General features: G+C 32.6%; 9 protein-coding genes and 1 long non-coding RNA gene across 34 annotated transcripts; 3 read left to right on the top strand and 7 right to left on the bottom strand.

Moving 5' to 3' along the window:
• Positions 1 to 350: 350 nt before the first annotated feature.
• On the top strand, positions 351 to 32,081 carry LOC105829915 (dynein heavy chain, cytoplasmic). Of its 8 annotated transcripts, none has more exons than XM_012669109.3 (22): positions 351 to 810; positions 3,332 to 4,944; positions 6,606 to 6,741; positions 6,817 to 7,190; positions 7,435 to 7,470; positions 8,804 to 8,875; positions 8,986 to 12,336; positions 13,040 to 13,434; positions 13,880 to 14,190; positions 14,275 to 14,363; positions 14,730 to 14,759; positions 14,864 to 16,007; positions 16,519 to 17,014; positions 17,981 to 18,596; positions 19,189 to 19,983; positions 21,172 to 21,373; positions 22,053 to 22,248; positions 25,455 to 25,572; positions 26,214 to 26,585; positions 26,884 to 29,646; positions 29,733 to 29,930; positions 31,165 to 32,081. In XM_012669109.3, the coding sequence occupies exons 1-22, from the start codon at positions 567 to 569 to the stop codon at positions 31,597 to 31,599; spliced, it is 13,986 nt and encodes a 4,661-aa protein (XP_012524563.1). In that variant the 5' UTR covers positions 351 to 566; the 3' UTR covers positions 31,600 to 32,081. The 8 variants fall into 8 exon arrangements, with proteins under 8 accessions (XP_012524563.1, XP_012524716.1, XP_012524852.1 ...); XM_012669034.2 differs by lacking the exon at positions 22,053 to 22,248 and adding an exon at positions 23,369 to 23,567 and having other exon boundaries at positions 567 to 810; XM_012669262.3 differs by lacking the exon at positions 14,730 to 14,759.
• Positions 32,082 to 35,082: 3,001 nt separating this feature from the next.
• Positions 35,083 to 45,947, bottom strand: LOC105830475 (putative inhibitor of apoptosis). The gene is made up of 3 exons (XM_012669845.3): positions 45,594 to 45,947; positions 39,302 to 40,125; positions 35,083 to 38,971 (listed from the first exon to the last, which is right to left on the bottom strand). Exons 2-3 carry the CDS (start codon positions 40,091 to 40,093, stop codon positions 38,618 to 38,620), a joined length of 1,146 nt encoding a protein of 381 aa, XP_012525299.1. The 5' UTR covers positions 40,094 to 40,125; positions 45,594 to 45,947; the 3' UTR covers positions 35,083 to 38,617.
• Positions 45,948 to 48,219: 2,272 nt separating this feature from the next.
• LOC105830347 (death-associated inhibitor of apoptosis 1) lies at positions 48,220 to 58,261 on the bottom strand. 2 transcript variants are annotated; one of them, XM_012669654.3, is made up of 2 exons: positions 54,362 to 58,261; positions 48,220 to 50,492 (listed from the first exon to the last, which is right to left on the bottom strand). In XM_012669654.3, exon 2 carries the CDS (start codon positions 50,456 to 50,458, stop codon positions 49,496 to 49,498), a length of 963 nt encoding a protein of 320 aa, XP_012525108.1. In that variant the 5' UTR covers positions 50,459 to 50,492; positions 54,362 to 58,261; the 3' UTR covers positions 48,220 to 49,495. The 2 variants fall into 2 exon arrangements, with proteins under 2 accessions (XP_012525108.1, XP_012525182.1); XM_012669728.3 differs by lacking the exon at positions 54,362 to 58,261 and adding an exon at positions 53,819 to 53,972.
• A 1,305-nt stretch (positions 58,262 to 59,566) lies between these two features.
• On the bottom strand, positions 59,567 to 68,216 carry LOC105829200 (putative inhibitor of apoptosis). Its single transcript, XM_012667887.3, has 8 exons — positions 67,728 to 68,216; positions 65,757 to 65,877; positions 65,020 to 65,217; positions 64,759 to 64,937; positions 63,897 to 64,169; positions 62,446 to 62,588; positions 62,181 to 62,353; positions 59,567 to 60,768 (listed from the first exon to the last, which is right to left on the bottom strand). Exons 1-8 carry the CDS (start codon positions 68,214 to 68,216, stop codon positions 60,578 to 60,580), a joined length of 1,767 nt encoding a protein of 588 aa, XP_012523341.1. The 3' UTR covers positions 59,567 to 60,577.
• Positions 68,217 to 69,650: 1,434 nt separating this feature from the next.
• LOC105835650 lies at positions 69,651 to 77,100 on the top strand. 2 transcript variants are annotated; one of them, XM_012679116.3, is made up of 6 exons: positions 69,651 to 69,766; positions 70,316 to 70,992; positions 71,082 to 71,395; positions 71,777 to 72,016; positions 74,445 to 74,711; positions 75,583 to 77,100. In XM_012679116.3, the coding sequence occupies exons 2-6, from the start codon at positions 70,512 to 70,514 to the stop codon at positions 75,868 to 75,870; spliced, it is 1,590 nt and encodes a 529-aa protein (XP_012534570.1). In that variant the 5' UTR covers positions 69,651 to 69,766; positions 70,316 to 70,511; the 3' UTR covers positions 75,871 to 77,100. The 2 variants fall into 2 exon arrangements, with proteins under 2 accessions (XP_012534570.1, XP_012534569.1); XM_012679115.3 differs by having other exon boundaries at positions 69,657 to 69,872.
• Positions 77,101 to 77,240: 140 nt separating this feature from the next.
• LOC114254463 (serine palmitoyltransferase small subunit A) lies at positions 77,241 to 78,923 on the bottom strand. Its single transcript, XM_028190933.2, has 2 exons — positions 78,663 to 78,923; positions 77,241 to 77,454 (listed from the first exon to the last, which is right to left on the bottom strand). Exons 1-2 carry the CDS (start codon positions 78,766 to 78,768, stop codon positions 77,363 to 77,365), a joined length of 198 nt encoding a protein of 65 aa, XP_028046734.1. The 5' UTR covers positions 78,769 to 78,923; the 3' UTR covers positions 77,241 to 77,362.
• Positions 78,924 to 80,745: 1,822 nt separating this feature from the next.
• On the bottom strand, positions 80,746 to 84,370 carry LOC105837502 (bis(5'-nucleosyl)-tetraphosphatase [asymmetrical]). The gene is made up of 2 exons (XM_012682351.3): positions 83,386 to 84,370; positions 80,746 to 81,171 (listed from the first exon to the last, which is right to left on the bottom strand). The coding sequence occupies exons 1-2, from the start codon at positions 83,498 to 83,500 to the stop codon at positions 80,855 to 80,857; spliced, it is 432 nt and encodes a 143-aa protein (XP_012537805.1). The 5' UTR covers positions 83,501 to 84,370; the 3' UTR covers positions 80,746 to 80,854.
• Positions 84,371 to 86,243: 1,873 nt separating this feature from the next.
• Positions 86,244 to 212,043, bottom strand: LOC105837498 (serine/threonine-protein kinase MARK2). 16 transcript variants are annotated; one of them, XM_036284384.1, is made up of 17 exons: positions 192,678 to 192,744; positions 123,849 to 124,772; positions 121,776 to 122,070; positions 114,642 to 114,857; positions 112,637 to 113,015; positions 112,340 to 112,560; positions 110,537 to 110,648; positions 109,267 to 109,379; positions 108,971 to 109,172; positions 108,404 to 108,604; positions 106,854 to 107,052; positions 105,377 to 105,544; positions 102,791 to 102,902; positions 102,587 to 102,675; positions 95,309 to 95,350; positions 90,882 to 90,993; positions 86,244 to 89,706 (listed from the first exon to the last, which is right to left on the bottom strand). In XM_036284384.1, exons 2-17 carry the CDS (start codon positions 124,589 to 124,591, stop codon positions 89,488 to 89,490), a joined length of 3,423 nt encoding a protein of 1,140 aa, XP_036140277.1. In that variant the 5' UTR covers positions 124,592 to 124,772; positions 192,678 to 192,744; the 3' UTR covers positions 86,244 to 89,487. The 16 variants fall into 16 exon arrangements, with proteins under 16 accessions (XP_036140277.1, XP_036140274.1, XP_036140276.1 ...); XM_036284381.1 differs by lacking the exon at positions 192,678 to 192,744 and adding an exon at positions 137,290 to 141,132 and having other exon boundaries at positions 123,849 to 125,132; XM_036284383.1 differs by lacking the exon at positions 192,678 to 192,744 and adding an exon at positions 137,290 to 141,132 and having other exon boundaries at positions 123,849 to 124,863.
• Positions 119,081 to 120,344, top strand: LOC105837500. Its single transcript, XR_001139149.3, has 3 exons — positions 119,081 to 119,235; positions 119,360 to 119,569; positions 119,910 to 120,344. It is a non-coding gene; the product is annotated as an uncharacterized LOC105837500 (long non-coding RNA).
• Positions 212,044 to 214,498: 2,455 nt separating the features above from the next.
• On the bottom strand, positions 214,499 to 217,882 carry LOC105833602 (macro domain-containing protein CT2219). The gene is made up of 6 exons (XM_012675451.3): positions 217,625 to 217,882; positions 217,407 to 217,548; positions 217,068 to 217,322; positions 215,670 to 215,786; positions 214,828 to 215,036; positions 214,499 to 214,716 (listed from the first exon to the last, which is right to left on the bottom strand). Exons 1-6 carry the CDS (start codon positions 217,637 to 217,639, stop codon positions 214,630 to 214,632), a joined length of 825 nt encoding a protein of 274 aa, XP_012530905.2. The 5' UTR covers positions 217,640 to 217,882; the 3' UTR covers positions 214,499 to 214,629.
• Positions 217,883 to 219,736: the final 1,854 nt, after the last annotated feature.

The raw sequence follows: 219,736 nt of genomic DNA, 5'->3' as shown, positions 1-219,736 counted from the left end.
CAAGTATTATTAAGTATTAAATAAGTATTATATTATTATTTTCCATATTATTTTTTAATATAACTTTTAAATGTTACACACAATTATAGGCTGTGTATCAAAATTGCTGTCAGTACTGAAAATCTATAGTGTACATAACATAAACTATAGATTTTTAGTACTGACAGCAATTTTAAAATACAGCCATAATTGAACGTTTAAATTTCGAGCCTGCATTTTTAGTCATTTCTTATTGGCTTACTGCATGTTACGTCACAACGTGACTTCAAGATGCGCAATGGCACATACACCTGTATATTTACATCATGATTCTACTTATACCGTGGCGCATGAAGTCTGCGCACTGCTCCGCACTTTCCGCCTGTGACAGTTCATTCCGAAGTAGTGGGGGTTGATGAGCATGATTTGTACCCTCTCCCCTTTCCGACGAGTAACACACTTGTCCAGCAGACTCTGAGAACGATTTTTAGGCAGTGGTGGGTAGTGATCAGTACAGTAGTGGTAGCGAGACTAGCGAGACTAACGAGTGGTAGCAGTTGACTAGCAGGTATTGATACCGACCCGGCATGGGTGATTCCTTGGACGGCTCCGGGGAACCATCCCCGGAGTCGCAAAACGTCGCGATCGTCGAATTCCCGACGTTCGCCAGCTACCTGCGCAAGGCCGTTACCGTGTTATTACCGGATGAGGATGCGGTGCCGCCCGTGTTCAACCTCGCGCTCGAGGACCGCTACAATCAGGAGTGCATCCGCAAGTTTCTCAGCGACTCGCAGGTCAGCTCGCTCTATGTACAGAGGAGCTCGAATAAAGGTGAGAGCGCGAGCGATTGATCGATCCCTTCGACGGTAGAGTTCTCTACTATGAGGAGAATTGCGAGGTGCCGTCAGCGACCGGCGCGATCGCTGTGACCCTCCATTATCGCGATGCGCGTTAACTCGATCGGTGACGACAGCGCGTGCAACGGTACATACATTGTGTAGCACGTACACTATGAAACGGTAGGAAGTAACGTGTCTCGCAAAAATCAATCGCAGGGTCTTACGTTCCGTACGCCCCGCTCTCCCGCCAAATATGACTCACTCGGACTGCTGATGAGATCGATACGCGCGATATATCGGCGTACATCGATTGATGTGGACGACGCATATTCACGCTCCACGTTCCTTCACGATGATCCTTTCGTCTCAATTCCGTCTGATTCTTACGCGCGTGTTTGCATTACGCACTGGCGAATGCGCCAACGGTAACGCGCAGTTTGATAACAAGTCAGATTTTGAATTTTATCGCGGTTATTGCTCATATGTTGATTTATATACAAATTTATATATATGGTAATTAAATATATATAACAAAATTTTAGAGATTATTTTAATTTCATGTATAACAAACATTATAACATATTGATATAATTGTTCATAAATAATTTCTTGCAATTAAACTAAGCTTCTTTAATTTTTAATATTAAGGCTTATGTTCTAACTTTTTGTACTGTTTACTTTAAATTTTTTTTTAATAAAATTAAGGTTACATTAAATTTTTTAAAATAATACTATACATTTTTTCCATAATATTGTAGGATAATATAATAATGTAGGAATCTTTAGGACAAATTTAACATACAATGAAAATGTATCTTTAATTAATGTTTTATTAATACACATTCCCTTTGATATAAAATACTCCGTATTTCTAAAAGAACAGTTGTATAATGCACGAATATTTCAAAATTCTTAAGGAGATAATATTTTTTGTAACATTTTTTTCAACATATTATGAGAAGACCTTATAATTGCTTGTGTTAACATTAGTAATAGCATTAGTATTATATATAATAGCATTATTAAATTGATAATTTAATATGATATTACTAATTTAGTTTATTTTAAGACTGCATTTCAAAACTGAAAATAACAGTGCATAAAGTTTGAAAAGAACTAAAAATTATATGTAAAATTAAAAAAAATTATTTGACCACTAAGATCCACTTTGTTTTTGGCCCTTTCACGATCATAATTGATTTTATACATATATGGTATTATATATACAGTACTGGCCAGAATTATATCACCTTTTTTAAGTATAACCAGGTTTTTTAAGTATAACTTTTGTCAAGGTGCATTGAATACGCAAAAAATTTTATAGTAGACACTTAGTAGCAGGTGCATCTTGTGCATGAAGTGTAATGAGATTTGACAAAATACCATAATTTTTAAATTTTTGATTAATTTTTTGAAAATCGCACATTTTTGCTATCTTTGTTTTTTATGTCACACTGCCAAGCTGTAATCGATGCCAAGGTTTTGCTACAAAGTACTAGAGTTGTACAATATAAATTATGGATTTGTTGTTTATTTTTAATTGTTATTTGTTTATTTTTAAAGCATTTGTATGTACTTGTTATAATGCGATCAAAGTTTATTATTTTAGAGATTTTAAATAAATTCATGAAAAGTTATTTCTTCAGTAAGGTATACTTGCCATCAAAACATTATGATATGGTAAAGATCCATGCACTTTAAAACAAGTTATGCTTAAAAAATTTAAAGATATAATTTTTGCTGGTACTGTATATGTTAACAAATAAAGAGTAGACTCCAAGATAACATGGGAATGTTTTACTAAATTTGAAAAATGATTCCACTCAATATATGAAATAATAAAGTAGTTTTTATATATATTTAATTTTTTGTATTACAATTATTAAAAAATTAAAGTTTTTTTAATTTTCCAAAAATATATATCTTTTTTTCTTATGTTGGTTCTCAAATAACAGATTCATATATGACATATAAATTATATTCTTATTAAGGTGTGTGTGCGTGCATGTGTGTGTGTGTGTGTGTGTGCGTGCGTGCGTGTGTGTGTGTTATTACACACTCTGACAAAAAAGTTACACATAGATATAGATGTTTCAAATTTTTTATCTCATTTCTTAGTCTTCGAGAAAAAATATTTTCTATCAAAATCATTTTAGGAAAGTGAAAGTGAAGATTTCATCTTTTTAAATAATTTAAAAAATTAATGATTTTTTAAAACAAAGTTATGACAGTTTAAAGATTGACAATTCTAAATCTGTGTGTAACTTTTTGTCAAAGTATATATATATTTAACATAAGCATTTACTTTAATAATCGATTCAAATAATTTAAATCTTTATTTTGCATTGTCAATAAATTAAAAGTTTTTATTTTTCTTTTTATAATTAATACAAATATATAATGTGTAATTTTTCTTTTGTTTCTTTGTCTTTCCAAAATTAAGTATTATTGTGATTTAATTATTAAAAAATGAATATTAAATAAAACTATTGTTTACCGTTTTCTCTTTGCAGAAGAAGACAGCGGAGAAGGCGATGAAGACAAGGAGAATGCTACTTATTATATATCAAACGAAATACACTTTACAAACCCGAAAATGGCCTCCCTAGTTTTAACAAAACGTGGAATTGTCGTCGAGGCTGATAAATCTATTCACTCGCAAGTACGTCTAATCACCTTCTCCGATGGGCCACCGTACGAGACTCTGCATGCAATAAGCAAGACCATGGCACCCTATTTCAAGAGTTATGTTAAGGAGACTGGTCGCGCCCATAGAGACGGGGATAAGATGGTACCATTGGTAGAGAAAAAGATCGCGGAGCTCGAGATGGGACTGCTGCATTTACAGCAGAACATCGATATTCCCGAGATCTCATTACCCGTTCATCCGATCGTTGCGCAGGTCATCAAACAATGCGAGGAGGAGGGTCGCAAGCCGAAGGTCGCTGATTTCGGCGACAAAGTCGAGGACTCGACGTTCTTGAATCAATTACAGAATGGCGTCAACAGGTGGATAAAGGAGATCCAGAAGGTGACAAAACTGAACCGCGATCCGGAATCGGGCACGGCCCTCCAGGAGATATCGTTCTGGCTGAATCTCGAGCGGGCGTTGCACCGTATTCAGGAGAAGCGGGAGAGCATCGAGATTTCGCTGACGCTCGATATACTCAAGCACGGTAAGCGATTCCACGCTACCGTCAGCTTCGACACCGACACTGGCCTGAAACAGGCGCTGGCCACCGTTAACGATTATAATCCACTGATGAAGGATTTCCCGATCAACGATTTGCTGTCAGCCACGGAATTGGAACGAATACGTAGCAGCGTGCAGCAAATATTCATGCACTTGAGAAAAATCAGGAGTACGAAGTATCCCATTCAGAGAGTGTTGAGATTGGTGGAGGCTATCTCGAGGGATCTGGGGCAACAATTGCTCAAGGTGCTGGGCACGCGGCGTCTGATGCACATCCCGTTCGATGATTTTGAGAAGGTCATGGCTCAGTGCTTCGAAGTGTTTACCACCTGGGACGACGAGTACGATAAGCTCACGGGCTTGTTAAGAGACGTTGTGAAGAAGAAGCGTGACGAGCATATGAAGATGGTGTGGCGAGTGCTGCCGGCACATAAGAAGCTACAGTCAAGAATGGAGCACATGCGCCGTTTCCGACGGCAGCACGAGCAGCTGAGGACGGTGATAGTCCGCGTGCTCAGACCTACTGTACGCCAGAACAGTAACAATTCCACGATAGAGAATGCCGATAACGATAATGTAAAGGTGGAATTTGCGCTGGACGCCGCCGATGCGAATGCTATCAGCGAAGTTAACCTGGCATATGAAAATGTAAAAGAGGTGGATTGTCTAGACATCACTAAAGAGGGACAGGAATCCTGGGATGCCGCTGTGCACAGATACGAAGAGCGCATTGAGCGCGTAGAGGCACGGATCACGGCCCATCTTCGCGATCAATTGGGTACGGCGAAGAACGCGAATGAAATGTTTAGAATATTTTCGCGATTTAACGCGCTCTTTGTGCGACCACATATTCGTGGCGCTATCAGGGAATATCAAACGCAACTTATACAGAGAGTCAAAGATGACATCGAGGCATTGCACGAAAAATTCAAGGTATTAAATATTAAGATAGCTTTAAGAATTTTTTTATTTTGTCGCACTGATTTTTTTAGGCAGTTAACAGTTTTTTTAAAGTAAGTATTTGTAGTAAATATTTTGCAAAATTATTATTTCTCTCTCCTCTTATGTTAGTTTTTTTATTATAATTTGAAGGTTTATTTTTTTATTAAAAAAAATATAAATTTATTAACAGTAGATCCGCTCGACATTTGGAAAATTTAACGGTAATCATGATTTCGGATCTTCCAATAAACTAATTAAAATAAATTTAAATTGAATTTAAAACTCATTTAAAATACTTACTGTTATTGGAACTAGAATTTTTTATTTTGCTTAATTAATAAATTTGTTCAAAAAAAAGTTTAATTTTTATATTTTTAAAAATAATTTTGACTTCTGAAAAAACAAAAAATTAAGTACAAAAAACAAAAGGATACATTGTTAATAAGTTTTCATATTTTTTTAAAATAGAAAATTAATCTTTAATCAAAAAATAAAGGGCAAAGTTATTTTTTAAAATATTTACTTTTTTTCTAAAAAATTATGAAATCTTTAAAAATCAGTGTGATTAAAGAAATTATATTTAACAATAGACTTGAAAGTTTCAGCATACTTGAGATTTTTTCACATTTTACTAAGAATTAAGTATCTCGGTAAAAAAAATTGCGGGCAAGTTTTCAGAAATGTATTTTAAAGGAAAAATAGAAGAGTATTGAATATGTTTTTTAGCTTCTCTATGATATTTTGATATTCTTAAATTAAATAAAATGAAAAATTAGTTGGTTTTTTTTTTTTTTTTTTTAATGTGCTGTAACTTGATTGAATATTATAACAAAAATTAACAAGGAATTATTTTGAAATAGTCTTTTTAAACATTAAAATGTATTTTTTTAATTGGTGATGATTTCTCGCAATAATGTCAAACTTTTCATGTATATATTAATTTTTTACAAGAGTTATTATAAGATATTTTACTGAAAAATGAGAAAAGAGAGAAATATGTAATGTGCTTGAATTGAGATGTTGTGTGACTCCGTGTGCAATGGATTTATATAACAGGTTATAAATTTAAACATTTTATATATATGGATTTTTAAGTTCGTAACCTTTAGCGGGAGTCACGAAGAAACTATTTAGATCTAGATACAGGGACTGATACAATTCTAATTCTATTATTATTGCTAACACTACTAGTTTTATACTTTTTGTGAAATACTAAACAAGTTGAAATTTTTGAATAGTAATATAGCTTTAAGAATAAATTACGTATTTTTAAAATAATGAAAGAAATTATGAAAAGATTAAAGATTCTATAATATTTTTAAAAAATAAATACAAAGGAATTTGATATTTTTTTAATCAAAAATTATTTTGATAAGTAAAAATGTGCTTTAATAGACATATAATTGAGAAATAATGGTAAAAATATAGTTATTAAAAATTTAATTTTTTAATGAAGTAAATAAACTATGTTTATGTATTAAACAAAAATATAATGTTATTTACACAACTTTTATATGTATTTAAAGTATAAATATTAATGTGTTTCCAATTTTAATTTACTTTATAAGGACTGTACACATGTAATATATTCTTAACTTTAAAAATATTTGCATAAATAAATACATTTTACGAATACAAAAAATTCTTTGCAGGTTCAATATGCACAAAGTAAATGCTGTAGAATGAGTATGGTGAGAGACTTACCACCTGTAGCTGGTTCGATAATATGGGTCAAACAAATCGATTATCAATTGACAATGTATTTAAAACGTGTTGAGGATGTTTTAGGTAATTTTTTATAATCTTTGAACATAAAAAATTTTTTTTTTTTTCAATTTAAATATTATATTTGTGTGTTTATAGGCAAGGGATGGGAAAGTCATATTGAAGGTCAAAAACTGAAAGCCGACGGAGACAGTTTCCGTATGAAACTGTCGACGCAAGAAATCTTTGATGATTGGGCGCGTAAGGTGCAGGCACGAAATCTCGGTGTGACTGGACGTATCTTTACGATCGAAAGTGTGCGTTCGAGAACAGGGCGCGGCAATGTGCTGAAACTGAAAGTGAATTTTCTTCCCGAGATCATTACACTATCTAAAGAAGTGAGGAATTTGAGGAACCTTGGATTTCGCGTGCCTTTACCTATTGTGAATAAGGCTCATCAGGCTAATCAGCTATATCCTTTTGCCATCAGTCTTATTGAAAGCATCAGGACTTATGAAAGAACATTGGAAAAGGTAAGATAATTTGTAATAATTTTAGTCATCATCATTCAGAAGTTGAACAATTTATGGCAATTAATCAATTAATTTTTTCTGGATATTCCCTGCACTTTATGAATTATTATAATGATAACCAACTTAAAGCTTTAGCAATCCGAATAAACCGATAGATTAATAGGATAATAGTCATATCAGGTGTTAAAGGATAAATGTTAGAATAATTGATATCTCTAATTTCTTGGATCTCCAATATTTTTAGCTTACCAATCGGAGTCCCCATTGTCCCGCATTAAAGGTAGTCATACTTGATGCTTCCAAGAATTATGCATCTTGCGTATATATTAAAATGCATTATTGTCTGCCTGCTTAGCTATCGTAGATAAATCTGTAATGCAAGATATTACATCATATTTATTTTATTGGTTTATATACTGATTTATATACTCTCTGATTTAACGATGTCAATTATTTTCCAATACATATAGGCTTGTACGGATGTGCTGGAGGTCTAATCAAAAGCTTTTTGCGAAACGAGCATTTTAATTATAAAGTTTATAAATATTCTGAAGGATATGAAGAGGAAAAGTACAAACGAATATTTTAAATTAAATTTATTTATATAAAAGTAGAAAACTTAAAAAAATATATAATTCTAAATTTGCAATTGAAGAACTTCCTACAAAAATAAGTTTATTAAAGAATTTCCTACAAACAAGTTTAACTTTAAAGAAATGTGAGTTATAGCGCCGAATTATTTTCTATTCTATCTATAATGAACAATTTTTTTCCCACAAATTAAACTAAAAATATAACGGGAAATATAAGTATAAATAGTAAATATAAAATTTTTGCAAAAATTAAACATCCAAAGATTTTTTTAGTGAGTTTTTCAAAATACTAATCAAAACTTAAAATTGCTTTTATATATATTACACTAATTTAAAAAAGAACTATTTATATAAAGAAAAATATAAAAGACTGTTTTTGTTAAAAGTTTTCTAAAATTTTATTAAAATTTAATAAATAAAAAATAATTATTGCTGTATAATTTTTTTCTTTATCTTTATCAATATTAATGTTACGAAAGGAATAATAAATAAATGTAAAATATTATGGGATAAATAGGTAGTAAATATAAAATTTTCTTTGCAAGAACTAAACCAGAGGTTCTTTTCTTTTAAATGTATTTTTAAAATATTAATCAAGGTTTATAACTTTATTCTTACATAAACTTTTATACTTTTTATACTTGTTATATATCCGAAAAAAATTATATTTATACAACAATTTAAAGATGAGAATTTTTTGTTTCTTAAAATTTAATTTTTAAAACTTATTTGATTTTTGTAGGAAATCCTTCAATTATAAATATAATTATAAATTTTAACGAGTGAGGCTATCCGCATGTCCGGAAAGTTGCTTGGAGGCGATACAATACATGCAGTTGTTTCATCTATTTGATATTAATATCATAACTATACTACCATATATGACTACATTATATTATCTATATTAAATATGCATACTCTTAAGTTCGGTCTTGAATGATAACTGTAATTTACGTCGTACAATTGTATTTATTACGCACATTGTGAATAAAAAGAATAATATTTAATATTTTTTCTTAGATTGAGGATAAAGCTAGCATCATACCTTTGGTCGCTGGTATGCGTAAAGATGTCTTAACATTGATCTCCGAGGTAAGAAGCCAACGTTTTATATAAAGCATATAAAATTTTTAATATATTTTTTTCTATATAAATACTGTGCAGTTTCTAATATTACAATTGTATTGGTTGTCTTTATACAGGGTATTGCGCTAGTTTGGGAAAGCTACAAACTCGATCAATACGTGCAGCGTTTGTCGGATGCTGTTGTATCATTCCAAGAAAGGGTGGAAGATCTTTTGGTTGTGGAAGAACAATTAGATGTTGATGTTCGTTCTCTAGAAACGTGTCCTTATTCCGCAAATACGTTTGCCGACATATTGTCCAAGATACAGAAATCGGTAGATGAATTGTCTTTGAAGAATTATTCCAACTTGCATATCTGGGTAGCAAGACTCGATGAAGAGGTGGAAAAAAATTTGGCTGCCAGATTGGAAGCTGGAATAAAAGCGTGGACCGACGCTCTGACCGGTCACAAGAAAGAAGTGGATCTGAGTATGGACACGGACGCTCCCGTACAACCGACACATAAGCCTGGCGGCGACCCTAAAATTCAAAATCAGATCCATGAAGTCCGAATCACCAATCAGACTATGTATTTGTATCCTAGTATCGAAGATGCGAGGTTCCAAATAATGCAACAGTTGTTTGCATGGCAGGCAATTGTTACTTCACAAATTCGTCTCCAAAGCTCGAGGTATCAAGTCGGGCTGGATAAACCAGAATCGGGCACATATAGAAATTTGCTTACGAAATTACCTAATGGAAAACAACCGCTGGAGGCGGCGTACGAAGCGGTCGAATTCAAAATGAAGGATGTTGCTGATTACGTTGATCAGTGGCTACGCTATCAAGCTCTTTGGGATCTACAACCCGGCAATCTTTATGGAAAATTGGGCGAAAATATTAATTTATGGATGAAGTGTCTTAATGATATAAAGAAGACGAGAACCACGTTTGATACGTCTGACACGCGACGTGAATTCGGACCTGTGATTATAGACTTTGCAAAAGTACAGAGTAAAGTATCTCTAAAATACGATTCGTGGCACAAAGAAACTTTAGGCAAATTTGGAACGCTGCTGGGTAACGAGATGGCAAGTTTTCACTCTCAAGTGTCGAAATCTAGGAGCGATCTAGAGCAGCAGTCTATCGAGGCAGCTAGCACATCCGATGCAGTTGGCTTCATCACATATGTGCAATCCTTGAAGCGCAAGATGAAAGCGTGGGAGAAACAAGTGGACATATATCGTGAGGGTCAAAGAATACTCGAACGTCAAAGATTTCAATTCCCATCTTCTTGGCTGCACGTGGATAATATAGAGGGAGAATGGGGTGCATTCAATGAGATAATTAAACGCAAGGATACCAGCATTCAAACTCAAGTTGCATCTCTACAAATGAAAATTGTTGCTGAAGATAAAGCCGTTGAAACAAGAACCACGGATTTCCTCAGTGACTGGGAGAGAGGCAAACCGGTGGAAGGCCATTTACGACCGGACGATGCTTTGCAACAATTGCAATTATTCGAGAGTAAATTTGCTAGGCTTAAAGAAGAAAGGGATAATGTGGCCAAGGCTAAAGAAGCGCTGGAATTGCAAGAGCCTGGCGGGATATCGACTAGCGAAGACAGAATGCAGGTGGTGTTTGAAGAACTACAGGACTTGAGAGGAGTTTGGTCAGAATTGTCGAGAATATGGGCACAAATTGATGAGACGCGTGAGAAACCTTGGCTTTCTGTACAACCGCGAAAGTTGCGTCAGCAATTGGATACGATGATGGCGCAATTGAAGGAACTTCCTGCAAGATTGAGGCAGTACTCGTCATATGAATATGTTAAGAAGATGTTACAGAGTTACACGAAAGTGAACATGTTAATTGTAGAACTGAAATCCGATGCCCTCAAAGAGAGGCATTGGAAACAATTGACGAAGCAACTCAGAGTAAATTGGGTGTTAAGCGAGCTTACCCTTGGTCAAGTCTGGGATGTGAATCTTCAAAAGAATGAGAGTATAGTTAAAGATATTATTCTCGTTGCTCAGGGCGAAATGGCGCTCGAGGAGTTTTTGAAGCAAGTGCGCGAGTCGTGGCAAACATACGAGCTAGACTTGATAAATTACCAAAATAAATGCAGATTGATACGTGGCTGGGACGATTTGTTTAATAAGGTAAAAGAACACATTAATTCAGTGGCAGCTATGAAACTATCGCCATATTACAAGGTATTCGAGGAAGAAGCTTTAACATGGGAGGAAAAGTTAAATAGGATTAATGCCTTATTCGACGTATGGATAGACGTACAACGACGATGGGTTTATCTCGAAGGCATTTTCTCCGGTAGCGCAGATATTAAAACGTTATTACCAGTAGAAACGTCCCGCTTTCAAAGTATCAGTTCCGAGTTCTTGGGGCTGATGAAGAAAGTATCCAAATCCCCTATGGTTACGGATGTTCTGAACATTCCTGGCGTTCAAAGAGCGCTTGAACGTCTTGCCGATCTTCTTGGCAAGATACAGAAGGCACTAGGGGAATACTTGGAAAGAGAACGAACTTCTTTCCCACGATTTTACTTTGTCGGCGACGAGGACTTGTTAGAGATTATTGGCAACAGCAAAAATGTTGCAAGGTTGCAAAAGCATTTCAAGAAGATGTTTGCTGGCGTAGCCGCTATTCTGTTGAACGAGGATAACACGGTTATTACCGGTGTTGCTTCACGTGAAGGTGAAGAAGTTATATTCCAGAATCCAGTATCTACAGTTGACCATCCCAAAATCAACGAATGGTTGACACTTGTGGAGAAGGAAATGCGCGTAACTCTTGCTTCGAGCCTCGCGAAAGCGGTACAAGATATCAAGCAGTTCAAGGACGGAAATATAAATCCGCAAGCATTTATGTCGTGGTGCGATAATTATCAAGCTCAGATAATAGTTCTAGCTGCACAAATCTTATGGTCGGAGGATGTAGAAGCAGCTCTTCATGAAGCGCAAGCGGATCCTAGCAAAAATTCATTGGAAAGAGTTTTGGTCCAAGTGGAAGGTACATTGAATGTCCTGGCTGATTCTGTTCTTCAGGAGCAGCCACCTCTAAGGAGAAAGAAGTTAGAACATTTGATCAACGAATTTGTACACAAACGCACCGTTACCAGACGACTAATCGCTAATCGAGTTTCAAATCCAAAGGCCTTTGAGTGGCTATGCGAAATGAGATTCTACTTTGATCCTAGACAAACGGAGGAACTCCAACAGCTCACGATACATATGGCCAACGCTAAATTCTTCTATGGATTTGAATATTTGGGAGTACAAGATCGGCTGGTACAGACGCCGTTGACCGATAGATGCTACTTAACAATGACACAAGCGTTAGAAGCTCGACTTGGTGGTTCACCGTTTGGGCCAGCTGGTACAGGAAAGACTGAATCTGTGAAAGCATTAGGCCACCAACTTGGAAGATTCGTATTGGTATTTAATTGCGACGAAACATTCGATTTTCAGGTAAATAATAATAAAATAAATTTAATCAAGAAAAAGCAATTAATTCGAAATTTAATCATCGATGATTCAAAAATTTCAAACTATTTAAATTCGAATTTTTTAGATTTAAAAACTCAAATTGAATTCATTATGATTCGATTTGATTTGAACTCAAACTACATGCATACTTCTATAAAACATAGCTGATAAATTTCATGCTTTTTATTTTATTTATTTTTTTATTTTACAGTTTAAAACTATATTTAATCTGTGTTTTTCCCCTTGAAGAATTTCGCTACATTAATTTATTTTCAGTTATATACTCGCACGATTTCACTATAACAGAATAGACTTGTTTCAAAACAAATATGAAAAGATATAAATAATCTATATCTTTTAAAAAATTTTTATTATAAAATATTAATTCTGATAATTCTAAAAATTGTTTATTTTAAATTTCTGAAAAAATTTTCAAAAATCTGAAAAATATAAAAAGATATTTAAAAAGTAAATTTGTTCTAGAAATCTTCATATAAATTTTAATGTATTAAAAAATTTTTTAAGAAAATTTAAAGAATCTAAAAAAAATTTAAAGTATTTTAAAAAAATATTTATAAATTTAAATAAAATATGAAAAATGTTTTTAAAATATTATGAAAATTTTTGCTATTAATAGTAAAGCAAATAAAGAGAAGTGTGTATTTTACATTATCATTTCTTACAGGCTATGGGTCGTATATTTGTTGGTCTCTGTCAAGTTGGTGCATGGGGTTGTTTCGACGAATTCAATCGTTTGGAAGAACGGATGTTGTCCGCCGTTTCTCAACAAGTGCAGACAATTCAAGAAGCGCTCAAAAGTCAAATGGAAGGCAAAAAAGAGGGAACCCTATGTGTTGAATTGGTTGGAAAGCAAGTTAAAGTTTCCACCGACATGGCTATATTTATCACCATGAATCCCGGATACGCCGGACGTTCCAATTTACCTGACAATCTGAAGAAGCTTTTCAGATCGCTTGCTATGACTACACCTGATCGACAATTAATTGCTGAAGTGATGCTTTTCAGTCAAGGTTTCCGATCGGCGGAAAAATTGGCGTGTAAAATTGTGCCATTCTTTAAGTACGTATTTGAATACATTAGTATTTTTCGGAGTATTGGGAAAGTTACTTTGTAGAGATAATTAGTTACAATAATTAAAATAAGACTATGATGTATGTAACACAATTACAAAATTAATGGAATGTGAGATATTAGAAATAGAAATTATAATTTTAGAATCAAACGCGCGCGCGCAAGGAGGAGGGAGAGATAGAGAAAGAGAGACAAATAAGTTTGAAATACATAAAATAATTATAAAAATAACTATAAAAATTAGACATAAAATAACTATAAAAATTAGTTATAGTTACAAAAATATTAATTTACAGTTGTAAATGAAAAGAAAGGAATGGTGTTAAGTTTTAATTACTGAATAAACTTTGTTACAATTAATAAAATATTTTCAAATCTTGTTTTACATAGCAAAAATCATTTGTTGCATTATTTAATTTTTCTTTTCTCTTAGGCTTTGCGATGAACAACTTTCTAATCAATCCCATTACGATTTCGGACTACGTGCACTTAAATCTGTGCTGATTTCTGCGGGAAACGTGAAACGCGATCGTATTCAAAAAATCAAGGAAGGCATGCAAAGTCGTGGTGAAACCAATATTGACGAAGCCTCGATTGCTGAGAATCTGCCAGAGCAAGAGATACTCATTCAATCCGTTTGCGAGACAATGGTGCCTAAATTAGTTGCCGAAGATATTCCACTATTGTTCAGTTTACTCAGCGATGTGTTCCCCAATGTAAATTATACGCGCGCGGAAATGAAAGGTAAATTATTATTGTAATAATGTGCATCTCTTTAGACAGATGGTTTTGTAAATTTCTATGTAAATGTATATGTTTTATTTCCAGGATTAAAAGAACAAATAAGAAAAGTTTGCACCGAAGAATATCTAGTATGCGGCGAAGGAGATGAACAAGGAGGTGCTTGGCAAGAAAAGGTAGTATATCATTTTTATAGAAAAGACTATTTAATACACTAATTCTCTAATTATTTTATTAATAATACTTCTAATTATTTTTTATACTATTAGCAACATTAATTAAGATAACTATATTTACAAGAAAATAACTATACTTCATACACAGGATGTAACTAATATATATAAGTGGCCATTTTTTATCTCATGAACTAAAATAGATAGACATAATAAATAATATATTAAATTTAATAGTTTGAATTATAAAAATTACATTTACAAAAATTATTTATATTAGAGAATAAAGGAGCATTCATATTTTTTCTTATGTATATAAATTTGTTTGAAAACTTAATTTTTATTGTGTTATTGTTCATGCATACTAAGGGTTTGATTGGTGAAACATGGGTAGAGAAGGTGAGACAAATCCTATTAGAATAGTTTAAATATAATTATGTTACATCGTAAATTATTTCTCCATTTTTTTGCACACTCTTATTTATTATTTATTATCTATTTAGGTTCTTCAATTATATCAAATTTGTAACTTAAATCATGGATTAATGATGGTCGGGCCGAGTGGATCTGGTAAAACAACAGCCTGGAAGGTGCTCCTTAAAGCATTGGAGCGATTCGAAGGTGTAGAAGGAGTCGCTCATGTGATTGATCCCAAAGCGATCAGCAAGGAAACATTATATGGTGTGTTAGATCCAAATACGCGCGAATGGACAGATGGTTTATTTACGCATATATTGAGGAAGATAATCGATAACGTCAGAGGTGAAATTAATAAACGGCAATGGATCATATTCGACGGGGATGTCGATCCGGAATGGGTCGAGAATTTGAACTCGGTGTTAGATGACAACAAGCTTCTTACCTTGCCCAACGGCGAACGTTTGAGCTTACCACCAAACGTAAGAATTATGTTTGAAGTGCAAGATCTTAAATACGCTACTCTGGCCACTGTGTCACGATGCGGCATGGTTTGGTTCTCGGAAGATGTGCTATCGACAGAGATGATATTCGAAAATTACATGCTACGTCTGCGAAATATCCCATTAGAGGACGGCGAGGAAGATAATCTTAGCAAGAAAGCAGAGAAGGAAGACGCTACATCACCTGCGTTAACAGTGCAAAGAGAGGTCGCCAGCATCCTGCAGAGTTATTTTGCACCTGATGGTTTGGTGGTGAGATGCTTGGAGTACGCCAGCAGGCAGGAACACATAATGGATTTCACACGCTTGCGAGCTCTCAGCTCTCTATTTTCCATGCTAAATCAAGCCGTGCGCAACGTGCTGCAGTACAACCACTCTCACATAGATTTTCCTCTGCCGGGCGAGCAACTAGAACGTTATATGCCCAAATGCTTAGTTTACGCGCTTCTGTGGAGCTTTGCAGGAGATGCTAAATTAAAAGTTAGATCCGACTTGGGTGACTTTATTAGATCTATCACAACTATACCTTTACCCTCTCAAAATAATATACCTATTATAGACTTTGAAGTAAACATACATGGTGAATGGTTACCTTGGAGCAATAAAGTTCCACAGATTGAAGTGGAGACTCATAAGGTAGCCAGCCCAGATATTGTTGTGCCAACTTTAGATACTGTGCGACACGAAAGTTTACTGTACACTTGGTTAGCCGAACATAAACCTCTAGGTAAGCAATTATTTTTAACAAAGGCATGCTTGTGTAATGTTTGAATGATTTACTACTTTAATAAGATCACCACTCAAAATTTACTTTTACAGAATTAAATAGGAATCCAATAGAAATCTTATTCAATTTTATAGACAGGATTTTTTTTTTTTTTTTTTTTTTTTTATATATATATATATATATATAAAGTTTATACCAATGTTTTAAAAATCGGCCGGTATTTTCCGACAAAAACTTTTTCTTAAAAACAATGAATATGTAGGAAATATAGAAAACTTTTTCACATTATAGTTAATACTATTTATTTGAATTTAGTTGAAACAGAAATTTTAATAAATGATAAAAATTGTTTTTTTTTTTTACTTGAACTATTCCAGCCAATAGGAGTAAATTTTGATTTTTATTAGATATTAGTTATTAGTTCAAATTATTTGAACATTGTAAAAGTTCAATTTTTATTTCCTCAAAATGGCGTTTTATTCTAAAAATATAATTGTTTTTGTGTGTTAAGTGCTCTGTGGACCACCTGGTTCTGGTAAAACCATGACACTGTTTTCTGCTTTGCGAGCGCTTCCGGACATGGAAGTTGTCGGACTTAACTTCTCTTCCGCGACGACACCCGAACTGTTACTCAAAACGTTCGATCATTACTGCGAGTATCGTAAGATGCCTAATGGCGTTATACTTTCACCGGTACAACTAGGAAAATGGCTGGTTTTGTTCTGTGACGAAATTAATTTACCTGATATGGATCATTATGGGACACAACGTGTGATTTCTTTCTTGAGGCAACTGGTGGAGCACAAAGGTTTTTACAGAACCAGCGATCAGGCATGGGTCACTTTGGAGAGAATTCAGTTTGTAGGTGCCTGTAATCCACCCACAGATCCCGGCAGGAAACCTCTCAGTCACAGGTTCCTGCGACATGTGCCCGTCATTTACGTAGATTACCCTGGAGAAACCTCGCTTAAGCAGATTTATGGCACATTCACGCGTGCTATGCTCAGGTGAGAGTTTCTTTTATTGAAATATGACATGTGACTTATTAAAGTAAATTACCATTTTCACTTTAGGTTCTTTCATTCATGATCTTCATAATACTCTCGATTTCGTATAAAAACTCTCGTAAAAAGATCTCGTATACTACACTGAAAAAAAAGTTGTTAATTTAATTAAATTTCTTTAGTTCAAGTATTTATGCATTTAATTTAAATACTTAAAATACTTTAATTTTAATGTATAAATATTTACATATTTTAACTTGATTAATTTTTGTTTAGTTTAAGCATTTATACGTTTTAGTTAAATATTTATATAAGCACTTAAATTGACAAAATTTAATCAAATTGAAAATTTAATCATGTCAACAACTTTTTCTCATTATAATTGTAAATTGATTATTTTTATTTACAATCTCATTTCTAGAACTGTTTTTATTATTTCTATTTATTTGTCATAATTATACTGTCTTGAATTCTTTTTTTTTACAAGAATATTGTCGATTTTAATTATTATACTTGAATTGACAAAATTTAATCAAATTGAAAATTTAATCAGGTCGACAACTTTTTTATTATAATTGCAAATTGATTATTTTTATTTACAATCTCACTCCCAGAACTGTGATATTGTAAATAAAAATAATCAATATGCAATTACAATGAGAAAAAATTGCTGACCTGATTGAATTTTCAATTTGATTAAATTTTGTCAATTCAAGTGCTTATGTTAAATATATAAATTTTATACTAAATTTAATTATTAAGATTACTAATAATTAAATTTAGCATTTAGTTAATTTATATTAAGTTTAATAAATACTAAATACAAAAATAAATAAAAAATTCCGAAGATGCAATTTTGTTTCTCTTCTATGAAAACAATGTTTAGAAATACCCTATTTTTGATATTTTTCTTAAGATGAATACTTTCTTAAATAATAATACAAGAGAAATCTTTCTACAAAATTACAGATTGACGCCTAATTTGAGAGGCTATGCGGAACCATTGACAAACGCAATGGTAGAGTTCTATCTGGCTTCTCAGGAAAGATTTACTCAGGATATGCAACCGCACTATGTGTACTCTCCACGCGAGATGACACGTTGGGTGCGTGGCATTTGCGAGGCTATTAGACCGCTTGATAATCTCTCTGTGGAAGGCTTGGTGCGTTTATGGGCCCACGAGGCCCTTCGTCTGTTCCAAGATAGATTGGTTGAAGAATCAGAGAGAGCTTGGACGAACAAAAATATAGACGTCGTGGCTCTGAAACACTTCATGTCAGTCGACAGAGAAAGAGCGTTAGCCAGACCGATTCTGTACAGCAATTGGCTGTCGAAAGACTATGTGCCAGTGAATAGAGAGGAATTAAGAGATTATGTTCGGGCGAGGTTGAAAGTATTTTATGAGGAAGAACTAGATGTACCATTGGTGCTCTTCGACGAGGTGCTTGAACATGTATTACGAATTGACAGAATTTTCCGACAGCCTCAAGGACACTTGTTACTCATCGGTGTTTCTGGCGCTGGAAAAACTACTTTGTCGAGATTTGTTGCATGGATGAATGGCTTATCTATCTTCCAAATTAAGGTAATTCTATGTCACTTTGTATCATCTCGATTTATTTATATTATATTTATAGTTTTATACACACACATACACATATGATGTTTTGAAACGATCACATATCTCGAGAATAAAACAAAGTAACAATTTATAATATTTTCATTATTTTTTAAAACAAAATAATAAAATAATTAAAAAATTACAAATGCATTGGATTAAAAAAAAATAAGAGAAAATAAAAATGTATTGTTTAATAAAAATATAATGTCACAATCATAACTTTTATATGTATACAATTTGTTTAAAGTATAAATATTAACACAGAAATTGATGTAACAATGGATATAATATTATGGATGTAATACAATCTTAAATAATGATTTATAATTTAAAAATATGTAGGTCTGTATTTTCGATTTTTTATTAGTAAAAAAGATTTATTAATAAAATCTAAGAACTTATTTTTTAAAACGCTTAGTAAAAAATGTAATTGTAAATGTAAAAATAAATTAATTATTTTGAAGTTCAAGATTAGAATATTGTTATATTTCAATTATTGTTGTAAATTGTGACTCAATTCTAGTTTGTTTGTATAATTGATCAGTATTTCCTATAGGTGCACAATAAATACACCGGTGAAGATTTCGATGAAGATTTACGACAAGTGTTGAGACGATCCGGCTGCAAAGATGAAAAGATAGCATTTATTCTCGACGAGTCTAATGTGCTGGATTCCGGTTTTCTTGAACGCATGAACACGTTGCTCGCCAACGGGGAGGTGCCCGGATTGTTTGAGGGTGACGAGTATACGACACTCATGACCCAATGCAAAGAAGGCGCTCAGCGAGAGGGTTTGATGCTGGATTCCAACGAGGAATTGTATAAATGGTTCACCGGCCAAGTTATGAAGAATCTACACGTCGTGTTCACGATGAATCCCAGTACAGACGGCCTGAAGGATCGCGCAGCGACGTCACCCGCATTGTTTAATAGATGCGTGCTGAATTGGTTCGGCGACTGGTCAGATAATGCATTATTCCAGGTCGGCAAAGAGTTCACTAATCGCGTCGACTTAGAAAGACCTATGTGGAAATGTCCGGACTTCTTCCCATCCGTATGTTCATTGATCCCATCGCAACCGACACATAGAGACGCTGTGATAAACGCGTGCGTCTATGTTCACCAGACCTTGCACAAAGCAAACACGCGATTAGCCAAAAGAGGCGCCAGAACAATGGCGATTACACCACGTCATTATTTAGATTTTATCAATCATTTCGTCAAGTTGTATCAAGAAAAGAGAAGCGACTTGGAGGAACAACAATTGCATCTAAATGTTGGTTTGAGTAAAATTGCCGAAACAGTTGAGCAAGTGGAAGAGATGCAGAAGAGTTTGGCTGTTAAGTCTCAAGTAAGATATATTGAACTCACAAGAAATATTTTTTTCTTATTTTAATGCTTTTGTAAAGTCAGCTCTTTGGCTTAAAAAACAGAAAATTATGTGAATTTTTGTTCATACATATACATATATCTTGTAATTAAAAAACTTCTAGTATTGTTATCTTCAAAATAATAAATGTTGAACAAATGAACACTGAACAAAAAATTTTAGCAATAAAAATGTAATTTGTTATTAAAAAATATTTTTTTATAATATTAATATGAAATAATAAGGAAAAATTGAAAGAGAATTGCTTATAATAACAATTTTAAATGTTATAATAAGGCACAGCATTACATTTTTAATAATGTAATGTGTTATAGAGAATTGTATAATTCAGTTTCTTATACAAAAATAATACAAAATTTTTTTATTTGAAAATGTTTTTTAAATGTTTTTAAATTCCATTCTTATAAATATTTAATTATTAAGTTTTTTAAAATTCTTATATTTTATTTGTGATTAAATTATTTAAAACTTTTTTCCATAAAACTTAATATTATTTTAGAAATAATAAATTCTTAGACCGTATAAATGTTTAAACATATCGATAAAAATTGAGAAGGCCTAAACGGTTCCAGCCAGATCTTGGTGCTAATTATAATTTTTGAAAAAATATATTAATAATCTCAGCTCATATAAACTACGTGCCGACAAATTCGTCAGACTTAAAACATAGTTATAAGCTAAATGTCGATGCTTACTAGCATCTTAGAATCCTCCGCTTTATTCGAAAAATTTTAGAAAGTTATATTTTGTTTGTTTGATTAAATTATTTAAAGCTTTTTTCCTCAAAGACACAATGTTATTTTAGAAAGTTATTGAAAGAAACTATATAGTAAAAAATTTACTATAAAACTACAAGAACAAATTCAAAAATGTATATTATTGTCTATAGATTAAGCTTATTTTAAAAATTTGATCATGTTCTTATATCATGTCAAAAGGTTAGAAAACCTTAATGAAACTTTTTACTGCGTTCAGCAGAAAAAGCAGCTTTGTAACTGTTGTAAAATTCTTCAACACGACTGGTTTATACGTTTAAATCTAACAGGAACTAAGAGCAAGAACCAATCGTGTTGAAGAATTTTACAACAGTTACAGTTAAGCTGCTTTTCTGCTGAACGCAACCATCTGTATTATCTTGTTTTTCCATAGGAACTGCAAGCTAAAAATGAAGCTGCTAATGCAAAATTAAGACAAATGGTTAAGGACCAGCAGGAAGCGGAAAAGAAAAAGGTACAGAGTCAAGAAATTCAACAACAATTAGCTATTCAAACGGTAGCTATAAATCAAAAGAGAGACGATGTTATGGCGGATCTTGCTTTGGTGGAACCAGCCGTTATTGATGCTCAAAATGGTATGTCTTCAATGATATTCTTTGTTACAATAGGCGATTTTTGACGACCGTTTGATACATGTACCAAAGCGTACCAAACTGTACCAGAACCAATGAAATATAAGTAAACTTTTATCTTATTGGTTCTAGTATAGTTTGATACATGTTCCAAACCATCGCCAAAAATCGCCTATTATTAAACAAATTTATTGATGTATATTTTTATGACTGGTCGAATAATTGTAAAATCGTTCAAAATTTAATCTTTTAAAAACAATAAATTTTACTTTTTTTTAAATATTTATAATATTGATTAGAGCCACTACACCAATCAATAAACAAATAATTAAATTTCCAAATAGGAAAAATGATATCTTAATCAAATGCGTATGAAAATTAAATCTAAAAAATATAATTTGCAAATTATTATTTTAAAGTATTATTTTAATATTTTAATGTATTTTTAAAATAATTACTTACTTATAATTGTTCAGCGACTGGTGTGATAATCCTAATTATTGAGATTGTAATATCGAGTTAAATTCACTATTACTATGACAAAACTCGAGAAATACAGAAGCAATAGTATCTACATATTTTTCGTTATTTACTTTACGTTTCCGAATTATTTTCATTTCAAAATTGTGGTATAATCGTTCCGGAGTATCCTCGGTTGAAAAAAATTTGCGTATGAATATAGCTGTAAAAGCAATTAAGCGGCAGCATCTCGTCGAGATTCGATCCATGGCGAATCCGCCTGCTATCGTGAAACTGGCACTCGAGTCTATATGCCTGTTGCTAGAGGAAAACGCTATAGACTGGAAGCAGATTCGTGCCGTTATAATGAAGGACAGCTTTATTCCCACTGTCGTCAATTTCAACACGGAAAACATTTCGTAAGAGAGCAATTATCGGGTCTGCTAAATGTTCAACGTTCGCGCGTTTGCGGGGCGTTCTAACACAAAACACGAAGTTTGTAATAGCTTGATACGTGTCTTCTTCCCACTGTCAGGTTTTAGTCAGGGTTGGCAGAATTTCACTTTTTTAAAATTTATTTATAAAATCCAATGATAAAAATTAGTTTTCGAAAAAATCGGCAAACTGGTCTTTTTTTTATTAATATTGATATAGTAAATAGAAAACAACGAAAATAAATTTAAAAAAACCTTTTTTAATTTATTTGGATCTAATTCATGAATCATGGATCAAATTGTTTTCTTTTTGTTTTAAGGAGTTAAAAAGTATAATTAAATGTACAAAACATAGATAAAAATTGTTAATTCTATTTAATTCTACTACTGCTTTTTTAAAATGTTTTTTTATTAAACTAAAAATTAATATAAAATTTAATAACATTTGTATCTCTTGAGATTTTATTTGTAAAAATTATTTTACAAATTAATTATAATTAAAAAATTATTTTATTATAAGGTTTTATTCTTATTAATTTGTTATTATTAATTAGTTTTATTTTTTTATCATTGCATAGTGATTATGATTTATTAATTAAAACAAAAAATATTTTTTTGCATAAACATATTTTTTATAATTTTTGTTAATTTATTTTATTGGATAAAATCCTACACAATAAAGACCAGAATTTGTCATGGTTTTCCCACTCACTAAATTTTTCTAGCCAACTCTGATTTTAACGCGTTTTCGTCGCGTCTGCATTATTACAATTACAAGGAGAGCATGCAACAATAATATTCTAATGGGAGATATTGTTAACAAAAATATGTTATTAGATTATACACTTATGGAAGAAGTGTTTAATTTTTCAAAATATTTTAAAATTAAACATTTTTTATATGAGTGTGTATCTTTATAAATGTAAAGATGATATGTATAACATGTATATAACGTATATTACTTATTATGTTGCCTCTTTTAAATCTAACGCTATAGATCACGCAGAGAAAGACCAGCATTCTTTTTTATGTAATTTTATTATAATTTTAACGTCTGCATTTTCTTTCTTGTACCATATAACATCCTCTTTGACTGTTCGTACAGCTGTGAAATCGATAAAGAAACAACATTTAGTCGAAGTTCGTTCCATGGCGAATCCGCCGGCTCTCGTAAAGGTCGCATTGGAATCTATCTGCTTGTTGCTCGGCGAAAACGCCAGCGATTGGAAATCTATCCGTGCAGTCATCATGAGGGACAATTTTATCAATACTATTGTCTCTAATTTCAGTACTGAGGACATTACGTAAGCATTTATTATTTGTCTTCTTGTTGTGATACCGAGATATCAGCTATCAGAAATTTAAATATATTGCACACATAATATTAGCATTGAGTTATATGATTATCAGAACAATAAAAAATATACTTAAAAAATCTTATTTTTAACTTCTACAAATGCTCCACAAAGTTAACATAATAAGAATAAATCTAAATAAAAAAAATATATTTTTTAAAAATTATTTTATTTCAAAAGTGTTTAAATTATTTAAATTACTTATGACAAAGTAAAAAAACTTAATAAAAGATTATTTGAATTGTATTATTATTTTTATATTTATTATGCTCTATGATATTAAAAAAACAAAAAGGTTAAATTAAATACCTACATATTTAATATTAAGTGTAATTGTTCTAATTTATATTTTTATTACAATAAATAATAAATATTTAACTTTATTTTTTATGAAAAATGAATATTATTAGTGTGTGTTTAGAAATCAATGATCTAATAAATTTCTTTGTGTAATATAATAACTGTTGCAGTATATTTTATTATTTTGATTGTTTTTATTTTGCTATATTTGTTTTGAATATTCTGTCCACTATTATATTAAGAAAGACTGATAAATTTAAAATTAAGAAACAATATGTAAAATAAAATATGAATTGTATGTCTAAAATACGTAAAGATATGCTACAACATATTTTAAATTATAATTTTATAGAAGACCAATTACATTTATATTCAGTTAATTTCGTTATTATAGTCAAACAAAAAATATCCTAGCATATTTTGGTTGACCTAATAATTATATTTGACCACATTGACGATTAAAATGTTAGCTCATAAATTTACTACAAATTTTTAACTTAAATGTTTGCTGGTCTTGTTTTTTGCGTTGTCATTAAATTCTATTTTATTCAATTTTTTCTGTTGTTGAATATATTGAAAGATATTGTAAATAGTAAATTGGTGTTTTCTTATCCCACAATCTATTTAATTAATACATCATAATAAAACAATTAATGATAATTTCATTTTTTACAAATGCATTTCTTTTAACAAACAATTTTAAAAATCGCTTTGAAATACGCAATATATATACTTAACTGTTCCTCAAAAATTTCAGCATGCTCAAGATTTTTTGTGTTTCACAAAACGTATAAAAAAAGTTTTCAAAAAATATTGAATATATTTATGTAATTTAAACACATAGTAACATTTTTCTCTTTTTTCTATAAACTTTTTAGTTTGGAAGTTAAAAACATTTTATTGGTGAGAAATTATCGCACCAATTTTTTTTAAGAATTTTAGAACATAGAGAAAGCTTACTTTAAAAATATTTTTTTTTGTTATTTTTACGATAATGTTTCATTGTTTATAACTTCAAAGCGCTTCAAGTAAAAAAAATTTAGTAATTTTTAATTTTATATAATTAGAGACAATATTTAGAGACACATTATTGTAGGGACGAAACTGAAAGATACAAAGCTCTGTCTATTCTCTTTAAAATACATTTTTGAACTTTTTTTTCGATTTTGAACGATATATTGCATATTGACAAGTTTTAATAACAAAAATTGTTATATGTGTACAACTGTTGTTATTTTTTTATTGCATGTTAACGATATTTGATTAATTTGTCACTAATATTAATGTATTTAAATTTTGTTTATTGACAATAAACATATTAACGGAATTTAACAATATATATGAAGTATATACTTCTTCTATTAATAACTGCCTTAAGATTGGTTTCCAGTTTTCTGTTGAAATAATAGTTTTACATAGTCAGAAGAATTAAATATACAAAAAAAAATATATATAACAAAAATGTTATATTAAAATACAGTTAAAGAACTATTTTATTCTAAAGATAATACAGAAATTAATAAATGTTTTATTTAGCGATGAGGTGAGAGAAAAAATGAAGAGTCGCTATCTGAGTAATCCCGATTATAACTTCGATAAAGTAAATCGCGCTAGCTTGGCTTGTGGTCCTATGGTGAAATGGGCTACAGCGCAGGTAATTTTTATCATTTAAAATGTAAAAAAAAATTGAGTATTCAGCAACAGGTGGAAGAAAGTTTAAGGAGTGATTCCAGGCCATTAAGAAAAGGAAGATCAAGAACAACAAAAATTAAGGTTTTGTTTTTTCATGAAACCAAAATTAGCAAAGATTCCTGATACTTACAAAAAGTTTAGTGAAAAATAGGGTTGTAAGGAGTCAGTACGGTTATCAATGCAACAAAACAAGGGTTTCGTTTTTTAATTATAAATATTTAAATCTTTACATAAAAATTACCTAAAGCATGTAAATACTTAGATATTTAAAAAACAAAGTCCTCCATCGTAATTTTGTTATTTTTGATTTTGTAATTTTGAATATTTAAATGTCTCATAAAATATTGGGGCAATATTAAATTGGACGATAATTAATACTTAAAGGAGTTCACATAAAAAGTGTTTAAAGCATGTTAATATTTAAATATTTATAATTAAAAAACGAAGTTTTAATTGAAATTGTACTATTTTTTTATTTTTATTTTATTATTTAGAATCATTCTTTAAATATTTTCCTACCTGTTACCGAACATTCTGTATATCTGAATATCTATTCTGTATATCTTCCAAGAAGATATATCTTAAAAATAAATATATTTTCAGATCGAGTATGCTGATATGTTGAAGCGAGTCGAACCTCTGCGTGACGAACTTTATTCTTTAGAGCGGCAAGCAGAAACTAATAAATTAAAAGGCGAGGAAGTAAAAAATTTGATCGCTCAACTGGAGCAAAGCATAGCGTCATACAAAGAGGAATATGCTCAACTTATCTCACAAGCACAGGCTATTAAAGCTGATTTGGAAAGCGTGCAAGCTAAGGTGGACAGATCAATCGCTTTGTTAAAATCCTTGGTCATCGAAAGAGAAAGATGGGAAGCAACGAGCGAAACGTTTAAGAGTCAAATGTCCACTATAATCGGAGATGTTCTATTATCTTCCGCTTTCTTGGCTTATGCCGGCTATTTCGATCAACATGTAAGTTCCAGTTTTTTAAAAAAGATATTCTCGCTTTTCAAAGGAGGATTTAAAAAAATTTAAACATTTTTAATAGTTTGACCTTTGACAAAGAAATATGTAAAAAGAGCAGACTTGCAAAATTTTTTAATGTATAAATTGTTTACAAAATTTTTAATGCATTTTTTCAAAAATGTTATAATAAAAAATCAACACTAAAAAATAGTACCGAAAAATGTGTCATTGATATTTCTTTTTTTTGCACTTGGTATGTTTTGTTAAATTATATTAATGCATAACGAAATGTATTTTATTTTAGTATCGTCAAAATCTTTTTACCACGTGGTGCCAACACCTACAACACGCAAACTTGCAATTCAGACCCGATATTGCGAGAACAGAATATTTGTCCAATCCGGACGAGCGTTTGAGGTGGCAGGCGAACGCATTACCTACCGACGATCTATGCACCGAGAATGCGATCATGTTGAAGCGTTTTAATAGATATCCATTAATTATCGATCCATCTGGTCAGGCGACAGAATTCATTATGAATGAGTTTAAAGATCGGAAAATTACGAAGACTAGTTTCTTGGATGATTCATTCAGGAAAAATCTAGAGAGTGCTCTACGATTCGGTAATCCCCTTCTGGTTCAGGACGTGGAGAATTATGATCCTATATTGAATCCTGTATTGAACAGAGAATTGAGGCGAACGGGCGGACGCGTGCTGATTACGCTCGGTGACCAGGATATAGATCTCTCACCTTCCTTTGTCATCTTCTTGTCAACAAGAGATCCGACGGTAGAATTTCCGCCGGATATTTGTTCGCGTGTAACATTTGTTAACTTCACCGTTACCAGAAGTTCTCTGCAAAGTCAGTGTTTGAATCAGGTGCTAAAAGCCGAACGTCCAGATATTGACGAGAAGAGATCTGACCTGCTGAAGCTTCAAGGAGAGTTCCACTTGAGACTGCGACAACTTGAGAAGTCTTTATTGCAGGCGTTAAATGATGCCAAGGGCAAGATTCTTGATGATGATTCTGTGATCACCACTCTCGAAACTCTGAAACAGGAGGCCGCCGATATCAGTAAGAAAGTGGAAGAAACGGACAAGGTCATAGCGGAAATCGAAACCGTCTCCCAACAGTATATGCCTCTATCTCAGGCGTGCTCGAACATGTACTTCACGATGGATAGCCTTAACCAAGTACACTTTTTGTATCAGTATTCGCTGAAGATGTTCCTAGACATCTTTACATCTGTGTTGTCACAAAATCCAAAATTATCCGGTATGTCGGATTACGGTCAACGGCTCACGCAAATCACGCGTGACTTATTTGCCGTCTGTTATGAACGAGTCGCCCGAGGAATGTTACATACGGACAGATTGACATTTGCTTTGCTGCTCTGTCGCATCCACTTGAAAGGCATACCCTCGGAATCTACCTACGACAGCGAGTTCACATTCTTTTTGCGCGGTAAGGAAGGCGTGCTGAACATCCGAGCACCTCCAGTATCTAATCTCAGCTCGGAGCAGCAGGAGGCAATGATGCGTCTGAGCATAAGATTACCCGCTTTCAAGAAACTTCCAGAAAAGATCCAGGAGAGTTCAGAATTCAGCGCGTGGCTACAGTCGCCCACACCCGAGACGTGTGTGCCGAAGCTGTGGGATGAGGAGAAGCCACTGTCGCCTACAGGCACGGCAATGCATCAATTGCTAATAATACAGGCTTTCCGACCGGATCGCGTGATCGCAGCCGCATCCCTGGTGGTAGCCTCTGCTTTTAACGAGTCCTTCATGCCGGCCGCAGAAGCTGAGCTCGATTTCGCGTCCGTTGTAGAAAACCAATTGAAAGCGACCGTGCCGGCTTTACTGTGCTCTGTGCCAGGCTTCGACGCTTCGGGCAGAGTGGATGATCTAGCCGCGGAATTGAGCAAGCAGATAGCCAGCATTGCTATCGGATCGGCGGAAGGATTCAATCAAGCTGATCGGGCTATAAACATGGCTGTGAAAGCCGGTAGATGGGTGCTATTGAAGAACGTACACCTTGCTCCGCAGTGGTTGGTGCAGCTAGAGAAGAAGCTACACAGTCTTCAGCCACACACTAGCTTCCGACTGTTCTTAACGATGGAGATTAATCCTAAAGTACCGGTGAATCTATTGAGAGCTGGTAGGATTTTCGTGTATGAGCCGCCTCCTGGTATACGGGCAAATTTGTTGCGCACGTTTAGCACTGTGCCCGCTTCGAGAATGATGCGAGCGCCCAATGAGAGGGCCCGTTTATACTTCTTGCTCGCGTGGTTTCACGCGATTGTGCAGGAACGTTTGCGTTATGTACCGTTAGGTTGGGCTAAGCACTATGAATTCAATGAGAGCGATCTGAGAGTCGCCTGCGACACCTTGGACACATGGATCGAAGCCACGGCTATGGGCAGGACAAACCTACCTCCGGAAAAAGTGCCTTGGGATGCTCTGGTGACTCTTCTTTCTCAGTGTATCTACGGTGGCAAGATTGACAACGATTTCGATCAACGTCTTCTGGCTTCTTTCTTGAGCAAACTCTTTACTCCGCGCTCATTTGAAGCTGACTTCGCCTTGGTTGCCAATATTGATGGCGCGCAAGGTAATCAAAGACACATCACGATGCCAGATGGTACTAGGCGCGACCACTTTTTGAAATGGATCGAATCTCTTTCGGATAGACAGACACCTTCTTGGCTTGGCCTGCCGAATAATGCAGAGAAAGTGCTTCTGACCACAAGAGGAACCGATTTAGTCTCCAAACTTCTCAAGATGCAACAGTTGGAAGATGAGGATGAACTAGCGTACTCGAACGAAGAGTCTCTAGACACGCCAAGAGAAGCTGAAGCAGATGGTCGACCATCTTGGATGAGAACTCTACACAATTCGGCATCCACTTGGTTACAATTACTTCCGAAAAATCTACCGACCTTGAAGAGAACAGTCGAAAATATCAAAGATCCTTTGTATAGATATTTTGAGCGGGAAGTCAATAGCGGAGCGAAATTACTTCAAGATGTTATCCATGACTTGGAGGATGTCGTATTAATTTGTCAAGTAAGTGTTTTACTTCTATTTTATTCTCGAATATAAAATGGAGCTAATATAATTTAATATAATGATATATTATATATTTTTAACAGGGCGAGAAGAAACAGACTAATTATCATAGAACGATGCTATCCGAGTTAGTAAAAGGCATTCTGCCAGTTGGTTGGAGGCGATATACTGTGCCAAGAGGTTGTACAGTCATACAATGGATCACCGATTTTAGCCATAGGGTTTCGCAACTGCAAGAAGTTTCACGTTTAGTTTCCCAAGGCGGAGCAAAGGAGATAAAGGTTTATTTTCATTTTCATCATTGCACTTATTTCACTGTTATTTTATCATTGAATTTTAAGGAAGTTTTCTAATTTAAACACGAAGAAGGAGTCACGTAACTTTATTTATATATATCTTAATACAAAAACTTGTCATCGCTATCTTTAAAATAATAAATAATGGATAAATTTTAAGCGATAAAACTTTAAGCGATAATAATTTGTTATTAAAAAATATTTTCTTACAATATTGAAATAAATATTGTAATGAAAAATTTAGAAAAAAAACGTTTATAATGATTAAAATATGGCACATTATCACGTTTTCACTAATGTAGCATTATATTTCAAGAAAAGTGTATAAATTATGATTATACACTTCTCTTTAAATATAATGATTTCTTACACAAAAATAGTATAGTGAAACTTCAGTTCTTTAATTCCAAAATGTTCTTAGAATTTTTTCTTTTTTATAAACAATTATTTTAAAAAATTCTTATATTCTTATATTATGTTCATTATTAAATTGTTAAAAATTTTTTTTTTTTTTAAGAATTTTTCAATGCTATTTTTAAAAAAGTAAAGAAAACTGAAAGTAGTCCAAAAATGTGAAAAATATTCAGGAATACTTATATATTAGTCATAAACTTGTTCTTAAAATTTGATTAAATCCTTGTATTCCTATTTTTAAAAAGGCATGTAATGAAGCCTCTTTTCCGCGATGCTGATTGGTTCTCTCGCTGCGATTACTTTGTGTTGCGAAAGTAACTCATTACGATTGAATTTTGACAGCTATCAAATTTGTTTAGATGATTATCAATGCAATTACATATATATATAATTATTGTTGTAGTTTATTTTCAAAAAATAAAAAATAACGCACGCGAAGCACGCGTCTATAGTGTTTGGTTCTCCTATCTTAAAAAAGGCATGTAATAAGCCTCTTTTCCGTGATGCTGATTGATTCTTTCGCTGCGCTTACTTCATGTTGTGAGAGAACTGTTATTGCGATTAAATTTTGACAGTTGTCAAATTTGTATAGATGGTTATCTATACAATTATTGTTGTAGTTTATTTTCAAAAAGTAAAAAATAAAAAGTTAAATAGCGTGCGTCTGTAGTGTCTAGTATACATGAAAAAAATTGAACAAAAAACTTCTTTAATTAGATTTTTTAGAGAAAAATATGTTTACTTTTCATTGAATTCGCTCGAATTGACTGGAATTGAATAAAATTATAAATCAATTTGGTTTCAGAGTTTCCCAGTTTGGCTGGGAGGTTTGTTGAATCCTGAAGCTTACATCACTGCAACCAGGCAATGCATTGCGCAGGCTAACAGTTGGTCACTCGAAGAATTGCAGTTGAACGTAACTATTGGCGATGGTGATAACATCGCTACGGACGATTGCTCCTTCGCCGTTACCGGTTTAAAATTGCAAGGTGCACAATGTAAGGATAACCAATTGTATTTAACTTCGACTATCATGACTGATCTACCGGTTACCATGCTGAGATGGGCACGATCATCTACGGAAGATATCAGAAAGGGCAAGCTATCCTTACCGGTTTATTTGAACAGCACACGTACTGAACTGCTATTTACTGTTGACTTGAATATTGCTCCTAGTCAAGAACCGCACAGTTTTTACGAGAGAGGGGTCGCTGTATTAACATCTACCGCTTTGAATTAATAATTGCTTAAACAATTAAAATTAGAAAAATTACCAAAAATTATAAAGCAGAGTATTATCATGATAAGATAAAAACAATTTATGACATATATCGCCGCATGTTATGTCGTTTGTAAAGAGAGCACAGTGACATGCAACTCACTACAAACCTAAAGTATAAAAATATTAAGGAAATATATTTTACGCTGAATTGCTTTCATATCTTCAAAAGATTTTGTGCTCCAAAGAATTGTACAATTAGGAAATGAATATTTTCGACGCGTAATTAAATGTACATCATTCGTTTATAAAAAATAACATTGTCATGTAAGAGGTTGTAATATATATATAGTTTATTTTATATTATATTTAATATTATGTTTAGATTTAAAAAAAACATGATTTTCTGTAACAAAGATTTTATTATGTTCGCCTAGATGTAAGTATCGAGATATTATAGTGTTTATAATCTTAATGATATCTAATAAAGTCATACTATGAAATTTTCTCTTTATTATTTATATTCATAATTTAATAACTGTATTATGTATCTTAAATATATATCTTAAAATCTACATGTTTTAAATTATAGATGTCTGGTATTAGGTGTAACACTACTTATGAATAAGTAGAGCGGACTAAATTGAGTCGAAAAGTCCTATGCCATTTTACAGTCTTTGGAATAATTAATAACTTATTAATTTATAAAGATAACTTAATCAGTCTTACTTACTCTCAGTTTATCTTTTCATTTCAGTTACTTTATTAAAAAATTCAATAAAGTTTAATAAAAATTTACTTACATTTATTTTCATTAGATTTACTACTCACATCGAAAATGTTCACATAGAAATCGATTTTGATGGATAGACAAATGTACTTTAGATTCAATAAACGTCTTATCGTTATTTAAAAAAAGTCTGAAGAACATAGTCGCTATATGTTTTTTTACTTGCAACGTAATTCTTAATTTGAACCAGAGTACTACTATTACGTTATTAAATAATCAATTTAATGATATTAACGCTAATAAGCTATTGTTATAGCAATTATAGTTCTATTGTAGCAATGATGATACATTAAAAAATTTTTTTATTTATTACATATTAGATACATGAGCATCATATACGTATGGAATATTAAAAAATACTACAATTTTCTCAAAACACAACTTACAGTAATATATCATTGTAATAATTATTTGTATTATTGTAACATAATTTTACACAGACATGCACTTCTTGTACAATGTGTCAGTGCAGTTATTGTGTTAAGAGCTTACGCCAGTAATACATATTTTAAATCTTTCAGATTGTTCGTGTACTGTATTATTTGTTAGATGGTCCTGCAATTTTCTGAAAAACAAATATTTCAAAGTTAACATTACATTATATTGGACACAAGAATGTTTCGTTCTTTTTCTACAAAATACAAACATTTCTTAAAAATAAATAGAAGTGATTTGAGTAAGACCTGAGCTGAATAAAACTTAATTAATTTTATTTTTTAACTCTATTTATCTGTAACACAGATAAAGGAATAAAACAAAAATTTTTATTAGAAATATAAAAATATTATGTAAAAATGAATTACAAGAACCAAAAATATACCGAAAAAAACCATAAACGACAATAATTTAATGGTTCCAGTGTTATAAATTTAACGGAAATATGCGGTTACGGTTTACGGTTTTTTTTAGTCGGTCTGACTAAAAAACGATTGTGACACCGATTACCAGTTTCGATTCGGTCTGGATCTCTGATTAAAACATAAAAATAATTGGTAAGTTGCACTATTAAATTTTTTATATATTTTTTTAACTAATAGACAAACTTGGTTGAATAATTTTATAAATACTGTCACAGCCTAGCGACAATTACGAAAATTTTGTAACGTGATTTCTGTAATGTATTTCTTTTATAGATTTGGAAATTCTTTTCCAGTAGTGGAATTCTGTAACTCGTTATCTTGTCGTTATGTGTTATAACGATAGTTGCGCAGCTTTTTTACCATATAAAATATCTGCGCAACTGTCGTTATAACACATAACGACAAGATTATATGATTACTATCAATCTGGAAACTGGATTTCATATCAAGAACGAAGAAATATAAAATAAAAAACTTATAAAAGAAATATACACAAAAGTTATTGATCGTTACAAAAGTTATTGATTAATCGATAAATTAGACACTTCAGCATTCTCTTAAATTTAAACAGTCAAACATTTTATTACGTTGTTTTTATCATACAAATGGATGTGCAAAAATTACGTGATTATATTATATAGAATATAAGTAATTATATAAAAGGTTGTAAAGAAAAAAACGTTTTTTTTCTTCAATTTTATTTTATAATTATCGCAATTATTACATGTATATATCGCTGTTTTGTACAGTAGTCAAAATTTGCCCAAAATACACGTTACAATTATCACAAATGCATTTTACTGCAGATATCTGAAAAAAAACTCCATGCATCCGAAAATTCGTATCAATTCGTATAGCGCAAAATATCTGTCGTAAATATGCATTCGTAATTTCTAAAATTAAAATAAACATTTATCATTAAAATAAACATATAAAAAATATACATTGTATATATGAGAAAGAGAGAGTATAATGTGTATAGGGAAGGTACATATGTACATAATTATGTACTAATAGAACAAAACAACTATGGAAACTATGGACACACAAGAAATATAATTACACAACATAAAGTTTTACAAATTTATATTACGATACAACACAAAAATGCAAGATTTTTTATGTTATTTTACCCAGTCATTCTCATTTTGTATTGAACACAGAATATATATAATTCAATTTCGTTAATGCAAAAAAAATCGTACATCGAAAGAACGATTGTTATAATACTTAATAGAAACATATGTATTTTTGAAAAATAATTGTATCATATGTATATAATATAATTATAATATAAATTAATTATACCTAATTATATATTAAATATTAAAATGCAATTTATGTACTATTGTAATAAAGTTATTAGATGCATGCATGTGCACGCGCGCGCGTATGTATGTACGTATACGTTTAATATATACTATTATAACTTTACTTTTTTAAACAATTATGTTTATATAAATCACTTTATCTTATAATTTTATAGACAGTATTGAAAAAAAATATTTAACGATATATCTCATATATTACAATGTGTTAAAATATAAAATCGCATGTAAAGTATTAATGTATGAACATTATTTTTATTTTTTTATACACTCAAAATTGAAAAGGCAACTTATCAACTTTGATAAAAAAATTATGTAAAAATATATTATATTTCATATTTCAAAGTAGCAAAAAATATTTTAAACAAAAATAACATATTTATTTAAAAATATATATTTTTTTAATAATTTTCTCATATATGGGGTCTTGTTTACGTGTAACACAAAGATGTTAAAACCAAATTGATATCAAATTTTTGTTTAAAATATTTTTTGCTACTTTAAAAAAATATTTCAATCTTTTACAATATGTATTTCATATATTTTAATTTCATACATTTCATTCGTACGCGCGTGCATGGGTGTGTGTGTGTGTGTGTGGTGTGAGTTCGCGTGCCGAATTTTTCAGTTCTATTTTAATCAATTAATCGATTTATGTAAACTGATACTGAGCAAAAAATTGCTTAACTTAAATAAATGTGTTATTAGTACTATTCAATTATAATAATAACTATTTGATACTAAACAAGTAATATTTGCTTGTTTCTATATAATTATAAATTATGGCGAGTGACTTGAAAATAATATAAAAAGTAAATAAATTTTGCTAATTTACCATTACTTTTCGATAGAAGATGATTAATTAAAAGTCTGTGTGATATGTTTGAACTTCAATCTTTAGCACAGAGAGCAAACGCGCAACTCTTATGTCACAATCACATTAAGTTTTTGAATAATATTAATAACATATTTACGAATCAAATAATCGTCTCTATCAGTGTAAACTTTCGACATTTAGGAACTCGATTTAATTGTATAATTATAATTAATTGTATAATTATAAATCACCTACATATGATTGTTTCTTTTCATCTTGATTTAGAGCAACTTTCTGAAATACTCAATGCAATCTTATGAAAGAACGTATAAATATGCGCCAATAGAATCGCCAAAAAAATAAGAAATATATTATCCAGTATGTTCCTAGTTTCTTGTTCTTTTAATCTTAGAAATTTGTTAATTCTCAATTGGTGGAATAAACAGTTTTTTCGGTATTTCCAGTGAAACACGTGAATCTGTCACATTTTGTCATGTTGTTATTTTCTACCTTGAAATATTTTCAAAAATATAAATAAAAGTTCTGGCTGTATTGTAATTGATGATTTTCTTCTATATATTATTCATATTTTGATAATACTGTTTATTGATCATTTTATTTGTAATAAATTTTAATTATTGGTTTTAAGAGTTTCTTTTGTTTCAGACACCACATGTTCACTCGAAGGATTAAATTAAATTTATTAATTATTATATAAAATAACGCAAGACACATTATGTTTATATTAATAAATTCATATCTGTTTACTAATTGTTAATTATACTAACAATGTCAATTTTTTACGTTGCGATCTGCAGTGATAAATCAAATTTTGAAGCTATAAATGTTAAGTCAATTTCACATTATCAATTATAATATTATGTTGGCTGATTTTTATCAACCATACCCTGGAGTGCTTAGATCCGTTATACATTAAAGTTATATACTTTACACTTATTGACAACGATGTGCATTTAATAATTTGCTTTAATGTATAAACTACAACAAAATATATATCTAATAGATATTATGACAGAAATATTAGAAGACTAACAGATTAAATTAAATTCGTTAATTTATAGCAGTCTGCAAATATTTAACATGAAAATATTTCTACTAATTATTTTACTTCCTAATTTCTTATTGAGAAAAATTCAATACAGATCGAAACGTCTGGCGGTCGTTTTAGAAGCAATTATACAGTTCTGAAATGTTAAAATTTTAGAAAATCAATAAATTAAGAAGTTTTTCAGTAATTTGCTTGTCTTTGCTTTATTTTTGAAAAACTTACAAAGGCAAAAGTTTTCATTGTTTTCACTAATTTATTTACATTTATTTATTCATGTTGTCACTTCATATGGCCTATTACAACAAAGCGAGCATTGCATCTAGCACTAACTTTTATTACAGCCAAACTACTGTTCATACCATTTTCAAAAGACACAGAGATTATTATATCAAGAGATTGAATTTTAATAATTGGTATCTCGAGTCATTTCACACATGACAATTTATTTCTATTAAAAATAACATGACTGACGGAAAATTACATTTACAAGAGGAAGAATCATTAATCAAAAAAATTATCATGTGTATTCAATGATAATATATAAATGAAAAATAGGTTTTTTACAAAAAAAGCGAAACAAAAACAAGCAAATCTCAAAGAACTTTTTCTCTTAGTTCATCAATTTCCCACAAGCTTCCGAAATTTTAACATTAATTTAAATTCAGGACCTTATATACATGCGTCCAGAAGAGAAAGCAGCTTCGTACTTGTAAAATTCTTTGATACGATTTTAATATCTTTTGATTTGACAGAGACGAAAGATACTAACGAATCGTATTTAAAAAATCTTACAATTATAAAGCTTTTTCTGCAAAACGCAGTCATTGATATAAATATTTACACCCTAATAAACCACAATCTAGATTTCATCGCGCTTCTTCTAGTTCGATATTTTATATTGAAGAGCCTTTTGTTTTTCTTTTCGTATATAAACATTTCTTTCGTATATGAACAAAATCATAAACTAAACGTTCAGATAAATTCGTAATATATTCGTTATAAATCATATTCGTATATATTGTATGTGTTGTTACTTATCATTACATAATACTAATGACTAGACTTCATGCCGTGTTGCTATTTGTACTCGTACAATGGTGCCACTTCATCCTTATATCTTACATCATTATCATCATATTATCATATTCTTTTTCAGGAGATATGACGTTAAAAAATAGTATAAATTGGAAACGTTCAAATAGCAACGTCCCGTCGCAGGTACAATCTATTACTTCTGGCTTTAATGACTTCTTTCTGTATTTATACTGTTCAATAGTTAAAACATGAAAATTTGTGATATGCCACATGTGTTTCATACATTGACCAACAATTTTTGTAATACTGATTACATAGCCATAGATTTATAAATTTATATATATTTAAATATAGGAACAATTATTACTTATATAACGATTACAAAATACATCCACCACTTGTTAGTATTACATCAAAATGTTCTTTTTATTGAGACCACAACAATCGAAAAGTTAAAGGTATTTCTACTTCATTGCTCGAAAGACTTACTCTCAAAAATTTTTTAAACAAAAATCTTAAAGCAATCAAAATGCATCTTTTTATTTTTATAGATTATAATGTTTTCTATTATCGCAGATTATACGGTGGATAATGTTTAGATAGTGTTAAATTGGGGCAAACTGCCGACTTTTCCAAAAATTGTTTTACCTTATTTAATCTTATTTTATTCTTTGGTCGCTAGTTTATAAATTTAAAATTTTTAATATGGATTGTAATTTAATCAATATACAAACTTAAATAAAAAAAATTGTTTTTATATATTCAGTTAATCGCAAAGATCTATAGTTTTCTCAAGTTTATATATATCTACTAGATATGCGATAATAAAAAATATAATTTATAAAAATCAGTAAATATTTTTACAAAAATCACATTTTAATTGTTTTTAATACTTTTTTCAAAAATTCTTGAAAACAAGTCCCTTTTCGGATGCAAAAAAATAGAGAATATCCCCTTAATATTTCATTAACAAGAGCTTTAACGTTACATAGCTTGTACCTGCTAATCGGTATGTTACATGAGTCATGTCATTTAGTTTTGTCTGAAAGTATGTCAGTCTTTATAATAATGATAAGTAGAAAATCCTATAACGGAATTTGCAAAATTTCATGTTTTATTTTTATCACAAGGATAAGAACACTATGAGATGTACACTTGTACGGTAAGTTCAACAGGTTTACGGCATACGCCGCATATTTTCATATTTTTCGCACACTGTTCACATGCCAGTAAATGTCCGCATGGCATAAATACGAGTCGTATTTCTCTACTGTAGCAAATTTTGCATAATCTTGCATCCTTGTCGCACAGTTTGTCTCCCGGTATTTGGACAGATTGTTCCTCGGTACTGACTTCACCTGATGCACTTGCTTCTGTATTATTAGTTTCGTCAAAGCTAACCGAACTTTGAGAGCTTCCGCTGGCAATACTCTCATCATCAGCTTTTTCAAATTTCTCATCCAATTTATTAGTTGCTATGTTCGGTAAGTTTTCCTAAAAAAAAATTAATTTAGATAGTTTTAAATAATAAAATTTTTTAATAAAAAAATATTTTTAATTGATATTGCATTCAGCAAACAATTGTTTCATGATTTTTTTTAAGTAGATTTAAATTTTTATTAGAAATATACAGTGTTGTATAAAAAAAATGTTCTTTTAGTATTTATCCTCAACATTATGATAGCACAACATGAATTCAAAGAATTTTACTAAATTTATAATAACAATTTTCAAAGTCAATGTTATCCCCAAATAACTATGATTTTAAGAGTAAATTTTTTCCATGTAATAACAATAAGTATTTATTAAATAACTTTAACTTACTGTTGCAATATACGTTCTTCCAGTAATGTTGCTTATAAATTTCGTCCCTTTAGCTAATATCAAATAGGGACAATACTCAAACCACTTAGCATGCTCTACCCAAGGATCATCTTGTGGTTCCCAATCTCTTAATCCTCCACCACAGTGATAACATAATGTCTGATCGCCACTTCCTGTGTAATAAAAACCAGCAGCCGCCAGTTCTTCCTTAGTTTGCGACATCGCTTTAGGCCATCTGTCGAATGACGCTAATCTGGCAGGATAACTGGCATATTCGGGATGTTTCGGTCTTGACGCAAGTCCTCGTAATCTATGATTCACTCTTTCTTCGATCTCTTGATCTTCATGATCTGGACCGGAATAAGGCATGTATATCGAACCGTAAGGCCCACATACATCTACTCCTTTAGGCACCGGTGCTGGAATTGCGTTAGGATCTGTGCCGATCGGCACATTGCCGCATGGAATATTGCGTACAAATCTACATCTACCGGACCACCGTTGATGATCGACCATTGGATTGTCGTCTGCCTGCCACTCACATATTTCTATCAGACAATCGAAACATTTCACCTTGTCACCATCGCCTGTATAATAAAATCCGGCCGCCGCAAGTTTTTCTGGCTTCATCCATGAACACGGCCAGCCCTTGAAACTTTCCAAACGGGCGGACTCAAATCGGAAATCTAAGCCATCGATTTCATCTGGTTCTTTAATAAATTGTATGTGAGACGAATTTGGAGGCAGCGGGCGATTTGGAGGAAACATGTAGTGTTCGATGCATTCAGTCATTTCTGTAGCGTGTCTATGACGTCTCTATGAACCTGCAAAGAAACAAATATAAATATTAGTTAATACTTGAATTTTATGTAATAACAATTCGTCAATAATTTGATTGCTTAACATGTACGATGTAAACATATACATTTTTATTTAAGAATATTTAAAGAGATTTTCCACTTTTACTACAGGAATGGTTGAATCTGTGCTGTCATTTGAGTTTATAAATATAAATTAATTTTTCTCATAAAAATAGATTCGGCAACTAATTTTCAATTAAAAAAAATACTAGTTCTATCAAAAATTAGAATTTATTTCAGAATTTTTTATTTGATGATATACCTTCCATTTTTCTCACAAAAATAGTCTGAAACTAACTTTGAATTAAAAAATCTTGAAGTACCTCAGACAATATTATATAAAAAATTAAAATTTATTTTAGATGATAGAACTGTTTCAATATCCAGCAAATCAGACACTAAACATATATATAATTCACATATACCCAAAAGTTAAAGTTTGTACCTTCACTTGTTTGAGAAATCAGTTTACTTGAAAAATATGTCCGTTTTTAAACTTATACAACATAAAAATTAACAATTAGCTTTATTAAAATTTGTAGATATTTATTAAATATGTAGATGTAAAAGTAAATGTAGATATAAAAAAGTATGTGTAATAGTTTTCTTTAACAATACTAAAAAATGGACTAATATTCTTTTGCGCTCTAAACCGTCTCTTAAATTACTTTTACTATTATACGGTGTATCATGTCCGAAAATGCAAGTTTCAGAAAATTAAAAAGGAAGAAAAGCATAAAAGATACTGAGTACTAGAAGGATAATAAGACTAAAGAAAATCACATGTATAAAATATCTTCAAGATGTGCGTGTGTCCCTCTAAATGTTCACATTACGACCGTTCATTTGAGAAATGCCGTTTCAAAGCAGATGGAAATATTTTATAATTTGGTAAATAGCAATAACAATGTAATAAATAATGACTGTAATATTAATAACAATATAACACAATAAATATATGTTACAATATAACACAATAAATACAAATATATGTTTAATAATAATAAATAGTACACAAATATATAATTAATAATAAATATAAATTTTTCAAATGAAAAAACAGTCATGATTCACGAACATTTAAAGTAAAAGCATAAATATTTTATGACTTCACTCTGTATACATTTGTAAATTCACATTTGAGAATTTATCTATCCGAAGCCGTAATTAAACATCGACAAGAAATTCGAGTTCATACATTCAGAAGGCGTACAGCTGTCAGCTGCGACACCGGGTATATACGCCGAGTGCAACGTTGCCGCTATCGGCCTCTCTATTTCTGTTGGTCTTATTACATTACACGGGAATGCGACGCGTACCCACGTAGCCGCAGAGTGAATTGTAACGGTTGGGACCGTATAGCGACATACGTGGGCCCCCGTCCTTACTCGAGGTTCCGAGGCTTCTTTTGAACCGGCGAGAGAGAAATCTTTTCAAATTTATTTTACAAACTCCGACAATTTCCGAGGATCTTCGAACCGAGAGGATATTTTTTTCCAAAATAGCGATATTCAACGCGTTATCAAGTTCAAATTGGCGAGTTGAAAGATTTAAAACCGTAAGATTTAAATCCGTAAAGAATTCGTGAATTCTCACGTCAGAAGTTGATTACTCCTAATATATTTAATTACACCAAATAAGTTCAGTCTGTGAAGAGGTGTCGCGGCAAAAATGTTTCTTTCTGTCAGTGAAAGCTTTCCGGGCTCTTGTAAGACATTGCTACGGCACCACGCTGTTCGAGATCGCCACGCTCGCGGTCAATTCCACAAGGCTGTCTAACCGACAACATCGTATCGCAGAAAGGAAACGCCTCGGTCATGATGGTAGCGATACCGTGAAACCGAGTCATCTGCGACATAGCTTAACCTTCGTTCGTCGCCCACCAACGTGGCCATATCCTCCGCGTCCCGCTCCAGGGGAACGCGTCTTTTCTCTCTTTATTTGTAACGTGGAGATGACACGCGCGCTCGGATAGGGACGCCGCCCGAAAAATCGAGACGACACTGGGCTGTGTTATGTATATTATAGATTTTCAATACTGAGCAGTGAATTTTGAAACGCAGCTACTGCCTCGTGGCATATAGGATGTCATTACAAAAAAACTCTTGGACAGTCCTAATACAAGTTCAATTAGCTATTGGCTAAGATCTGATTAAACATCTTTGCAAATTCTTTTTTATCATAACTATCCTTAAAGTTATCCCTCTAGTCTAGAATTTAATGCCTTTTCACTCAGCGCTTCGCAATTTATATAGTGCCAGATAACATATCCTATATGAAAATGTAGCTAACTTTAAGCGAAAAGGTTGACATTGAATTCTATTGACTTGTTGCGTTCCAAAATTTACTGCCAGCACTGAAAATCTAATTTACGTTTACATATATTGATTTTCGGCGCTGATAGTGAATTTTGGAACCTATCTTAGGCCCGGTTTCACAACTTATTTGACACCATAGTTTAATTAACGTTCAATAAAATTTGTTTTATACAAAACAATGTTAATTAAACTCTGGCATTAAACTAAATTGTGGAACAGAATCTAAGTGTATCTCAATTGTATATTCAATTTTTCAGTCTTGAGGTTCTATCGGCGAGAAGTTACAAGCTCTACGTTTTCTCCGCAAAAATTTCCTCTTATTCTCGCGGTGTTACCACTCAACCATTCTTATCAATCGCAACTAGAGTCGGATCGAGCCGCGGATCAATCTGAGAATTAAATGCACAAAGCCCATGTCCAAATGTTTTGCAATGACGTCTCGTATATCGCAAATATGACGCATTGAGATTAAAGTGCACGTTATACACGCGTGCTATACCCGGGGTTCGGTTATCGCCTGGAGAATTACAAAATGACGTCAGTGTGCGCGGAGCTCCTTTTCCTTTGGATTCTTGCGTCTTCTTTATTATTCCCGTCCGCGAGAGAACTGGCAACAAGGCGCGACGAAAGCCCACACATATGTACGTACAATCGAAAGGTACGATCATGATGGTATGAGAATATAGGGTATGCCATGATTCCCGAGGATGTGCAGTTGTTCAATCAATCAAAAATTTGAACCAAAATCAAATTGTAAAGCAAATTACTTCAAAACAGACGACAAAAGCAAATCCACTGTTAGTCATACAGGGTGTCCGAAAAAGTCAGGACTTACAAATGTATCAAAATAGAAGTCTATATTTTTGCAAAAAAAAAAAGAATTTTGGAACACGTATTACAATTATAAAAATTGATAAAAGTATATATTGAAACATTTAAAAAAGTAATGTACGATATACCCGTCATTCGATACATCTGTCATAAGACGCCATGTATAAAACTCTTTAACTTAAATTTTTATTTTCTTAGAAATTACATGGAAATTTTAATATAATATTAAAATAGTAATTTCGTTTAAAAAATAATATGCTATACAAATTTGTAAGCAAACTGAAGCATTTTGATTCTTTCTATCATACTTTCTTAATTACACCAAAGCTCTCAGTTAATTGTTATCAATCAACAGATTTCAATGAAATCTAACACCACATTTCACGTCAGAAATAACATATTAAAATGAATGATTGATAAATGACTTATCATAGCCATAGACAAATAGAATATGTGTGTGCTTTTTATTTAGCGACACAAGTTTTTATCATTCTGTTATTCTTTGTTATTCATTGAATATCAAGAAAGATAGAACGACGGATACGTTGACTTGTGTTGGTGTTAAATGAAAAGCATCCTATGGTAATCTTATCTCTGATATAGAATGAAATCGTAGCTTGATTCAAAAGTGCAAGAGTAATTCTTTGAAGCGATAAAGAATCGTCTAAAAGTCAATTATTAAGTTGCAACGTGCCAGATAAGTTCAACTAAGGTAAAAAGAATCAGCAATCTTAACATGCCAACACTTAAAAACGCCCAAATTATGAGAGAAGGAAGAGAATAAGGCAAAATCCTTTAGAAGTCGAATTTAGAGGAAAGAAAAACTAAAGAAAAGATAAGAAACATAGCATGTGATGCTTATTACATAAATGTTACATAAATTCAAATAAACTGAAGTTTGTCTTGATTTTTTAATTTGTTCTTTCTTCAAAATCTAATCATATACATTGTCTCAAAATGGGTAATACAAGCGACAAAAGAATAATTTAAAAAAAAAGTTGAAAAATGTAAAATAAGACTTTTACACCAAATATTTAACAAAAGTACATGTACACTTAGTACGCATTGTGGTGATAACATTACAAATATTAAAGATACGTTAAGGAAAAAATATATTATATTTACATATTTTATTTTGTTTAAACAAAAACGCTAAAAATGTATTCAGCTCATGCATCTGATGAATATATAAAGATTTTTTTCTATAGAACAAAACCTCATATGAAGAAAGTTTCATTCTATATTTCCAATTTTTTTTTCATGTTGAATCCCCTCCCGCTTGTATTACCAGTTCTGGAACACTCGGTATATCTATTTTATTTTAAACGCAAGTATAAGAGTGGGAACACAGATTTTTGCATAATGCATAATGCATAACACACAAGAGAATTGGCGAATCAGAGACCTTTATTTCTATCCTGATGGAAGGGAATTCTCATTGATTTTCTTATGCGTTATGTCGATTATGTAAAAGTCCATGCTCCTGCCTTAATAGTGAAATAACTACAAGAAAAACATCCGTTCCAATTTCAAGTTTTTCTTTTCTACTTCAAATTTTTGACGCCAGATGACTCCTAATATTTTGATTTCATATTCGTGTTCACAAAAAATTTGTTAAAGGTCAATTTTAGTAGAAATACAATTCTGACGATTATGCTCGAGCTTGTTTGAGTGCGCAATTATTCGTCCAATGTGAACAACCTCGGTCGAGGTTCAATGGTTTTATCTTGCAGCTAAAATAAAAAGTCAAATATTTTTTCCTTGTTTCAAACTTTCTTCTAACTTTTTCTAGATTCTAAAGATTGTCATTTTTTCATTTTTTATTTACGAACTATTTATCTCCCGCCTGGTTATATTCCGACTAAACTTTCCGCAAAGGCAGACCCGCCCAACAATGTTAGATAATAAACGACGCCGCTGAGCACTACGTCAAGGGATATCGATAAAGAGGTAGAGGGAGGAGAGGAGTGGCAGATGGAGAGAGAGGGCAGGATGTAGTAAACAAACAAGGCGATCGAATTTTCACAGGTGTTTATCAGTTATTATCTTATCGAATCCATGCTATTTTAATATTTCATTATTTCTTTTTTTTGTTCCCTTCCGGACGTGTCCTACTTCTCGCGTGAGCGTCAGGCAGATGGTAGAAGAGATACTTTCGAACAGATGGTAGAGTAGGTACGAAGAGGGAAGAAAAAAATGGAAAGCGTCTACGTTTTCTTTATCGAGGAATATGTGCAAAATACGAGATGTGGGTGTCGTGCAAGGTACAGAGAAGAAACGTACCCGAATCGACTTGTTGACGTTATGGAGGACTGTGAACCGCAACGCTTGTTCGCCCTTCCGCCACGGCTTTCTCCGTTCGTCGGGTCGATTCTTTCTCCCCTCGTTTATACCGCGTCTCGTTTCACGAATATGTTGTATCGAGCGAATTCGACACACGCTCGTTATTGTCGTTCGCGTGGATTAATGACAATCACACGGTAAACGACGCGTATGACACGATAGTTCTCACGCACAGAATACAATCCAAGTCAAGCATCGTACAACTACAGAACAGTGTATGCCAGTGTATGCCAAACGTATTGGCTGGACTGGATTCATGGAAACGATATAGAGGGCGCTGGCAAACATGGCGGCGTCATCAGTGGAGTAGCGTGGCTTGTAATCTCCCCCTCTTCCCCCGTTGCCCGTCCTTTCGACAAACGTGACGCCGGGCACGACAGGCAGGCGCCTTGGAAAGCGTCCTTCTCCCTCTCCTTCTCTACTTTCCCCGAGTATCAAAGAACTTGGGAAATATGTGCGCATGAACATTCTATAGCATAATACTGGCGGCCAATAACGCCGTTTCGCTTGAAGTTAGCTGCGTTCTAAATTTCTAAGTTTTCTGCAGAGTTTAGCGAACTTATATACACAGAAAAAAAAGTAATATAGCCAATAACATATGTGATTGCGGGCTGCCAACTACATAAAATACTCAATACAATAATATTTGCTATTAATGCAAGTATAATATGTTGATACTGCAATAGCATATATTATTGTATTGAGTATATCTGTAATTGGCAGCCCGCAATAATATATTGAATTACTTTTTTTTTCAGTGTACGAACCGCGATCTATTTTTTTTAATTACACACAGTCGTGATCCATCTATAGCTTTAGAGATTGCGAAAAAGCGGGGAAGGGAAAGCAGTTAATTATTTATATCACTTTTACTAACTCTTGATTAATTTTAATCCTTTGTTTACATGTATATCGATGCGAGACAGTGATCCTATCACATTAAATTTCTTTTCAAAAAATTTACTCTTCTTTACAATGAAAATGTACTTTAATATTAACATAGACAATAGTCCTATTATAATACTTCGCTTTCTAAAAACTTTTGTACTTCAGTAGAAAATAATTTATACTATAATAACTATAATTATCTTTTATTGGCGGAGAGGAATAGATCAAGTTTATATAAATTATATAAGGATCATTATCTTATCATGCGTCTCAATGGAATCAAGCGGCGTGACACTTCTGAAATTTATCTTGTCTGTTTAATCTAAATATATGTTCGCCTAATCTAAATTTCTGCGCATTTGATGACAAGCAATCGCAGATGATTATAAATTCTCAGAAAGCGCTCTTTATATATGTATAACTGCGTATGTGTAAATTCGCAACACTATAAGAATTTAAACTCTAAACTCAATCGTATCTAGATCGAATTTGCTCGATTTTAGTTTTTTTTCGTTTGCTATAACATATCTTATACAGCAGAAAGAGAGAGGAGAGAGAGAGAGAGAGAGAGAGAGAGAGAGAGAGAGAGAGAGAGAGAGAGAGAGAGAGAGAGAGAGAGAGAGAGAGAGAGAGTACAGAACATTTTTATAAGTTTTTGTTACGCGCCAATATGTTTTGGTTTTCTTTAATATTTTCTATTAATATTAATTTTAACATATGTAACTTCTAGAAACATAATAATGTCCTAGAATTAATTTTTATACAAAAGAAACAAAAATTTTACTAAAAAAATATATTTTATTTATTTTCATCTTTTGACTTTCGGAAAGTCGTGAATTATTTCATTAAAATAGATGGAATCTCATAATGCTATGCCTTTTACTTTACTTTAATATTTCTATCTCATAAATATTTTTTTCCAATTTATATAAAAATTCTGAGAAAAATTTTCACTAGAGATGATTGAGAGATTCAATTTTAAACAGTTTTTCGCTCTCCCCCTCCCTCCCCAAGCTGAAAAATGAGATTTCGGTCGATTAATTCTTTTACATCATGCCAAAGTTTATGCTAGGATCCTAAATGCGTATCAGAAATGTATCATTCCCGTTTTTATATCCGGCCTATAAGCTTTTTTATAGTTGAATAATTAAGATTTCGGTTATTTTCCCCCAAAAATCGTTTATTTAGAATTTAATCAGAAATATATCACATCAAAGACAAGGAATTATTTTGAACCATCTCCAAAATAAAATACATAAAGCTATCGTTGTCGAAAATTAAATGCATGTTACATTTTATGCTGATGATGGATATTAAGACAATCACGTAACACCGGATTTTGCAGATGCTTAAGAGGGGTCAATTAAAATTTTTTTTTTCACACAAGCCTGTAAAAAATGTAGCAACATTAATTGGCATCAGCTATCAGAAACATTAATGTAAACATATTCTGTATTCTTATAACAGTCGAATTATAGTAGAGTATCATAAAAATGAACCCAACCTAAGGAGTTAGATTAATTTTTTCAATCGAATTGACTCTTTAAAAAATATTTTCTTTTTAAACCGTTAGAAAAAATATATTGGCAAATTTTTATGATAAATCTTAGGATAAGTTAGAAAGGAACATAAACTTGAATATTTGCAAGAACTTATGTCTGAAAAAAATATACATCAATGTTTAACAATTTATATTTTATTTAATTTTTCTTACAAAAATAGTCGGCAGTTGATTTTCAATAAAAAATATATGTGTAAAAATCACGTTAAAAGAAACCACAGGTGTATAGATATTTATTGTCACATCTATATATACATGTATGTACATACTACACACAAAATAAAATTACCATTTCTTATGGGTTTCTAATAAATGCGTGCTTTGGATAATTTTCTGAGGAAGAAATTAAAAATCAAGGCACGAGGACAATTTAATAATCTAATTTAGTTAAACATTCCGCGTATGTACATTTCGCAAATTAACTGAAACTTTTAATATCAGAAATAAAAATCCCCATCTTTACTCTTATCTGAATTTTATATTATTTGGTTTTTTATATCTCGAAACTTTTATTTTTATGCACAACGGAGCACAAATATTTCATTTCAACTTATTTTTGCTGATCGTGTTTTAAAAACGACATGGCATTTGTAAATTAGCTATGTAATCATAAATAAAATCGAATCTATTAATATCTAATCTGTTGACATACGTAGCAAATAAAAGTGATATTGAATAAAAAGTCAAAATATTTAATTAAAAAATATCAGATTGTAAGTATTTCCTCACAGTATAATTTATATCTTATAATCCACATTGATTTTTTTATAATGGTGTAATAATTTTTAATATAATACATTGATGAGGAACTACATATTCATATTAAATATATATATTTATTCGCTATAATACTGTCAGTATACCGATATAGTCAATTGATAAAATTTATCGCATGCGCTCCTTCTGATGCTAAAACTTAAATAAATATTTATTATATTACTCATTTGTTTTAATAAATATATAGATAGCTTCAAATTTTATTATAAAAATTAAGTTCGTATTACAATAGAAGTATCAATGTTATTTTTCAATATACATATATATCAATATGATCCACTCATTAATGAATCATGTCATTAAATGTCGTTTATTAAATTAGATTATTACAAATCGTCCTCATACAGATACCTCAACGCGTTTAAATATATCTTTTTTACGGTAGATTGATGCAATATAGACATACCAAATTTGAAGACAAAATACACTCTTTGCGATTGTACTATTAATCTATTTCTCGCAATAAATTACTTAAAAGAACACTCGATCGTTTATTATGATATATGTGAGTAAGTATTTAAAGCACAATATTCAAGGAACTAACAATAATATAAATGACAAAATATGGATGTTTAAAAAAAATTTTTTTTAATGTTCACCTATATTGTTTCAAATATTAACAAACACTAGTAGTAGTAGTAGTAGTAGTCGTAACAGTCTTATTTGTGATACAAGTTTCATGATCCGTCCGCTCCGTTGTGCATAATGTACACAAGTCCTCTTTCTTCTTCTTCAACCTTTCTGCTATTACTTTTTGGATAAATTTACACTTAGGAAACCACTTAATGTGCTCCTCTACAGGATCGTCCTTCGGTTCCCAGTCCTTTAGGCATCCTCCACAATAGAAACACATTGTTTGATCGGAAGGCGAAAAAAGGCCGTTAAAGTAGAAGAAACCGGCGGCCGCTAAGTCTTCCTTTCTTTGATGCATCTTATCGGGCCACGTCGCGAAAGAACGTAATCTCCGCTCGTAAGAGGCATATGTGGGCTCCTTCGAACCTAATACGTCGCCGACCTTGGCTTTGAAGTTGGCATTTGTGTTGGAATCCCAGAAGACTGCGATTTCGATATCGTCATTTACCTCTGGATGGACTAAGACAGAATTTATGGCTTTTTCCGTCTGCAAATCATCGTCCGGACCAGAACATGGCATATACTTGACGCCGTAAACTCCGCAGGTATCCATTCGTTTGGGTCTTTTGGGGATCGAGCTAGAATTCTCGAGGCCGATCGGAACATTCCCGCAAGAGGTACCGCGGACGAAAGGGCAGTTCCCGGACCAACGCTGATGATCCTTCATGGGATCATCGCCCTCCTCCCATTCAGCCATGTCAATCAAGCATGCGAAGCATTTTACCACATCACCTCTTTTGGTGTAGAAGAAACCGGCGGCCGCGAGTTTCTTGGGATCAACGGAATGCTTTGGCCAGTCGACGAAAGAATTCAATCTCGCGATTTCAAAGCGATAATCCGTGTAATCCACATCATCGTTGTCCTCACACGTTGCCTTCGTAATCACAGTTAAAGTATCCGCTTCCTTCTTTAAATTCTCGTCCCCGGTTTGATCCTGTCCCGTCATTTTCTTTCGATGTAACGTCTGCTTGTGCAAGAATCTGCGAAAAGAAGAGACGAACGTGACTCATGGCACAAATTCCTCTGTAACGGCGGCAATCTCTAGATTTGCAGATATGTCTATCTGTTGATTTATGACAGATCAAACTAAGCTATCTAAGCATTCTTCCCTATGTTTGTACACTGTCCGACAACAATTCGTTCCGAGGTACCTCCCTCGCGGGGTGAGAAGGGCGTAGACTTCTCTCGACCCTATTTTGCAGCAATCAATAATTAGATCGATAAATATGTCCAGTCAGCCGCTGCCAGCTGATGGCACCATGATTATTTTTTTTTACGTTCCCCTTATCTCGCGAAGAATTCCGAAGGAACAAATCGTTGTCGGGCAGTGTATATTTAGGAATGCAGGATCTCGATATACGAGACCTCCCAGGATGATAGAGAGATATAGTTACAGAGGCAAGTAAACCTTTCCTTAAGAAAAAAAGATATGTCTTGGAGATTATTGTGAAATTTGAAGTGATCACGTAGCTTGTAAAATTTATGAATAGGCCTGAACGGATAAATCTATTTATCTACCTGAGTGCGCTTCTGTAAAGTAAATAGTTACGTTTACAACTCTCCTTATTCCGAAAAATTCCATTCTCTCTCTCTCTCTCTCTCTCTCTCTCTCTCTCTTCTTTTATGATTCAATAGAAAAAGCACATTCGAGCGTTGCACGCATGAACATAATACTCGGCCTATTCGTGGCACGTTTGTTGAGGCTGGAATTTTTCTACACGAAATACATCGGAACCCAGCAAACACAAAGTTACATGTAACGTGCCTGTTAGTTATAATTTCTCACTCAACAATGTAATTGTAATATAACACACGTGTTATATTACAATTACATTGTTGAGTGGGAAATTATAACTAACAGGCACGTTACATGTAACTTTGTGTTTGCTGGGAATGATGTAAAAATTCGGTGAGACGACCAAAGTAACATAAAGAGTAAAATAATAAAGTTATCATTCCTTAATATTTATATACCTCATATTACTCAAAGTATCATTAGAATTCAGTGAAATTAATTTCACTCGCGGACATCCACCTTATTACTGTACCATCAAACAATCGTTACGCGATAAAATGTATTTATTTTCTAGACGGAATTCTTAATAATCGCAAAAATACGAGGAAGAATTACCAATGTTGAACGTTCCTAAAAGATAAGGGTATCTGGGGAATGTATTCTTAAAACTGTCGTTTGCAATATAAGCGGAATTATTTTTAACACATTATTAATAGCTCTGATGCATACAACTTACAAAATATTATACATAATTTTTTTTAAACATAAATTTATTAATTTAATCTTTCTAAGAGAATTATGTGTATTTAATTCTGTAAAATTTTTTTAATTAAATTTATTTAATTAAAAAAATCTTATATATTTAAAAGAATATAACAGATGGATAATAATTTATCAAATATAATTAAAAAATTTTTTTATACATTTCAAAGAAAATCTAATTATATAGATAATATATAATTAATTTTTTGAGCAAATAAAAGATAATAAAATGATAAAATTGTAGTTGAACTGATAAAACAATAAAATTATATTTTTTGTATAAGAAATTATTCTACTTTTAATTAACTCAATAGAATAAAAAGATCAATGTTGAAATCCCGTACAAGAACCTTACATTCACGCTTCCAATAATTTTGTAAGTTAACTTAGGTATAAAATTTTTATAAAATTTAAAGATTATCGCTATCTACAGAGTCTATCAATTATACACAATTATCAAAAAACAAATAAAACATCCAATCATACTAACATGTCCATTCATCGAATGATTTTCCAATAACATTGTTGCTAGAAAATCGTAGATAAAACAGAATAAGCCAATAACAATGCGATGCTTAACAATGTGATGATATGCGATATGATATATGAACATGATATATGATATGACCTTTCCTGGTACAAAAAAAAAAAAAGAGCATTAAGATAAGATAACGGTATGGTTTTCTTCTTGTTGTTATTGCAATTATCGCGACATCTTTTTGATAATATCGTTCAACAAAAGTGATTTTTTCCGAGCACAAGAATGCGGATAATTGTTGCCCGGAATTATTTGAGAGCGAAATTTACGATTCTATTTCTCACCATTTCACTCTATTATGTCATTATTTTGCGAAACTTGCATACGCAGTGGCACAAGTAATTTCTTGAAATAAAAATACATTTTTTGTAAAAAAATACCTGTTTTTATTAAATTTTTGCTTATAGTTTATTAATGCAAAATAATTAATTACATATTTACATTGTACATACATACAAGTTTTAGAAATGCTATCAAATATGTTACACAAACCAATTATGAAACACATAAAAGCATAGAAAAATTGCAAAATAGATGTATGTAATGAAACATGTTTTTACCACTTTTTGTATCTTAATTATAATATAATAAAATACACTAGATTAACTTTTTGCAACTTCAAATAAAAATATAAAATAAAAATAATAATAAACATGCCTTAAAAATCTCTATATTAATGTTTTTAAAGTTTCTAAATATTTTATAAATAAATAATTTACCAAAGATTTAGAAATTATAATTACAAAACATTTATTTGCCAAAAAAATGATTTATGCTGCTGCATATGCAACAACAATTGCAAATTTCTTATTTAAGAAGTATTCCATTTATACCCCAGATATCACACAATACTTATAAAGGATTTACAAAATATTTATAATAATTATTTGAATATTATAAATATGTATATTAAACATTTATCAAAATATTTATAAAATATGGATAAAATATTATAAATATTAATATTTATTTACTATAAATATTATATATAAAATATTTAATTTTAATAACATGTTGAATAATTACTTTTTCCTTCAAATATATGAAATATGTATAAAATATTTATAATATTTGTTAAAAATAAATAGTAATAAATATTAATTATAATTATCGTGTGCTGTCTGAAATGGGAACTGTTCCTCTGGAATATTTCCCTAATTCAGCTCTTCGCATCGACCCGACCAGCCAGCTGCTGTTCTGAATGAAATAATGACGTCAGCAGACGGTTTTCTTTCGAAATCTCACATCTGTTTCTCTTCGTAAAATCGTAGTAAAGATACTATAAGCCGGTTGATCTCACGACCCAAAATCTAGACCTCAGCGTAGTGTAACAGAGGTCTATGCGAAAATTTTGCCGGCTGACAGAAGAGCGGATCGTCACAACTGAAAGACAAAGAGAGGAAAAAACGGAAGGGAAAGGAGAAAGATGAATGCAAATGGTGACAAAGGGACGACGCGGGAAGCAGAAGAATTGGGATGCTTCAACGTACCAAGCTGTGCCTTTGTACGAAAGAGAAAGAGCGGAACACGCGACGCCGGGTTGGCGTAAAACGCAGCCAGTGTGTGTGCACGTGTGCGTTCTCGCAAATTATTCACGTCCTCTTTGCAACAATCGCTCTCTACTCGCGAACGGAAATGAGGAGAGAGAGAGAGAGAGAGAGAGAGAGAGAGAGAGAGAGAGAGAGAGAGAGAGGGGGGGGGGAGAGAGAGAGGGGGAGAGAGAGAGGAGGGAGGGGGGGGGGGAATAGCATTTTCGATAGCTCGGCACAAAGCAAAGAGAGAAAGAGAGAGAGAGAGAGAAAGAGAGAGAGAGAGAGAGAGAGAGAGAGAGAGAGAGAGAGAGACCGATCTTTCGCAGAAGTTGACGCGATAGGGTTTACTGGCGTTGCGACACAGCGATTACGATGGTGAAAGAAAAACCGGGGGAGGGAAAGGGAATGGAAACATGCAGTATATCTTTTATCTAGACCTATCTGCTATCTGTACCGTTCTCCCGCGTCAATGTTTCCCTTCATTCAAACGCGTTGACTTACCGCAGATAAGGCTCGTTCGTGTGCGTGTACGTGCTTCTCTACTTCCGCGATGGTTATGACGATTATGATCTCCCACACGGGAAACCGCACACGGTGTACACTAGCAGAATTCTTCCGGAAAGTGTACCGGCACGTCACTGCTGATGTCCCTGGATGTCCCGGCCACGTGTATCGCTTGGCAGTGAGAGTGAGTCCAGTAGTCCAAGCTGTCCGTTGTTCCAGTAAGATGTCCGGTACACGCGCGGTAACTTGCAGTACTACTATTGCTCACTTGACCGGCAATGATTCCTATGATTCGAGTCGACTTTGGTCACATGACTGCGAGACAACGAACGACGATTGAGACACGGGAAGTATAATCCGGGAAAAAAGGGCGGGTCACATTCGGAAGAGCGGAACAAAGGATAGGAAGACGGGGAAGGGAGAAGAGAGAGAGCGAGAGAGAGTAGGTTTCCCAATTCCGGCATTCCCGGCGTGTCTGAAAACAGTCAGGGACTGCCTTTATCGAGTGAACCGTACGGCCGCACGGGAGTACAAAGTGGTACAAAGCCGCCGCGGACTGCGGGCCGCGGGCGCCGCCGATCACAGTTTCAGAATGCTGAGGGTGGGGAGGGAAAACTGAAGGGCAGATGAAAATTGTGGCATTGACCGCTGACCTGTTCGTAGGACTTTTACTGAGAGGCACTAGGAAATCAGAGATAGGGTTATTAATCCTAACTCATCACACTTATTTTTATGTCCTTAATTTGCCACACTATCAATGGGAAAAGACAGAAAAGTCTGTCCTCATACTAAAAAAAGCAGGTTTTCAGTTTTTAATTTTTTTTTAAGTAACGGTTATTTTTGCAAGGAATAAAAGAAAATAATATACCACAATTTATTTTAAAAAGTATATTAAATCAGTCACCCCAGTTTTAGCAATTTTTAAGTAACAGATCTAAATATGCTGAGACAAACGTGATGTAATGGATTATGCATTGGTTTCTTAATTATGCCTATTACACAAGATTTAAATATGAGTGGTACAAGCTAATAAAAAGATGTTCAATTAGAACAAAATATTGACTTTTTAGTTTTTCATTTCTTCTGTAAAAAAAACGATTAGTCGAAATTATGGATGCAACATTAACATACCTTTAATGTACAATTTACGTATTTACTTATTAAAAAAAAAAAAAAAATTATTATAAACATAATTCAGTTAATATTAATAACTTATGCGTTTAAGTTTAAAACAATGAACTAAAATGTATCTGTTTTTGTTTTCTAATGTAATTTCTAATGTAATTTCAATCCCATGGACCATCAAACATATTTTAACTCGACTGAAACAAATGTATTGCACTACTAATTATTATATTTCTTGCAGCAAGACTGAATTGAGCCACTTTTTAGGCTTATAGCAAGTGCCAAAATATGCCGGTAATATAAATATTAGAAAATTAAAAACATCAAGCAATCCATTGAACCAGAGAGTGCGAGCTAGGATTTACTTCAAATTTTCAATCTAGGTGATTCTAGAAATTTCTAAAACAAAATTATTCAAGCACATAATTACAATTACTTTTTAAAAAAATCAGATTATATCAGCATTCCTGAGTTTTTCAATTTTTTGACCACATATTTTTTTTTAATAACTTTCTAAAATAACATTGAGAAAGTTATGGGAGTTTTAAATAATTTAATCTTGCAAACTAAATATAAGATATTGAAAAATTATATTAATAAAAAAACGAAGTTTTAAAAACATTTTAGAATTAAAAAATGAATAAATAATATAAGAATAATAATCTTTTATTTTATTCCGAGAATAATAATTAAATCCAAAAACTTGCTTGTCTTAGCTAATGATTACATCTTATATTAATTACTATATATCTTGATTGAATGCGATAGTAGTATAATATATATTTTTATAACTCAAAATAATAACGTTGACTCAAATAGATAATTTTTTTAATTAATTTTATCGTATTATTTTTGTGTAAGATGTAAAATATTCATAAATTGTACAATTCTTTTTAAATATGACATTACATGAGTGAAACTGTAGAAACTTATTACTATATTTCAATCATTATTATAAACAATTTTTTATTTTTTTTACATCATTTATCAATATTATAAAAAATATTTTTAAATAATATATTTGAATAATAAATTATTATTAAGCTTTCATTGTTTAAATTTTTATTATTTATTATCTGAAGATGGAAATGCCAAAGTCCTTTGTTAAAAAATGTAAACGTGCATAAGGAAAAGGAAGTGGCACTTGTCTTCCCTTATATTTTGTGTGACACAAGAAGAAAAAAATTAATTATAAAAATGATTTTCATGACAAAAAGTTAAACGCATGGCCAATACAAGTTTTATTTCTTAGGAGGAATAATAAAAGTTAAAAAGAAGAAGACTTAAAAAATTAGGACTAGCAGAGGTTAAAAGAAATTTAAATTTTGTTTTCTTCTTTTCTCTCCCAACTGAAATTCTATTAGGTTTGTTCTGGTTGCCTACACTTTTACACTTCTACGAAAAATATAAGTTCTTATTGGTTTATATTTTTAACCAGCCAATGAGAACTTATACTTTTCGTAGAAGTGTAAAAGTGTAGGCAACCAGAACAAACCTATTGATTACATCCATTAAAAGATATATATAAATGAAAAATTACTCGACTTCCATTCACTTTTTATTAAAAAATCTTCTTAAAGTTTCGAGTTTATTTCTTTCAAACTAGAAAAAGTTATTTTGTTAATGCTTACAGAAATCACTTAGTATTGAAATGGAAACTATTAATGGCATTCGAAACTTATCTGAATACATGTGTCATGAGTGTAATCAATTTAAGAAAAGCGATTGGATAAAATTGTATGATTAATACTATCATTTGAAAAAGGAATTCAAGGAAAAGTATGTGCATATATGTGTATAAATTCTTTTATATTAAAAAAAATGTATACGACACATGATGTTGACTTCGTGACAAATTTGTATTTGGCTACATGCGATCATAAAATTGTATAAATAAAATCTTTCTCGGTATTCTACATAACACAGTTCTATATACAGCTAATTATTATACACTTTCATAGACACCGTATATCACATTTATGTCAATCTTCATCTCGCATTCGATAATATGAAACCAAATTATACGAATATGAAGATATTTAATTCTTTATTCATTTCTTTGGAACGATTTCTGGCCAAGTTGCTTTCTAGCTTACATGCTAAGACTAGAAATTAATATGGTATCTGTATATTATTTCGATCACTTTGTGATCAATTATATTCAAAGGAAATATTCATAGTCGAATCTTTTCAAAATAATTTTAAGTAATATACCTTAAACTCTTAATACGGTTCTGTAACATGTAACTAATTGATGATATTTTGAGGGTCATTCTACAATTGCATAAGCATAGCTGATTTTAACGTAGTTTTAAAGTGTCGTAAGACGCAGTTTTAAACTAGCATTTTTAATTGTAAAACATGTGAGAGATTGAACTTCATTTTTCATGATGTTCTAGAACATAGAAAGTAATAAACAAGAATTTGTTCATATGTTTATGCATGTCACAATTTTTCTTTTACATGGCCGATACATACAGATACTTTACAACCGTTTACGATCATGCTTACGCAATTATAGAATGGTTCTTAGACATTAATTAATGATCTTAAGGGGGGATCCTAAAACCATCTGTTTTATTGACATTTTTTAAATAAACTAATTTTTTAATTGGCTTTATAGAATTGCAAAAATCTTTTACAGAAATATAATACACACAAAAATCTAGACGAAAACGGTCGAGTTCGTAATAAAAACAAAAATATTTTTATTTTTAGTACGTAGAACTGTTACTTGATGGCAATATTTGCTTAATATACAAAATCTACGATATATATATATATATATATATATATATATATATATATATATATATATATATACATAGTAAAACCGTATTTCTCTAGAAATAACAACAATATCGTGCATTTCAAACTAAAATTAAAAGTCTAGGAAAAAAAGGTTAGCTTCTTTAACTTTTTATAATTGCAAATTCAGATATAACATAATAAAAAAAGCAGTCTAAAAAAATTTTATTCATTCACAGTGTAAAGTCCAATTCATAGACTGACATTAATATATGTACTTTAATTTTGAAAAAAGATTTTCAAATCTATAAAAGAAATACTTACGAACTCTTGTTAATGACATGCACGAATGACTACATTATCTATCTCCCCGAGCAAGTTTGATGGGTACTTTAGCATCCCCTTAAATATAAGATTCGATTATGAATATCAGCAATAGTCGATTCGTATTGTAAGTCTTAAGTAACATCCTAAGATGCTAATGTGGCTTTGTGGTTTGTAATATCTTAAGACAATACTTAAGGACTTAAATATAAGAATGGCTTATATCATTTGTACTCTCAACAAACAGAACGGACTTCTATACTTTTAGCCATTTTATCAGCAATATATATTATCTATATGAGAACACGTTCATAAACACATATACTTATTGTGACGCAACAATATCAGGATGTATCGAGCATTAAATGAGATTGTGCTCTTTTGTATGCAACTTGTTAGACTTTTAAGGAATGCTAATTTTAAAGAATGTTTTAAAGAGTTCTATTCTTTAAAAATTATTTTTAAAGAATTAATTGTAATCTTGTTGGAAAGATTTTACATCAATTTATCTGAATATTAGTTACGTTTAGTATTTTTACGTTAGTTTTAAGAGTGTATCACATATACAATCTACAAAGTAAATTAAAAATGGAAATTTCTTAATGCCTTATATAAACCGTATATGTAGAAATGTTATGAATAACCCTGCAGCATAATAAAATATTGCTTTGCAAAAAATATTATTTAAATATTTAAGTATTATACTTGTATAAAAGTTATTTCTTAATCCCCTGGCTATCGGAAGCAAACTGTACCTTGTGGGCCAAAAGTGCGTTGACACAAAGTAACTCTGCCGGATTTAGCGACTCAAAAAACCTTAGAATACTAAGTTTTATGGAAATCGAAATAGATCAAGTCTATTTTTCTGCGATGCGTTTGTAGGCGCCACTGACAGTTTTGGTCAATTTTTCCGACGCCAATGACGATCAAGGGGTTAATTATATTTCCATTAGAATAAAACTACTTTTAACTAAAATTATTTTTGACTGGTGGTTTAGAAAATCGTCATCAAATTTTTTATATTCAAATGCATTATAGAGCAATATGTAATTTCTTCATTATTTTCAATATATGTACGTGTAATACATTCTTAAATATCGTCAAATGGCACTTTTATTGATCATATTTCGATTGTAATATATTTAACATATACTAAGAAGATATTAATGCAAGTAATGTAGCAATTATATCTCCAAGTCAACAATATAACATAGAATAATACTCTGCAAAGTTAACAGTAATATTGTGGCATTTATCTCTAAATTTAAAAATTATTAATAATGCAAAGATAACAATTTTTGTAGGTCGATATTATCAGGCGTGTAATTAATTATGATTGTTAATTGATTTTTTCGAGAATTTTCTGCACATCTTTAAAATTACAGATATGCCTAATGAAATATCTTGTCGCGTAACGTGCACTGTTATTGTCGTTCATAAAATAAATTAATAAACAAATATTTATAATATAACAAAACATAACAAAACAAATACATCACAAATAATGGCTTGAATTCGATTTTCTAATGTTTTTACGCCATCAGTTTTTATATTTTAAAAAAAGTCTGTTTTAAACTAGTGCTAGATCATATGCAATTTATAATTCATGATTTCCAATTGTTATATGTAATTAATAATATATTTACTATGTGTGAAATTCACTATGTTTTTCGATATATGGAATTTTTTCTTAGAATTTACTTTCAAAATTATGATGATTGGACAACATAGATTTCGAATTTTATTATAATTTAAATAAAATTTAGTAGAATTTAAGTAAAATTTAACCACTCGGAACTTAAATTTATTTTAGTAAAGTTTAATTAAAATTCAATTAAATTTTACTAAAAGTCCGTTAGCGATTCGTGATTTAGTGTTTGTATAACGCAGCTCTATACATAAACTAACTACGAATTGGTTGTAATTCGTGCCCCTTGTTAAAAAATCATTCTGTTGGCAAATCTCATAATAGTAGCGAATCATGCATGATCCAGCGCTGAATTCATACAATTTTACTTAAGACAAGAAGATACGAACGTAAGCGCGAATCTGCAATCTACATAATGGACAGTTCGTAAGAACTGGTGCGCAATGGTTGCACGTTGCCAAATGTCCACAAGGTAAAAAAACGACTGCTAGGTCGTGATCCATACAAACTTTGCATAAACGGGCTTCCTTCAATTTTCTGTTCTCCTCTCGTAAGGACACTGAAAAACGTAAGCAATTTAATTCGAAATACATAATATTCACCCGCAAGAAAAATGGTAGAAGTTACAAATTTTTGTACTAAGTTAATCAAAATTATGTACGAAATTAATCAAAAAAGTGATAAAAGTTACAAAAATCAAAAGAAGTAGTTTTTAAATTTAGAGATTGTTTTAATGTAATACAGCAAAAAAGAACAGGCCTCTATATTACTTCTAAAAATCTAGAAACAAGCAATTTGTGATTAAGTCTATAGCATACAATGCTTTTTATCTACTAGATTGCTAGATGGCTTACATACTTGCTACCTTGTGAGCAATTGTGCTAAAAATTGTATGTCTGCTTGTCATGCTGCTGACTGATCTGCAGGATTTCCTACGATAGAATTTTTTTTGCTATTTTTTCTAAACTAAAAGAAGTTATGATAATTATCATAACTTAAATATTCTCTTGTAGAAAGTTAGTATAAGCTAGTACGAAAGTTCGTCTGAAATCAAGCCAACAACATTGCCAGCAGTGCTACTCAGTAGCAAGGACGCAATTTAATTAATAATCCAACAGAAAAAAGTGCCACAGAGTTTACTTAACTTATATTTAATTTATTGCTGTAAATAATTAGTTTTAAAATACGCGCAATTTTATTCCTCTTTCCAGTAGTTTATTCTTTTCAGTTGCACTGTTGCATTGGTGCAAAAAGTTAAGATCATTGCATGTCATAACCGATCAAATCAACCAATCGCATTGCTCAATTTCTTATAGTAAGGGTTACAGAAATATGCGTGCATTGGCTCTTAGGATCGGTTGTTCCAACTTCTTGATAAACTTATCTACCAGGTAAGCATGTGTCTACCTTCATTTCTTTTCTTAAATAAATAAAGACAAATATATATTTATCTGATAGGTAAGTTTACCAAGAAGTTGGAACAATTGACCTTTAGAACAAAATAAATATTTGTCTTTAACTTTTTGCACCAGTGCAGCAGTGCAACTGAAAAGAAAAACAGACCACGGAATATTTCATATTTTTTACTTGTATCATTTTTTGTGGGTGGACGATATGTGCTTATCTTTTTCCAAGAAATCAGACTGCTACTGACGTAATCTATATTATGTATGTGCATAATGTAAAGAGCATGAAAGTAGCTGTATAGATTCCAAACAAAAAAGGTTACATTTAAAAATTATATGAATAAATCCTGACAATAATAAAATTCACAAAAAATGCATTTTGTGAAAATCATGCATACCGCGATTGTGTATTATAACGATAACCAATTTGTAGAAAAATTACATGAATTCGTAGGTTTCGCAAATCATGATATTTACATCTACTATTAGTAAACCTCAAAACATTTTATACATATATATATATGTGTGTGTGTGTGTATTTTACATATATGTTAAACGTACTTACTAAGATCATCTAATTCTTCATTGTCCATTTTTCTCTTTTCGAAGTTTCTTTCAAATACGTTAGATTGTTGTGTGTTATTTTCATTTGTAGAATTAGCAGTTATTTGCATAGTGACTTGATCAAATAAGTTATTCAATTCCGAAGTTGGTGAGCTAGAAGTGCTCTCTTCAAGCCTAAAAGAAAAAAAAATGCGATTCTCAATAAGACCTACACAATTCGAATATTATCCTAATGGCATGCAACATGCTATGTATTTTTTACGTACATATTATCTTCTTCTGTAACTTGATCATGTAGAACGTCTTGTATGAGTTGTACAACGTCCATGTATGGTTTACCGACTCTCTCCATTCTTTTCTTTAGAGCTCTCTTTACTCTACCTACATGTAATCCAATTTCAAGAGCAGCCTATTTAAAACCATATAAATTAATTTATAATTATGAATTATACAAAATATATTTTCTTAAGTATTTTAAAAGATTTTAATTCTTATATTAATTCAAGACGAAAATCATGTAATGTAAAAGACTTCTAGAAATCCTCAATACATTAACTTGTAAATTCTTTGTATAAATGACTTGTATGAATGTTTGTATAAATGTTAACCATATATGAATTCCTTTGGCGCACATTTCGTCACATGCTCCTCTTTTCGACATGTGTCGGAAAAAAAAGAAAGAAAAAAAACATTAATTGCACAGGCCCACAAAAAAGTGCTGGCATCGAAACCATGCTATTCTTATGTATTTTGACCTGCTAAACACGAATCTAAAGTAAAAAATGGGGGTTGCTAATCATACGAATCATTCTACGAATAATCAGTTACAACTGCCCTGAAAAGTCAGTTGTGCAGAATGATTCGTATGATCAGCGACTCCCGTTTTTGACTTCAGATTCGTGTTTAGCAGGTCAAAATACGTAATAGCATGATCTCGACTCCAGCACAACATACTTTTTTGTGAACTTGTGTTATAAAAAATATAAAACAGTATTAAAATTATCATACCACTTAATAAAAGACACTTTCTAGTTTATTCGTGTTTTTATATTATTTTTTTACCTGTTGTTTAAGAAGTATAAAGACAAAGTGATGTTCCAAATTCAGTGCTTTTCCTCTATATTTTAAATATACAAAGAGTTTAACTCATCTTTTGAAGTCACATTATTTATTATATATTAAAAAAAAAAAAAAAAAAAAACAAGCGAGTACGTTTTTATTGAGCTGTTTTGGACATGTAATTATATGAAGTTTTCATCTTGAATATGAGGAACTATCTTTTAAAAGGATCCTAAAGCCAATCACTAACATTTTTTACTAGAAAATATCTTTGAATTGGCTTTATAGAACTCCAAATTCTTTTATACACAATCGAAATACGTATAAAAATGAAGAGAATAAAGGGCAATTTCGTGTCAATAACAAAAAAATTTAATTTTTATACGTTAAAAACTTAATTTTGTTATTGATATGAAATTACTCTTTAATTTCTTCATAAAACTAATTAAAAATATAGTTAAAATTTAAAAAATGTCAGACGATAAAATAGATGACTTTAGGATTCCCTTAAATTTTTTTAGATGCTTGAAAATCATCTCGGATTTTCAAATCATTGGTAAAGTTTTTTTGCATCATCATATCTTCATCAATATTATTATATTATTTTCATCGACAAATTTTTTAAAAATAATATATATAATTTGATCGTTCTACTTACTTTAGCTGGAGCTGTCTCTAAAAGCTTCTCAACTGCTGCATTTGTTATTGATACACTGGGTTGTAAAACTGTTGACGGAGATGTAACCATAGTGTTCGTGACATTTATTGTTGTATTTGATTCATCAAATTGTGAAACCGTGGGACAAGATGCAACTGAAGTTTCTGTGACATCTGCCATGGATGTTGATGTGTCGGGTTCGCGAGATCGCGAAGTAAAAGATTCAACCGAAATTTCCGTGGCATTATCTTCTTCTGGCACACCAGTGATAATCTGTGTGTATACATATTCAAATTAACCCTCTAATTATAATAATTGGGGTTGAGTGTGATTCACGGCTTCATTTATTTTATAGTTTTACAAGAAATTCATAGCGAGGAAAAACGATTGCATGTTATTATTTACTTTTCTTATCTATTTTGTACATCGTTTATAAATAAGAGTATATAATATCGAGCCTGACTTCATTTTCTTGAAACTCCATCTTACCATTAGAAAATTAAAAAAGTATCATGTATTAAGTATGAATTGTATGCATAATGCAAAATTAGAAGATAATTCGTTATTTATAAGAAAGTTACAGTTACTTTTTTTCACGAATTATAACTTTGTTCCTTTTTTTTCATAAAACTGTAACTTAATTTATTTACATTATTTGATAATTTAACAATTTAATTTCAGAATTGGTAATTAATTACTTCTACAAAATAACCTTTTCAATTCTGATGTAATGTATAAAATGTGTATATATTATGTACATATTATATAATCTATATAAACATATAAATATTATATTATACATTATCTAACTAAATTAATTCATAAAAAAATTTTTTTTTAATAAAATGTACATGATAATTACCGAAAGATCCAAAGGAGTTCTATTACTAATACAATGTTTGACAAAGTCGTGTCCGCGTATAAGAATTACGAAACCACATTTTTCAAACCACCGTGCATGTTCAATCCAAACGTCATCCGTTGGTTGCCATGTTCGTAGTCCTCCGTCACAATAGAAACATCTAACTTGATCCTCGTATCCTGTACCAAATATATAATAAAATTATAACTACTAAATTTCGCAAAAAGCTGTAATAATTTAGAAGATAACTATAATTCTGACCAGAATAATAAAATCCAGCCTCAGCTAACATCTCTGGAGTCTGCTTAAGATCTTTCGGCCATCCTCTGAAGGTCTGTAATCTTTTTTTATATGTTGCGTATTCTGGTTTATATGGTCCTTCATGTTTCTGTATTCCTAATTCTGTCATAGTTTCATTTTGAATAGTCTCCGGCACGATGCTGACTAATTTAAATACCTCTATCAAAATAATAATCTCAATCAATAATCGACATGGTATACAAGATTAATATATTCATTTAGAATAAAGCAAAATTAAATACAGGTATTCCTCTACTTACGACAGGTTACGTTCCAAGACTTCAGTCGTAAAACGAATTAATCGTAAGTCGAATAACAATATAATGTTAAAACTAAAGTTATTGTAAATATATACTTTAAACTGACATATTATTTTATATAAATAAAATATTTAAGCAAAATAATTATTTTATTTCTAAAAACAATTATAGACTTTTATTTAAAAAGTAAAAAAATAATTTTCTTTTTAGAGTATAACTGTTAAAATAATATTTGCTATTATAGCATTAACATTTGGATTAAATACTATTTCAATTTCAATAAATAGTTAAAAAAAACTATATAACACTATTTTTTAGGATTGATCAGAAAGTCTAGAGAAAAAATTCCAGTTTTTATTTGTAAATCGATGTAGTCGTAATTAGAGGAATTACCTACCTGTATTCATTTGAATCTCGAGCATTACTAAATTAATATACCATCTGTTGGGCTGTGTCTCAAATAGAAATCACAATTTGGAAAGTTCAATCTGTGCGACTTATCCGGGTCTTCACTATACTTCCAATTCATTAGGATACCTCTGCAAAATGCGCATTCCACCTGTTATTTGTACAAAGTGTTATGCAAGCATAAAACTTTATTAGATAACATTAGAATCTAATTTGTTGTAGACATTTGAACAATTTATAACAAATCAGTAATGAAGAATCTTGCCCATTTTAAACCCCTTATGTCTAGTAATCACATACCTAAAATATAAAACTGATAAAATAATTAATTTGTTGCTGAAAAAATGCAGCCAGAATCAATAAATCAAATTATAAAAAATTAAGTCATTTAAGGCTTTTCTCACTCATTACTATTATCTCAGATTGTCACATCAGAAGTGAGAAAAGATATGATAAAACTTGAATTTTTTAATAAATTATTTTTTTTTTATATAATAGTTTTATATAAATTATTAATTTAACAGTTGTGAACAGACTGGTTTTTTTACTCCAGGACTATATTTTTTGTAAGGAAAAAAAAATAAACAAAAAGTTCAATTTAATGAATAAAAAATAAACTTATTGCTTATTTCACTTTTTGGTTATTATATTGGCATAGTTTAAATATACATATTCATTAACAAATCAGAAGAAGAGTTGTTGGTACGTTTTACAAGTTGATTTTATCAATTGTAAAATAAACATCCCACTGACTAAACATGTCTCTATATCCAGATACTTATTAATCTAAAAACTTATTAATCTAAAATAGTTTTACACATAAGACTGGACAGGTGTCTAAAAGGAGAAGGTGCCTATTTAAGTTATATATATATATATATATTTTTTTTTTAATACAGTGCAAACATGCTAAAAATGTAACATCAGCTAACGTCAACCATCAGAAAGATTAGTGTAAAAAAACATTCTATATTATTACACTCAAATTATAATATTACAGGAGTAAAATCTATAGACCTAACAGTTTAGATTAATTTTTTAAATTGAAGTGATCAACATTTTTATTGATACAAGAGATCAGTTAGAAAAATGTCTTATTTTGTGATAAATGCTTCATTTTATTGAAAGAGGAATATGTTTACTGTAAAACATAAATAAAGCATAGAATATGAGATTATAAGAAAAATTCACTTTAAATCCAAAATACTTTTTGGGGTGTAACAGATTAAATATTTTTTATACTGTTTGAAATGTATACTGGAAAGTTTCATGAAAAATCTCAGTTACATAAGTTGAAAAAATACGAAGATTCTACTAAACCTTTATCTCATATGCATCAATTTAACACTCGTATTTAATTTAGTGCAATGAGTAAAGTGCTAACAAGAGTAAAGTGCTATTAAAAAAATAGATTCCATTGTTATTAGTATGAAAATGCTTCTTATTTAATGTTATTTCAAAATAAGTAAATGATGAATTGGGTGCTCGTTTAGTTTAGCCACATTGCACTTTGATAGTTATGTATGTTAGTAAATTTTGAACAAACTGTTTGCTTTATAAAAATGTTTTTTGCAGTTTTTAAGAGCACCTAATTAGCACTTAATTTTAATACTAATTTTTTTATGTTGCATGTATTAATTTTTTATATGGTAGGGGGTCAAATGGCTTAACATTAACTCAGCCCTAGTGGGATATCTACTCTTTAATCTTTCATTTTAGCAAAGTTTTGTTATTAAATGCAAAGACTCCAGGATGGGCAAGGTTCTCTACAACACTAATGCAAGATCTACAATGTCACTAGGAGTAAAAAATAAGAAATATGAAATGAGATTTGTCCATTTCGTTTACTCCCAATTTTTAATTGGAGTAAGGAGTAAGAGTAACAACTGGCTAATTAAAAACCGGGAGTAAACGAAATGGGCAAATCTTATTTCTTACTTCTCACTCCTACTCCATTACTCCTGCTAACATTGTAGACCTAAATCAAAACAACTTTTTTACCATGTCTTTGTTTTGGAGATAATAAAATCCTGCTTTAGCTAGCGCCTTTGGATCAATTACATCGGTTTTCGGCCAATTTTCAAACGACAGTAGCCTTTGTTCAAAGGTACCGTATTCTCTGATAAGGGCCATTGATCTCTGTGGTACACTCGGACTGTTTTCACTGCTGGACTGTTCAGGATCTGATAATTGTAGTTGATGTGTTGTTGATTCTGCAGCGGCACTGTCAGCCAGTGCTGGTACCAATGGAACATTACATGTGCTAGTTGGAGCGACGACAAAGGGGCAATTGGGCGATTTCATTCGATGACGGACCATAGCTTGATCACTGTAATTCCAGTCTGATATCTTCACGTCACACATAAAACATTGCACCTCCAGGCTATGTCCGGTGTAGTAGAATCCCGCTTTCGCGAGACGCGCCGGATCAACCGTGGCATTTGCTGGCCACTTGCGAAACGTCCCAAGCCTTGACTTCTCGACGTTCATTCTCGCGGAATCAGATTGTTGCCTGCATTGAATAAGAAACTCGCGGCAAGCTGACTCGCTAACGATATCGTTAAATTTTAATGAACTTAAAGACAGTTTACTAAATTATTGAACACGATTCGAATCGCCTCAATAATGCGAACAGCAAACCTATCCTGAAATTGTCTTAAAACAATTCGCGATATTGTTAACATAAGTTTATATTTATATATGATAAAAGAACTACGCAATGACAACATACGGGTGTAAACTCATGTAGCGAAATAACGTAGGTCGGTTCTAATGCGGATTAGGCCTTCGCACACGAATTAACATACCATTACAGTAAGATTTCGACCAATCATATATTTGATTCAGCCAGGTTTCGACGCGTCGAATTGGGCGACCGTAACCGGAATGACCAGTCTACAATGAGTCGTTGGTCGTTGGTCGTAAGAAATTTAACCAATCACAGTTGATCTTAGAGAAGAATAACCGAACATAATTGGTTAAATTTCTTACGACCAACGACCAACGACTCATTGTAGACTGGGCATAAGACCCGACTATGAATACCGGCCTATAACAGAGATTCGCCAATGTGCCGTCTTGGGGTAAAACCGGATATCGGATATGACGTTTTCGATGGCGGTTTATTTTGATTGTAAATGCAAGAATACAATATATATTTTTTTTTATTTGTAGTTATTAATATTTAATAATCGTGAACAAAATAAATATTTAAACACAATATATTTAAAAAAAAGGTTTAGGCATATTTTATTAATTTTTCCATGTAAGGTTAAGTAATATAAATTGATTATTAAGAAATTATATATTATTATATATAAATACATATTATGTTTATATACACATTATGTATTATAAATATAATTTAAGCATTGTATTTAGACTCGTAGAAAAATATGTGCAACCTCAGGTTTCTCTCTGATTTTATATTCTATTTGGTAGACACGTAGACACTCTGTTTTCTTTTGACAGGTGACAGGTTAGGTCGGCTAGGCTTTCTCTGTCAGTTATATCTATCTTTCTTTCTCATACTTCCGGTTATACTCCAAGCGACGGGAGCCAATCAGAAATCGTTAACGCATTGGCGAATCTCTGGGTCTGTTCGCGTCACATGCCCCAACATGCTCCTATTCACCCCATAGCACTCCAATACGTTGATTCCGATGATGCCAACCTATTAGAATGCGTTGGAGTGAGTAGGAGCATATCGGAGCATGGCGACGCGAACAAACCATCTGTTATAGTTGGTCTGTTCTTTTTCGCTGCACTGCTGCACTGGTGCAACAAGTTAAATGAGAAAAAATATATTTGTCTCACTTTAACTTATTGCACCAGTGCATCAGTGCAGCTAAAAAGAACAGGCCAACTATCTCTAGCAAATTATGCCATTTTGTGTGTGATGGCCTTAAGTCGGTACTCTATGATATATGTGTACTTTGTGGCTTGTCGCAATTAGGAAAGATGGCTGATGATTCGTCGAGACGTGTTTTGACAATTTCGGTCGTGTGAGAGCCCGATGATCGACGAGACGTCACGTTGGGGTGAGAAGCGTAATTTCCGTGGCATTTCTAGCGGTGGTGCTGTCATTATGTAAAATCCGGCCGTGCGTTCTCTCTGCGTGTCTGCCGCTAATCATCCGCTTGTTCCGTGCGTAACTTGTTTAAACATGTTTCAACCTACTCCCAATGTCAGGAAACCTTTTTTCAAGAAACTGATGTCACTTCTATTTTTTAAATAATGAGTAATGAAATCTATCCGTGAGGCGAATTATATTATTGATAAGTAATTGACATAATACACTAGTGCTACCAAAGTGCCAATCTCGGACACAACCTGTTATTTTTTTTTGCTAGAGATAAATTTTTTTTTTTTTATGAGGAACATCGGTCATTTGTGCACGACTCGATATTAGAGCAAGAGTGCATCGAGACGGCATATTTCAATTTCCGAATTAATATTTTGATGCTAAGAAGCATAAATTATTTATTTGAATGTAGATAGAGATACTTATATGTTGTAACAAAATTATAAATGTTCACAAATATTTCTTTAGTGGACATGTTATACAGTAATTTTTATTATTCATACAGATGAAAAATGCAACAGACCCACTGTATTCTCTGACGTAACGTCCTCCATGTGGCTAGGTGGATATAAAATCTGTAAAAAGTTATAGTTCTGTCATGTCGAATTAGAGATTGCAGCATGTGTTTTGCATAGTTTCTACAATCATGGTGTAGTCGAGGGATCATTAAGGCGATAAAATGCCTGCCATGCAAATTAATAATGGGACAGCACTTTGCTAGTCTCAGAGACTTCTTTAGAATGGATGGTGAGAGGCAGCCTACTGAGATATGCGCTAACGCGCTTAGTCACTCATTGCCATTGGAAATGGTGAATCAAGATAGCAATGAAAGTTTGCTTGAAAATGAAACTAATGGCAATGTACCTGTGACAAACCCTAATATACTGCCGAACAGACCAGAATGTAAATTAGAAGAAAATTTGGACAACGATCGTTTAAACTTAGATGTAGACAACCATAATTCTAGATTCGAATCTTTGTACAGTCAACCTGTTGAAGCTCAGGATACAAAGCAAGTTTGTAACAATGGTAATATTACAAGCGAACCATCATTTAGACAGCAGCAAGAAGCATGCTGCAGTAGTTCTGGTGGTAGCAACAGTAGTAGTAGTTCTGAAGATAGTCCTGTAAATCCACCTTTAAGAAGATCTTCTAAAACTTTGTCATTTGGAAAGAGAAAAAGTATGTATCAAATTAATCTCATATGTACATTATATAATTCTGTTTGTTAATGTGTAATGATAACTCAAATTTGTTTGCCTCTATTATAGATAAACAACGTAATAAAGATCAAAGCCCAATATGTAACCACGTTTTATCATCAAAAAAGAAACGTAGCAATTGGGTATTGAAATTTAATTGCGCCAAGAGCAAAAGCTCAAAAAACACTGATATTATTCCCGGCCAAGGGAATGGTAATTCTGATTGCATTTGCACTGGTTATAGAAGAACTGAGGAGCATCCTATGGGTGCGGGCATCGTGTTTAATAGTCGATCTGCTCCGCAAAGTCCTATTCTTGGGCCTTTGCCACCGAGTCCTGTAATTGATTTATCACGGTTTAATCCCGAAGAGTTTCCTATGGAAGTAAGTTTTTATTTTTTGAGATCACTTTAAATAAGTAGAGATAGAATCAGATTGTTAAAAAATGTTGGACAATTTTTTGTGACGTCTGAATAATGTGCGAAAGTGGAGTAAATTTTAAGGAATATTTATACAATAAAATATAAAAATATATACATGATATTACACCTTTTATCCAAACTTTTTTATATTTTTTATTCGACTTGACCTTGTAAAGATAAAAGAGACAGTCAGATGTTGTATAAATATCTTAAAACTTTATTTTTATACATTTGTTACAAAAAAAATTATTAAAAACAAGTTTTCGAATATTTGACCAATTTCTTTAAGAGAAACTTGTAAAGACTCAGTTTTACTAATACACTGAACTTTTTGTTTCTAAAGGATTGTGACGAACGTGCTCGAATGCAACGCGCTCGAGAGATGGAAGAAGGCGTCGAGCCTCCTCCTGGTTATAGGCCTAATTACCCTACAGGAATACAAGTTCATCCTAATGGAATAACAGTGGACAGTTTGGCGGCATTGTTTCAAGCACATGCCGGTATTCAAGTTGCCGCTCTTACAGCCTTATCCCAAATCGATTTTACGTTAATTCCAAATATCGAGAGGCCTGCGCACACACAGGTAAGCTCTTTTGTGATCAATTCAGATTTTTATTTATTTAATTTGATTTGCATAAGAATAATTGGATACTTTAGAAGACCAATTTAACGGGATACATCACAATAAAAAGTTTTTTTATCATTTGTTAAAAATAGCTATAAGCTTTTACAAAAAATATGAATAGATGATAAGGCTTATAGTTATTTTTAACAGATAATGAAAAAGTATATATATTATATATATACATATGTATATATACTTAAAAGATATTAAAAAAATTTTTTTTTAATGTAAAAGTATAAAGATATTGTGTTCGGCATTATAAATTTTTTCATATTCAAAAATTTGGTTTATCAACGACACCGACTCAAGTTGTAATTATCTAAAATCACAAATTCTTGAAAATTTTGAAATTATAGAGAATTTTATTTAAGCTCACGCGTTCTATTTTTATCTATTATATTGGATCGCCATTTTTAATTTTCATAGTAAATTCATAATTAGTGAAATCTTAAAACCCTTAGGAACGAGTCTTTATGTCTTTGCAGATTACGAGATAACACAATAAAAACAGAAAACAGACATTATGAATAAGAAATTATCGTTCATGATGAGCTTTCAATGTACAATGACATAATAGCAGCAAACCAACTATTGCCTCTTATTGCTTTCGTTATTTTATATCAGAAACACATCGAAAGCGATAAGTTTTTTCAAAATTTCTGTTTTCTGTACCTATTGCTTGTTTCTTATTTTCTTAGTATTACGCAAAGGCTTTTTGAAGTGATTAATTGAAAAACATCAAAGTTCGTTACTCTTGTCCACCGTTTTGTACTTTAAAAATCGATAGCAAATTTGTGATTAACAACTCTAAAAATCGCTAGCTAGTATTTGTTAACTTTTAATGGTTTTTCTCAAATAGTTTTTAAATTAAAGTGATGACTATATGTCATCGGCTATTCTTTATTGGTTAAATATACTTCATCTTTCCAAAAAGAATGAAACTTTATTTTGTGAAGCTACTTTAAAAAATAAAGCAAATGGATTAAAAATTATAGATGCCACCCACCTTGTAAAGAAATAATTTCGAGAAAAATGCATTTAAAATTTTAACATGAGAGAATTATTTAACAGAAATTAGTCAAAATTAGTAACTATAGTAAATCTATTCAAGAATAATAAAATAAATTTTTTGTAGCAGCTATAAAATAAATCTTGTGCAGCTGTAGCATCTTCTATTGCATTTGTCTTTTTTGCATTGTATTTTTCCTTCGTGCGTTGCTGCTCTTCAGGAACAATAATTCTATGCTCATCCTCATCTTTAACATATCTTACTACTTTGCTTACAATTACACACATTTTCTGTCCATTTTGTACTTATTTCGTATAGAGCCAAAAGAAAAACGACTGTGTAACAAATGACTATTGATTATCTAACGAATCTTTCCTTTCTTATGACATACATACACGCCTGTAAATAATTAGAAATGAATACAGTAGGTTACAGGGAAAGTTTTTTTGTAGTCTAAACATATAGACTTGAGTGGAATTTTAGTTGGGCTAAAGATTGCAGTAGTGATCAATTAGGTTCGCACCAAGTGTGCATTAAATTTTAGTGCCGTTTATTCATATAATTCAAGAAATACTTCAAATTTAATTAAAATCATTTAGGAACAATCTTTCTAATTCTTTAAAAAATATAAAAAATTTTATTGTAGTGTACTTCTTTAAATAAATAAAAATTCTGTTTTCGAGCTTATATTATGATAGGTCAAAAAATAAAAAAATTTGTAATTAGAATGAGATAGTAACAGAATAATATAATACAGCAAAATCGACTTTTGTCTTAATGAAAACCTCAAAACTGCTTTTCTGTGACTTTTCAAAGAGAGTTCAAATTCTTATTGCCAAAACAACAGATGTAAATCTAAAAAAAAAGATAAAAGATTAAATCTAAAAAGAAGATATAACAGAAAAGCAGTTTTTAGAATTTTATTTTGAGGTCAAAAGCTGTTACTATTAATCTGTTCTGTTTTGTTTTGGAGTTTTTTTAATCCTTATTATATGTATTATAAAAAAATAATTTATACAAGATTAGAGAAAATTTGAAATATTTATTTATTTTGATATATTTGTTTCTTATGATTGCATTGGGTTTGCCCATTGTGAGTTTAATGTAGGATTTGACTAATCCAAGAATACAAACTATGACAAAAATAATTTTATTAGTAGGAAATTTTTATAAAGAATATCAATTTTCTATAAGTTTATTCTATATAATCTTTTATACAAACTTTAATAACCCAATACAAATATGAAAATTTAATTTTATTCTATCTCCCCTTTTTTTCTTTCGTACATTCATATATACATTCATTCCCTTAGATACTGATAAACATTTATAAACAATTTTATACGTGTATATTCACTATATCGTTTTATAATACAGGTAGATTATGTCCATTGTCTCGTACCGGACTTAAGATCGATTACAGCCTGCTCTTTCTATTGGGGTAAAATGGATCGTTACGAAGCAGAACGTTTATTAGAGGGTAAACAAGAAGGTACTTTCTTGCTGCGAGATTCCGCGCAGGAGGAATTCTTATTTTCTGTAAGCTTTCGTAAATATGGACGTTCATTACACGCACGGATTGAACAATGGAATCATAAATTTAGTTTTGATTCGCATGATCCAGGAGTTTACGCTTCCGAAACAGTACGTACATTTTGTTCTTTTATTTTGGAGAACAAAGTTTTTGTTTCTCAATATTATGTATTTTTAGCTGCTAAAAAGAAATAGGATTTAAAAAATTCCATCTTTCATAAATTAAAAAAAAATGACATCAAAGAAGTTATAAACGACTTCGAAGATCTTTATAACATTAGATTATCGATAATATATATTTTTTTATTCTATTAATGCAAAAGTAATTTTTAGCTTTAAAATGCACTTTGGTCCGTTTTATACCATTTTTCGAGAGGCAATAATTTATAATGATTCTTTTTTTATGTAATATACGATCTGGTATAATTTGATCTCTTTTTGTATCAATAATATGAATACTCGTTTTTGAGGGAAAAATAATGTCAAAAGGTTACAAATGACAAATCCTTAAAATTAATCTCAAAATTGTGATCTGATGAGTCAAATTTGAACAAAGGATTCGTGTTCAAGGCAAAATACATTGAAAATAATTGTTTACTGGTGATATAAAAAAAGGTTAAATTTGGTTAAATTGTGTATATTATTACAAGAGAAAAGAACTATCTTCAAATTACTGTATTTTGAATAAATAATAATATCAATAAATCAACATGCATCTTAAAACTAAAAGTCGATAATTTTGCGTGGCATAACAAAATTAAAAAATTTGTTAATGTATTACAATAAAACATCGTTTTTATCTTTTTTTAAATTTAAGAGTAATGGAATTTTTTAAAAAGCATAGGCTTCTGTATAAAAAGGTATCTTGTAAGAAATACCCATTACTGCTTATTGAGAAACAAAACGTTACTCAAAATTTATTCCTCACAATGCAATTTTTTAATAATCGTACAATCATTAATCGATACCGTTCCATTTGCAGGTATGCGGTTTAATTGAACATTACAAGGATCCTTCGTGTTGTATGTTTTTTGAACCCATGCTCACTATCCCGTTGCACCGAAATTTCGCATTTCCATTGCAGCACCTATGCAGAGCAGTAATAACCACGCGAACAACGTACGATGGCATAAACAAGTTGCAATTGCCAAAGACACTTAAGAGTTATCTCAAAGAGTATCACTATAAACAGAGAGTGCGAGTCAGGCGATTAGATACGGAAAATGATTCACACTTGGACTGTAGATCCATATCATGTTTACCGATATGAATCTCTTCGTATTAATATTCGACAGAATTTTATTATATGTTGCATAATTATGTTTCTTTATTCATATTTACAATTGTAGCCGCTGTATCAAATGCGAGCGGTACGTGCATACAATATTGTAATACCAGGAATATCATGACTCCGAAACTACACAGAATATCATTGCAATATTAGCAATAAAAGCATTATATTCGTCTTAAGCGATAATAGATACTGAAAGAGATGGCGTAGTCATTAAAAAAGTGAAAAGAAAAGACTTGTGCGCGATTTCAGCTGCGACAAGTGCCAAATGTTTATTTGGCGAAGACTAGTAATCCTATGTGTAAATACGCCAGGACGGCAATGTTTCGTACACTCGCACAGTGTATTTGCGAAATCGTGTATTATGTAAACTTCAATATCATTGCTATTGTTATTATTACTATTATACTTATTTCTTTATTTTATTCCTAACTCTACATTATATTTTAAACATTTTTAATATGTATAATTTAATCTTAATTAAAGTTACGGGAACAGTTTGTATAGTAATAATTTTTATAGAACGATACCAAAACTTATACCTGAAAGGCGCGATAATTTAGTCTTTTTATTACAAAACTATATCATTGGATTTAATCTTTGTACGTAGCTAAGTTATAAAGAGAAAGAAAAAGAGAAGAAAATCATTGCAAAATCTGGTTCGTATTACTCCTATTGTGCCTATTTATAATGTTAAACATTATTAAATAAAAGCTGTCTGTGTTGATGTTTCTTATTGTCAAATGCAAAAATCTATAATTTTGTGTAAATTCTTTAAATTTTGACATTTGATATGGAGTTTAATATCAGATGCAGATGAATTGAATTTAGAGTAACAATGCAAATCATTGAATATTGAAAAATTTGCAAAATATAATATTATAGAAATTGTTAAAAATATTGGTTAATGGTTATTCGTATAATGAACTTCATATTAAAAAATAAAAATTTAATATTTATTATGTGTATATATTTCATTCGTGTCTCAATTCCTAATGTAGCAATTATATTGCCTACAATATTTTTGCTTAATAAAAATAACTCATTGCATAGTTCGAATAACGTTTTCTTGTGTGGAGAAAATTCTATTTCTTTGAATTTTGAGCCATCTTATGATTTTACATATATTTATTTAACTTATCATAAAAATCAATATTTGAAAAATGGAAGATTAATGTTTTCATGCTTTTATATCAACGTAATGAAAAATAAAAATATTTTAACAGAATTTTGTTAGCTTGTTCGAGATAAAACAAAGATCATGTAATTTTTAGCCTCCATTAGTCAATAGATTCCTGTTGTATCCCTATGCATTTAAATTCCATGCTAAATTTAATAAAAACACAAAATTGGTTATTTAAAATTTATATTTTGAATATTTTTAGAGTATATTTCTTACATGATTACAACCTTAATTTATAATATCTATTGGAATGTCGAAATAGTATAATTTTTGTAAGTTGCAGGAAAGTCATAAATTTCCTAAAACGTATTGCGTGATTGGCAGGAGTCCTTTGTAGTTGAAAACAAAGAAAAGAGAAAACAATATTAAAAGAAAAATGTCTGTTATATTAATGTAAGAAAAATATAACCCTTTTTTGTCAGGATGATTACAATGTAGGTGATAGACAATGCCTTACAAGTGCAATTGCAATATTAACACAAACCAATCGATATTGTAATAATGAAAAAGGAAAATAGAAAAGTCAAAATGTGTTAATTTGATATTGGTATTATTTATACCAATTTGATCTATGATGTATATCTTAATCTAGAATAGACCATTAACAAAATATTTTTTAATATTATGTAATGCAATGGATACTCCTAATCTAATATAGCATGAAATCATATGAATGCAGATTATATGTTATTACATTCTAGTTACATAAATATTTATTTATTTTTATTGAGTAAATCATGCAAAATCACAATTTACTAGTTACACACTAATATTTTATTGCATATCAAAAATACTCAGTTATCCATTAGGATTTACTAGTATACCTTACACCTTTAAAAGCTGATTATTTCAATTTACTGGGAAGCTTTATCCTGCAGGTATCAATATTATGTTATTATTTATTGTTATTTATTTAGAAGGAAAAGGATAGACACATGTTCACCTGAGAGATAAGTTTACCAAGAAGTTGAAAAAATTGGTCTTTAAAGTTAAAAAATAGATAATAGCTACCTATCAAATAATCTTAATAATTTGGAATAATCCATTCTTAATCTGTTTTTACAAGATATTTAGTTACATTGTATAGTTCAAGATAGATCTGAAAAAGCAACTCTTCAGAATTCATATCGTCATCACATATCATGTTAGATCGAACATAGGATACAGGAAGACTATAGGCACAATGTAAACAAGATCATTGTTGCAGTGACCAAAGTATGACCAAAAAATAATCAAAAACATAAATTCAACTAATATTGTGTCATTAGCATTTTGACTTTTCTCTTTGAGATTGTATGGTAAAATGGATTTATTGTTATATATTATTTACGCGATTTGGTATTTAATATTACTTAGGATATTATTAGAATTTTATTAAATCGAGATATCTTGATTGGAATAAATCTAAGGCTTGATTTTTCCTTATCTAATTTTTCTTATTTAAGTTTAATTAACTAAAAATTAACCTAAGTTTTACCTATGACATCATCATGAGTGAAGTCCGTTCGATGAAATCAAATTAAATCTGACACAAATTTAATCATAACAAAAAATCATTTAAAAGTTATAGAAACCATAAAAAGGATACTGATAAAATTCCTTTCCCATTCTTCTACCATGTACAATTCGGTAATGAGCGAATATCGGAAGTACCAATACTTCAGAAATGATTGTAAATTTCGTATAACATCCATTATAATTAATGATTAATTATTACTCCAATTTTTTTCGAATTGATTTTGAAAATAGGACACAGAAATAATTTTACGTCTAACGGCTGTGTGTTCCAAAATTGCTGTCGGCGCCACAGACTTCTATTATAGAAGTCTGTGGTCGGCGCTGACGGTTACCCAGAATCCTCAAAAAATGGAATGATGTTGGTATTAAGTCCCTAGGCCCTAAATATAGTGAATTCGGTTGCTTGCACTAGTGCGCACTGAGTGTATATTAAGGCTTGTTTATAGTCAATTTTTATATTTAAGAATCATCTTAAATTCTTCTTAAAATACTTCTTAACCAGTAAAATGATCTGTACAACATCCATAGAATTATTTTTTTGGTTAAATAGTTTTTGAACATGTATTCTTAAATATAAGAATACTGATGCAAAGTATGTAAACAAATCTTAGTGCGCACTCAGTGCGCATTAGTGCAAGCAACCGAATTGGCTATTATTAGTAACACTGCATCAGTAAAGGTGCTTTTTCACGCTAAGGGTGCGTTCGGGGAGACGCACTACCAGCATCAGTTTATCTTTATTACTTATTGTGTCATCACACACGAAATGACATAAGCTGCATAAGCATAACATAAGACCGTTAAGCCAATCAGTTCCCAGCATAAAGTCGCCATATTGATATACACAAGATGCTTATTGGCCTAGAGCTCTTATGTTATGCATATGCAGGTTACGCCATTTCGTGTGTGATGGCTCTAAGGGCGCTCACACACGAAATGACATAAGCTACATAACATAGCACAAGACCGTTGAACCAATCAGTTCTCAGCATAAAGTCGCCATATTGATATACATAAAATGCTTATTGGCCTAGAGCTCTTATGCTATGTTTATGCAGCTTATGTCATTTTGTGTGTAATAGCCCTAACACTTGACGCTCATTTTCAGCGTCAAAGGACATCACGTGACTAAAAATGACGAATGAATATCTTTATTTTTAGTCACGTGATGTCTTTTGACGCTAAAAATGAGCGTAAGCGTCAGCGTGAAAAGGCACCTCAATAAATCTGTCAGCGCGGAAACATAGGCGCGGTGCAGTAAGAACTTATACTAATGGAAGGGGAAAAGAACCCGGAGAAGTGTGTTCGAGAAGTGAGACAGAAAGGGAGCGCCTCGATTGACCACGTTGCATTTGACCACAACCATTTACAGCAATGAATGCTTAGAGTTTTTCCGTTGGACCGCCAATTAGAAAAGCGGTGGTCAATTGGGATGTGGTCAATCAGGGCGCTCCCGACAAAAACTAGTTCTGTCTTATTTCATATTAAGTCATGTTCTACCTATCCTTGTCGCACAGATGTTGGACAGTTTCGGCCATAGACCTTATAGATATGGACTGGCAATACTTTTTTTTTTTTATTATCAATATAAAATACAACCTTTGGGAACTAGCCCATGTGGTTTACAAAAGGTCGGATAATTTGTCTTATTCAACGCTGTACAAAGGTGTTTAAAGCTAGATGTAAAGCGCGGAACAAAAGTAACGCCCTATGTTAAGATCGGACTGGCAATACCAAGCGAAACCGTGTTCATACTTCTCTCTCTAAAGAGTCCGGAAATATGTTTCGCGCATGCTTGTACATATTATACATTGAAATCCAATGATTGGATACGTTTTGGTCACGTGTTTTAACTTATGTGTGTGTATATATATGTATATACATATGTATGCATGTGTGCTAACATGCACGATAGTTATTTCCGGTAACTTTAGAGAAAGAAGTACTAAAAAGTCTGTTTCTCTCTCGCACCTCTTCTGGACACCGTTTTCTATACACAAACTGTAGCAATTGCCAGTCCATATCTATAAGGTCTATGGTTTCGGCATACAGACGGTATACGCTATTCCACTTTCATTAGTATAAGTTCTATGGTGCAAATACAAATAATAAATCTACAATTATATTGTAGAATAACGTTCCATAAAGTTTTACCAGACACCCTGTATAATTTCAAATAAAAGTTTTTATTGAATACAATTTTGAATTTACACACACATTGGTGTAAACAATTAAATAAGGTAAATATACCTCTTTCAAAAGTTACGCAAGGTTTCGCGTTATATATTTGTCAAATTCGTTAAGCACTTTTCGCATGTCGTCATATTTTGCGCGTTCGCACGCCTCACGCAAATGCAGCCAATCAAACGCCTGATGCTCGTCCGACAATTTCACAGGTTTATTTGGAGTGAGCAGCTGCGCCAACCAATAGACGACAATTTTTGGCTTCCCCTTCACCTCATACATTATCTCGTTCCTTGCATCTTCGAAGATCTTGAGATCGTTTGGCAAAAAGCCGGTCTCTTCCTGAGTTTCACGTAAAGCTGTTTCCATATCAGATTCATCCGAATCGACATGACCTAAGGCATCAACCGTACGATTGAATCAAAATCATTCATCTCTTTTAACAATTAATTAGAAAAAAGTAATTTAATTTTGTTTACGCAATTTAATTTCAATTGTTAAATAAAGTATTTCCACGATTAATTCAATTTTTTGGTCAAAAATATTAAAATTTAGAAAGAGGGACTAAACGTACACATATATGTGTATGTACAAGATAATATGTGTATGCTAAGTTTGCTCGTGACGGTAACCAAACAAAATCCATAAAAAATGGCGGAGGAATGTTGGCATTTCTCAAAGATCCCTAGGATTCATAAATTAATTTCTGATGGTTTGTTCGCGTCGCTGTGCCTCGACATGCTCCTATGGTCTGTTCTTTTTCGCTGCACTGTTGCACTTGGTTGCACTGGTGCAACAAGTTAGAATAAGAGAAAATATATTTGTCTCACTTTAACTTGTTGTACCAGTGCACCAATGCAGCTAAAAAGAACAGGTCTCTACTTACGACACAAGCATCATTCCATCTTTTTTTATGTTTAATGAGTAACAAAGATAAAACGATACTTGTGTTGTTCTCTAATGCCCGATTTCCTCATTTCCCAATAGTTATCCGGAGGATCTCAAGTTTAAATTAACCAATCACGTACATGAATCTGGTAGTTTATCTCCTGAATAATTTTATTGCAAGATAACTGACATGAAGAAATCAGACATTAAGCCTATTTCTACCAACGTAGATTTGTAGCGAGCTTAAACGATACAACCCCCAGGAAGTGAAAGAGTACACGGGCGTTTTCGATTACTATGATATCTTTATTCAAAATCCAAAATTGCGATAAAAACTTCACCGCGTGTAAAGAATTTCGAGAATCCGTGAGTACACATGTGGTCTGTTTTTTCTAGCTGCACTGTTGCTCTGATGCAATAAGTTAAAAAAAAAAAATACTTGTCTTACTTTAACTTACTGCACCAGTGTAATAGTGCAGCTAAAAAGAATATGCCAATGAATAGATGGTTGATCATCGACCGCCAAGCGGCACTCCACAAGAGACGAGCGAGATTAGTCGGATTTTGGACAAATTTTCCGGAGTGGACGTAGACCACGTTTTTGTCCAAAAAGACTGTTGTAACCACCACAGATTAACTTTAATCTTGGATTAACATAGGCTGGTATTCATAGTCGGGTCTTATATTTAAGATCATCTCAAGTATTGTCTTAAGATGCCATCAGCCAATTACAAAGCCGTATTAACATCTTAAGACATTGCTTGAGACGATCTTGAAATAAGATTCAACTATGAATACCGGCCTTACTCTTTATCTCTTTCTACTTTTTGGAACTAGAATAATGCCATATCTACACAAACTTGCATAAGCGCATAAGCATATGCATAACATAATTGATTGGTCTATAAGCACTTGCATAAGAAAATAGACCAATCAAATTTATTATGCGTATGTTTATGCACTTATGTAAGTTTGTGTGGATATACCCTAAGATAACAAGTAAATTAAACCGAGATTAAAGTAAGATAATTAATCTACGTTGGTAGAATTAGGCCTAAAAGGAAAGTAGCCTCTATCAACATAGATTAACTCTAATCTCGGTTTAATTTACTCTATCTCTTTTTATTTTTTGGAACTAGAATAAGATAACAAGTCAAACTATAAGTTAAGCTGAGATTAAAGGTTAATCTACGTTCGTAGAAACGGGTTCTAAAGGCCATTCTACAATTGCGTAAACGTAGTTGTAAACTAAGGTTGTAAGAAATCAACTAATCACAGTCGATCATTTTTCGATCACAAAAGAAATAATTATTTGTGATTGGTCAGTTTTTTACAACTTTACGTTTACAACTACGTTTACGCAATTGTAGAATGGCCTTAAACAGTTAACTGTTTAAATTATTACTTAACAGAATTGTTATTAATTAATAGTTTTTAACAGACTCTAATGGTTATTTTCTTCTAAACGATCCATTTTTAAGTAATAATTATTAGGTTATGTGTATATTGCTGTCAATACGGTTGTCACGGCAGTATTGTTTATGATATTTTATAATTTATAACGTTTGAGTGTTAAATTCTTGTAGTTAAAATTATTCAAGTTATAAAATTTTAGCTGCTGGAATAAGAATGATAAATCTATTATTTCAATTGCTTGTAGCAGTACATGAAATTGCACTTTTAACACTTTCAACTGTTACTATGTCGAGACACATACTAACCTTTAGGCGGCGTCCAGTGATGTTCTCCATATGATGTCTGCATCAGCAGGTACTGAATGGTACCTTGAAATCGACGAAAAATTACAAGACCACAAGCGCGTTGTTGCAACGACATGACAGTCGATGATTGGAAAATCTGTACCTGCTAATGCAGAATTCACACACTGCGTCCAATATCCAATGTATGATTCTATATCCAAAATGACAGAATTCCTAGATAGAAATATTTTTATCTCCAGAAAATGCACTGTTCTATTAGATATTGGACGTCATAAAAATATTGAACGCAGTGTGAATTCTGCAAGTGATATGCTCGCGAACGTCCTTTTTATTATTTGATAAACAATAAGGCTGAAATGATTCCAAGCTGTTACAAGCGTGGTGGAATGCATTTTATGTCGATGTAATACGCGTTTATAATTTTGTAATTTTTCAATTGTGATTTTAAAGTACTTTCCACAATTCGATCTGAAGTTCAAGGTTCAGAGTCGTTTTAAATCTGACCACAGGCAGTCTTGAACGAAAAAGTCTTTGAATGGACGTGTGCGGACATGTTTCGCATCTAACCGAAATGCGCCAGACGCAATCGTTTGATTTTACTCTTATTTTACTTTGTTGTGCTTCAGAATTTTTTCTACTCTATTCTAAAGGAGGGACGGATGTCACTACGAAGAGAAAGTCTTTATCTCAATCTCATTCTACATACGCTATCTTCATTCTGACATATGCTAATTTCATTAGTGCAAATTGGGATTAAAAAAAATTTTGCTGAATAACTTGAAGACAATGAAAATTAAATTTTCCTGGAATCTATTGATAATATTTTGATTGGAAAAAATTAATTATTTAACATTAAAAATATAAACGAAATAATGATCTTTAAAAGTGCAGTTTCTCAGAGAACTGCCACATTTTTCTATTTTATCGTTTTAAACAATTAATGTTTCTTGCAGAAAATTAAAGTTAATATTTTATAAAAATAATACTTATAATCATTTCATAAAAAGAAAGTTTTGTATGAAAAAGGATGTCTAAAAATAGAATATTTTTGAAAGGCGAAAAAAATGTTTTAATAATTAAAGAACATATGCATTATTATAAAACGTAAATCTTGTAAAAACATGAAAAACTTATCAATTAAAATTTGTAAAAATCACTTCTGTGCTCATTACATGTCCTGTAGGTAATTAGGGCATTTCATTTTTGTGCGCCTGAATATCTCAATTTTACACATAGCTCATTTTGCCCTTGTTTCTTTGAAAAACTATTTTGTGGATTTGGTAGATCTATTTTATCATCTGTCTTAGGCGGTCAACGCCTAAATAACCGTTCTGTAATTACATAAAGCTTTTTTTCCTTTAGCTGTTCTATTAAAAAAGTTGAAGTCACATTTTCAAATAATATTTTAGCTGAAAAAATTATTTTTCAAAAATTATTATAAATTTTTATGGCACATGTAATAATTTACATATGTATATAAATTTTTAAAAAATATAAATATTTCATTGTTTATGTTAAAAAATAAATTTAACAATAATTAAAAATAACTTACATCTAATGCAATCTGCGTTGATAGGCAATTTTTGGCGACTTGTTTGGTACATGTACCAAAGCGTATCAAAAACTATACCAGAACCAATGAGATATAAGTAAACTTTTATCTTATTGGTTCTGGTACAGTTTGATACATGTACCAAACAATCGCCAAAAATTGCCTTATATGTGCTCAAAATATTATTGTTTTATTTTTTTGCCCTCAGTGAAGCTTCTCAATGGAGAAAAAAAAAGAAAAGATGGACTGTATTGAAATGCAGATCAAATTTCAATTTTAAAATGATTTTTAGTCATATGACAAAACATAACTATTTTTTTGCCTATTATCTATATTTGAAGAAGAATCATAATTTTGAAGATGACATAGGTAATTATATATATATATATATATATACTGTATTCCTTTCAGCAGTAATTATATATTAATTTGGATTTAATATTACTTAAGATACATATATATCTTTACATATTTAATTAAAAAAAAAAACATTTTTCCAATTAAAGCGCAAGTAGTGAAAATTTACTTGTCTTGCAATAAATTTTTGATAAGATCATATATGAATAGAAATATGACTTTAAAAAATATACTCGTCCATTTGTGCTTGAATGTTGTGCTCGAATGTTTCTCGAAATATTTTCCAGAAATGACTTTCAGTTCTCTTATATCCGCAAGCAATAAGTTTAGATTTCAAAGGAATGTAATTTTATTTTATAACATTGATATTGTATCAGCGAGGATTTGTAGGCTCCAATACAATACTTACTTTCTTGAATCGTCATCTGATATTTTGTACTTTTGCAAATTTGTAACTCAAATATGGAGGCGAAACTTACAATATTAAAAACTTTACGACTAGACATCCGTGTCGAAATAAATTTATCTAACTTTAAGAAGCGTAATCAGACAGTTAACAGTTTTGCTTCTCGAATGAAATGTTTTTCGTATTTATACATCGTAATTATATGTACACATATGCCTTAATAGTTAGAAGGAATGTGCATCCAGTCTCTTTCCCATCGTGATTGCAAGAATCTGTCTCGTGTTAACGATACCTCGCGAACATATCGACACAGTGCCACGCACAATTCACTTTCATACAGCACAGAAAAATTTAGTAATATTGTAGAAATAACTCATCGCAAGATTGTAACATTGAAAAAAAATGTTACAAAATATTGTTGCAACATTACAGTAATAGTAAAACTTTGAACCTAATTTTGAGAACTCGTGAAGGAATTACTTTATTAGAGTGTAGGCGAAAAATTTCTATATTGTGTTTTTTAAATTCTATCTTGTGATTTTATTTGCAAAAAGCAGAACTCTGTCATGTATCTAGTGGCGATGACATACTGTGCGCGGGTGAAGCATAACATTATTATTTTTCACAATATTTTTAAAATATTGCTGCAACATTATAAAATATCACTTTTTTTATCTTTGCAACAATGCATATGTAATGTTGCAGCAAGTTTCTGTGCTGTATGAGAATTGCGAATGTTGAAAGAAAAAAAATCGACGTGTTATTCGTGGTGAGCTTGCGCGTTTGACAGGAATCTAAATTGGGAAACAATGTATGTTACCATTTTATTATAAACGTTTTGCTACATTTTGGCTAGATACCGATCACCAGAAAACACTTAGCAAAGCTGTATATGTATATACCTATCTACAGAGACGTGTGTATGTATGTAATTCACGTGTGTTTATGTGCGCGTAGTCGTTGCGCAGCCACGCGGGCGATTACCGCAGGAGTAATATATTCTTTCGCGGCACTTACATACAAAAAAAATCACAAGAAAGCTCCCTCGGCGTTATACCAAATTCGATTCTGTGTCGCCCGCATAGCTCCGCGAATTCTAATTGTCTCTTAATAAATCATTTCACGCGTTAAAATCATCAATGTCTTTAAATTTACATCTCTTCTCTCACTTAAGCATTGATCGTTAATTTATACATTTATTTTATAAAGCAAGCGGGCGAAAGATGGTTTTATGTGTAAAATACGGTAATTAATTCGTCTATATGTTGGGGATGTGTATTATTAATGCTATTTGAAAGAGCTTATGTTAATATTAATAATAGAATAATAATAATAATAATAATAATGATAATAATAATGATAATAATAACCCTATTTATGATGTGTCTATGTGTATGCGCACGCGCGCGCGTGTACAGAGTCATTTACAACGGCCACTCTGGATTATAATCCTTTTCTTTTTATTTTATACAGTAATAATAATGATGTTCAACATTGTATTCGGAATACTAAATTCTGATTGATGTAGGAACAAATAGAAAAAAGAAAACGATCATTATCCTCTCAGTCTAATTTCCTAAAAGTGATTTCTCTTTCTCACTCACTCATTCATTTACTCACTCAATCACTCATTCAGCGGGATGTGTGAATATCTCCATCTAAGTTGCCTCTCCTTGTAAATTGATAATATTATTACTACATCATTATATTACATTATTTCGCTTAATAGTTCATGGAGTAACCCGATGACATGAAACTGGTATAGTTATGCACAAAGAAGATAAGTCCCGATGCCGGTGCTGCATTAATCATTTACTTAGAATTTTATCAAGATGTTCGGTAACGGACAATTTGCCGATACTTAGTTGCTATCAGTCGTTTCATGATTCCATAACACAACTTATTGCAATTGCACGTCATGTTACTGCGCTGAAGTTACTCTGCATTTCTCAGTGTAGCAAGTGTTAGAAATGTGGAAAGTTTGAGTTTATAATATGTAAATAAATTAGTCATTGCCTATTTTAAAGATATTTCATTAATCTTAGGCAAATATAAAAAGTTTACGATACTCGAGTTTCGAAGTGTTTTTGTATGATTTCGGTGTGGTTCTCTCTCTCTCTCTCTCTTTCTCTCTCTCATTCTCTCATCTCAGTAATTTTTAGTACCTTCGTAATATATACTATATACACCAAGTCTCTAGTTCGCTTCTATGATTTACGGTAATTCCTAATTTTATTTCATTCAACTGCGAATAAAAGGATTAAATATTACAATATAGCCAATTATAATACTTAAATTTAATATTATCATACTTCTCGTAGAAATAACAGATCTTATTATTACTGATGTTTAGATTTATAATTCCAATTTTGAGAATGATGAAGTATGTGTATTATTCACATGAGACAGTAGTCATAACTCGATGGTTTTTCTAAATTATGTTACTAATTCCTCTGCTTCTATCTTTATAGTATTATATGTGTATATGCGCGCGCACGCATGTGCACACACATTCACACACACATACTTATGTCATTTTTCTATGATAAAAATAAAAAATATTAATAATTATTACATGTTTTAACGATAATTGGCTAATATCTATAGTACTGCGCATTTTGAAACTTATACTACAGATAAAAAAGATACAGTATCATAAAAATGTTCAAAAAAATAAGCAATTGCATATCGTACAATGTTAAAATCATTCAATTCATTACTTGTTTATGACGCTAAATCATTATAAATAATGACAGATTTTTATCGATACAGAATGCAACATATATCTTTCGGTTCTGCAAATTTGTCAAATTATTTACAGGCAAAACCTCCGTTTTTTAAATTTTACATACAAATTACAAGAAAAAAATAGGAAGTTTCACAAAGAATCTCTTGACGTTGCAGATGTATGGCCTCATTCTTTTATCTTTAGTACAATCGCGTTATTTTATTGTACAAGGAACGCGTTGTCGCCATAAAAAATAAAATGAATGTGAGAAATGTTTTAGGCACATTTAACAATCTGATTGAATCCGATTCTATTTTGAATCTTCAGTATATTTTATAAGATAATATCCAATAAATGTTTAATATTTGAGATATAAATTTGAATGTACATATCTCCAACGTCAAGAATAACAAACGTAATACTGTTTAAAAATAAAACGCTACTTCACAGATAAATATGATGGATTGTTTGAAAATTCGGAAGGCAAATCGACCTGTAAGCACGACTGATTTTCGCCCATTTTCCTGTTATCGATAATGAAAATTCAAAACTAACAGATGTAGATTATTGTATCTAATACCAGCTTCTTTGTACAGTTGATCAGGTCAGCTGGTCCGTCTCTCTTTTGTTCTTTTTCTCGCTCATGAAGCGCTATGAGAACCCGATCTAGTTCATCTTCATTTTGGCACTCGGGAGTATTTGAATACGTATTAGCCGTCACGGATCACAGTTTCGGACTTTTTTCGACGAATCGTTAATAGCGGTCCTTCAACGCAAAGGAGACGATGGGAAAACGTGAGAAGACTCTGTTCTTATTATTCCCTCTTTCTTTAGCTTTCTCTCCTCCCTCCTCCCTTTCTCATCTTACGATGACGTTCGTCGATTGGGACGGAGGAATCGCGTTTAAACAAATATTTCTTGGCTATCGGATTCAGAGTCAGAGTCCCAGAAGAAGAAACAAGAATAAAACTCCTCGGTGACCACCGCCACTTGGTGGCTACGCTCACGAGGTTGTTATGGGTTGGCGCGATTGGCGGCTAGGGCGCCTGTGGCCGACAGTCACAGCTTGAGCTCGTTCGCGATTTTGCTGGCGATATTTTTAAAACCGATCGACGTGCCAGAGATACGCTTGAACCGCACTCCGTTCAAGGAAAGTCGTGGTAGCTTGCAGACTTCGATCTCCCATTGTACTTGGCTGTCCGTCGCTGCCTCACCGTGCGCGCACAGCAACAGAAACCGTTCGCGTTGCTCATACTGGCACTTGTTGGCATCCAGCACCTGGGTAAACAGTCCGTTAACACGTTTTGTCTTTCTCCCGTATAAAAGATGTTACACTTGTCATGCACACAGGCATAAAAAGATTATAAGTTCAGATTGCTTGAAAATCTTTAACTACTTTTTGTGACATATTAAATAAATGTACAAAAGCGAAGTTTTGAGATATTTATACAATACATAAAAATTAGAAGAATATATATATTTTATTAGCAATACATAAATATATAACTTGTAATGAAATCTTCAGGAAGTTTTTAATTAAAACTCATCATAATTGTATTATTGAGAGCTGAGATATTATTGCAAAATGATGAACTCAAAAAAGAAACGGAGAATACTCCAGCTAGATATTTATGTAAGTATTCGTTAATAAAAAATTTATTTTTTTACTCTTTATATATTGTATAAATATCTATCAAAATTTCAGGTTCGTACATTTATTTAATTTATTACCAAAAAAGTCAAATATTTTTTAGCAATATCCTAAAAAAATCTAAATAGAAAAAAATCGTTAATCGGATTATCGGAAACATTAATATTTTTTCAAAACAAAAGAAACGATATATACTTCAATTTTATACACATAAGACTGGGAGCATCATGGTCACGGGATACCTTGGATCGTTTAGAGTAAATCCAAAATGTTTAGATTGCTATAACTGTACAATTTTGTACGAATTACGGTATTATATGAATATTTTTTTGTTGCCTCTTGTATCTGGAAGGTTCAAACTTTGTTGTCTCGGAACTAAGTGCCGGTAGTGTTTTTTTGAAATTTTTTTTATTATTTAGAAAAGCTTTAATATTATGTTTGTAGTACAATAAATTTTAAAATATGCCTAATTTTTTAATCATATAAAAATAAGACAAAAATCTTATATTTACAAATACTTTTGAGAATTTAAATTTTCGTGATTCATAGTACTTAGTCTCTTCTATATCACATCTATAAATATTTATTATAAATATAAGTATTAATAAAAACATATTTTTATTCTTTATATATTGTATAAATATATAAAGAATAAAACTTTCATACATTAATTTCAGTTTGTTGTAAAAATTGTCAAAGACATTTTCAAGCAATCTGATCTGGTTTTAAAAAATTTGCGTCTAAAGTATACTGAACATCACGTGACATTTGTTAACATAGATGTACTTCTCTCTCTCAATACCTTTCGGATTTCGGACATTATTTCATTAGGATCTCGACTACTGGTAGTTTTCATACTCCACGTGAAGCGTAGACTGCGCGGCTTGACCTGTTCATCGTTAGTGGTAGCTCCGCTGTAACAAAAAGATATCTTAAACCCGTTCAAGTATCTAAAACTATTCCAGTGATACAGGTTTTATAATTATAAATGAATTTAATATGTAAATTTAACTGCAGTAAAAATAGTTATTATTAAATTCTGAATATTTCTATTTTGCATCTAGTTTTTTTATCAAACATTACATTACGAGTGGTAATTTACGAATTTGTTAGTATTTGTATATTTTTTAAGGTGCTCCTTTTATCTATTAAAATTATAATGTCTTTATGCATATAAAAAATCAAATTAAAAGTTACAAAATGTATTGAGTTATGTAAAATGTAGATCTTGTGCATGATGTATGTTAAAAGCTTCAAGCTTATAATTACGGCATAAATTCTTAATCCGCATAAAAAAGATTTTATAATAATGTTGTGCTAAAATTCTTATAAGCTGTCGATAGATAACGTGAAAGATAATGTAAAATGGAAATTCATCTGGAATTAAATCCTGTGAAGAATTATGACACACATGCGTGACATGCAATTCATTAATGTCATAAATTTAATTACAATTTGTTAGTGCAACATTCATATATATTTACATTTATATAGTAAAGGACACTTAAAAATGAGTTACACAAAAGTAGAAATTATATGTAGATCATTGCAACCATAAATATATATTAAGTTACTATCAAATAATATCAAATTTAGAGTTCTTTTATCTACGATAATAAAATAATAGTAAAAATGTATTTTATGTGACTGATGAAATACACAAATAATAAGACAATTCAAAGTTATAAAAGAAAAATGATAAGAATCAATTTTACATGTGTATATTAGATAAATATTTTATATTGGTAATTAATGCATTGTTAATTAGAATATTTCTTTAACTTTTAATATTTTTTCTATAGCTTCTCATTTTTAAATCGTAATCTAATTCGAATACAATTCTTATGTTTATATAATTACATAGGAAAACAGTATCTCAAAAATAATACCAAATATTAGCATCAAAGTAGCTATCTGACTGTATACATGGATCTACGGTGTCTAACACAAAATAACATCTGCTCGTGATGGTAAAATCGGCAAATCTGCCTGTCTGATTATTTAGTTTGTCAAATCAAAAAAATATTAAAGACTTGATTTTCGAGCAACTTGATCTTCTAGTTTCCTTAAATTCGTTTAAAATATATTGATCATGTGATGTTTATTAAATGTGCTTCCTATCTCTTTAAAAAAAAGTAGATGGTGGAAGATTTGAGAGCTCAAAACCATTACCAAAAACCAAGCGCTAAATACTGTATGTAAAGCCTAGACGTGTCATATAAGACACATGTAACTTTTTTCTCAATGATTTTGTTAATTATTTATGAAAAATGTTTCTGATCTTCTTAAAATATCGTGACAAATCGTCGTTTTTCTATAATTAGTTATTGTCAAAAAATGGAATATCAGACAACAGATAAAGTTTGTTATTCTCTGCTAAATTGCTTAAAAATAAAGTATTAATAACAATATTAATCAAAATAACTAGGAAATATTTAATTACAATATTGATAAATATTTAATGATTTGTTCTGATTTTTTATATTTTTAAATATTTTAAGGAACAAAATATCGGGTTCACAAATTCACATATATACTGAATAACCCATGTCTACACTGAGAAGGTAAAATGTATATACAATTAATATATATGTATATATACATATACATACAGAATATATACTGAGATATAATTAAGTATTAAAATAAACATATAATATTTTGCTGAAATTTAAGAATATCAAATTTTTTAAATTATATATGAACAAGATCGTTGTTTAAGAATAATAATCTTGCTTATATATAATTTAATCTTTGAAGAATTAGATATATAGATAAAGTGTTTCAGAAATAAATGTACAAACTTTAAGAATATATTTTACTTTTGTAAGAGTAAAGAAAATTCATATAAATGTGGATTTATAAATGCTTTTTTTCAAATTATAAACTTTTAAATTTACAACAGACTTTGGTAAGAATTTTCATTAACACTTAAGGACTCGCGCAAAATTTTTGTAACATAACTACTCGCTACCAAGTAAAAATAAAAAAGATCTACGCTCACTTTACACGTTTGTATCCACGCGCTGACTAAGTGCCGAACGAAGTGAGTAACGGGTATGTTTATTTGAAGATGTAAAAAGTTGACGTCATAGAATTAAAAAATCGTCGTACGAAATACTCTGTACTGAATCACTTTGACATACACAAGTCCTTAAGTATTAAAAAAAATTGCTAGAAATAATTTCGCATCAATGCATGTGACTTGCATTGAAGACGTTTAAAAATTCTTGGCATATTTCGTATTTTGTCACATAAATAATACGATTTCAGAGTACTTTAATAGTAGCAACAGGAGTATCGTAAATGAGAGTTAAGATGTTTTCATAAATAAAGATTCAAAAGATTTAAATCGGCAGAACGTACTGATCACGCAATTGATTCTTATATATATGTATATTTGCCATTTCTGATATAATATATAAATATAATTATTATTTAAACATTTTTTTAAATGGAAAGTATAATCTGGAAAGAAAGCATTTCTGCGCATGTTTATATTTGACTTTCTTTATTCTTAATGTAAGTAGGATATGTTCTTAAAGGTTGCTCATCTATTTTTAGAACATCTTTTATAAAGAAGAAATTATATTTTTAACAATAAGATACAATTTCTTATATATCGACACACACGTACACACGCACGCACGCACGCACGCACGCACGCACGCACGCACGCACGCACGCACGCACGCACGCACGCACGCACGCACGCACGCACGCACGCACACACACACACACACACATGCGCGCGATAATTTAATTTTCTTTAAAAAATTTGATAATTTAAAATTTTAATAATATTATATTTTTTATTTATTATTTTTAACATTATATTTTCAATATTATAGTAGTCATTTGAATAGTGTAATATGATTTTGATAATGATAATATTAAAAAATTTTTGTTCTCAATATTGGTTCCACTTACACTCAGAGACTTATGCGTGGCTTGACTTATACTGTAACCCAAGATACATTTGATCATTTTCATCATAATTTGAAGATCTCGACACCGTTTCCCAGTTATGCTTTTAGCTATTTATTTTATTGCAAATCTCTGAAATTATGTTAACAGTTTGATAATTAAAGTTTAAACCTTTAGAGACCAGATTTTTCGTAGAATTTTTTGATAGCTTAAATTATCTATTTTTTACTTCTGATTAAAAGTTATATCGGTTATGATATATAAAACCAAGAAAAACAGTTTTTTTCAAATGATAGAACATGGGTATCTATAATTTTAAAATGACAGTCTCTGCAGTTAATAAATACAGAAAGCAATTTAGTTTATTTATTCAGTCAGGCCTACTTTTAATGAATTTATATTTATTATACTATAAAAATATGTTTACTTACTTTAAATTGGATAATTTTCAGCAAACGTAACACCTTCGTTAATAACGCGCGCACCTTTATTAATAACGCTACATTATTTTTTAATGGGTTTATTGATGAATCTCTGATAGTATAGACAGTTTAAGGCCTACTCGAAACAAATCTATCGATAAAATTCCTACATTATCAAATTACAGTATATTTTAATGTATTTGAATATAAGGGACATAGATATCTCACTGGGTCCTAGAGGGCTAAATAACTTACTTTGGCTTGATAGTGCAACGCAAGTAATTTAAAAAGCGTCCTTAAAAAAAAAAGGATAAACAATGCGATCCATATTCAATCCAAAAGGGTCTATCAAACGCCACATAGTATAAAAGTTTCATCGATCGCAGACCTACTTTAGGCTAGACTATAGGTCAGGTAGAACAAATGAATCTCTTGCGTTTTATTAATTAGGCTATTGTTATTTTCTATCTGATATTTTTTCTCTCAATTTACAAAAATTATTAAATAATGAGATTATATTTTTCTTGACGCAACTATATAAACTTTTGTAAGCAAATTGTGTCTGTTTAACGCTTATACAATGTCATTTCAATATTTAACATTTCGAAAATAAAGATATTTTCAATACAAAAATGTCTTTCTGAATCTAAAATATCAAATATTTTTAATATTAAGGCTTATAAAATATGCATGTTACGTCACACAAAGATCATTGTAAAGACGAACAGACGTGCACCAAATGCATTCGATTAAAATGAATGTTAAGTACCTTAATAATTAATGAACAGAAAGTTGGGTATACGAAAAAATTAAGGAATGAATGAAATGTGAGAGTGAAATTAGAATATACGGAATGGTATTATGGTATGTAGCAACGTACCTCACTACTGGGTGCTTGGGGGGTACGGATGGGTCCATGGGGCTGAAATAACAAAACAAAGGCAGTTGCTAACAAACACTAAACATGATAAAATTAATCAAATTGTCAATATGTATAACAACCATCACCATCCTGTCACCAATGCACACTGATTACGACACAAACAATTACAGATGTGATGAATTTAGAAAACCCTCTAATAGATACTGATATTTTCATAAAATGTTATATGAATTCTTATAAAAAAATCAAAATATAAGACGTATAACGTTGACGTGAAATATTATCGTGAATATAAGTGTTTTATTGTTTGAAGGAAATATTATCTTTCGATGAACTATGTTACGTAAATTGCAATCGTGATTTTTTTTCTAGAACAATTTCTGATTTCTGACATGTATCAAGAAGCAAATTATAATCATGTTGCACAACGACAAAAAGAGTTCAATTCACACATAACACATTTCTATCGAGTTACATGCATCGTGAACGCTATAAGACATATATTCCCGCACAGGCAGAAATATTCCTTTTATATACTGATATATACAAGGATTTAGAAATAAATTAATACAACATATACAAGACATTTTTAACATATTTATTAATGTGAAATTATTAGGTACTACTTTTTTATTTATTGCTCCTTAAAATTATTAAATAATATTTCGTTTATATATTATAAGCTATTTACTGCCCTCCATAAAAATCGTAATATGAAATTAAAATTTCTAAAAACTCTTTTAATAAAGTTCTTTAAATAATGAATTAACTAGATTTAAATAAATATCGTAAGGATCCTTTCTGGATGCTTGGACGGGCACGTAGTTGGAGTGCAGCAAAGAACATAATCATTTGAAGACACGTTATATTTATATAATTTGTAAATTTGTTTTACTTAATGTTGTGATATATTTAATATGACATACTCCTCTCTCCCTCTCTTTCTCTCACTTACTCTTTCACTCACTCACTCACTCACTCACTCACTCACTTATTCACTCACTCAATCCTTTAATTGTTTAATATTTTCTCTTTCTTTTTTTTTACTTTTCTCATTTTCATATACATATTGGTTTTTATTGAATGATCTTAGATATATTACATTATATTTTTATAACTTTCTAATATCACTTATATATCTGAATATCGATAAACATGTGACAAATACAAAAACAAATCCTAGTGATGATCATTTTAAACATTCGTTGGAAATATATTATATCAAAATGCTAAATATATCGGGATACATTAATTGTGCAATCTCACGAGATGTAAGTAAAACGTTAATCGGAAATATTTTATATTATACAATAGAAGTAAATATACGATTTTTAAAATATTCTTTATATAAAAGAATATATAAAAAAATCATCAAAGTCATAAAAGATCAGAGACAATAATAATTTCTCTATATTTATACAAGTAACATTTTTGAGCAGCCCAAGGCTACTCTACGGGTCACGCCATGAGTCGTTAATAAACGTATATTAATAGTTATTTTTCATTATAAATGTAGATATTTTGCGTTGACCAGATATTAATAAATGCTAATGGCAATGACTGTGGAAAAGATTAGTGCATTGATCTATCTCGCGTAATAGAATATTTGAAATACACAATATTATTTAAGAGCAAGTACATATCTTTAATATCGGGTTAACATAAAATCACAATTCTCAAATTTAATATATGCAAAGCAAATACCTGTACTTAGTGTATTAAAATAAAGTTAGATTGTAGATTATTAATATTTTTAATCACTATAATCCTGTAAAGGATTACAAATATCTTGTTCTGTATTTTTATTAAAAATATGATTGATTGTTATGATTCCTTACATATATTACAAAATATTTTTTTATAATGAATATAAAAATATTTACAAAAAAAATTTATTAAAATGTAATCTTCAGTAAAAGCTATTATAAATAATAGTTAACTTAAAGTTTGCAAAAAAGGTTTAATTAAATGTTTAATATTATATTAATTATACTAAGTACAGTATTGCACTTAAAAAAAAATTAACATTAATATTATCTTTATAGTTATATAGAAGTTATCAAAGACGTACGTGCTTAAATATTGCATATTTCTAATAATTGAATAATGATACAATGTATAGATTAGGATACACTAATCACTATACAAATAAATGAAGTACCAATTAATTTGCCTTCAAATAATGTTCGATTATATAACGCGTTCCTTGAATAATTTATATAATACAAATAAACATTTATTAATAGAATAAATAAAGCAAAGTGAGTAAAATCGAATTGTCATTCATTGCAATCAAATAGCACTCCAATCATAATCTAGTCAGTTTTGAGATAAACGTCGGAGTAGTATTTATAATTATCAGCAATAATAAAAAACTGTTCTGATATATTAAACCTATAAATATTTTTATGTAAATCTGTTGCTATTTGTTTACAAAATCTCGACAACAGCAAATTTCTGATAAAAATAAGTTATACTTTAATTAATCGCATTAAAAAACGTCTTTACTATTTTAATGAAAGAGAAAAGATAAAGTGGAATGCTTGATACATTTTTCACATATCTCCATATTTGCATTTGTTTATTCAAAATGTATTTATTATTTAGCAAATTAGGTCAACTAAATAATATTTAAATATTTAAATACTAATGGATAAAACATTGGATAAAAAATACAAATATAGAAATTAATTTAGAAAATAATGTTAAAGTATAAAGTATATTAAAGTGTAAAACTCATTTTTTCTTAATATTGTAAATAGATCGAGTTGATTAGCTCTTTGTCTGTTTAGATTCTTTCAATCTTGCAAAGAAATACGTTATTTCAAACTTTAAATTATCTATAGATAACAAAAAATTGTACAAGATACTTTATGGAAGAAAATGTTGTAGCTATGTCAATAATACGCGCGCGCGCACATACACGCACATGCACGCACGCATGTGCACAGACAATATATACGTATGTATTCATTTTTAAGAACATATTTTCTTGAATTTTTTTTTCGTGAAAGAATCAGTACAAGAAGCCAATCTATAGAGTTCTTAATGATGTTGCAAGAAAGTTAAACTTGTATTCCACGCTATCTTTGAAAAGGGAATATATGCTGGATATTAAAAAAAAAAAGAATAAAGAAAAAAAGAAGTATACACGTTATACAATAAAAGCATGAAATCAATAATTGTACACACTTATTAATAAGTTTATACATATATTAACTTTATTATTAAAGTTCAAGATAAGAAGAGATAACTGTTACTTTTGCTAGTAAATGTATACACTTACTATTATAGTTTAATTTAGCAAAAGTGTATATACAAATAATATGTAATTAAAAATACTATTTTATACAGTTTATTATATTGCAATAAATAGAAACCATTTTATTAAATAACATAATATTTATTTACTTGTTATATTTTTGGACAATTCTTTGTTTAGTTTTGTGATAAATATTTATTTTGAACATCGTAACAATTATGACATTTTTGTTCAAATGTATTGTAGTACAATAATACTCTGTTATCATTTTAATTAAAAGTATCAGATTGCACATGCAGTTCAATTTATAAATCGTCTGTTAATCAGGATATGCGTCGCAAAAAATTTATATTAATTAGTAAGCTTTTATTATTAAAATTAAATAAAAATGTATGCTCCCTAGTAAGTGTATATGTTTACTAGTATTAATAAATGTAATTACTAGTAATAAGAATGTGTGTGTTTATTTTTATTTTTTACTTCTTATAATCTTAGGTAATTATATACATTTACTAGTAAATATATACAATTACTGAATTTTACGCTTTTACTGTGACATATATATTACATATCGTATCTAGCCAATCATATGGTATCAACTTCAACATACGGAGCAATATTACATTATGTGAAATATAAAAATATCCAATGTAAAAGATTATTTTTTAATCGTTTTTGCAGTAACAAAATTTTTATCAAACAATAGATATCATATGATAGATTCCACGTTATAATTTCAAACATTATTGCTATCCAACATATTTTCCTAAGAAAGAAAAAAAAAGAAAAAATTACCTACATAACGTTACAAAATTTACAACATTATTCTAGTCCTTGTTGTAATTTATGAAAAAAGAAGAGAAAATCAAAACGAAATAAAATAATACATTCGTGGAAGATGTGATTGCCATGGCGCGATATATCTGCATGTTCGGCTCGCTCTCATTTCAGCTCGGGGGAAACAAGGCGAGACCTCTTCCTTCACTTAAAAAAATCTGTCAAAGTACGAACAATCATATGTACTCTTTTATCTGTTAAATTTGTCTGTTCGTTCGTTAGTGTTAGTATAACTATAACATTTTCTTCACACTCGAAATTCTCTACCATTCATAATCGATTATTACAATCGAATATATATACTTTCACGTTAGCAAGCATCTGTCGCTTTTATCTTTCAAAGGCAGTATAGAGAGAAAAAAAAGGATACTATAAGGACAGTAATAATATAAAAACAAGGAACATGAGTAACCGTGTTTTTTCGATCGATAAAATATAAATAAGAAGTTAAAAGAGTTTGTTTCAAACAGAATATTGAGGAATTGTAAAAAAACTTTAGTGATATTATATTATATGCATCGTTGATTTGCAAATAAAATTCATTTCATCACATTTGCAAGATTACTAGTTAATAATTTTAATCTATGAAGAATAATCTATGCCTGTCACACATCCGCCATTACATAAAAATGCTTTCGTATTTAAATATAAGTGCTTTGAACACACTTATTAAACTCGCATTTATCATCTTAACGGCTAGATACTTTACGTCGGAAGGCATCTATTAATCATCTTCGCTCTTTACAATACAGTTTTTCAATATATTATTTGTTGTTACTTTATAATGAAAACGAAGCAAGTAAACTGAAACAGCTTTTATGGTGAGAAAAAAATACTACAAAAATATAAAGAAGATATTGGATTTTTCTTTAGACGGACGACGTAAAGTATGCGATTACAAGCAGACTGAATTAGGAAAGGCACAGATAGGGCTATATCTAAGTGCGTAAGGCGATTTCCTGATTTTTTGTGATTTTAGGAAGACATGTTTTTCCTTTAAATAATTATATAATCATACATACATACATGTACATGTATATGTATATAAATTCGGACACATTATATTCACATATACATATCATATGTATGTCGAAGATAACGCAGCACAATATTCGACATGTAAAAGTTCTTAAAAAAGTAAATTACACTCGATCTTGAGAAATACCACAGAATAACGGAGTCAAGAGTTTTTTTGAGATTATTGCATCACACAGTATCCATTGAGCGGTTGACTAATAATAAATACACTTTTGCCTTTTTGCCCAGCTCGATTCAATATGCGTTTTAGATTACGCATCGGGCATGCCGTGTCACGACGTCGGCACATCAGTTGTGCTAAAACCCGTGTCTGTATGGCCTTTCGCTTGTCGGAACTCGAGAGATGAAGCTTATACGGTTCATGGCCTGCAGCATATAATATATTATATATATATATCTGAGTGAGAATTGACATTAAAAATGTCAAGTATTCATTCTGATGCACCAATGGCTATGGATGCCGTTTAATTTGTTTTTTACAATTATTCTGTACCATGTTGGAATGATGAGTACAGTGACCATATCATGAAAGAGTATTATAATAATTGTTTTTACTATAAATTATATACTCTCGTTATTCTGCAGTCTTCCATCCTCAGCTCCAAGTACTCTTATGTACGTGGATAGTATCCACTATTTTGCATTTGAATGATAATTAGGTCCCATATATGTATATAACAAATACATATGTATATGTGTATATATATGTTGTGTATACATATACACACATACACATACACACACACACACATATATATATGTGTATAGATATCCTAAATCAAAGATATGCCTCGCTACAATCGAGTGAGAGAAAGGGATGCACAATGAGTATGCGAGGTGGCCTGAATTCAGCCGAGCAGTGTATATTATTTCCATCGATTTATCTTAAGCGCGAATCTTATATGCGATATCATATATGATCTAATTCGTCCACTATATATATATATATATATATATATATATATATATATATATATATAATGTATATAATATATATACATAGACATATATATATATACATATACATATAAATTCTATATATAAGAAGACTTTGTGTACTTTTCGTTATGCGTATCAAGAACGAAAACGAAAATCTTTCTACTTAAAATTCAACTAAAGGTGTTTATAAACTACAATTTGTCAAGCAAAATATTTATGGGACAGACAAACAATACATAGATAGAGGTGAGAAGTACGCGATTACGCTTGAGGATGAAAATAGTATATAAGTATAAATAAAGCTACAAAATAAAATGCATAAGCTATATGTTCTGCGGCTTTCACTGATAATGGTCGCTGCTGGCTCATCGGATTTGTAATGAATATATCATATATGTCCATATAACATGTAAATATATCGAAGTATAGAATTTTCAGAATTACATAGTCATTGTGCATCCTTAAAAAAAAACAAGAATCATTTGCATGCAAACAATAGGTACAATTTATCAAACTATGTCACAATATAAGATATATTCGAATATATGAAAATCTCAACACTTAAACGTTTAAAATGCTAAGCATGCACTAAAGATCCACTGCAAAGCTGTAATGTTTATGCTAGCGTTCTCAGTTTATACTTGTAATCAAGATAATTGGATAAACCGTGATAAAATTATTAAATATTTATTGATGTACATAGATCAACAAATGTATAATTGAATTAAAAAAATATATAGAAAAAAAATGAATTTATAAAAATATTTTATATGCTATAAAATATTTGATTTCTATGGACCTTGTTTAAACATGAGTATAGAAAGGAGTCAAAATAACACATGCAATATATTAAAAAGATTATATATTAAAAAGATAGATTTTGGACAACTGCTAAAGACTTTGGCATTCTATTACATATGTTTCTCTTCTAAATTAAAATTTGTTTGTCTTTATGAGTTAATTATCAATAAATTTTCCAAGAAATTTTATAGTTTATATTAACCTCAATTAGGAAATAATTCATATGATTTGATTCAATTATTTGTTTTTTTTAGAGGATAATTTACCTAGATTACGTAAACTTACAGTAAAAAAATAATCGTAAATATACAGAGATAATATTACAATCATACAAATTATAAGCATGCTATCAAATACCGGTATTATTAAATGTTGATTTAATTAATTATAGAACTTACCGTTTGGAGAATTTTGAGGATAATTTCGAGAAGAAGGACGGCCTTGCTAGAGGGCTAATTGCATTTGTATCCTGTGTTTGTGTGTGACCCTGAAAATACATTTAATTATTAATAAATAATGCTTGAATAATTAATAATTGCTAATGAAAAGAATAAACTATAAAGTCAATTCTTTTCTTACAAATATTCGTCTTAAGTACTTGCCTGAGTGTGATTTCGCTGTGCTCTATTTTGGCCAGAATGAAACGTACTACGACTCGGAACATTCCGTGGAAATGCTGGAGTAGTGGTTGTCTGTCTGTTGCATACACCCAAACTAATAACAAATAATGATTTTGTCTTAATATAGATTGTAATTATACGATAAGCATATAGGCTGATCTATTAGTATTATTATTTTTGCACACTACATCATAGAGAGAGAAAGTATATGCTCGGATAAACACACTACTGTTACCCATTCGATTCAAGTAAAGCTGGTATCAAGATGCAAAGAAGATATAATTAGATAAAATTAGCTGTTTAATTGTTGTGTATATTTCAAAGATATAAAAAAATTTTCAAGCAATATCTTATAAATTAAGCTTAGTGAGTAGAGTTAATAAAGCAATACTGATAAGAGCAATTAATTTATATCCTGTCTACGCATAATATATATGATAAATATTCATAAACATCAATTTTTTAATATTATATATATATATATATAAATATCGTGTGTGTGTGTGTGTGTGTGTGTGTGTGTGTGTGTGTGTGTGTATAATATACATGAAAAAAATAAAATTTTTATTCAATTTATATTATTGAAATATAAATGAAATATTTAATACAATATTTATGACAAATAAAAAAATATTTATAATAATATTTACAATACATAGTTTATAAATATGTTAAATATTAATAATAAATCTTTATGATCTGTTTTATCTAAGATATAAAAAAAAACGCGCGTGCGCGCGTATGTATGTATGTACCGTGTGTGTGTATGTGTGTACTACAATATTATCCTATTTATCTTACATATTAAGCTTTATAATCAAAGAAAAAACGAATGTAATTATTACGTTTGACCTGACTGGCCTCAAATATATTTAATAAATAGCGTACAATGTTTCGACCGTTGGTTTCGGTCCTTATCAAGTGCTTAGATATGTAAAAATTATGTGGTACACAGAGCTTTAATACGCAAACCAAAGCTTTCAACCACCATAGGAATAACAATACACATAATGAGATTAATCTAAAACAGTTCGTTGCCATCCCGTACATTAAAGGGCTAAGCGATAACATTAAGCGTATTCTAAAAGGTGTAAAATTAAACAGTCTATACACTATTCCCAAAAAACTCAATTGTATCATTAAACGCGGTAAAGATTCATTAAATCTTACGAAACAAACGCAACTAGTACAAAATCAAATGTGATCAATGTGATGCGGTATATATCGGACAAACTAAGAGACACGTGTCTACGCGCATCAAGGAACATCAACGAGATATAACAAAAGATGTTAACAACTACTCCGTTATTAGTAAACACTGAGTATCTTGTGGTCATGAGTTTAAATAGTCTCAACCGATTATACTGCATAAAGAATGCATTACAAGGAAACGTGAAATAGTTGAAACATTTTTCATAAAAAAAACATGAGCATACTATCAATTTACAAAAGGATATTGACAACTTAAATGGAATTTATGACAAAATAATTAAATCGACATAGGCGTTTAAAGGTATCGATTTTATCTGATATTATCTTTGTTCGTTTATTTATATATTTTTACCGTTAGACTCCGTACCGCCGTTTAGTCGAGCCTCAGATCTCGAGAGAAATACATTAGACTTCAATGTATCCAATCATTTATTATTTTTTACTATACAAACTTGACTACACTTTTGATTTGTAAACGTTATTATTGATTTATATTTTTAGTGCAACTGTTCTGTAACTTACTCCGTTTATATTGCTTTTCAGATAATATCTAGGCACATATTAGAACTCAAAATGTGTACCACATAATTTTTACGTATCTAAGCACTTGATATAAAAACCGAAACCAACGGTCGAAACATTGTGATAATTACATTGTTTTTTTCTTTTATAATCACTGGCGAATAAATAATCATTTTATTAATAATTAAAAGTCATACAAAATATAAAATGAAAAAAATTCTAAGTGAGCGAAATGTAAGCATGTCGAAATTCTATCATCAATTGTATATAATGAGATGATTTTTACCATGATCAAACCTAAATGAATTTTATACAAATGTAGAACAAAAAAAAACCAATAAAGCTGATGTAGAAATCTCGCAAAGTTTATTCATATAAATGAAAAAGAGAATAAAGAGACTAAGAAAGAAAAAGAATAAAAGAGCACCGAGAGAGAGAGAGAGAGAGAGAGAGAGAGAGAGAGAGAGAGAGAGAGAGAGAGAGAGAGAGAGAGAGAGAGAGAGAGAGAGAGAGAGAGAGAGAATTAAAAAACCATGAGAAAAAATGACCAGAAACTATCCTAGAGAATCCTATGTCGATCATTTTTTAAAATGGAGCACTTAAAGAGATTGGCACTGTCGTTTTTGAGCTTCTGAGAAATGAATTTTCTCATCGATTGCTCCGACAGAATTTGTAAAAGATTATAGTGATAAGAAACCTAATTACCCTAAGAGAGTTAGTGGCCCAAGAAAGAAGTAACCAAATGAAAGAACGAATGTATTCAAAGTATGTATATATATGCAGGATAGTATGCAGGTATTTTGGTTTTTTGTATTAGGCATCGGGGGCCTGTACCTCTGCCTAAGGGGGTCAGCAGTGGCGAGTAAGGAGTTGTGGGCGTTGCGTGGTTGAGGGTCCAGTAGTGAATGGTCGCTGGGGGGTACACCACTTGAGGAACGGTGACTTGCACTGATGCTCGCAGACTTGGTGTGACCCCGCGTTGGTCTAGTACCCTCGCCCAGGCTGTGCATAAAACTAATCAGCAAACTGCCGAGCCTTACGTTCCACGATATAATCCTATTTTTTTTAATATAATATAATAGCGGAAAATTTTCTGAGGTTGTACGAAAGCAAAACGGGGCGAGATCCAAACTTTGTGAAATTTTAAACATTGGATTATTTCATTCCGTATTTATATGTTATAGAATTTAATTCTTATATATTAAGAAATCTTTTTTACTTTCTTTCTAATGACTGTAATTCCTGTAATACATATATTATTTACTTTTATATTATATATCATAAAAAATCTTATTTAATACATTTTTATATCTTTACTTAAATATTTTATTTATTTATAAAAAATTCTAAATAAAAATCTGTACATATAGGTACATGTATATGTACATACATGTATATAAATTATATATTATATATATTTTTATAGATATATTTTTTGTAACAAAAATTTACTAATAAGGAATACAAAAGGAAATCACAGGGATGGAAAAAGGAAAATGAAAATGAATGCTAACTGCTGCAGCTAATGTAACCTCGCGAAATAGTTGAATGATAAGAGAACAGAATATGATGCTATAACGTAAGTAAGAATGAAAAATGTATGGATGATGTTAATGTGTATCTATAAACACTTTCTCGATTAGGTATATATTTGAGGTAATAGAGTTATACACGTGGATGCGATCTGTGATTTCATTTCAGCAAGCGTCTGTACATGTATAAACGTTACATCGGACTGTCCGTTCGATACATTTCTGTCAAGCCATAAAGAAAGTGATCGCAATGAACGATTGGCAGGCAGCAGCCAACATGCTAGAGCAATGCAACAAACAAATAAACTCCCCGCGGCTTTTAATGACAGATTTTGTTATTATTCACTCGATTATTAAATCATTTCTTGATTAACGGTTTAGTGTAATTTACACAAATAAGTAATCAGTCGTACACACATAAGTAAAAAAATTAGTGAAAGTAAAGGTGTGTTAACTCGACAAGAAGCATCACACGAGATGCACTAATATTTTTATTTTATATCGTTATGTAGCTAATGAGATATTGGATCATAATTTAATTTGCAAATACAAATTGATAATTTGATAATAGTAGTTCTGTAAAGTAGTATAAGAAACTAAATACACTCCAATATCTCAGATAAGTTAAGTATCGAAAAGTAAAGATATATATATAGACTATCAGAAAAAAGTATAATAAAGTCTCGTAGCACTGGGTCCATTTTTAAATAATATTTGTATTCTGTTTTGTAAAAAATAGATTGCATGTTTCAGGTAAACATAATTGGATATCACTATACCTGGGTACTTCGTTGGTTCTTTCAGTAGATGATGATGTTTTCGCTTGATCATAGGAGATGGTGCTACGTCGACCAACAGAACCAGGAGCAGGTGAGGTAAGAGGCCGACCACCACCTACTCCTGCGTTCATTGTGTTGCTCTTGCCTACCCTTCCTTTACCACCGGGACTTGTACCCACGCCTAGAATAAACATTGTCACTGCAAGCCTCATTAGATATGGTTCAACACAAAACAAAAAGCAACATACTTTAAATTATAACAAACATAAATATATTATTAAAAAAAAGACTATGAGCTGTTATACAAAATGTATAATCTACTCCCGTATTAAGAAACAAACATAAAATAAAGTAATATTATATAATTGTTTCCTTCTTGTGTGTGTACAAGTCATTACATTGTGAAGACTATGACAAAGGATCAGATTTTAGGGATATATATGCATGATATTTGTGATAAAATTATAACAATATGATGCGTTTAATCTTACAAACGTATAAGAAACAGGTATAAACAGTTTGATATTAAGGAGATATGACCGATACAGATCTCAGCAAAAAATAACTTATATTACTGAGAACATAACTGATATTTTAATATTTAAATTTTATGAGATTATTACTATTGATTTTAAATGCATACAATTAAATTAATAAACTGTTTTCGATAATTGTTAATAAGATTTAAATGTTCATTTTATGCATTCTTAATTTTGTCGTTAAAAATGTCGTCGTTAAAAATGTCGTCGACTATATAATTAGATGTTTCAATGCTTACGTATATCATCATACAATATTTACATCTATACCTGAAATCTTATACAACAGTTTTTAATTAATATCTTTGTAACAATTTTTTCTTTTTAACAATGTTGACAAATTTTTTGTTATATTTCTTTAATTCATCTTTAATTCAACTTTATAATCACACTTTTGCCATCTTTTTAGTTATATGAGAAAAAACTAAATAATGAGAGAAATTAAACTTTTGCAAAAAAGAATTTACTCTATTTATATAATTTTTATGTACATCAATGCATTTTAAAAAGTAATATAACTATAAATCAGTTATTCATCAGTGCACATCCGTCATAAGATGTCATGTTTAAAATTCCAATTTACACTTTTATTTTCTTAAAAATAGTTAATTTGAAGTTTTGATATAAAATTGGTTCCGCTTTAAATAATATTCATACAATTTTTAAACAAATTGAATTATTTTGACTTTTCGATCATACCTCCTTAAAAGATATATGATCAAAATCTTCGATATGATTGTACGATATGCATGATAAAATTTATGATTTATGAACAAATACGGAATAATACAAATAACACAAATAACAGATAAATTACAAATTAATTGTAAATTCGATAAATTAGCTATTAAATTGCTGCAACCTCGTCCAAAGCAACCTTATCCAAAGACTTTGCTCAAGCATCACAAAGAAAATATAGCACGACAAAATAATCGAATATCTATTTGTAAGATACTTTTTAAAATATTGTTCTCATAAAGTATTGTTTAAGAACAAAGTGTAACAACTCACTAGTATCTAACTGTCCAGGAGGTTGACTATTTTTAGGTGCAGAGGGCCGTGCAGAAACACGAGCACTATTTTCCTTGATCGTAGCCGCGTCCACGGTATTTTGTCGTTTAAAATTACTACCCCCGCTTCCAGTAACAGTTGTACCAGTTACTGCAGTCGCATGATTGTGATTCGTTGCGTTACCTGGACTAGGTGCGCCTCCTAATGAGAAAAAGAATATGTAATACAATCTACTTTAGACATAATATTTATATTAATCAGCAAACATCAACAAATAATCCTGTTGATTTTTTGTTACCATATTTTATAACATTCATTACACTATTTTTATTACAAATTCAGTTTAACAATAAAACTACATATTAACTAGTTATTATTCAGCTTCTTCTGACATAAATAAATGATACAAAAATTGTTGCGTAAAATTCATAATTTCCGATAATCAGATGAAATGCAAATGTTTTGTCTTACCCAAGATAAATCCTTATCCATGCTTGTTATTTCACAGTAAGGTTTTAAACTGCCATACACTGCATTACGATTAAAATGAACAAATGTAACACTTACGAAGAGTTTCACCACCAGATGAGGCCCGTCTATTGGGTTTTGGATTGCTAGCTGAAATACTTCTATGAACACCTCTGTGAGATGGACTCTGTACTGCACCACCTGTTCCTCCACTGTTTCCTCCACCACCTCCTGAACTGACTTGAGGTGGAATGTTACGCAGTGATAATGAACTACCTGATCGTGATCCATCGCTTTCAGGCTGTACAAATAGAAATTTGGAATAAAATGTAAAAAAAAAATTTTAATTCTACTATATACTATATAATCATGATACATGTATTGTGTATTCTTACATCTGTTGTCTTTCTGCCTAAGAGCAAGTAAGTGGCAAATACATCGTCATATTTCGCTTGTCCTAAAGAATCCTCTATTTCGCTTCGAGTGTATCCCATACTGGCTAAGGCCTCTGAAATAAAAATGCGTGACGGCATAGTTACATCCATTAGAATTGACGAATTTTCCGACAACATTCATAATTCAAAATTAAAAAAATATAAAAAAATCTTTGTTATGACAAAAAGCTTTGCTATGTACTGCCATAATAAATATTATTCAACATTTAGAAATACACTAAATTCTTAAAGATTAGACTTATCGTCTTTATGATGTATATCCGTATTTTCAGAACTTGTTAAAAAGAAGATGTAGTTTTAGTTTGAGTTTAATATTTACAATTAATTAAAGAAAAATTCACTTTTTAATCAAGTTATATACAATAAAAATTCTATTCTCATGCAAAAAAAATTCTAAACAGCAAATTACAAACATATACAATTAAACATAAATATATCAGACTTTTAATACATTGTAAGTTTATTTTATTTATTTTTTATTTTGATTACAAAAAATCTAAAATATAATAATTACAAAAAATTTTTTTAGACTGCGGGGATTCGAACTCGAGTTAGCTGCAGAGACAAAATACATGCGTGCGCATTAGTCTATTCAGTCACTTCGTGATTTGGGAAGTTAAACTTCAGATTTAAGATAGCTGTCCAACTTTAATTGCAAATTTCTGTAAAATTAAGATTTATTCATTCTAACTCTTTTATACTTTTTATACATTCAAATCCCCTTTCAAATGTATGTCTTATTTTATTTCGTGTTTTACAATTATTGCTATCTCCTTGTAAATAAGAATTTGAAAAACAAACTATGATGTTGTCACTTGTGCGTTTACATTTTTTATTTGATACAATTTAATAAAACGTTATCTCACATTGCGCTAAAAACTTTGATATTCTTTTTCAATAAAAAACTGACACAATACGTATTAAATAATATTGAATAAGTCTGTCTGATATATTTCGATAATATATTAATAGTGATTATTATTACATAATTTATGAACTATAGAAAATACCGTGTGAACATTCTCCTAAGAGAAACTATATAAAAGATTTAGTATATTAAAAAAAATTTTCAATATATACCATTTGAGGACATATACATGCGTTGTGAAGAAAATAGAAGCTCTTTGTCATTGATCTCATATAAGGTAGAATGTTCAACGGGTATGACATTAAACATAAAAACGGTAAGTAGTAAGTGTTATGTACATACTGGTAGACTCACCTATCCTCTTGTGATCTCTATAATCAGGTTCAGGTTCTAAGTACGGTTTTAACTCATCATCTTCATATCCCAAATTCATCCATTTATCCTTCATTATATTCTATAGTAATAAAAATGATTAAATTATACCTTTTGAACATGTGATACGTGAAAAAATACTGTTTGTAAATATATTAATAAGACGATTAATACTTTAACTTAGTAAGGTAATAAAAGAAATTCAAGAATAAAAAATGTGTTGAGTAAATTAATATTCTTTTTCAACTAAATTAAATAAAAATTAACAGCTCATAAAATTAATTTAATCACTACTTAGCTTTGACTCTAAATATTGCTTAATTTGTCTTTATCGATAAATAAAAGAGCCCATTTGTTTTTATTTAAAGTTATACAATTAATTTAGTTTTGTTAAAAGTTACATGAACAAAAAATTAACTCAATTAAAAATTGCTTTAATTCTTCATCTGACTATACATAATTATGTACATTCAATCTTAAGGATTAAAACTAATTCGAATTCTTTCCAAATGTTATATATTAATAAAATAATTTATCATTATAAATGAAATAATTTATCGATATATTTTTGATTCATATTAGATGGAAATAGATTCTCATCCTAAGTAGAAAAAAATATTTTCATTAAACAAGCTATCGTAATCACTTACAAAGCAAATTTAGTGAAGTTTGATTTCATGTAATTTTGACAAAAATTCACAAATTCACGAAACAGGTAAGTAACTAATAATTTTTTATTTTCCTATCTATTTCATCTTAAAACCCAAGTTTAGGTCATTATAATAATTATTATTATTACATAATATATTTAATTATGCAGTTAGAGCACACATATAAACATAAATTATTTACATAATTATGTAATATTTTAGATAATTATATTCAGAAAATTATATTTCTTTATGTCTAATTTATTTATTGAGTTATTCGACTCACAAAATTCTTCACGAGAAGTATCCTTTAAAATTATATTATAAAGAGAAAAATGTTATTCAAACAGAATTGATGTCTACGGATCATTAAAAGGTCAAGGTTAAATTTAGTTAAATTGAAAGATAATTTTAACAAAAATTATTTATGTTAAATAAAAATATAATTAAAATTTTTTAAAATTAAATTATTTTAAGGGGTTACATTACTCTGATGTATTAAACAATGCTTTTGGAATTTTTTTCGACACTATTAATAAAGCAACAAAAATATGGTTTTGAGAGTTTATTGTACATGTCATAAGGTATACAAAAAGATTTTTTTTCTTTAGGATACAAAATGGCGTGACAGACCACCTGAAACTACTTTTTTTAACTGGCTTACCTTATGAAATGTACAAACTCTCAAAGCTATATTTTTGTTGCTTTATTAATAGCAAAAAAAATTCTCCCAAAAAGCCTCAAAGCCTCAATTTTCAACAGGTCAGGGTGCCGTAATCCCTTAAATAATATAGCAATTATAATATGAATTATAAAATAAAAAAATATTTTTTTAAATTTTAAATTAAGTTTTAAAAAAGAACAAAGAAATATTTTTTATTTAGGAATGTATTTTTTATATTAGTTTTATGTAGATAAATTTTTAACTTGGCAAAAACATAAATAAATAAAAGTTTACATATTATTTAAAATCAATTAAAGCTAAAAATACTATTCAAACCAAACTTACTAAATTTCAAATCAACTTATTAGAATAAACTAATTTAATTTTATTATTTAACTTTTAATATTTTAGTTATTACCCAACCCAATAAAATATTAATTCAATCTCCATATTCCGTACCTCTAGCGAGGCTCTCTTCGTTGGATTGAGCACCAAAAATTTCTTAAGAAGATTTTCACAATCAGTAGACATATAAAACGGAATTCTATATTTCCCTCTTAATACCCTTTCCCTCAATTCCCTCAATGTCGAACCATCGAAAGGCAGTGAGCCGGATACCAATGTGTATAGGATTACACCTAACGACCATACGTCTACTTCCGGACCATCGTATTTTTTTCCTGTAAATAACACATTGCATAAATAAATTTTAAGCTCACTTCAAGTATACTTATACGAGCCATTTCAGGGAAATACCTTGAAATAGTTCCGGCGCGGCATACGGCGGCGAACCACAAAATGTGTCTAACTTGTTACCGGGTGTGAATTCATTGCTAAAACCGAAATCGGCAATCTTTATGTTCATTTCACTATCGAGCAACAGATTTTCGGCTTTCAAGTCTCTGTGAATGATCTTCTTTTGATGGCAGTATTGCACAGCAGAAACGATCTGCCTGAACTTCGCTCTCGCCTCTTTCTCCTTCATCCGTCCATGTAAGACCAGGTAGTCAAAGACTTCGCCGCCACTGGCATACTCCATTACCAGATACAGTGTCTTTTCAGTCTCGATAACTTGGAATAATTTCACTATGTTTGGATGGTCAAGCATCTTCATTATCCTGACTTCTCGGAACAGCTGTAATTGATCAGACTTATCAGCACATGAATCACATACATTTAAGAGATGCATATGTAATTTTAAGTTTTTTTCTATTATATAAGTATGATAATATGACATGACACAAACGATGAGTTTTTTCTTTCAAAAATATTCATACGCAAAATAAATTAATATAATTAAAATAGTGATTTGTATGTTACAATAATCAATTTAAAATAACGGTAAGTTACTCTATTAAGAGGCACGGTAGTGGCTCGCACCAAGTGAACACGCAGCGCGAGCCCGACCGTAACCTATGTGAACTTGGCACTCAACTTTCATAAAAAAAATTTTTTTAATACGCATTCGATTGTACCCGGTTTGTACCACTTTTTGTTTGGTTTGTACCTCAAAGGAGTAAAAGTTACAGGGATTTAAAAAATCGTCAGCACCCCACTTTGAGATACAGTAATCTATCAAGTGCCATTCAATTAAGTATCGTTTGTACCTGTTTGTACCATTGTCGGTTTCGTTTGTACCCCTAAAGGGGTGATTGTACCAAATTTAAAATATGGGTTGGTGCTATCTTCGCCAATTTTGAAGATAAAACAAGTAATACTTTCCATAATTTAGAAAATATTTCTTATTTGAAATAAATATTATTCATTTTCTATAAAATATGTTATTGGTACTATTCGAATGAATATTTATTTGAGTTAAGCATTCTTTTCTGCAAGTGCATAGGTTTCCCGCAGGGGACCACTTATCGGGGCGGCCGGCACCGCCAAGCTCTTCCGCGGGTACAGCGAAAACTTAAAAAAAATATTTTTTATGAAAGTCGGATGCCAAGTTCACATAGGTCCGACCGTGCTCTTTACGCGTATTACGTACGGTGATATTAAAGGGATATTCTCGTTTTTCTTAAAAAAATCTTTTATTCCTTTATATTTTTTAATAGTTTGAACTGAGAGAGAGAGAGAGAGAGAGAGAGAGAGAGAGAGAGAGTGTGTGTGTGTGTGTGTGTGTGTGTAAGTATAAAATAGTAATATAAAATACTTGAAAAATTTTAAACAATTTTTAAAAAAATAATTTTTATTTTTCAAAATTATAATTAGTTTTATTCCGATTGAATCAAAATTGTTAAGAAAAATGTTCCTCCCCAAATTAAAATAAAATTCCAATTTTTTGATAAAAAAGTCTTAAAGAAGTGAAATATTCTTTTTTTACAATTTTATCGTTTTTACAAAAATCAATTTTTTAACTTAGTTAGAGATCGGACCAGACCTGCATTTATAGATTAAACATTTCTTTTAATTTTTTGTTTGAGATAATTTATGCATCTTGAATCGTGGCAATAGAGAACTGATATTTTTTGACACGCCTATACAGATGTGCAAATAATTACAAAAAATATCTTTTCTAATGTTTAAAAAAATTATATATAAAGAACATTCAAATATAAAGAGTAGAAAGAATAAATAAACCAAGTGTTTAAATTTATAACTTTTTCCAATATAATTTTTTAAAAAGGATATGAAAACGAGAATATCCCATCAAAATGATACAATTTATATTTTAACAATTTTTATTCTTACATTCGTTATTTTGCTTTATTGATCTTTTGTTTTAAAAAATTCATATATAAAGAAATATAAACGTTACCTTTTGAAGACTACCGGGATTTAATTGTGTCTTATCGATGATCTTGATAGCTACTTCCTTCCCTGTCGGAACATGCTTCGCAAGCTTCACCTTGGCGAAGTTGCCCTTGCCAATGGTCTTTAGTAATTTGTACTTGCCGATGTGAGGTTCCTCGGAGGTTCGACTCCTCGAGGAAAGCCGACCTCCGCTACTCGACACCCCTACGCCATCTCCCGTCTGTAACACACAAAAGTCACAATCGATGAGCAAATAAAATCAAATAAATTGTAGATAATATTATCGTCAAATCTCTGAACGCAGAACACTTTTGTAAAAAATCAGATACAGCGGGGCCTTTCTGTCAAACGCATAGGTATTTCATTTACGAAATGAATTCGTAAAATAAATTACAGATCAAAAATGTTTTTATTCTCATTGTGAGAATATATCTCCGTATAATTACGATATCAATTATATAATTAGAAATTAAAATACTAGAACAAATTTTAAATATTAAAATTATTAAAGAAAACACATACTATATATAAACATATTATTTAATTCTTAATAAAATAAAGCTAGTAAAACAGCAGGATGTTACTGCGCGATTACGAGATAGGCAAGTAGGGAACGTTTAATTAAATTAAAAGTTCAGCCAAGCTTACGCAATATAATCCTTAATTTAAATTCAATAAGTTGGAAAGATTATTTCGAGCCCTATATGTATACCGTGTGCGTTAATTTATTTCGAGAAACGCGCGGGAGAACGCCGCGCAAAGTTGCGTCGTAAATAGCCAACTATTTCAGAAACTCGGGTCGCGCGCATCTTTGCGCGAATTTAAAGTCGGAATACAAGTACGAGAAATACGGGGCAAACGCTCGTTAAAGAGCGCTCGGCGCGCCGCATAGCAAAGAATCTCGCGGATCTCTCTCCTTCCTCGTGCATTTATTTACGCTCGGACACGGGCGTGTGCGCACACTTGACACTTTCAGGCACAGTTGCGGCAGCGGCCATTGCCAATGGAATTAAAGCTCGTTAAAGTGCACCAGATACAGATTGTTCCGAATAAAACACGCCGCGCTCTCCCTCGCGTATTAATCGCGCGAGAACAATCGTTGTGTGTCACGAAGCGCGATTTTTTTTCCGTTATCGCCATGTCTCTGTAATAAAAGAAAAGGAAAGAAGAAACAACCGACAAAGAATCGACGTGTGACAAGATTATTTATGAAAAAGTCGAAGCATTTAAATGCGCTGCGCTCGCGTCCAGTCAGGCACCGCGCCTTTGAATTGTAAGAGGAATTAAAGATTTGAAATAAAAGCTGCACGGAAAAACCAATTTTGTTAAGCAGATATACGATATTGTATCGTTTCTCTTTATAAAAATTTAAGTAGAGATACGAATTTAGATACAGTAGACCTAAAAATAATTTTTTTTTCATTTTTAATATTCAAACTAGTTGTTCAAATTTTTTACAGTAATGCTGCTCATCATGTTACATAATTATTTAGACGATCCAAGAAAAAATTATTTTCAAATTTATGTCTAGTGACAGAAATTTTAAGATGCTTCAGTAAAATGATTCTTTTTCCGCATGTGTACTACCTATTTACGATAACATAAAAATATATTATTCCTGCGCATGTACATTAAAAAACAGATAAGAGGATAAAGTACATAAAAACAGCATCAAACATTAATGTTAATCATATTAAAACTTTATGAATATTTTTTATTTAACAATTATTGTTTCATATATAAGCAAGAAATTATATTTAGCATGAAGTATTGATAATCTTGCTTACATATAATTTAATCTTCTTCAAAGAATTTAATAATCTTAAATTTCAGCAAAAAAATTTTTATTTCAATATTTGAATAGTCATTTAAAAAGAGCACTATAATTGTTTTAAGAATAATAATAAAAATTTTAACTTTTGGTTTAAAAATATTATTGTTTCCTATCCAATATTTTTTTCTTTCAACATAAAAATTATTATTAAACAATAAGAACATATTTTTCTTAATAAAATTAGGAAAAATTTCTTTGTATAAGAATTATGTCTGTTTACGTTAATCATTTTATTTTAATACTTAATATTTTGGAAATCAATTGATTTAAATATCTTAAAATATTTTCAAAAAATAGAAATTTATTTTTGTGAAAAATAACCACAAACAGAAAAAAAATTGAATAAAGATCTAAAAATAATTATGAAGAATGTTGACGTAATGAGCAATGCTCTAAAAAAGTTTTGACATTTTAACAAGCAACTTGAAAGTCTCACGTAATTATTTTGATGGCCCGATATATATTCAAAATTTTTTTCAAAGAGGGTGGTATTATTAATTTTGTACATTTTTAATGTTGCTATTGATTAAGATAAAATATGATTATTTTTTTAGGAAAAGAAATGTTTAAAAATTTTCAAAAAACCACGGAAAGGCCTCCTGAAAGAAATATTTTATGTGATAAAAAATTTATTCAGAGTCAAAAGTAAAGTTAAATTTTATAATTAAAAATGGAAAAAATAAACAAAAGATTTCGGGAAGTAGAGTTAAATCCCCATTTCGCAGGATTTCGGTATTACCCGCAGGAGGCCACGCGTGACCATCTTGCGCGGGTTGGTGGCGGCCGCAACCTTAGAGGCCGCCAGTTTGACCTCTCGTGAATCCCAGTAGCGGGACGCTCAATAGGTGATGGATCCGACGACAGTAGACCGCTTCCTCGTGCTCGCATGCGCGCGATTTAAACGGTCAGCAGATGTCTTTTCACCGATATCGCGAGAACACGCAGAAAAAAGTTTAACACGGCAGAATATATTTATCTTAACGCGCGATCTCTGCGCGCCATTTCGCGATTCTTCGTTCTTCTCCTCGTCACTATCGTTCCGTTTCGTGTGTCGACACGATTTTTATTTTAGAATTGTGCAACTCTTTTTTTCACGATTTCGTTCGATTGGATTAATCTAATTTTCGATTCTTTTCCGACAAGGACGACCGACCGTCGTGATTTTCCACGATCGGGTATCGCAGCTCCCATGGTCGATCGTTTTGGAAGGTCGAACGATGAGTCAATTTGCGTGGCGTATCACCACGCTGCTTCATTTTATATCGGGAAATATATACATGGTGTTGTATAAAAGCCACTGCTGTATTTCAATGATAAACCGATTGTTATGTCGCCACTGTCTGTCACTTTAGGTGAACACTTCGATCTCCGACTACTGGAAACGAATGAGTGTATAATCCGCTCCTGTGTGCTATCCGCGATTTAAAGAGACGCTGCTCTTTGAGTTTCGATACCGTTTGAATTACATATTCCTTCGATTGATAAATCTCTCTTCGTTTTTATCGCGCGAATTGCTTATAAAATACACGATACAATTCTACAAACTCCACTCCGCCCGATATACTTCATTAGGCACACTTTGTACTGATATTGATTGATGTTGACTTGCAAATCGAGATTCCCCGACGATATTTGTATTTCGATTAGAGTGGCTTGCATCTTTCGGATTTGATGTTTTCAGAAACTTTTGAGAAACTTAATTTCAATGTAACTAACTTAAATGTACATGCATATATATATATATATATATATATATATATATGTATACATCGTTCCGGATATTTATCAATCAATTCAAAATCCGGTCGCAATCGAGCTTAAGGATGTCAGAGTGAAGGCGTGTCACATTTATGTTACTTTTACAGACGTCACCGACTACACTAATCGCTATCTCATCAGTCTTTGGTCAACGATAACGAGGTAGAACGTCGGTGACACCATCTCTCGCCATCAGCACACTCCACATCTAACATCGAGCCGTCACCGACGATAGTTCATTGATAATTAATCAAAACACAAATTAGTGACACACGTTATCTAACAGCTTTGGGAGACTTGCAGAAATTACTATCGGCTCCGACAGAAGCCTTCAATATCACATTGGATGTTCCACGATGAGTTCTCCATGATATCCACTTCCGCGAAGGATCTTCGGACTTATGTCAAGGCCAAAGGCCATGCCATTGTTTGCAAATTTTTTTTCGTTTGCTTATTACAATTGTCAAACACCGCTTTATCATGTTCCACAAAATAGAAAGCGAGAGAGAAAGAGAGAGGAAATAAAAGACTAAAAAGCGACGAAAAGGATGAGAGACTGAGAAACGCGAGACTGCTGGACTGAGATCGTCATCGACGTCGACGATGACCGTACGGGACTACTGCCTTCTCCTTTTCCACCCTCGAAACGAGCCACCCTCGGAGAAGAGACCGGAGGGATGCGAAGGCAGAATCAATACACAGCGCCGCCGCCACCCCCGGTGGAAACGTGCGAGTGAACCACCCTTGAATGTCTAGTCTCAACGTCGCCCACCCTCTCTGTCACCTCACCTCCCTCCTTGATCTACGAAAGAACGCATGCGTCGTGAAAAGTGGGAATCACCGATACACGGTCGTCATTCCGTGTTCTTTTAGAAGGTTTCAGACTGGTCAGCTGATCGGACTGAGTGTCCCGAAGCGCAAGCGTTAACATATTTCACGAAGGGAAACACTCAAAATTTTTAACCCGAGCTGTAAGAAAAATGGCCGCCTTTGGAATATCAAAAATGTAGAAAAGACTTATCTATATTATTTATTTATTAGTATTTCAGAATATAAAAGAAGAAAAAAGAAGAAAATAACGTATCGTTTTAGTACGGAAGGAAAAAAATTTAACTTTCTACTCTTTCTAGAAGAAGATATCGACTGCGCTAATTCCAAGATATCGATATGTATGTACATCCTGATGATGACGCACACATCTGTGGGATGTAAAGAGTAGGATGCCACATCTTCACCTTTATCGTCCTCCTACCTAGCAACGAGTTTTCGCCTCGCCAAGCGCTCGAATCAACTACCACTATGAACACCGACAAGATTATCGGAACATAGACCACCGCTATGTAAGAGACTGATAAGTTTATTAAACTGTCATTAAACAATAGCCTACATCATTGACTTTTATTCAATTTTAATATGGAGAACGAGCTAAAAAACACTTTTAAGTTTACTTAAACGTTATATATTTATATATAGCAAGAAAAAAATAAGGTACAAAAAACTTCCAAAATGTTATTTGCGTCGTTTTAAATCATGACGATACTGTATGTTTATTTGAGTATGACTGCATGCGATAGATAAGAATAAATCAAATTGGGACAGTATCGGTTTTAATATCAGTGATTATAGAAGGCCAAATCGCTCAAACAACAAACTTATGTTTTATTTTCGCGCTTGTAACAGCGTTTATTCCTTTTCTCGTCGTTCTTCTCTGAGAAGAGGACGCTCAGTGTGAAGAGGATAAAGTCGAAGTTTCTGAAAGAGGCAACAAGCAAGAGAGCACGTCCCATCAGTTGATCAATCGACCGAGAAAGTAACGATGAGAGAAGAGTCGCGGACATCTACTCCACGCAAAAGGCGGATAAGAATAGATCCAAGTTGACGCGAAATCTTCTCCGGAAAATAGAACCGCATACATGTAAATTAGCAAGTAAATCGTGAGACTCTATTTAAGTATTACGTTAAATGAAAGAGCCAACAAAAGATCTCCACCTGATTGAACCTCTTTCTCTCTTCCGCTTATAATGTAATTTAAATCATTCAACGCATCTGTCGATTCAAATCCATCGATAAATTAATAATATTAATTAAGTATATTCTTTTTTTATATCTTAAAGTCTCTAAAGTTATTTATATTTATTAAGAGTTAATTAAAAGAATGTACATTGTAATAAATAACATATATTTTTGCAAAAACTTTTTATCTGCTTGTGTGTGTGTGTGTGTGTGTGTGTGTGTGTGTGTGTGTGTGTGTGTGTGCACACAAAATATAAAATATAATATTATTATAGTATATGTAATATATACTTATCATATTTTATTATATATTTCATATTTTACATACACATATAGTTTTGTATTATAATTGTACAGTATACTTTTAGATTGAATAATCGTCGGTTTCAATGAAACTTATAGACAATGCTTGTAAACGAAAATTGCTGATGTCGGATTTCTATAAAGATTACGATCTATGTGTCTCCATAAAACGAGAAAAATAGCAAATTGCGAGATACATGTCGTAAAACAAAACCAGTACTTTCATGGGGCGCATCTGAAATTTGTTTTATGGCTCGACACAAAAGTTCATATAGATGTAAAATAAATTTCTGTTCTAGATATACTGCCAAATTATCACCATATAATGTTAAACAATATTGAAAGTTCTTATTTTATATTAATATATGTAAGAGAAATTTGTTAAGAAAAAATTATCTTTTCCTACGATATCTTTGATATTTTCTCTCAGTTATTAGACAAACATGTTCAACACTTGCTTAAATAATTAGAAAATAAAATAATTAAAATATTCAACAATATATTTCTAAACTTGTACTTAAATTATGTCTTTAAGAAAGATAAACGTATTCTATTTGAATAATTTCGTTTTACGCCTCAAAATTTGCATGTATTTGTATAACAAATGATTTTTTAATAAGAAAAAGAGGAGAAACACTCTTACTGAAATTTCCGGAATATTTCAAATGCGTCCTGTATGCACGATTAATTAGCTTCGACAGGTTGCATGATCGTCATAATGTCCGAATGGTGGTTCGACGAAGCGGAGAAATCATCCGGATTATTTCAGGTTGAACGGATGAGCCGTGAACGAGTTACACGTGTGACGTAAGTGTGGAAGTGAATTTGCGTTGTCGCTCGTTTGCACTCAGTTCGTTAGCAAGGGTACCACATCGTCGATATATGGGCGATCGTAAAATCCGCGCGTCGTTTTTAACGTTTCTCCTTTATATGCTTGCGTTTGTAACTTTATTTAACTTTCTTAACACTTATAAAGTCTTATTCGACTCGTGACTTGAATTTATTCGATAAAATTACAACAGCGTAAATACCATACAGTCTAATTATTCTACGATAGACATCAAAAAGACATGATGTGATTCTTTTTTCTTTCTTTCTCCTTAAATCAGATAGAAATGACCTTATCAAGACAAGAGGCTCGATAACGTTTCCCCGATAACATTTTTGATGTAAATGATAAACGCAGCAATCGATCTATATATACGGTATATATACTTATTATATATCTACCTCCTTCTCGCTTTGAATACCCTTCTGCATGTCTGGCAGTGGTCTGACGAGCGGGATGGCGGCATTGTTATTCTGCTGTTGCGGCTGATGATGGCGCTGATGATCCTTCTTGGTAACTGTCGGCCGGACGATCGCGCGAGTTTGTGGCATCCTGGATTGCGCCCTTATCTCCGTTTCTTGCCCGCGCCGCGTATCCGATGCGGTCCTGGACAACTTAACGGTAGGCTTCTTCGGCGCGATGCCGGCGTTTCCGGTGGAATTCCGCGTCGCATCCCCACGGTGCAACAGCGAGGCCCTTTTTTCGTCGACGCACATCATTACGATTCATTTGTCATAATAATTTCTTCGTTCGACCGTTTAATGTTTTATGGAATCATGTATTGTGCGAGTGTGATGATCGTTAACAACGGACAGATATCCGTTATAATATGAGAATTTTATGTGGCAGCATGTGTTTATTGTGCGTGTATGTATATGTGTGTAATTTGAGTGCTAATGTGGATGATCATTAAGCGTGTGACAAGGAGAATATTGTACTATATATTAGGACAGATATATAAACTGAGCAAATATACATTATATTAAACACCTTTCTAATTGTCAATATTAAATCTCTATATCAAAATCTTTAATTAAAATATTGTTATGATAACATCCACTCAAAATAAACTGAAGAATAACATTTTGTTATCTGTTTATACATCGACACAGAAAGAAAAAGAGAGACAAAAGCAAAATTTATTTTCAATTGCGTCCATAATTCAGGAAATATTATCTTGATATTTTCATCAGAAACGAGATCGAACGTTAATTATTGATGTTATGCGTGATATTTGCTATTCGGTGACACCCGGTATATTTATTCATTGAAACATCTGTCGCCGCGATACGCACTACTCCCCTAATCTTTCTCCCAGTTAGGCGTGTAATGACCGACGTGCAATGGCGACGAGCCGACGGGAAATCGCAGAATGAATCGTTGCACGGTTGCGACATTGCGTAAACTAAATGCCAATTGTATCGAGGAAAGGGACATGCGCGTGGGTGTAAGCGGATAGCCAATTGTGTGAATCTGTACGGCAACGAGGATCACAGGCGGAGGCTGGACGATATCCTCAATTATCGCTAAGGCTATCGTTACCCTGTGAATGTGTTCCTAACGAATCGTGTGTGTGTGTGTGTGTGTGTGTGTGTGTGTTCTTAGATTGAAATATTGTGGTTCAAACTTTTTAATGATTTGATGATTAAAGGCCTTATGTTACTATACGTTACACGTATTCAATCGTAAAACATAATTTAGTAATAGAGAAGTAAGCTTATTACTTCTTATACTATGTTTTTTTTTTTTGTGCATTACTTAAATTATGCTTTATGGTTAGCTATGTGTGACATATAATGACGTAAGATGTACGCTACGGCAACGTATGCGTGGCGGTCCTAATATGCGAAGATCGAGATATGATCATGTAGGTGGATTAAATTTCACCATACAATCTTTTGAAACTTTATCAAGATAAAGATAAATTAGTTTCGAGATTCATCTTCAGAATTGACATTCGTATTACTTCACTCAATAAAAACGATTATCTCAAATCGATCGTATATCAAAACAAATAGGGATAAAAAATTACCAATGTTATAGATTTGAATTTTTTTCACATTGGCGTTACAGAATTAGAAATCCTTACACAAAAAGTTAAAAAATTATAAATAATGTCGGCATTACAATTTTTTTTCGTTCTTGAACTTAAGTCTTTCAGCAATTATCCTTGTGTAATTTAAATGTGTAAAAAATTTTTAATTCTATAAAGTTAATTCAAAGAAAATTTGAATTTATAATATCAATAATTCTGTCACGCCAGTATCTCCTTAAACATTTAATTTAATGGCTATTTTCTTTAATAAGAAATCTTTCAAAGCATCATTAAGACTATCTTCGATTTAAGAAGAATAAGGAGAAAAATGCAAGCTCATATATGCAAATGATGCAAAAGAGGTATCAACGATGATGTCAATAGTGTCAATAAACACGCGGATGATTGACGTATGACGTAGACAGAGTGTGTATTTTACCCCTCGGCCTCATCGTCGGTCACGTTTCGCAGCAAATCCTCGTGTTCTCGATATCTGAGCTGGACTTCCGCTCCAAAATCCGAACTGTTCTCCAGCTGACGCGTTCTCGCAGCAATTGTGCCCATCTCGATGGCCTTAACTTGCTGCTCCAATCGTTGCAGCATGTCGGTGCTCTCGACCGTGCCCGATGACGCTGCCGTTCGTTGCTGCTTTAGTATCAAATCGAGACTGAGCGGCGCCTTGGGCGTCTCTGCTGATGGTCGAGCGGATGGTGTCAATTCCGTTCTCGGTTGAACAAATGGAAGTCCGATCGGTTGACCGATCTTCGGTTCATTGAAGACTCTCAACTTCTCCTCCAGATTCATGTCCACGTTCGTGTCGCTAAGAAGTCTTTTCACAGAGACGGGAGTACGACTGTAGAGTGGATTGGTGGGGACTATCTCCTTAGGTTTAATCGAGTTTAAAGCGCCGGCCCGTTTCTCGACTACTTGCAAACCTTTGTCGTCCTCCACCAATTCCCATTGCTTCAGGCCCTCCAAAGGCGTGTGCGGTGCCGACAGTCGCTTCGACATGCCCATTGCACTCGTCGTCTCTGGTTCACCAGCAGTTTGTCGATTTACCAATTGGCGCGCTGTCCTTTCGGTGGGCGATGATATCAGAAATTTTCGTGCACTTGCATGTGGCCGAATCAAGCTTCTACTGGCCTGTGTTCGCATGAATGGGCTCTCTCGATCGTCCATCATTGAGAAATCTCACGTAAGAACGAAGAAAGAAATTGACCGCCGTTGCAGCTTCTCAGACTTTCCTCTTCGACTTCGTCTGCGTGAGACGATCCTTCGTAGACAACGTGCCGGTCGCTGATAAATCTTCAACATTGATTCAATGGCCAAATCGGTTGATGACGCTGCACGAAAGATTTAGTTTCTGTCAAGAAGAAGATCCGTGTTTTTCTTTTTAAAAAAGACGTCAAATACTGCGACGATCATCACTAAACACATCACACAAAACCCAGAACCTGCGAACGAATCACCATCCAGCTGACCAATCCTTTCTTTCTTCCTCTACACTTTCATTCGATTCACAATCACATGTATCAATAAGCAAACAAGCGACATGAGTATATAGGCTTTTTTTTTTATAGATAGAGGAATAAAGCTTTATTTAACGGCGGCACTGTGTTGGCTCTTTTTGCAATCGTAACGTTGTAGACATTAAAGCAGATAGGTACGCAGGGAGGGCTCGTAATCTCGTGGATTACCGCAGTTTAATGTGAGTAGATGATGGCTAAATAAAGCTCGAAGAATTGTAAACATACGTATGTCTGTATCTGTGCGTGATTCAGATATCTGTATTACATAATAGCATTTTAATAGAACGGAACTATCGTTAGTAAATGCATCGACACATTGAAAAATCTTTGTACGACATTTTATATGAAAAGTACAGACATTAAAGAATTATTTAACAAATATTAAAACACTCGTTGAAATACTTATTAAATTTACATAAAATTAATAAGCAAAATTTGTTACTTATGTATACATTATGTACCAAGTACAATGAATCAGATTTTTATTGTCAAATCAAACAAGCGTCAAACAACAAATGAACTTTGATACTGATAAAATTTGATACTGATCTGTTAATAAAATTTCCTAAACCAATAAAAGAAAGGACGATTTTTATATCATAAATCGTATCATAAATATTATTTTTATTACAATCAAATGAAACAATGGAGAATATGCTAAGATATCAAATAAAAACTATACATCAAACCACGTAGTTTTAAAGTGATGATAAGAATTCATATTGGCTTATGACTTTCTATTAATTCTGCTTCAATTTAATTTAACCTAACAATTGTAAGATGAAAAATATTCCTTCAATGGTTAATGTTATTAACGACTAACATTTTGCAAAACTCAAAAGTTAAGATACATATATTTAAAAAAACGTGTATCATAAATAATTAATTTCGTAAAGGTATTCTCATGAGAATACATATTCATACTATGTAATCACTTTATATTTCAGAGTTTTTAGTTGTTAAGTACAATAATATGTATAATAGTATTTATATATAATAATATAGTTATAGAGTTATATATAAATATTACTAATAGTTATATTTATATATAACTATAACTATTTATATAAATAATTATTTTACTTTTCTATAGTAATTTCTCTCTGATAAAAGATGAGGATAAAACGGACCATCAATTTTTGTATAATACATATTACATACAGCATTTCTGTTTGTTCTCTTTATCAGATTCTATCTAATCATATAAAAATTTGTAAAAAGAATAACGCCGTAAGGATAACAGTAAAGAGAGAAAGAGAAACAGAACAAGAGCGATAGAGATAGTACAAAAGTATGAAAGCGGAAAACTGTCAAAAATTCGGCAAAGAGGAATTTAGTCAGGCCAGCGAGCCTCTCTTCTAGATGATTCTTGCAACCTAAATGGAGCGAATTCGCTCAGCGAATTCTCAATATAGTGTGAAGCGAAAGAGTACTCATTGGAGCACCTAAAGATGTATTGGAAGCTGTCACAACATATCGGATATTTAAATATATCCAGCCAATTTCGGACTTCTACCTTCAGCAAAGCAAAACCTAGAGGAGAAAAAAGAGAAATTAAAGAGGAAGTTCATGTTTAAGAAGGATCCGATCTCATCGCCAAGTAGCGTTTTATTATTGTAATTACTGTAATATATAATTTTTTAAAAACAGTCTCTTTCTTTCTCTGAATTAATAGCGAATTCAAGATTTTTTATATTTCTCCATTTGCAGAAAAAAATAATAATTTGTAATTATTTGAAAAATTTCATAAAAGATTTTTCAAGAAAACTTATTTCTGCCATTTTTATCAGTTTATAATCAACACTTGCAAATGTTGCATCGCGTGGTAGATTAAAAGATTAAAAAACGTGATAACAATATCCTTTTGATTGCAGATATCTAAAGATAGATTTTAATAAAAAAAATAAAATTAATAATAAAAAGACTGATACATGATGTTCTAATGTTCCATTTTAAAAAGTACCGATTAATCACTTAGCGGCGCAGACAAATTAAAATTTCCGATTAATCAAGGCGGTACACGGAAAGAATTTTCTCTTAAAAATTACCCTGAAAATCGTGGTAATTGTGAGACAACGTAAACCTTGAAGAATTTTACCATACTTTTAACAAAATTTACTAAAATTTAGTAAAATTTTAATAAAATTTGGCAAAGTTTTAGTAAATTTTGTTAGAAGTATAGTAAAATTTACAAAATTTTGCCAAAGGAATTGTAAAATTCTTAAAAGTTTACATTGTCTCACAATTACCACGATTTTCAGGGTAATTTTTAAGAGAAAATTCTTTCCGTATATATATGATCAATTCGTTGAAGAGAACTTGTCGAACGATCGACGCAAACACCGACGCCGTTTTTTAACGAGGCGATAAAGTCATAAATCGTGAGCGGGCAGGATAAAGTGCGGAGATTAAGGAGATTTATAGATCAGAGCTTATATGAGCCTAGGCCATTTGCAATTCTTTTCTCGAACTGCGAAAAGTTTTATGGACTATTGAGCAATTTGAGTACATTTATCTTCGCAACTCTTTGACAAATATTAAATTTGTTTGCGAGCAAATCTCTAAAAATTCTATTGAAATTATATCTGATTAAAATAAAAAAAAAAAGATTTATTGTCCTCTAAAGCTTTATTCGTGTAATATTTCTACTGTTTTCTATGATAAATTTAATCTATTTAATGCCATATATATATATACATATTGTTTTGTATTAGTTAAAGACGCTGCAAATTGACAGAAAATGCAAAGAGATCGCGTATACCTTGCATATTTCTAGTGCAGATTGGTGTTGCAAAACGTTTCAAGGAAGTCTTTTTCAAAGAATGGGAGAGTTCCGATGAAGCATAATTGCCTGAAGTATAGTGCAATCATCACGACCCAGGATTTTAGCCTTAATAAAGAAGCCCCATGCTTGTCTTTGTATTTATTAATTGCTGTAGGAACGATGCCAATAACAATGCAATTCCCATCGTTTCGTAGAAGCAACTTCGTAATGACGATCGTTTCTCTTTCCGCAATTAAGAAGCGATTAGATTACAAAGATTTTTTGGATGACCGCAAATGCAAGTTTTGGACTAATTATTAGTCATGCGAGATTCTGTATTATTTATTCTATATATAGTGATTATATGAATGTAGCAACGAGATTTTAAAGGAACGATGAAAAAAAGAAACGGGGATTACAAAAGATGTGGAAATAAACTTTTGATACATCTGTTTCGATTGACAATTCGAGAGGATGGTTACGCAAAGAAATTGCAGTATACAGAACCTAAAAAGTAATATTAAATATGATGGGCTTGATACACTCGAAGATTAAGTTAACATTCTCTGAGAAGACGTTACGTCAGTATTTCTCCGCGGCTAAGAGAAAACGAAAGCTAGAAATTAAGAGATTTCCTTTTATCAGTTACACGTGTCGTCGAAACTCGAACAGTTCTGTTCTTCGATAATGAAACGATACGAGACACGTGTTCCATAAAGTTAACAATTACAATAATTAGAAGGACCGCGAAATATGAATGTTCATCCGATCACGATTGCACGCGCTATCATTCGTATATCACACGCGCGATGCGTGCCGTTTACACACACACATACACACACACACACACTGCACACAAATTTGTACCCACGTGAGATCTTTCTGTTTTTCATTTTCTTCCTCCTTTCGAGAGACCGTCGATTCCGAAAAAAGGGAAGAAACTAGCGAAAAAATGAGAAAAAGGCGGTACCAAAATGTTGCGTGAACAACGACCGGTTATGACGAACTGGGTCCATTTCTCCAAAGGTAGCGATAAGCGCTTCAGAAACCGGCCAACTCGACTTCGTTACGCCGCTTATCAGCGGTAGATGCTGATAAGCGATAGCGTGTCTACCTAACACTCGCGGGTCTGACGATCATCGCGCGCCGCGATTCTTATATATATTGTACGCACGGAGCTGCGTAACGATAAAATATATCAAGAAATGCGCGTTGTACTAAAGTATAAGAGCGGCGAAAATTATTTTTCGGTTGGTGTCGCGAGTTATCAAGGCTACATGTATGAAATAAATGAGTGATACGATAATAGTGAGCGATGAAAACTGTGAAATGATATCGCGGCTTTCTTTCGGCAATTCTAATCGTCGGAATAATGAAAATCTGATCGTAGTAAAACGAGCCATCAGAAAAGTGATTAACTGTCGACGGAGAAGTATTTTTATATCTTTCTCTTAAAAGTCTAAAATGAAATAGTGAAACTAAACGGTGACTGCGTAAAGCAATGTGTAAATAATATGCATCAATTAATCATAAATTCAAAATCATATATAACTTTACAAATTATTTTATATTATTTATAATCGACATTTTTCACGGTCTGCTATTTTGAAATGTCTGTTGATATAGTCGCGACAATATATTTATTACGCAACTCTATAAATGGAGTTATTAAAACAAAGTAGGGGACAGAAATGCGAAATTTGCATATATGTATACGTTGTAAATGTCGTAAGAGGCACAAATGCATGCGAATTAACCGAGCCACTTAAATCGCGTACGTTTCTCGTTTATTTAATAAGTTCGCTTATTTATGTAATAAGTACGCGTATTTCACGCTCTTTATTTGCTCATAGATTCGTAATTATAAGGCCACGCCTCATGTACAACATTAAAAGGAATCTTTGAGATAAGCTTTGCAAATCTTGAAACATATGAAGAAGATATTTAACGTTTCGTGTATTCACTTACAAATACTAGATACAGAAGAAACTGGGAAAAGTTGAAACTTTCTTATAAACAAGAAATGCCACTAACACAGCAGAATCTATTCATCTCTAAGTTTTTATTGGTATGAAAATAATTACCAATATCAACGGAGTTCAATTAATTAGAATGAACGTGAAAGTATGAAATTAAATATTGTTTTCTACAGCATAAAAGAATTATATTAAGAAAGAACAGTTTATAGAATTTCTTACTAAATTCTTATGTATCCATTCATTCGGATATTTTATGTCGAGCAGAACGACTCTGAAGAGATCGCAGCTCGATACTCTGTTTATTTCGCACAAACAAATTTAGCTGCTTAGTGTTTCCAAATTGTGTCATAAAACACGGAAGTATTTTGGGCACTCGCCAGACTTTCGTCAAGACATAATATCAGTGTCAGCACGTTATAAGCATACCAGGTAAGAAAGTGAGTGCCATTAATCATTAGACCTAACACACTGTCCCATAATAGATAGGAGCTCTGCACTGTTCCTTTTTGTTAAAAAGGCTTGAAGAAGTCTGTTTTTTGGATACGGTGCGTATCAGCAGGATAGCAAATAAAAAAATTCTAATTTGTTATGCAGATGGGAGAGTGACACGTATATTACGAGCCTACATGATATATTCAGAGTCAATATAGAATAACACGAATTTAATTCAGATCAACATACGAAACAGGATTGTGCCGCATTCTATGAAGATCAGTTTAACGTACTAATAACATGTACGTGGAGAAAAGTTACAATTTTAATAAAAATAAATTTTTTTGCTCGGTACATCGGTTTTCTTCGTCGCTTCGTTAATAAATAAATTTACTCTTACTACTGTGGTTCACGACGTAATAAAAATTTGCAGATGCGTATAGACTTTACGCGGGTACGCAGACTGGCGCGACGGTGCAATGTTCAAAGTTTTCGCATGCGACACGCAATGCACCGACATTCGCTGTCGCGCCATTCCATATCGGCGAAGGACTTCGTTAGAGGGCCGTAGAAAAACCAACGAAATGACCGACCTCGTCAGCAAATGAGGATTTGCGGTCGAGAAAGCAGGATTATGACGTGGCCAAGCGCCACGAGTTAAGAATGGTTGGGGAGTATGCCGATAATAAACTTCATTATGTAAATGCATCTAATAATGCGTTCTATTAAACTGTACGGACAGTTTAAAAAATGTCACAATAAAAATGTATACAGACAAATTATTTGTCGTAAGATTAAGTTGGCAAACAATCTCTCAAAAGTTTTGTTGATATTGAATAACAGCAAAATAGATATCCGTGCGACTAGTGCGGTAAGTCGGCTAATTGCCCGCACGTGGACAATAGCCGATCTGCACATGTCACACATAATATGTTTTGTTACTTGTACGACAAAATGTTGGCCCTTGAGCGTGAAGTGAGAAAAGGATCACTTTCAGCACACCGATAACGAAAAAGATTTTCCTGACTTTCCGACGTCTGACAGAAATAATCATAGATATATAAATGGAGCATAAGCCCATATTTGCCGTAAATTCTTGGTCCCAAGATAACTACCAAATTATCTAAAAATCCCCCCCTAGCGCATGCACATTTGCGTATTTCTCAACAGACAGCCAATCAGGCGATGAGAATCCGCCGAAAGAAATCAATTGCGCATGCGTGAGGGAAGAATAATTGCCCCTTTACCCCATTTATCTTGGCACACAAAAGTTAGATAAGACTCTATCTATATATCTATGGAAATAATTCATCCCATTAGATTTTTCCGTGATTTTGCTATCAGTCAGCGAGGTAAAATATGTCTTCAAGACAAGGAAAAACAAAGGATTATTTTTAGAAGCGCGCGATAGCATAAATAAAGTAACACACGAATATCAACGGGGAATCAACGTTTTACTACGAATTTTAAAAAAAAGATGCGTGCTGAAAGTAAGGAGAGAATTGTTGTGTTGTCCGTTCGTACACGCGAAGGTTGCACTTTCTTGGACATCCACCGTTTGCTCGGGATAACAGCTACCTCCGACAATGTTCTTTATGGAGCGAGACGTCGCGTACGACAAGGCGCATCCATCGTCGTCGCGTGGTGTGTTGCACGTTCGTCGTGTTAGAAAAGCCGCATGGAACGTCTTTATTTCCGGCAGTGCCGTTACCAGGGCGGAGGCACACAAGCTCTAAAAAGCGTCGCCGCCGACGAAGGCTATAAAAGTGCGGTCCGCCACCAATTTCCGAGCGTGCGCTACGAGATCACGTTAACTAAGGAACATCGAGTTAAGAGAAGAACCTTTTAATTGTAATAGGTTACGCAACGCACTCCCGCCATTTAATAATCATTTTATTTCTGAATAAACCAGCTGCTTCCCTCTATTTGCGTCATACTTCCATGGCAGTAAAATAAATATTTTAAGGGGATATCCTAGTCTACAACATGAAAGAAAGAGAAAGAGAGAGTAAAAACCATATGCAGCAGTTTTCTTTAAAACAATTTCCAAAGATAAGGCAAACTTTTTCACGCTTCAGACTAAAATATCCTCTTAAGTTAGAAAAAGATAAAAATATTTTAACCTTTTTAATTTCAATATCGTACATCCATTTATAGTTCTCAGTCAAATCTTGTTAATTTCACATATGTTTGTTTATCGTTCAATTTAAACACAAATGATATATAATATTGATAAATGCTACAAGTCAATATATAAATTGCCATTTATTCAGAAGTAAAAGTAAAAAATGCAGTTATGCTGCGTGCTCCGTGATGCGCGACTCACGATTAGCGCGATAGCTGGTGCGAGGTCTTTTGTTCGATGTAACAAATACCTGCAATCACGGGGAAGTATTATCGAGGTGCAGGCACGGTACAAACTGATACACGAGGTGATTCACTCGAAAAAATTCGATTGCATCATTAGAGACGTAAAAGAAGATCGTAAATTGCGTATTTTTCAGAAAATAATTTTTTATGGCTGATGTTTTTTGTGTCAACGTAATACGTATTGCTAAATGCTTAGAAGTCATCTGTGAGAACATTTACGAGACATAAAACAAACAAGAAGATTATATAGTTACTGATTTTTCCATGTAATTTTTATTTTTAGCAACAAAAGCATTTCGCTAAATTTGTTTAAATTGTGAAAAATTATAATCGTATGTAAGAACTGAACACATAAAACAAGTCCTCGCAACACTTTCACTGAAAATATGATCCATTCGTGTTGATAAGAAATTCCACCTTGCTGTGCATTTCGCAAGATAATCAAAATGTCACTTGTTGCGAACCAGGAAAGAATGTGGTATGTAGTTATAATACAAAACTGTCTACATTTTGCGGCAAATCTCTCCCTCCCTCCACAGAAATTATGTAAGTTATATTAGATAATTGCTGCATTTGAAATTTTCCAATCCATAATTCCTACAATCGTTAAATATTACAGATGTTCAGTTGTTTCATATCTCTTTGAGCATTCAGAGTGTTATAGCAATGGCAGCTGACAATAAACAGAAAAGACGAGTTCGTTTATTGTTTCTTTTTTAGTGTGTACGACGGCCGTCATGAGAGTCCTATTGTTGAGCGTAACAAATCTGGATAAAGTCAGCCCCCCCCTTACATTAGAAAAAAATTTTCTCAAATTGTTTGTTTGTATATCTTTAGTTAAGAAGTTATTAACAATTAAAGTTTCGAGAGCAACGATGAATAAGCTTAAAAAACGGATATTGCAGAATAGCTCCAATCGATATTTTCGTTTGCACATCCAAATAAAAAAATTGTTTAACCGGATGTAATTGCTTTATTGATAAATTTTTTTATTAGAAGTGTACAAACAAAAATTGGAAATGTGCATACATGTGCAAATGCAAACGATGAGTAATCGAATGAGCTAAAAACTCATATTTTTTTATGTTTGAAAGTTAACTTCACCTAGGTATGTAACAAATACAAAATGGTGGTTCGTCAAGAAAAAAAGTATAAATAGATTAATCAAGTAAATAGGAGAGTAATTACGATGCGACAATCCGATTCTCACGAGAACAAACCGTTTTACATCGTTTAAGAGAAAAGAAACAAAAATGAAATAAATAAATGTGCGCGTGTAAAGCAAACAGTATATACATTCAAATATAAGTTAAAAAATAAAGTTCTTATGACGTCTGCAAAGTTTTTAGAAATGCTTACATATATGAAAATACTAATAAAACTAATGTGATTATAGAATGATATCTGCTTGTACTAATTGTTATAATGTTTAATTATAATTGTTATAATGTTTAATTACCTAGAGTGTTTTGTTATAATGTTTAATTATAATTGTTATAATGTTTAATTACCTAGAGTGTTTTGCAATAGATATATAAAGAGAGATTTTTGTTTCATGAATTTTATACTTTTAATAATTTCTAACATATACACATACACGTTACGTTCATCGTTGCGCATTTTTCTTTGTTTCTTTCGTCTGTTCATTTTATACAGTAAAAGGAATAGAAAATTTATTCGAACAATAAAATCGGGGAATAAGACAGTTGCGATAACCGAGGTTGAGATAATACTTATTAGACTCGCTGGCTCCCCTTTTACCAATACTTATTAGTATCGATAATAAGAATTGATGTTCTTTAGAAAATAAAAGGCAGACATAACAAGAGCTTTTATGATCTGAAATACACTCGAAATTACCCGAATAGTTCGAACAATAAGAGCTCAGCTGTGAATTCGTATATTTGGAACCGAGCGCAAATTTCTTCGTATATATAAATGGAGTGTAAATGGAGTTCGGGTAAACGGAATTCCACCGTACCTTATTTTGATCAACGCGCATGCATCATCGCTCGAAAAACAGCTCGCAACCAAGAAATAAACTTCCTTTTGTCCCTTCCCCTCTCGCGTCCCATCGTGCTGCGGACGCGGGCGTAACAGAAAACGGAAGAATGAGCATTTGAATCGTAGATTGTGCGTTATCTCGCCGGAATAATGGCCGTTTAATTAAACTTTCCCCATCAAATTTGCAATTAAACCTGCTATTGATGATACACGTCGGGGTCGTCCACGAGCGCGATAAACTCAAGACTCTTGTGGCGCTTGTCTCCCTTTCGTTTGAGTAACTTATCGCGTTTCGATTGATTCTCTCTCGAGCTTGGTTGCAGCGGCGACTCTTACCTGATTAAAGGTGCTTAGCTAGTTTCTCTCCACGTTACAGATCCCGACGTTGTAATATCAACAATTCTGTATCTCCTGTTTCAAATATGTATACATAAGAAACAAAAGTAAAAAGAGAGATAATTGCTTTTTATAGCGAGACTTTATAAATCTCTTAAAAAAATCCCCGCAGTATAATACTTTGCATCAAAAAATGTAGAATAAATATATCTGATCAATATGACTGATCGAGATCTACGACTCAAACGTATGGAATTCTACAAGAAAGTTTATAACGATAATTTATGTTAAATCGATGTATACCGCACTTCATACCGAAAGAATCAGTTATGGTGTAGAGACTGTAGAGGTTTATGCAGAGATCATTATAATTAACGTTGAGCAATGTTAATTGCAATCGGAGGACAGCCATTAGTCCTTGCTTCTCGCGGTGAAACAAAATCGTGTTATGATTGCACGCACGTTGTTGAATTAACGAGCGATAGTAACGCTTCATTAAGTACAAAAAGACGTTTTTACGGGTGTTTCTTATGCGAGAATGCGATCACCACTGTCTCGAGTAATCGATCGTTGCGAATTATGTGTGTAAATACACTGTGAGCGTCGGTTAGAGTTTCATTTTTTAATTAATGTGGAACCAAGAGAGAAACCAAGAAGAGGTCTTCTTGGATGATGTGACCTTTTTGCGACGACGATTTTCAAGCGGTCGGACACCGATCATAAGTGTGATCGGTGTCCGACCGCTTGAATGTAATAAGCTAATTTATACTTTGATACATTCATTGCGCTCGATATTGATTATAATATGGTATAATAAAAAAAAAAAGTAATAACACATTTTTCGTGTGCTACGTTTTCCCTTCAAAAGAATTTTAATGAGAATTTTTAAATAAAACTTTTAACTTATAATGTTTTAATTTAAATGTCGTTAAAAGATTGTGTATAGTAAACTTCATATTAGAAATAAAATAAATTTTAAAACAGTGAACATAACAATTGTTCATTAAACCTTCGTTTTTCAGATAATATAAAATAAAGTTATATCAATTGTAAACATTTAATATCTAGGATTAATTAAGAGTCTTACGATACTATTATTCACAGCGACGTCTAGAAATTTTTCAGGCAACTTAGTCTTGCGTAATATTATCTGATTCATTTTGACGTATTCTTTTCGCGCGATAAGTTCACATCGTTTTCCAAGAAGCCATTAATCTAGATTAGACGTTATCCTTTTGTGGAAGGCAAATTGTTAAGATGAACAAAGAGCCGAGTCACGGTGAGGCGAAGGAAAAGCTATCTAAGTGACCCGAAACACGTATAATATCGCAAAGGGTAATGAACACAGTCTCGTATTAATTATGCTCGCGAGGCGCAACCGTGGAATTATATACGAGTAGTTATATAAACCGTTAATTCTTATCTTACACACGCGCGCACACTTACTTCCGTCTATCTTCTATTCTTTCGTTTGCTTTTAATGCGCACGCTATTTGCGCCGCACTATGTATGAAATCTGTGAGGAGAAAAGGGGAAAGAAAAAAGAGATTATCCCAACCTGGGTGAGACGGCTTAAAGTCGTTACGGTAACTAATAACGCGGAACGTTTTCGGCCACGCTCGTGCGAATCCGGTTTTCTATCTTAAACGCGCGAGGCAGGTGCAAATTAAAACGCACTTTTACATTTTTATTTTTCAAAACAAAAGGAAAAAGATGGAAATGATGAATCAATCTATGTGAACAGTATGAAAAAAAAAAAAAAAAAATGAAACAAAGTAGACTTGGTATTAATGCATATCGTGAAATTCAATGTTTTTCGAAAGCCGCACGCAACTGTGAGTCTCTCTTTCTCTCATAGCGAACAATGTATAATTATCATTCAGATTCGTAATAAGTAGTTACTGTTTTGTGTTTCATGTCGCGGATACGATCGGAATCTACATAAATAAATCGCTTGCATATTTTGCGTACAGTAGCATGACGTAATGCCGCAAAATCGCACATACTGATATCGGAATTTGTTTATTCTTCTTGTTAGCTTAACAGAAAGTGAGAGAGAGAGAGAGAGAGAGAGAGAGAGAGAGAGAGAGAGAGAGAGAGAGAGAGAGAGAGAGAGAGAGAGAGAGAGAGAGAGAGAAATAGCGACATCGCGTTGCGAGGTCGAACACGCGAGAAATAATTTTACTGCGCAACCTAACCTTGTTGAGGACACATGTTTGTTTGACGTATTAACGGGACTTGTTGGCTAATTCAATTTTTCACAGTTGAAACGAAATTTTCATTAGCTTGTCATATTATATTATAAAATTCGATAATTTATTAAAATTATTTAGTTGAATAGAGATTAACGATTATTATTAGTAATTTATTATAGAATTCTTTAATATTTTTATGATTAGTATAAGAATACGTAGTTAGCACATTGTAAATTTCCCAGGCCTATATCGTCACGTACAGATAATTCACCTTGCTTGATCGGATGAGATCCCTTGATTAACGAAATAATCACTCAAGCGTTATCACTATATTATCACAGCTTATTGTAATCACCACTGTCGGGAGATAACTCCAGATTTCCGTGTGGAACCGTGTGTGTTGCACCTAACGGCACGTTATTTTTACAGAGCACTTTGACGACCACATTTTTCCGATATTCCTCCGTTAAGCTCGAACGTTACAGCGATACAGCGATCACCGTCTCTCGCTGATAAAGAGTTCGGGCGTGATCGTCAATCTTCGCGAGAGTCTAAAGGTTCGGTATGGAGCACGGAGTATAGTGTCGAAAATCGACAGAAAAAAAAAAGAAAAAAAAACTGCCGCTCTACGTACGGTATGGTGTGGTGTGGCACACGGTACACGCACTCGTGACACGGTGACGCAAACGCAAGGCGTCACTGAGATGCGGTGTGCGCGCTCGTACAGTTTCGGCTCGTTCGACTCGACTCGACTCGACTCAACTTGACTCGACTCGGCTCAACTCGGGACAGCTCGGCTCGGTTCGGTACGACTCGGCTGTTTCGTTGCGCGCGAGCGCCGTTGCTCCGTTCGGTTGTTGGCGAGATGCGGCACGAAAAGCGGCTCGAGCGCGCGTGACGACGGCAACGAGACTGCTACGCTTGGTGACGCGGGCGACCGGCGAAAACGAATCGCAACCGGCGATCGTGACTCACGAGCCAACCAGCCAGTCGGCCAGCTAGCCAGCCGGCGCGCGCGGTTTACGGTCGTTTGGAGCGTCTACTATCGTAGGACGAACTCGAGGTGCAAGTGCTGATAACAGTGCCGCTCACTCTACTGGCGACGCCCGACGATTTGTCTATATAATCATAAATTTAACCGCAAAATTTTAAGTTGTACAATAATGATATTAAAAGGAAAAATATTAAGAATTTGTGAAGCGATATGAGTATTTTTGTGCGGATAATCGAATTCCTTTTTGCTTTAACAGTTTAACAAGGCAATATTAATATGTTCTAGAGTATTCTAATATAAAAAAAATTATAGTAACTGTGTAATAAAATCAAAATAATCTTATCTACGTTTTTCAATTATAGAGACAAAATAGATTTTTGAAAACGTGCGTTATTTTTTGTATCTTACTGTACACGTGTATACTTTGTGATATATATTTTATATAGTTCTGTTTGAGATTTTATAAAAAAGATTTTTAAGAAAGACAGATTGAAATATATGAGTAATATGTTAAAATAATATTTGAAATTGTGATTTCAATATAATTATTTTCTATAGACACACGCGCGCAATTAGAAACTAAATCCGTTTCAATAGAATCATGTATTTACTCTACAGCACTTTATCATTTGTAAATCCACACACGTGTAGAAAGAAATAAAAGAAAATTTGCATATTCAATCAAAAACCACTTTTTCACTCATTCGCACTCTTTCTATCGTTCGTAATTTTTTTCAGCGTGAAAAACTGATCACCTTACACGGATCGAATTTTTCCAATCAACTTATACAGCTCGCATTACAACTTCGCGTAACACACGCAAATTACAAAAAATCGGTAACGTAATACACTTCCTCGTTTCGCGAATGGGAATCGAGAGTGCTGGGGAGATAAAGGAAAGCACGCGCGTGAGATCACGTTCTCGCGATCGAAATCGCTCACAGCGAGCGATCGACAATCGGCAAACGGCGTTCATTCGCCGGCTTCGGGTCCGGTGTCTAGCGGAAGACTGGAAACTCTTCGGAACCCGCTCGCGTTATCCAGTGAGTTGCGCCGCGCCGCGCCGAACGCGTGATCGTGTCCTTCGTGCTCTCTGCCGGAATCGATCGATCGGAACGGGAGCTAGTCGCGGAACGAATTACCGATTCTCGCGAATAATAAGAGCAAGGTAAAAGGATAATTGTGACACGATGCCTGTTTCGCGGTACTTCGCGGGCGGCTTTATCAAATGTAAAGGAGATGTGACTTGAAAAGTTATTTCATTTATTATTAGAATATTCCCAATATATCGTTTCTAAATCTAGACATTTTCTCTAAGAGTTTGACGACGCGGGATATAAATAATCGAACGCGAGAAGAATTGGTTTTAGGCACAGAAACCGTTGAAGTGTGACTATTCTCTCTCGGCATCGACAAATGTCTTTCGACTCTCCCGTTATGCTCAGAAAAATACGAGGAAAAAAGTAACATTTATCCTTTTTGATTCTGTGTGATCAACGATTTGACTTTTCGGAGACTATGAAGACTATAGTTTGGAGAATGATAATTGTTTAATATGACTAATAAAATATAGATATAAAATTTCATGAAAAAAAGATCCCTATTTTTTCTGCTTCTCTCGAATATTTGACTCTTTTAACGAGAATTTTTAAAAAGAAATAATGTGACCAAACCTATTTGAAACCTATTTAACCTTAGAAAATAATGTCTAATCGTAAATATATAACAAATATATAATATTTTATAATCATAATTGATCTAAAATTGCTTAAAAGAATGAAGAATGCTTTATTACGATACAAAATACAAAGATTTATTCAACGTCGAACATGATACATATGTCAAAACAACAAACAAAGCGAGTAATATCTGCCAGATAAAAAATTGCAAACAAAAACATAATTATCACAAGAGTTTTTTAACATTCATGACGCGAAATCTCATTGAAAGACGAAACAGCGGTCGATTAACACTGAGCATTCCATTATTACGTTTATCGCGCGTACGTATCGAGGAGGTAAATTTTGACTAAGTAGATCGGCCGCGCTTAGATATTTTCCTTCGGGTAGCGGTTTCGCGGATGAATGTACGATAAGAATTGTCTTAAGGAAAACTTGATTCGCTGAATTGCTGGAAAGATAGAGAGCGGCGGAAGTGTACGGTTATAAGGATTATCGGTTATCCTTGCTTTTTATTGCCCTCTCCGCTTCGTGGACCACCCGTAGTATGCGCGCTGATTAGCTCTCGGAGTACATTCTTCCCGTCCCCATGCAGAAAGATTTAAAACATAAGGGACTAACATTTTCGATCTGAAGATAATTTTTTATTATTATAAACATATGATCGCGATCGCTTACATTTTGTTGTTACTTGTTGCGTTTTATTTTTCACTATTATCTATATTTGTAAAGTTTATTTAAAAGGAAAATAAACAGATACCTTTTGACAGTCTAAAATTGAATGGGTCTACCAATTTGTTTTAGATCAATTTTTACGATTCGAAAATTTTTAAAATTTATTTCGGATATTGTGTTTACCTAAGAGAGAATTGATCGCGCGAGACTCATCATTTTGGCAAATAGGAAAATTGAAGCCGTAGATACTTACTTCTACAAGTGTTTTTTATCGGGGTCGCCGTGACTAAAGTCGGAATAATTGGAGCACGGAACCCGTATTTTTTCAACCGCTAGTTTCAATCGTGCTTTAAAAGCGCGCGACAGAAAAACCGGAAAATTTTCTCTCGAATAATTGTATCCTTCAGCGAAGCATTTTAGAGACAGAGGTCGTTACGTCTACGAGTAAAACGTACAAGTGCGACTAAGATTAAAAAAAGTATAAGAGTACAAATAAGATAAGAAAGAGATAAGATACAGGTATACATGTACTGAACGTGTTCTTCGCACGCAAATTTATTTTTGCCACCGAGTTAAACTCGATCCCTTCACAGTAATGATTCGCTCGGTGAATTGCAGGCGAAGCGTTAACATCAACGGAGACCTCTCTCATTTCTGCAATCTCCGGGATCGGTTTGTAGAACCGCGAGGGGGATCTAAGTAACTATACACCACCAAGTGGTCGAGCAACCGCATCGAGTTGTACGTACAGGTACAGACGTAAACTTGACTCTAGATTCGCACAAGTCATTTACTTTAAAAGCAACGTAACTTCGTAAAGTTAATTAATTTAGAATAGATATATTAAATGTGAAATTAATTAAATTAACAGATATATCAAATTCATAGACCTTGTTCTGAATCTGTCGCGTTTCGCTCGGTAACATTTACTTCATTATTCGATATATTTTAATACTTTTATAATATTATTATGCATATCCTGAGAGTATGCCAACAAGATATACGAATTCGTCAATCATCGATTCAAGATAAACATTTTTGTAGTCATCATCAAATCGTTATGCTATTACATCAATAATTAAACTTTCGGTAAACGGATTTTTTGGTTAGCATTCTACAGTTATATTATATATATATATATATATATATATATATATATATATATACTGTAGATATTATTTAGAATCAGCCGATTCTTGAATCGTGGGAACAATTATTGCACGATATGGCTTGCGATACAAAGGATCGCGTGAGATCCTTCGGCCAGTGCTGCCTCCTTTCTAACTTCCGTTCGCGCCCAACATACGGCAAACGAGTTTTACGTCCCAGTGCGTCCAAAGGGTTTCACGCGGCGCGATTATCTCCATGTGAGACCGGGTTTCGATTCTGCATCGTTGAGTGAATCACAAGGAAGAAAGAGGGAAAAGAGAGAGCAAGAGGGATCTGAATATATTAACAATACATCGATATTAAAGGCTTTTAAAGAATAAAGACAACAAAACCCGTAGAAAATATATATACATATATATATATATATATATATAAGATATAAATAGAAAAAAAATTTAGAACTAAATAAGAAAGAATATAAAAATTCTATAAAAAAATTATTCAAATTTGAAGTTGTTAATTTATTATATAAATACACATTTTTTTCTCTTGTGTAATAGTAATTATAGCGTAATCATATAGTAATAGAATATTTTTTAAACTTTATTTTATTTTAATAATTAAAAAAATTTTACTTTGGCAAACGTGCCTAATGTTCGAGGAAAAAATTTATTGATATGTCTTGACGTTTTTAAAAAAATTTCGTTTACACTTGTGCTTTTTTTCTTAATGCAAACAAAATGCTGGTAGTCCTCGCTGCTTATCATAGCAACACTGCTTACCGACAGATGGCAGCACTGCCTTAAATAATGAGTGTCATATGCTACCAAAAATATATTCAATTCAAATAATTAATTACAGGTATCACGTAACGCACATGTCATTTGTGTCGTTCTATAATTTTATATCAATTACTCGGTTATTATATCTTCACTTTCAAGTTCTAAATAAACTATATTAATAACTATATTAATAACAAAAAATTTTAATGTGTACGATATTAGCGTATTCAAATGTAAAATGGCACGTTTTGTATTATTGACAACAGAAATATTCATGATACAGCAACACATCAGTAAATTTTCCAGCGTAATGCCATTTGCAAACAATAGACTTTTGCCTTTTCGAGAGTATTGTGATGAAAAGAACACAAAGGAAACAATAGTGGAGTAAACTAAAAGTTTCCCGCGGGACACTTTCTTGCTATTATTTTCTTCATTTTTCATGCAACGAAAATCATACTTGTGCAGATGTTCTCGACAAGCAACTTATTGTAAAGTTCTTACGAGTAGTCTGTATCGCTTAAGCCTAATAATCGAATTAGCGATTATAAATGCATCTACTTTTTCTTTATAACTAAGCGCAGAATAGAAAGCGCAAAGATGTGTAATCGAATTTATATCGTCGTTGTTGTATCTCATTAGTAAGTATTTTGTTGAGAACCTGGAGCTTCGAAAGCGCATTAGCTGGCAACTTCGAGACTCTCGTATCAACTTTCACTTTAACAAAACCGACTTTTCCAGAAAGACAAAAAAAAACGTGATAAAAGGCATGTGCATCATGTAATTTTCAATATAATAAAAATAAAGCAATAATATACAGTGTTGTCTTTTAAAAAATCATGTATACAATCATTATACATATAACTTATATAATTTATCTCTACATACATTCGAATTGTATGAAATGTAATCTATTTCATATAAAATATTTTTCGAAGAAATCAAAACTAGTGAATTATTTTAGATTTTGGACAATTATTATTGACGCACCCGGTACATCAATAGAAGGAAATGTATCTAAATGCGTCGTTTGAATTATTACGGTTATATAACGAAGAGTTACCGATATCGGTTCAATGAATCATATTATAAATATAAAGATATTTTGTAGATTAATACGAGGCTTCGCGGGATAATTGTGCTCTTACGGATTTTTCGTTTAAGTACATAGTACATGAGACAATGGAGAAAGTTATATTGGCCGTACGAACGTGATTAGATCTGCTAGACCCTTAGAAATGCGGAAAGGCTGAGGTGGGAGGTTTATGGAACTTATGAATATTACATATGCCAGGAGACGAGACGTTACAACGACCGCATTACGTTGTGACCTCTTTTGTCACGTGATCAAGTACAGCTTGACCCCACAAATAGACGTCTACAGCAAATCGAGAGGTTGATGAGCTCGTAACGAACTTTTCGGCACCTATTTATAATACTTCGTATTACATATGTAATTTTCCATAAAATTAATAAAAATTTCATCTACAAAATAAACTTTATATGACAAGCGAAGATACAAATAACGAAGAAATCAATTCGGAAATGTTCGGTATTGTGCTGATTGCCAGTTTATTGCAAAAAGCGATTTAATTAAAAAATTAAAATCTAAAATGTTGCGAGGCAAATATTAAACGGTAGATATATCTCGAAATATTTTTATATGTCAATTCTAAAAATTTCATTAAAATTATCTAACAGAGACGTACGCTATTATTGGTCGATTTGTTACGAAGACCGAAAATAGCTTGCCGATCGATATCGAGACGAGAATGTCTTTGCGAAAGAAGTCGTCTCTCCCAAAGACTCCTCCTTATACCCGATCGACTCTTATAGCCGCGTTTGCTAGAGACCGACTTCTTGGAGCGAGAAAATTTCACGCGAAGGCGCGGCCCACGCACGGAGGATGCAGCTTTCCCACACGTTAGACACGATTAGCGTTGGCATTGTTAATAACCGGGCGGGAGAGAAGCGCCGGGAGCGCTAAAAGGAGCGCGTTACGTACCATCACATAGAGCGAACTCATTTTTCCAAATGAGTCCAAAGAGGAGTCACGCACGACGCATTAGCATGCACGTGGCGGCGCGCGGCGCGGCGCGGCGCGGCGTGGCAGTTGCATTGCGCGCCGTATACGCTCCGGCTTGCCGTATACGCGTAGATACACGAGCTAGAATCGCGCTAGATTAATTGAAGAGTTAGGTTCACGCAATAAGAGCGTGAAACTTAAAACTTTCATTATTTAAGACGTGTAACTGCTACAACTCATAAATACTATATTGAATTAGATATTCTTTTACAGTTCAACATCAATTTTGACCTATATATTCCTATTTAAATTGTTTGCTTTTAAGTTTTTGAATTTATTTTTCCAAAATGCGATTCAGTAATTTATTGACATTGCATCCAATCTATATTTATAACTTTTATAAAAGAGGATATATCGTGAAACTTTAGTTAACATTATTATTTTTTAATTGTTTATTTTTCTTTATTCTATGTCATGTTCTTCTCAAACGTACAAATGGAATAAAATAACGGAAAATTAAAATAAAAAATTTGTCTTGATGATACTATACACACTCATACACTGGATGTTTATTAAAAAATTTAATTAAAAAGTTTTCCTTAAGAATTCCCGGGCTTTTTAAAGAACTTTCCAGGTGAGATAATTTTTTATGCAGCTTTAAAATAAATTAATTTTATTATACCTTTAATTTCTTTTATTCCTATAATTTCTTATATTCTCATAAAATTCCATAAAAATTCATTATTTTCGAGGATAATAAAGAAATTCTCTAAAAATTCCAGATTTTCCCGATTTTGATATTAAACACTCTGAAATGGCAACATATCAATTTTTAGTTATAGTTCTCTGTTATTTAGCATGTAGCGCGCGCGTACACACACACACATACGCACACACTCACGCACACACAGCCAAAATAAAAAAAAATCGTTTTGCGCAAGTATTGGCATATTCCGAAGAGCACAAATAAGATTGCACAAATTATGGAAATAATCATTGTATTCATGTTACGCGTAGTATTATAAGAAATTGGAAACTCCTATTATATTCGTTGTAGCCGTGGCCTCAACAGTAACTTAGTTAATTGTCATCACATCACCAACAAAACAATTATATCCATCGATGCAAACAGCTGCAACGTAAATGGCGTAATTAATATCAGGCTCGAACATTTAGCTAATAAGCGCGACATAAATTGTTTCCGGACTAAATCGAGTTATCAGCTAAATCGAGAATAACACTGTGCTCCTGAATAATCATGTAATACATACGCAAAGAGAAAAATAAGATTTGGCATATACTGACAACAATATTTTTATAACAATGCTGAAGATACTGAAAATATGTGCGCATGTGGTATTAAAAAGAAGTACAATGTTCTTATTTTGTGCGTAGTCTTTTTTAAGAACGCCCCGGTTTCAAAATCTCCGAAGCTATTTCAATGCCTCTGCTTTAACTCTTTCAGATCTCATAGCATACATATATCAGTACCTTAAAAAAATCACATCTTTGGTAACTTTTGAGCTATTTGATTTAAGGACTTGTTTTAAAGGAAATTGTTTAGACTCTTTAACAAGAAACCGAAACAAATATTATAATAGGATCATAAAATAACATTAAAATATTAGCGTAATAAAATCGGCAAATTCTCAGATTAACTATGAAAGGTTTTAACATAATGCATAGTATTATTCTCATGTCATAGTATTATTTTTGAATGGTTATTCCTCAAATATAACTGACAGTATAAATTTCTGATAATATTTACAATATATAAACCTGAGTAATTTTTAAGCTTTCCGTTCATAATAACTATTGATAGAGAAATGTTATTGATTGATTTTTAAAGATGCAAGGAAATAAGGTCACAACAATTTTATTATAATTTAATACTTTATTTCTTAGATCTTCGTTATTTTAAATTCTCATGTCTTTTAACTTTATTTTTCTATTCAGCGATTCTTCAAACCTTTAAAATTATCAAGATAATACATGTCCCATATCTAAAAAAAAATCCGAGATTACTCTAAAACAGAACACTGAATAATACAATGTTATGTTTTAGAAGCTAAAAAGTGTATTTTTCATAAGCTGTACACAAGCTCAAAGCGCAAAACATTAATAAAACAACAATATTTCCATTAGTTCGCTTAATTAATTAAAGCGTTAATAATTAATTTAATCGAATGGTACCGCTGTGCATATCAAAGAAAAAATTATTTATTCGTTAGCATGCTCATCAGTTGCATTTGTTTGAGAGGGCAGCTTAAGAAAACGCAAAAAAAAGGAAAATCGCTCGAACATTCATGCGCATTCATATGTATTTTTTTCGCACGTCGGGATTAATTATGCAGAATATTGCAACGCACAATCAGTGCCGGTGAATAAAAAATTTCCATTCACAGACGTCGCTTCAGCAGCTACTTAACGATGCACCGCGCAATGCGTTTGCTACGCAAATATCGTGATGCTTTTATCTGCGTTTATGGCTTTACAACAAACCCGCGTGACGACACGTGGCGAACGTTGCGGATGGTGAACCGAGAATAGTTTATAGCTTTACGAAATCGAACGCTCTTGATATCGCGAAGGCTTTATGTCGCATTTGTTGATCGAAAAATGTCAACAATTTTACGCTATGTACACTGAAAAAAAAACCAATATTTATGACGGTATAAATTACATATAATAAAATAATTATATTTACGAATATCATTTTTATAGTAATTATTACTATAATATTGGTAATAATAATCGTGTTTTTATAGTAGATGCTTACAGTGATTATTTTATAGTACAACTTACTATTAAAATCTCCATTTTTATTATGGCAATTATATCAATTAGTTGTATAAATTAATATTATGATTGTGAGAACATTAATATAGTTTAAACAAACTATAATTTATATTGTTGAATAACTATAAACATATAGTTAAGCCCAAAAATAACTATAAATTATGTTGATATTAAGATTCCTGCACAATTTTTTTCTCTGGGTGAGTTATCTTTCTTGCGTAATAAAGTAGATTTAATGTATCTTAAAAGATGTAACATAACGATGCATTCATACGATATAAAAATTATAATACAGTCAAGGGAATTTTGTTAATAGTGTAAAAAAAATAATAAGAAAGAAATTATTCCGATAATTTAATCTGTCATCAATAATTTTTATTGAATTTATTTAACAGTACTCTTGAATATTTCACGCGGAAAATTTGTAGGAAACCAATTCAACACTGTCACGATTACCGTGATCAAACGGTTGTTGAGGAATTCCACAAGAATCTACTTTGCCCCTCAATGTTCACAGTGTGTCGGCGCAATAAATCTTGCTATCCGTCTGATCGTCGCGCGAACGGACAGAGTCGCATCGAAAACCCGTGCCGAGATTTTGGGAGAGACTCGCGCGCGCATTAGCGCATATGACGCAATGACGGATTTATCGATCATAAATACGATTCACCCGTACGTTTCGCACGTTACGAGGTTACGCGTGCACCAATTTCAACCTATTTTCGACGGCGCGGGAGTTCACCACAGCGAATGTATACGTGTAAATCGCACGTGTGGATTTATCTCGCCTCAGCACGACGCGACTGGCCGATGGTTTTTCGTCGAGTACTCCTCATCCGCACGCGAGAATAATGAAAATTTTCTCTACTCCAACTCATTTTTACACTCGTTTTTGAACTCCTATTCGAGTTCTTCGATTTGTCGTGATTTTCTTTTTTTATAACAATTTTAGTTTTTTTTATATTTTAATTGCTGGACGTAGTCCAGTGTAGTGATAGTGCTACACCGAGAAAAAAATGTTTGGTGTCTGTGATTATAATTGCATGGTAAAATAATTATAATTAGCTCTATTTTTATAATTATTATTACTATAACATTGATAATAATCTTAAAAGATTTAGATAAAACTTCTACTAATTATTATTATAAATTATAATAACAAATGTTATTATAAATTATAATCTCAAATATTAATATAGTAAATAAGTAAAATATAAGAAGATATTGATGGTAAAAGTAACATTTTTATATAGTAAATTTGTGATCGTAATTATAGTAAATATAACTATTTTTTCAACATATTCGATTATTATTTGCATAGAAATGATAACTAATAATTATAATTTGCATAGTTTAAAACAAGTTGTTTATTATAGTTGGACATACAGTTATCAAAAATAACTATAAATATTTAAAAGCACATCTGTGTCCAAGAGAATCATGAATGTCCTCGTAGTGTATTTATAACTTTAACAGTAGAAGTGCTAATTTTTCGCATGAGATGAGATTAAAAAGGATTTAATAAGAAAAAACGTGCCATCATAACTGATATACGAGTGTGCTATAAATCATGTGTTAAATTAAAATGTTGCAAAACCTTCTTTAGACAGGCGTCTCCTTATCGGTTCGCACACGTACATGACATGCATACGTGCAAATAGAATGCATTTCTCTCTTGTCTCACGTGTTTAAATACAATAAAACAATTTAGCAATAGAGTTTGAAGGAAGTAATTTACAAAATCCTAAATTTCCTGTGTCAACTGCAACTGTTCTTTTTTGAAATATTTATTATTCTAAAAAAAATATCAACAAGATACAGTCTTCGATTTTGTAATTAATTTTTCTCTTTGGCTAATATCTTTTATAAAAATTAACAAAAAGTAGTTATTTCACAGAGAGAAAGATTTCTTTAAATTTAATAAACCGTTTTGTTTGACTATTCCAAAGCATATATTTCTTTGTTTCTAAAAAAAATTTATTAAATTTAAAGAAATCTGTATAAAATTTATTAAAACTAAAGAAATATATGCTTTGGAATAGTCGAACAAAATTGTTTATTAAATCTAAAGAAATATTTCTCTCTGTGCAGTTTAAAATATTCAAAATGGCAAATTATATCGGAAAGATCATTTGCGTCAATCCGATATTGTCGTAAAAGACATTACAACATCATTGCATATTTCATACTTACATAAATATTGAATATTTACATAATATTCCATTAATAAGAATCGGATGATATTCTAAATTTATTATTAATATTTTGATAATATGAAAAGCAGTCTGTTAAAGTCGTGATCTTTCTGTGCCGAGAAATCGAACTATTCTGCTATCTGTCATATACTGATGTCTTTTCAGTTTAAAACTCTAGTATTTGCACTCGTTGTATTTATGGAGCATTTTCCACGTGACGGCTGTAACGACCAAGATAATAAATTGTCATCAAATTGTTGCGCGACTATAGGAAAATTTTTGAACGTTGACAAACGATGTATTCATTCATCATCGTTCCTTTTTCCCAGAAAAAGTAACAATAAAAAAAATCAAATGTTACTTAAATTTCATAAAAACTTTACGGTTTATTCTTCTTATGTGTATATCTTTATGTACTATCCTTTTTTCCTCCGTAGTAAATTATTGATGTCGTCTGTGAACTGAAGTTATTCTGGTGTTCGCAAGTTATATTTTGTAGATATTTGTCGTGATGCTAAAATAAAAGAAACGTAAATTTTTTGTCCGGATAGAGGTATGCGAATATATAAATACATTAAATTAAAATTAAAAATTACTAATTAAATTTCTGTAAGAAACAAATTCACATTTACGCACGCACGATTAATTTTATCATTGAGCTTACAGCAAAAAACTTATCTTTCGTTATATGTTTTTGCATATTATTATCAATATGCATGTATATACGTAAAATATTTATGTAAATCATTATCAACATTTACTCTAACTTAGAATTTACTTTTGATAATTACGTGAATTATTTGTTCATAAAAGCGTATTAGTACAATTAATGTTGAAGGCACACATAATTGTAAATTAAAAGGTTAAAACTTAATTTTATACGACCAAGATCGGATTTTGTGAAAATCTACTTACAAGATTTATAGTTTCGTAAACTGAGATATGAAGTATTTTGTTTATCATCAGAAATGCGGATAAATTCACATTACGTAATGTACATTATCTTAGCAATACCATCGTCATTATCAATGTCGTAAAACCAGACGCCAGTTAACCCATTCTCGAAACTTGGAATCCGTTCTGACGCAATAAGAAATGTCGTGATATGAAATTTCAATCGATTAATCATCCTACTCGCATGTCACGCGCGTAAACATTAACGGGCGTGGTATTTTCCACTATATGAGGAAAGCGTATACTGAAGAGTGTATACGATAAGGAAATCATTATTAAATTAGTAAAAATAGTAAAATTTAACAACGATATACCCCCATATACATGCATGGAAAAAATGATTTTGATAAAGTAATTAAAACCGTAATAGGATAAAGATTTGAAAGCAAAATTTTGTTGATCATCAAAATAATTACACTCAAGCTAGTTGCTAAAATATCAAAATTTAAATTCGATCTTTATAATAATAATTTTTATAGACTTTAATGATTATAAAATAGATTTTACTAAATAAATAAACGCAACAATCCTCAATAAATGCTTATTTAGTTATATATTAATAGAAAACATTTTGTATTCGATAATATTCACAATTCCATGACTTATACGATATATACCTAGCTGTTTATAGTTTATATAATCCGACATTTATGGTCTCTTATCTTTAATGTCAATTAATTTTTATAACTTTGCAAAAATAACTTTGATCGACGTAAAATAATGCGAGCGTAGAAAAATTGCATTGAAAAATGAGAATCGTTTCTGCGCGAATTTTAGGATCGAATGTCTGCGGTTGCATGCACCCATGTCTCGTATTTTTCGTATATTTGCGGAAACTAGAAACTTACGACCATTAATGTTGTTACAAACATTATTTGCAACGTTGTAAAGTTTCCTATTCAAATTCTTCGTTAAAAACATGCTGACAGTGAATAATAATTTAGTAGAAATTGATATTCATTACCTTACCACTGTTTTGACACGTGCTCATTAAAGTCTAATTTCTCGAGCAAATAGAGATTTAAATATAAATAATGAGAGAGAGAGAGAGAAAGAGAGAGAGAGAGAGAGAGAGAGAGAGAGAGAGAGAGAGAGAGAGAGAAAGAAAGAGCGTAAAAGTTCGTCACATGATGTGTGTAAAGTCAATACGTACACCCACGATCGATACATAAGAGTTATTTTTACGATGACTACTTCATTTATTGGATCGATAACATGCACACACACACAACACACCTTCAATGACTGACATTATTATTAGAGGCCTTAGGGAGTACAATCTAAAAATAATTCGCGGCGTTCAAATTTGTACCTTGCATTTTCGTACAGCAATTAAGAGTCAGTCGAAATCAAACAGCCACAGATGTTAATACAAAAAATGCAATGAAATAAACTTTTTCTCTTTTTTTTTTACTGGCTAGAATAGGAATGTTTTCTTCCCACTATGTATCGTCAATTTAAAACGATTATCTTCGTTACCCTCGATCGCTGTTACCATGTTACACCGTATTTTTACTTAATATAACTGTAAATATTTTTAATTTTAAATAATTCGCAACGCATTATATTTGCATGACGCGCAGAGCGCGCTGGGGGAGCGGTTGAATTGTTTGATAGGCGGCCTTGATAAAACTCCCGTCCAATGTTCGTACGAATCTCGGCCCAAGCGTACCGACGTACGACGTCTCAATTATCACGGAAGTGAATCGTTTGAGGTAGGTATATGCCATCCGATCTCGTCGACAGCGGCAGTCGATTTTGCACGATGCAACGTATACTCGTATTTCTCGCGCGAGAAACACCATGCAAACGAGATGCGAGAGTTTCTTTCGTTGTAACGTGTGACACAACAATCGCGGAGGATTAGTTGTTTGTCTCGCAATTATAATCTGATCATTAGTCAATCTTGCAACCCGTTAGCGCAATTTTCGCTCGCAAAAGTTGTAGACAACTTTGTATTCATCGCCTATAAAAATCTTTTTGTCCAATATATTAAGATTATACATGTCATTCATGATGTTGGTATCCTCGTCAATAATGTAACTATGTTTTTAACATGTTACACGTTTGTGTAATGTTTACGCGTTAAACGTATTATACTTAAAAAAAAAAAAAAAAAGATGCCATACTGCGTACGGCACGGGCCACAGTCATCCTTTGTTTATTGCTTTATGAATAAATCGCCATGCAAATTTAATGGCTGAGGCTGAGAAGCTGTATTCCGTGATTCCATAACAAAAAGATGACTTGTAACTTCGCAGAGAGAATCTTTCAGACTTGTTGCAAAAGTCGTTTTCTTATTCATAGACTCAAACGCCTGCGTATATAACGAGTTCCCAAGACAAGAGCCAATCGATTTCGGTACTCCGGCTTGTTTTTACGCTCGAAACTGTCGATAAATTATCGCGCAAAAATAACGACCAGTTAAAAATATCAAAAGTGCCCCGAAGCGCGCTTGTTCGCTCCTGTTTGCAAATATACCACGCTCTTTACGCATACAGCGGAAATATATCTCAGTCCGTAAGAACTCTGAGACAATGTAATATTGATTATTTCAATAAAAACAAAAAATCTCCCAAGGTAATTGAGCGACTTAGGTCGCTACTTGAGGTAATTTGGGTGTAATTATTGATACATTTATTGAAATTGATTATCCATCGATAGAACGTTTCGACTTATTCAGCCTTCTTCAGTCCATGCATATTAATCAAATTAATAATCAAACTTACCATATACATTATTTGAGAACAAAGAGAACAATCACATAGAGTCTATATTCACTATATATATATAAAACCAACATATAAAATAATAAATAGTAAAAATTAATTTTTAATAAATAAATTATATTTTTAATAAATTTTATATGTTGATTGTGTATTGTGATGTGAAAATAGACTTTTAAATAAACATTTACGTGATTGTTCTCTTTGTTCTCATATAATGTATAAATTTGATTATTAGTTTGATTAAAATGTGTGACAGCCGAAGAAGGCTTAGTAAGTCGAAACGTTCTGTCGATAAATAATTAATCAATTTCAATAAATTTGTCAATAATTACACCAAAATTGCTCGTTAATAGCATTGGGATATATTTTATTTTTATTGCTTTGGATCCAAAAAAATTTTTCACTAAAAACTTACTCGTATATATATATATATATATATATGGGAGAGACGGGAAGAGACCGGGAGAGACGGGGAGAGACCGGGAGAGACGGGGAGAGACCGGGAGAGACGGGGAGAGACCGGGAGAGACAGGGAGAAACCGGGAAAGGCGGGGAGAGACCGGGAGAGACCGAGAGAGGCAAAGAATGTTTTTATTGTGTTTAAATTAAGGTAATAAGAAAAATAAAGATGGCTGTTATTTTATTGAAAAAAAGGAACTTATTTAAAACAGTCTTTTGAATAGATTTCTAAATCCATGGCAGTTTTTAGAAAAAAGAGTTAGAAGTACGTAAATAAATAAATATTAGATTTATTAAAGATAGATAAATGCTTATTCAAAAATAAAATAAAAAGAGCAACAGTAAAGCTCTTGAAAGTTAAACAACAAAAGCAAAGAAAATTTGAAAAAAACGTAGCATAAGAATAGAGAGCCACAGCAACGCGTAGCGGGGCATGGCTAGTACACACACACACACACACACACACACACACACACACACACACACACACACACACACACACACACACACACACACACACACGCGCGCGCGCGCGCGAGTAAGTTTTTAGTGAAAATTTTCTTTTAATCATTTCACCTCTGTGTCGGCCGTAAAAATATTTCGCGGATGATTTTAATAAAAGTGACATCGGTGTTTGCTATCGTACATTCACGATCTAATGGAAAACAACAGACATCCGTTTGGTGTCGCGATAAAAAACTATATTTCCATCTCTTCAGAAGCAGACACGACACGTTGAATGTGCAACACGCGAATCACGTCTCTCCCTCGATACTGCTCGAAATGAAAGGAAAACATGAGTCGGCTGCTGCTGCTGGCGCTGCCTGATAGCGAGGCACCCCGTATTTTCCGCATTCTGAAAATAGCAAGGTTTCGATACGCGTCACGTACAGAAAGCCGGGCGCAAGATCACGGTTTAACTCGCGCACGAGACCATAATGGATAAGTATAAGGTGTCTAAACGCATAAACAATACAACAAAGGAGAAAAGTCATTTTTGAAGCAAAATTGGAGTATAAAATATTAAAAATGATAAAAATAATGCGACATACCTGTTCTCGCAGAAACAAGAATGATAATAAAATTAATTAAATTAGAATGCGTCGTAAGAGGAAACGGCACTAAAAACTGTACTAATTTAAGTTTAATAATTTTTTATCAAAGAAATTTATTACTTCTGTATTACTCTCTCTTCTTTTACTGAGTCAATAAAAATTTTAATTACACAAATTGCAACGTCAATTATCGATCGACTATTTAAACATTATAAATAGAAATTGTTGTAACATACATAAAAACTCGTAAAAAAAATGTTGTTTTACAAATTTATGAGAGACGTCTGACGCTTCCACGTACGGATAATGAGAAATTGCACGTAATAGAATCTCAAAGTTTATGATACACACGCGAAACAAGTGCAAGTTTCACAGCTCGACCTCTCCGAGTGACACACGAACTGATTGAAGATCGCGAAGAAAGCGAAAATAAAATTACGACAGCCAGAAATTGTGGAAGTAACAATGACATTATATTATTATTATTACTATAGAGGTACATTTATTGTAGGGAGGTAAGAATTTCTGAAGTAGATAATTCAAATATTGTTTGCTCTTGAGTTATTTCTGGCTTTGCATAATTATAATTACGTTGTAAGATTTACTGTATAACTCTCAAACTATTATTTTAATTATCTCTACCTGAAAATTATCGTCACTATTTGTAACTCTTATGTTCTCGTACGCAACAAAATTATTAAAGTAATTAAAATTAATGTTGTTACGAGGACACTATCTCTTTGTCTTAACGAGCCTAACAACAATTATAAACTTCATTAAGTGATTAAAATTCTTGTTTTAATCAAATCCAGAATGTTCATTTGAGTAACATATATTCTAAAGAAGAAATTTTTAGTAAATCACATACTGAGAAAAAAAAAACAGAAATGACGATTTGCGAATTTCCCAGTAACCACTATGGATCGTAATGAGAAAATTCGAACCTTGACTGACGCTTGTCCCGACAAATGGACTAGTCAGGTGCAAACTGCAGTCTTCGCCTTCGCAACCACGCCAATCTGTGCTCGTGCACCTGTGCAGGCTGCAAAGGTGCGTTGCAGCTTGCGTGCGCGATACACGTGTACTGGTGGTGTCGCGTGCACACATACAAGTAGCAACAGCAGCAGCAATGGTGAAAGGAGACCAGCAGCGAAAACGCGCTGTTACGCGGTTGACAGGCGCGCGCGGCTCGGCTCGATTACTTCTCGCAGGTTTTCCTTCGTCCGTCGCGAAGGCGAAGAGACTTGTAGCTTTCGTAATATTGGAAAGTACTAGGCACATTGTCCTCCCTTGAAACTGAGATACGATAATAATAGCGCGAAGTTTCCGGTGTACTCGCCACAGCTTCAACATCTTGCAACGATCCACGCAAGAATGCAGCTTTCCAGATGAAACGAAGAACACTTTGTGTTCAAAAGTAATAAAAGAAAATTTATTTCTTCAAACATTATATACTAGAAATACACGCACATATACAGCCGGTTTTTAAGAAATAAATCTCTAAGTTAATGATTACAGTCTTTTCTAGAGTACGAACCAAAATTATTCTTCTTTGAACCGAGAAAGTTTCTGAGAACTGTGATGATCTCACTATCGAGATTGACGTGTAATGATATATCGTATACTTAATAATAGTTTCTACGAAATGCATTCAACTTTTCTCATCGCTTGTGTTTTCTCGTTCACACAATATTAAAATTAATTCACATTTTAAATATTATTAGACATCAAGATTAATCTTGAAAAACGGCATTCTTCTTTAACTCGTAGAAGTAATTCGTTGCAGTATAAATTAAGACAAAAAAATTAGCGAAAATGTGTATTAAGATACAAAAATTTGTTAGTTATCGTTTTATAAAATTGCTCGTAACAATTGAGAAGAAATCTGTGACATATTCTATGTATAAAAAAAACGCGATAAGCCTTTTTTTCTCAAGCAAGTATTATCAATCACTCTCCCCTCCTAATTATCAAGCTCAATGGTCAATCAAACTTGACATGGACCCTATGCCGTATTTCATTCTCCGCGTGGCGCATTCCGTGCACCTGTCGCAAATAAACGACCGATATCATCACCACTTTTATCCAACTTCTTCACTCGTGCGAGCACCGATTTGTTCTCTTTTTTTTCTTAGTCGTTAGCATCAGCAGATGGCAAACTGGTTCCAGTATTTTCAGCGGATTGCGCGCATTTCAATCGCGCAGAAAAGGGTATGACAAAAACCTACACACCTATACATTCATCGGTACACGTTTTAACCGTTTTGATCATCGTACTATATAAATTTTTAAAAAAGATTTCTTGTATTATTGTTACGCAGCTATAAACTGCATCTCCGTGCTGTGCGCTGCAACTCGACACAGCCAATTACGATAATTACGGCTACTTCGTGTGAAAAAGCTGAACCGTGAATTCGGGGAAACTCGAGGACGAGAGAAAAACGCTCGCGGCATAGTTTTCAATGGTGTAATCTTTCTAGCTCTCTTACCTGAAGTCTGACCCGCGCCCTGGAGTAGCGTTTAAAGTTGACGTTCGACGAGGGGGGAGGCGCGTTATAGTCGTTCCTGGACACACGTACGGACGGCGGAACGATGGGGTGCCCATTAGCCACGGCGGGAACGGGGGCAGGGGCAGGGGCAGAGGTGGTGGTCATCGTCGAGACCGCGTTCGTCGAGGACGCATCTCGGTGACTCTTGGTGCGCCGCAGCAATCGGCGCACTGTGTTCTTCACCGTCGCGGCGATATGCGTCCCGCCGCCGCGTTCGCTGCCACCACCGCCGCCGCCGCCGCCGCCACTGCCCTCGTGATGACGGTGATGATGGTGCTGATGATGATGGTTCATCGTCTTGTTGTAGTCCACCACTTTCTTGAGCCGCGTTGATGCGGCCACGGGAGCCACCTTGTGGCCGCCCGTCTCCATCACGTACATCGCGTCCACGTGCGGAGCAATCCTGCCGGATTTCTCGCCACCGCGGCCGACCGGAGCAAAGTTCCCTCTTGTCGCGTACGGGCTTCACCGTTCGATTCCGCGCACTGATCGGAATTCCGATTCTCAGATGCGATTTAACGATGAAGAACGCGACCTTCTTCCAGGGAGAAGAACTTTTTCCTCTTTCTCTGTATATGCAAAACGGTCTTAGGAATCGTATCGCTTTGCGATCATAAAAGGAATTGTGCACTTGTAGAAATCGCTTCCTGGACTTTCCACGCGACTTCGGTGTTGAAACATCCGTGTCGGAAATTTATATTCTTTGCTTTTGAAAACAATATGTATTTTTCCTCTCTTTCCTCTTCCAACCTCAATCCCAATGATGCAACATTTGCCGTAATATTTTCGTCGATAATTTTGTTTTGCTCTTGCCGGTCCGTTGCTGTTCGGAATGCCTTCTGGGAAGGCTAAGATCGTATCGTGAGTCAGAATTGCGCGGTTCCGATCGTAGAGTTTTAGAGGTACCTTACCCCACAGTCGAGAGAAAGTTGCCTCGATCTTTCGCGTTCCTTTCTCCTCTTCCTCCTCCTCCTCCTCCTCCTCCTCGCGAAGTGTTTTCTGCCTCTCCTTACAGTAACACTTTACCACTTATGCGAGCTCTCTCGATGCCTCTTGTTTCTTAAACGGCAGGATGTCGGACTTGCAGCTGCGGTTCGTTTTATCTAGCAATGATTTTACGAGCTCAGGCCGCTATCACGAGGCGCGCAAAATTCACGCGTTCGAGAGGAGAAAGCGGTTTATAGTTTGCTTCTAATATGTCATGTTCACCGGAGGATCGCGAATTAAAATTAATTTGTCGATCTTCGATTTCTTCTTCCGGCGATTTAAGAGAAAAAATTCCTTGGTCACTTTTTTTTGCGATACGATCTCCTAATCGATGCGTTATGCTTTCGATTCTTCATGCGGTAGGTCGGTCATTCAACTAGTTCGTCGATGGTAAATTGTCGGAGTTTCGCGTCGGTCAAACTTTTGGGCATTTAGCCGTGGTGTAGCAGGGCAAAGTTGCTCCGCTCGGCAAATTGCGACCTTGCGGCGGACGGACTTGTATCAACACTTTCGGAATGAGTTTACAATTCAGCAGTGATCACTACTAACAGTTGTCCTCGCATGCCGAGCGAATTTCGTCGAATTTCACCGATAACGACGGAGGTCTCTTGACCTTCACATACACCCACACACTGTGCTATCTGCGGAAACGAGTTCGGGAATTTGAAATTTTCGAGTTCTCGTGTCACTTTGCGATTTATTGACACTTTTGGCAAATCGACGAATTGCCTCGAATGTCGCAACGCAAACGAGAGAGAAAGACAGGAGAGCTGTCTTGATTGATGATAACGCAATCACGATGGCGGCACAACGACGACGACGACGACGACGACGACGACGACGACGAAACGTTTACGTGGCTTCCTCCTTCAATCGTGACGGTAGTGATTTAATCAGATTTGCACGAGATGCCTTTCCATTGGCAAACTGCTTCGACGAGCGTCACACGCCGCGCGAATAGTTTGCTAGGATTCGGCTCTCTGATGACGATGGATTCACACGCGCACGCGGTATGTGTGCTTGCAGGTGTTGCTGCGAGGTTGACGTCCCCGGCAGGTGGAAGACGCGAATCTTTTATCGTAAGCCCCAAATGTTTAAACAGCTTATCTCAAACGTCACGGGCAATTTAAATTGGATATAATAACGAAGTTTCTGAGGCAGGGTCTGTATACTCAGATTTTACGAAAGAATTCCTTGAAAATTTTTTCAGAAATTTATTCAAAGTCCCACAGATGTAAGATTAAGATACTTTACGTCTTTTAACATCCCTTAATTAATCATACTAAGAAAAACCACTTGAGTTTTGAATATTAAATTTAAGAAAGTTTTAAAAATTCTTTATTATGTGAACTATGGCATATAACGATTCGTCCGCAATCATCCAGAGAAATTAAAAAATACACAAAATCAATTTAGAACAATGTACTGTCTTTTATCGTCATTGAGTTTTTTAATAAAGCTCGCAAAACATGTGCTCGTAAAATACGTGAATGTACATGGATATGTACGGCGTATTTATTGCAAATCAATTGTCATTTTGTATTATCAAAAATTTAAAAAACGATGAAAAAGATGATTTTGTTTGAAAGAAAGTGATTAAAGAAAGAGAATTAAAAGTTTAAAGTAAAATCCATTATTTTTAAACATAAAAAATTCCCTGAGAGTTCCAAGTTTTTTCCAATAGTGTACATCCTGTGAGCAAAATCAAAATTTTATTCGTCTTAGAAATTGTTTGGAAGAAATTAAATGTTGATTGAAGTAATCTGTCGCGATGCTAAAAGAGAAATCACAAAGTGTTTGTGTATTACACCTATAGTATTATTTATTCGTATTAATTTTACTCTACTTAACTTATTATTGAACTCGAGATAGAAAGAGTTTATTTCTTTTTCCGAGGCTATTACCGATCGTCTAAAAATAAGTTCTATTCTAGATATTTCAAGAAAAATAAATTTCTTTAATATACTGAATTAAAGTGAGATATCGTGAGCCGTTCTAACGGTTGTTTATTATACAGGAACATCCGGTTGCTCGAAGAAAATCGAAAGATACACTCATCCGCGCGGTATTTCGCGCGGCAGGGAACCCAAGTGGGAAGCGCACCTGGATGCGCTCGTTATACTTATCGATCTCGTTCCCTAACGTTAAGATCTTAAAATTCCCCGCGTAGAGAATGGATGAGATACACCACGGCGCAGATAAATTAGCTGTGGGTCACCGCATTCAATAAACCTTTCCGGAAAGGTTCATCGAGTGCGGTTACGGCGAAAGACTGAGAGAAGAGAGGGGGGAGGGAGAGGAGGGGAGAGAGAGAGAGAGAGAGAGAGAAAGAGGGGCAAGGAAAGAGTTGTCGTCTGCATTTCCAAATCTATCTGAATAAAGTTGTCATCTTTTCAAACTGTGAATTGTTAAATTGTTTCGCGTAGGAAATCCAGCCGCGAGTGATGTACGCGTTGTTAAATAGTATTTTCATTAGCATAATGTAATGTCTCTGTGCGCTTCACTGTAAATTTATTCTCGTACACAAGTTTCCTGGAGTTCAAGTCCAAACTTCGCGTCCGGTGACACGTTACAAAATGTTTTTATTAAATCCGCTCGAAATCACACAATTCCGTCGAAAAGTGATAAAAGTTATAAAAATGACGTCGTTTGAGGAGGAAGAAATCGTTAATAACGTTACGTTGCCGCGAAACGTGACGTAATGGAACAAATGCGGGGGGAGAGAGAGAGAGAGAGAGAGAGAGAGAGAGAGAGAGAGAGAGAGAGAGAGAGAGAGAGAGAGAGAAAGAGAGAGAGAGAGAGAGAGAGAGAGAGAGAGAGAGAGAGAGAGAGAGAGAGAGAGAGAATCTGCTGAAGTCGCAGCGAACGCATTACTTCTATAATCGGAATAATTAACGCTTTATGCACTTTACCCCGCCCATGGGCATGATAACGCGTATTATTTCTGTGTAACATGCAAAGAGAAATTCTTTAAACGCTGACTGTATCTGAATCCAAAACCTACTTTCAATATGCACCCTAATTAAAGGTTTAAAGCGATTTTGGTCTTCGTGAAACCTATTTTGTTTACAAATTGATGAAAAGTTTTATAGAATTAATGGAAGTCACATCATTTTGATCGTTAAACTTAAATGCACGTCGTTATTAAAAATGAAAAAAAATGTAAAATGAATAATAATCGTCAAGATAATTTTTATAAAATTGAGAACGATGTGCTCTACGTAGAAAAATCGAGGACTTTATCTATATTAAATTTGTCAAAATTAATACCACTCATTAAAATTAATTAATTTGGCTCTTTTAATACATATTTCACGATGTATTTTAATAATGGAGCAATTTTTCCACGATATATGTTAAGTTAAAGCATTACAAATAATTCCGATAATCCAAAGTGCAAAATGCAAGTAATGCAGCAGACACAACGTGATCTCATTATTATTTCCGGCACGCCCGTGAATGTCCGAAGGTTACGCACTCGCTATCACCGTTCGCAACACTAGCTGGATACAGAATGAATCTACGTACTGTACTGTGCAACGATAGATATTACGGTCATCGAAATGACTTAATGGTCTATCACGGTAATATCGTTGTCACGCTAAGTCGTGACGAAGTGAACTAAATTCTCTGGCGAATATTAAAGGAAAATTACGCGGGACTAATAGTCATGGGGTCGATCTGTTCGCAATATCATTAAAACGTTCTAGCATCAATCCCGCTCGTCGTGGCCATTCTTCTATCAAAGATTAAGGCATCTAATCGAAAATTATGCAATAAAATCTCGCGTGATCAGCGGAAAGCTACTTTATGAAAGAGAGAGAGAGAGAGAGAGAGAGAGAGAGAGAGAGAGAGAGAGAGAAATTACGCGAAGCTCTTTGATAACGTTAGTTCACCTGGGTCTTCAATAGTTATTATCTTAAGGAGAAAAAAGAAGACAAGCCCACATCTCTTTAAATCCAATTCAATCAAACTAATCACCCACGATCAATTGCAAACGATACTTAATGCAAAAGCTTATACAGGGTCAAGGTCGAATATATAACGGAAAGTTCCTTAAAGCTCTGCGATAAAGTTATCACTCTGACCTGTGTCCGTCGAAAAATAATCGCAACAAATTGTTTAAAAATTGTGAAATTCAAACAAAATTTATACATATACACAGCACAAACACACATGTTGTTTAAATTTAAGCTTTTAAACAATTTGTTGCAACAATCAAACTAAAAACGCGTTAATATTAAATTTTTGTACACACACACACAAGCGCGCGCGTGTATGGGTATACATATAAAGTACTGGATACATGTATACAAAATTTAATATTAACGTATTTTAGATAACAGAATATTCTTTCTACCCTATCTGTCGATAGTGCGGATAGAATAGAATTACAACGGATATCCGGTCGTGTCGTGAATAACGAACGGCAAGCTTCTCCTTCGGGCGCAGTCGTAAGAGGTCGACATTCTTAAGCGCTCATCAGCATGAATCACCCGTCATGATGGAAAGACACGACAAAACCAATAATTTTCACGTAAACACGGACGAGAGATGGGTGCTCTGGACATTCGAGTCAGAAATAGCAAGTAATATGCGATTTGTTTAGAAAAGTATAATTTTAATAGAGAGTTACATATAAATTTAATTGAGAGTCCATGAAAATATTTTCTTCCAAATTTTTTAAATAAATCATCGTATAAAATTAAATCTTTCTATAATAAACATATAGAAAATATTAATTACAATAAAATAATAAGTGATAGAAAAAATTAGATTGATAAAATTTATCGTCACAAATCTAAAAGAGAATTGCTGAATCAATTAAATTATTTTTTATAACATTTCCATTTTGTAGTAATTAGTATATAATTATTGTTATTATTTGTATATAATTGTATATAATTTGTATTAATGATAAAATATTAATAAATATTTTAGCTTAATATTTCAGGTAACTATTACTATAATATTTTATCTTTTACTAATATATAGTAATTTTTGTAGTACACCTTTTTTGTAACATACTTCGATACTTGTATAACGTCCGATTTAGGCAACCTAAATCGTACTTCTAAAATTCTAAATCATATCGCCTTTGGAAATATTAAATTTATAAATTAAAATAAGTAAAAATATAAGAAATTATTAACTAATATTTATTTTATTACAAATAACAAAAATAAAAAGATAAAAACATCGAAATAAAAATGATTCAAATTATTTTTGTAATTGCTATATTTTTATTTATATTAATTTTTTGTTTTATCATTATCATTTATCAGTTTTACATTGATATAGTTTATTGTAATAAAATTTGTGACGGCAAAATTTAAGAATAATTCTTGTTACATTTAAAAAAAAATCAACTTAAGCTTCATAGACAATTTCAAATATGTATATATAATTAATGTAAAGTATTTTATAATAAATCTTTTTATAAAAATGTAAAAATTTAGCACAAAATTGCGTGATTACATATTATCGATTATGTTAAAGCGATGAAAAATTAACAATTGTACTTGATTTTTTTAAGTTGTTAGCACGAAACAAGATGTATCCTGTTAAACTTTTGCCTACATTACTGATTTCTCGTTTTTATTACTAAACGTTGCTCATTAAATAAAAATGCAAAATATTGATGAGGTACGATTAAGACGACCGCTATACACACATTCAGCAACTCTCCCCTATATGACGTGAATATTTAAAGGATTAAAAACAAAACATTGAACAAATTCATATCACCTTAAAATCGAGGATTAACGAAGTAGTATGTAAAATCAACAAGAAGGTTGCAATGGACAAGCAATGTATAGCGAATTGAAAATTCTACTCGTTGTGTGTGCTCGACCCGACACGATGTTCAAGGAAGGAAGGAAGGCGGTTTCTTGCCAGCGAGAAGAAATTACAACGCCATCCTCGTAGATGTTCCAGGCGACGTTGCAAAGGACGTCGCATCGATGTGTGTGTGTGTGTGTGTGTGTGTGTGTGAGCGGGTCTCCTTGAGCTCGGTAGTGCATATCTCCGTTGTACGATGCACTCTCTTTCGCTGCCTACATCGAGGCAGCCGCCGCGTCGCGCGCCACCACGGCCCTGGCAAGGCGAGGTGAAGGCAAATTCCACGATTTTTTTCCTTTTCGTATAAAGCGCGGAAGAGGAATTCGCATAACTGCGATCTATCGCAGGTTTACGGACGAGCCTCGACGATGGGCGATCGAATGCAGGTAACATGATGAGAAAAAATACTAGGGAAAAGAATAACTTTTTTTTTCTTTACAGCGGTGTTTTTGTTGAGGTGGATATAACGATACAGACGGTAATTTGTTTTGTGACGCGTATTTTGCGTGAGCTCTCGAAACCGCTAATTATAATTTATAAACTCTATACTTTTTCAAATTCTTATAACAAAACAAGCAGCACGAGGAAAATATTTCCGGGAAGATGCACAAGACGTAAAAAAATTAATAAAGTACGAGAAACAAAGAAACAGTAACAGACGCGCTGTTACTGTTAGAGGCATTTGTTCTTTTAAAAGTTGCAATGAGTAGCATTCACCGTCACTAGCAGCTGATAGAATTGCATGCTGACGCAATGGGCGTGTTGAGTCGACCGCGAAACATCACACCGTCACCACCCACCGTATAACAGAGTCTTGCACACTCGTGTAGATCGCGTCAAACATCAATACGCAATAAAAGTTACATTCAGTTCGATAAATCGAGATCAGCAGTTCGGAGCACGTGGGTATAAAAAATTTATAGATAAATATCATAATTTAATATGTTAATCAAAAACCTCCGTAATATATGAACTAACAGATTTTTATTTCTTTAATTTCTTTAACCAGATCATGTATTTTTATCATGTGTCAATACATTAATTATTAACGATTAATTAAGCGATTCAAGTATCAATAAATTAATTTCACAAAAAAACATTCCATTTGTCTTTATAATTATATAATTATACTCTGATATTTCCTCGTAATATTTCTTCATATCTAATATCTTTTTATCTATTATTCTTTTTTAATGGTGTAAAACACCGGATCCAAATTCTCTTTATACAATATTCATTTTAACGACAAGAAATTTCGAACGATAAACGGTACTTGTAACTTGGCACTTTCCACCGGAAAAATGCAGTCGCAAATTCTTCGTGAAGGGAGCGATCACAAAGCGTGTTTTGTGCGGTCGTCAGAGAATCGCAGTGCCACGACTTCCTAATGTTATTAACGTAAACGAGTTAATGTTATTCTCGAAGGAGACGACGCGAAGAAACCGGAAAAGTACAATCGCATAAATCGCGAGAACCTCTAGAATGTCAAAGAATCGACGATTAGCGATTATTCCTATTTATGTGTGAGATATGTCGCGATAACGCACATAAATAAGTAGCTTCACGCACTTTAGTTGATTTTGAAATATCAAATGATAAATTTCAGAAAATAATAGCTTTAATCTCAAGATTCAAGTAGTAATCGCTATCATGAGTAAAAAAATCGATGTACAGAACAACAATACAAGTTACCTGTATACCCAATATGGCTTATCTAAGCTTTGGAAAGTTTTTTAATTTTTGGTATATTACAAAAATAAAAAATAAGATTTAAAACAGGAAATATTTCTAATAAAAAATATATATAATATTATATAAATAATCAATTATTTATATAAGTACAGTAAAGAATAAAAAAAAAGATAGCCCTTGGGTCATGTTAATTACATATGTATCCAATATAGCCTAGTTTTTTTTGCGTTTTTTCATAAATATTTTTGAAAAAATGTGAAATAAAGGAATGAACATGTTTAATTAAATATTTATTAACCTACTTATGGAAACAAAATTACACATACAACTATTAATTAAACATAATTTATAAAAACTGTGTTTATTTATTACGAGGCTTTATCTTAACTTTTATCTGTCTCAAAAGGTCTCTCTATCTAACTAGAGAAATACTAATTCAAAGTTAAACAAACGCTAAATAAAAAAACAGAATCTTAATTTTTGTAAAATAATATAATAAGATATAGTCAGGTACAGTGTCACTGACCATGGTTTCACCATGCAAAGAGTTTTCTTTCTTTAATTATAAACAAGACATTATAATAAAAAGATAAAGTAAATACAATGTTAAAAAGCATAAATAAAGAGCTATTATACAATAATATGAATTGCGGATATTTATAATTGTTAGGTGATAGTCAAAGCAAAAACTAATCTCTGAAATTTTAGATTCGGAAGAACACAATTTGAATAAAGTGTAATTACAAAACAAACCATAGAAAGTAGATATTGACTAGTTAAGTGGCAAATACATCGACATCTTGAGCGATTAGTGTTATCTATAAAATTCATTGTGTAACTATTTGGAAACGACAGATGAGCCAAATTGGGTACACGACCATATAGAGTACTTAATATTTTTATAGCATAATTATCGCGGGTACAATGACTATAATAAGACATTGCGACGGTTTGTGGAGAAATAGGCTGGACCGAAAAGCGATTGAGCGAGTTAATGAAGCTGGGCGGCGCGGCGCGCGGAATAAAAGCGTCCCGTGATCGTCGGATAGATCGACTGAGAGATCTCTTTAGTCACACGGAGAGAATTTCCTCTTAAAAATTACCCGGAAAATCATGGTAATTGTGAGGCAATGTGAACTTCGAAGAATTTTACTATACTTTTAACAAAATTTACTAAAACTTTGTCAAATGTTATTAAAATTTTAGAAAAATTTTCTGTACTTCTACGAAAATTTACTACAATTTTGCCAAATTTTATTAAAATTTTAGTAAATTTTGTTAAAAGTATAGTAAAATTCTTCAAGGTTTACGTTGTCTCACAATTACCACGATTTTCAGGGTAATTTTTAAGAGAAAATGTGCACCTACCCCCCTCAGTACGCGCGACATCGTTGATAACATCGTTCTTCGAATGGACCTGTTGCACCCTCGAGGCTGCAAATTAAAAAGCATTGTGTCATCGCACACAACATCGCATACGAATTGACGCTGTCGCCGCGCTCCTACCACATTCCGCTTAACAGGTAAAACTGCAAGTCAGAGTCCCAGTTGGAAATGCGAATCGGCAGACCGATCGCGACGGAACAAAGGAATTCGATATTTCGCATTGAACGGGAGAATGGACCGATACTGATCGCGAAATCTCTAGGCAATTGTCCTCTGCGCGAGAAGACGGAACGAATTACGGAAGCGACTCTAACCAAGCGACTAGGTGTTCCGGAAACGCACCAGAAACGACAAGTTTTATCTCTTCCCGCGGAAAGAAGACGCGGATTTCATTATCAGATTACTCGCTTGAGTTAAATTGTATTTTTTTTAAATCTTGATTTGCAGCGCTTCTGATGTTTATTTTTCACGAGTTTCGTGTATCTTCTTGTTACACGTTTAATAGGCAATCGAGCACACACAATTAATAATTCATATTTATATAACACATTCCATCGTACGAGCGTCCATCTCAAGTCCGGCTTCACCTACAATAATTTACCCAAGATAATTTACTCTCGAGTTGATAAAATTACTATTCGTTTTTATTTTCCTCGGTTAAAGAAGGAAGTGGACGCTTGTTCAATGAATAGTCACGTTCGACGAATGCATTATTCATCGTCGGTGAACTCGGAGTATTGAATCTCTGTCTTTGATGATTATTCCATTATTGAGTTGCTCGGGAAGGGCCGGAGAAAAAAAAACGTGTCGTAATTTTTCTCAATTACCGTAATAAAATTCGGCCAGTCAGGTGGACCAAAATTAATCCCTATTATTACCGTTAATCGTCAATAATAGATATTTGTTTTACGTCATTGAGTCCCTTTCGTATTAGCGCGCGTTTCCTGCGAGCCACGCCACGGCAGCAGGCTCCGTTTAGGAGCGGAGCTTGCCAATTGTCGAACCACAATGTTTACATCGCTCGGTATTAATATCAACGGAATAATACGCCCGGCGTGTGTTATCCCTCGACGAGGACGGCGACGTCACCCCGCGCGCGTCATCATATGCGCGTAAATTTCCAGGGAGAGAGTGAGATCAACATTGCCATTCTGGCCGCGTGCGCTGGCTATATCGAAAACAAGATATGTTACGCGGCGTAAACTGATGGCGTACGAGCGCAACAACAAACAGCTGTATTAATCGCGAGCTCGAGAGGAGCAGAGACACGGTTGCATCACGGTGTTGCGTGCACCATCATCACCAGCAGGACAAACTGCATCGAATCATAACCCTTTCACTTTGTCACGTACGCGAACATGGGGGATACGTTGCGAGAGCTTCCGCCACATTCCTCTCCGCGAGATGTGCGGAAATTGATCGTCGCGGGGGAAATATGGAACAGTCGGAGAGAAGGACTATCATACACGATAACACGAGAGTTACGTCTATCACTAGCGGGAGCTATGGCAAAGTCGCATCCTTGACATTTCGCTCGACTGACATGCGTGTGCGTCGTCGGCCCGAGATGTACCGTACGCATTTTTGGCTTCGCTAGTGAAGACGAGAACCACCGTGAAGAAAAAAAAAAGTATCTTGGTCCCGCGGAATCCACGCGCGACGTCGTCGTACCGTGTCGTGCGATCTGTCGAGGAAACAGCTCGGAAAAAGTCGTCGTCGTCGTGGCACGCACCACACACATACACACACGCACCGGCAATCGCGTTCAACTGCGTGCTGTCCGATCGCGAGTCTCGTGCTAACTGAGCGCGTCGAGCGTCGAGCGTTGAGCGGGGATACGCGAGCTCTCCTCGTTGCTGGATCTTGCCAGCGAGCGTGATACGCCGCCCCGTCCGTCCGCCTTGCGCTTCGCGTCACATGTGTGCGTACGTGCGTGCGTGCGTGCGTGCGTGCGTGAGTGCGTAGCACACACGTGACACACATATGTGCGCGCGGGCGGCAGCTTCCACGAACGGGAGCTTCAATGAGATCGCCAGATCGTTTAAATGTACGAAATTGATACTGGCAGAAATCAATGGAAGGTAAACGTCTCAGTACAGTTACCTGACGTAACACAATACGGAGCTGAGATTGCTGAATGTTGTAAGTAGTATTCACAGTGTTGAACGATCTAATTATATAATTAACTGAAATATGAAATATAAAACATTATCAAAAATTTTTATAATTATTCCGAAAATAATGAAAACTTGTAAAATATCTGAATATGTCAATATTCACTTTAAAATGTTTGTTCTAAATACTTATTCTTTTATTCTCATTAAAGGTTGGTTGTTCCAACTTCTTGGTAAACTTACCTATCAGATAAATATATATTCGTCTTTATTTATTTAAGAAAAGAAATGAAGATAGACACATGCTTATCTGGTAGGTAAATTTACCAAAAAGTTGGAACAACTAGCCCTAAGTAAATTAAAAAAGAACATTAAATTTGTTCATGTTGCTTAAAATCTCCCAAAATTTTTGCACTTAAAACGAAATAAATGCATTTGGGCATCGAAAAGACAGAAAACAAATATTTTAATGCAAAAAGTGCCAACAACATGAATAGATATCTTCATGAACATATAATATTTTTAAAAAGTTTTAAAAACATCATTAAAATATATAAACTCTAACCTACTTAAATAATTTATTTTTTAACTAGCTACACCCTGCCACGCGTTGCTGTAGCTCTCTATTCTTATGCTACGTTTTTTTCAAATTTTCTTTGCTTTCGTTGTTTAACTTTCAAGAGCCTTGCTTTACTGTTGCTCTTTTTATTTTATTTTTGAATAAGCATTTATCTATCTTTAATAAATCTAATATTCATTTATTCATGTACTTCTAACTTACTTCATTTATTTATTACCTTTGGCACTGTATTCAATTAATTTGTTTCTATTTATTGTTTTGTATTTTTATTATAATGTAATATAAATCTTATTTTATTAAAACTTTGAAATAATTTTCAATTAAAAAAGCCGAATTCTTTTTAAAATACCCATTTTTTTAAATTAAGCATTTTGAATTAGAGTGAATGTATTTAATTTACCATTAATAAATTTTATGAATCAATATTTCGTTATTTTTTTCTAAAAGCTGCCATGGATTTAGAAATCCATTCAAAAAACTGTTTTAAATAAATTCCTTTTTTTCAATAAAATAACAGCCATCTTTATTTTTTTTATTACTTTAATTTAAACACAATAGAAACATTCTTCGTCTCTCCCGGTCTCTCCCCGTCTCTCCCCGTTTCTCTCCGTCTCTCCCGGTCTTTTCCCATCTCTCCCCGTCTCTCCCCGTCTCTTCCGGTCTCTCTCCGTCTCTCCCGGTCTCTCCTCGTCTCTCCCCGTCTCAATGTGTCAAAATTTCAATAATATTAATGAAAAACTATTTTTTACACTTAAATTATGGCCATCATTTTTGAAACACCGGTATATCCAAAATCAAACCCCATAAGAACACTCCCGGTTACGAATGCAACGTTGTGTCAAAATTTTAAAGCAATCGGTGAAAATCTTACGGAGATCTTAGATGAGGAACAAACATTTACATTTTTATTTATATAGATAGATATTAATTTTTACATTTAAAATAATCTCTTATAAATAATCTCATAAAGCATTTAAATATTACAATTAAATTATAATATTATAAAGAAAGCACGTTTAAAATTAATAATAATAAGTTCCTGTATAAGTATCCAATAATAGAGATATTCTTATAGTATCTTACAGATACTTATAGCATCTGTAACATAAACTATAGCTTCTTAATAAAATTTTAGAATGTAACCTAAGTAAATATGTGTCTCTCTACAGTTGTTTAGTAAAAAAATTAAGATAGATGCATGCTTACTTGATTGGCAAGTTTATCAAGAAGTTGGAACAACCGGCCCTTAGAATAATTTTACTTGGTAATATTATTAGGCAATCCTGTTAAACTTATCCTATCCCAACAGATTTTCATCTCGCTATTTACTTAGACTCTCACTTAATGACTCATCAATTCTTTTTATATTATGACTCATTTATCTTTTATATAAAACTTTATTAAAATTCCTATCCTATAAATATCATATAAACCATATTCAAACAGTTTCTTTCAATATGTACCGATCCACAAATTTTTCTCTTCCTTTAAAGGAACAATCAATATTTTCAATTTGGAAACACTTTATATTATTGTAAAATATTTTACTAATTGTATCTCTAAAGATCCTTCTCGATCAGAAACAATCAGTCTATCGTTAACTCTTTGAGATTCGATGTATATAATTATGTACATTGAGAAAAATTTGTGGACATATTTACGGTACATATTTATTTGGAACTCATTCCAAATGTTTTATATATATATATAATAGTTTGTTTATCGGTATAACATTCTTGAGCCATTTTAGATGGAATTAAATTCTTTTTTAAGTTAATTAAAAAAACGGTATTTTCATTAAATAAACTACTCTCTGTTGTGATCGTTTACGTAGCAAATTCACTGACGTTCGATTTCGTATAATTTTCAAGAAAAATCACGATTTCATCAAAACATGTAAGAAACTAATAATTTTTCATTTTTTAAATTTATGTCACCTTAAAATATATAATTAGCTTTTTATAATCATCATTATACGAAATATTTAATTATATAACTAAAGTACACATAAAAATGAATTATTTTACATTAAGAAAATCGTATTTCTTAATTAATTTTATTCGATTCAAAATTCTTCATCAAGAGTATATATCCTTTATCTGCCTGTCAGTTCTCAGCATTGCGATCACATCTTTATTCTCAAATAAAATCGTTTGTATTGGAAAGTCATTTATTTACTACTTATTAAATATTACGTATACCTCGCTCATAATATATGACGTAATCTTTTCTTAGAAACCGAAAGAACGACAAACATTCGCGCAAACGTACGTTGAAATCCCTATCATTTATTTTCGATGTGCAACGAATGAATTTTTATTGGACGAGAGCCACGGACACGGGAAGATGAAAGTTATACAAGTTTTGATGCCGCCCAAATCTTGATGCGCGAAAATAAAGACTGTTTGTCTTGAGAAAACTGCGAAACGTGTTAAAACCAAGAATAAAACCAAAGTAATAATAAAAAGATTTCAGTTAAATGTCAATAATCACATCAAGTGTTTTAATGTAAATTAGTGGCTCTTATTATCGACAAATGTAATTTTTGTCACTCATGAGTGATTTTAATGCTCCAATAACCATAGAACTTCTTTCTCTTCAATCTCATAGAATTAAAAATACAGCTCGTTGAATCTGTAGGTAAAGCTGGCACGACAGTCTAGCAACATCAAAAAAATAATTACAGTTCCAATATCACTTTTCATGATAGTTCTCGAGTTTTTTTTATAAAAATAAAAATTCTACATTTTTATATACATAAAAATAGAAAAACGTAAAACTTTTTTTATTTTTTATGAGAAACTCGAGAACTATAAAAAGTGCTACTCAAATTGTAATTATTATTATTCTTCTATATCAATAGAATGTCATTCCAGAACTTCATAGATCCGAGCTCATTGACATTATACTACTTTCGAGCCTTATTGATGTATACATATATAGAATGGCAAGCGTGAACGTACATCTGCGTGTTCGACTGTCGTTTGACTCTCTTTCATGCGTGCGTTTTTTTTTTATTAAACCGTCGTCATAACAATAATTGTCGTATGTATCGAGGGTGAAGGGGGAGTCAAGGGACTCCGATACATTTACGCGTAGCGATCAACCCATCAATTTGCCGTCAGTCATCAATGGAACGCAATGGTAATCGTACACACGACAAAAATAGCATAAAAAAAGCTGTACGTATGTATTTGTCGCTTTTTTTGAGAAATTTCTCTAAAAAAATGATCGAGTCTTTATCATTCGATATCGCTTATGATTTATATTGCCAGCACACGAATTACATCTCGTTATCTATTATCTTTTGTAATATCATTCGGTATTAAAATTTGATACAATTTGGTACAGTTTGATAAAATTAAGTGGATCAGATAAAATCTCATGCTACGCTTCGGTGAAAACTCGGAAGTAACACGCCATTTCTCATAGATCAAGTATTACCTAATTATAATTGTTTTGACTACAAAGTGGTTCTACGAGTCAGAAAGTGTACGAGAAATCTCTTAGTATACTGCGCGTACTTTTACGAGCTGCGTTTACAATATAACGGTCGCGCAAGTGTGTGTTCCTGTAACACTTTGCAAAAGTGTTGTATCTGATGAAGTCCGTATTAGAGAGTAACGGAGAACGCGCAGAAATCTCCGCGAATTTAGCATGTTCTTCTCGCTAGTATTACGTTTCGTACTTAATTAAAGCAGCGCGCGGCGATCCATCACATCACGTGACGTATTTCAGATAACCCCAATTCTTTTTAAGATTTTAAACTACAGTGTCTGAAATTGCTGAATTGTGTTAATTCACAATAAAGTTAAATATCTGATGTGCAATGTAATAACAACAGTGAAATACTAATAATTTGCGACATTGTAAAACTTACAAGCGGATAGAGTTAAAACTATTTATGTAATTACATAATAATTATATTATTAATTAGAATGCATAACTGTGTGCACGTAAACACGTGAATTATTACAATACAGAATGTTAATTAAAAATTTCCTAGTTAATTTTTTTACCCCGAAAAGGAACATTCTTGTTTCGAGAATATCTTTATTTTCAAAATGTTAAATATAATATTAATATAAGATTATATAAAATAAATTTCAGCAAAATATTATATTTTTATTTCAATATTTGTAATAGTTATTTAAAGAGTACAGTATATGATCGTTTTAATTGTAATAATAAATAATATAGAATTGAAATTTTTGGTTAAAAAAAAAGATACTGTTGTGTTTCCTAATATTTGATATTTTTCTCTCTCATTTCATGAAAATTATTACTAAATAATGAGAATATATATATATTTTTTTAACCAAAAATTTAAATTCTTTAATACCTATTATTATAATTAAAATACACCGTGCTCTTTAAATAATTATTACAAATATTGAAATAAAAATGTAATATTTCGCTGAAATTTAAAATTATCAAAATTTTTAAAGAAGATTATATATGAACAAGATTATCATTATTTCATATATAAATTAGAATATAATTTGTTTATATATGAAACAATTGTCAAAAAGAATATATTAATTTTCATTTGATACTGTTCATTTGATAATGTTTTTTTCTGTAGACGATTATTACACGACATGGAAGATCATCAAACGCATGTATTTATATATATAATCGAGGACAAGACTTTGTGTAGGTGTGCTCATGTATTTATGCGCAAATTTCACGTGCGTTTACGATCCAAACACCAGAGTCAAATGAAAATAAATAAAAATTAAATCTGCCGTTCCCAGATGCGTTCGTTGCAGAACGAACGCATCAGTTTTAAAGCGAGCGAGCGAGAGCGAGAGAGAGAGAGAGAGAGAGAGAGAGAGAGAGAGAGAGAGAGAGAGAGAGAGAGAGAGAGAGAGAGAGAGAGAGAGAGAGAGAGAGAGAGAGAGAGAGAGAGAGAGAGAGAGAGAGAGAGAGAGAGAGAGAGAGAGAGAGAGAGAGTGGGGGGGAGGGAGCGGAAGAACTTTGTATAACGGGGCAAAGGCAGAAAGGACTTGGGGGTGGGAGACGGATCAGAAAAACGAGCGGACGGATCCATTAGATTAATTGACTTTGGGAATTGATGCATGTAACCTAGTGCGAGGCGAACCTTTACACGAGCTGTGCACGTGAGGATCTCTCGTGGATTTTTAACCCTCGGTTGGACGGGTTTTATTTCACAAGCATCTTATGAGAGACCTTACCGCGAGTGGTATCTCCTCCCTACTATTTTATAGTGTTAAAACATTCCAATCAGCATCATTATTATGATGGAATTCCTGTAATAATGTAATAAAAAAAAACCGGAGCTCTCTTGTTTTGTTAAAATTTTATTGGCACATGCCATGTGTAAAAACGTGTAATTTTCTTGTGCAATTAAATGAACGAGAAATGTGTATATTTGTGTGGTATACGTGTTGTGGTTTCTACATGTAGTTACTAGCCGTAATTATCATCTTATCTCACTGAATTAATTTAAAGATTCAAAGTTCATTTTGAAATTATATAAATAACGATCAATGCTCGTTCTCAAACTGGCAATATGGCAATCTTTGAAAAGGGTTTAAAGTGGAAAGGGTCGTAACCTTCGGTAATCGGGAACTTTCTCGCAGAGAAATATATCTTTTCGCGGATAGAAAGTGATATGACTTGAGGAGAAAACATATGTATTTATACGCGATAATACGACATTGAACACTAGTTCAATAAAGACTTAAAGAAAAAAAAAAAACTGTTTGGTTTTTACACAGACACAAACACACACACCAAGATTCACGCTATTAATTCATTTGCATCATCGACAATCTGTCGTGCTAGCTATCAATTATCAAGTAAACCGTGTCATCGAGTTTCGCTATTACGTCATTCTCAATTTATATTCTCGCTATTTTGATTAATGCTCTTGTCAATGATTTCTTATGTAGATGATTTTAAGATTTTAAGCTTTTTAAAGGCTTTTAAATATTTATTTTTATAGACTTCATTATTCATACTGATTTAATCGGTGTCAGAGCGATCGGATCTGGAGTGAAAAGATATTATAGCTCGATCGATTGCGATTAAATTTCTCGCGCAAGCGTCAATCCTTGACATCATCCCTTTATATTATCCATGAAGAAAATCAACCTAGTTAATGCTCCTCGGAGCTAATAGTTGCGCGAACAGTAATTAAAACTATGTTTAACCTCGACCAGCTTTACTCGCCAGTCGTGCAACAAGTACAACGATAGAACGTTGATGGGGGAGGGAAAAAATTGCGCCATAGTGCGAGAAGTTGTGGATTTTGCTCTTTAAGTGCATAAAGATTAACCTAATTAACTCGGTCGCCAATTATATACCGTTATGTTTAAAGTACGACAGTAAAGTACAAATGATTTGAATATAACACGAACTGTGCTGAATGCCTTCCCATAAGGAAATTTGCGTAATGTCGAAGATGAAGGGCGATGTTATTAAGGGAAGGTGAGATCTTAAGGCAAGATCTCAATGCTGGCGTCGTATGTTTTTTTCTGCATATTATACAGATTATTATTATTATTATTATTATTATTATCCAATAATATAAAATACTTTTTAAAAATATTTTTCATGCATATATCATTCAATAAATCATAAAGTCTGCTATAGATGTCTCTCAAAATCTCAGGACTTTATTTATTAAAATCTATCATGATTTTTAAAAATTAGTTTTTGCTAATAAGCCTAAGTGCATTTACGATCGAAAATTTTACGCTAAATCACTGTTCTTTAATTGTGACTTTAGATTGATGATGTAAATCGAACGTTTTCTTTTATTTATGCTTTTATATCTAGATGTAGTCTGGTAAAATAATTTATAAGAAGAAAGTAATGTAAGTCTCGTGAGAAGTTCAACCAAGAAATAAAATCAAGCGGCAATGCGAGACGAGCGCGGTAAGTAGAGCGTAACAAATTTAAGCTAATAAAAACTGTAAATGAACAGTTCAATGTACGTTTCGGCCTTTTTTTAAACCATCTTCAGCAAAAGGAAAAATAGTTAGATAAATCAAATATGATAAATTATTGAAAAACTCATTCTGGAACAAAAATAAGTAAACGACGAAATTTGAAACCTGAAAATAAGAACAAATTCCTAAATACAAAAACTCTTCTGATCGTCATGTGTACCAGATATGTCCTAGCTCTTCCACAAGTAGCTTGTTACAGAATTGTATTCAGATATTTATTTCATTAATTCAATAACTTATATCATATTTTTATTAAAATATATAAAAAGGTAGTTTTTTGCATAAGTCTTAAAAAAAAATCTTAATCAAACATTTGAAAACATTTATATTTCATAATCATATACAAAAAAATTGAGAATTAGGTACATTACGATTCTATTTTTGATTGTGATCTTATTCATTTTTTATTATATCATAATTATCTAAATAAAAATATGACACGTTATATTGAAAACCAAAATAAATTATATAGGTGCACAGAAAAAAAAGTAATATAGCCGATAACATATGTAATTGCGGGCTGCCAGCTACATAAAATACTCAATACAATAATATTTATTGCTAATGCAAGTACAATGTTGATACTGCAATAGCATACATTATTGTATTGAGTATATCTGTAGTTGGCACCCCGCAAGTACATATCTTATTGGATATATTACATTTTTTTCGGTGTGCAAATCGTTTATCTTTTATTTTTAATAAACAGAAATTATAAACAGCACTCTCAATATTACACTTTTTATTTCACAGATAATATTACCATAAAATAAAATAGATTTTGCGATTTATATATAATTAGATAAGCATTTACAAAAAAAAAAACTTCCTTACATCCTCATAAAGATTATAACTTTATTCTTTATGTGACAAGATAAATTAGTTATAAGTATGTCACGCATACAAACTTCTTTTTTGTTGAATCTTTTCATAGATTTTCCATTTTTTTTGCCTCACAACATTCCCTGATAAAAGAGATTAAATATGTTTTCTACAATATTAAGGATTTCTGTAATATTCATTAAAATTGTATTCAAACTGGTGATTCTTATCTTAATAGAATTTTGGGAATAAAATACAACCTCGCTGTAAACCTGAAATGCGACACGACACATATGTAGGATTCCTACACTACAATCTTACGATGTCCAGCTTGGTGTCTAATGAATAGAGACAGGTTAATCTTTCCTGTCTCGATTGTGAGTCACATGTTGCGGTGCAACAGTCTAGACGCTCCGGCTAACTTGACTTTTTTCCCGTGAAACTTTCGAAGCCGCCGGTATTCTAATAAAACAGCCTTATATAAGGCTGAGTGAGTAATGATTCACGAGCCAGAATATCGCTGGCATTATCGTTGCCAGCACCACCGTTTGAATAAGTCAGCGTGGACTGAACAGACTATGATTAGCACCATCATACCGGCTGGATGTGTATCAGTTAATTAATTCTATACCAATGTTCCCTTTTAACCCTTGAATATCTTATCTTTAATGTATAATGTGTGCTGCATTCGATATGCTATTAATATGTAAATTTTTTTTTAGTTTTCTAGGACATTTTAAGACAATTAAGATACATGATTATATGCATATATTTCCTTATTTATGTAATATGTGTGATTTCTTTTTAATCTTTCTTTTCATTTTATCAAATGTATCGTTCCAAGGAATTTTATTTCACAATGGACCTGATCGTAAAACACCGAAATGGCATCATTTCTACAGTAATGATAAATTTTTCTAAGCAAAATATTTTCGAAAGTTATATACTTCAATAATATCGTATTACAAGTAGATAACATATTATTTTACAATAGATATCTCTACAATGACAACTCAAGCCATATAATAAAATTTCGTAAAATCATGCAATTATTATTTGACTTTATGCACTTTCTCTTTTCGACAAACATTATCCAGCTTATTTAGGTAAATCTACAAAACTGTTCTTTTTTCTGCTCGGAAACTGAAGTTTCTGTACAATTATACTGACATCAACGAAATTACATTCACGCACGTGTTCCGTCGGCGACCATCGAATTTAATTCGTGCAATTGTAAATTAACCGAAAATTTCCTTGGCATTGTGTTGATATTAGAATACATCTAAAACAGATTTACACCAATAACAATGGACGCAAATGGAGCCATGTGCTGTCATAATCCGCGATAATCATGTAGTTTGCTGTAACGAACCGTAACGAACGGACTATTTAATCTTCATGTGTGAATTGCAAACTGCAAATTTGTTTTTTTTAGTCTCAATACAGAGTAAAATCGTCCTTTACGTAATAATTGATCCTTAGTCAAGAGAGTTGGTATCTTCCGTTCGCCTATATGACATCACTTTTAGCGTGATCTCACGGTGATGAACAGTAAACTTGGAAGAATGAAGGAGAAACGATAGTGCACATGATTGCATAACGTGTCGGCAAAAGCGGAGCTGTAAAAATATGTTTTTCTAAAGCTTCCTTTTAACGAGCCTGAAAAAAATGAAAAGAAAGCATCAAACGATAAGACGTTTTTTTTTTCTGAGAATCTCTGAAAATGCAACTACTTTTTTTTTAGAAAGAAAAACTGCTACAATGTTATTTTATTAATCTTTTAATAATTTTTAATAATAAAATATTATTTATTTAATGCATTTTAAGATCCAATTCTGTTAACATTAATTTATAGAATTTTGTATGTACATAAATTTTCAAATATTAAATAATATTAATGTATATAAATTCAATTTTAATATCAATAAGTGAGAATTCGTTATATTAAATGATTTATTATATCAAATAATCTCATATTTTCTGTTACCCTTGTCTTTCGAGTTTCGAGTTTCACGTGTAATTAGTTTCTTGTAATAATTTAACGGTCAGACTTATTGTCAAATTTATTTAAAAAACTCAGATAATTCTTTTGCGACTGTATTCCGTGAGCAACACATACTTTCGAAACTGAATAGAATAAAATTTTGCGACGGATCATTTTTGTGAAAACTGTAAATTAAACTGTCAAATTGTAAGTGTACAAAGACTGTATACTGTAACGTGCACAAAAAAGTCCTAGCAAAAAAATCCAATATGTTTAATCACAAATTATGATGACACAAATACACGAAATGTGAAATATAGAACATCAATTGAATAAGATTATAAGACTTATATGTAATAAATACGTAATTAAGAATTAATTTTTAATTTTTAATTTTGAAAGTGATTTCTTGTTTATGTGAATTTAATTTCTGTGAACTATTTAGTTATTAGTATGTTAAATAAATTCATAAGTATCGAATATCTGGTGGACAGTTGTCACAGTTTGACCTATAATATACGTAATAAAGAGCAAGTCAGTGATCTTTGTGACGCTTTATACTAGGTAGGACAGAAATCGAGTTTTCCTCGGCAATGCGATGCAGCGAAGTACGAGCCAGCTATCGATAACGTGACATGTACGATGTGGTACGTTTTCGTAATTGAATGTGTAAAGCTCAGTTCAAATAGAACGTTATCTATAACAGACTAATAAACAATTTCTATTGATTCGTAATCTGATAGAGCATTTAGCTAGGTCACTCTAGGATATCACTTAAAATATTAGTATTTTTATAATTATCCGTAATGTTCATGTATCATAAAGGATACGCTGACTCAGAGAAAGTCTTTCTATAGTTTAGTTATTCTTAGTTATTTCATACAATAACCGAATTGAGAAGATACGAAGCATTAGAATCGGCTTTTAACGTCAATAAGACAGAAAAATAGGTCCGCGTCGTAAATTTTCAAGATCATTTCTGATAAAATAGTAAAAATTATATTTTATTGTTCAATTTCTAACGGTATATATTCTTATTAGCAATGCCACTAATAATTTTTATTAGTAACGTAAGCGATTTGAATCTCTATTGATTATTATATTTTTACATAGATGACACGTAATATATTTTATACAGTTTACATTGTATACACGTAATGTAAATGATTTATATTTTGGGCAGGTAAACATCTGACCCTGAGAAAAAGTGAAAAGAAATGTCTATAATGGTACTTGATTTTTTATACAAAAAATCTCGAAGATTTCGATTATATCATTCGAGGTCTCAATTTCTTGGAAATCGCCATGGAGTTTGAACCGTTCTGTTTGAACAGGGCTTAAAGCCAACCGTAGCACGTTTCTTTCGTAGGTGGAAACGGTGCGTCTCGCATCGTGAAATAATTGACTCTTAATGTTCTTCGACTGCGACCTGGGCGACATTGCGCATGGAGGACAATAGATCCTCGGGTTCGATTGAGGATGCCATTTATGGCATCGTCGTCGCCGCCGCGAGGCAAGTAGTCATCTCCGTCCTCGAGTAGCCGTCCCGCACAGTTTTGCGAATGCGAATAAGCATTGGCAGTTCGATACTTGCGTAGAACGGTTCTCCTCGCATGAGCGACAGATCTTTCCCGCATGTCAATTTCGAAACTAGAATTATCTACGCGATAAAGAGATGGCATGCAAAATGAAACCAATAATAACGTTTTGTCAAAGATTTTGCATGTGCAATAATATTTTCGTCATCCAATATAAGTATTAAAATATATTCATCAGCAATTACAATATAACGTCGATCGGAAAAATAAAAATTCTTTTATACAATAGTTTTAAACTTTCTGTGTAAAAAGTCTTTTTACATTTATTATCTTTATTTAATTAGATAATTTGTGTATAACAATAATTTTTTTGTTCTTGTTTATTATTTTTCTATCTCTGCAACTTTCCAATTCCATTATTAGTTTTATTTTCAACTTTATTGTTCTACAGAGACATTTTCTTTTAAATTGTCATCATGCTGTAAATTTTTCATTTTCTTCCTAATATATATAATAAAATATCGATATAAATATATTTAAAAAATATATAGATAAAAGAGAAATAGAAAAAATATAAAAATTTGTTTTTTTGTACAGGATGCAGATCTACCAGTTGTAGCGATGACGAAGGATCGACTTCAGCTGGCAAACATATCGGTTTTCTGACGTGTCACGCGACTGATAAAATGATATCGAGCGGCTTTGTCTTCCTTCTCTCGTATTATACGTCAAGTTGAACGGAAAGACTGTGATCGCCATCTGGCGTATCTTTCCGCAATACTTGAAGCCATCGCGAAACTCTATCGGTAGCGAAAGAGAGCGTATAACGGTATAATTATAGTTAAAATATACTGCATCGCAAATTTTATAATAATTCCGCATTTTAGTAAAATCATTGTGTTGAATCACTCGAAATTTTTAGAGAACAAATGTTTCATGTTTAATATTAAAAAAAAAAAAAGGATAAATATTTAAAACAAGTAGAAGTATTGCAAAAAGTTCGTTACTTACGAGAAAATAATTATACATTACAATGTGATTTTCGATTTAAATATTATGAAAATTTTGGAATATAATATACAACAGCAGAATTTTTCGGTCATGTACATGATTGTTTTCTCAAATATTTCAATTTAAAAGCAACACATATTGCAAGATGCGAATGCAATGTTCGTAGCATGTTTCTCGTCTGGGCTAATATTTATCCTTAATGCAATTATTAATTACGTGCGTTAGCATGCTCAACACGCGTCTCGCACTCTCGTGACAGAGAAATTTCCTGCGCCACGACCATGATATGATCTTGAAAAAAAATCTTCCACAGAGTATCGCAAATTAACTGCACGTCGTGTCGTTGCACTTTAAAGGCTAGTCCACGCTATAGAATTTTCGGTAAGATCGCTATGATTCGACACTAATTTCACCCAATTCGTATATCTACACATCATGTTTATTGCTAATATTTTAATAAATATTATACAATATTACAGATAATCCTGATTTCTCTTTCTCTCCTTCTTTCTCACTTAAGTTATCGCGAGCTGAAATATTTCCATAAAAAAAATATAAGTTTAAACGAAAATTTGAAATTAAATTAATCTTATACGTAGCATATTTTTAAGCTTGTTTGAGCGGCTTGTGCTAGAACACGAGTTTACGGACGACCTATCGGACGGTGCTTTCGTCGATTGAAAATCAATGACATGCAAGTGGAACGGTAGAAGGTGTACGTTGAAAAGAAGAGTGCGTCGGCCTCTTAAGCGCCGTTTTGTTCAAAGATGTATGTATTTTACCCGATGCATTAGCAAATATATAAAAATTTCCTAAATTATTCTGTTATATAACACTTGAATACTAGTGTAAAATTGAGCGCGTAAAGTTATTGGTTTAAAGTTATTAAATTTTTTATTTACTCGTAATAAAATCGCGTTTTGTAATATTTATTTGCTAATTTAATGAAAAAGTAGTATTACGAATTAATCAAGCTTTTTTACAAATATTAATAAAATTCTAATAAATATTCATGCAAAAGTTTGTTTATAAGCACTTACTCGTTAAACATTAGTCCAAAATTAATAAAAATATGGTTATTTTCGCTATATAAACCATTATAAGCTTCTTTGTTTTGTTCGTTGCAGCTGGTTTCAGAGCCAAAATTCGAGTATTCACAACAATTATTTCTATCTTGATTAGAAAAAAAAAATACTTTAAGGAGCCTGCAGTTTTCAAATTTTGATATCTTTTGGCTCGCATTGCAGCCAAACATTTTTAACAACGGATGAGGAGGCGATCGAATTGCACATCTCACCGCGGAGAGACATCGCTGATATCGCATCATGGAAGCGATTTCGCGTTACCGTCCGAATAAGCCGGAGTATCGATCCGATTATTATCGTCTCATCGCTCGAGAGAGCTGCTGCTGCTGCTGCTGCTGCTGCCGCCACTGTTACTGCCGACGTGACAGTACGACATCGAACGCGAACACGTTGTTAAATGTGCTAGCCAGTGACGATTAGCTGCACTGGCGAAATGCCGTGTAGACTAAATCTGTGCGATCATAACTCGACTGAGGTGATGGCGATGATGCCTGCACACCCAGCTTCAGATACTCGAATTCCGATATGTATTCGACGTGCATATTGGAATTTGACTTTAGAATAACAATAAGCTCTTGGTATGATGAGTAAATTGAATTTGTAGACACATTTGATAAGGACCGGAAAGCGTCTAGTTGAGAGGGGTTCCTTCAATTTAACAAAGTTTTGCCAGATTAGTCATTACTTAAGAATTTATGTATGATTAAATTCTTTGTATAAATATGAAGCAATGTAAAAAGATGTTGCAGTCGATTTTTGTACTGGATTTCGGAATTGAAATAAACAGGACATTTGGCGTCGAATGTGCGAAGAAAAACTGCGTGACTTAAAAGGGAACTTGAAAGTTAGGATCGTATGCTTCGCCGAAGAGCTACATTTACGACTCACGTAGATCTAGTAACAAAGTTTCTATCGAAAAGTTCGGTAGGATTTTAACGAGGACAGTGAGGGTGATGTAGCAACAGCTTATTTGTTGTCCACAGGGACCTCGAAATTTATTATTGTGTCGGATGGAACTTTAAAGAGAATCCAATTTTTCAAAGGTGGTATTTGTTCTGCTATCGAATTGAACTTTTCAAGTAATTTTTCGGATTATTCGGATTATCTATCCGATCTGCCATAAATGTTTTTGACGAATTATGAGCCGTGTTATTCGTGTTAATCAAATATTGTTTCAAATAATAGTGATTATTACGTTAAACAATTTGATTTAATGTAATAAAACAATCAAATTTTTATTCAATAAAACAATATTTTGTAAGAAATAAATTTTTTCTAGTGAAATAAATATAATTCAAACAAATACATATATTAAATTCAAACAAACAGTTCTCTCTGTATATATATATATAATACACAAATTCTTTCAAAAACAATTTTCGTTTTTTTGTCAAATTATGTATAAAAAAAAACATTAAGACCAAGTTAGCATAGTAATCAATTGACTGTGGCAACTTTGGACCACACTTAAGTATACAAGTTGTGCTCAATCTTATATTTATCCGCATTTCTCTCGGCGGGTACGTGATTCGCAAGGTCGTAGCTACATTTGGGTCAATCATAATCCAAGCACCCGGCGCGAAAACTGGATACCACTCATGAATGACTGCATTATCATTATGCCTGCTTCGAGAGCGTCCGAGAAGGCGAACGGGGCAAGGTGAACAGGCCCGTTCTTTTATCCATTGCTGAATTAAGTCCAAATGAAGACATTGGAAGAACCTTTTTCCAATCATCAAAAAATTTGCCTATCTATTTTTATCGATAAAAAAATTGATAGACAATATAATGTAACGAAATTGAATTATTAGTAATCAAATTTTTAGTTGCTAATTTTTGAAATTTGAAGTATGACGAAAAAAATGAAAAAAAGACGAGGAAAGGATAAATTAAAAATTGAATAAAATTAAATACGTGTAATTAATCTATTAATCAATTACTTTTCTTTCTTAAAAGAAAAAAATTATAAATGGATACTACTGTGGAAAAGTGAATCAATAAAAAAATTACATTAAAACAAGTTTCATTGTATAAAATTTTCAATTTTAAAGATATATTGCAGTTAATATATCATTTTTGATATAAATTATTTTATTTATATGTAAAATATTTGAAATAATACACAATCTTTTGAGATTACAAAATGGCACTGCTTCTCAAACATCTTCTAAGCTTCGATATCTTGGATTGGAATTAGGCTCAATGAACAATTATGAAGCGCGTGCGCGTATATGTGTGTGAAAGAGAGAAAGAGAACGTAGATACGATGTTCATCTATGCCATATGGCTTGCGAGAAAAAAATAGAAGAGGAAGTGGTAAGAAGGAGGGGAAAGAGAGAATAAAGCGACGGGTCAAACTCGATTGTGCACAAGCACGACAAGTTTGCGAATGATTCAGCGCTCATACTATTCTGCTTGGTGTCTAATTGATCGCGATTGAACGCGCGTCCCGTGACGAGACCTGTAATGCGGCTTCCGAGATGGCAAGAAAAACAGACGCCCTCGCGTCTTTTCAGACAAAATAACAGTCCGCTCGTATGCACGATATAATGTTTTGTGATACAGTCACTCGGCAATCGGCAATTATTAGAATAGTATTATGAGAAAAATGCATCAGAAATATATATAAAATTTCAATGAAAAGCAACGTTAGTGATGTCTTCGTATTGTATAAATATTCCTTTTTTTATGCTGCCTATAACCCTGCATATTATTTCTTTTCTTATTTTTATATTAATTTTGTAATATTTTTGAACCTTTTAATTGTATTAAATTTATTTAAAACTTTTTCAATTAATATTTTTATAATAAAATACGCAAAACGAAATTAAAATTTACTGATATCAGGCTATGTGCCATAAATTCAAAGTTTGTGTGTATAACATAAAGGATGGAAAATCTATAACACGCCAGCTAAAAATAATGTAATAAGTTTTAAACCTACGAGAATTTGCATCGAGTACAAACACTATAGCATCTATTACCATAATTCTGTGGATATTTGCGCGTTTTAAAACATAATGTCTTGGTAGGAAATATTATAATGTCATAGAAAGAAAATCTATGGAAAAACTCGAAACAAATTGTATCTAGTACAAGCTCTCGTTAAAAATTTATTGTATAAATTTTTAACCGTAGCGCTTGTTGCATGCACAACCTCTTTTTACCAGATATTTAAAAATTGTAGATATATGCAAATCGTGTTTCTCCGTGTAAAAATTATTTTTTCAAATAATATAAATATAAAAGTTTATTATTTTATCGTTTATCACGTAAAAAATCCGATGTGTTCTTTTGATTTTCCGGTGAGGAAAACGTCATTAGCGGCGAAGTGCAATCTCGAAATTGCATTAGATAAATGTGATTACGAACGCATCCGCGATTTACAATCATCATCATCAGCGATTGCTGGACAAATGTGTAGAGAAAGCGTATCCGTAAAAAGCGGTGTAGTCCTAGTTTATTAGTTAGCGTGAATCGCACTTATAAACAAGACATGAGCATAGAATTATCCGACAATATAAATTGTCGTCATTGAGTTTGCCGAAAGAACGCATCTGAAGAAAGTAATTTTCCTCAATCTCGCAAGTCGCATTAGCGCTTAAATGTTGATTTAATGACATTCATTTTCATGATCTTCTTTTCACTTTAATAATATAAGAAGTGTCTATGTCTATGTGTACCTTTTATAATAAATTGCATTCGTATCAGACTCAAATTAACGTTTCTAAAAAAACTGTCAATTAGATTATAATTTGTAATACGTTTTTGCCTTGAGTTATATAAATTATATTTTAAAAATACATCAGATTTAATACAAACCAAGTAAAGTTGCTAAAAAAAGTTAAAACGATTATATTTAGATTCATATCTGTGGAAATCGACACAATAATTTTGCATTTATGTTAATGCTTATGTCCGAATCAATGCTAATCTGATCAAATCGCTATTGTGATTTGGCAAAGTATCCAGTGAAAGAGAACTGACACGCGCAAGATAAAAAGACGGCCTTGTCTCGCCGTTGTTCTTGCATCTTCCGAGTGTTAACCGGGTTAATTAAGCTTATCGACGTTATTCTGCACGACTTTGGTACCGTTACGTCGTGCAGGGTCAGAGAGAAGATTTTAACGTTTCATAATCCGGATATATATGCAGTTCTTCGATTCGACTTTGCGATTTATATTATTAATAAGGCGGAACACGTGGATAACAGATCATATTTTGCCATTAAATCAAATCAAATCGCAAATGATAATAAAAAAGTGTCTATAATTTGTTCTTCCTGGATTATTATTATTATATGTTAATATGTTGTAATTATATTATGATTTTTCTTATAATTTATTATAATTAATTTAAACATACTTTTTTTAGAAATCATATTTGAATAAAAAGCTACTTAAAAACATGATTAATACAGATATCAATTATTTAAAAATAAATTTAGGCTAAGATTTGAATTAATTACAGAATAAAAACTTTAAAATAAAACCTACATGATACAAGGAGAAATATACACAAATAATTATTTTTCATATTTCTGCTTAAAACAAGTTACATTCCTTATATTTTTTTTATTAAACACATTAAGCAAATTATTAGAATTATGCAAAAGAATAATACCCGTCATATATATATCCGTTTATAAATAACCGAAATTTTTATATTCGATAGTCGGAGAACGGTATGTTATGCAGCAATCTGGACATAAAAGTACTCAAAAGTGAGAGTCTGGCTGTCACAAACAGTTCTTCAATGGAAATATGTAGGGCGCAATATATATATATAGATTTTGCATTGCAAGGTTTATTAGTTTAGATTCGTTATTTTTTTCAATCAAAATTATTTTTTTAACAGGCTTTAATTTCGATATAATTATAATGATAATTTTGATATTAAAAATAAACTTCTTTCAACAAAAATATCTCACAATCAGATAAGACTGGATTAAGATCTGCAATTAAAATTAAAATTAAGCTAAATAATCTGTTATTAAAGATTTAAAAAATGTGTTATTAAAGTAACGAGACTATATTATTAAAATTACGGTTAAGGATGTTCCGCGAGATCACCCCCTCCTCCTGTTTACACATCAATCAATCAATAAACCAATGTATTCATAAATGATCTATTTATGTATATGGCAATGAGAATCTGCACGCGTTATGCAAGTTTGTATATGAACACGTACGTCCGCTGTTTGACTATAAACACGGTGGATTCTATTCTACATGACGTGCGATATATGTGCGCTAAATTTCCGTGACATAAGTTCAATCGATTTTTGTGACGAAACCGTGGCAGACGTGGCGCCATTAAATTGACAAGTATCATTTTGAGCCGCCGCCGTTGAAAACAGATACAATGTCATCGACCGGCGAAATCGAACTCGACGCCCGAGCCCTATTCAAGGTCCAATGACTCGATGACCGATTAAATCATTGTCGATTACAGATACCGTACGATTGTCGTCGCGCGACCGGCATAGCTGCAATGTTGAGTGGTATGTACGTATGCGATACGACATCGGGGCATCGTGAGTCAGTTAACTAACAGTATAAATCAGCATTTAATATACCGTAAGATGAGATCACATTGAGCTGGCGAAGGTAATCTCACGCAAGTGAAAAACGTTTTACGGTAGATTATGAAAAAGAAACAATTAAGAGATGTTGTGGAGATAAGAATCAAAGCTTATATGTTTTTAATAAAATTCAATAAGATTAAGAGAGAAACAGAATCACACAGATAGTAAGCATCACACGTTAATAAATTTTCTGTAATAATAAAGTGAATCGTAATTACAGACTTGTCTCGTTAAGACATAATTTCGCTTAATATCGACATTTAAGAGATTAAATCTACTTTATATTTTATTTAAGAGAGAGATCACATCTCGCCCTTATTGCATTTCAACACATTGTGGATTGTGGATAATTCACGTAGACCGTTCATTAACGTTCGCGACGGTTAAACTGGTACAATCGAAAGTCATAACCGCGCGCCGTTAATTATTGGGCCGAGGGATTAATTCGTTCGATAACTCATCGACGCTCTCACGAGCGTGAAAACGTGAAAGCTTCCTGCCCAGTGACGACGATAAAGCACCGGCGTACCACTGCCAAGAGAGAAAATTCGAAAGCCGTTGGTCGTGAAAACCTGTTCGGCCGAGTCATCGGCTACGGATTCCCGTTCTGTCCCATTCGAGACGAAATCTGGGCTAGATGTGTGTATGTGTGTGTATATATGTTTGTGGAAAAAAGGTCTACCAGATTTGTCGGCTTATTTATGACACGTGTCTTTTGGTTAAATCATATTTGAGTTCGTACGATATGTTTACGGCGACAAACTGCAGTGAAACCGAATAGATTTCGTCGACTAGAAGATGCCTTGTCCATAAGAACGGATAAAATTTCTATGTATTCAATAGTAAAATGTTCAAATGTAAAATATATTGACAATAAGAGAATATAGACATGTGAAAACACAATTAATAAGAGAATATGTCTTAATTCGGCCATAGTTATATCTTCATCACTGATACCTACTTGTGTACTTTTATATACTTTTCAAAAAGTTCATTGAACTGTGCGCCGAATAAATTTTCGGTCTTTAAAACACAGTCGTAAGATTAGTAGCAATTAAATCACAACAATTAAATTGAATTAAAGTATCAATTTATAATTAAAAAATGTAAAAAAAAACATGTATCCTCTCAGATGAGAAACCATTCTTCGCAAATTTTTAATTTTAACCTTTCTTAGCTTAATTAAGAAAGCGTTGCTGTGGGATACCAAGCGATCGCCCTATACCCATAGAGAGACGTCACGAAGCAACTTTGCGATACGTGTGATGTCATAATATGGAGCAGTATTTTGCCTTTTACGCGGTTCAAGGACGCGTTGCAACAGGAAGAACGTACTTGAACATATCTGGAGGTCGCAAGAACGATAAACGCGGTTTCGATAAAGATGTAAAATGTGCCGCGATAAGTTTCGACCAGAAACGGTTCACATATGTAAGCTCTACGTCAGCTTCAGCTGAGCTCACTTCAACGAATCTTGAGAAACGCGTGCTGCGACTCCCAGCCATTTCTGTCGAACACTTTCTTCCGTCTGCGAGCGTCGACCCGTAAAGTTTAACATATTACTTGTGACGAGGCACATGTTGACCGACCTACCGACGACAGCGAAACATTCCAGGCCCAGAGACAATGAAGCATGATAGAACGATGATTCCGCGTGTCTGAGGGGGCACTCGCTTCATCCGAAGTGGATAATAATGGGCTTTTCTTATGTGCGTATTCACGTCTTAATTAAATGATCGAGCGTATTTTAGAACTTCTTATGGTATCGTTAATAAAAAAAAAAGTTCCACAAAAATAGAAAACAAACACGTTAAACAAGCTTGTGTTTTATCTGTGATTAAAAAGCGATTAAGAATTTCTATTGTTCGCGCAATAATGAGCGTGTTACACGTATAATTCTCTTCGCACACGCATATTTTATTATGCAGCTGCTCGAAATAAATAATTTTTGCATGTGATTTACATTACATTGTTACGATTGTAAATTAGTCGAATTTAAATTAAGGTTATTTTGACTGGTAACACAATTAGGCGATTGTAACTCGTATAAACTTTTCACAAGCTTATTCTACTGCCAGGCGGCTTTGTATCTACGAGATCGTCTGTATACGAGATATTTTCTCGCGATATTTCATATTGCACTACGCAATCAGCAATTAGGGAAACGTCATGACATTGCGTAAAAGAAAGTCCGCCGCCGCGCCGTCGTCGCCGGCAAAATCGAATTTGCCGAGCAAATCAACCGTGACGTTATGTCACCGCGCGCGTATAGTCGATCAGCCAGGGTCAGTCATAAAACGTATATGTAAACTCGCAAAGCGGCGCACTCGTGACATTTTCAACCCCCGGCTCGTTCGTTAAGGAAAGGTTCAAAGGTCGAGAAGTGGTTTGTGGCACCACCAAGCACGTATACATATAACACGCGATATTTAAAAAAACATGTAGTACCCTCCGAACCTCTTTTCCAATTTACCAGCCCATTCACCTTCGCCACGCTTATGACTGCTGCATTTCCCGAGAAGTTTCTAACGAGGCCGAAGTAGATTCTTTAGCCGATTAATTACCAGAAAGAATCGATAAAATTTTTGATAGTTTTTTGTAAATCAAATGTAAATTAGGCATTAAATAGAACACGACAGCGTTTATAGTTCATAGGTTGCGGATACACAGAGAGAAATATTTCTTTAAAATTTGATAAAATTTACTACAAAAAAATGTAAGCTTTGAAACAAGCAAACAAAACTATTTATTTGAAGTAACAAATACGATTATTTGAGTTTTCTAATAATATATATCATGGTCACAAATAAATCTTTTTTCTCACTTATTTGAGTTAAATAATTTTATGACTTTGTTAAAATAATTTTGTCGTTTCAATGTAAAATACTTATTAAATATTATATTTATTATATATATTTATTATAATAAAATATTTTTTTCTATTTAATGAATGTTTCTATTTGACTAACTAAATTAGTCAATTTTTGTTTGACTAACTAAATTTATTACAAGTCAATTCCACTTTTGGCATATGATGCCTCTCGCGTCAATGGAAGCAAAATAGAGACTTTTGCAGAGAGAATTAATTGATCAAGAATCGTGTCAGCAATCACTTCGACCGATACTAGCGTTCTACCGCACGCCGATTGGGATCAATGCTTTGACTCTAAAAAGGACAGATTGAGCATTCTTGCAAAAATGTTCCTATGTCGAGAACTATTGCCCGGACTCAGGGATAAAGCTCTTTTTGTCTCCCATGTGCGCGCATCTTTATAGTAAGAAAGTGGCTGCCTCGCAGTGAATGGTCGAATTATCCGTTCTCATGCGTAGTAGATTGCGCGTGAGGCTATTGTCGCAAATAAGATTAATGTTTGTTTCGAATAAAACATTAAGTGAAAGAAATAACTTTATTACTTATTACATTAAATATATTTTTACCTATTCTTTTTCAAAGATATATTTTATTTTACTCAATAATATTTTATGTAATTAAAGTATTATTTGATTTAAAAAATAGTTTTAAATAATAGTGCTTTTTCGTTCAAATAATACGGTTTAATACGACAAAACAAGACTTTTTTTAGTCAATAAAAATAATGTTTAGTTTAAATAAAATTAATAAATCCAAACAATTGAAAGAAAAATTTCAATCAATTCAAAGAAATCGTTCTCTCTGTATAGTCACACTAAAAGACAATTATTGCAAGTATTTTTAAAATAAGTTTGAGTATTTATCTTTATTTTTATGAACATTACTAACAATTTTTAATTCAAAGTATAATATAATTTAGAGCGGACATTTTTAGCTATTGACTCGGTATCTTCAGTAATACATACAAGAAATATGAACTTGGTTCAGAAAATCAGAAACATTTCCGAACTGAAAATCTCGGGAAATGCAAAATCTCTCATTGTCTCTGAGATGGGAAGAGTTGCGGTCGTTTTAGATGAGAATGTGAAGCACAAAGGACGACGAACAACATGGTCTTCCGCCGGTTTGCGGAAAGAGATACTCGGAGTAGTTAATCGGATTTTGAACAACTTACCTTGGAGTTTGTGACGTGGTCGGCAGGCACGGATTCCGGAACAGTTTGCAGGGTGCTCCGCATGCTAGCGGACATTGTAGGCCAGCCAGTTTCACTCCAGTCTTAGACCTTCCTGCGACGATGTGTCGATGCACCCTCTTCTCCCCTCACGCCTGGAACAAAGAAAGGATATTCACATGATCTATAATCTCCTGAGATTAATGTACCTGTATTGATAGAAATAAGAATGTCATTTTACTGTGAGAATCAGTGATCATTTTTAATCTCCAATTTACCAGTTAAAATACAGAATAATTTGTAATTTTATCTCTAAATATTATATTTACCATTCAAATGAAATAAAGTTTCCGCGTGGTAAATATTATTTCAGTTTATTATCTGAAAGTAAAAGTTATGGCATGATAGTAAAACATTCACATTTTCTGAAAACTTTATTTCATTTAAATGGTAAATGTAATGTTTAAAAGTAAAATTATAAATCAATCTGTACTTTAACTGCGTAATCGTTAGTCACCATCAATTCTCACAGTAAAATGATTAAATGCTATTTTACGAGTATATATTATATAAAATTTATTTTTTTAAACATTAATATTTTAAAATCAATAACTACTTTATTTTTATCAAAAAACGTTTATTCTATTCACATTTATACTAGTAAAAGTATAGATTTCACATTTCATAGATATTGGATATTTGGCTTAATTTCCTATTAACCATTATGGTTTGAAAAAATGTCTGAATGCACAATATGTTTGGAATGTTAATCTGTAAGCATCAATCAAACACTGGAAGGAAGCTTTTTTTTCGATGAAAATACTGAATATTGTAAGTTTTAATATTTTGAATGTTAATGTTGCAAGTTTTACATTTAAATATGCTGACATAATATAATTCACAGTATAATTCTTATTTTTATTGTGATTTTTTAATCTTGAGATGTTTCTAATTAGAAGATTAGAATACAAGCTAAAGATAATACATACTTTATTGCTTATAAAGAACTGAACTGATACTAGCATGTACATACATGCTTCCAGAATAATTCTAATGTGCATATTCTAATGCGTACACTTTTTATTTAAATACCGGGATATCACAATACTGCGAGTAAAACTCCCATGTCAGACTGTAAATTTATTGCATTGGAGTGAAATTTAAGTACAAGTATTTAAAATATCATAGATAAATTTAACAATACTGGAGATAAATCTACAAATAATTTATAAATATATTAAATTAAATTAATTTTTTACAACTTTCAATTAAAGTAAGAGAAATAATACAAGTTTTAACAAAGTTGTAAAAAATTGAAAATAATCGATAAATTTATCAAAAAATAAGTAAATTGCCTTTGTAAATTTGTATCGATTTTTATCAGTATGCTTTTTTTCGACATAAAGCGAAAAAATTTACGATCGAAAAATACAGTCTACTTTGAATAATCCACATGTGACTTAACATAAAAAGTTTATAGTGTTGACAAAAACAATCGAGTAGCGTTAACTTCTGCAATATTATAATTCCTGCCTTTGCTAAAGGAGCTAAACGAATAGAAGCATTTGTAATAAATATCCGCACACACTCGATACAAGAAAGAATACAATTAGTACAATACATATATTTAAGAATGTTTAGCTATGCAACATCAGCTAAAAGTTATTTAAATTTAAAAACTGTAGGCTGGTTAAGTTTATTCGTTTTTTTTCCAAATCAACGACAAAATATTTCGATCGTGACCACCCGAATTTAGGCTCTAAAATTATAATAGCTTAAAAAAGCACATAATTTAGCGTATAATAAATTATATAATGTAATAATTAATCAGATTTTGCTGTAGTTTTAGAAAAATAACCTTTAAACGAATAAATAGATCACATTTAAACTTTTTTGAACGATTTTATTAGAATATTAGTAAATTAGTAAAAAAAATTGATTTAATTCGTAATGTTACTTTTTCCTTCAAGTTTGCAAATAAGTACTAATTTTGTATAATTTTACATAGAAATAAAAAGTTTACATAGAAACAAAAAGTTAAACTTAATTTTTAAACCAACAAGGTCGTAACTAACGTAGTTTAACTTCAAAACACTTTAACTTATTGTCTATCTTTTTCTATTTCTATTAAACAGAATTTAAAATTAAGACATTATGCAAACGGGTGTGTAAGGAAATTGTGCTCAAATTTTACACAAATATTACATAATAATAGAGCAATGTATAAAACTTTTATAATTTATGGTAACATGTAAAGTATGACACCTGTATTTTTAATTCAAGAACAATCATCTAAAAAATAAAGTTTATATCACAGACAATCTTTTCATTAATTCAAAATTCACACTTGTCTTTCATTCAAAGATTTCAATTTGTACAACAAGTTATGACTTATATATTCACAATATTGATCTGTGAAACTATCTGGGATGTAGAAGATACTCCAGGTAATCGTTTATAAAATTAATCGAATATGATAAGAATTTTATAATATTATAAATTCAAAATAATATAAATTTAAATAAAATTTTGGTTAAAAAGCAATATAAGCTATTAATATATTTATGTTTACGATATAAAAAGGTTTATATCGCATTTCTATTAACCTTTATTTTTATTTTTATTAAAGTGCTCCGGACATTTTTTTATTCATATTCATATAATATATAATAAACAAATGTAATAAATCATTTTTAATAATTTAGAGCAAAGACAATATAAATAAATGTCTATAATAGCCACTTGTTCGCTTTATTTTATATTTTTTGCCCTTTTCTACTTTTCTTTTCAAAATGTGCAAAACAAAAACTCGCAATATAATTATTTAATTTCTTTATTTTTAGAAATGCTACCATAATAAGTTGGTTCTTCTAATTGTTAATGTTAGTTTCTCCTTAGTTTTTCAGAAAATATTGATTAAATCTATATTCATAATGTCATTAGATATTAATAAACTATAGAACAACCAATAATATACAATAAACAAAATATTAATGACAAATAATATACAATAAACAAATATTAATGACTAATTAAGATTTAAAAATTATTCTAGATGATCGTTTACCACCCTCCCCCCTCTCACCCCAAAAAGATAACTATTTCTAGATTATAACATATTGAAATTTCTTATATAAAAATATTTATTACTTAAAAAAATTTATTATCAGTTTGTTTCAATTATCCTTTCGTATATCTTCGATATCTGCAGACAACAATTACAACGTTTACACGCATATACAGAATACGTTGGCAATAAGGCCACCCTTAACCAAGCGGATCGATAATCTCATTTTCACCCAATTTAGCTGAGGGCAAAATCGATCTTACGTAGACGCGGCGCCCGATATAGCGACGTAATCGCACTGATTGACAAAGTGTGCTTTATTAATTGCTATGCATGGTAAACCGTGGGCTTCAATTACCACGCCGACGGTATCCGCGCGGTGCTGCCGGCGTACGCACACCTATCATCCGATTGTTATACATGCGTATGCGCGCGCGGTCGAGCAACTATGAAACGATCGACACTATACATACGGTGTTTACATGCGGAGAGGCACAATGCGAGTGAAACACAATTACATATGTTACTCGGCGGCAAAAGGCAACGAAAATGTCGGCGCTAACGAGTTTTTGCGGCTGTCACGCAATAAGCTAGTGCGTATCGCAATTATTATTAGTTGTTAGCTGCGCGTTATTACACGTATATATTTATATATGTACCGATCGAATGCAATCACATATGTTATTATCGCCGATAGTATATTTAAAGTTTTTCTTTTAACACGTATGTAACCGCACTAATCAACTTTGAAAACTTTCGTTTAGCTTCTAATTCAAATGTGTACGTGCGAGTAATATTTCGTAAACTCACGAGGATATAAAAACGTTATATAGGTTTACGACAAGTCTCTCCGGTCGACATAAAATACCAGCTTGTTCTTTTGGTTTTAAATTTTACGTCAGGCTACGGCTGCGGCTGCAGCGGTCTGGAAAAGGGCTAAAAAGGATACGATCCTTCGCGCCGAAACGGGCGGACTCACAAGTAGGCGAGCGTGAATCATACCTCGCGACAACGGATACAGACGGAACGTAACATCGGGCCAACTTGGGCTCTTATATGTCTGCTGACCCACGGCACAGGCGATACGTATATTACAATTCTATTTATACATACGCGACAAGTGCGACCGTGTTTCCGCGCGAAACACGTTGCCGATGTCCATATTTTGAATAAGTTGAAAAATTAGCCGTGTTAAAATTGCTTCGTAACGCAGCATTAGGCACACTGTCGAATGTTTCGTTTGCGATTTATCTTAATACAGTGTGAGAACCGTATATATACCGATGATGTCAGAAGAAATGAGGAAATTTACAGAAATTGCTGACGACAAATGATCATAAATTACGCTTTTAAAAATATCTACAGTAGTGGAAAAAAAGATTTAAAATTAACACTTTAGAAATAGATTTTCTGCTTTGTATTTATTGACGTCATCGATATATATATATTTAAAGTGATTATTATATCGCTTTAATCGACCAATAAACCAACTCAAAATCTCTTCAAGGTTTACTTTATCAGAAATATCTCATTAAATCAAAAAAGAGCTTCTTGATTGTAGAAAAAAAAAACACTAATTTTATCATCTGTGATTGGATAAGTATAAAATGCCCATATTATCAAGCTAAGAAGAAATAAGCTTTAAAATAGTATAACTGACGCATTATATTCTAAGGTGCGAACAAAATCAACAGTCCGATGACACTCTCTAGTTTTGGTTTTACCTAAGGTTTCTATCTAATCGAGCGGAACAAGAAATCTGCGGAAACGGTTGAAAGGGAGAAACGTCGGCAGCAGAGAAAAAGAACAAACGCGAAAGAAAAGATACGTATATACCGGGTGGTCCACACTTGGCGATATTCAAGCATTATGATAGATACTGTGTGTGTAAAAAGATCAGAGTGATATAATATTAAAGATGCTTCTCTAAATAGAAAGTTTCTAGATAAATTCAGAACTAGCTAAAAATATATATTGCAGCTTTTTAAGTAATTTATATAATTGATAAAGTAATATTTAAATGTATAATATGTAAGGGGAATGCCCAAATTATATGTAGGTCGAATCCTAATTATACGGAAAATAAAATGTTTTGTAGACATACATATTTTAACATTGGATATTATTTTGAAAACAATTATTCAATTTATTAATAATAATGAATTAAAAATACTTTATTGAGTTCTTATCTTTTCTCTACAGAATTTTTATTAATTATGTAAATTCTCTATCAATCAACAAATAATGATCCTCTTATAAAGTTTTTATAATCTATAATATGTAATCTGTAAAAATCGAACACATACGTCGTATTTTTTTCATTTGCCATAGAATTTTTTCTTAAAATTTTGATTACGTTTTAACATCAAATTTAAAGATCAAGATCGCATGTGGATCACCCTATGCAGTACGTATTTGATAGTATATAAATGTGCGTGCGGAGTTCGTATCTCTCGAGATTGGTTGGGTGAAACAAGGTTGGCGAAAGTCCCTCAGCATTGAGATTAATAATCCCAGTGGGCACTATCTCTTTCGCTACGTGACTATAGAAGGAGGATAGTCGATATTGCCGTAAAATTCAGTCAATTTCACGATTTAAGTCGACAGATCGCGTAACATTTCACCGATTTTAAGAAAATTTAGGAAACAAACACATGTCTTTGAAACCATTGCGCAATGATCGTAGATGGTGTATGCCTGTATGGAATTAATATATTAAAGCCAAAATTGCACATATCAATCATTTCACTCAATTCAATAACACAATTAAGAGAATTTAATTTAATTAAGATAATTTTCACTCTTTTTTATTTATAAATCTTTATTTGCTTAGGCTTATGTTTACTTCCAGTATGATGGACAACGTTCGGCAAAAAACCATCAACTAGAAAAGTCGATATTTACACAATTTTTTTCTATGCCTTTTGCGAACAATAACTGCACGCACGCACGTGTGTAGAAATTGATGAATATTAAATTAATACGTTTGAGAAAGCGAAATAGTCTCTCGGCGTATTTTATGCGCATTTTGTGCAGCGACACGTGACCAGGAACAAGGAATTAAAAAAGAAATTACGGAAAGCGTTTCCTCTACAATTCTAAAGGAATCGTACAATAATTAAATTAAAACAATTCTAATTATCTAACATAAAAAATAATTATTTATATTATCATCAAGGATAGCATTAATAATCCGGTTTAAATAGAGAATCAGCTAAATTGTTAAAGATAAATAAATATGAAAATTTAACCCGCAGATAAACATTCGTATATTTTGTCCCTATTAAACAATGCTTGAAAAAGATAATACTTGAAAGACGCGATACCAATATTTATCAAATGCGTAAACGCGGTGAGAAACAAATGAAATGACACGAACCGCAAGCGCCAGTAAAGATAACGATTCAGTACAGGCCGCTGAAGATCGTAAAGTTCGCAAGCAAGCAAGCAAGCACCTCTTTACGAGCAAGCGAACGTTACCTCACAATCAGACATAATTAAAAATAGTAACTTATGTGACGTGTTACATAAAAGTGCGTCGCCGCTTACGAAAATCGGCATTCATGTCCCGAATCTTTTGTTTCGATAAACACACACACGCATTTTGATGTAATCCTGAGATTGTGCAAAGTATAAAAAGTATCGTGGGACTAGTTGGGCAACTTTTCATATTAAAACTGTTATAAATCTTCACATAATTAATTAGAGACTAATGACAATGGCTTTAACGGAATGTATATTTATTTAGCTCAATAATTAAACATTTATATATTTTATATGCTATATTTGGTGGAATAAAAGAATTCATATTAAATGTGCAAAAAGTCAGAATAATTTTCAATGTATTCCACCCATAAGACATATTTTTTAGGCCATCCGAAAGGATAAGTGGAGAAATATGAAAAAAATTATTGTAACAAAGTTAAATATTATTAAAAGAAAAAAAAAAGAGATTATATATTAAAAAATCTCTATTAAAAATCTTTATCAAGTTTTTTTTAATTTGTATCTGTCATTTACAATGTGTAATATATTCAACAATTAATACTTTATTACTATAACGTAAACATAAAAATTTAGACAAATTTTAAACAATGAAGAAGACAGATTTAATTTAAGCATCTCAATTTATGAGTTGCGTTAGGTAAGACAGAGCTCAACTAGCCCTCTACTAGAATATGATAAATATTTTTATAACTAAAAAATTATAAATGTAATGTAACTTTAACATTAAAATTAAAAAATACATTAATAATTTGTGTAAAAAGAAAACATCTGGTCACTTCAATTACTGAGTAGATCAAAAAGATCATTCACATGATACTTTTACGTTTCGTGCACAAAAAAATAAATTAAAAAGCGTATGTATTCGCTCGTTGACGACCGTATGCAGACTAGCATATTCAGCGCAATAGTTCCCATGTTTGTGCTTTCTTAGCATCAACATATCGTAACGCATTTTGTTTATTAAGATATTCTTATATACGTCCTCAACTAGTCCCGTTCTAACTTATGTATTCTTATATGAACACTTAAGCCAATTTCCATAATACACAATAATCAAAAGATTGAAAGTTAATTAATACGGTTTTTCATAAGTTTATGATTAAATAAACTGAGGATATGCACTCACGTAATCTTTAATTTATTTAACCATAAGCTTATGAAAGCACGTATTAACTTTTAAATTATAATTAACCTAATCTAACTTTTCGGTTAACCATGTATTACGAAAACGGGCTTTATGAAGTAAAATCAACACACTTCCGCCTTTCCAACAAGTTTAAAATATTACCCCTTTAAAATATTACGAATATATATACTTCCTATATATTTCGTAGAGTGAAATGATACACTTTTAGAATGAAAATTGAGTTTGTGCAATTTTTTTCACTCTACGAGATTCAATAAACTTTTAAACTCTGCGAGATATACCTCATATCCTGTGTGATTTGTATTTCTCGTCCATATATTTCGCGCCGATTTTGCTTATTTTTCGAGTTTTTTTTTAAAGATGTAATCTTTAATTAAATACAAATTATCTTCAAAGAAATTCAAACAATTTTGCGCTTTTAACGTTACATAGCATGAAATAGACCAGCGAATAAAGGACGAATTAAATGCAAAAATCGCGCAATTCGTTAAAAAAACAATAACAACAAAGGAGCATGGAAGGATTTCTATGCTCGATATCTTGACACACTTCAGTATGCTGACTACGATATTGAATTACGTCACGTCACTATATATATGACACCGTGACGAATGTGATTGAACGTACAATATGAGATGTATAAACTGGAATATTTCAGTTACTTTGCAGTCGCCGATTTTCCGACAAATACACTGAGATTCTAAATTAAATTTTAATCGCATACTGTTGTTTAGTTGCATATTATTTAGAAATTTATTAGAAAAAAATGTCGATATATTCGATGATCAATTAATCCTTTGAGGAACAGTGGTATCATCTTTTTTAGTTTTTTCCAAAATTTTTGATCTATTTTTCAACTTTATGCACATAATATATTATCTAGTATTTTTTTAATTCTTAAGGATTCAATCTATGCAATTTTTATTAAAAAATTACGTTAATTTATTTATTTGTAATTTTTAATAAACAAAGAATACAAAAAACTCCTTTTTTTATATTAATTTCGACTATTTTGTATGAAGTATGAAGTGTTAAAGTTCTGAAACATTTCTTATACATTTCTTATACATTTTATATATCTAAAAATGTAATATACATTAATATATATTTCAAAATTTTTTGCAAATTAGTTTTTCCGAAATTGTTTTTGTAAATTAAATTAAAAAAAAATTTTCAAATTCTATGACTAGACCAACAAAGTTAGCAAGAAAAATAACCATTAGAAATAGGACCGCAATGTAAAAAAATTATAGACCTAAAAAATTTTACATTACCCAAATTAATTTTGCAAAAAATTATCATAAACAAATTAACTATTGACTGTAAGGAAATAGTTGTATGTTTTCTTTGTAATTTTTCTTGTAGAATCGGTTGACATAATCAGATTTTTGTTATAGTTAAATTTATAATAATTTGTAACGTTTTATTGCAAAATGGATTTTTGCAATGTATTATTATATACTATTTGTATAAATATTAATTATTTACATATGTATCTTAAAAGTTTTAAAATCTCAAATTTAACTCTAGTCGCTGTATTGAATCCGCCATTTTTTATTTTGTACTTTTTACGTCAAAATCGTAATCAGCGATGCCAAAAACCTATAGATAACATATGATAATTTCATGTTTTGTTCAGTAAAAAATGTGTCTCTCAAAGGATTAAACTATATCGTCAGAAATTGTTTTAACAAGCAGCTTTGTTACATTTCTCCTCTATTGTATAATACAATCTGCATTAAGGAATTGCGCGCGTGGATGTGAATTTTACGCCTTTACGGATGCCATTGTGCTGCCGGGCATCTTCGAGATTAAGCGCGACGGAATCCCGACTAGAGAGGATTGCGCGACGAGAATCGCTGGGCACGCACGCACGGAAGTGTGTGCTCATGCAGGGTACATTCACGCGTGTGCAGCGCAATGATGACGTAAATGGGCGTTTGATAGATGACCATAAGCGATGTCGGTGATAAAACAGCTGCAGGACAAGGAACGCGGGACGAATTGTCGTGATCTTAAAGAAAATATTCGCGGCAATGTTGTGTGTCTCACTACGGAACAGGTGTTTCGAATATACTTTCGTTTCGCGGTCACCTGCTAAACATTAGCTGTTAATTATAGAGCGAATTTCGTATGCGCAAGCTTCGAAATCATCCGAAAGTATTCGAACGTTATGAATAAGAAGGCGCATGAAATCAAGGTGTTTACTTAACTTTTGTAAAAAGTAATTCCCTGTAAATTTTTGAATTTTCTAGAAATTTTTATTCAAACTTTCAACTAAATTTAAAGAATTCTATATACAGCTTTGAAATAAATTTATTTTATTACACTTTTTAATGTTTCGTATAATCACACACAATCACAAAAAAAATCATTTAAGTTTTGAATATGTTAAATACGAGAAAAAAAATTATATGAACTAAATAGCATATAATGCAATATATGTACAAATTTAACTTATTTTAAGTATTAAATACGAAAGACGATTAAACGCCAAGTTTAGAAATTTTAGAATTTTTTATGTCTCTTTGTCACTGCTTTTTTTAACTCACTCTTTGTACAAAAATATATGTAGATGTGTTATATTACTAATTCTTTGTATTATAAACAAAAAAAAACAATTTTGTCAAAAAGATAGTATTTAAACTTAGAAAGTAGAATTCTAAAAATTTCCCTGAATGTGTTAATAAAATTATATGATTCTATAAAGATTTGATTTTTGAGAGTAAAAGCATTTCCTAAAAATTCTAGGTTTTTCCCGGTAGTAAACGTCCTATCTGTAATTTATGAAAACAATTGTTTAAACGGATTGTTCATTACACTGATGCCTTTAATAATGTAACAATTATAGAATATTGACATTGTTACAACGCAGAATATGTAATAGAGATCGCGTTCAATGAATGTAATTGTGCGTGCGTAAATATTAAATTATGATTAAACCGATTACCGCAACAAATGATACCGATAATAAAAATTGCTGCTTTCTTTATTATTCGCATTCGAACAAAAAACGACAAGCAATATAAAAAATAACATTATTGACCTTTTCTGCTTCAGCGCAACAATATCCGAAGAAAGCTATCTATAAATTCTTCTGTTCATACCTCAAACATGTAATATGGTATGATAGAGTTATGTAATCGTTTGTGATCAATATTACACCAACTTTTTAGTCGGTACGGTACGCAAATATGATTTGGGTTAATCTGAAATTATCAGTAGAAAGTAAAAAATCATGTGGAATGCAAATTTCCCATAAAACATGCAAGATAATGCGCTTACGGATGCAAGTAGAAGTCTAGAGTACACTTGGAGTCACGCGAAATTAGGTCCTAGATATTACACCATCCCTATGAACTAGGTCATCGGCACACGCGCAGATAGGACATGCAGCCAGGGGCGGCTGCAGACTTCGCTGAAACTAGTGCAAGATTTGAACGCGGAATCTCCTAGCATTTTTCTTATTCAAATAAAATGTAACGCATGAATCAGTGTTTCCAACAAATTTTTGCTGTTGAGCTTGAATCAATAATAGAAACTCGTGTACAATTTAAACTTGGCTATAACCGTACAACTTAACTCGGTTGGTTACCAACCATTTACGCGAGACGCAAACTGTATTTTTACTATTAATTGCGTAGAATAAGCATTTTCAATCAAGATCTTGATACACTCTGCATTGTTTTATTCTTTACAAAAATTATCTTCATAGTATTGGTAATATATTTCGACCTATATGGCCTTCATCAGCTGTCACAATATTATCTCACATTAAATCTATCTTCATGAAACATGTGTAATCGATATACATAATTCCTTAGCTTAATCATAAACATTTTTGCGCTGATATGTCATAATTGCAATTATTAATAAAAACAATAAAACGTATTTTTAATTTTAATGTTAATTTATTTTTACAATATAGACGTCACTTATTTAAGAAATAAAGATTAATAGTCGACAAATTTTTTATTGTAACTACAATCTGTGTGAGATTTTGTGATCAACCATTAATCTGTTTATTTCTTGGCTATAATTATTGGTGATATTAGTAAGTCATCTCATCTTTTGATCACTTATTTACTTTGACTTTTATGCAAAGCTTACCATACTTTTGTTGTTTCTTTTCTATTACCAAAGAAGAAAAAAGTACTGGTAATACTTTGTGCAAAGCATGTTCACATCATCGATATCGATTCGAACGTAGACGTCAATAGTTGTTCTTTCATCAGACCCCTTTCGCGGTGATCGCTCCGTGTCAAAATGCGGTAGTACCGTTATCGCACGATTCATCGCCGGTTCCGCTGTGCCGAATGGCGCGTGCGTTTCTCGAGCAATTCTCGCGGCTTGTTGCCAGTGGGCAAAATTGCGATACCGCGTGCAACGAGGAAAGATATTACATAAAGCTAGAAGAGCCCGGCTTCCACGGTGTAATCCAAGAATAAATCGCCACCGGGCGACGGATCCTCTCGCGCGCTCTAAGAAGATTACTCTCGATCCCCCTCCCTCCCTCTTCGTCACTATGTGGATATGCCTTTCTCAAAGGCACGCTTTGCTCATTTAGTCGATGTAAACGACACAATAAATCGATCGTGCACAGAATCCGTGCTAAACACGGATAAAACAATGGCAGTCTCAAAGAGACGGTATTGAATTTTTTTTATTCAAACAAATTTCACGATCAAATGTGAAGCGCGAGATAAGAAAACGAATTCAAAAATAAAATTAAACAGGTTTCCGCGCGGAGAAATCTGATGGTTTAGGCAGTTCTAGTTAGATGCATTATAATTATAAATAGAATAAGGTCATTAAGGAATATTGTTAGGTCAAACTGAGTTCGGGAGAGAGGAGGGGAGATACACCCTACGTCGACGAGATAATTACATCGCGGTGTCGTGCGACGCGATACAAAAGTTGTTACGGCGAGGCGATTTTAGTTTATCATTTAGATGTATCATTAGGAGAACAATGACGACGTAACGCGAGCGGCGTCGCGTATCAAATGCCGATTGCAGTGTATGTACGCGCTTGTGAAAGTACAAAAAGCAATTAAAGTAGAACATAATGTGAGGAATGAGCGAGGGATATTTCCTGATGATAAATCTTTATCATCTATATCGTATATCACTTTTGTAATTACTGTGCTTTCTTTATTACTCGTCTTTTCTTATTCTTTTCAAATATAAAGCTTTTAGCTACGAGAAACACAGAATCTTAAGGCGAATAAAAGTTTGTTGCACATCTGTATATCGTATTATAGTTGCGTGTCAAAATTTTGAATAAAATTATATATAAAAGCGCCTCGTATCATTGAATTGATGATACAATAAGCAAATATGCGACACGTTTGCGTTCATCTTTAGAAGCCTCTCTTCTTCAAATGGAATTTTGTCATTCTAAAGTGTAAAAAATAAGTAATAGTGAAAATACTTTATTCAACTGTAAATAACATGCAGAGTGTATCAGAATGGTTAAATCAGCTTTTTATTCTACGAGACAAATTATCGATTGCACGTCAAATCGATTTACAAAGAACTTGTTCGAAACCGACTCAATTCTCCTTGAAGTATATTAAGACAAAAATCTAGGAGCCACATATTTTTCTATAAATTAAATCAGATTGTTGACAATCACAAATAAATATAAGTTCTTTAATTAAGATATATATATGTATATTTCTTTAAACTTGGTGAACCTGGTTTGAAACTAAATGTACGAAATAATGATTAAAATTCGTCTACAACCAGCAAATTCGCCAAAACGTTACAATAAAATGTAATTTTTCCACGGCCAATCGATGGAGAGGTCAGTATACTTTTTCAAGAGAGAGAAAGGAAAGGCTGAAAGGATGGACGGACAGCCAGACAAGTAATAAAAAACCGTTCCGATTGGTAAGAGTGACCAATGCTGCCTCACTGCGAGGAAATGGGCGGTCATGAACACGTTTCCGAGCCACTCAATGGGACATGGCAACGTGTTGCCACAATAGAAACTTTTTGCAATAACATGTTTCCGATACAATAAACACCAAAGCCGTACACGCGTACGGTGAATGATCAATACGTTCGAGAGGTTCGGGACGACAAACGCAGGTATACGTAACTTAGGAGAAAAAGTTCTTGGAGTTTTTAAAGATTAAGACTAGATTTCCATTTAACAAGCGTTTTAGCAAAGTTTAAACTGCGAAATGAATGACTTATGTCGCATCATGCGGAAGTGATTCCTGTAGGCTTTAAACTCTTTCGTTATTTTGCGGCGCTTTAGGATTGCGAAAGGTTTTGTTTCGTCACAGCGAAGAGCTACGTTTACCGCGCATCGATTATATGATAATATGAAATCATTGAGCGTCAGTGCGTAAACAATAGCATACTGGCGGACTTGCCTGAGGCTGCGACTTTCTACGTAATTATGGAAAGCAGATGCTATTTATTCTTTATCATTGACACATTTCGACGCACATGCCATGACGCTCTGACACCTCCGCTATGGGAGAAATCGGTTTTATAATAGATTATTCGTTTACGTTTCCAAGCATGATCGCTCAATTCACACAGTCGCGCTCCTCGTGCAAAATTTTTTTCAATTTTATTATTATCATAATCTGCAGCCAAACTTAAAATTAAAGTAAAAAGAAAAAAATTGATGCGCAGTTTCTCAATTTTTCAATAGAATGTCATCCAAGTTATAAACTTTGATATTGAATACTTTGATATTTTTCAGTTAAAACACAGCAAATATTGTTTTATGTACAAAAAAAAAAAATATCTTGAAGTTTACGATATCCTTTCTTTAAAAAGACACTTCGTTTAAAGCCCTTTTTCCGCTTTGCTGATTGACTGCTGAGTCTCTCGATGAGCTCACTTCACGCGAAAGTAATTGACAGCTGAAGAATCGTGATTTGGCAAGTTACTGTCATTAATTTCGATTATGTCATTGCGTGAAACTTCTTTTAACGAGACTGTGCTTTTCGTGATTTACGTCAATCGCAATTTATCTTTATAAAATAAAAAATAAAAAATAACTAAACAGCGCGCGTCTGTGACAGATATGTACATTCAACTCATAAAAAAGATTTTTTTAATATGTTAATGTTCATATAAGTTATAAACGAGTTTCGTCTTTTTTCGGAATTGAGCCATTTGCGCCAAGTGCAACGTATTGAATTTTTGATAACATTTGATGAGCTTTCAACGCCTGTACCCCAATGACATCGCGTCGCCTCGAACGGTACAGCGACGTGCTATCACGATAGTCGCGATGATACGAAGCGCTCGATAATCGCGCGCTGGTATTCCAGAGATCGAATGAATCGACGCATGCGACGAAAACAAAAGTTTCGTTTGAAAGCTTACACTCAATTTTTACGCGATTGTGTGAGCCTCAATCTCGCCTACTGAAGATAAGCAAATATCTTTTCAATTAACACCCTGTATGTACGATTCGGCAATTTTGTCCTGCAATTTTCTTTTCTTTGAACAACTGAGGAGAATAATGTAATTAGTTTTGCAATACTTGAGATTTTTTTTAAATAAATAAGCATACAAATACTTTCTAGAGATATTAAACGGAATGTTTGCTTAAATTTTATACAAAAAAAATCCAAGAATTTTTCTAAAATTCCCAGGAATTTTATTTAAAATTCCAGATAAAAGATTACATATAAAAAATATGTGAACCAACAACGTGTATAGAGAAAAAAATGGATAAAGCATATTCTATTAACCTTTACGTTGCCGGCATTTTTTTATTAAAATAATGTTCTTCCTCCAAAAATTTATCTATCTAAATAACATACAGGTTGTACAAAATTTTAAACTTTGTTCAAAGCCACAAAAGTGGCTTTTCCGGCAATCTAAAGAGTAATAATAATTCTATTATAATGAAAAAATATAATTTTAATTCTAGTAATACCTTTCATAGTTTTTGATAAAGATAAAAGAATTCTGCATCATTAAAAAACAAATATACGAATCTTTGCATATTTCCTCTTTTATAAGGTATAAAAACAAATATAAATATTATCACTCTTTGAGCAATAGTTTCAGTTAGTGCTTCGAGTTTTATTATTGTGTGTAAATTCAAAAAAATTTTTTACAAATTATTAATTTTTTTACACTTTTCATATTAAACACGACACTCGGAGGTAAAAAAAGTACTAATTGCTCAGTTTGACAGTCCTCTCTAATTCTAGCGAGAGTTTTATATTCTACAATCATTTTTAAACAAAATTTTCTCCTTTGTAATCATATTTAAACAAAGTTTTGTGGGTTATACATTTTGACATAAAATAAAAAATAAACTATTTTTCTAGTACCTATACCTTAACATCTCTATGCACAGAGATAACTAATTGATGCAAAATAAAAAATATAAAGTTGCTTTAAAACAATTATGTAATTTGCAAAATCTAACTACTATTCGCATGTATGTACATATTTTCCGTAACGCATAACATAAGTGGTTTGCTCTTTATAACCGCGTTAAGCGCGTATCAAACTATCGATCGTGTGCAAATTTCACCAATCACGATTAGCTCAATCGATGGTCAAAGTTATCAGGGCGGCCAAGAGATGTGAATATTCTTATTATTCATTCTTAATGTTAAAGTATTTAGTTGAATGAAGTTTTGTTGAATTAATGGGAAATTTGGTAGGTTCAATCAGAGTCACCAAATTTCCAATTAATTCAACAAGACTCTTTTTTAATGTAGTCTGATACAGACTACACTTTACTGACCTGGTGTGATAAATTAATGTAAGACAAATAGATTTTTTCTCAGTTTAACTTATTGCATCAATTTAGCAATACAGGTATAGAAGAACAAATTAAAGATTTCAACTAACTGCATTGCTTAAATTGACCAGTTACAGTTACGGACGATTAAAAGCAGGTGTTATACGTATTAGACATAAATTGGCGTAAAATGTAAAAAAACCTTAGAAAATGGTCGAATGATCCAAGCCTGAGACGGATCAGACGGAGTTAAGATCTATTGGAGAAAATTTATTCCTCGAGAGAGAAATTGTCTGACTAATAGCGATTTGCGTTGGCATTTCTCACGTCTCATTTCTATACTACTCCCGTCGTACAAAACACGTCGTGTGATTCATGTTTCAGTCGATAAAAAACGACATGGATTTCGCCTTAACATTCACACGACACGATAGGGCGACCAAAGTGTTTAACGGGGGGATACACGATACCGCGAACAATTACGTGTTTGTGATTCTCTCTTTCTCTCTCCTTCGATTTTAGTTTTTCCTCTTGGCAACGAAAAAGTCCCAACATTCAGGTAGAACCCTCTCGTGGCGTCAAGTGTCGAGCCTCGGAGCTGAAATTCGAAGGTAGAGGAAATAAAAATTCTCACGTTCATTGAGGCGTAAAGAGGAAATTAACAAATATGGATACACAGCCCGCGAATCGATCCCGCGAGGCGAATCCGCACGATCTGACGAGGTCGGAAAAGCCGCTCCCAAGAGGGAGGAGGATCTTCCTCTCGTTCGAGAAGATTGGCTGACTGACGAAATGCAGGATTAAGAAAGCACTGGTTGAAACACGCGGAGGAGAGAGAAAGAGAGGTAGAAGAGAGAAGAGGGGGGGGGGGGGGGAGGGAGAAATAGAGAGCGGGGGCAGAAAACCTCCAGGGAACCAAATTGAAAAAGAAAAAGAAAGGAATGGAGAAAGAGAAAGAAAAAGAGAACAGAGGGAAGTGGAGCGACTCCTCGCGACCAACTCGGTTGGCCACCACCCCTCACCTCTCTCTCCCTCTGGTGTTTTTGGTGGACACTTGGGGCACGTCGTGCACTCACCTACGCACACGCGACTCTCTCGCGCGCACCCGTGTACACGTGTACACACACGGGCGAACAAATATACACATTACACGCGAGAGCTCCTCTTTATCTCTTTCTCTCTTCTTTTCCGCTGTCTCCTTTACATTCCAACGATAAATACATACGTATTGGGATGCATACATGCGCGCCAAGCTTCGGCGACGACGTCGGCGGCTACGGAGGACGAAAGCGGCGACGGCGACGGCGATGGTGGTAGTAGTTGTAGCAATAGTAGTAGTGGTAGTAGTGTAGTAGTAGTAGTAGTAGTGGTGGTGGTAGTGGTAGTCGTGATGATGGTTGACGTGACGGTCGTGGAGCGATGGTGTGCGGCGGCGGATAACCCGTGGCAAGTTGCACGAGACACGCGCGGTGCGTGCGCGCGCGCGTGCAGCGGCACCGACAGCTCAGAGCACCCCCGTCGGCGCGTGCGGCGACTCGCGACGGGCGAGGCTTCGCCGACGGACACGGGGTGAGGGACGTCCGGGACACGGCGTTCGCGCGGCGCTGCCCCCTCGGTGCTGGCCGCACATCGGCGGAGATGGTGGAGTCGTCGGCGACTACTCGGCGCGCGAGCGTTCACGGTCGTTCGTTACGTCCGTCCCTCCCTCCCTCTCTCTCTCTCTCTCTTTCACTCACGCCCTTTCCTTCTCTTCTACCTCTTTTCAGATTGCCGTTTCTTTTACTTGTCCGTCTCTCTCTCTCTCTCTCTCTCTCTCTCTCTCTCTCTCTCTCGCGCGCGCGCTCTTCTGGCTTGTTCGTCAGTAACCTAGAAAGCGGCCGCGACGGCGGCGGCCATTCAGGATTACGGGATCTCCGTCCGTCCGTCCGTCCGTCCGTCCGTCCGTGCGTGCGTGCGTGCGTACGCCTCCTATCTCTCTCTCACCCACTTTCTTCTTTCTTTCTCTCTCTCTCTCTCTCTCTCTCTCTGCTCCACGTTCGCGTCCGAGCGTCGGAGAAGACGTTGCTCCTCCCGCTCACGCCGCGAGCGCATGCACGACGTCGCTTCTCTCGCCACCCATCATCGTCTCGCGGCACACACGCTCCTCTCGCTTGCTCCCGTGGCTCTCCTCGCGCGCGTTCCACGACGACGGTGACTCGACTCCACTGAGCGGGCGTAGGCTGCTGCTGTTGCTACTATCCTACGGTGGACGACACACTCTTCCACGCGCGAGGACACACGCTTGACTCTCGACGACGACGACGACGACGCTCGCTCACTCGCTCGGAGCTCTGTACGCGCGGCGCGGCACCGACCGACCGGCGCACCACGATCGCTAACGCCACACCGTGTGCTCCGCACTATCGACACACTGTGCTCCTCCTCCTCCTCCTCTTCTTTCACGTCTCTCTCACTCACTCCTTCTCTTTGTCTCTATTTCTCTCTCTCTCTTTCTCCCTTCTATGGCGCCCGTACAGTGCTCGCTCGCTTTAGTCACTGGAACGCGATCGCGATCGCGCACCTTCCTCACGGAGCAGATCGGCGAGCAATTCCTGGGTGTGCTTCGAAACGACGGCGGCGGCGACGATGACGATGAGCGCGGCGGAGGCAGTAGCGGCGGCGGCGTTGCTGGTTAACGTCGCGCCGCGTCGCGTCGCGCGGCACACGAACGCGATACGGTGCCCGGCGCGTATGTAAACGCGGGCAGGTCCTCGCTGCGCTCACTCTCAGGGAATCACTCGCCCATTCGTGACAAATTTCCCGTGAGCCCGTGAGGAGATGCACCGCACACGTTAACGACCGACCGTCGTTCCCCCACCTATCGCCACGCACGGATCACAGAGCAGAGCACTCGCGGGTCAGCGCTGCCAATTTTGAAGATCTTTGCCATCCGAGCCACGGCTGTGGAGGGGAGGGAGCACTAGGGGCAAGAACCAATCGTATTAGAGGAACATTGAGCGTTCACAGTCAGTCTGTAGTATAATTGGTTCTTGCTTTTAGTTCCTTCTCCCCTCCACAACCGTAATTGGATGGTTCTTTAAAATTGGCAGCGCTGCGACTCGGTACCTTCTTTCGAGATGGCGACGCGCCGCCGCCGTTATCGCGTCGTCGGGCCTCGAGGTGGCGCGAGTCGCGCTGGGGCACCGGCCAGCTGCTATCTCTCGCGCGTATTTTAAATTCAGCCTCGCGTGTTTTATTAAATTCACCTGCCGTTGGCGGCTGCCGGTTGACAGATGACATCGTGCGAACTCGTCATTAACCAATCACAGTGCCGTATTAGCATCTTAAGACGTTATCTTGGGATGATCATGAAATCGAGACCAGAGATGGGTAGCAGCAAATACTTTTGTCTTCAAATTACACATTCAATTACATATTACTTTTATAATTTGTAATTGAAATCCATTTAATTATCCATTATTTTCAGCATTTGTAATTAAGTTCCATTTAATTACTCATTACTTTGAGCATTTGTAATGGATGTCCAAAGTAATTAAATTACACTATTGTAATGTAATTACATTTGTGTGATTTAATTACATTTGCGTGATTTAATTACATTTGTGTAATTTAATTATATTTGTGTAATTTAATTACATTTGTGTAATTTAATTACATCTGTGTAATTTAATTACATTTTAATTTTTATTCGAATTGAGTTAACGACAAAGAGAACGTGAGAGTGTACATACTGTACATACTGCAAAAATAATATATTGTGTATCTAGCGGAGAAAGCGACATTTTTTAGACGATCGTGAAGTTTGCCTTCTGCTTGGGCGGCAATCATACGAGTCTGAAAGAAAAGCTTTCTCCCATGCATAAAATATTTTTCATAAGTTATGAACTTATGTTAACTCAATTCGAATAAAAATTAAAATGTAATTAAATTACACATACAGACGTAATTAAATTACACAAATGTAATTAAATTACACAAATGTAATTAAATTATACAAATGTAATTAAATTACACAAATGTAATTAAATTACACAAATGTATAAATAAATTACACAAATGTAATTACATTACAATAGTGTAATTTAATTACTTTGAACATCCATTACAAATGTTCAAACAAATTAGTAATTCAATGGTGTTTAATTACAAATGTTCAAAGTAATGTGTAATTAAATCACATTTAATTATTCATTGTTTTGAGCATTTGTAATTTGGTAATAGTCAATTACAAATTCGCCCATCTCTGATCGAGACTATGGTATTCAAAATCAATTTTTATTTCTGTAATTGGTTGATAACATTTTAACATAAGCAAGATGATCTTAAATATAAGAATCGATTATGAATAGCGCGCTAGCTCTGTGAGTGATTAATAACCCCCCCCCCCCCCCCGATGAAAATATTAAAATATTTACTGAGAATTTCTCTCAATCACTTTTCGTTAAAATTTATTAGGATTTATTAATATTTAAGACTATCTTAAATATTGCCTTAAGAAATCGTCAACCAATCACGGAGCCATATTAGCATATTTTTACTTAAGATTTCGAAATAAGATTCGATTATGAATACCAGCTTAAGGTGGTTTTGAAAGAAACCGGCCGGAAAAATATGTAAAGAGAACAATGAGATTGTGACTTGTCATAATAGAGTTCATGTTGTTTTTGAGTCTCCACGTATGTTTGCATTTCAAATGAAATAAATATAAATTTCGAGTATTTCGGAAAAAAAGCAAAGATTCTAAGCGAAATATGTACAATGATTCTTGCAGAATTTTTTTTCAAAATTTCAAAACTATTTCAATATTTCACATTTTACAATTTTGAACAAATTTATAAAATGTTGCAACAGAAATGTTTCTAAAATCACATTCAGTGAATTGAAAAATGTATTGTGAAAAGCATGAAATGCATAGACATATTAAAATAGACTGCTTACGAGGACCAAAATCCTGTATGAAGGGAGGAGGATCTCCACAAAATTAGTAAAGCACTTTTCTTTGACACATATTAAGTTAGAGAGAGAAGCTTCTCTAATACGTTTCTTCCTTTTCTTTGTGAAGGGCACCCTGCCATATCTCATAAGCAATCTATCTTAATTAGTCTATGGTGAAATGATTTTTAAAAAAGCCAACAATACACGACATCGCCACTAGATGAATGCCCTGGACTTAGATTTCTTATAAAAACGTAAAAATGTACAAGAGAATACAAAAGTACAAGAGAATGAAAAAGGGGACTTGTTCTAGAACATAGTCTAATTTTTTTAAGTAAATTTAACCATTCTTCCATGCACAGCGATATCAAGCTATTCGTTTAGCCGTACAAAAAAATATAATTGGGAAGAGAATAGCATGATTTAAAAATATTTGATTATAACTAGTTGTATTGTGAAAATACTTATATTATCCATTACATATAAGATTATATATAAGATTATATTATACACCAAACATTGTGAAAGATTTTGCAGCAGAAGTAGATATATTTATCTACTATTTAATCAAGAGCAAAGTATTTTTGCAACAGTTCTTCATATATGTCTTTATCAGTTTCCAGAAATAAGCAAAAGATGATTCTATCCATCTGAAAAGAGATGGATAATATAATTAAAATAAAATTATAATAAAAATTTAATGAGTATTTTTTTATATAAAAATTGTAAAAGCAGTTTGTCGAGTACATATGCAGTCTTACCAAATCTTTATTATCGAGAAGAAATTTCTTAACTGTCGATAAAGCTACTTTGGCTGCTGGCCTTTGTGGATATCCGTAAATTCCAGTTGATATGCATGGGAATGCAATAGTACGCAAATGATTTTCTTTAGCCTTAACCAGACTATTTTCGTAACATTCCTTCAATTTATCTGGTTTCTCACCTTGTGGACCAACCGTGTGAATAATATCTGAAACAAGGTTATTTCATTATCATACCTAATAAAACATCCTGGTTTTTCAAGAATTCATATTTCCTATAAAAATATGCATTATGTGAGTTTTACCTGATCTGTATATCTCGTCACTCATAAAATGGGATAAAAGTGAAAAAAATATGAAAAAATTAAGACAGTCTTTTTGAATTTTTAAAATTAACAGAAGAGCTTGTAAGTTGATATATACAAGTTATTGAGTTCAATGATGCGAATTTGCAGCAAAAGTTCCAAAATTAAAAATAACAAGTGATTCAAAAATGTTAAATTTTGTTGGATTTGAGTCACACTAATTTTTCAGAAATTTTTCAAGTTGTAGATTACGAATTTAAAGTAAAGTCAAAATTTTGAAACTCAACTGATGAGAAGTATCTATAGAAACAACTAATATTTAAAATCAGCAAATCTAAAAACTTTTGGAATTTTATTTAAATCCAAGAAAATTTTACACTTTAATAGCAACAATTAAATTTTGAAATTTAGGTTATAATATCATAGCAGCATCTTCAGAAACTCTAAAAATTTTTAACGTGAATTAGATGTTAATTAATCTTAGAAAACAGTTAGGTATAAAAAGATTACGTTGAGTTTTTGCAACGAATTATTTACATTTAGCTGGCAGCATATAGCCTCCTGTGATTTTAGCTTCGCCGACTTTGCATCCTCCTAATGTCGCACATTCCTTCCTTAAATTTGGTCCTGCTGCTCGATGAATAGCACCATCAACTGAAATTTGAATTATTATTTTATATTTCTTGAGTACATACATAAAAAAGTTCTTTCATTATGTAAGAATACCAGGTGTAACATTCTCTGGATGCACAATTGTTCAAAGTAAGTCATTTTTGGACCAATAAAAAGTTGGTCTTAAACTTTAAAAATCAATATGTGACACTTTTCTTGCAGCTGTGGAACTAGTTCAAGTACTAATTCTCTGATGCTGCCACCTACCTGTAAAAAAATAGGCCAATGCATATTCTGTGGTTAAAAGTTCTCAGTATATGCCGATTCTTTGAATGGACAACTGTTGAATTTGAAATCAGTGCAAATTTGCATGTGTGTCTAATTAAAAAGATAAGTCATTGTAAAGTTTAAATGTATAATATGTACATTTTAATTATCTTAAAAACATATTTTGATTTTTCGATAATAAAAAAAACATGTTAGTGTTTTTTTTTAGTTTATTAGATTTTTTACTTCTTCAGTAAGGTTTAAGTTTTACCACAATATAACCAGTAGTGGCACCCTGTGTCTGCACCTTTGAACTTCTGCGTGAAGGTCCACGTGACCATCCGCCATAAAATTCAGGACCGAATAGAGAAAGTAATGGTAGTGCCCAATTTTTTTTTAATAGTTCTTATAAGATGTCTGTGATATGAAGATGCACATGTGTGCACGTATGTATGTACATACGTTCCTGATGCTTTGAATCTGATTGGGGGTTGCCCAAAACAAAAATTGCTCGGCGTGATCTGTGCAACCACACATTTTTTCGCTGAGTGCCACTACTGGTTATACTGCGGTTTTACTCCCATAAGGGCTAATACAATAATTTTGTATTCCTAAAACTGCCTCATTTTCAAATTAATTTTGTTTTTGTGTGATTTTTGAAAGGTCATCAGTATTCTATACTCTTGTTGTATTCCAAAAATTTACCCTTCTGACTCTTTTAGAAAGTTGATGGTATAATCTCGTGATTATTTCCAAATATACAGGGAATGAGTACCAATATAAAAAGAAGAAAGGACATTTTATGCCAACGCTACTAGAATTGTTAGGTTTTTTACTTTTGATTGAAACAACTTTGACTAAATAGTTTTTAAGCAAAGTTATGAACCACCAAAATTGCATAATGCCAATTTGCACTTATACGTAGTTAAAAAATATGTTTCAAAGATGTGTATAATTGAAAAGTCAAAGTTCAATATGTATGCAGCCACTATTATACACAATGTTGCACCCCATACTCTTCATTATTACCAAGTTTTCAATAGGAATATCTTATACCTCCACCACCTCCCAAAAGGCTCGAATTGGCAGCGTTGACAATCGCGTCTATCTCAAGTAACGTTATGTCCCCTTGCCATATCGATACTTTTTTAGCTACGGCCTCGTCGATCTTTTCAACCTTCTCGACGGTCTTGACGATACTGGACTTGTTTTTGTCCCAGTACTCTGCCCACGTGGGGATCTGATCGGGGGTAATCACCTCCGCCTTGTAAAAACTCCTCTTTTCCTCCGGCGACATGTTCAAGAATCTTTCTGTTTACAGAAACAAGGGAAAGATATATCAGAATATTTTATAGCCCCTAGATTGTTCGCCGTTCGTTAGAAGCGTTCCCTTACGTTTCTCGTTTGCCCATGACATCTTTCTTGCGGGTTCGACGTAAGCAGCCGACGGGAATTTGCCTCTCAACAAGAAATTTTGCAGGACACTGGCGGCGCCCGCGGCGCGTCTAGAGGCGCAACAACAATTAACTACGGTCGCCTAGAAACCAAGAGCAGCGTTCTCGCAACTTTCCGAAGTCAGGCGGACGTCATGCTAGGCGTTACGCTCTTCTTACTTTCAATATCAGCATGTTCGGCGGTGGCGAAGAATCAACTTGAGGGAGTTTGTCAGTTAGCGACGTCACGTTCCCGCGAACGACTATTACGCGATGCCGTCACACTGTATACAGTACAGTATGTATCTCCCGTGCTCCCGAGGAACGCTAGAAAATTGCTGTTAAAAACTTTCTCATGGTGACGAGGAGCGATAATTCAAAAACTCCGTTTTTTCTGGTTTTTTTTTCGATCGACTGGTGACGAATCTGCTGTCGCCATCTGGTAACTTCGACCAGAGAGGAACCTGAGAGCGGTCATCGCGTCGTTTTAGGTGTTTTCATCCATCAGCGCCTCTATGTGCACAAAATGTGCACATTGAACTATGTAGTCAAATATCTATGAATCCCGTAGGTAATGTGCATGACTTTTTGGATCTCTTTTATGCTATGTCCACGTTTATTTGGTTCTGTTTCATGCTATACCCGTAAAATTTACAATTATATGCATTCATATTTTAAATCTGTTTTATGCAAAGGTGCAATACTGACACTGTACAGATATAGCAAGGAACAGAACCAATATTTTATCTCGCATCACGTTTATCACATATCATTTTGTTCCACATATATATGATAAAAATTCACTCACCGATTGCTGTCGCTGCTTCTCCTGTTGCTGCTACTACTACATTCCTTTTCCGGAATATCGAGTCACTCGAATCCATAGATGCCGCTTTCTGCTGACATCATCCTGCTATTCTCGAACCGCACATTAATAACGATCGCCCGATACTTAATTTATTCGGCAATCCCGATATTACGAATAATATACCACACACGAGTAAAACGTAAACAGCGCGCGAGAATTTCACTTGGCGCGACCGTTACATTAAAATTAAAAAAAAATACGTGAATGCGTACCCTCCTCGAGCGAATACGCGTACACGAAAACTTTGCCCGGAACAAAAATCAACATGGCACGAAAGTGGCATGACGTCACGTAACTGCACGTAACTTCGTGGAAACGCAGGCTGAGGAAAGCGGTGAGAAAACCGTTTGAATGAAAATTACGCGCCGAGATACAACGAACGGAGAAAAATTTGTTACGAAAATTTTGTATTTCGTATGCTCGCACGGTGACTATAGTAACACTTCACTTAATTGGCACTCGCGATATTCTACCGAATGTATCCTCTTCACACTTACCTCGAATGTGAATGCGAACACTTCACTCGAAATCGAAGGCAAACGCACGATGCCGCACTTAACACATGAATACGACCTCTGTTACGTACGATCTCACATGGCTCGCGTATCGTTTGCTAGCACGACGGCACTCTCAACACACGTTGATTTTCGTTCCGGGCAAAGTTTTCATGTGCACGCATTCGCTCGAGGAGGGTACGCAATCCGTTCGGCAGAATGTCGATCGTGCCAATAATGAAACTTTACTAGTTGTCGCGCAATCATACAGAGATACAAAACTCTGGGAGCGAATTAATTTACTTCTGTTTAGTGTGTTTTGACGTGCGCATTCAACGATTCTTGACGCTTTTTTCGGGTTTTGTTTCGTGACCTCATGCATCATACCACTGTTATTTAAGTTCTAATTGTAAATAAATTTTTTTTCATGTGAACGAGAATAGTGATTGAATAGGATTCTTCGAAAATCGCGTTCAGCCTATTTGATTTTAAGTGCAAACGCTTGTCCGAAATTTTTTCCGTCATCGAAAAAAAGCGAGGCTTCCGCTTCGATGCTTCGAATAATCGCTTCTCGGAAATCGTCGAAAGTCCGGGATGCTTGTCCCAAGTTTTTTTCGTCGTCGAAAAAAAGCGAGGCTTCCGCCTCGATGCTTCGGGTAATCGCTTCTCGGAAATTGTCGAGGAGACTCTTTCCTTTTCCGCGAAATCGCCTTCGGCCTATTTGATTTTAAGTGCAAACGCTTGTTCGAAGTTTTTTCTGTCATCGAAAAAAAGCGAGGCTTCCGCCTCGCTGCTTCGGGTAATCGCTTCTCGGAAATCGTTGAGGCTCCGGGATGCTTGTTCGAAGTTTTTTCTGTCGTCAAAAAAAAGCGAGGCGCCAGTCCCCTCGACGAATTCCGAGAAACGATTACCCGAAGCATCGAAGCGGAA

Source organism: Monomorium pharaonis, chromosome 3 (assembly GCF_013373865.1).
Source record: "Monomorium pharaonis isolate MP-MQ-018 chromosome 3, ASM1337386v2, whole genome shotgun sequence".
NCBI lineage: Eukaryota > Metazoa > Arthropoda > Insecta > Hymenoptera > Formicidae > Monomorium > Monomorium pharaonis.
This window is presented reverse-complemented; position numbering and strand designations above follow the sequence as displayed.

Bases quoted from the DNA above. Each gene is read 5' to 3' on its own strand.
- LOC114254463 (XM_028190933.2), bottom strand. From the start codon at position 78,768: ATGGATGTTATACGAAATTTACAATCATTTCTGAAGTATTGGTACTTC. The intron at 77,455-78,662 runs GTATCCTTTTTA...TTAATATAACAG, and splicing joins ATGGGAAAGGAATTTTATCA to ACATTTTTCTTTTAATATTG.
- LOC105829200 (XM_012667887.3), bottom strand. From the start codon at position 68,216: ATGAACGTCGAGAAGTCAAGGCTTGGGACGTTTCGCAAGTGGCCAGCA. The intron at 65,218-65,756 runs GTATATTAATTT...TTATTTTGATAG, and splicing joins GAGACACAGCCCAACAGATG to AGGTATTTAAATTAGTCAGC. The intron at 64,170-64,758 runs GTAATTATCATG...GTATACACACAG, and splicing joins GAACTCCTTTGGATCTTTCG to ATTATCACTGGTGTGCCAGA.
- LOC105830347 (XM_012669654.3), bottom strand. From the start codon at position 50,458: ATGACGGGACAGGATCAAACCGGGGACGAGAATTTAAAGAAGGAAGCG.
- LOC105833602 (XM_012675451.3), bottom strand. The intron at 215,037-215,669 runs GTAAATAATTCG...ACCTTGTTTCAG, and splicing joins CTATATGCTGCCAGCTAAAT to ATATTATTCACACGGTTGGT. The intron at 214,717-214,827 runs GTAAGACTGCAT...ATCTCTTTTCAG, and splicing joins TTCTCGATAATAAAGATTTG to ATGGATAGAATCATCTTTTG.
- LOC105829915 (XM_012669034.2), top strand. From the start codon at position 567: ATGGGTGATTCCTTGGACGGCTCCGGGGAACCATCCCCGGAGTCGCAA. The intron at 7,471-8,803 runs GTAGTCATACTT...ATTTTTTCTTAG, and splicing joins CCCATTGTCCCGCATTAAAG to ATTGAGGATAAAGCTAGCAT. The intron at 17,015-17,980 runs GTGAGAGTTTCT...ACAAAATTACAG, and splicing joins TTCACGCGTGCTATGCTCAG to ATTGACGCCTAATTTGAGAG.
- LOC105830475 (XM_012669845.3), bottom strand. From the start codon at position 40,093: ATGACTGAATGCATCGAACACTACATGTTTCCTCCAAATCGCCCGCTG. The intron at 38,972-39,301 runs GTAAGTTAAAGT...ATTTTTTTTTAG, and splicing joins GAAGAACGTATATTGCAACA to GAAAACTTACCGAACATAGC.
- LOC105837498 (XM_036284384.1), bottom strand. From the start codon at position 124,591: ATGATGGACGATCGAGAGAGCCCATTCATGCGAACACAGGCCAGTAGA. The intron at 114,858-121,775 runs GTAGATATATAA...TGTGTGTTACAG, and splicing joins GTATTCAAAGCGAGAAGGAG to ACGGGAGATGGCGTAGGGGT. The intron at 89,707-90,881 runs GTATTGAGAGAG...CTGTTTACCCAG, and splicing joins TAATGTCCGAAATCCGAAAG to GTGCTGGATGCCAACAAGTG.
- LOC105837502 (XM_012682351.3), bottom strand. From the start codon at position 83,500: ATGTCGTTGCAACAACGCGCTTGTGGTCTTGTAATTTTTCGTCGATTT. The intron at 81,172-83,385 runs GTTAGTATGTGT...TTGATGCCTTAG, and splicing joins TCACTGGACGCCGCCTAAAG to GTCATGTCGATTCGGATGAA.
- LOC105835650 (XM_012679116.3), top strand. From the start codon at position 70,512: ATGGGACAGCACTTTGCTAGTCTCAGAGACTTCTTTAGAATGGATGGT. The intron at 71,396-71,776 runs GTAAGTTTTTAT...TTGTTTCTAAAG, and splicing joins CCGAAGAGTTTCCTATGGAA to GATTGTGACGAACGTGCTCG. The intron at 72,017-74,444 runs GTAAGCTCTTTT...TTTATAATACAG, and splicing joins AGAGGCCTGCGCACACACAG to GTAGATTATGTCCATTGTCT.